The sequence below is a fragment of the Oryctolagus cuniculus genome, chromosome 3 (assembly GCF_964237555.1).
Source record: "Oryctolagus cuniculus chromosome 3, mOryCun1.1, whole genome shotgun sequence".
NCBI lineage: Eukaryota > Metazoa > Chordata > Mammalia > Lagomorpha > Leporidae > Oryctolagus > Oryctolagus cuniculus.
In genome coordinates this window covers 136,156,964-136,445,321 of record NC_091434.1, presented here as the reverse complement: position 1 = coordinate 136,445,321, position 288,358 = coordinate 136,156,964, and the positions used below count along the sequence as shown (strand labels likewise).

General features: G+C 45.9%; 3 protein-coding genes, 1 long non-coding RNA gene and 1 pseudogene across 6 annotated transcripts; 1 reads left to right on the top strand and 4 right to left on the bottom strand.

Moving 5' to 3' along the window:
* Positions 1-20,453: 20,453 nt before the first annotated feature.
* LOC100345672 (putative elongation factor 1-alpha-like 3) lies at positions 20,454-21,798 on the bottom strand (annotated as a pseudogene).
* Positions 21,799-26,386: 4,588 nt separating this feature from the next.
* On the bottom strand, positions 26,387-63,063 carry SLC26A3 (solute carrier family 26 member 3). Its single transcript, NM_001082098.1, is given in 21 exon segments — positions 26,387-26,819; positions 28,337-28,402; positions 28,529-28,671; positions 31,157-31,211; positions 34,046-34,282; positions 35,023-35,118; positions 35,854-35,946; positions 36,038-36,107; positions 37,235-37,341; positions 38,316-38,411; positions 40,529-40,606; positions 40,725-40,838; positions 40,947-41,094; positions 45,283-45,365; positions 45,849-46,001; positions 49,824-49,988; positions 51,652-51,815; positions 52,029-52,139; positions 53,420-53,559; positions 54,083-54,300; positions 62,956-63,063. Coding segments are annotated over 20 exon segments (2,274 nt in total). The 5' UTR covers positions 54,214-54,300; positions 62,956-63,063; the 3' UTR covers positions 26,387-26,795.
* Positions 63,064-100,193: 37,130 nt separating this feature from the next.
* LOC138849113 (uncharacterized) lies at positions 100,194-104,470 on the bottom strand. The gene is made up of 3 exons (XR_011387532.1): positions 104,061-104,470; positions 100,719-100,890; positions 100,194-100,545 (listed from the first exon to the last, which is right to left on the bottom strand). It is a non-coding gene; the product is annotated as an uncharacterized lncRNA (long non-coding RNA).
* Positions 104,471-152,395: 47,925 nt separating this feature from the next.
* Positions 152,396-187,131, top strand: DLD (dihydrolipoamide dehydrogenase). Its single transcript, XM_051849690.2, has 14 exons — positions 152,396-152,596; positions 155,282-155,360; positions 171,775-171,854; positions 172,323-172,391; positions 173,305-173,374; positions 175,204-175,304; positions 178,020-178,163; positions 179,292-179,393; positions 182,430-182,620; positions 183,620-183,790; positions 184,108-184,297; positions 184,708-184,845; positions 186,194-186,283; positions 186,376-187,131. The coding sequence occupies exons 1-14, from the start codon at positions 152,558-152,560 to the stop codon at positions 186,439-186,441; spliced, it is 1,530 nt and encodes a 509-aa protein (XP_051705650.1). The 5' UTR covers positions 152,396-152,557; the 3' UTR covers positions 186,442-187,131.
* Positions 187,132-191,231: 4,100 nt separating this feature from the next.
* Positions 191,232-265,610, bottom strand: LAMB1 (laminin subunit beta 1). Of its 3 annotated transcripts, XM_070071145.1 has the most exons (35): positions 265,193-265,610; positions 264,834-264,930; positions 264,188-264,310; positions 263,053-263,219; positions 260,359-260,494; positions 256,856-256,929; positions 249,215-249,403; positions 249,062-249,125; positions 245,722-245,924; positions 243,390-243,510; positions 242,041-242,229; positions 241,587-241,766; positions 241,349-241,461; positions 239,396-239,475; positions 229,303-229,438; positions 227,723-227,881; positions 226,750-226,877; positions 226,418-226,541; positions 224,835-225,039; positions 224,086-224,229; positions 223,662-223,893; positions 220,664-220,827; positions 218,706-218,930; positions 217,563-217,777; positions 216,854-216,950; positions 206,682-207,051; positions 202,065-202,249; positions 200,878-201,119; positions 198,243-198,446; positions 197,439-197,583; positions 195,469-195,676; positions 195,200-195,341; positions 193,023-193,199; positions 191,692-191,851; positions 191,232-191,511 (listed from the first exon to the last, which is right to left on the bottom strand). In XM_070071145.1, the coding sequence occupies exons 3-35, from the start codon at positions 264,222-264,224 to the stop codon at positions 191,375-191,377; spliced, it is 5,352 nt and encodes a 1,783-aa protein (XP_069927246.1). In that variant the 5' UTR covers positions 264,225-264,310; positions 264,834-264,930; positions 265,193-265,610; the 3' UTR covers positions 191,232-191,374. The 3 variants fall into 3 exon arrangements, with proteins under 3 accessions (XP_069927246.1, XP_051705648.2, XP_051705649.1); XM_051849688.2 differs by lacking the exon at positions 265,193-265,610 and having other exon boundaries at positions 264,834-265,030; XM_051849689.2 differs by lacking the exons at positions 264,834-264,930; positions 265,193-265,610 and adding an exon at positions 264,440-264,707.
* Between the last annotated feature and the right edge of the window lie 22,748 nt (positions 265,611-288,358).

The following is a 288,358-nucleotide window of genomic DNA, read 5'->3' as shown; positions in this document are numbered from 1 at the left end:
ACTTTGGGCAGTCACTGGGGGAGGCTCCACACGCTCAGGGCTCCCTGGTTCTCTGGTGAGGGACATTGCTGTATCTGAGCTTACACCGAGGACTGCACAGATCCTTTGTGTGGTCCCTGTGGAAGTGTGAACGAATATTATACCCACTGGGGCTAGGGGCCAGGCACCGGTCTCCTTTGAGGAGAGGAAATGAGCTGAGTCTATACCAACAGAACAGAAAAACCTCCCCACTGAATGAAAAAAAAAAAAAAAAAAAGGACATTTACGATGCCCAACCTGGGTGTCACCTTAACACTCCCTTCACCCTGGAGCACTGAAGAGAGCTCCCTGGCCACACCCACCACACAGCTCTAGGTATTCCCTGAAAGCAGACCCTCCACTAATCCACACAGACACAGTCCAAAGATAAAAGCCGCCACCACAGCAAAAAAGGAACCAATGAGTATTTCCACAAATGCCGAATAACAAATGCACCAATTCAATAAACAAGAATAAGGAACATAGCATGATGCCCCCAAAAGAATACAGCACTTTAGTACTAGATTGTGAAATGAAGAGTTTGAAGAAATGCAAGAAATGAAATTCAAAAAATTGGTCATAAGATCACATAGAAGTAATCAGACGTGCATGCATGAACTAATGAAAACAGAGTTGGTGGAAGAATAATGAAGGGAGTTCAGGGGAACATTGAGGCAGTATGCAAAGAGCGAATATTTGAGTAACTGAGGTTGGAGGGCGTCTTGAAAATGTTAAAGAGGTGGGAAGCATATTCAAAGAGATAATAAGGCTTTCCAAACCAAGAGAAAGACACAACTTTCCAGCTACAGGAAGATTGGAGATCACCCCATTCAAATCAAACAAGCTTACTCTAGGTGCAGCGGGTTTAAAGCCCTGGCCTGAAGCACTGGCATCCCAAATAGGTGCCAGTTTGAATCCTAGCTGCTCCTCTTGATCCAGCTCTCTGCTATGGCCTGGGAAAGCAGTAGAAGATGGCCCAAGAGCCACATGGGGGACCCGGAAGAAGCTCCTGGCTTTGGGTCAGCGTGGGTCTGGCTGTTGTGGCCATTTGGGGAGTGAACCATTGGATGGAAGACCTTTCTCTGCCTCTCTCTGAAACTCTGTCTTACAAATAAATAAAATAGCCGGCGCTGCGGCTCACTAGGCTAATCCTCCACCTTGTGGTGCCGGCACACCAGGTTCTAGTCCCGGTCAGGGCACCGGATTCTGTCCCGGTTGCCCCTCTTCCAGGCCAGCTCTCTGCTGTGGCCCGGGAGTGCAGTGGAGGATGGCCCAAGTGCTTGGGCCCTGCACCCCATGGGAGACCAGGAGAAGCACCTGGCTCCTGCCATCAGATCAGTGCAGCGTGCCGGCCGCGGTGGCCATTGGAGGGTGAACCAATGGCAAAAGGAAGACCTTTCTCTCTGTCTCTCTCTCTCACTGTCCACTCTGCCTGTCAAAATAAATAAATAAATAAATCTTAAAAAAAAAAAAAAAAAACAACAACAAGCTTACTCCCAAAACATACGTAATAAAGGTCTCCAAGATTAAAAATATAGAGTGGACTCTCAAAGCTGCAGGAGGGAAGGAACAAATGACACAAAGGGGTCCCCATGCACCCGATGCAGACTTGTTGGCAGGAATCTTACAGGCAGGAGAGTGGAATGAGAATTCCAAAGTCCTGAAGGGAAGAACTGCCAACAAAACATCCTTTACCTATGAAGAATTAAAGATGTTCCCAGGCCAACAAAAAGCTAAGAGTTTATCACCACCAGATCTGTATGGTGGGAAATCTGTATGGTGGGAACTAAGGAAATTCTTCAAACTGAAAGGAAGAAATGTTAACAAGTAAGAAGGAAATAACAGAAGGTGGAAAACACATGGGTAAAAGAAGTTGGCTATACTGACATAGTGAATAAACCATGTCTTTGGTATGAAGACTAAGAAAACAACAATTAAAAATATTAACTGTGTTAATATGTTAAAAGGCAGAAATTATAGAACGGTGTAAGTTGGGAAATCAAAAATTCAAAATGTGAAGAGGAATGGCATGCAAGTATGGGGGTCCTTATTTGTATTCTTTTTGTCTTTTCCTGTCTGTCATTCATGTCCTACTGCTATCATTTCAAAATAGCTGGTTACAACCAAAAGAAGATTTCTGTAAGTCTTATGGTCACCATAAAACAAAAATCAATAATAAACTGACTGAAATGGTAAGAAGGGATCAAACCACTTAACCACAAAGGAAGTTTGTAAGAGAGGGACAGAGACATAAGCGAGCTGCAATAAAATTAGCAAGTATCAAAATGGCAGTAATAAGATCTTACCTGTCAATAATTTCCTTAATGTCAATGGATTAAATTCTCCGAGTAAAAGACATAGTGACAATAGAGTTAAAAACGAGACTCAACTATATGCCACTTATATGAAGCTCACTTCACCTCTAAGGTCGTTAATAGACTGAAAGTGAAAGGATGAAATAAGATACTCCGTGCAAATGGAACCCAAAAGAAAGCAAGAGTAACAGTACTTATATCAGATAAAGTATACTTAGTACAAAAGAGACAAGGAGAGCCATTACAAATGATGCAAGGTTCAATCTTGCAAGAGAAAACAACAATTGTAAATATATATACACCCCAATATTTGGGGGGCATCTCAATACATAAGGCAAGTATTAATAAGCTTAAAGTAAGGGGCAGATTCCAATACAATAACAGTAGGGGACTTTTACACTCTACTTTCAGACAGATAGAAAATCAACAAATAAAGAGAGTAAAATTGTACCCAAAGACAATTGGAAATAAAAACATCTATAGAATGTTCCATTCAGTAGCTGCAGAATTCACAATCTTGTCAACAGTGTATGGAACATCCTCTAAGACAGAGGATGTAAAGGGTCACAAAGCAAGTATCAACAGAAAACATATCTACTATCTTTTCTGACCATAATGCAATAAACTGGGAATCACAAGTAAAACTTCAGAAACTACACAAATATCTGGAAAGTAAACAATTTCCTCCTGAATAACCAATGGATCAAGACAAAAATTAGGAAAGACATTTTAAAAATTTCTTGAAATGAGCGTATACCAAAATTTATGGAATAAAATAAAAACAGTATAAGAGGAGAGTTGATAGGTTAAGGTTTTATCAAAGAAGTAGAATGGTCCCAAGCAACTCACCACTGCATGTTAAGAAATTAGAAAAGCAAAGAACAAATCAAACCCCAAATTAGTAGAAACAAAGAAATAATAAAAGTCATAACAGAGATGAATGAAATAGAGACTAAAACAACTACACACAAAAAGTCAATAAAATGAACAGCTGGTTCTTTGAAAAGATAGAATTAACAAACTCTTAGCTAGACTAAGAAAAAAAGAGAAAATCCAAATAAAAAGTCCGAAATAAAAAGGGAAACAGTACAGCAGATACCATAGAAACACAAAGGATTATTAGAGATTACCATGAACAATTCCATAACAAATTTGATATCCTAGAAGAAGTGGGTGAATACCTCGACACATCCTCCTTACCAACATTGAATCATGAAGAAACAGAGTATCTGCACAGACCATAATGAGCAATGATAATGAATCTGTTGTGAAAAGTCTCCCATCAAAAGAAAAGCCCAGGATGAGATGGCTTCACTTCTGAATTCTACCAAGCATTTAAAGAATTAATGTCAACTTTTCTTAAAATTTCAAAAAATGGTAGAGGAGGGAATTCTGCCAAACTCATTCTAAACCAGACAAGGGCAAAACAAGGTAAAAAAACTTACAGGTCAATATCCTTGATGAACACAAATGTAAAAATCCTCATTAGGGATAGGAATTGTGGTGCAGTGGGGTAAGCCATGACTTACAACACAGGCATCCCATACTGGAGAGCTGGTTTGAGTCCTGGCCACTTGACTTCCAATCCAGCAACTGCTAATATACCTGGGATGGCAGTGGATCATGGCCCAGGTACTTGGGTCCCTGTCATCCGTGTGGGGGCCCTGGATGGAGTTTCTGGTTCCTGACTTTGGCCTGGTCCAGCCCCAATCGTGGCCATTTGGGGAGTGAATCAGTGGTTTGAAGATTCTCTCGCTCTGTCTCTTCCCAATATTCTTTTCAAATAAATGAATGAATAAATAAATAAATAAATCTTTTAAAAATCCTCAACAAAATAGTAGAATACCAAATTAACAACACATTAAAAAGATTATTCACCAGGGCCAGCGCTGTGGCATAGCGGGTAAAACCACCACCTGCTGTGCCAGCATCCAGTATGGGAGCTGGTTCTAGTCCCAGCTGCTCCACTTCCAATCCAGCTCCCTGTTATGGCTTTGGAAAGCAGTAGAGGATGGTCCAGGTCCCTGGGCCCCTGCATCTGCGTGGGAGGCCTGGAGAAAGCTCCTGTCTCATGGGTTCGGATCAGTGCAGCTCCAGTTGTGGCCATCTGGGGAGTGAACTGGCATATGGAGGATCTCTCCCTCTCTTTGCCTCTGTCTCTGCCTCTCTGTAACTCTGCCATTCAAATAAATAAATAAATCTTTTTTAAAAAAGAGCACAAATGCAAGAAAAGTGAAGTCAATATAAATAAAAAAAGAAAGATTATTCACCATGATTAAGTAGGATTCCTTCCAGGGTTGCCCGATGGTTCAGCATACTCAAATCAATAAATATGCTATATCATATCAACAGAATGAAGGACAGCACTCATGGGATCATCTCAATACATGCAGAATAGGCACTTGATAAAATTTAACATCCATTCATCATAAAAACTCCGAACAAATTAGGCATACAAGGAATATATCTCAACATAATAAGTGTCATATATCATAAGCCAACCCCTAACATCATACTAAGTGGGGAAAAGCTGATTACTTTTTATTTATTTATTTATTTTTGACAGGCAGAGTGGACAGTGAGAGAGAGAGACAGAGAGAAAGGTCTTCCTTTGCCGTTGGTTCACCCTCCAATGGCCGCCGCGGCTGGCGCGCTGCGGCTGGTGCACCGCGCTGATCCAATGGCAGGAGCCAGGTGCTTCTCCTGGTCTCCCATGAGACCATCCTTGGACCATCCTCCACTGCACTCCCTGGCCACAGCAGAGAGCTGGCCTGGAAGAGGGGCAACCGGGACAGAATCCGGCGCCCCGACCGGGACTAGAACCCGATGTGCCGGCACCGCAAGGCGGAGGATTAGCCTAGTGAGCCACAGTGCCAGCCGCTGATTACTTTTTAAAATCTGGAACAAGACAAGATGTCCACTTTTACCACTTAATCAACACAGTACTGGAAGTCATCTCCATGGAAATTGGGCAAGAGAAAGAAATAAAAATCACCCAAATCAGAAATGAGGAATTCAAACTGTCTCTGTTTGCAGATGATATGACCTCATGTATAGAAATTCCTCAAAAACTCCATTCAAAAACTATTAGAGGGGTTGGCATTGTGGTGTAGTGGGTTAAGCCACCACCTGCAATGCTGGCATTCTATATCAGAGCACTGGTTTGAGTCCCAGCTGCTCCACTTCCCATCTGGCTCCTTGGTAATGTGCGTGGGGAGGGCGGCGAAAGATGACCCAAGTACTTAGGCCACTGCCACCCAAAGGGGAGACCTGTCTGGAGTTCTGAGTCCTGGCTTCTGCCTGGACCAGCCTGAACTTTGCAGCCATTTAAGGAGCGAACCAACACATTGAAGATCTCTCTCTCTCTTTTCCACTGTCACTCTACCTTTCAAAAATAGATAAAAACAATTTTAAAAACCATTAAAACTAACAAATTTAACAAAGTTGGATACAAAGTGAATGTGTAATGGTAAGTAGCATTGTTATACCCCAATAACAAATGGCTACCAAAAAAAAAAAAAAAAATCCTAGGAAAAATTTAACCAAAGAGGTGAGTGATTAATACTGTAAAAACTTTAAAGCCTGGCACTTCATCTGGGTCCCCCAAGTGGGTGCAAGGGCCCAAGCACTTGGGCCATCCTACACTGCTTTCCCAGGCACATTAGCAGGGAGCTGAATTAGAAGTGGAGCAGCCAGGACTTGAACCTGTGCCCATATGGGATGCCGATGGCACAAGCAGTGGCTTTACCTGTTATGCCACAATGCCAGCCCCTGAACAGTCTTTTCAATAAACAGTGTTGGGAAAACTGGATATGCACATGCAGAAGAATGAAAGTATACCCTGTCTCTCACCATGAATGGGAAATGAATTGGCCAGCGCCGCGGCTCACTAGGCTAATCCTCCGCCTTGCAGCGCTGGCACACCAGGTTCTAGTCCCGGTCGGGGTGCCGGATTCTGTCCCGGTTGCCCCTCTTCCAGGCCAGCTCTCTGCTGTGGCCAGGGAATGCAGTGGAGGATGGCCCAAGTGCTTGGGCCCTGCACCCCATGGGAGACCAGGAGAAGCACCTGGTTCCTGCCATCGGATTGGCGCGGTGCGCTGGCCGCAGTGCGCCGGCCACGGTGGCCATTGGAGGGTGAACCAACGGCAAAGGAAGACCTTTCTCTCTGTCTCTCTCTCTCACTGTCCATTCTGCCTGTCAAAAAAAAAATTAAAATGGATTAAAGAGTTAAATGTAAGACTTGAAACTTTGAATCATAGAAAGAAATATAGGGAAGAATTTGAGGACATTGGAATGGGTAAGGATTCTTTTTTTTTTTTTTTTTTTGGATCAGACCCCCAGAGCTAAGGAAACAAAAGCAAAAATAGATAAACAGAATCTCAACAAACTAAAGAACTTTTGCACAATCAAAGAAACAGGCAATAGAGTGAAGAGACAACCTACAGATGGGAAAAAATATTTTGAAGTTATACATCTGACAATGGGTTAGTAATCAGAATATCTAAGAAACTCAAACGACTCAATAGTAAAACAAAACACAACACAACAAAACAAAAAGCAACCAACGAATGACCAAATAATGCAATTTAGAAATATGCAGGTTTTTTTTTTAATTTATTTTATTTATTTAAAAGACAGTTACACAGAGAGAGGTAGAGGTGAGAGATCTTCCATCTGCCACTTCACTCACCATATGGTCACAACAGCCAGAGCTGGGCCTATATGAAGTCAGGATCCAGGAGCTTCTTCCTGGTCTCCCACATGGGTGCAGGGGCCCAAGCACTTGAGCCATCTTCTACTGCTTTCCCAGGCACATTGGCAGGGAGCTGGATCAGAAGTGGAACAGCTGGGACATGAACCACTGCTCATATGTGATGCCGGCACTGCAAGCTGAGGCTTTAACCTTCTGTGCTATAGCACCTGCCCCTTGTGCAGTAGATTTAAAAAGACATTTCTCAAAGGAAGATGTACAGTGGCCAGCAGCACACGGGAGAGGCACCACCTCACTCATCATTAGGGAAACACAAGTCCTAACCACAATGAGATCTCACCTGACTTCCGTTATATCAACTATTATAAAAACAACAAGCACTGGTGAGGTAGAGAAAAAAGAACACTTGCAAAGCATTGGTAGGAATACATATTAGTACAACCATGGTAGAAAACAGAATGAAGGTTCTTCAAGAAACTAAAAATAGAACTGCCATTTGATTTAGCAATCCTTTGGTTATTTATCAAAGGAAAATGAAATCAGTCTGTCAATACACCACTGAAATTCAGGTTTTTTATAAACATTTTTATTTTTTAAAGATTTTATTTGAGAGGTAGAGTTACAGACAGACAGTGGGAGAGACAGAGAGAGAGCTCTTCCATCTGCTGGTTCACTCCCCAAATGGCCATAATTGCCAGAGCTGGGAAGATCTGAAGCCAGGATTCAGGAGCTGTTTCTGGGTCTTCCACGTGGGTGCAGGGGCCCAAGCACCTGGGCTATCTTCTGTTGCTTTCCCAGGCCATAGCAGAGAGCTGGATTGGAAATTGAGCAGCTGGGTCTTGAACCAGCTCCCAAATGGGATGCCAGTGCTGTAGGTGGAAGCTTAGCTACTATGCCACAGCGCCAGCCCCCAGTGTTTATTACAACACTATTCAGAATAGCTAAGAACCAGAGAAAAATCTTAATGTCCATCATTAAAATTGTGGTATATATATTCAATGGAATCCTATTAAGTCATAAAAATGACATCATTTGCAACAACACAGATGGAAATGAAGATCATTATAGGAAGTGAAATGAACCACAGAAAGACAAGTATTACATGACACTCATTTGTGAAATATTAAAAACTTGATTGGGGGCCAGCGCTGCATCTCACTAGACTAATCCTCCGCCTGCGGCCCCGGCACCCCAGGTTCTAGTCCTGGTTGGGGCGCCGGATTCTGTCCCCGTTGCGCCTCTTCCAGTCCAGCTCTCTGCTGTGGCCAGGGAGTGCAGTGGAGGATGGCCCAAGTGCTTGGGCCCTGCACCCGCATGGGAGACCAGGAGGAAGCACCTGGCTCCTGCAGCGCGCCGGCTGTGGCGGCCACGTGGGGGTGAACCAACGGAAGGAAGACCTTTCTCTGTGTCTCTCTCTCTCTCACTGTCTAACTCTGCCTGTCAAAAACAAAAACAAAAACAAAAAACCCAAAAAACTTGATTGGGGCTGGTGCTGTGGCATAGTAGGTTAAGCCTCCTCTTGCAGTGCTGGCATCCCATATGGGTGCTGGTTTGTGTCCTGGCTGCTCCTCTTCTGATCCAGCTTTCTGCTATGGCCTGGGAAAGTGGAGGAAGATGGCCCAAGTGCTTGGACCCTGCACTTGAGTGAGAGACCCAGAAGAAGCTCCTTGGCCCTGGCTTGGATCATCCCAGCTCCAGCCATTGCAGCCATTTAGGGAGTGAGCCCGTGGATGGAAGACCTTTCTCTCTGTCTCTCCCTCTCACAGTCTATAACTCTACCTCTCAAATAAATAAATAAATCTTCAAAAAATGTATTAAGTTATAGTTAAGAGTGAGAGGTTCTTGTGTTCTACTGTACTACAGAGTGACCCTTGATAAAGAGAATATGCTGTATATTTCTCTAAAATATTAAAAACTATAAGAAAGGACTTTTTAAAAAGATTTTATTTATTTATTTGAGAGGTAGAGTTACAGATACAGAGAGGCAGAGACAGAGAGAATCTTCCATCTGCTGGTTCACTCTCTAAATGGTCTCAATGGCTGGAGCTGAGCCGATCTGAAGCCAGGATTCAGGAGCTGCTTCCAGGTCTCCCACATGGGTGCAGGGGACCGAGGACTTGGGCCATCTTACACAGCTTTCCCAGGCCACAGCAGAGAGCTGGATTGGAAGTGAAGCAGCGGGACTGGAACTGGCACCCATAAGGGATGCCAGCCCTAGAAGAAAGCATTTTAAACATATTCGCAATAAAGAAATGTTAAACTTTTTTTTTAAAGACTTATTTATTTATTTGAAATTCAGAGTTACACACAGAAAGAAGGAGAGGCAGAGAGAGAGAGAAAGAGAGAGAGGTCTTCCATCCACTGGTTCACTCCCCAGTTGGTTGCAACGACCGGAACTCTGTCCGGCGCCCATATGGGATGCTGGCACTGCAGGTGGCAGCTTTACGTGCCATGCCACAGTGCTGGCCCCAAAATGTTAAACCTTTAAAGAGATAGATATGCTTCCATGATTGAAATTATGCAATGTGTACTTGTAAAAAACCATTGCACTTTGCCCCATAAATATGTATAGTATCGTGTCAGTTAAAAATAAAATTTAGAAGCAAAAAAAGTACAAAAAAAACCCCAAATGAATCTCACCAAATCTCTCTAAATGTAGAAAGGATATGAGGAAACCATTCAGGAAGTCAGCACCTGCATTAAGAAAATTGGGGAGGAGGAGCCAAGATGGCTGAATAGGGTATAACCACTCCATCTTCAGCTGGCCTGGATACCGAAAGATCAAAGGAAGGGCAGCATCTCCAGGGGTCTGACTGATGGAAACTTTCAGTGAGGAAGTTAAAAAAATAAAAAATAAAACTTTGTGGAACAAGAGGAGAGGACAGACACCACTGCAGCCAGTGGCCGGCTGGGAGCCACCATCTTCTCACCTCAAGGTAGGAGTAAACTGGCGCGAACCCCACCACCCCACCACCCTCAGTTTCAACAGAGAGGGAATCCCACAGTCACCCGCTGACTTTTACTGCAGCCTGAGAAGCTGACTGGGGTCTGAGCGATTGCTGGGCTGGGAGCAGGGAAACCGTGTTGCGTCCTTCCCCTCCCCCACTCCCACAGAACAGCAAAGTGGTAGCAATGCGTCATGCAGTGTGCCTCTGTTCCACTCCTACCAGGATCGTAGTCACAGGCAGTGTAGTGCGTGGGGCCAAGCACAGATCCCCTGTGTCCTGCAGCTGTGGGGACATTAGCTCCAGAGCCACACTCACACACCCTACATGGGCAAGGGGATCCATCTTAGCTTCTGGGGACTAAAGAGAAGCAACCCATAAAAAAATCTGCTCCTGGGGCCGGCACTGTGGCGTAGTAGGCTAAACCTCTGCCTGTGGCTCTGGCGTCCCATATGGGCACTGGTTCGAGACCCAGCTGTTCCACTTCTGATCCAGCTCTCTGCTATGGCCTGGGAAAGCAGTCAAAGATGGCCCAGGTACTTCAGCCCTTGCTCCTACGTGGGAGACCTGGAACAAGCTCCTGGCTCCTGGCTTTGGATTGGCTCAGCTCCAGCCATTATGGCCATTTGGAGAATGAACCAGCAGATGGAAGATCTTTCTCTCTGTCTCTTCCTCTCTCTGTCTGCAACTCTCTCAAATAAATAAATAGAATCTTAAAAATAAAAGAGAAGGAAACAGAGGATTAAAAATATGCTCCCACCCTGAGAGATCTGGGTGATGACCTCACTATATCCGATAACTCCAGGACTATAACAATTAGTTATAAATTTCTCAGTGCCCCTGGAATCTATCTGGTGGATCTCGGGAAAAGCCTGCCTGCCTTCCACCTCTCTGGACTCACACCCTCCAGAGAAGAATCTCCTGTATACCTTGTGGTCACCCCGTAGGACTGGTGCAGGACTCAGTTCACATCCCCGAGTTCTAGGACTAGAGCTGCTGATGTTATAAACCCCAGCACCAGTTGGTCTCTCCTAGCAGGACCTGAGGAAGGGTCCACCTGCATCACACAGTCCTAGAGCCACAGCAGTTGGTGCCACAAGCCCTGGCATCACTCTGGCTTACCAATAGGTCAGGGAACAGCCATCCTTGTCTCCCTCAGCACCAAGAATGAGGCCCTGGCAATCACAATCACCAGGAAGACTGGAACTGATTGCTCTGTGGACCTAAGGTACATACCTGGGGCTGGTGCTATGGCACAACAGGTCAAAGCCCCAGCCTGCAGTGCCGGCGTCCCATATGGGCACCGGCTCTAGTCCTGGCTGCTCCCCTTCTGATCCAGCTCTCTGCTATGGCCTGGGAAAGCAGTAGAAGATGCCCATGTCTTTGGGCCCCTGCATCCATGTGGGAGACCTGGAAGAAGCTCCTGGTTCCTGGCTTTGGATCAACTCAGCTCTGCTCTGACTGTTGTGGTCATTTGGGGAGTGAACCCGTGGAATGGAAGACATTCTCTCTCTCTCCCTCCCTCCCTCTCTCTCTCTCTCTCTGGCTCTACCTCTCTCTGTAACTCTGTCTTTCAAATAAATAAAATAATTCTAAAAAAAATACACAACCTAGGAAACCCATACTCATCACAAAACCACACTTCTATCCCTACAAAGTATAGCAGACTAGATCACTGTGTCATTGATAGAAACAACTGACATTAAGACAAATGAATTCTCTCAGAGACTACCCTCCTGGGCTCATCTAGAACCAAAGCCAAAGCAAGAAGCCAAATTGTACCCGGCATTCCAGCTAAACCATAAACTCTTTTCCAATAAAACCTACTGCATAGAGTAGAAGGGATGATGATGTAAGATGTGCTGACACTAATACAGGAACACAGGAAGAAGCATGGTAGCATGACACCTCCAAAAGAACACAATAATCTCCTGAATTAGATCCTGAACTGAAGAAACTCTATCAAATGACAGATATGGAATTCAAAATAATCATTGTAAGGAAACTCAATCAGATGCAAGAGAACACAGGAAGATTTAAGAAAGAAAAATCAATGAATGACATCAATGAATGAAAATATTACAAATAAGATAGACCTATTAAGAAGAACCAAATAGAAATTTCAGAGATGAAGTCTTCAGTGAAATAAAACATATAATTAAGAGCTTTAACAGCAGAATAGGCCACGTGGAGGAAAGAATTTCTGACCTCAAGGACAAGAATTTTGAAATAACTCAATCAGACAAAATTAAGGAGAAAAGAATTAAAAGAATGACAAAAGTTTATTCAGAATGTGGGATCTCATTAAATAACCTAATATTTGTATTAGAGGTTTCTTGAAGGAGAAGAAAAAGTAAAAGCTGTTGAGAAACTGCAAAATGAAATAATACTTGAAAATTTCCCAGGTCTTGAGAGAGACATGGATATCCAGATACAAGAAACTCAAAGAACCAGAAGCGGACTCAATCAAAAAGGATCTCCTTCAAGGCGTATTGCAGTCAAATTGTAAAAAGTTAAAGACAAGGAAAGAATCTAAAGACAGCAAGAGAAAAGCATCAAATTAGCATAAAGAAAAACCAATTAGATTAACATCAAACTTCGCAGTGGAAACCCCACAGGTCAGAAGAGAGTGGGATGGTATATTCGAGGTCGTAAAAGAAAAAGCTTCCAACCAAGAATATTATATCCAGTGAAGCTATCTTTAAAACTGAAGGAGAATGGGCATTTGACTCCTTTGTTAGCTGCCCTAAAAAGCGGGTAATTGTATTGGTAAAACCCTGTACCCAATCGCATTTTTGGTAATACAGCAAAGACCAGTTTATTTAAAATTCTTAGTCCGTACCTATAGACTTTTTAAATGATTGGATGCAGCCAACCGCTGTGTACAACTTTGGCCCATTTGAAAATGTAGTTGACAGATATGTTTAGGTCCTTGCTAATTTGTGCGTAGAATCTGAGTCAACAGTGCATGCCATGTGCTCATCAGAGGCTGGATGCAGTCTTGAGCTGATCTAGAACAAAGGAGAAATGAGGAACATCTTGACTACCCTTTTGTTTACTGGATAATGTTTAATTATATGCCTTTATGGCCAGTGTTAGTCCTACCTATTCCTTCAGTTTTTACGTTCCCACTCTGTGTTGCTACCTTCATCTTGGTATCTTCTCTCTCCCACTTTGTTCGTCTATTTTATGCTTCATCAATAAAATGCTTACTGAGGGGAAAAAAAAACTGAAGGAGAAATAAAGTATTTTCCAGGTAGGCAAAAACTGAGAGAATTCACTACCACAAAACCAGCCTTGTAAGAAAATCTGAAGGGCATCCTGCATTTGAAGTAAACATGAAAACAGGAGCTGGCGCTGTGGTGCAGTGGGTTAACACCCTGGCCTGAAATGCCGGCATCCCATATGGGTGCTGGTTCTAGTCCCAGCTGTTCTACTTCCAATCCAGCTCTCTGCTATGGCCTGGGACAGCTCTCCTCTCTCTGTGTAAATAAATTGATAAATCTTAAAAAAAATATGAAAACATAAGACACCACCAAATTCACTAACAAAGCAGATACAATCAGTATTCAACCAACAAAATGACAGGTCTTAGTTCTTATCTACCAATACTAACCTTAAATGTAAATGGATTAAATTCTCCAACCAAAAGACTTGGGTTGGCTGAATGGATAAAAAAGCACAACTCACTATATGCTGCCCACAAGAAACTCACCACACAAACAAAGATGCACACAGATTGAAAGAGAAGGGCTGGAAAAAGATACACCAAGTGATAGAAACCACAAATGAGCAGACCAAATGTCTGCCAGGACCTTGGCCAGGAGCCAGGAGCTTCTTCCAGGGCTCCCACATGGGTGCAGGGACCCAAGCACTTGGGTCATCTTCTGGTGCTTTTCCCAGGTCCTTAGCAGGGAGCTGGGTTAGAAGTGGAGCATTCAGGACTCAAACCAGCACCCATGTGGGATTCCGGCCCCACTCTTTCAGCTTTTCCCCATTCAGTATGATACTGGCTGTTGGTTTGTGACATATAGCCTTCATAATTTTATAAATTTGAGGATTATATTACTTCTATATTTTATAATTTTGAAGAATATTCTTTTTTTAAAGATTTATTTATTTACTTGAAAGTCAGAGTTACACAGAGAGAGAGGAAAGGCAGAGAGAGAGAGAGAGAGAGAGAGAGAGGTCTTCCATCCAAAGGTTCACTTCCCAACTGGCCGCAATGGCCAGAGCTGCACTGATCCGAAGCCAGGAGCCAGGAGCTTCCTCCAGATCTCCCATGCAGGTGCAGGGGTCCAAGGACATGAGCCATCCTCCACTGCTTTCCCAGGCCTTAGCAGAGAGCTGGATCAGAAGCAGAGCAGCTGGGGCTCGAACTGTTGCCCACATGGGATGCCAGCACTTCAGGCCAGGGCGTCAACCTGCTGTGCCACAGTGCCGGCCCCAAGAATATCCTTTCTATACCTAATTTGTGGAGGGCTTGTATCATGAAGCAGTGTTGAATCTTATCAAATGCTTTCTCTGCATCTATTGAGATGATCATATGGTTTTTATTCTTCATTCTATTGATGTGACTTATGACATTTATTGATTGCAAATGGTGGTACCCCCTTGAATTTCTGGAATAAATCCTACTTGATCATGATGTATGATTTTTTGATGTGGTTTTGGATTCAATTTGCTAGTATTTTGTTGAGAATCTGCATGAATGTTCATTAAGGATATAAGTCTGTAGTTTTCTTTTCATGCTGAGTCTCTGGTTTTGGTATCACAGTGATGCTGGCCTCATAAAAAGAGTTTGGCAAAGTTCCATCCTGTTCAGTATTTTGGAGTCGTTTGGAGAGTGTTGGAGTTACTTCCTCTTTGAATGTTTGGTAGAATTTAGTAGTAAAGCCACCAGGTCCCAGACTTCCTTGATGGAAGAATTTTGATTACTGGCTGGCGCCGTGGCTCACTAGGCTAATCCTCCGCCTGCGGCGCCAGCACCCCCAGGGTCTAGTCCCAACTGGGGCACCAGATTCTGTCCTGGTTGCTTCTCTTCCAGTCCAGCTCTCTGCTGTGGCCTGGGAAGGCAGAGGAGGATGGCCCAAGTGCTTGGGTCCTGCACCCGCATGGGAGACCAGGAGGAAGCACCCAGCTCCTGGCTTCGGATCAGTGCAGCACGCCAGCCGTAGCAGCCATTTGTGGGGTGAAGCAATGGAAAAGGAAGACTTTTCTCTCTGTCTCTTTCTCTCACTAACTCTGCATATCAAAAAGAAAAAATAAAATAGACCTTGCTGTCTCTGTCTAACTCTGCCTGTCAAAAAAAATTTAAAAAGAAAGAATTTTGATTACTGCTTCAATCTCATTGCTTGTTGTGGGTCTGCTTAGGTTGTCTATACGTTCTTGATTTAATCTTGGTAGGTTACATGTATCCAGGAATTTATCCGTTTCTTCGAGGTCTTCCAGTTTATTAACATATAGTTAATATTTCAGTGGTATAAGTTATAATGTATTTTTTCATTTCCAATTTTATTTGAGTTTTTCCTTTCTTTGTTAGTCTGGCTATAGGTTTATCTATTTTGGTTATCATCTCAAAAAACTAACATTTTGCTTTGTTGATTTTTTTTGTTTCAAATTTACTTATTTCTGTTTTTTTGTTTTGTTTTGTTTTTCTAAGTCTTCAACATGTATAATTAGATTTTTTAAAAGATTTTATTTCTTTACTTGAGAGGCAGAGTTACAGAGATCTTCCATCTGCTGGTTCACTCCCCAGATGGCCACAATGACTAGAGCCAAGAGCCAGGAACTTCTTCTGGGTCTCGCACATGGGTGAAGAGGGCTAAGGACTTGGGCCATCTTCTACTGCTTTCTCAGGCCATAACAGAGAGATGGATCAGAAGAGGAGCAGCCAGGACATGAACTGGAGCCATATAGGATGCCAGTGCTGCAGGCAGAAGCTTAGCCTACTAGATCACAGGACCACGCCCAAATTAGATCTTTAATTTCTTTTTTTTTTAAACGTTTCTTTTTTTAAATGTAAATACTTAATGCTATAAACTTCTGTCTTAATACTGCTTTTGCTGTATTTCACAGATTTTGCTGTGTTGTTTTCATTTTCCTTTATTTCAAGAAATTTTTTATTTACTTTTTAATTTCTTCAATGACTCATTGATCACTCGGTAGCATGTTGTTTAATTTCCAAGTATTTATGAGTGTCCTATTATTCTTGTTGTTGATTTCTAGTTTTATTCCTTTATGGTCTGAGGAGATATATGGTATGATTTCAGTCATTTTAAATTTGCTGAGACTTGATTTGTGGCCTAACATATGGTCTATCCTAGAAAATGTTCCATGTGCTGATGAGAAGAATGTGTATTCTGTAGCTGTTGGGTGAAATGTCCTCTAAGTGTCTCTTAGGTCCATTTGCTTGATAGTGTGTAACAACTGCAATGTATCTTTATTGATTTTTTTTTTTGGTCTGCTTGATCTATCCAATGATGAGAGTGGGGTATTTGAGTCACCTACTATTGTTATTTTGTAGTCTCTCCCTTTTGATCTAATAGTATCTGCTTTATGTATCTTGGTGGTTTGTGTTGGATGCATGTATATGTATGTGTTAAGTCTTCTTGCTAAATTGAACCTTTAATCAAAATATATGGCCTTCCTTACCTCTTTTTTACAATTTTCAATTTAAAGTCTATTTTATCTAATATCCACAATAGCCATTTGGGAGCGTGAAACAGCAGATAGAAGTTCTCTCTCTCTGTCTGTCTCTCCCTCTCTCTGTAGCTCAGCCTTTTGAATAAATAAAAAAAAGTCTTAAAAAAAAGACCTACATTTAATCCTGAGATTATGAAGTTGCTGGGGGAAAATGTAGGAGACACACTCCAAGACACTGGGGTAAGGGATGACTTCTTGGGCAAGACCCCCAAAGCACAGGTAACAAAAGCTAAACCAAGCAAATGAGACTATATCAGACTCAAAAGCTTTTGCACAGCAAAGGTAACAATAAATAGAGTGAAGAAACATCCAACAGAATGGAAAACATATTTAGGAACTACCTGTCCAACAAAGGATTAATATCCTAAATATATCAGCAACTTAAAAAACTCAACAACAAAAAACCAACCAATCCAGTTAAGAAATAGGCAAAGGACCTAAATAGACCATTCTCAAAAGAAGAAGAAATACAAATGGCCAACAAATATATGAAAAAATGCTCAACATCTCTAGCCATCAGAGAAATAAAAATCAAATCCACAATGAGATATCACCTCATCCCTGTAAGAATGGCTTTTAAAATCCAAAACACAGAGAATAACTAATGCTGGATGCGAGACAGGGCAACACTTCTGTGTTGTTGGTGGGAATATAAATTAGTGCAGCCACTGTGGAAAACAGTGTGGAGATTTTCTTTCTTTTTTTCCCCTTAAAGATTGTTTATTTACTTGAGATTCAGAGTTACAGAGAGAAGGGGAGATAGAGAGAAAGATCTTCCATCTGCTGGTTCACTCCCCAAATGGCTGCAACAGCCAGAACTAGGCCTATCTGAAGCCAGGAACCAGGAGCCTTTTTGGGTTTCCCATGTAGGTGCAGAGGTCTAAGCTCTTGGGCCATCTTCTACTGCTTTCCCAGGCCATCAGCAGGGAGCTGAGTTGGAAGTGGAGCAGCCAGGACTTGAACTGGCACCCATATGGGATGCTGATGCTGCAGGGGGATGCTCAGCTTACTATGCTACAGAACCAGCCCTAATTTTCTTAAAAAACTAAAAATAGATTTGCCATATGATCCAGCAATCCCACTACTGGGTACATATCCATAAGACAGGAACATGCTGTAACAAAGAGATACCTACACCACCACATTTATAGTAGCACTGTCCACAATGACCAAAATTTGGAATCAATATTCAGTCTCTTCATTTTCAAATTCTAGTGTTGAAGTGCTGTTGTGTTCCTTTGGGAGTGTCATGTTGTCTTCCTTAATCTTGTTTCTTGAATTGCTGTGTTTATCTCTAGGCATTTGTGGAGATACTTGTTGGTGTTCCCTGCCCCCCCCCCCCCCCCACGCCCTTGACTTTGGTCTATGCTTCTGTGGATTAGTGGAGTGTTTGTTCTTTCAGTGAATATCCTGAGGCGTGTGCTGGGTGTGGCCAAGGCTTTCTGGTGCTCCAGGGTGAGGAGAGTGTCCAAAGGTGACACCTAAATTGGGCGTGGTAAATCTCTCTCTCTCTCTTTTTTATCAGAGAAGAGGGTTAATCTGCTCTGTTGGCATAGTCTCATGCTCACCTCCAAGGAGGCCAATGCCTGGTTGCTAACCCCAGTGGGTATAATATTCATCGGCACTGCCACAAGAACTGCACATAGGGTCCGAGCAGCCCTCTGTGTGAGCACAGATTCTGCAGCAATGACCCTCACCAGAGAATCAGGGAGCCCCAAGCATGTGGAGTCACTCACAGTGACTGCCCAAGGACCTAGCCACACTTTGCACTCTCCCACATAGCCATAGTGTTTTCACAGTCCCAGCACAGGTCTCCCACAGTCACAAGCACCTAGCCCCTGTCAGTTCTCCCAGCCAGACTCAGGCGTCTCCACTTGGCTGGTTGCTGGGCCCGCAGACACAAACTTGTGCAGCTGTTACACATATCCAAAATGGCGCCCTCCCTCTTTCGGCTAGTTACAGGACACCAGCGCCAAGTGGTAGGGGAGAGAAAAATATGCCCCCCTTTTCCCCTCTAGGATGGCAGGTACCCCAAAGAGCTCCAAGCTGAATTCATGCCTGGCTCTTCCTGCTGCTTTAATGCCAGTGGCTTGGGCTACTGCAGTCTGGTCTCACTTCTCTCCAAAGCTGGTGCTAAGGCTCTTGGCTGCTGGGGTCCTCAATTGTGCATGCCCACACCCTGCACATAGATCCTCGGTGTCCCTTTAATTTGTGTGGAGTTTCCTTAACTTTTCCCTTAGATTGGACTTTCCCCACTTTTTTTTTTTTTTAAACTATCTTCCCCTAGACTATAACATCCCCCTATTCTGCCATCTTGGTATATCTCCTACCATAATTTCTTTATCCAGTCATCAGTTGATAGACATCTGGGTTGATTCCCATATCTTAGCTGTTGTGAACTGAGCTGCAATATACATGGGGGTACAGATCACTCTTTCATATGCTGATTTCTTTTGGTTTGGGTAAATTCCCAGGAGTGGGATGGCTGGGTCTTATGGTAGGACTACATTCAGATTTCTGTAGTATCTCCATACTATCTTTCACAGTGGCTGCACCAGTTTACATTCCCACCAACAATGGATTAGGGTACTTTTTTTTTCCAATCCCAGGCATTTTGATTGTGGGCATTCCAGGAAATGTCAGCAAATTAGGTGAAATGCCTGCCCTGAAAATTAGTACTTTTTTTTTTTTTAGTTAAACAAATTTATTTGAGGGGCCAGCATTGTGGTGTAGCAAGTTAAGCCATGGTCTGTGATGCCAGCATCCCATGATGGAGTGCTGCATTTAACTTATGTCCTCTCAGATTCCCATATAGCTTCCTGCTGATGTGCCTAGGAAGGCAGCAGATGATGCCCCAAGTACTTGAGTCCCTGTCACCATGTGGGAGACCTGGAGTTCTGTGCTTCTGGTTTCAGCATGGCCCAGCCCTGACTGTTGCAGTCATTTGGGGAGTGAATCAGTGAATCTAGGATCTCTCTTTGTCTCTCCATCTTTCTCTGTCATCCTGCCTTTCAAATAAACAAACTATTATTATTTATTATTTATTTATTTGAGAGAGAGAGAGAGAGAGAGAGAGAGTTAGAGAGAGGGAGAGACATAGAGAGAGGTCTTCCACCCACTGATTCACTCCCCAAATGACTGCAATAACCAGAGCTGGGCCAGTCCAAAGCCAGGAGCCAGGAGCTTCTTCCAGGTCTCCCATATAGGTGCAGGGGCCCAAGCATGGAGGCTTAGCCCAGTGCTGGCTCCTAAATAAATCTTCTTAAAAAATTTATTTGAAAGGCAGGGAGAGAGCAGAGAGAGAGAGAGAGAGAGAGACAGACAGACAGACAAAGATCTTCCACTTGTTAGTTCATTCCCCCAAATGTCTGCAAAAGCCATGATTGGGCCAGACTAAAACCAGGATCCAGAAACTCCATTCAGGTTTCCCATGTGGATGGCAGGGATCCATGTACTTAAGCCATCATCTGCTACCCCCAGGGAACACATTAGCAGGAAGCTGGATCAGAAGCAGAGTAGCCAGGACTCAAACCAGGCACTCTGATATGGGATGCAGGCATGCCAAGCAGGACATGACCACTGTGCCAAGCCCCTGTCCCTGGTACTTATTTTTCCTCCATTCCTTCTGAAGGCTTTATGATGCATTATCATTAACTAGTCTTTTGCTATTGAGCTTAAGTGGCCAATTGAGTCAAACAGTCCTGAGACCATTCTTCCACCACTGATTAAGACTGGAGTGGCAGGTATTAGGGATAGTATTCATTTAGACTTCTGAGATTTCTGGGAAGACTTGGTGACCTTGCAGCTCCAGCAGCCTTCTTGTCCACTGCTTTGATCACACCCACAGCAACTGTCTGGCTCATATCACGGACAGCGAAATGACCCAGAGGAGGATAGTCTGAGAAGCTTTCAACACACATGGGCTTGCCAGGGACCATCTCAACAATGGCAGCATCACCAGATTTCAAGAATTCAGGGTCATCTTCCAGCTTCTTCTCAGAACGACAGCTTAGCAAGCTTGCAAGCAGTGTGAGCCATGTGACGATCAAGTACAGGGGCGTACCCAGCACTGATCTGACCTGGATGGTTCAGGATGACCACCTGAGCAGTGAAGCCAGCTGCTGCCATTGGTGGGTCATTTTTGCTGTCACCAACCATGTTGCCATGATGAACACCTTTGACAGACACATTCTTGACATTGAAGCCCATGTTGTCCCCAGGGAGAGCTTCACTCAAAGCTTCATGGTGCGTTTTGACGGACTTGACTTCAGTTGTGATATTGACTGGAGCAAAAGGCACCACCATGCCAGGTTTGAGAACACCAGTCTCCACTTGGCCCACAGGGACAGTACCAACACCATCAATTCTGTAGACATCCTGGAGGGGCAGATGCGAAGGCTTGTCAGTTGGTCTAGTTAGCGGCAGTGTGGTTCCACTGGCATTGCCATCTAGGCAGGTGACTTTTTCCATCCCTTGAACCACAGCGTATTAGCAATTGTCTCCAGCATGTTGTCACCATTCCAACCAGAAATTGGCACAAATGCTACTGTCTCAGGGTTGTAGCCAAATTTCTTAATGTAGGTGCTGACTTCCATAACAATTTCCTCATATCTCTTCTGGCTGTAGGGTGGCTCGGGGGAATCCATTTGTTAACACCAACAATTAGTTGTCTCACACCCAGTAATAAGGCAGAAGGGCATTCTCATGGGTCTCCCCGTTCCTGGAGACACCAGCTTCCAGTTCCCTGACACCAGCAGCAACAATCAGGACGCTACAGTCAGCCTGAGATGTGCCTGGAATCAGGTTTGTGATGAAGTTTCTGTGTCCTGCAGCATCGTGACAGTCACGTAATACTTGCTGGTCTCAGATTTCCACAGGAAGATGTTGATGGTGATACCACGTGCACACTCAGCTTCCAGTTTATCCAAGACCCAGGCATACTTGAAGGAGCCCTTTCCCATCTCGGCAGCCTCCTTCTAAAAATTTTTCAGTGGTTCTTTTGTTGATGCCACCACAATTTGTAGATCAGATGGCCAGTGGTGGTCTTGCCCGAATCTATGTGTCCAGTGACAATGATGTTGATTTGAGTCTTTTCCTTTCCCATTTTGTCTTTGATTTAGCAGTGGTTTCCATGACACCTGTGTCCTGGCGGCAAACCCATTGTGAAAAAGCCCTCAGTACTTTTTAATGGAAACAGCTTGACCAAAAATCCGTTACAGAATTTTGAGACTCATTAAAAAAAGTTTAACAAGAAAAAAATTTTTGTGAGAAATGGAATTAAAAGATAAGTTTGTTTTTTTGTTTTTGTTTGTTTGTTTGTTTGTTTGTTTTTGACAGGCAGAGTGGACAGTGAGAGAGAGAGACAGAGAGAAAGGTCTTCCTTTGCCGTTGGTTCACCCTCCAATGGCCGCCGTGGCCAGCGCGCTGCGGCCGGCGCACCGCGCTGATCCGATGGCAGGAGCCAGGAGCCAGGTGCTTTTCCTGGTCTCCCATGGGGTGCAGGGCCCAAGCACCTGGGCCATCCTCCACTGCACTCCCTGGCCACAGCAGAGGGCTGGCCTGGAAGAGGGGCAACCGGGACAGAATCCGGCTCCCCGACCGGGACTAGAACCCGGTGTGCTGGCGTCGCTAGGCGGAGGATTAGCCTAGTGAGCCGCGGCGCCGGCGATAAGTTTGTTTTAATGCAAAAAATAATTGAAATCCATGCATAAGAATGATCTTCCAAAAGTTTACAGAGAATGTGTATTAAGGGGCTGGCGCTGTGGCGCAGCAGGTTGAAGCTGCAGCCTACAGTGCTGGTATCCCATATGGGTGCCAATTCAGGTCCCGGCTGCTCCACTTCTGATCCAGCTCCCTGCTAATGCACCTTGGAAAGCAGTAGAAGATGGCCCAAGTCCTTGGGCCTCTGCACCCATGTGGGAGACCCAGAAGAAGCTCTTGGCTCCTGGCTTTGGATTGGCTCCACTCTGCTCCAGCCATTGTGGTCATTTGAGGAGTGAACCAGCAGATGGAAGACTCTCTCTCTGTGTGTGTCTCTCTTTCTCTCTCTCTCTCTTTCTCTCCCTCTATCTCTCCCACCTCACCTCTCTCTATAGCTATGTCTTTCAAATAAATAAAAGAAACTTTTTAAAAAATGTGTATTAAGGGAACTGCATGGCTTTCAACCTTTTTTGCACTAAAATAAACTTGTTTTTTATGTCTATTTTCTCCCACTAACTTTTTGAGGTACTCTCATGTTTGATAATTATATGCTGAGCACCTATCATGTGGGACATAAAGACGTATGCATTCAAGTATTTATGTGCTAGACACATTGCAAAGCACTTAGGATGCACCCCTCTTCAGCTAGACAATCCATACATATCATTAAATCACATACCATGTAAGAAGTGTGATACAAATCCTACAGAAAAAAGGAAAAGTAAGGACGTGGGGTGGTGGTGGGTTTGCATTTCAAATGGAGTGGGCAGGGAGGCACTCAGAGGAAAGGTGATGTTTGAACAAAGAGGAAGTGAGGGAAATCGCAGAGATGATGTGGGCCCAAGCTTTCCAAGCACAGGGCACACGTGCAAGGGCCTCTGTGGGATTGCACTTGACCTAGTGGAGGCATAGCCAGGAGCCTGGAGTGGAGTGAAAAGCAGTGGTTAGCGGCGGCCTGAGGAGTGCTGTCAGGGGCCGTGGGGGCGATCCCAGGCCTTCAGGGCCATTGTAAAGATTTGGCCCTTACTCTGATAGACTTGGGAAGCTGCTGGGGTGTCCTGAGCAATGGTAGGGGATGTTGCAGCTCTTTGTACAAGGACTAGGAAGCAGAGAGACCAGTCGCAAGGGTGTTTTAACAATTTTCATGTGAGAGATGATGGTGGTAGCATTACAGGAATCAAGAAATGGGTGACTTATGGGAGAATATATATGCGTATATATAAACACACATAAATATGAAATATATTGCACATATTTATAGGATCAAACACCTGTGGTAGGAATGAATACAATAGACATGGGCTAATGCAGCTAAGAATTATTCTGCATAGTCATCCTTAAATGTTCCTCTGACAGGCAGAGTTAGACAGTGTGAGAGAGAGACAGAGAGAAAGGTCTTCCTTTTTCTGTTGGTTCAGCCCCCAAATAGCCGCTACAAAGCCAAGAGCCAGGTGCTTCTCCTGGTCTCCCATGCGGGTGCAGGATCCAAGCACCTGGGCCATCCTCCACTGCCTTCCTGGGCCACAGCAGAGAGCTGGACTGGAAGAGGAGCAGCCAGGACAGAATCCGGTGCCCCAACCAGGACTAGAACCCGGGATGCCGGCGCCACAGGCGGAGGATTAGCCTAGTGAGCTGCGGCGCTGGCCGGGAGAGGCAAATATTAACAGTATTTAATTCTGAACATTAATATTTCTTAATAAGTTTCTGGATGTACTTAATTAAACAACGCTAAATTAGTATCTTAGGAATAAATCTGGAGAATGCACCTGTATTATTTCCGAGTTTAGTCTTGCTTTGTACTGGCTCAGTTTTGAGACAGGTTTTAATTTCCTTTGGGAGGCAAGGTTTCCAAATCATCCAAAGCCTGGGCTCTGGGCTTGGATTTCTGCCCCTACCACCTGCAATGTACAACGTAGATGAGTTATTCTTCCCTTTGAGCTCGCTTTGCAAAAAAACACACCACGCATAGCTTTTTCATGACATGCATTTTTGACTTTTTTAAGACCGCAACCCCCCAACCCCAAGTATTTTAAAGGCTTAGGTTATAGGATTTTTTTTTTTTTTTGACAGATATCAGCTTGAGCAATTTGAAGAATGGAGTTGTCATGAACTCAGGCACAGAGAAACTGGGAGAACAGGTTAGAAGATCAGTATGTTGGTTTTGACATGCTGCCGCTCAGATGGAGATGCAGACAAAATGGATTAAATACCCCTCTTCTCTGTGCTTGTACATGCATTGTGGGTTCAGGCTTGCATTCAAATCTTTGTACTTATTCTGGGTGGCGAGTCACTGTGGTCAGACATGAATCCGTATCAAGTGCTTAATTATTATAAAATGATTTTAAAGATAAAGTACTCAGTACACATTCGTTTCAGTCTTTCTTATATGTCTGTCTCTTCCCAAGTGGCTCTGTTTCTTGGTTGTATCCACTTCCCCTCAGTCTCCCTTGCATTGACATGTTTTATTTTGGTCTGGACCTCTTCCTAAATGAGGGGTCAGAGTTTTATACTAGTCAGTTTGCAGTACTGGTACTGAGGCTAGCACCTAGAGGCCTGGCCCCTCATATGCCCATTACTCAAAGCACATCAACCTTAGCGGCCTAAGAGAAGAGAAGCATTTAACCAAGAGACTCTGTGAGCCTCTGAGATGTTGAGGTTGAAGGTGTGATTTACGCACAAGAGTTGGAGCACCTGTTCAGGTTCCCTGCTGTGTTGGTTGGTTGGCAAGAACGGTGGAGGGTACCTTTGCTTGGAGTGATGCTGACATCAGTGACAACCGTACAGGAAATTTTTGCTCCATTCTCGAGCCAAATGACCCCTTAAATAGACTCCTGTCTTCAGTTCCTACTCTATGTTCTCCAGAAAGGAAAAGTTCTTAACCTGAGATTTATAGGGCATCACATCTTGACATATGTGTATGTGTATTTTTTCCTTGAGGTCCACAGGGTGCATGAAATCATATAAATTGCCCATAACTCAAGAAACTTAAGAAGTTAGGAAGTGTGCTGGTATTCTGGCTTTTGATTAAGATGAACCATGTAAATACCCTTGATTTTGGTTTTGTTGTACTTGTGTTTAAGTCCACTGGATAAGCCCCCTCAGTAAAGACACAAACAAAGGATGAAAATGTGCCTGACAATAAACATTCAGTGGAGATCTAAGACAACTCAAGCCGCTTTTCTCATGGACAAGAGGGATTTGATGTTGAACAGAGAGCACCACATCTTGTCTGTTGGAGCCGATGTTTAATTTCCATTGCATGAATAATTACAAATTTGAACATTCCTCATGAAAAAGAGAAGCAGGTTTGCTGAACCTCATTCTCCAGCTAAATGGAGCTCTGGAGCTGTTGTTCTGCTGTGAGTTACAAATGATGACCAACCATGAAAAAAGAAGAGTCCTACGTTTCCCTATCATTGGTTCTAATTTCCTCCTCTTGAGAGCAGGAAGAATTGGCTAGCATCATGGTGGCTAACTTCTCACCTTCCCACTTCATCATATTATAGTTCCCATTAACTTAGATGAGAGTGCTTCAAAAAGTTGGTGGGAAAAAAAGAATAAGTTTATTTGGGTGTAAAATTTTTTGAAATCCGTTCATAGTATTTTCATACTCTGCAATTTTTGTGAATGTTTTGAAGACCCTTTGTATGTATAGATTTTGCACCCAAATAAATGTATCTTTTAATTCGACCTTCCACAAACTTTTTTGAAATGCCTCTGCACAATGTTCATAAGAAGCAGTGGGGGGAAAATAAGGATTTGCCTCAAAAGCTAGTTATAGTGACAGATAAAATGCTAGAAGGATTGTTGTTTGAATCTGGTCAGGATTCTTGGTAGTAGAAATCTAGATAGTACAAAGCTGAGGTGATGGTCAAAAATCTGGGCAAAGAAGTCCCCTTGGGGGTTTTGTTAGCAGAATCTCATGTAGCAGGTTTCTAGCTGAACCAGGGTTCCACAGCAAAGAGGTTTCAAAAAACTCACCAGAGGTTTGACAAAACAAGACACATTCACTGTACAATGAATTTTTAAAATGGAGACACATTAGTAGGACCTGTACACATTATGAGATTCAACGCAATGGTGTAAATCCACTGCAAAATGTATGCATGAAGGTGGTCACTTGGATGGAAATCTGTCAGTGCTACAAAAATACATATAACCAAAACAATTTCCTTGCTTTGATAAATCTACAAGATATAAAATTAAGAGTATTTACAGAATTTCATATAGATATCTGAAAAATACACCATTCTAGAACAATCTCGTTCCAAAAGTTTGAAACATAGTTCTGTCAAATAAAAATATTCTTCATACAACGTATGAAGTTCTCAATAACTGTATGGGTATAAAGTTGTTCTTCGCGTGACACTTGGATGAGGAGCCCTCTGAATTGTGTTTTGATTAGAACTTCGTTTCAATTGGGACCTGGAAGAAGACAGAAAGTTTTAAAAGATTTGCTATAGTCAGTCTCTTTCAATAATTACTACTTAGTAGTCACTCCTGACTCATCTTCCTTGAGCAAAGCACGGGCTGGTGTGTGGATGATTTGTTTTGCTAATGTTGGCAAGCCAGTGTACATGACGGTGCCGCCCACGTTTTGTGAGATAACTGGTTCTAAAGCGTGGATCCATCATCGGGTATGAACGCCTTTCCTGAAGCTCCATCCCTCAACACCGGGTGACTGTTCTCAATCCGACTGTTGGAGAGTGGGTTTCTGGTGGGGGGTTTTTCTTATAAAGGTTACGTAGGCAAGATTTGGGTTTCTCTGGAATCCAGCCCTGGGAGACCACACCGCACTGCTCATATAGGTTCCCTTCTCCCCTCGGGTCCAACTCACCTTTTCATCTGAACTTTGCTACCTGCTGTCACTCTTGATAATGACTGAGGGTTATCTTTTGAGATAGAGGTCTCCTTCATTTCTAGGCCACATTCCTTTCTTCTTAGACCTCTCTCTCTCTCTCTCTTTTTTTTTTTTTTGACAGGCAGAGTGGACAGTGAGAGAGAGAGAAACAGAGAGAAAGGTCTTCCTTTACCGTTGGTTCACCCTCCAATGGCCAGCGCATCGCACTGATCCAAAGCCAGGAGCCAGGTGCTTCTCCTGGTCTCCCATGGGGTGCAGGGCCCAAGCACTTGGGCCATCCTCCACTGCACTCCCTTGCCACAGCAGAGAGCTGGCCTGGAAGAGGGGCAACCGGGACAGAATCCGGCGCCCCGACCGGGACTAGAACCCGGTGTGCCGGCGCTGCAAGGCGGAGGATTAGCCTAGTGAGCCGTGGCGCTGGCCCTTAGACCTCTCTTCAACTAGGGAAATACCATCAGCCACTCCTGCACTTGAAGATAGTCCTTAGATTCTTTCCTAGGACCCTCAGTCCGTTGGTCTTTTACCAACACACAGAGGTGGTGAACTACAGTGAACAGCACACGGGGTTTCTCAGCAGAGTTCAGATTGTGTTGCGGTAACTGGGCACGTGACCTTACACACGTTAAGCTCTCTGAGCCTGTTTCTTAACTCCCTCATTTGTGAAATGAAGATATCTTCTCTGTATATCGCTGAAAGGATTGCACCTACCATGTACCTGGCCTACAGCAAAAACCCATCTGCTTTTCTCTTGCTACATTGTCTCAAAGGTTTCAATACTCTAGAAACGAATGTTCTAGAATGAATGAAAAGAAAAGCTATGCTCAATATGGCATTAACATGGATCTACTATCACCATTCCCTTCTCCATACCCAAACCCTCCAATATTTTTAACTGGTCTGAGCTCACTTTCCTCAAAATTCCCTACAAGATGGGGTGGCATTGCATCAGTTTTCTAGGAATGAGGTTCTGAGGCTCAAACAAGCACTGGACTTTGTGCAGCTTAAGAGGCCCTCCTACTTCCAAGGATTTTTTTTTTTGCTGTGACACCTATATGAAGAGAAATCAGTTGGAGAACATTACCTGATATTCCCGATTACGTAATCCTCCATTTGTATTTATGGTAAAATCAAATTTGTCTTCCTTTTCCTGAGTAAAAGAACAAAATTATGCCTTAAATACCAATTTTTTCTTTTAAATGTTGAAATATAAAGGAGCATTAAGAAAAAGTGTAGATGGTTGGTTGCAAATGTGAAAGTCATCAAGAGCTGGTACCTGATAGGGATTGAACTTCGAAGCACTGTAATCCTTCTTCATCAGGATGTGCAAAACAGCATCGTGGATTGTTAAGAAAAATATGGAGTCCTTGACTTCATCATCAAAAAACTGACACCGAGAAAGCTTCTCAATGAAATCATCTGAAGAGAGAAAAGAAGCACTGACACTTAGGAGGAAGCCAACTTTGGGCCACGGGTTCCCCCTTGAGACTGGTGATTTGGAATTCCCTTTACAAACGTGCACTTCGTGGACTTTGCATGCAGTGTTTGTGGCGGCCAAGGTCCATTGTCAGTGTAGCATTAGCACAGTGTCTTCTGGAACTACAGGATATCTTTCTTTTTTTTTTTTTTTTCTTTTTTTTTAAATTAACATTTTAATTCCACTTTTTAAAAAAAATTTATTTATTTATTTATTTGAGAGGTAGAGTTACAGAGAGAGGGAGAGACAGGGAGAGGTCCTCCATCCAATGGCCCACGCCCCAAATGGCCACAATGGCTGCAGCTGGGCAGATCCAAAGTCAGGAGCCAGGAGCTTCCTCCGGGTCTCCCATGTGGGTGCAGGGGCCCAAGCACTTGGGTCATCTTCCACTGCTTTCCCAGGCCATAGCAGAGAGCTGGATAGGAAGAGGAGCAGCCAGGACTTGAACTGGCACCCACATGGGTTGCCGGCACCACAGGCAGATGCCCAACATACTATGCCACAGTGCTGGACCCTACAGGATACCTTTCTAACAAAAATGTATGTTGATTGCCCTCATGTCAAAAGAATGAAGGAAAAGGTTCAAATAAGAAAATCTCATCAAAAAAGAGAAAACCTTAAGTAGTTCCTTAAACACTTTTGAGAAGAAAATGAACCTACTCTTATTTAGGTAGGAGCCAAGTTAATTATTTTCCTTACTTAATAACTGGAGCATTAAATTGGGGTTCTGCCAAAACAGAAAATATGCTTAAAGATAAGTGATGTGCTGTAGTTCTTGGTGGCTGGACCTATCATTTCTCAGTTACTAAGTCTGTTTCCCCAGAGCTCCTGGGATTCATCAGAAAACCTTCCTTGGAGCACCTCATGTTACCTCTCCAATCATCTTTGAGGAATCACATGCTTGCAGGCACTAAGTAACCAGTGCTCATGTGTACAAATCACTCAAGCAAATATTACTTCATGTTTACTGTGTGCAAAACTCTGGCTGCATACAAAGAAGGATTGAAAGGTGAGTTAGAAGGAATCCCAACCTTAAGGAAGAGAAACATTCATATTTGTAGCACTGAGAAGAAAAGTAGTGTAAAATAATGAAGGCAAGGAACAATCTAGCTGTTTCTTTTTTTTTTTTAAAGATTTATTTATTTATTTGAAAGGCAGAGTTACAGAGAGGCAGAGGCAGGGAGAGAGAGAGAGAGAGAGAGAGAGAGAGGCCCTCCATCTGCTGGCTCACTACCCAAGTGGCCACAATGGCCAGATCTGGGCTGATTCGAGGCCAGGAGCCAGGAGCATACTCTAGGGGCATACACATACTAACCTGCAGAGTAATGGGACATGCGTGTATCCTTAAAAGACCAACAGGCTGTGCTATGCCTGGGGATGTGAGGAAATTTGCAGTTATTGCAGGAAAACTTCTTGAAGGTAATTGGCAGTGAGAAACTGGGATGGGAGAGCATTCCAGGGTGGAAAGAGACACTAGTTAGAAAGCTGCTCCAGAGAGTTGAAGTGAGAAGTGATCAGGTTCTGGAATGAGGCTGTGACACATGGACAGGAAGAGACTGAATGCAGAGGCAAGATTCATAGGAGCGGGTGGTTTACTAACTAAAGAGGGCGGCTGAGAAGAAGACACCCAAGATGGTGCCAAGGTTTCTGCTTCGGGCAAGTGAAGCAATAGTTGAGAAAGGAAAGAGAAGGAGTCGTTTTAGGGAGGAGGCGATGGCTTCAGTTGTGAATGTGTGTCCACAGTGTCTGGGGGACATCCCTACTGGGACTGTTGAATCCATGAGTCTGCAGCTCAGAAGAAAGGTCTGGGCTGGAGGTGTAGCGTGGGCATTCATTTACACATAGTGGAACTTGAAATCATAAGCATGTAGAACTCGGCTAGTGTAGAGCTCATGGATTCAGGACTGCAGAGTTGAGGGGTGAAGCTCAGGGAAGGTTATTCAGACAGGAGAGAGTAGGAGGAGAATCAGAAGTGTGGTCTTGCAGAAGTTAGGCAGTGAGGGTATTAAGATCAAAGCCAATCCCAGCAGAAGAAGCCCAAGAGGGCAGCAGCTAATCTTGACCCTGTGGGTGTCACTGATAGCCATGGCGAGGCGGTCTCCTTAGCCAAGTAAGGCACAAACCAAGATGGTGTGGGCTGAAGAGTGCAAGACACAGTAAGGAGAGCGGCAGAAAGCAAGGCTTTGAGTTAAAAAAAAAAATAAGTTGATGTATTACTGTCTAATCAATCAGGGTTCAAATTGTCAGGGTCATTTAATTACATATCAACATAAATATGCAGACACTGTTTCCATAGGGATTTCTATTGGCTCAGCTGCAAATTAGATTTCCCTCGTGATGACCTATAAAATAATCGTCCTTTGGATAGGTGTTGGCAGTGAGCCTGAAGTGACTGTCAGAACAGAAAATAAAAACAAAACAACTTACCATCCGTTCCAACAATGTACACATCCACCTTGATTCTGACAAAGTCTTTTAAAATCTGTTGAAAGCAAGGAGATTTTCCTTAGGGAATAATTGCACTTGTCAGAAATGCAACAAAAACTATCGCAATTATACCTTCCTGGGATACATGGCTTTCAGAAACGTCTACATTTTGAAAAGAGATAATAGTGTATAGAGATACTAAAGTTAAAAGCAAGGCTCCATGAGAGAAGAAATAAACTAAAAGAGTATTCTTCAGGCAGAAGTTAAAAATTATCATTCTTCAGGGATAAATTGTGGGAAAATGTTCTGCCTTCACGCAAAAGATCAACTCAGATTTAATTTAAAATAATATCCTTTATAGAATGATATTGACTAGAGTTTTCTGCCTATGTAAAAGCAAACAATACAAAACAAACAATAACTTAGGGTCCACAAGTTACTCATTATTCCTCTCCATGGTGACAACACATCCAGTGCTAATGAATCTTTATTCAATTCCCTGGTCTCTAGGCGAAGAACAAATACCAGCAGTGATATACAGAAGATCATAGAAGGTAAGAAAAGTAGCTTAGATTCTTGAGCACACTGTCATCATCACCATCAGCAAATACTTGGAGGATGTCTCTGCTAGGCACTGAACTAAGAGTCGAGGCCTTAAAGCAACAAAATGTGGAGTACCTGTCCTTGGTGCTGCTTTGTTAGTGTGAAACAGTGAAACGGAAATGTCAGGGCAGATATTGTGGTGCCGTGATTACGCCACTGCCTGTGACACCTCCAGGTCATAGTACCAGTTCAAGTTCTGGCTGCCCTACTTATGTTCCTGGGAAGGTAGTGGATGATAGCTCAAGAGATTGGACCCCTGTCACCCATTTGGGAGACATGGATGGAGTTCCTGGCTCCTAGCTTCAGCCTGGTGCTGCCCACCCCAGCTGTTGTGGCCATTTGGGGGAGTGAACCAGCAGATGGAAGACCTCTCTCTCTCTCAATCTGTCACTCTGCCTTTCAAATAAATAAATCAATCTTAAACATTTTTCAAAAAGGATTTTATATGCATTTATATTTTCCCTCCAAAACAAGAATAACAAAAACCTGAAAATCAAGACAGAAAAGAGCAAACAGTTTGAAGAGTTATAGAATGTTAATTTTTTAAAAATAAAAGATAGGCCTTAAGGAAACCAAATTATCCTATTTTTTATTCAGTTTACCTGCACTTGATAGACCGGTATCTTAGACCAGCTCCTAGGCAGATTTCTATGAGGACCCAAAGGAAGAAGGAAATTTAAAAGTGCTTAAATTTTCTTTACATATGTTTCTGTATTTCTATTGGAAACCAGTTTATTTTGGACATGCTGACAATGCCATAAAGCAAACTCCACATTTTGATTGTTTTTGTGTTGTTTTAAAAATTTTATTTATATATTTGAGAGCAGAGAGGTAGAGCAAGTGTGAGAGTGAAAGAGATCTCCCACCTGCTGGTTCATTCTCTAAATGCTCACAAGAGGAGGGACAGGCCAGGCTACAGCCAGGAGCCAGGAACTCTGTGCAGGGTCTCCCATGTGGTAAGCAAGCCGGCATCTGCTGTCTCCTAGTGTGTTCATTATCAGGAAGCTGGAGTTGGGAGTGGATCTGGGATTCAAACACAGGCACTCTGATGCCATTCCAAGTGCCATCGTTAATCACCAGACCAAACACCCTCCCCTCAGTCCTGTTTTTCAAGTCACGTGTGACACTTATTCTGTCATATATTTATTTCACTGTTTTCCTTTGAGACATATTTTTGAATAGCGAAGTGAAATTTCAGCAGCTTATAATGGATGAAGATAAAAGTAAAAGGATTCACTAGTCTATTTTCACCCAGGAACTTTCTAGATCTCCCCTGATTTCAGGATAATTCAGATGGAAAGCTTATAAGGATTTGAGAGCACCACAGAATTGATATTTGGCAGGAGTGTGCATATAGTTGTCTTCTGCTGATTCAGCATTCACTAAGATTGTAAGCTTGGGTGCCTTCAAAGTTACATACAGTCATGGGAAATGCACCTGGATTTTGTTTTGTTTTTAAAAGCTTATTTATTTATTGAAAAGCAAGGTGATAGAGAAAGGGAGAAACAGGGAGAGAGAGAGAAAGAACTTCCATCCATTGGTTCACTCCCCAAAAGGCCACAATAACTGGGGCTGTGCCAGGCTGAAGCCAGGAGCCAGGGACTCCATCAGAATCCCCCTCGTGGCTGGTAAGACCCCAAGTACCTGGACCATTGTCTGCTGCCTCCCAGGCACATTAGGAGGAAGATGGATTGGAAGTGTGAATTAGCCAGGACTTGAACCAGGCACTCTGATATGGAGTACAGGTGTCCCAAGTCGTGGTTTAGCCTGCTGAGCCACAATGCATGCCCTGGTAAATGTATTTTTATGTATTTATTTTTTTCATTTGACAGGCAGAGTTAGACAGTGAGAGAGAGTCAGAGAGAAAGGTCTTCCTTCCGCTGGTTCACTCCCCAAATGACTGCCACTGCCAGCACTGTGCCAATCTGAAGCCAGGAGCCAGGCGCCTCCTCCTGGTCTCCCATGCGGGTACAGAAGTCTAAATACCCAGGCCATCCTCCACTGGCCTCACAACAGAGAGCTGGACTGGAAGAGGAGCAACCGGAACTAGAACCCAGCGCCCATATGGGATGCCGGCACTGCAGGCAGAGGATTAACCAAGTGAGCCATGGTGCCAGCCCCCTTAGTAAATGTATTTTTAAAGAGTCCGCCCTCACCTCTCCATGGACTAGTCTAACATTATAATTTATTTCTAGTGAAGTGTGCATAATCTAAAGGGGCATCCTTCCACAAATTCAATTTTTACTTTTGGTGACTGGTATTTTCATGAAGAAAAAAAGAAATTACCGATTTGAGGCCTCTCATGGAAGAAACATCAAGAAAGGAGACTGCTGAAAAATCGAGAATGAGGCTGTGGAGGCTGATTTTGGGGACGGTGATGTTGAGAGGAAGATCAGCATTCCAGTCTATCTGGAAAGGCAGGTCTGTGGTGTCGATGGGCTGGTCCAGCTCCTCTATCTGATTATTGTCCAGTTCTTCATCATCAGAATCTTTTACCCCATCAGCGGTACATATAAATCCTTTCTGCAGGAGAGGATAGGGTGCACACATGACAACTCTGACCAAGAAGAACACTGAGAACACTTGGGAGCCTTGGGAGCACAGATGCCAAGTTGGGGCACGCACTAGCATGTGGATACACCCCCGTTTTAGGAAGACACTCAAAGGGGCTGCTGTGGTATGAACAAGCTTTGGCTCCTGAACTCATGCAGACATTAAACTATAACCTCATAGACTAATGGTCCTCAGAGCTTGGGAAAAGATCCAATGATGGCATTCAGGAGCAGGGGCTTAGCGGAAGTCCTCAGGTCACTAGGAAGCACCCTTGAAAGGTGATTCCCAGGAGAAGGCTGGGTATGAAAGCCCGAGTCAGGCCCAGCTGCTCTCTCTGCTTCCTGGCCTGCCATGAATTCCTTCCTCTGTGTGGCCCCTGCACTGCCATCTCCCACCCTCACCAATGCCAAGCCAATAGGGCTGCCTGACCTTGGACTTGGGCCTCCAGAACCGGGAGCTACCTAAACCTTTGCTCTTTATAGAGCTAGGTTTTTGTTTTTTTTTTGTTTTTTTTTGTTTTTTTTTTTTTTTCAGATATTTCACTGTCGTGAAGGAAAGTTGACTAATATAGATACCATTTAAAGAAGAACATTAACGGGCATATGAAATACTCTGTTTACCTGGCATTTCATTTAAAGCAAAGGAACACTTTGGATTAGATTTTATGAAGCTTTTAGCTGTAATGCGCAGCAACACGGTAAGAAGCTTACTGGTGTCACTTGTAGCAGGCCTCGCTTCTGCAGCTTTCGGATTTTCTTCAAAGCTTTGTTCCGCTTGCGGAGAATTCGAAGGGGGCTGAAGCCAATCTGAAAAACCCAGGGCTGGGTTACAAGAGCACAGAGTATCCTGCTGTTTCTATAGGATAACTCTAGTAACATTCATTGCAATGTGTTGAGGGGTTGGGACAAATTGAAATGATGTTTGAGATTGAAAATTTAAAAGTGGTTTAAATAACTTCAGCAACAACATTGTGTCAGACCTATGGTTTGCTCAGATTGTGTGCAGTTACTATCATTGAAAAACTTCTGGACAGTCCAAAATTTCTACATAAAATTGTCTAATCTAAACCTTACTTGATTTTGTATTTTGGGCATGCATAACTCTTAGGGGCTTTTATATTATTTATTTTTTAATTTGCTGAATATGCACGGTACCTAATCAATATTCTTCTATGTACTTCTCATTTTTCAAAAATGTATCTATTTTGTAACATTTGTTATATGTTTTATGATTTTAGAGTTAGATTTGGGGACTCTGTATTGGATTTCAAAAAGTTCATGGAAAATGGAATTAAAAGATAAACTTATTTTGGTGCCAAAGAACCCTGAAGTCCGTGCATAGTATTTTCATAATATACATTTTTCATGAACTTTCTGAAGACCCCTTATATTAATGGGCTCCTATTAGTTTCACTTGCTCTGGAATATGGGACACAAAGATACGGATACAACTCAACTTCAGCATGTGTGAGGAGCAAACATTTCATGTCCAGACATCCAGTAGATAACAACAACAGACAGTCAAATAACCCCAAACCTTACAGCATCAATAAGTTTCTGCTTAAAGAAACCAATGTTGGCAAAGTAGATCGGAGCTGGACATCTGAAAATCTTCACTCCTTCCGGCTCATACATCTGTAAGGCAGAGAAGTAATATTAGACGGTGCCTGGAAGATTCATATTAATATCATGTAGCAAGTCAAAGAAAGAAATTTGTCTCCCTTACATCAGAGTAGTCTTTTCTATTCTTATAGATGTTGCTCCTTCCGATGTTAGCCAGGGTGGTGCATTTTGGACTGTAGGGAAAAACAATACTAAGTCAATCCCTCCTGCATATTTGTTAGCCTATAACTGATTCACTGATTCTTTTCTTTTCTTTCCTTTTTTTTTTTTTTTTTTTTTTTTTTTTTTTAGGATATCAAAGCAAACTCACTATTCAAAATCTAAAAGGTTGGGAAATCATCAGTCCCCATTTTACTACCTTTGTGCCTTCCCACAGCTCCTAGAACAGTGCCTCCCAGTCATCCCACTACAATTGATGAAGGCTTCCATTCGCTTTTGCCATTTTGATTATATATATCGCAGTTTTTGAGTGGGTAGGGTAAGGTAGGCGAGATCACCCAGTTACACAGGTGAGGATGTGGGGAAGTAAAATGACCCGCCGTGTCTCTATGTTTGATGAGTTCCCAGTGAAGATCCAAATAAAAACATGGATGCATAAAGGAATTCAGGAACATTTCAACACCAGTGGAGCTCAAAGTCAAGGATTAACTGTACAGTCACCACGTGTGTTCTTGGGAGTCCTACTTCTCTCTCGCACCATGCAATCCAGCACAGGCTGAGTGACCACGTGGTGGTGACATTAAGTGACTCAGATTTGAAAACCAAAAAGATGCCTGAGCTGGATGACACGAATTCCAAGTGGCCATTAGGGAAGTTTAGGACAAGAGGGGTCTCTGAGAAGATTTTTAATCCAGCTCCATGCATTTAAGATGGGAGTACACTCCAAAACCCTATGAAAAGGGAGAGCCCTCCACCAATCATGGAGAATCCCACAGTCTTCTCCATGACCCATTCCCTTAGAAGTCCAGCACGTCTAAGGTAAAGACATTCAACCTGCTCAGGAGAGAATTGCTTCCAGTTTACCGCTGGCTGAACAGACTCAGAGATTTATATGATTTCTTCCCGTTGTTGTCAAAGCAGGGAGCAGATCACAGCAGGACTTCTCCCTGGATGGACGCTCTACAACTGGACCATTCTGATGCCCAGAGGCCTTCAGGTGAGCAACCTGAGCAAGGAAGTCCTGGCCAGTCCAGATGGCTACACACACCTACACCTTCATTTCAACCAGTGACAATTTTTCCCCCTCTTCTAATTTGGGGAGATTATAGGCTGCAGGATACAGAGCAGGACAAACACTCACAACTGAGTCCTGAATACGATGGTGAGGAGTTCAAACGCCACACTTGCCGCCAGACCCAATCCTAGTCCCAGGACGATGGCAAAGATGAAGGTCATGATCCAAATTAACTGTGAGCAGAGAGCAACACATACACTACAGTTAACTTGGACTAAAGAACAGTGTCTTAGGTCCAGAACTAAGAGAACTCATGAACTTCTAGGACCAAAAGCAAGAGGTTGGAAGTTGTTTTTCTTGGGCCAAGAGCAAAGCGCACAGGGAAAGACACTTGTCCTAAGAGGCCATTTCTACTGGCAAAGATGGGAAGACCCAAAGGCAGGGTGGCCATTTCTGATGCCATCCCTAAACGAGTCAAGGAAATAGGACAAGTCTGTTACAGTAAAAAAAAAATTCAAAACCAGCTGCACTTCATTAATATCAGCAAATCAACTGGTAGACCTTTATTAATCTCTTCCTCTTGGCCTATTTAGTTAATGATGACTATCTTTACGAGAATTCTAGCATGTCAAAAGGGTACTAAAACCCCCATGACTTTCTGTTGGGAACAAAGGAAAACTAATACCACTTATTGCTTTATGTTCCTGAAGTTTCACAGGGTATGTTAACAAGCGTTTATCACACCACAGACTTTGACTCTGATTAAATTATGGACTCTGCCCCTCCTAGCGAGTCGTGCTGGAGAGTGAGGGGAAGCCTTTTCCAACGCAAAGGATTTCCAGAGGGAATGTTCAGAATTTAAATTCTTCACAGGTTCTCTGGAAGCTGCCATCATGTGATGAAGAACAGGTGCGATGCACACCTGACAATTCAGTCTCACTGCCAGAGCTTTTAGCACAGATCTAAGGGAGTTCTGCCCCGGCGTTTCACGGATCCCCTTGTGCAAGTAGTCCTCCTTGTATGTTAAATTCCCAGGGAACACTCTGTAGAGTATGCAATTTCAAGACAGCAAATAAAACTAGGGTTATTTTGAATAGTTAGATAGGAAGAAACTTTCACTTAGGTCGGAATAGAGATATGCATTGTACCTCAGCATTGCATACCACTGTGTTTCGTGTAGTTTTCAGATATCATTTCTTCTACTTACACAGTCGTATTTGTCCTTCTTCCACAGTCTGCCTATCTCAGCAAACTGCATCAGCATTCCCTTTAAGTTTCCAAGTGCTAACGCTGACAGGACAGACTGCGAAAACATAAACATCAGATGCACTTAAAGTTAACCGAGTAAACCATATAGAAGCAAAGGTGAAGGCTGGAGATAAGTGAGTCGTTTAAGGGCCTCCACTCATATCAAAGGATACACCCTTGCTGGTGTGCAATACTATGAATGACACAGCAGAACTGGGGCTCTGGTCCATCCCCATGCCCGACTTTGTCCCAACCTGGTGACAGGGCTGCATGACCCTTTGTGATTATGCCAGAGATGATCTGATGGCACTTAGTAGCCCACCCGTCAGGACAGAGAAGGGTAGATCTTAAGACCTATGGTGGTGGGGGGCGGCACTGTGGTGTAGCAGGTAAAGCCATTGTCTGCAGTGGTGGCATCCCATATGGGATCCCATCCCATCCTCTCCCTCTCTCTGTTAACTCTGCCTTTCAAATAAATAAATAAAGTTTTCAAGAAATATATGGCAGATTAAAAAAAAGAAAATAGCACACAGATGAATGCCAGTTGAAAAAATGGTGAAAACTATTATCAAAAAGACAAAAAATGACATGTTGGCAAGGATGTGGAGAAAATTAAGCCCTTATACACTGTGGGTGGCAGTGCAAATTAGTAGAGCCATTATAGGGAACAGGTTCCTCAAAAATTTAAAAACAGAGCTACTGTTTTTGATTTTTGATATTTGATCCAGCTCTTCCACTTCTGGTATCTATCCGAGGGAAATGAAATCAGCACCTGTTCGTTGCAGCACCATTCACAACAGCTAAGACATGGAGTCAACCTAGGTGTCCACCAACAGATGAATGGATAAAGATAATGTGGTATATATACATAATGGAATACTATGCAGTCACTAGAAAGAATGAAATCTTGAGATTTGCAGCTAAATGAATGGAACTGGAGATCATGGTGTTGAGTGGAACAAATCAGATACCAGATAGACAAATACCTCACGTTCTTCTCATAGGTGGAAGTTCAAAATCATTGATGAACATAGATTAGTGTTTATGACAGGCTGTGAAGGGTGGAGATAGTTAGAAGGAGGTCAGACAGATAGAAATAACTAGTTCTAGTGTGCCACAATATAATGGGGTGATGAAGCTCATAAAAATGGGTTATCGACTCTATACCCAGCTGGAGGAGGGGAGCTGATAGGCTCCAAACACAGGGAAGGGTATGGGGAATGAAGGGCTGGCCGCCTGACTTGATTGGTTTATGTGATGTGTATTGAGAGGTGTTGCACTGTACCCCATAAGCATGTGTAAGTATGTGGGTAAGCATTTGGTGTTGTGCTTAGGCCACCAGCTGAGGTGCCTGCAACCCATATCAGAGCGCCTGGGTTCAAGTCCCAGATGCACTGTCCACTCCAGCTTCTTGCTAATGTGCACCCTGGGAGGCGGCAGGTGATGGCTCAGGTAGTTGGGTCCCTGATGGCTCAAGCAGTCGGGAGATCTGCGTTGAGTCCTTGCCTGGCCCAGCCCCAGCTGGTGTAGGCATCTGGGGAATACACCAGAGGATGGGAGTTCTGCATCTGTTTGTCTCTCTCCCTGGCTCTGTCTCTCCCTCTCTCTCTGTAACTCTGACTTTCAAATAAATAAACAAAAATCTCAAAAAAAAAAAAAAAAAAGAAGAAGAAGAAGAAGCAGCAGCAGAAGCAGAAGCTCTGTGCCTGCTCCCATCCTGCAATCTGACAGTGTTGGTCTTGGAGCCAAACCAAACCTCTAGCAGCTGCAGGGCGTACCCCTAAGAACGGGCTGGGTGGCTGGCAGCACCATTCCCTGAATCAGATAGAGGGCCTGATGACCTCCACCTGTAAGAAAAGCTTCCCTTCGGTACACGGGGAAGCCGCGGTGCCAGGCTGCCTTCTTGTGTCAACATGAATTACATCTGGGGCTACGCACAGGCAAAGGGGAGGGCAGATAAGGTGGCTCTGGCGTCTGCATTCCTAACATTCGTAAGATGCTGCCCAGGGGAAAAGATAGGTTTTTGGCCCTTCAAGTAGCAGGTAAGGAGAATACTTGGGAGTTTGGGGTTACTTCCTTTACCCCAGTGCAGTGTGTGCTTTCAGAGTTGATAACCAGCCTCCTTGGTTTACCACCTGAGAGAGAGGTTATCCAAAGAAAGAGGGGCGGTACCTTCTGTAGTGGCTCCAGAAGAAATCCAATAGCTACAATGACAATTAGCACGATGACAGAAGACAGAATCCCGGCAACCTGGGCAGATGAAAAGAAAAAAAAAAAGGATTCTCCTCACATACCCAGCTTGTCCCTTGGTTCGGATCTCCCCGTTATTGAGGCCAAGATGGACCCTGCAGGAGGGACCTTAAAATACCTGCGTTTTGCCTCCTGTGCTCTCCTGAACCGCAGAGCGGGAGAGGGCGGTACTTCCGGCAAACCCTTTGAACGATCCAGTGACGATGTTACCCAGGCCAAAGGCTATTAACTCCTGACAGGGGGGACAAGTAGGAAACTCTGAATAAGCAGGACCGTGACCAAGCACACAGCCCGTTATTTCAAGTCGCTTCGCAAGATCCCGCGTAGCTCGTGCACTCACCTGACTGCCGTCAATCCGATAGTCGTATTTGAGGGAATAGACGCTGGCCACGGAAAAGGCCACGACGAAGCCCACGATCGCAATGGTGAAGCAGTCTCCTATGGCATCTTGGAAAACCTGTGTGTCAGGCGCAGCAGGGGCTTGGAACCTGCAATTGAAACAAGCAAGTCTAAATGTCACCAGCCTGCTTAGGGATGCGTGTCATGGTTGGGTAAATCAATGAATGAATGGGATCCAGGCTGAGCTGCCAGGCCTCGCTTTGGAGTGTGCCTTCCAAGAATTTGTTGCCACCAAAAACTTTGGAATCTGCCGTCTTATGTAGGAAAGCAGGCATGCCTGGGTTTGAGAAAAGACTGTAGATCCAGACCCCTGATCATGGGAAGTGGAATATGATTTTGCCAGTATAACCGCATGGTGATGCACATTCACACACTCATCCGCTTCCTTCAAAATGTCTTGGATTCCACTGGAATTGTTACACTGGGTTGCAAAGTATCGCCCACAGTGTCTCCGAGTTGATGAAGCCTCTTTGGGGAAACACATTCTCAAGGAAAGAAAAAAAAAAAGAAAACAAAGAAAGAAATCCCTTCTCTTCTCTCTTCATTGATAACAATAACTACCCACGGAAAGAAACCCCCAGCAGAGTGCTGGGCCTCGGATTCCACCTGCATGCCACAGAATTGCTAGAGCCAGCATGGAGGCAACAGAGTGGGCTCCGGTTAAAGGGATTGAGCGTGAGAGGCACATTCAGCTCACAGAAGTCTCTTCCATCATTCTGCCTCACAGACTGGGAGCAGTTAAATTACACTGACCAATTATTGAAAAAATTGCACAAGCAGCAATTTACTAAATGCCCAATTCTTGTCTCCATCTGTTTCTGATCTAAAACTTATTGGAAGTGGGTTAATAGGATCCAATCAATTATTTCTGCATGGCTGTTCTGTGTTTTATGAGTATCTATGGTAACACACTTTCAGCTCTTTTTATTTTATTTTATTTTATTTTATTTTAAAGATTTATTTTATTTATTTGAAAGACAAAGTTACAGAGAGAGGTAGAGACAGAGAGAGAGGTCTTCCATCCACTGGTTTACTTCCCAGATGGTTGCAATGGTGGGAGCTGCGCCAATCTGAAGCCAGAAGTCAGGAGCTTCTTCTGGGTCTCCCATGTGGGTGCAGGGGCCCAAGGACTTGGGCCATCTTACACTACTTTCCCAGGCCATAGTAGACAGCTGGATCGGAAGAGGAACAGCCAGGACTAGAGGCAGCACCCATATGGGATGCCGGCGCTTCAGGCCAGGGCTTTAACCCACTGTGCCACAGCACTGGCCCCTCAGCTCTAATTTTAAATAATACTGCTGCCACCATAAGTCAGAAAGTTAGCTTTAGGGGCCAGTGTGGGGGCTCAGGGTGTACAGCCACTGCCTGCAACACTGGCATCCCATATTGGAGTGCCAGGTCAAGTCCCACCTGCTCTGCTTCTGATCCAGCTCTGTGCTAATGCGCCTGGGAAAGCAGCAGATGATGGCCCAAGAGCTTGGGCCCCTGCCACACACTTGAGAGACCTGGATGATGGAGATCCTGGCTCCAACTTGATTCAGCCATTGCAGCCATTTGGGGAGTGAACCAGCAGATGGAATCTCTCTCTCTCTCTCTCTCTCTCTCTCTCAATGACTTACAAATAAATAAATAAATAATAAATTACTTTTAAAAATGAGCTTGGAATGTTTTTTTTTTCTAAAAGAATAAATCTGGCATCAGTAATACAATAAAATGTTGTGTTTTATACCAAAATATCCAGAACCCTACAATCCTTCTTTTATTCTGGTCTCTGAACCTTGTAGACAGAGCGCTAAGAGACTTGGATTCGTTGCCTGGCCTTACTGCCTACCCTCCTTCCCTCCTTGAGCCAGTTCCTCCATTTGTGAAGTGAGGATAACAACCCATTTTCTTTCCTTCAGCTTTAAAAGGAGGGCCAAATAAAAAAATGAACATCAAACTATCACACGGCGTAGAATACAAGGTTCGCTGTGTCATGGGATCTTCTCCTTCGCTGCTTCTATGAACCTTCTCATCAGCCAAGCTTCTTGCATGTGGTGAATGTGACTTCACAGGGTAACTTCCCAAGTGGTACCCTCGGTAACAGCAGACTGGCGAGCATCATTACCTCCCAGGGATACTATACGTGTAGTCAACAGAAACTTAAAAAATCCACTCAATCATCACCCAGAAAAAAAAATTGGTATATTTAAAAGTCCACCCCAAAGTGCTTTGTCCCCAATATAGGTGCTAAGTTAGTCATGGTGGGAATGTAGCTGGAGCACTTTGAGTTGGCCAGACTCTTAAGCATGTTACAAATATCAAAGTCACTGAACCCTTGAGGAAGCTATGTGAAAGCTATTCTTTTTAGCCTCACTTTTTCATTTTTACATTTGCAAAGACATTGAGGTGCAGAGTTTAGCTATTTGCCTGCCTCCAGAGCACACCTACTAGGTTTCACTGCCTCTTGGTAGAGCGTAATGGCTACTAAGTGTGTTTACCCCGCCCAACGCAAAAACCTTGTGAAGAGAGTCCACTGACATTTAACATGCATTTACTAAATAAAGTCTTCAGATCATCACCCTGTGATCTTAAGCTTAGCGTTTATTTCCAAAACTCTTCGGGCCAGAACCTCCCTGATCTTGCATTTATTTATTTCTGTGCCTGATTCATGTCTCCCAAGACACTGAAATCAAGTATAAGACTTGGCAGTAGCAAGGTGGATGGAAATCATCAGAAGTCTTTTTTCCGTTTTAGCCTAATTTCCACTTTTTAAATTAAAAGTGATATTGGAGATTTATTAAGATCCTTCATGAAGATCGAGTGATACATATCTTTTTTTTTTTTTTTTTGCTTTAAAAATGTATGTGTATTTGCTTTTAAGAGAATTGCCTGGTTTTAAGCCACCAATACACATAAACACTGATTTCTGGAATTCTCGAACACTTGTTAAGTATGTAAATAAGGAAAGGTCTTTACAAAAACCTGCAGGGAAATGACTATCGCTGTTTTTGCTCAGAGGGCAGAGAGCGGCAAGGGGCCAGGAAACCAGCCCGCTCTCTCTTAGCCCACAGAACGTAAGGGGCGATGGTGTCCGCCTCCGTGTGCAAGGTTTCCCAGCCCCTCGCTGTGCTGGATGTTGGTCGGGTCTTGCTTTGAACTTGACCACGAGAAAGGACAGAGTGTGCCTGGCTGGGGCGCTCAAGCGGTGTGCCAGGATCCCCTCAGTGTCTCTTTTGAACAACCAGAATGTGGCTCTAGTAATCTCAAACAAGGCACGGCGTGCTGTTGACAGTCATTTTGGGCAAGGAAACCTGGTTTCACTTGGTGTGTGCTTACGGGGAGGAACAGTTTAATTGGCCCTTTTTTTTTTTTTCTTTTCTATTTTTGCTGCTTTGATTACTTTCTCTCACCAGGGTCCCTGTCTGCTTTGTTTGTGAGCTCTTCCATAAGGGGAAACTTTCTGATATTAAGAACTGTGGACTGGGGTCGGTGCTGTGGTGTAGTGGGTAACGCCTCCGCCTGCAGTGCAGGCATCCCATGTGGGCGCCGGTTCGAGTCCCGGCTGCTTCACTTCTGATGAAGCAGTTGAAGATGGCCCAAGTCCTTGGGCCCCTGCACCCATGCAGGAGACCTAGAAGAAGCTCCTGGCTCCTGGCTTCAGACCAGCTCAGCTTCGGCTGTTGCGACCATTTAGGGAGTGAACCAGTGGATGGAAGACCTCTCTTTCTGTCTCTCTTTCTCTCTTTCTGTAACTCTGCCTTCCAAGTAAAAAAAATAAATCTTTTTAAAAGATTTATGTGTTTATTTAAAAGGCAGAGTTACAGAGAGGCAGAGGCAGAGAAAGAGAGAGAGAGGTCTTCCATCCATTGGTTCACTCACCAAACGGCCACCATAGCCAGAGCTGGGCTTATCCAAAATCAGGAGCCAGGAGCTTCTTCCAGATTTCCCACATGGGTGCAGGGGCCCAGGGACTTGGGCCATCTCCTGCTGCTTTTCCAGGCCAGAGCAGAGAGCTGGATCGGAAGTGGAGCAGCTGGTAAGGGATGTTGGCACTGCAGGCAGTGGCTTTACCTGCTATGCCACAGTGCCGACCCCAGTAAATACACCTGTAAAACCAAAACCGTGGACCCTGATGTTTGTGGTCCCTTCCTGGCAGGAGAGCCGAGCCAGCCTCCTCTGGCAGGTGCAGAGAGGTTTCTGCGAAGGGACAAAGCATTTCAGCCTATGCCCGTCCTGCGCCTCCTGCTCACTCCCTGCTGAGTGGCTGGAGAGGCCATCAGAGAAGACACACTTACCCTTTCTCCATCTTCCCGATCACAGACACGTTGAATCGCTGTTGGAAGTTACAGCCGTAGGACAAGCCTGCTGCAATCACGGTCTGTAAATTCGCAAATTGTCCAAGTGAGAAACCTGAGAAGCACTACGAGTCTTATTTTGCCAAAACAAACAAACAAACAAAAAAACAACCAAACAACAACAACAAAAAAAACAAAACCACCACCAACAACAACAAAAACAAAGCAAAGCCAAACAACAACAACAAAACCAAAAACCATGAGCAAAACCCAGCCCCTGGACCTATCAAATAAGATTTTCCAGAACTGAATAGAAATGTGTCTATCATCTTCTTGCAGGTCTCTCTCTCTCTCTCTCTCTCTCTCTCTCTCTACTTTCTTTGTCTCACATGGGAAGAAGGAACCCGAAATTGTAAGACAGTTATTAAATCTCAATGCAGAGAAAACCATAGTAAACCATATACCCGATTCCCCACTCAGACCTCCCAAACCCACAGAGGGCCAAGGATTTTCAACCTGAGACTATTAGACTCTCTGTGATGGGAAAGCTTAAGATGACCATTTACCACAATGAGCTCAATGGGGATGGGCACGGGAAGCTTGGCTTTGAAGCGCTCGTTTATTTCTTTAAACACAAACACGATCACGACGATGATCACCGACGTCACCAGGTCTGCAATGTTGGTCTTCCGGATTTGTGTGAATAGGGACTCGAGCACCTGTGAGCCAGAAACAGAAACCATAAAACACCAAGTCCCGCATTCGAGCGGAATTGGGAGACAACCACCTCCAAACAGCTAAGAGACGAGGGAACACAGGCACTGGGAGATACTGATGACAATTCCAATTATAAAGTGTGTGAAATGATCCACAAGAGCATTGAAGAGATGACAAGGATGCATTAGCTCGGTGCAGGTGCAACACTAGCTTAGGGCCACGCCTGCCATTTTTTGTTGACAATCTCTTTGACTAGTGTCAAACTTTCTTGGACACTTCTCACATTTTGATGCCTGATGTTTTCTGCCCCTTGGTTTTTTTGGTCTTTTTTTTTTTTCTTTTGGTTGTTGTTGCAGTCATCACCATTATTGTGTCTTGGGAATAATTTTTAAGCCCTTATAGTTTTTCTTAGCCTTCTCCCTTTTAAAGATTTATTCTATCTATTTGAAAGGCAGAGTTTACAAAGAGAGAGGTAGAGGAGGTAGGGAGAAAGGGAGAAAGAGAGAGAGAGAGAAAGAGAGAGAGAGAGAGAGAATCCTCCATCCACTGGTTCACACCCCAGTTAGTTGCCAATGGCTGGATCAGGGCTGGTCTAAAGCCAGGACCCAGGAGCTTCTTGTGGGTCTCCCCACATGGGTGCAGGAGTACAAGCACTTGGGCCATCTTCTGCTGCTTTCCCAGGTGCATTAGCAGGGAGCTGGATTGGAAGTGGGGCAGCTGGGGCTCAAACTGGTGCCCATATGGGTGCCAGTGACTCAGGCTGTGGCTTTACCTGCTGGGCCACAATGGCAGCTCCCCTTTTTAAAACAATTTATTTATTTATGTGAAAGGCGAAGTGAGCTAGAGAGAGAGAGAGAGAGAGAGAGAGAGAGAGAGGTTTTCCATCTGCAGGTTTTCTAAATGGCTGCCACAGCCAGTTCTGGACAAAGCCAGGAGCCAGGAACCCCAGCCTGGTTTTCCATGTGGGTGGTGAGTACCCAACTGCTTGGACCATCTCCTGCTGCTTTCCCAGGTGTATTAGCAGGAAGCTGGATACGAAGTGGAATGGCTGGCACTTGAACCAGAGCTCTTTTATGGGATGCAGGAGTCAAGTGGTGGTTTAACCCACAGCACCAGTATGGCCAGGTCTTTTATCCCCTTGTTTAGGCTCAGATCCCTCACATTTCATAGCTGACTCTACATGTCACTTTTGGAAAATAATTCCCTAACTGTGCACTGTGTGTAGTCTATTTTTTTAAAGCCAGTTGGGTTTCATATCTGTGGGCCCAGGATAGCTCACACAGGTCCAAACTGGATCTCAAATTGCTCCTAGAGGGGTGAGCATTGCGGCCAAGGGTTAAACTGTCACTTGGACTGCCCATATCCCATATTGGAGTTACTGGGTGCAAGTCTTGCCTCTGCTTCTGAGCCAAATTTCTGTTAATGTGCACCCTGGGAGACAGCAGCTGATGGCCCAAGCACTTGGGTCCCTGCCACCCATGTGTGCAACTCAGATGGAATTCCCGGCTCTTGTCTTCTATCTGACCCAGCTCTGTCTGTTGCAGGTCTTTTGTAAACCAGCAGATAGAAGATTCTCTCTCTCTCTCTCTCGCTCGCTTTTGCTTTTGCTTTTGCTCCTGCTGTTGCTCTGCCTTTCAAATAAAAAAAATTGCTCCAGAACACTCTGCATCTGGAGTAGTTCTGGATGAGAGTTGAGAGAGTGTTGGCTGCCGGCGCCGTGGCTCAATAGGTTAATCCTCCACCTGTGGCACCAGCACACGGGTTCTAGCCCCTGTCGGGGCGCCGGATTCTGTCCCGGTTGCCCCTCTTCCAGTCCAGCTCTCTGCTGTGGCCTGAGAGTGCAGTGGAGGATGGCCTAAGTGCTTGGGCCCCTGCACCTGCATGGGAGACCAGGAAGAAGCACCTGGCTCCTCTGCAGTGCGCCAGCCTCAGTGGCCATTGGAGGGTGAACCAATGGCAAAAAAAGGAAGACCTTTCTCTCTGTCTTTCTCTCTCTCTCTCACTGTCAAAAAAAAAAAAAAAAAGAGAGAGAGAGAGAATGTTGGCTTCGATTTGGGGCAAGTTCTGCCTCAGGCTCCTAAACATGTCTTGATAGAAGTACTAAGAATAATAGTCATTATTTATTTATAAATTTATTTCTTTAAAAATTTTATTTTGACTTGTTTGAAAGTCAGAGAGAGAAAGAGGGAGAGAGAGAGAGAGAGAGAGAGAGAGACAGTTAAGGATCTTCCATCCACTGGTTCACTCCTCAAATGGCTGCAACAGCTAGGGCTGGGCCAGACAGAAGCCAGGAACCTGGAGCTTCTTCCGGTTCTCCCATGTGTGTGCAGGGGCCCTGGCACTTGGACCTTCTTGCACTGCTTTCCCAGGCACATTAGCAGGGAGTTGGCTCCAAAGTGGAGCAGCTGGGACTTGAACTGGCGCCCATGTGGGATGCCATTGTCGCAGGCAGTGGCTTTACCTGCTACACCACAATGCTGGCCCCCAATACCTGTTATTTAAAAAACATTGTAGGAAACCATTGTTTTGGACTCAGCTCCTACATTAGACTCCAATATATCAGACCAATCCCAAGTGGAGTCACCCATTCTAGGTGACACACAATCAAATGAAACTTTAAGGAAGCAGATGGAGCCCCACTAGACCAGCTGTTTGCCCCTACAAGCTAGAGATGCCAGCCTGAGTCAGCATCAAAAGGTAGTCTCCTTTGCTTGAACCCTTATCTCCCCGTGCAAAGCAGCCTGACGTGACCTGACGTTAATCAACCAAAACATATTCTTTCTATTATTCTGTTATTCTGTTTCCTCCTTTCTACCTTACAACACGCACCATTCTGCTATTTTCCAATGGCATTTGAGGCCCAGTAAGTCCATGTAGGCTGTGATGGACACCAAGTGTCCAAGGTTTGTCAACCTCTCAAAATTAGGTCAGCCAAAAGGAGGGAATTGTTTAATTTGGTATACAGCTGCTTCTGTACATAATTTAAGTTGGGCCTAGATGTTTCTCCTTCCATAACCTAACCTGATGGGTAGCCACTCACAAGAGGCTGGCTGTCCAACAGTGCCCCAGGAAGGCAGACGTAAGCTATAAGCGACTTGAACCGTCTCTGCGCCTCACTTCCATGCTCTGCAGGTCTTTTTCTTCCCTTCTCTGGATGCCTTTTCCTCTGGCTATAAATCTAACGACCCATGTAGCTAGCAGGGCTGAGCATTTGAAACTGTTTTTGGTCCAGACTGCTGCCAATGCTAGAATTGCAAAAACCGCCAATGAAGATCTGGGAAATTGGGTTTGCTGCAAACTTTTTGCCTGTTGACACTGTTCTGCTTTGCATCCTCTGGAGGAGGGGAGAACCACTGCCTTGTCTCCCTTTGGTCAATGTCCTTTTGCTTTATATACAGGGATGCATAAAAGACTCAATTAAACACTTCAATTCTAAAAGTCCTGCTTTTCTGAGAAATAGGGAATCATCATAACTCCACGAGCAGACTTGTATCAAAATAAGATTTTGAGAAAATTTCTAAAACTTAGGCCAAAATAGATTGGAAATCCTTAAGAGTCAGATATAAAAAAAGTGACACTTCATCTCTGCTCCTAATATCAGCTGTATGGGAGGTGTGGTTGATTTTTTTGTATTGTTCTCTTTTAATCCATATTTTTCTTCACATAAATACATTTCCCAGCCCACTGATTTCTTAGAAGTCATAGGGAAGCTCCCCACCCCCACCCCCAAGCAAAGGCATTAAAGGAAAGTTCTCTACAAAACACAAAAACACAAGAGTGAGTGTTACATATTTTAATGTTTTGTAAATGAAAGAAATACTTACTTTGAAAATGGAAAATGGGTCGGTGTGTGCCGGGACTGTCAGCTGCAGCATGAATTTGAGTTGGGAGATCACAACGTGGAGTGCGGCCGCAGTGGTGAAGGCGCTGATCAGGGCCTCCGACAGGTAGATCACCACGAACCCAATCCGGAGAATGCCAAAGGCCAGCTGGGAAGACAAGGACCAAAGCTTTTGTTAGTGTAGTAGGTTAGGAGCGTATCTGAGCAACCGAAAGGATCAGGGATTGAAATGATCCAGAATGTAAATATTCAAGCCTGAACAGCCAGACCTTGAAGACACTAATGTCTCTGCCTCCTGGAAGTCCCCCGTTTTAGGGTTCCTCCCTCTTCTTCTCTCCCATTCCATCTCCTAGAGTGAATGTCACGTGGTATAAAAGTAGGATGTGGGTCTGGTCTGTCCCCAAGAAGTAACAGACTTCCCTTATATTCATATATGATATCTTTAGAAGGCTCACCTATAAACCTTAGAATCCTATGTAACACCAGCCTTCAGCAATGATGCTGAGATGATTTTTTTGTTTTTATTTTTTAACGATTTATTTATTTATTTAAAAGAGTTGAGAGAGAGAGAGAGAGAGAGAGAGAAAGAAATCTTCCATCTGTTGGTTCATTCTGCAAATGGCCTCAACAGCCAGGGCTGGGCCAGGTTGAAGTCAGGAGCCAAGAGCTTCATCCAGGTCTCCCATGTAGGTGGCAGAGGCCCAAATACTTGGGCAATCTTCCATTGCTTTCCCAAGGCTATTAGCAGGGAGCTACATCAGGAGTGGGGCAGCTGGGACAGGAGCCAGTGCCCACATGGGGTGCCAGTGTCACAGGTAGCAGTTTTACCCAGTGTGCCACAACACCAGCACCACTGAGATGATTTCAGTTACACTATCCAGCTGTTGCAGCATGCATGGATGAGCGTCCATTCAGAGTCCCTCAAACAGGCTGCGCCACTTGGTTTAGATAACTACATATTGGATACCAGAAGTGCTTGGTTTTTGCTGAGGGCAAGGGGGACTAATTCCCCTAAGGCATCAGTGTTTTTTTCTAGTAAAGTGAATTGGATGGATTCCCCCTTCCCTTGGCTAATTGTCTTTCCACTCATGGCTCCAGAATGTAGCCAGGGCTGTGGTTGAGAGAGTCCAGCTGGCCTCCATTTCTGTGCTTAGGTTCAGAAACGTGTTAGTAGCAATGAACCACATTGTCAGCAGGACACAATACTCATGTCCCTGAAGGGACTGACCTTTTTTTTCTCGAAGAGATGGCCTCAATCAATAACATCACTGATCTTAAACTCAGGTGACATCCTGAAACGTCTATGCCCATTTTCCCTATTCAGCCCACATGAGGTCAGGGGTGTGGCTTGGGAGTGAGGTTTTAGGCCCTAACACAATCCTCTTCAGCTTTCCCCCAAATCTTCGATACACACAGTTCAAAGTGCAAAGCCCCATCCCTTCCACTAGATTATAGTCGCCGGAGAGTTCCAAAGCCCCTAGTGTAACTACTGCTTACATATGATTGTGAGTCTCTCAATTCCCCAACGCTCTGTTGAGTTAAGCATTTCGCTCCTCTCCACTTGAGCCTCCTGTTCCTGTTTTTCCTTCCATCTAGAGCCACGTCCACTTGGGTTTGCAGTGTGGAGGGTCCACCTCTGGCTGTGGTCCACCACGGCCCTTCCTGAAGTATTGCCGGTGGCCCTCTGGAGGAGAGATGCCAACCAGAGAGAGAGAGAGAGAGGAACCCTTTGGAGGGGTAGCAGGAGGATGCAAGAGCAGAAAGAGGTGTCGCAGCGAGGTCAAGCAGATTGTAGAAGAGATGGTTCTCACCTGGATGATTCCAGTGAGGAATGTGACTGATGCAGCCACCATTATCCTCTTGTTTGTCAGTGAATCATCCGTCGAGTTGTTAGAGGGGTCTGTGGATATACTGTCGTCTGGGGCTAATCTCACAACTGCTGCTCCCACCATCATGCTCAGAACCGGAAATGGACCTAATTAATGGAGGAGGAAGTGGAGTCGAGATATGTGCTTCCCCCGCATGCGAGAAGACTTCATTTTCCCCCAAACCTCAGTCCAGGTTCTTACAGGAAACTTGAACTTGCCTCTTGGATTGCACACAATTTGGAATTGATACAATGTGCAGTTAATAGAATTCATAAAGGAAAAAGCAATGGGAGTGTTAATCAGTCCAGTAACTAACTTACCCACAGAGATGTGTTTAGAAGTGCCAAAGAAAAAGTAGACTATGACCGGGAAAAATGCTGCATATAGCCCGTAGGCTGGGGGGATGTTGACCAGCAGTGCAAAGGCTAAACCTGGAAACACACAAACAGCAGGGTCCTTATTTTGTGCAGGAAGAATCATCCTACTTCTCATTCGGTTCTTCTAGTATTTAAGATTGGGCCTTAAAAATGAGTTACTTTTGTAACTCAAAAGCCATCAAAGATGTGAATATCAGAACTAAAATGACAAAACTCGTAGAAGAAAATATGTCAGTCTTTGTAAACTTGGATGGGGCCATTGTTTCTCAGAAATGGCACCTGTGGCATAAGCAACCAAGAAAAAAACTCTTTATAAAAAATTTTTAGAAAGTGTACTCAAAGGCTATTATTAAGAGAGTGAAATGGCAACCTACAAGATGTAGGCAGTTATTTGCAAATTGTATATCAGAGAAGGGCTTAGTAACCAGAGCATATAAACAATATTTGCAACTCCACAATACAAGGACAAATGATCCAATTAAAAAGAGAGCCCAGGATTTGGGTAGACATTTTTCCAAAGATATACACAACCAGACAATAAGTACACAAAGAATGTTCAACATCATGAGTCATTTGAGAAATACAAATCAAAACCTGTGTGTATGCCATTAGACATCTCCTAGGATAACTCAAATAAATAAAAAAGGGACAATGATAAGTGTGTAAGATGTTAAACCCTCACACATTGCCGGTGGGAATGTGAAATGGTGCAGCTACTTTAGAGAATCATTTGGCTGTTCCACAAATGGTTACACACAGAGTTACCATATGACTCACCATGTCTAGAGATACACCCAAGAAGATGAAAACATATTTTACACAAAATTTGCACATATAAGTTCATAATAGTATTATCCATGATGCTATTATTCACTCTTATTATTCATAATATATTGATAGATATTATTCACAGCAGCCTCAAAGGGAAAACATCTCAGATGTCCATCAACTGATGAGTGGATAAACTAAATGCGGTCTGTTCATACAATAGATTGTTATTTGTCCATAAAACAGAATGCAAGACTGATTCATGCCACACTATAGATGAGCTTTGGAAATGTTATGCTAAGGGAAAGAAATCAGATCAAGCGCCACATAAGGTCTAATTCCATGTCTAAGAAATCCACATAGACAGGAAGGCATTGTCAGGGAAGTGGGTGGGTGGGGGGATATGCAGTGACTGTTAATGGGTAAGGGAGCTTGGGGAGGTGATGTGGAGGTGGTGAACATGTCCTGTGTAACCAAGCAGATAGATGAAGAGCCACTGCACTGTACACATTAGATGGTGAGTTTTATGGTATATGAATTCTATCAAAACAAAAAACAATAGTTACCTTGCAGGACAGCTACCAGCCCTGTGCTGATCCCCGAAACGATGTCACTGAGCAGCCATTCCTTCAGCTTGTACTCTGGTAACCAAGATGCTATGGGCAATAAAGAGAAGACAATCTCCTTGACCTTCCGGGAGGAACATCTGAAAACATTGAGAGCCGCAGGTGAGTCCATCAATAGCAAATTCCAGTTCAGGACCCAACTGTATGTGGGACATTGGTACAGATGCCAGTACATTGGAGATTACATTTGCAGTTTCCCCAGCACTAGCCCTCACCTCTTCACCCACTTCAACTGCCCTCTGGCCACCATCAAAAGCCTTTTTAAAAAAAAATAAAAAAAGAAAAAGAAAGAAAAATGTCTGCTTTTCTTGAGCCATAGCTGAGCTCCTTTGTCATCCTGGGCGTGGACTGTGCAACACTGCGGTTGGAAGTTTTGCCTCTGTCCCCATCTGTTAGGTGTGGGATTGAGAGCCGAGGAGGTGTTCGTGTTAGACACTACCTTTCCAGCTCTACCAGGGAGTTGAAGGTTTGGAAACTGAAGATAAAAAGATTCCTTGGGCTATGGACAACAGCCAGAAAAGAGAGCTTGCAAGCTAGAAAAATCTGAGAGAGAACTCTTTTTAAATTCCTAATGCCGGTGTCTTAAACAAAGAAGTATCTTACCTACAACACAATTTGAGATGATCCAGCAGTGTCTTGTGATGTCTGTCTTTCTTCTTGTGTTCCTCTGCAAAAGCATTTGCGGAGTACACCGGCCTGGCCACCACGTACTGGTTCCCAATGGGCTCGAGCATTTTGCTTTCTCTGGTGGCTGTGGCAAGTGGAAGCCCTTCAGAACTATGGAGTGAACTCTTGTTCTTGCCTTTAGCAGGTTAAAATGCCTGAAACCAAACAGAGCTGGCTTCTTAAATAACTCAGAGATAATGTGATGCAATTTACAGATGAGTGAGCTCCGAACTGAATGTTACCACCTTCTGAGATCAAAAGAGGCAGGATTAAGGGACCTCGATTGTGTTTTGCGACAGTGATATCACTTTTTACTCCAGTGAGCTGGACACAGCTCCTTTGGATAAGTAAACAAGAGCTTTTGTTGCGTCTTTTTGAAAAGGTTTTCCCAAAGCAATAACATTTGATTCGGTTTGCTAATCAGGGACTCCATGTTTTCCTGGTCAGGTGAGATCATCTCATCATTGTTTTTTCCCCTAGAAACATTTGCATGGTGACCATCTTGGAGCCCTGGGGAGGATTAGACACAGAGGGTCTTCAGGCTGTCAGAGCTTCTGTAACACCTTATAAAATGCTTTTCACGGGGGGAATTTAAAGATGTTGTCTGCTTATGTTCCTGTTGTCTCTGGGAGGTAGAGTTTTCTCAATGATAGGAAACCAAGGCACAAACTATTACTTGGCTACTTAGTTTATGGGTGATAATCCTGTTTCTAAGGAAAAATCATACATACCCTGCCTGAGCCTCATCTATATAATGCGGATAACACCGGGCATGTTTCAAGGTGGTTGTGAAGGTTAAAGTAAAATGTTTTTGAGCCATTGGCATTGTGCTTAAAAACACTAAATATAGACATTGCGACATAGTAGTTAATGAAGTATTAGCTTTTATTTTTCACAAATTATCTAAATTTTGCATTCTTCCCTCAATCCTGTTTCCATTATTCTTCAGGATCAATTTTACAAAGTCTTTTTATGCACAACTGTCTAGCTCTTATAATTCCACGAGACGGTTAAGAATGATCCTTATCATTATCTTCTTCTTACGAATGAGGAAATATTCATACTGCCCTTGCTAAAATCGAAGCACTTCAGTGAGCAGAGGACAAAAACGGGGCTTCTGTTGTCAGACTTCTCTGCTGCTTTCTCCACGACAGGCAGCTTCTCTGTGTTCGGTGTGACCGGCGTTGAAGAATGTTCCATCTCATGCTGCCATTCTCCTCGCCCCTAATCTTGGTTCTGTATCACCGGGCATCATGGCCAGACTTTTGTTCCCTGACTTCAATCACAGTGATGAATTATCTCACACGAGATTAGATCTCGTTACACGGTGCTCTCTTGTACCTCAACGTATTTTCAGCAGATTTGCCGAGTGCTGGTTATAACCAGGAATCAGATCCTGGCTTCCACTCCTGGCTTCACCTGACCCCTCTTTGATCGCCCCTCCCCTGCATTTCTCTCCTCCACCCCAACTCCCCAGCTTCCTCTCACATCCTTCTGAGCTGGCATTCGCCAGCTGCCACGTGGTGCTTCTGTCCCACACTCTGGCGGGAGTCCGGTGGACTTTTTTTTTTTTTAATTTATCTACTTTTTAATTTTGAGATAGGATATTTTAAACGGACATTAGCGTCAAAGGCTTAAAGCTCTGCTAAACAAAGAGTTCAGCAAAGAAAAAGTACTAAGACTACCATCAGCAGGAATATATACAAGGGCAATAAGCGATAATCAAACGAAAAGTGTATACTGCACGCACATGCAATGATGATTGCTGTGCTCACAGATCATTAAAACTAAAAGAAAGAAATGCCTGTGTGTATCATTTTCCCTGCAAATATAGTGTGTTGCCAAACTTTTTCCTTCTTTGTCCCGTTGACTTCGCGGTCCCCTCTGACTGTTCTGAGCCTCTGCTCAGCCAAGCAGCTCCTCTTGCGTGGCTCTCTTGTCTCCACACCCTCCCCCACCTTTCCATCCTCAGCCACACGTGTCACACCACACTCACACTACCAGAGAAACTGAAGTGAGGTCAGCTTGCTCTTTGCTGTGCATGCATAGGTTTTTGTCTTTTTTTTTTTTTTTTTTTTTTTTTGCCAATTACCAACAGATTGGTTGGGGCATTCACACTTACTTTTTAATGCATGGTCAATGACTCCTGCCATCTTGGGTCTCTTGTACAGGCTTGTCTATCATGTCTTTAAGAATAGCCGTAGCGGGGCTGGTGCTGTGGTATAGTGGATTGTGGTGCCACTTGCAGTGCCAGCATCCCATATGGGCACTGGTTCGAGTCCTGGCTGCTCCACTTCCAATCCAGCTCTCTGCTATGGCCTGGGAAGGCAGTGGAGGGTGGCTCAAGTCCTTGGCTTCCTGGGAGACCCACATGGGAGACCCTGAAGAGGTTTCTGGCTCCTGACTTCAACTGGCCAAGCTCCAGCCATCGTGGCCATTTGGGGAGTGAACCAGTGGATGCAAGCTCTCTCTCTCTCTCTCTCTCTCTTTCTCTCTCTCTCTCTCTGTGCCTCTGCCACTCCCTATCTGTAACTCCATTTTTCAAGTAAATAAATAAATCTTAAAAAAAAAAAAGAAAGGTTCTTGTGAGGGATCCAAGCTAGCCAACCTTTGGATGAAGAAGCTTCCAGCACTGTGTCATTTGACTTCTGTCAGATGTTACAATGGACACCCCCCCCCCAAATAAAATTCAAAAGATGCTGCTCTGATGGCTGTCCTCGGTGTTGTTACCAATGAGTTCACAGAGACTCATTAGTTCTCTTCCTTAATACGGATCTTGAAGGTACTTCTTTTTTTCCTTTGCTGGGAACTTCAAGAAGTTCATGGGAAAAAAACGGAATTTAAAGTAGTTTATGTCAGTGCAAAAAACTTTGAAATCCATATAATTTTTTTTCATAATAGGCATTTTCCACGAGCTTTTTGAAAACCTCTGTAGGATCACTCTCTGCCAAGTCATGGCTTATTCATTTATTTTTGCCTGTGCAGACCATGGCTGCCTCTTTAGTGGGTTCTCCCAGTCCTTCCACTTGGCTCAGGAGACAGCCCTGGTCCTCCTCTCTTGCTTGGAAAAAGGCTGCTCCTCTGAGGCCAGTGTGGTCTGCAGGGATGTGTGCGGGGCCAGGAGTCGGGGGAGCTTAGGTAATCTTTCCAGAACTTCGGGAGAGATGTTGAGAGCCAAAGTCTACTGTGGTGTTGTTTTTTCTCCCTGGCTCCCATCCCTGCCTCCTAAAGCTGTCACCTCACATTTCAGGTGTAACCAGCAGAGTGAGCCCCAAACCAGCCTTCCCAGTGGTGCTTCTCTGAAGAGATGTCGCACATAGTCATAAATTCATGCCTTCTCCATCTCGTCATTCCTCAGATTCTTGAGAATGAGCTACATGACTTAGGAATTCCAATGTGATTGAAAAAAAAAAAAAAACCTGAAAAATAAATCTCCCAGAGATTCTTGGGGAAAAAAAAAACTTGTTTTGGCTCCTGGAATCACAATTCTAGTTTCAAGTAGTGCACCTATGTTAAGACTTGCCGTGTTCTGTGTCATCCTGCGGCTTGATTTCCCTCTCAGTGGCTTTGGATGCTGGTGGCTTTTGGAAGATTGAAATTCATTTGCAGATATCCATCCTCCTGATAGTTTTAGAACCCTGAGCCTTATTTGTATTGCCACTTTTTTTTTTTTTTGACAGGTAGAGTAATAGACAGTGAGAGAGAGAGACAGAGAAAGGTCTTCCTTCCATTGGTTCACTCCCCAAATGGTTGCCATGGCGGGTGCTGTGCCGATCCGAAGCCAGGAGCCAGGTGCTTCCTCCTGGTCTCCACACAGGTGCAGGGGCCCAAGCACTTGGGCCATCCTCCACTGCCTTCCCGGGCCACAGCAGAGAGCTGGACTGGAAGAGGAGCAACCGAGACCAGAACCCGGCACCCATATGGGATGCCGGCCGCGCCACAGGCGGAGGATTAACCAAGTGAGCCATGGCGCCGGCCCCGGTATTGCCACTTTTCTTTACTTTCCTATAATATGCTCCTTTTAATTTTTTTGGCCTCTGTGATATGTATATTGTACATACATAGACACTCATGTACAAAGGGTCCTTGAAAAATTCATGGAAAAATGCTTATTCTGAAAAACACTATGAATAGATTACAAGTACATTTTACTCCAAAATAAATGGATCTTTTCATTTTTTTCCCATGAACTTATTGGCAGCGTCTCATCCTTTATATCCTGGTGCTGAATTTAGTCATGACATTTGTTCTCTCTCTCTCTCTCTCTCTCTCCCTTTTTTCCAGCAGAAACTCAGTGCTGGAGTTAATTTCTGAAGTTCAATTTCTCAACTTAATTATTTTAGCTTATGAAGAGCATTTTGCCTATTTCTAGGGGCTGCCATGTACATGCCTCTCTGCTACCCTTGAAGTCCTGCCCTCCTCCAAGCACTGAGTGTCACCATGTGGCCTCTGGTCATCCAGGAATCCTCACGTTGCCTTGCCCCGTTCCTGGATGAGAGACGTCTGTGGCCCTGGCCTTTCCCCTGCTCAGCATCGATCTGTCCCATATTCCAGTCTTGCAGGGGGGTTTGTGCCTTATGCTGGGAAGCATGATTTTGGACCAGAAAGCTCATAAGCAATGCTAGGCTTTGCTTTTAATCAGTAGGCATGGAAACCAGGAGGCAAACAGGTGTGCCAAGTGTTTTCTGGGCCTTTGTGGGTATAGGGGATGCCTCTGCTCTGGTCCAAGCAGCTCTTAAGGACAGCTCCCCCCACCAGCCATGCAAGTTACCGAGGGCCTTTGTGGGGACATCGCTGAAAACACCTGCTCCTCTACCGCACTTCAAAACACTGTGCCAATCGCTGGGAACCCAGAGGTAAGCCAGCCCTGCGCCATGCATTTGTCTCTGGGCATCAGGAGATACAGTTGTGTCTGGATTATGGTGCCTGGGGAAGGCAGTGAGAGATGGGGGCGGGGCACACAGGGTAATTGCTCCAGGGAGTTCCTCTAGAGGGCTCCCCGTCAGCAGCCAAAGAGGACCTAGGACGCAACGGCACAAAAAGCCCCATGTTCTGGGCAGTTGGAAGCTGGGTGGAAGCAGGGAGAGGATGGCCCCAGACTGGGAGAAGGTCCAGGGGCCAGTAAGAGTAATTCGTGGGTGAGAGCAGGGATCTCCACACTGGCACTGGTGAAGAGGGAACAGAGGGGCCAGGGGCTGGGGTGAGCAGCACTTTCGCATTAAAATCTGTGAGTCTCCTGGACTTCAGTCACTTTGAACCACAGCAGGGCCACTACCGAATTCAGCTGTCACAGATGTCCGCGGAGCTATTTCTGTGGGCATCACTAGAAGATGAGAAACACTCCCGTAACGGTTAGTGATGATCACGTGAAGGCTATTAGCAGCTCACAAACATCCCCAGCTGGGTTTTGAAGCCAGAAGCGTTTCACGCAGGGTGGGGATGACCTGATAGTGGCATTTACAGACGGTGCGTTTGGGGTGAGGATCCTGGGGTACAGCCCTTTCCCCCCAACCCCTGTCGGTCAAGAAAGGCAGCTAAAGGGAAATGTTCCTAATTTTTCAATCTAAATGATGTGACAGATGCACACAACTCCAGTTCAATATTAATACTGGGAAAGAACACCCTATAACAGTAGTCTGTTTTGTGTCTGTCAAAATGTATAGTGGTCTTATAGCATCTTCTAGAAACGTAGCTTTAGCTTTATAATTTTAGGTTAAGCACAAACATGATTATGATTCTCCAGTTCTGTTACTATGTAGCCCATAATTGCCGAAAGATAAAAACCTAATTTATGTAGCAGGTCTATTTGGTAACTAAATTTACTCTATTTGGTAACTAAGTAGACTAGCTTCAAATCCTTGCTCTGCCATTGCTTAGAAGTGTTTGCTATGAACCCTTAGTTATTCTAATGGTGAGAGGGGGAAGCCTTGAAGATGGAAGGTAAGGTGTGTAAAGAGAGATTTCTTAGCCTTGTTTCAGTAGAAACCAGTTTCAGGGCAGAGTCCAGCACTGTGTGGAGCCACCACTTACAACGGTGCTCAGCTGACAAATTCAGCTGGGACTTGTGGGAGAATGTTGGCGCTGCCAGCTTTCCTGGGATGTCGTGTTTACTCTGAGCTTATCTGCTAAGCAGTGGTATACCATTCTCACTGTAGTCTATTGGACCGCCATTTTTTTCTTAAAGGTTTTATTTATTTATTTGAGCATGAGAGACAGAGAGAAAGTGCATTGGGCCGATCCGAAGCCAGAAGCTTCTTCTGGGTCTCCCATGTGGGTGCAGGGGCCCAAGGACTTGGGTCATCTTACACTGCTTTCCCAGGCCATAGCAGAGAGCTGGATCGGAAAAGGAGCAGCTGGGACTCGAACCGGTGGCCATATGGGATACCGGGACCACAGGCAGAGGCTTAACCTTCTACGCCACAGTGTTGGCCTCTGAACCCCTGTGTATCTGGACTTCTTAGCATGACAGACAGGCCCTCAGTATTTTAACTCTGGGCTTCTTCCCACCTCCTTTGCAGTAAGAGAGGGCCCCTGGCGCAACAGAATATTTACCATCTGCATTCTTTGCTCATGTTTACCTGTAGCTTGCTCCTGCAACACCTGCTAAATACCAATTCACCCTTAAAAATACTCAGCTATCCCTGACCATTGATTCCTTTCGTCGTTCTTCAGGCTTATTGTTTGTTGGGAGTTCAGATGCAGAAGATACGACGATGCAATGAAGGCTTATGGAGTTCCCCTAGAGGAGTTAATCATTTCCTCCTCTACGTTCTTGGGACATGGTTCTGTTCCGTGTTGTGCTGTGCTGTCACCGTTTATACCTCTCTCCCCTAGAAGACAGAGACCCTGCAGGGTAAGGTCAACATTCCCTCATTTTCCCCCCCATTTTGCATAAACCCCATAATGTAGTAGGCAGGGAGGTTTGTCAAAGTAAGCTGAATGATGAACAAAAGATGCACAATGCTGTCATCCCAAGTGCTCAAGCTTACATTCACAGGAGGAGTGCCCAAAATGATTGAACACGGATAAGAAATTGCCAGAAGGGATGTGACAGAGGGTCGGCATGAAGGCAGTCGGCACAAGGAGCTGCGGATCTTACTCGTGCAGGGAATTTACAACATCTGTCCTCATTTTGTGTGAACTCTATGATTTCTTAGCCAATATGACCTTAAAGAACAGATCAGCTTGGGAGGGGCAGTGAGAAAGCAGCACGGAATGAGAAAATCGTGTTTAAGGGATGGTGAGAGTTCCAAAACCAACACAGAGGTGGTTGGCTGCCCAAAGGCCAAACAGAGAGACGATGGGAGGCACCACAGCAAAAATGCTTGTGGGCCCAGTGGGCCTGTGGGAGAACCCGGAGAATCCCTGGCCATTTCTCTATGGCTTTATGGTTTTCTAAGCACTTTCGCTTTTCTCCTTGAGTTTTACCCTGGAAGTCAGCTGAAAAAGTAGGCCATTACCACTGCCACCTTGCAAAGGTAAAAATCGAGCTCAGAGAAGATAAGCCACTTCCTCAAGTATCTGGCTAGCAAGGGATCGAGCTGGGATGAGAAGCCAGGTCTTGGGACAATCTCTGCTATAGGCTGGCTAGCCGAGACACCAGAGAGACGAGTCAAGGGCGGGGAGCTGTGGGTGAGGCACTGTCCAGTCCCTTGCCCTTGAGTCTAAGAGCCCCTCACAGTATCCCTCTCTGTCAACATCACACACACAGCCTGTGAGCCCATGGAATCCAAAGTCCAAGAGGCCAGGGGAAGCTCTTCTCTTCTCCGTGGTTAGAGATTCCAAGTCTTCCGTTGTGGAGAAGGACTAGACGATGATATTACTCTTTTATCCCAATAATTAAAAAAAAATCCATTCTCATGTGTGACCTGTTTTGTTTCTTAGTTGAATACGAGCTCCTTAGTAGGGTTTTATATCTTGGCTCATGTAGTTATCTACTTATTTATTCATTTATCTGGGTGCATAAACTATTTGTTGCTGAAATTCGTCAGCTACTGCCCATTTTCTCATAATAACCTGTATGTGGTCTCGTTCACTGTGCTGTTTCTTCCAGCGACAAATTTCTTTTGGAAAAGAAAGTACTGTGATGCAGTGACTTAATAAATTGTCTCTCACGTGCACATTTGAAACATCTGTCTCATCTTTTCCTGCAGTTTCAAGAGCAAAACAGACGTGAGCTGGTTAGGCTTGGCCATCCACAGGCTCAGGTCTCCTGCTGGTAACACAGGGCACTCGGTCACTCCCCAGACAGTGTCTCTCCTGCCTCTCTCGTCCCTTTTCCTTCTCTGTCCTGGCTTCGATCGTCTTTTCACTGCTGTCCCTTCCCTGGGCTTTGGACTTTCTGGCAGACAAATCCTTCGCATCTGCACCACATGTGTTTTCTTAATCCCCTCTAGCAGATAATTCTATCTGCTCTAGAAATTTTGCCTAAAAGCTTGCTTTTACTTGCTGAACTTTAGAGCAAACGATCTACCTATAAAGTCAGATTTGGGTGGAGCGTTAAGCAAATTATCTGAATCGGGAAGGTTAAAAAAAACCACTGTTATCTTTGCAAAGCCTATTTAGGCCTTTAACAATGCACACAGCCATTTACTTGGTATCTTAAAGTCTACTCAAATATTTACTTCACATTGCTAGTGTTCCAGATAAATTTTTAGCATACTACTGGCATTATTCAAAATATTCATGATCATAAAATAAACTCCAGACTGTAACAGTATCTTCTAAACAGGTTTTGATTAGGAAAAAAATACCATTTTTAAGAAATAGAAAACTAGTATGAGTAAAATGACCGTGGATTTGGTTCCTACCTTATGCATGCTCAGTCAGGAGTCTTGGCAGCAGTGGAGAGTTTTCTAGATAAAGGAGCCCAGTTTTGACAGACAGTGTCTATCCACTTGGGTCTATAGGCTTTGCATGCATCCATATGTTTCGAGATGTCTATATATAGGTTATGTAAGGCAGTGGGCAAATCACCTTTCTGTCAGCTTTAATAATTAACTTTCATTAACTTTTACAACAATGGAAAGAGTCCAATATGGTCTTGACCTTTGAGATGCTGATCAGCAGAAGTGATGATGACAACAGCTTCCCAAGTTCCTTGTGAGATTAAACCACCCCCTGCACTTGTGTGTGTGTGTGTGTGTGTGTGTGTATGTATTTCCTTGGTTTGCAGAGATTTGCACAGCAGATGTAAAAAAAAAAAAAAGAAAGAAAAGGAAGAATGATAAAAAGAAAGGTCATCCTAAAGGCACTCTCCTGACATTTTACCTACCAGCTTAAATGGCAGTTCAGAGGTGTTGTTTCGTGGTTGGTCGGTTTCATGGGACTCTCAGGAGCTGCAGAAGAGCGGTGCACAGGTCAATGGTGGTGTCACAGCGGCCCATGGCAGGCACGCTCCTCCGACACCAGGCGGCAGTGCTCTGTCCGCACTCCAGTCGCTGCCCCCACCACTGCTATTCTAAGGGCAATCATCCCCGTGTTGTCCCAGCCGATGAACGTCTCCAATCCTCATCTTACTTAAACTGCTAGCCCTGGACCCTGCTGGCTGCTCTTCCTTTGCAGATCCTCATTTTGAAGCATCAGAGAAATTTTTTTTCCTGCCACCCTTCATTTTGGGCCTCACACTTCTTGGCCACCTCTTCTTCTCTACAGCTCTTTCTTTGGTAGTCCCCAAGGTTCTGTCCTTGGCTCTCTCCTCTCTTCTCCTCCCCTCCCCTCCTCTCCTCTCCTCCCCTCCCCTCTCCTCTCCTCTCCTCTCCTCTCCTCTCCTCTCCTCTATCTTCTTTCTCTCACCCCCCCTTACCCTAAAATCCCATGATTCCAAGCAATCTTCAGATTTCTGCCTTCAGCTCTCTAGATTCCCACATTTACCGACTCAGCATCTCTGTTTGGATGCACTTAGGCATCTCAACCTTAACACATCCAAGTCTGAATCCTGAGCTTCCTTCCCAAGTCCACTGCATCTCCATTTTTTGTGAAGAGCACACCCCTCCACTCGTGTCAGAAGCCTGGGACCCACCCTCAGGCACTCCCCCACCCCCAGCCTATTCCTCACTAAGCCCTATTGAGTTTACCTTCAAGACTCGAGGATAATTCAAAATGTTTGTAGACAGTGGGATTAAAATATAAATGTATGTTGGTTGTAAAAGAGATTTGAAAATCCAAGCATATGAGGGGTGTTTAAAGACTTCATGGAAAATGCCAATTATGGAAAAATTATGTGTGGCTTTCAAACTGTTTTTCACCAAAATTTATCTTTTGATTACTTTTTTCCACAAATGTTGTCATATATCCTGTGTATCAGAAGTCAATGCTCTCTTTCATCTCTTCTCTCACCTCCCTTGCTTAAGCCAACACTATCTCTCACAAGAGCTGTGACAGTACTTTTTTAAAACAATTTTTTCAGTTAATTTATTTGAGAGGCAGAGAGAAAGAGACAGAGTGAGCAAGCTCCTACCCACTGGTTCACTCCCCTAGATGCCTACAAAGTCCAGGTCTGGGCCAAAGTGGAAGCCAGGAGCTAGGAACACAATTGAGGGCTCCCATGTGAGTGGTAGAGGCTGAATCACCTGAGCCATCACCACTGCCTCCCACGGTCTGCATTGGCAGGAAGCTGGAGTCAGGAGCTGAGCTGAGCCCACGCACATCCCATATGGAATGCAGAGGTCTTAAATCATGAGGCCCCGAATGCCTGCTCCTGGCTGCACTTCTTGCTCCATCTGTTAGCCTTGCCATGCTCTTTACCACACAGCAGCTGGAATGATCCCTTCCTTCTGGTCTTCTTCGTGGAGCTAATTATACTTAGGATGAAAGACCTCCAAAGTCTGGCATGATAGTCCCCTGCCTAACTCTGCAGCTTTCTCCGGCCCTGCCCTTGCCAGCGTTTCTACTATTTCTGCCACAGTGATCTCTGTTAGTCCCCTAGATTCGCCAGCTCCTTTCCTTTGCTTAAATGTGATTCTCCCTGCTTTGTCTGAAAGTTTCTTAACGTTAAGTCCTTAGAATCACTTTGGTTTCCTCTTGTGGCATTCTCTTATAGTGTCTGTATTTATTTACTTATTTGTTTATTTTTAAATGTTGACTTAATTTCATCTACTTGAAAGAGTGAGAAAGACACACACACACACACACAGACGCACGCACACACATACAGAATGGATCTTCCATCTGCTGGTTCACTCCCCAACAGCCAGGTCTGGGCCAGGTTGAAGCCAAGCCAAGAACCTGGAACTCCATCTGGATCTCCTATGTGGTTGGCAGGGGCCCAAGTCCTTGAGCCATCTTCTGCAGCCTTACCAGGACCATTAGCAGAAAACTAGACCAAACGTGGAGTATCTGGGAATCAAATGAACCCTCTGATATGGATTGCAAATGTCACAAGGGATGGCTTAACTCAATGCACCACAATGACTACCCCCGCATCTGTACTTTTAAAACCCAGAATCGACGGCGCCGTGGCTCACTAGGCTAATCCTCTGCCTTGTGGCGCCGGCACACCGGGTTCTAGTCCTGGTCAGGGCACCGGATTCTGTCCCGGTTGCCCCTCTTCCAGGCCAGCTCTCTGCTGTGGCCAGGGAGTGCAGTGGAGGATGGCCCAAGTGCTTGGGCCCTGCACCCCATGGGAGACCAGGAGAAGCACCTGGCTCCTGCTATCGGATCAGCGCGGTGCGCCGGCCGCGGCAGCCATTGGAGGGTGAACCAACGGCAAAAGGAAGACCTTTCTCTCTGTCTCTCTCTCTCACTGTCCACTCTGCCTGTCAAAAAAAAAAAAAAAAAAAAAAAAAAACCAGAATCATTATTATTATTTTTTAAAAGATTTTTATTTATTTATTTGACAGGTAGAGTTGCAGACAGTGAAAGAGAGAGAGACAGAGAGAAAAGTCTTCCTTCCGCTGGTTCACTCCCCAAATGGCTGGAACTGCCCGAGCTATGCTTATCCGAAGCCAGGAGCCAGGAGCTTCTTCCTGGTTTCCCATGCGGGTGCAGGACCCAAGCACTTGGGCCATCCTCCACTGCCTTCCCAGGTCACAGCAGAGAGCTGAACTGGAAGAGGAATAGCTGGGACTAGAACCTGGCGCCCATATGGGACGCCGGTGCCGCGGGCGGAGGATTAACCTAGTGTGCCACCGCACTGGCCCCAGAATCATTATTTTTAAATACACAACTACATACTAGTGTAATGCTTGGCTTCTTAATTAGAAGGGAAGCACCTTGCAAGCAGGGACCATGGCTGTCTTACTCACAATTGTGTCCCCAGTCTCAGAATCAATCTATCACAAAATAGCCACTCAAGAAGGATTGCTTAAACGACAGGTAATTTAATAAATTTTACTTTCACATCAGTCCAAAAGAATTCGCACAGGTGACCATAGTTTTTCTAAATTAATCTAAAATTTTGCCTTTTTCAATCTGGCTCGCAGATGGGCTGTATTACTGAATTCACTGTGGTATCATTTATCTCATGCTTTTATTAGTAGTGGATAAAAGTTGTTCAGTGCCAGGAACCCTGCAATATATTTTATTGGGCTTATCAGATTTAATTCTTACAAGAACCATATATGTTATAATTTTTAAAAAGATGTATTTATTTATTTGAAAGACACAGTTACAGAAAGAGAGTTGCAGAAAGAGTTACAGAGAGATCTTCTGTTTGCTGGTTCGCTCCCCAGATGACGGAAATGGTCAGGGTTTGATCATAATGAAGCCAGGAGCCGGGATTTTCTTTCAAATTTCTTACAGATGTGGCAGTGGCCCAACCTTTTGGGCCATTTTCTGCGGCTTTCCTAGGCCATTAGTAGGGAGCTGGATCAGAAGTGGAGCAGCTGGGACACAAACTGGTGCCCATATGGGATGCTGGCACTGCAGGTGGTGGCTTAACCTATTATGCCACAACACCGGCCCCAAGAATAATGTATACTATAATATTTTGAATTTCTATTTTACAAATGAGTATAATAAAATTTACTTTAAATTATGGAGCTAATTAGAACTCAAGAAGCCTAACTTTGTCATATTTTTACAAAAGATTAATTTATTTATTTGAAAAGCAGAGTAACACACACAGAGAGATATATATCTTATCTGCAGGTTCATTCCATAAATGGTGGCAACAGCCAGGTATGGGCCAGGCCAAACCCAAGAGCCAGGAATTCCATCTGGGTCTCCCACATGGGTGGCAGGGGCCCAAGCACTTAGGCCATTCCTCACTGCCTTCCAAGATGCATTAACAGAAAGCTGGGTTGGAAATAGAACAGCCAGGACTTGAACCAGTGCTCCGATTTGGGTGTGATAGCTTAACCCACTGTCCCAAAAACACTGCCCCCTGCCTTTCTTGTCTAGTTACCGTAAAATACTTTGATTATTTTAACAAATATACAGCACATTTGTTCAGAGCCACTTTGTATTGATCCAAGTGCATATTTAGGTTTGATTGCTGAAAGAACTGGAAAAAGTTACATATAAAGATAGTCTCAGAACTACTGATCAGATTACAAATGATTTATTTTAGAATAGGAGAGTTTTGCAAGATTGATGGATGGAATCCAAACAGAGACAAACCAATAACCAATATAAATACTTAAACAACAACCGAATGGAAAGATACCATTGATAATAGCAACAGAAGCTATAAAGACTCATGGACATAAATCTTACTCAGAGGTATTTAAGAACTTTATGCAAGAAATTGCAAAACATCATTTAAGGACAAAAAGCAATCCTGAGAAAACTGTAAATCTCAGTATCATATGATGTTTCCTTCAAATTAATACAAATTAATACATTACTTAAATGCTGCTGATCTGAAAGCTTTTTTCGTAGAACTGGTCTAACTTGTCCTAAAATGTATATGAAAACACAAAGGGCAGAGAGGAATCAAGAAAACTTTGAGGAAGAAATTATGGGGAGACTTAGCCTGCCAGATATAAACTACAGTAATTATGAATGAGCTGTGTTTGTGCTGTAGGAGTGAACTACACCAATGGAATGGAACAGAAGTTCCAAAAACATACATTGAAACCAGATACATGATAGAGGCTACGTGGCAACAGAGAAAAGACGGGCTATTTTGTAAGCATCATGGAGGGAACTGACTCTCCACCTGAAACAAATAAAATTTAAACCTCAATGTCACACTGTATACAGTGAACCAGAGGATGGGAGATCTCCCCTTTTCTCTCTCTCCCTCTGTAACTCTGCCTTTCAAATAAATAAATAAAAACTTTTGAAGTTGACTCAAAATGTAAATATGAAAAGAAAAATTTTAAACTTCTAGAGGAAAAATATAAACTTGGAATAAAAATATTTCTTAAGTCACAAAAATGTGTATATCATAAAGAAAAAGATTGATAGATTCAACTTCATAAAAACTGAAACAAAAGATGTAACAAAAGTTAGGACAAACTACAGATTGGACAAGATACTTGATCCAAGTAAGTATTTTTTTAAAAAGATTTATTTACTTGTTTTAAAGAGGTACAGAGAGAGGAAGAGAGAGAGAGAGAGAGAGAGAGAGATTTTCCATCAGCTGCTGCATTCCCCAAATGGTCAGAACAGCCAGGGCTGGGCCAGTCTTAAGCCAGGAGCCAGGAGCTTCTTCCAGGTCTCCCACATGGGTGCAGGAGCTCAAACACTTGGGCCATCTTCCACTGCTTTCCCAGGTGCATTAGCAGGGAGCAGGATTGGAAGTGGAGCAGACGGGACTCAAACCGGCGCCCATATGGGATAATGGTGCTTAACCGACTGTGCCATAGCACTGGGTGGTGGGAAGGCAATTGAGTCTTCAAAAGGATTAATATGTATATGATATAATAAACTACAAATCAATAACACAGAAGGCAAACTTCACACAAAAAGTGCCAATTATCATATAAAAATGTGTTTGGTTACAAGAGTAATTAGAGAAAAGTTGATCAAAACCACAAATTTCACACCCAGCAGAGGTTACAACTAGTTGTGCAGGAGCTTGAAGTTTATGCAATGTTTGGATCTGTTTTAAGAAAAAGAATAGAAAATTTCAAATCCGGGGCCAGATGCCGTGGTGCAGGTTACACTGCTGCCTGGGATGCTAGCATGCCATATCAGGGTGCCTGGGATCAAATCTCACCTCCACTTCCCATTCAGTTCCCTGAACCTTGGGAGGCAAGAGATACTGGGGTCTCTGACACCCATGTGGGAGGATGGACTTCCCGTCTCCAGGCTTCTGTCTGGCCCAGTCTTGGATGTCTCAGGCATTTGGGGAGTGAACCAGAGGATGGAAGGTCTCTCTCTCTCTCTCTCTCTTTCAAATAAATAAATAAATCTTTTTTTTAAAGAAAAGAAACCATACTTTATTCATAAACTAGAATTAATGTATTATAGCTTCACAAAACATGAACCCATCTTATGAACATGAATTGAGTGAAAACATTATTAAAGTAAATATAAATGATTCTTCCAAAATGCGCAGAAGTGGGATTACATAGTATTTCTATTTTAAATTTTTTAAAAGGCAGAAAGAGAAGAGAAAGAGATCAATCTTAAATCTACTGGTTCACTCTCCAAATGCCCACTACAGCTGGAGCTGGGCCAGGCTGAAGCCAGGAACCTGGAATGCCCTCTGAGTCTCCCAAGTGGGTGGCAAAGATCCAAGTATATGAACCATCATGTATATTATCTCCCAGGCCCTTTAGCAGGAGGCTGGATCAGAAATGGAAGAGCCTGGACTGGAACTAGTGTTCTGATATGAGATGTGGGCATACCAACTGGCAGTTAAACCTGCCACACCACTGCATCCACCCCACTATTTTTAAGTTTATAAGAAGTCTCCAAACTAGGTTCTACCCACTTAAATTCCATAATAGCTGATCAATTTTCATAGTTTCTGTAATGATTTACAACGATCCCATGTCTGGGAAAATAATCCAAGAAAAATGAAATATCCGTATCCCACAGAGATAAGTGGTCTTCCATGTTCATTGTAGCATTATTCACAATGGCCAAGATATGGAAACAACCTGTTAATGAATGCATCAGGAAGATGTGGTATATGTCCACAATGGGACATTGTTCATCAGTGGGGAAGAAGGAAATCTGGCACAAAGATGTGAGTGAACCTAGAGGACGGTATACCAAGTGAAATAAGCCAGCCATGGAAAGGTAAACACTGCATGATACCACTTGTATGTGGAATGTAAAAATAGACTAGAATCATGAAAATAGAGTAGAATGGTGGTTGTTAGGACCTGGGGCTAGGGGTGATGAGTGAAAAAGGGGAGACACTGCTTGAGGGGTACAAAGCGTCAGCTAAAGGGAGCACAACGACTACAGTTAATTTTATTTGTATATTGAACTTGGCCAACAGGGCAGACCTTTCTTAAGTGTTCTCACCACACAGAGAACACACAAAGCGTCTATAGCTGGGTTCATTAGCTTGCTTGTAATCATAATCATTTAATAATGCGTGCGAATATCAACTATGTTACATGATTTCAAGGTATACTTTTTATTTATCACCATGATATGGAAATAAGGAATTACTATATGTCTCAATGAAATAATTAAAGCTAGAAAAATGCTTGTGATTCATAGATGTATAGGAACTGTGTAACAACAAATCATGGAGTGAAAATAAGAAATTAAGGTCGGTGGCTACTGCTGTGGAGATGGGGAGGGCAATTTACTCAAGAGGACTTCAGTTGTGTCTATAGTATTTCATTTCTTTTTCTTATTACTGATGTATTTATATATATATGTAAATTACACTAGGGCTGCTATAACAAAATACCACAGATTGGGTGGCTTAAACAATAGAAACTTACTCTCCCATAATTCCATAAACTATAAGTCTGAAGTCAAGATATAACATTTCAGCAGAGCATGTCCCTGTGAGATGGGGTCCCTCCTTGCTGTTTCCGAGTTTCTAGTGATACCACCAAACTTTGGCGTTCCTTGTATTGTGGCTGTATCACTCCGGTCTCTGTCTCTGTCTTCATCTGGGATTCTCAGTGTGTGTCTCTGTCTCCTCCACCCCTTTTTAAAAATAGCGCGTATTTATTTGAAAGACATAGAGGGAGAGATTTTCCATCTGCTAGACCACTCCTCAAATGCCTGCACAACAGCCAGAAGCGGGCTAGGTTGACGCCAGGAGCCCAGAGCTCTATCCGTGTCTCCCACAAGGGTAGCAGGGACCCAGGTACTTGAGCCAGCTCCTGTTGCCTCCTATGATTTAAGTTAGCAGGAAGCTTGAATTAGAAGCATAGTTGGAACTCAAAGCCAAGCACTTCAATACAGAATATGGGTGTCCCAAATGGTGTCATCGCTGTTGCAACAAATGCCAGCCACTGTCTTCTCTCTCCTTATAAAGCCATTAGTTGTTTTGGATTAAGGGCCCATCCTACTCTAGTATGACCTCATCTTAGCTAATTACATATGCAACAATCCTATTCACAAAAGAGATTTTTCTGAAGTATTGGAAGTTAGGACTTCAGCATTTCTCTTTGGGAGACACAATTTAATCCATAACAAGGTATAAGTTACACGCAGTGACATACAGACAGAGATCCTGAGTGTACATTTTGATGAGTTTTTGACAAACACATCTAACCTGTGTATTAGCTTATTCTTGATCCTTTAACAAATGGCTAAAAACTAAGTGTCTTGAGATTATAAAGATTTATGATCTTAGATTTCTGTAGACCAAAAGTCTGACCCAGGTCTCAGTGGTCTAAAACCTCGGTGTTCCTTTCTAGTGGGTCTAGAGAGGATTCCAAATCCTTCTAGAAACCATCCACAGCCATCAGCTCATGAGCCCTTTCTCTGTTGTGAAAGCCAGCAGCATCACGTCTCTCTATCCCTTCTCCTGGTTCATTCTCTCTCTGCCCACAGCCAGAAAATGTTCTGTGCTTTTAAGGGTTCACAAAATTCAGTTGGCTCCCTCCTGGCGATCTCCCTACCTCGAGGTTCTCACCCTTGATCACATATGCAAGGTGCTTTTACCATGTAAGGTGACATAGTCACAGGCTCGGAACTTTCAGACAGGCTCATCTTTGCAGGTCAGTATGCTGCCTATCACACCGAGCAACACTCCCCCTATCAAAGTAGAGAACATTCCCATTCCCCTGGAAGATCCCTTCATGCCTATTCTTGGTCAATTCCAGCCAATCCCCAGAGGCAAACTCTGTTCTGATTTGTATCACTGATTAGTTTAGCCTGTTCTAGAACTTCATATAAATGAAACATACAGTATGTTCTCTTTTGTATCTGGCTTCTATATCACAGTGTATTGTTGAGTTCATCTATATTGTTGCAGGCATTGGCTGCCTATTCTCTTTAAAGTTGAATGGTGTTGTGCTGTATGAATATGTTAATATTCTGTTGTGTGAATAGGGTAGCCCATTGTAGGAATATGACAGCGCTGTTTTATACATTCTCTCATTGATGAACATTTGTGTTGATTCCAGTGTGGGGGTATTATGAACTTTTTTTGTGTGTAAAGTATTTGTTAGACACATATTTTAATTTCTCTTGGATCTTGGAAGAATTTCTAGGTTATAGGATAAAAATATGATTAACTTGACACAAAAGTCTCACCCTCAGTGTATGAGAATTCCAGTTACTCTTCATCACTGCCAGCATTTGGTATTTTCAGTTTCAGCCATTATGTAGCATGTTTGTTTTATTTTTTAAAAAAGAAAAAAAAAGCAAATCCTTTTCCCTCAAACAACAAAATGAGGAATATTCCTTATATGCTTAGCCCAACTTTTGTGGAGTTAGAAATTTAGTGATCTATGTTGGCAAGCTATTTTAAATGTCATTGTGTGATTATAACTTAGACACACACTTAAATTAATAATTAAACAGATGGACATTAATATAATATATTTATTAATATGCATTCACATAGCCTAGAAAACAAACTTTTCCTAGCCTATCAAAGTTTATTCTTGGACAAGATTGATTGGATTAAGTACTTCTCTCAGTTTCTCACCATTTTCTCACTTCCTGGGGATGGGCTAGGTTTTATTTATTTATTTTTCTATCCTGAGTGCTTAGCACAGTAATGGACATATGGGAAGTGCTCAGCAAGATTGTTGACCCTAGTGCCCAAAATAATAGGCCAATAAATTGACCAAGAAGAGGCATGAAGGAATCTTCTAGGGGAATGGAAATGTTCTCTACTTTGATCACCCTACTTTTCAGTGAGTGCCCCCGAAACTGCCTTGTTACTGCATTGCTCACTTAGGGTATAAAAATAGAGAAAGACAAAGGATCGGGACTTAATTCATGAGACACGGGTCTAGTCAAGCCCGCATGTGTAAATAAACTGTGTGCCTTTTCTCTTGAAAAAAATAAATAAATAAATAAATAAGGCTGTTGAGTCAATGAACACATATAAAGCATATTATTTTATTTAATATATTTTTTTGACAGGCAGAGTGGACAGTGAGAGAGAGAGACAGAGAGAAAGGTTTTCCTTTTCCATTGGTTCACCCTCCAATGGCCGCCGCGGCTGGCGCGCTGCGACCAGCGCACCACGCTGATCCGATGGCAGGAGCCAGGTACTTCTCCTGGTCTCCCATGGGGTGCAGGGCCCAAGCACTTGGGTCATCCTCCACTGCACTCCCTGGCCACAGCAGAGAGCTGGCCTGGAAGAGGGGCAACTGGGACAGAATCCGGCGCCCTGACCGGAACTAGAACCCGGTGTGCCGGAGCCGCAAGGCGGAGGATTAGCCTAGTGAGCCGTGGCGCTGGCCTTATTTAATGTTTAAAAATTTAAAAATAATTCCATTTTCTTTATTTGAAAGGGGGAGAGAGAGAGCAAGAGAGAGAGAGAGCGAGAGAGCAAGAGAGCGCTCTCCCAGTAGCTTATTCATTCCCCAAGTGCCTGCAACAGCCGGGGCTGCTCTGAGCCGCAGTGGGGAGCCAGGAACTCAATCCAGGTCTCCCATGCAGGCAGCAGGGACCCGAGTCCTTGAGCCATCACTGTGTCACCCCAGGTTGTGCACCAGCGGGAAGCTGGAAACAGAGGTAGAACCAGGACCAAACCTAGGCACTCTGATGTGGGATGTGTAGGTCCCAAACCAAATGCCCACCCCAGGCATATTGATTTAAAGCATGAATATGAATGACTAGACTTACAAACTTCTGTTTTAATAGAAAACTAGTTTCAAATTGGTGCTGAAATCTTTTTCTTTTTTTAAGATTTATTTATTTACTTGAGAGGTAGAGTTACAGAAAGAGAGAGATAAAGACAGGCTTTCCATCCATTGGTTCACTCCCCAAAGGGCCACAATGGCCAGAGATGGGCCGATCCAAAATCAAGAGCCAGGAGCTTCCTCCAGGTCTCCCATGCAGGTGCAGGATCACAAGCACTTGGGCCATCTTCCACTGCTTTCCCAGGCCATAAGCAGAGAGCTGCATCAGAAATGGAGCAGCCAGGACTTGAACCGGTGCCCATGTGGGAAGCTTGTGCCTCAGGCGGAGGCTTAATCTACTATGCCGCAGCGCTGGCCCCATCTGTGTCCTTCGAAGCCATCAAATTTCCCACCCACCAGGTTGTTTCAGATGTGATGTCTTGTGACTTAAATAGTTGTGACAGAAGTGTTTTAATATGTAATATTATGGTATCACCCTACTCTACAATGTGAAGCAAGAACCACTGGATAACGTTTTCATGACTCAAATTCTATTTAAATGTAAAACAAGTGCCTATCTGAGTATTCCTAGGCAACTGGGCCTAGCCATGTGGTACAGCAGGTTAAGCCGCTGCTTGCAACGCTGACATCCCAAATTAAGTGCTGGTTTGAGTCCCAGCTGCCCTGCTTCTGATCCAGCTCCTTGCTAATACATCTTGGAAAACAATGGAGGATGGGCCCCATCCATGTGGGAGACCTAAATGGAGTTCCTGGCTCCCACTGTTGGCCTAGCCCAGACCTGGCTGTTGTGGCCATTTGGATAGTGAACTAGTGGATGGCAGATCTCTGTTTCTCCCCCTCCCCATTCTGCCTTTCAAATAAATAGATAAAAGAAAAAACAACAATAAAAAAGATTTCAGAAAATGTATTAAAGTTCTACAAAAGTGTGTGTGTATGTGTGTACAAGCATAAATTTTTTCAGGGGAAAGTTTTCATGATTCATCAGGTTCTCAAAGGTGAAGAAATATGAGATGTTAAAAAGACTACCCTTTGGGGCTGGTGCTGTGGCATAATGGGTAAAGCCGCCACCTGCAGTGCCGGCATCCCATATGGGTGCTGGTTCGAGTCCCGGCTGCTCCTCTTCTGATCCAGCTGTCTGCTATGGCCTGGGAAAGCAGTAGAAGATGGCTCAAGTCCTTGGGCCCCTGCACCCACATGGGAGACCCGGAAAAGGCTCCCAGCTTCGGATTGGCCCAGTTCTGGCCCTTGTGGCCATCTGGGGAGTGAACCAGTAGATGGGAGATTCTCTGTCTGCCTCTGCCTCTCTGTAACTCTATCTTTCAAATAAATAAGAAAATCTTAAAAAAAAAAAAAAAAAAAAAAGGACTACCCCTAGTTCCCTAGCCTAATATGCATCTCTATTAATCCATCCTAGCATTGAGACATACCAGATGGAAACTCAAATTTCAGAATGGAGAGAAAAGAGTAAAAGCAATCAGTAATCACCATTCAGAAACAAATTGAACTTTCCGGTGTCTTTTCATTGGTCAGACCCGTGACTTGCGGGTACAATGGAAAAACAAGAAACAAGCTTGGAGAAGGTGATTTTAAGGCATTTCTGCAGTTGGAGAGTGGGTTCGAGTCACCCTCCACTACACTGGTGTGGTGTGGGGGAGTCTGAGGGAGGTAGGACATGATGCTGAACAACCTTACAGGAAGTACACTTTGTACAGTCCAGACAGCAGTCACTTGGGGTTCATGACTCTCATTTCTTGCATAAGTCACATTTCCTTTATTGCTTCTTATTTCAATTCATTTTTATTATGTGCAGCAGTCTGATAAGACTTATGGCAATATTGGAGTGAAAGATTATGTTTTATACGTTTAAATATACAATGACAACCTTTTGTCCTCATTGTGCCGGGCCCTCTCCCATGGCTGGAGTCTTCATTTTAGAGGCGGGACTCCCAGGGAAGTCATAGGTGTGCAGAGTACATTGGCTGCCATGGTCATTTTGAAACTACCTTCCACTTTATTGCCAACATTGTCTAATACTCTGAATGCAGACCAGTTCTGTCTCTGAAACAATTTAAAGAGCTGGCTCGGTTTCCCACCAACCCTATAATTATGGAATTTTCTAGTAAATAGAAAAGGTTTCTGACATAGGTATTGTTCACCAGTTCCAACACATCGATAATGATAGTAACATTGAATTAATCCATTTTCATTTCTTTGTCAAACCAAATGGCTCCTTTGGGACCGTTTTCCTGGTTTGTACTGTAACAATGTGTACATTTTTCTCTTCCTTCCTAGAACTTTCCCTTTTTGCCTTTTATGAATCTTAAGTGTTCCTGGAGCTCTTTGTTCATTTCCTTATAACTGGTTCCTCTTCCATTTCCTGCCTTCACCTCTGGTCCTCAGAGCTTAATTGTGTTCTTCCACCCTTCTTGTCATACAGTCACTCTTTTAGAAGATTTTATATGATTCCAGAATTGCACATAAGAACTTGCATTGCAGCAATGTTTTGTAGATGCAAGCAGTGATAGTGGCAAAAAATATCCTAAGAAACAATCCTACTAAACACAGCCAAAGGTGCTTATCAAACAGAACTGGTTAAGTAGAGCAAGGGGGCTGGCGTGGTGGTGCCGTGGGTTGAGCTGCCTCTTGGTGACACTGGCATCCCATACTGGAGTGCTGGTTTGAGTCCCAGCTACTTTTTCCACCCCAACTGCCTGCTAACATACCTGGGATGCAGCAGATGGTGACCCAAGTCCTAGGTTCGTGTCATCTCCCTGGGAGACCCACATGGAGTTCCTGATTCCCAACTTTGGCCTGGTCTAGCCCTGGCTGTTGTGGATTTTAGGGGAGTGAACCAGCCAATAGAAGATCCCTCTCTGTCTGTCTCTGTATCACTCTGCTTTTCAAATAAACAAATAAATATTTTTAAAAAGCCCTACATGATAAGAAAGAATTCTTAGATTAAGTTAAATAAGAAAATTAAGTTTTTAAAGCACCGTGTGTGCTGAAAGAATGCCCCTTCCTATTTTCTCTCCAGGGTTCCCCCCTATTGTTATTTTATTCTCTAATTCACAATCTATGTTGCCACCAACTTAATTTTCTGAAACTGCTGTTTTCATCATTAAATCTTTTGTACTCTGACACCTCTCCTGGAAGCACAGGCGGGATAAGTTTTTGGCACCACGATGAGTGAGCAGCGTTTCTGGAAGGAAGGAGAAGGGACTGATGTTGTGTCCACCATGGTTCTGTACTGGAGGAGGTGGGGGAACTCCTGTGTTCTGACACGGTCAGTCCCCCTCTCTTCCTCTGTAAATGCTCTAATATGAGTAGAAACCTGTGAGTATACAGGAGGAGTCCCAGCTCTCTCTACTCAATACTCGAGATCATGCGTCAGTTAGCTCTCCCATATCTGTTCCATTTTCTTTAGTGCCATTCCTTAATTTGACTCATGTAAAATTCACTTCTCTCCTGTACCTCCCACGTTCATTGACAAAATAGAAAGCTTGTTTTAGTGCAAAAGTTATACATGCTTACTGTAAGAAAATAACTTCATGGAATTACACAGGATAAAAACAAAAAGTCCCCTCCTATGACTCCAAGTTTACTTGTCATCACAGAAAGAAGATCAGGAGAGAGCTAGGAGAATTTTAGAGTCAGTAAATTTTGAGTCAGCAGCTTTAGATGAGAAAAGAAATGCTAGGAATCTTTTATATTGGTGTCCATTTAAATAGCACTAATCCTTAAAATAGTTTTTAAAACGTTTTGATGGAGGTGAGGTGAAAATCCTATCCTCTGTGTGTGCACATGGGCCACGTAGGCACTGCGGTTTCTGCTGCTGGTAGAGGAACACAAAGCCAAGGACAGAACACAGGCAAAGCTGATACGTTTTATAAGAGAGTACCTCAAACAATTTGTGGAAAATGGAATTAAAAGATGTTGGTTTGGGCACAAAAACATTCTGAAATACATGCATCGTTTTTCACCATATGAATTTTCTGAAAACCCTTTGTGTGAGTTTCAATTTTTTTTTTTTATCAAGTTAAACTTATCTTTAATTCCACCTGTCTACCAATCCTTGCATAGGATGGTCTGAGAGCCAACCAGAGCTCGGGGAAAGGAGACAAGATGCTGCCTGGGCCACGCGGGGAGGCGCTGAGGCCCTCTCCCTGCTGCTGGCTGGCCACCCTCAGTTTGGCTCAGTTTATGTGTGCGAGGCTGAGCCCAGGGCTTCCCTTACCTCCACTGATCGTGACCTTCAGGTTCCTCTTTCTTCTGTGTGCAGATCGTGTCCCAGGAGCTGCCCTGCCTCCCGAGCTTCAGATAGAATCATCTCCTGGAGTCAGCCACTCCTTCCCATAGCCTCAGTTCTCATTGCCGAAGTTTCCCGACAGCCCACTTAAATAAGTTCAGCTCTTATGCTTGGTTATCAGGCTGATTCGGTAACTGACTTACGGACACATGAAAAGGTGTGCTATTGTATGGTATTTAGGCAATGCAGAATTGATTGAATGTGAGATTGTGGTCATCTGAAAAAAAAAATATGACATCAAACCTCTGGTTCCAAACATAATTTTTCCTATGAGGAAATCAGATTTGGCTCTCAATCCTTTGATCTATTCTACATTTTTTTTGAATGAAGCAATCCATTGTAAGTTTAAACAGTACTTGTCCTACACTGCTATTTATAATTGTTGGATGTTTGTTGAATTCATTATGAAGGTACTGAATAGGCAAGTGCTACCGACTTCAGCGTATTCTTTACTGTGTAATTAAAATTTGAGAAACAGAGAGGGGGAAACACATAAATCATAGGCATTTGAGTATGAAAAGCAATGAAAAATGACTCCTTTTGTTGAAAAGGGAGTTTTTTGGACAAAATTTATTAATGCTTATTAATAATTGACTCTGATGCACTTGGAGGCAGTGATGCATTGCTCAGTTTTAGGAAATAAATAGGAAACAAGATTCCCATGGGCTTTCTCTCTTGTTTTGTAACATTAAAAAATATGTCACCATGGCACTTCTCTGACCCAGGCTAACTCAGCAAGGAAAGGGAACCCTGTGAAATCTACGCCTCCTATGGGCATGTAACTACTGGTTTGAAAATTCATTTGCTTATGCATTTAATTCAAATTAGTTATCAGCCCCCAATTTCTTCTTTTTTAAGATTAATTTATTTATTTGAAAGTCAGAGTTACACACAGAGAGAAGGAGAGGCAGAGAGAGAGAGAGAGAGAGAGAGAGAGAGAGAGAGAGAGGTCTTCCATCTGCTGGTTCACTCCCCAATTGGCTGCAATGTCCAGAGCTGTATCAATCTGAAGCCAGGATCCAGGAGTTTCTTCCAGGTCTCCCACATGGGTGCAGGGACCCAAGGACTTGGGACATCTCCACTGCTTTCCCAGGCCATAGCAGAGAGCTGGATGGGAAGTGGAGCAGCTGGGACTCGAACCGGTGCCCATATGAGATGCTGGCACTGCAAGTGGCGGCTTTACCTGCTACATCACAGTGCTGGTCCCAGAGCTTAGAATCTTAACTCCACTGCCTACCAGTGTGCCCAGGGCAGGTGAACATCAAAGGAAACAGCTGTCTACCTTGTAGATTTGTTTTGAGTGTAATTAGTAATATACATAAATCACTTGGAAGAGTTCTGAGTCTTTTCTTTAATGGCTTATTTATTTGAAAGAGTGACAGAGGGGTGAGGGAAGGGGAGAGAGAGAGAGAGAGAGAGAGAGAGAGAGAGAGAGAGAACCTTTCATCTGCTGGTTCACTCTCCAAATGCCCACAACAGGCAGGATTGGAATAAGCTGAGGTCAGAAGCCAGGAATTTCATCCAGGTCTCCCATGTGGGTAGCAGCGACCCAACTATTGGGCCATCAACTGCTGTCTTTCAAGTGCATCAGCAGGGAGCTGCATTGGAAGGGGAGTCACCAGAACTTGAACTGGCCCTCCGATGTGGGATGGGGGCATCCTCAGTGGTGGCTTAACTCACTGTGCCACAATACCCAACCTACATTTTGGTATGGAATCATCATTTACTCTACATTCAGGGTTCAGTGGAACTAAGTTGGTGCCATGAGAAAGTGTTACTCAGTGATTCGCTTAACCACTCACTCGGCATTTTGCTTCCTATCAGTTCCTTCCAATTGCTACAGATGAGGCCAAAACAAAATCTCCAAATTTTTCATGGACACTTTTGTCAGATGGCAGTGCTCTTATTTTTCTCTAAAGATTTATTTATTTTAAAGGCAGAGTTACAGAGAGAAAAAGGCAGAGAGAGAGAGAGAGAGAGAGAGGTCTTCCATCTGCTGATTCACTCCCCAGATGGCTTCAATGGCTAGAGCTGCACCTATTTGAAGCCAGGAGTCAGGAGTTTCTTCTGGGTCTCCCAATGGGTACAGGGGCCCAAGGACTTGGGTCATCTTCCATTTCTTTCCCAGGTGCATTAACAGGGAGCTGCATCAGAAGTGGAGCAGCAGGAACTCAAACAGGTGCCCATGTGGGATACTGGCACTGCAGGCTGTGGCTTAACCCACTATGCCACAGGACCAGCCCTGGAGATTTCTTAGAAAACTGGAAATAGACTTGCCATATGATCCAGGAGTCCCACTACTGGGCATATACCCAGAAGACTTGAACACAGTGTATCCAAGAGATACCAGTACCATCATGTTTATAGTAGCGCTGTTGACAATGGGCAAAATATGGAACCAACCAAGGTGTCCATCATCAATGAATGGATACAGAAAACATGATGTATGTTCACAATGGAATATTATTCAGCTATAAAAAATAAATTCTGCCATTTGCAGCAAATTAGATACAACTGGGGGATGTGATGTTGAATGAAATAAGCTGCACCCAGAAAGACAACTACTGCATGTTCTCACTTATAGATGGGGGCTAACATTTGAAAAACAAACAAAAATAGATTTAAAAATGTCTGTTCTTAGTAGTTTTTGACAGGGAGAAAATAGAATGATCCTGTATACTCAGGAGGCAAGAGGTGCAACAGGAGTGTGACTAAGAAGAAAAGTCGGCTTAGGGGAAATTTTAGATGGCATGAAAGACACGCTTCCCTTGTTCAAGGTGGGACCCAGCATCATGGCTGCCCAAATAAACTTTAGAAAAGGAACTGGTCAAGGCTGTAGCTCAAAAGGCCTAGTCAGGAACAACTATTTCAAGAGGAAATCCAAGTCTGAAATATCAACTTCCACCAGGAGGAAGCCAGTCTACAGATATGTGGGATGGGAGTTGGTGTTGTGGTGCAGCAGGTTAAGGCCCTGCCTGCAGTGCCAACATTGCATATGCAGAACACTAGTTTGCATCTCCACTGCTCTGGTTTTGATCCAGCTCCCTGTTGATGCACCTGGGAAAATAGCAGAAGATGACCCATGTGCCTGAGCCCCTGCCACCCATGTGGGAGACCTAATGAGGTTGCTGGCTCCTGGCTTTGGCCTGAGTGAAGCCTGTTCATTGTGGCCATTTGGGGAGTGAACCAGCAGGTGGAAGATTCTCCCCCTGCCTCTCTCTCTCTCCCTCTCCGTCTCTGTCTCTCTCTCTCTGTTTCTTAGTCTTTCAAAAAAAAAAAAAAAAAAAAAAAGAAGCGAGGAGAGTACATGTTGGACAATAACTGTAGTGCTGACCACCCAATTTACTTCATGTGGACACTGTATAAAAGGAAGCTCCATTGAAGAAGCCAAGGACACTATAACAGGGTTGTCTTTCTCAACCGGTCAGGTAGAAGGCTAGTCCTCAGGCCTAAAACTCTATTGTACTCACCCATCTGTTTTGTACTGTACTGTCCAATATAGGAACCACTGGGCACAATGAGGCTACGGAGCACCTAAACTGTGACTGGTCTAAATTGACTGGACCGGGGCTGGTGCTATGGCATAGCGGGTAAAGCCAAGGCCTGCAGTGCTGGCATCCCATATGGGCGCCAGTTCAAGTCCCAGTTGCTCCACTTCTGATCCAGCTTTCTGCTATGGCCTGGAAAAACAGTAGAAGATGGCCCAAGTCTTTGGGCTCCTGTACCCACATGGGAGACCTGGGAGAAGTTCCTGGCTCCTGGAGACTCTTTGGATCCTAAGCTGCCAAATGGTTTTTCTTGTCATTTTGATTCAGTGGTGTCCTAAATAGGACTAATGATTATTAAAACCCGTGACCTGGGCCAGCGCTGTTGCATAGTGGGTTAAGCCTCCACCTGCAGGGCCAGCATCCCGTGTGAGTACCAGGTCATGTCCTGGCTGTTCTTCCAATCCAGTTCCCTGCTAATCACCTGGGAAAGCAGTGGATGATGGTTCAAGTGCTTGGGCCCCTGCATTGGCATGGGCAGCCCAGAAGCAGCTTCGGGCTCCTGAGCTTTGGCCTGGCCCAGCCCTGGCCATTGTGGCCATTTGGGGAGTGAACCAGTAGATGAAAGATCTCTCTTTGTCTCTCCCTCTGTCTATCCATAACTCTGCCTCTGAAATAAATAAGTGAATCTTTAAAAAACCCATGAACTTTATTTGTATGTATATATTTATTTATATTTGTTAGCTTTTACTGAGTGCATGAAAGCTATAGCCCTAGGGAAGGTCTAAATACAAACTTTATTTTGATTTCTTGAAAAGAGTGGACATCATACGTATTTTAAAATTTCTAGCTGTTTCAGGCTTACAGAAAAACTGCAGTCTAGTACCTGAGCCCCATTTTCCCCTAATATTAACATCTGAAATTAGTATAATACATTTACTTGAGCTAATAAACAATACTATACGTTATTACTAGCCGAAGTTCATGTTCTCTTCATATTTTAACTTTGTCTAATGCCTTTTTTCTATCCCAGAATCCTTACCAGGATGTTACATTATAGTTGGTTGTGACGTCTCCTTAGGCTCCTCTTAGCTGTGATGGCTTCTAAGGACTTCTTTTGTTTCTCATGATTGTATTAGGGTTCTCCTCAGAAAAAGAACCAATAGAAGAATCTGTCTATCAACTATCTATCTGGTCATCCATGAAGCCATCTAAGTATCCATCTGTCCATCTGTCTGTCCATCCATCTGTCCATCCATCTCAATCTATCTATTACCTATCTATCTATCTATCTATCAACTTATTGTGAATGTTAGCCACATCTACAAACTATCTTCAAAGCAACACCTGTATTAGTTTTGATTCAATAATTGGGTGCTATAGTCTAGCCAAGTTGAAACATAAAACTATCACAATGACCTTGACAATTCTCAGGAGCATTGGTCAAGTATTTTGTAGAATGTACTTCAGCTGGGATTCGAGTGATGTTTTCCTCAAGACTGTACTGGAGATATGGGTTTTGGGGGGGTGATTTGTATTTTATTGGTCAATGTTAGGGAGAGAACATGACTGGGCACTTGAAATGGGTTCCTTAGAAATGTGATCTTAGCCAGGCTCTGGAAGATCTACTGTATTCTTGCTATGGTCTATAATTGGCATTCTGCTATAATGTTCAATTGATCTCTTTATTATTATAATCAATTAATATTAATAATGAACAATAATCAATATCATTAATTAATCATTAATTTTATTTTTAAAAGATTTATATTATTTATTTGAAAGATAGAGTTACAGAGAGAGGTAGAGACAGAGAGAGAAAGGTCTTCCATTTGCTGGTTCACTCCCCAAATGGCCACAATGACCAGGGCTGGGCCAGGCAAAAATCAGGATCCAGGAGCTTCTTCTGGGTCTCCCATATGGGTGCAGGGGCCCAAGTACTGGGCCATCCTCCACTGCTTTCCCAGGCCATAGCAGACAGCTGGATCAGAAAAGGAGCAGCCGGGACTCGAACCAGCGCCCATATGGGATGCCAGCTACCTGCTTGTTCACCTCTCAAATCCCTGCAACAGCTAGGGCTGGGTCTAGTTGAAACCAGGAATCAGGAGCTCAGTTCAGGTCTCCCACACGGGTGGAAGGGACCCAAGTACTTCGGTCATCACCTGCTACCTTCCAGGGTGCACATTAGCGGGAAGCTGGAATTGGAAATGGAGCCAAGACTTGAACCCAGTTCTCCTCTACCCCATAGGATATAAGGGAGTCCCAAGTGGTGTCTTAATTGCTTGCACATAAGATTTTAATAAGCCTTTGAGAGAGACAGTTGTTTGACCTAGCAGTTAAGACATTTGACGGGGCTGGCGCCACGGCTCATTAGGCTAATCCTCCGCCTTGCGGCGCCGGCACACCGGGTTCTAGTCCCGGTCGGGGCGCCGGATTCTGTCCCGGTTGCCCCTCTTCCAGGCCAGCTCTCTGCTGTGGCCCGGGAAGGCAGTGGAGGATGGCCCAAGTGCTTGGGCCCTGCACCCCATGGGAGACCAGGAGAAGCACCTGGCTCCTGCCATCGGATCAGCGCGGTGCGCTGGCCGCAGCGCGCCAGCCGTGGCGGCCATTGGAGGGTGAACCAACGGCAAAAGGAAGACCTTTCTCTCTGTCTCTCTCTCACCATCCACTCTGCCTGTCCAAAAAAAAAAAAAAAAAAAAAAAAAAAAAGACATTTGATGGGATGTCTGGGATGTCAGTGTCTCACAGCAGAATGTCTGGGTTCAATACCAAGCTCTGGCTCCTGATTTTAGCTTCCTGCTAATGAAGAACCTTGTAGGCAGTAGTAACAGTTCAAGTAACTGGTTTCCAATTACATATGTGGATTCCTACTCTCTGCTTCGGCTTCCCCCATGGCTCCTCCCACTGCCATTGTGGGAATTTGGGGAGTGAACCAGCAGATGAGGGTTATCTGTCTTTCTCTTTTCTTGTCTCTCAAATTTAAATAAATAAATGAAGACAACTTTCAGAGAAAAGATACTTTAACCATTTTCTTTCAAGGAACCCAGGTAAAATTCAAATCCCTGAGAAATAAGGTATAGACAGCATGGCAAAGTGATTTTTGAGATGTTTCAGTTATTAAATGGACAAGAAAATTATATTTTATGACTATCTGAGGTCATCCACATGTCCTTGTATGACGCTTGATTTCTCAGTATTACTGGATTCAAAAAATTTCAAGACATCCATTCATCAGCTGTAAAACACAACTCTTCCTTGTGCCTTACTCCTCATCCCAAATGCCCAACAGATCCACTGCATATTTTTTTATAAAATATAAAAGGAAAGAGATATAGGGACTGACTCTGTTGTGACTTTATCCAAAAGTTAACTCAATTTCCATTATGAAAAAATTGACACGAAGTTCATAGAACATAAAATTAGCCATTTTAGGGACCAGGGCCTTGGTATAGCAAGTTAAGCTGCCTCCTGCGATGCTGGCCACCCTGTATTAGAGCGCCAGTTTGGTCCCAGCTGCTCTGCTTCCAATCCAGCTTTCAGTTAATGCACCTGGGAAAGCAAAAGATGCCCCAAGTACTTGGGCCCCTATCACTCATGTGGGAAACCCGGATGGAGTTTCTGGCTGCTGACTTCAGACCTGGCTGCTGTGGCCATTTGGAGGAATGGACCAGCAAGCAGATAGAAGATCTTTCTCTGTCATGCTGCCTTTCAATAACAGATGGATACATGAAGTTAACCTTAAAAAAAAAAAAGGAATTTCCAATTTAGCGCATGTAGCCTATGCCTTCAACTCCCCAAATAAATCTCAAGTCTGTGCACTTCTTTCCCTATCAGCTGCTAACCATTAAAACCTAAACCTGTCATGTCACACAGAGGCCTTAAATTTCTTTTGTTTCAAGGATAAAATACGAATTCTTTAACATATTCTGAAGCCTGAATGCTTTGCCTTCCTCTATGGTCTCTCCCAATCCCATTCCTTTCCATCATTATACTACAGCCTCTGTGACTTCTTTGTTTCTTTCCCTTTTTTTTTTCAAGATTTATTGATATATTTATTTGAAAGGTAGAGTGACAGAGAGAGACATTGAAATCTTTGATCTGCTAATTCATTCCCCAAATGACCACCACAGTTGGGGCTGGGCCAAGCCAAAGTTAGGAGCCAGGAGCCAGGAACCCCATCTGGGTTTCCCATGTTGGTAACAGGGGCCCAAGCACTTGGACCATCATTCACTGCCTTCCCAGGCACATTAACAGGTGGCTGGATCTGAAGTGGGGCATCCAGATTCGAACTGGCACTCATCAGATGCCAGTGTTGCCAGCGGCAGCTTCACCTGCTGAGTCACAACACCAGCCCTTCTTTTTGCTTTTGGATCTCATCAGGATCTTTGCTGCCTTAAATCTGGTATTTGTGTTGTTCCTTCTGCTTGGAATAATTGTGTCCCAACTCTCAGCATTTCTGCATTGCTTGGCTCTTGGATTATAATATTGGCTCTGCGAGAAGACCTTTAGTGATCTCTACCCATCTATGCTTTCTCAGGAGTCCTTGCGCTTTTCTTTCCTAACCTTCATCATCCTGTTTGATGATCTGTTGATGTTTGTATGCCCCCTTTAAATGTTGGGTTCCCCCATTTAGAAGGTAAGCTCCCTGAAGGCACAGCCATGTTTCTCTTGTGTTGTGACTATCCCTCCTGTGTCTGGTGCAGTATCTGATACATTAAAATGATCAAGAAATGCTTGCCAAATGAATAGTCAATGCCTGCAAGACAAGAGTATTTAGTTTAGTTATCTTCCAATTACTCATTAGACATTTTTTGGATATCTATGAGCCCTGGATACTTGAAATAAAAAGCAAATGAGTAAAACATAACACCTGCCCTCTGTGAGAGCCCAGTCTACTGGAAAATTCTAAGTGACTGAAGAGTGGCCTCCAAAAATATCAGGTCCTACTACCCCACTAGAGTCTGTAAACATGACTTTATCTGGAAAAAGGGTCTTCGCAGATGTGGCTAAGGATCATGAGTTAAGGAGCTAACCCTGGATTAACCAGGCAGGCCCTCGTGTCTTCATATGTATTCTTACAGGAGGGAGAGTTCTCTCTCTCTCACTGTCTCATACACACACACACACACACACACACACATGCAAGATGGCCATATAATAATGGAGGCAGAGAGCCTGGAATGATGTGGCCACAACCCAAGGAATGCCAGAAAGCCATCGTAAGCTGAAAGAAGCAAGGGATTAACTCTCCCTTGGAGTTTCTAGAGGGACTGCAGTGCTTTCAACACATTGGTTTTAATTTCAACATTCTGGCTTCCAGAACTGTGAGACAATCCATTTCTGTCGTTTGAAGCCTCCCAGTCTATTGTAATTTATTACAACAGCCTTAGGAAGTGAACACAGACAGTGATACAGTACACAAAGTCTTGCAAAAAGATATTTGTGAAGAATCGAGGTGGTGGATAGTTGCAAAGGCAAGAATTGTCTGGGAGGGTGTTTTAGAGCAGGGACAATGCCATGGGTTTTAGAAGATAAGCCACCCTTTGGGTTGGTGCATGAAAAGCTCATTCCAATCAGGAGTAGCAGTGTGAGTGAAGGTGTAGTAGGGACCCATGGAGCATGGAATGTTCAGGAAAACAGAGCATCTGAGCTTGGCTGGAAAGTTAGATAGAGAAGGATGGTGGCAAACAGGAGGTAGATAATTAAATTATGGCTAGACTATGAAGCGCCTATGTGCCATGATAATGTAATTGGCCTTCATTCCAGGAGTAATTGGGAGCCCATGGAAATGAAGAGATAATTGACTGGTAGGAAGTGAAGTTCTATAGCAACATGAGTAGTGGCCTGCAGTGAGGTGAGACCACCTCAATTCTGCTAGACATTGTGTGTCAATTTGAGCCTGGCAGAGTTCTTGACCATAAGTAGCTCAGTGATTATGGAGGAAAACAAAGAGGGAAGCAAATGCTTCCTTGGTCCCAGATGCTCACTGTGAAGCTGTGGCCTTGGCCCTGTACGGAGATGATGGACTGAGTCAGAAGCTGCAGTGGGAGAGGAATGATGTTTGCAAGACATCTGCTTGGTATAACTCAACAGCGCTTGGAGACCTGCAGAATGTGGGGTGCAGGAGAGGGAGAAGTGAAGGATGAATGAAGAATGTAAGCTTCTGGGGCTAACACCATCTGCATAATCGCATGGGGGAAAGGTCAAGGAATTTGAATGCCTGAAGGATACCCAATTGGAACTTTGGAAAGAGAAATTTATCTGTTGAGAGACAAGCTTTTGAGGCTGTGGTTGAGACACTGCTTGGGAAATCTGCATCCTATATCAGACTATCTGGGTTTATGTTCTGGCTCTGTTAACTTTCTGCTAATGCACACCCCCTGGGAAGCAGAGGTGACAGCTCAAGGACTTGGGGCCATGACATCCATGTGGGAGACCGGGATAGGGTTTCAGGCTCCTGGCTTTGGCCTGGCCCAGCCCTGACTCTTGTGGGATATTTGGGGAGTGAACCACAGGATGGAAGATGGAAGATATCTTTCTGTTTGCCGGTCTCTGTCTTTTTCTCTGGCTCTCCTTTCAAATAAAATAAATAATAAATTTTAAAAAATTAAAAGAAACATCTGTTGAAAGTCTGTTTTGCATACACAGATCTGAAGTTATCAGCAGGAGGTAAGACTTGAAGTTATGAAAGGTAATGAGTAGGCAGAGCGACAAAGGGGAAAAAAAATCAAGAGAAAAGCCCCAGACAGCACTAGACCTTGAAGAGCAGATGTATAAATGGTTCAAGGTACCAAAAGGATTACAGGCATGGATGAGTTTTCTGGAGTCTTTGAGGCAACGATGACTCTTTTTAAATCCCCTTATTTGAAAGATGCTTGGATCTCTCAGAAACCTGGGACATTTGTTGGCAAGCCTATCTATGTTGGCAGTGCTTGCTGGCTTCCTGGGATCAGGCCTAAGGATAAGGCTCTGTAATCTGGTCAATCGGAACAGTCACGTCAATAACCAAACCCTTAGTCAAATCATTAAACAATTAGTCTGGGGAGTACTTGATGATCTGATCCATTGGTCAATAAACCAACCCTAGTGAAAATCGAAATGCCTCCTTGTCACAACTGGATCGATTCCTCACCACTTCTTGAGATAAGTATTTTTAGGTTATTAACTGGCTTGTCGTCAGATTGGCAATTACTGTGAGAGTATAGGTCTGCTTAAATTAATGACCGGCTGACGTCATTAAACTCTTGATCCCGCGTTGCCTGTTCTGAGTGTCAGTGGCAGAGTTGATGCGTAAGCAAGGGAGGGGAAAAGAAAGAAGGAAAACAAGAAGAGGAAAGAAGACAGGACGAGAGGAAGAGAAATGAGGCAGGCCAGGCATGAATGAAAGGAGGGGAGGAATTAAGGAGAGAGGAGAAAGAACATAGAGTAGAAAAGGAAGAGCTTTGGGATCAGCGCTGTGGCTTCCTTGGTTAATCCTCCGCCTGCAGCACCAGCATCCCATATGGGCACCAGGTTCTGGTCCCGGTTGCTCCTCTTCCAGTTCAGCTCTCTGCTGTGGCCTGGGAGGGCAGTGGAGGATGGCCCAAGTGCTTGGGCCCCTGCACCCGCATGGGAGACCAGGAGAAGCACCTGGCTCCTGGCTTCAGATCTGCGCAGCGCCAGCCGTAGTGGCCATTTGGGGAGGGTGAACCAACAGAAGGAAGACCTTTCTCTCTGTCTCTCTCTCTCACTGTCTAACTCTATATCTCAAATAAATAAAATAAAAAAGAAAGAAAAGGAAGAGCTTTATCCAAATTTGTTCCTGAAGGGTGGGATGCAATCATCCCAGCAATCCTTAGGGGAAGGCAGCAGCAAGGTGCCATAGAAAAGAAGCTTGGGGTGTCAGTCAGATCTGGGCTCTGGGCGCTGGCTCTGGGACTTCTACGTGTGTGTCTTTTGAGCTGCACCGCCTTTCTGAACTTCCTCCCCCATCCTCGTGTAGAGGTGGAAATGAGTAATTCCAGAGCAGGGTTGAAAGCGTGTCTACCACATTGCAGCCATGTGACCTTCGGCAAGTTACTTAACCGGTCTTTGACTCTGTTCATGCTGTGAACTGGGGACAAAGACAGAATCTATTTGATCACGTTGTTAGGACTCTCAAAGGAGCGATTACTCGTAAAGAACATAGAACATTGTGCTTGACAGTGTTAACTGCGAGCTTTAAATCATAACATTAGATTGTAAAATATTTATGAACGCTCCTAGCTCCATGCCTAGCTTATGGGAGGTGCCCGTGAACTGTGAATCTCTATCCTTTCTCTCAATTCCTCTGATGCCCCCAGAAGCTGCTGGGAGAAGAATGACTGTCCTTTAACTCCCATGTCCAGACCCACCAGGACCAGCTCCTGTCCATGTCCTGGTCTCACTCAGATCTGAACCCAAGAGATGGGACACCACGCAGGAGGAGGAGGGTTTCCAAGGTGGTGTGTTTTTTTTTTTTTTTTTTTTTTTTTTCCCCCGAAACAATCTTAAGAGGAGTTACAAATAAGTTTGCAGTTGACTGGGGGACAGCTTCAATGCTCACGTGTTTTTGGAAAGTCAAATTGGCATATGCATTGCAGGTTGATTAAAGCAATCCCCTAGAAGAGAGATCTCAGAGGAGAGGTATTAAAGACAACACTGGTGAAACCCAGTACCTGGGAAATCAATGCAATGTTTACACTTTCATGCATGATTTGAGTGTGAAACATAGAGTCAGCGGGTAAACCAACTGTTTTAACTTCATTCTTGTTTTTTTCTTTTTAAGATTTATTTATTCATTGGAAAGGCTGAGTTATAGAGAGACAGAGGCGGGGTAGGGGGAGGGTGAAGGCCTTTGGTCCACTGGTTCACTCCCCCAATGACTGCAATGGCCAGAACCGGGCAGATCCAAAGCCAAGAGCCAGGAGCTTCTTCTGGGTCTCCCACAAAGGTGCAGGGGCCCAAGCACTTGGACCATCTTCTGCTGTTTCCCAGGCCATAACAGAGAGCTGGATCAGAAATGAAGCAGCGGGGACTCAACCGGTGCCCATATGAAATGCCAGCACTGAGGTGACAGCTTTACCTGCTACACCACAGCACCAGCCCCTTTCACTTCTTTCTTAACCAACAGAGGTATTCACATTAAAAAAAAAAAAAAAACTGTGTGGGGTAATGATTTGCCTAGAAATTAAGTCACATATGTCCCATATCACAGTGTGGTCATTGTTCACCCATGGTCTCCACCCATGTTGGAGACCTGAACTGAATTCCCAGCTCTGGGCTTCAGCCCAGTCGAGTCCAGTCCACGGTGGGCATTTGGGAAGTGAACCAGTGAATAGGAGACCTCTCTGCCTCTCTCCCTCCCTCTCTCTCTCTCTCTCTCTCTCTCTGTCTCTCATGTGTCTCTCTGCCTCTCAAATAAATAAATAATTTAAAAGCTACCCTTTCCATATGTAGCACAATTTTTAGCCCTCAAATAAAAATCAGGTAGACATGAATCCTGAGGAGACACCCTACTGACCTCTGCCCTGCTTTGGGGATAAGCTGGGGTACCACAGGTCCCCAGTGGTGCTGGGTCAATGAGTGCGGGGATGTGTAGTCAAAAATTTATTTGAGTTTGCTTCCCGGTTCCATCCCTGTTTAGGGATATAAATTGCCCCTGATTCATATGTTGCCTCCCTTCTCTTCATGCCTCCAACAAGGATGGTATTAGCATCTACTTCATCCAGCTGCTGTAGGGATTCCAGAGATGATTAAGGGAGACAAAGCCTAGACTGTGACTAAAGATAAGTAATTGTTCTCTTTTCAGTAGTTCAAGGTAAAGGCAGACTTTGGAGGACATCTTGGACTCCCTAGCATGGCTGAACTCTTCCCAACGTGCAAGAGAAATTGAGTTGATCATAAATGTCACCATGTGTTTCCTCCTGTGACTTTACAATGACACGGCTATCTGTAAGTGTTGATTGTACGCTTTGTAATCCTTCCTGAACTGTTGTGAAGATCACAGGTCAATTGGCTTAGAATTACTGTGTACATTTATGACTAAATCTCTGCCTCTTCTCTCTGATATGTGGAAACCTGAGCACCCTGTGGGATGTGATGAGCGCTTTCCAGACACAATCCCTGGGGTCAGGATTGTCGACACTGGCTGAACCCAAGCTGGGGTGTGAGGGATGGTGTCTTCTGATACTGTTCCCCTTCCAGGGGTGCCACCAGCTGGCAATGAGGATTTCAGCCAGGGGATCATTGCCTCTCAAAGTTGGCTTCTGCTTCTCACCTGGGGGTATCCTGGTGAGGTCATCTAGAAGATGGAAAGGATTGTCACCTTCTAGGGCTTTTACCTCAACAGGGCACAGATTTCCATGGGTATTCCCAACACCACAGTTCGCGGTAGGATACAGTCAGTGCGGGAAGAGATGAAAAAGATACCTATAGGGAGAGTGGGAAAAGCCAGGGGGAGTGGAAGGAGAGACACATTCAGGTAACACACATGGCCCCAGGGCCAGTCACTTGTTCCCAAGAGCCAGCAATGCATTTTTGCTTTCACTGCACTCAATGTTGAATCAGCTCCTCTTGTTTTGCTGCGTCATCGCCCAGGCCTTTTTCTTCCCCAGAACCCAACAGAATTTGTTTCTTTTCTTTTTTTTTTTTTTTTAAAGATGCTTAAAAAATTGTAAAGGTAACTAAGCATTTGTTAGTAGATGCACAATTATTGTAACAGGGTATAGTGTGATTCATTTATAGGATGCATGATCAAACCAAGGAGATTAGCACGTCCATCACTTCAAACAGTTATCATTTTTCTAATGCTGGGAACATGCAAAGTCTCCCTGTCTTCTCTCAATTTGGAAATACACAACTTACTGTTCTTTTCTTCTTGCCTTTATTTGTTGCTAGATTCCCTCTTGAAAGCTCCAGGAAGGCAGGGACCTGTCTGTTTTATTTACTCTTTTATCTGCAGGTGCATGGGTAGAGCTCAATTAATTTTTGTCGGATGAATGAACTTGAGTTTTGAGGTTCTCTATATCAAGATGACCCTTGAAAGTCTGGATGGAGGATAAGGTTTTTGAACAAATATTTTTTTCTCTTTCATAAGCAAAGTCTTAGAGGTTAGTAATAACCTCTCCCCCCCCTTTTTTTTTCTGAATTTTTTTGCCAGCAGAAATCTTAGAAGACTTTGGCCCTAACTATCCTGTGAAGGATTAAGAAAAGGGCAAAGACGGGTCAGCGTTGTGGCATAATGGGCTAAGCCTCCTCCACTTGTGGCGCCAGCATCCCATATGGGCGTTGTTTGATATCCTAGCTGCTCCTCTTTTGATTCAGCTCTCTGCTATGGCCTGAGATAGCAGTAGAAGATGGCCCAAGTCCTTGGGCCCCTGCGCCCATGTGGGAGACCTGGAAGAAGCTCCTGTCTCCTGGCTTTGGATCAGCTAAGCTCCGGCCATTGAGGCCATTTGGGGAGTGAACCAGTGGATGGAAGACCTTTCTCTGTCTCTCCCTCCCTCTTTCTCTCTGTAACTCTACCTTTCAAGTAAATAAATAAATCCTTAAAAAAAAAAAAAAAGGGCAAAGATGCCTATTACAGACCCACCTCAGTTACTTTCTGTATGAAGCACAGAGAATGCAAGAAGCCCAGCCCCGAAGCCTCACCACCATACACGTGCTATGATACTTGCACAGATGTGCAGTGTGACAATGCATGATGATTTGGAAGGACGCTCACTGCCATCATACCACGTTCCTCCCAGTATAAAGCAATCGCCATCCTAGATACAGACATGAGGGAAAGGAGGAAAACACCACACCCAGAAGGAGAGGCAGATGTGACATGACACAGGGGACAAGAATGTAACAGTAAGAACATAAACTTCACCTCTGTATCTTCAGATGTGTGAGGCCAGTAGTAATCTTGAGGCTTGGAGACAGGATCTCTATCAATCCAGAGACAACAGTGAGGGTTTATGGAGGGAGGGGAAGGGATTCCTCTCCTGGGTGCCCCATGTTTTGCTGCTTTGCAGCAGGACAATAATGGATTGTTAATCTTGGCTGTGGCCCATTAGCAGGCACAGTTATGCCTATGGGTGAGCTGAGGTTACAGGGTGGGGCCAGGTATTCACAGAGCACTGGGTACATATTGAAAGAGATCCGATCAATAATTCTCCAAGACCTGCAACTCCTTTTTTTTTTGCCTTGGATCAATTTGAAGTCGAATTTAATGCATGCCAAAAGAAACACTGACCCCTCCCCCCCAAACAATTAACCACACTCTCATACCTTAGTTAAAATTTTTATCTTCATGGTTTATATGAAGTTGTTTTTTCAGAATAATGCCAAGGTCTCCCAAAAGTCTCCATCAGCTTAAAGAAACCAAACCAAACCAAACCAAACCAAACCAAAACAACCCAGGCACCCTAACCCCTTAATCACCCTTACTTATGATTAGTTCATCGAATGTCTGCACAGAGCAGGGCCCAGAAGGGAAGAGAAACAGCAGGCAGCGGAGAAGTGAGAGTGAGTGCAAGGAAGAGATTGTCACTTCGCCATCCTTCTTCAGCCCCATGAGGGAGGCCAAGTCAAGGCAGTTGGGACTGAGAGTTAGGTGACCCCCGGGACACCAAGGCGACACTGTGGCCTCCGCCTGATACTAGCTTGGTCTGTGCTGAGAATTTCTGAGAAGTGCCCTAGCGGTTGCCCATGGCTAAAGGGCTTTAAGAACCTTGATGATCATTTACAGCTCTTGTCTCTACCTTTGAGAAATGGCTCCTTTTGTTTTTGTTTTCCCTCTTTTTACTATTTGTTGAATTCTTTACTTAGTGGATGGTTAAGCTTATGAGTATAAAACAGACAAAGTAGGTCATTGTAAGAATTAAAGAAAGGGGGCTGGCGCTGTGGCGCAGTGGATTAACGCCCTGGCCTGAAGCGCCGGCATCCCATATGGGCACCAGTTCTAGTCCTGGCTGCTTCTCTTCCAATCCAGCTCTCTGCTGTGGCCTGGGAAAGCAGTAGAAGATGGCCCAGGTCCTTGGGCCCCTGTACCCATGTGGGAGACCCGGAAGAAACTCCTGGTTCCTGCCTTTGGCCATCTGCGGAGTGAACCAGCAGATGGAAGACCTCTCTCTGTCTCTACCTCTCTGTGTAACTCTTTCAAATAAATAAAAATAAATCTTTAAAAAAAAAGAATTAAAAGAAGGAATAAGAAAGGAAGGAGGAGAGAGGGTGGGAGGGAGGGTAGGTGGGAAGTCTCACTATGCTCCTAAATCTGTACATGTGGATTACGTGACATTTGTTCGCCTTATATAAATTAAAAGAATATTTTAAAAAAGACTTACATATGTGAATCCTATTAAAATTATACATGCTTGTAAATTCTGCCCCCACCCCACAAAAGGACTCTAAGAACTCAAGGTTCCTTTGAGCCCTTGTAGCTCCTGTGCTCTGAACTTACATATGCCAACAGCAGCTAACAGATGAGAGAATGGACACAGGATGTGACTATTGCAATTGATTTAGTACGAAGTGGTTGATATAATAACTTCTATCAATCTCACATTCATTCACCCAACATATTTTTATTGATCATCTACTATGTGCTAGGAACAGTTCTAGGTCCTGGGGGTATACTAGTAAATAAGACTTAAAAACAAAACAAACAAACAAACAAACAACCCTGCTCTCATTCAACTTATCTTCTATTGAGGAAGACATGCAATTTTTTTTTGGGGGGGGGAGATTTATTTACTTGAGAGGCAGAGTTACAGAGAGAGAGAGAGAGAGAGAGGTCTTCCATCTGCTGGTTCACTCCCCAAATGGCTGCAGTAGCCGAAGCTTAGCTCATCCGAAGCAAAGAGTCAGGAGCTTCTTCTGGGTCTTGCATGTGGGTGCAGGGGCCCAAGCACTTGGGCCATCTTCCACTGCTTTCCCAGGCTATCAGCAGGGAGCTGGATTGGAAGTGGAGCAGCTGGGACTTGAACCAGCGTCCATATGGGATGTGAGCACTGCAGGTGGATGCTTAACCCACTGCACCACAGCACCGGCCCAGAGACATGATTTTTTAAAATGTCACATGTGAGACCAGTGCTGTGGCATTGGCATCCCATATGGGTACCAGTTCAAGTTCCGGCTGCTCCACTTCCGATTCAACTCCCTGCTGATAGCCTGGGAAAGCAGTGGAAGATGGCCCAAGCCATCAGCCCAGCCCTGACCATTGCAGGCATTTGGAGAATGAACCAGTAGATAGAAGATCTCTCTCTGTCTCTACCTCTGACTCTCAAATAAATAAAATAAATCTTAAAAAAATTAAAAAGTCGCCTGTGTAATATGGCAGAATGGCGGGGGGAGGTAAGTGCTATGGATGAAAGTAAAGCAAGGAAGAAGAATTCTGAGTGCAGGCTAAGGGGGTCTGGTTTTAAGTTGTTTGGTTAGGGATGGACCTATTGATCTGGGGGCCCTAGAGCCACGTCTCCAGGGAGGTTGGAGACTAACCCATGTGTTGTGAGGCAGCAGCACTCCAGGCAGTGCCAAAGCAGATGCAAACCACCACGGCAGGTGAAGGATATGTGGTTAAGAGCATCCTGACTAAGAAATAGAAGGGGAATAAATACATAGTTAATGTGTAAACCTACAATTGGAACAGTTGGCCTGCAATTATCAGAAAAAAAATCAATACTCGAGTCTTGGACTATGGTTACATAGCAAATGATCTTTTTTATCACATTTGCATTAGGAAGAGCTTAACTTATTAATTAATAATTTACTGATTGGAAGAAGGTATTGCATAACGTATTGCTCAAAACCAATTCTCTCATGTTTTAGAGGTATTTGCATTCGTTCTGTGGTGTTCCTCACAGGGCAAAGGTATCAGGAGCATATGCAGATCCTATTATGTCCCCGTGTGCAATGGACACAATTTGGTTCCACCCAAAGTCCACAGAAGTCACCCCAGAAGTCCTTCACCTCAGGGGAGAAACTCTGTCGCTTCTGACTGTTCCGTTCCACACAGCTTGCGTTTCCTCGCAGTCCAACGCGGTGAAGCCATCATTGTGCTTCTGTGAATAGGGGGTAAATAACGATTGGTGGCTTTAAGGATAATCGCAGTTCTTGGTCAGTTTACGCTGCCGAAGGTTGGCCCTGCGGAGTATCGGCAAGGCCTCTAGTCTTGGTTCAACAAACATGTATCAGAGAGCACCCATTTTGACCACACACTGTGCTAGGTGCTGGGCATGCAACAAGAGAACAAGGCTTTTAAAACGGTGCCTGCGTCCACAGTGCCTCCACCTCTAGGAAAAGAGAGGCAGTAAACGCCCAGGCTAAGTTAAAAGCCCTGGGAGGTAGTGATGACAGAGCCAGTAATGGGGGTTTCTGCCCCTCACGTAGGAGGCCTGGATTGAGTTCTGGGCTCCTGTCGCATGCATTTGAGGAGTGAAGCAGCGGGAGATGGGAGCTGTCCCAAATAAATAAAAGTTAAAGATTATGATCAGTGAAATAAACAAAAGAATCACAGCGAGCACCCTCGGGAGAATCAGGGAGCGCCTTTTCCAGGAGCCCTGCAGCCTCATATGACACAACCCTAGCGCAGGGACGCGGGACATTAGCAGCAGGTGCAGGTGAGGTGCGGATGCGGAGGGGAGCGCATGCGCAGAGAAGCGACAGAGGGGGGAGTGCGCGGCTTCACCCGGGCTCGCAGGAGGTGGGCGGGAGCCAGTTGTGCCTAGCCAGTGCCAGATGACATTCTGGGCCACAATCAGCAGTTTAGAAAATTCCCTTAAAGCAGCAATGTTCTTCTAATCGTCTGGATTATTCAGAATTCTCTTGCAGGAGCTAAGAATAGAATTGCCCTGTGTCTGATGAATAAGGATATCACTTATTTCTAAATTCAGATTAATTGGGGGGTAATTGTAATTTACATACAAGGAGACTCCCATTTTTAGTGTACGGTTCTGTAAATTCCACAAATAGAGGCAGTTGTCAAGATACAATCTACTTCTGTCACCCAGGAACAGCCAGTCTCTCCTCCACCCTAGCTCCTGGCAACTCCGGAATTGTTGGCTAACTTTACAGCTTTTGCCTCTACCAAGTGTTTTCCTAGTATCGTGGGTTTGGAGCCTAACTTAGCAGAAGAGATTTGAGAATCACCCATGCTGTAGCCTGTGTCAGTCCGTAGCAACTTTTCATTGCCCAGTAATATTCTTTAAGTAGGTGTATCCATTTGGAAAGGCCCCAGTTGAGAGTCACTGGATTTTGTCTGTGATGATAAATAAAGCCAGCATTAGTATTTCCATTCAGTTGCGTATGAATATATATGTACCAGGTACATTTTTGTATTTCTGGCTAAATCCTTAGGAGTGGGATTGTTGGGTTACATGGTATTATACCTATGTGTGTGAGCTTCAATTTTTTTTCCACCAAAATAAACTTATCTTTTAATTCCACTTTTACAAACTTTTTTCACAAACTTCAACTTTAGAAGTAAGTGCCTGACTGTTTTTTGGAGTGACTATTGCTTTACATTCCCACCATCAATGTATGCAGTTAGCACAAATCTTTTTTGTTGGTTTTATGTTAAAGTAATTAAGATTGCTTTTCCTTTCAGTATCTCCTGTTTGTGCAATTTGCAATGCTTATTCCTGGATTGGATTCTATGCTGTCTGGATATGGGTCTGAAAATGTAACATATTTTGTGAGGAAACAAGAAATTGTAACTGGATCACAAACCGAGAACAAATGGTGTGGATTGAAATTCTCCTGGTAGCGGCGCCGGCACACCGGGTTCTAGTCCCGGTCGGGGCGCCGGATTCTGTCCCGGTTGCCCCTCTTCCAGGCCAGCCCTCTGCTGTGGCCCGGGAGTGCAGTGGAGGATGGCCCAGGTGCTTGGGCCCTGCACCCCATGGGAGACCAGGAAAAGTACCTGGCTCCTGGCTCCTGCCATCGGATCAGCGCGGTGCGCCGGCCGCAGCGCGCCGGCCGCGGCGGCCATTGGAGGGTGAACCAATGGCAAAGGAAGACCTTTCTCTCTGTCTCTCTCTCTCTCACTGTCCACTCTGCCTGTCAAAAAATAAAAAAAAATAAAAAATAAAAAAAAAAAAAAGAAATTCTCCTGGTAAGCCATGTCCCTGAGTCCTGGCTGGGTGTGCAGTGGATCTCAGATGCCAGCTATGCAGGCGATATCTCAGGCCACTCTGCCTGTAGGGTTCAGGATGAAACAGAGATGAATGGCACAGCCCAGGAGACTGGACGTGAGAGCACAGACCTTACGTAAGTACCCAAGATTGAGGAGCAGATCTTGGCAACTTCCGCACTCGGCTGTGCTGTTTGGGGGCCTCTAGGATTCTGATCACGTAGGTCTGGACACACATCTTGGATGTCTGTGTACTGAAACATTCTATGCTAGGCAAGTAGCTCTGATTGTGTGCGTGTGGAGTTGTCATGCTGTTTGGGGTGCCCTGGTGATCTAGGAAACATCATTCTGGCCCAGCCTACCCCTCGTATAGATTAGCTTATTTGGGCAGTGCAGAAAGCCGTGGGTACAATAAGCATCAAATTCCCACTGCTTTCCTAATGAGCTAAGTGAGAGAGGTACCTGGGCCATATTTTGAATCACACATAGGGAAATAGAATTTAATCAAAGATGTTGAGGGGGCTCCTATGAGTTTTATTATAGCACTGACTCGCTTATCATTTGAGGAAACATTAGCATTTCTGGGAGAGTTTGGTGACCTTTCAGGAGGAAGAGAGAATATTTTAAACCAGCAGGACAGTTCTGGAACAGCCAAGATATATGTTCGCCTTACAGAACAGGTGTAGAACTAATAGACAAAGTCCTGGGGTGAGCAGAACGAACCAGTGTTAGGATCACATGGTAATTGTACAGGCTTTGGAGTCAAAGGAACTTGGGCCCCAATCATGGTACTGCCAGTCTCTGCCAGGGTCACACTGGGGAAATGTAGTCACCTTTTAAGCAGGGATGGGGAACGTCTAACTGGTTGGCTGTATAAAGCCTGCAAAGTCATTGGGTCTGGCCCTGCCCAGGAAACCTCAGATGAGGGCTCAAAACTCAATATATCCATAGCAGGCTAATTATATTTTTTGATTTCCTTAAAGATTTATTTATTTATTTAAAAGTCAGAATTACATACCAAGAGGGAGGAACACAGGGAGGGAAGGAGGGAGGGGGAGAGGGAGGGGGGTGGGGAGAGATCTTCCGTCTTCTGTTTTACTCCCCAAATGGCTGCAACAGCCAGGAGCCTGGGAATTCTATTGGAGTCTCCCGCATGGGTACAGGGCCATCTTCTTCTGCTTTCTCAGGTGCTGTAGTAGGGAGCTGGATTGGAAGTGGAGCTGGTAGCACTCGAATCATTGCCTATATGGGATGCCTGTGTTGCAGGCAGTGACTTAACCAACTGCACCACAATGCCGACCCTGCTCACATACTCTTTTGCAGTAAACTTTCGTAGTCAGTAGAGGTGCATTCTAAAAGAACTATAAAAAGTACGATATGGTATAGTAAATACATAAAGCAACCACATAGTTTTTTATTATCATAAATCCTGTACTTTTATTATTGTAGTTATTATAGACTTATTGTAGGCACCCCAGAAGATCTGGCTGCACCAGCATTGCCCATGTGAGTGATGTGTAGTGCTAAGCATTACCATGGCCATGATGTCACTAGGAGAGAGGAAGCTTTCAATTCTATTAGATTCTTGCAGGACCACTGTAATGTGTGCTGTCTGGCTTTGATGGAAAGTTGGTTCGTGGTCTTATGATGCCTTAGCCCCATGTGAGGTGCAGGCAAGAGCTTCATTAGTGATTATTTTCTTTGTTCTGTAGGTAAAAGGAGAAGAGCATAAGAAAAAACTTATTATTTGATACTTTATTTTTCCATGCTAATGTGATATTAATACAGAGAACAGATTCAATATAGTCTATAGATACATTTCTTTTTTTTTTTCACTTGAAATGCAGTATTTATTTTAAATAGCCAGGCACCCTGGCATTGGGTGCATATACATTTACTATACTCACATCTTCCTGTTGAATTGATCCCTTAATAATTATTTAATGCCCTTCTTTGTCTCTTTTAACAGTTTTTGTGTTAAAGACTATTTTGTCTGATATTAGGATGGGCACTCATTAGAATGGAATATCTTTTTCCATTCTTTCGCTTCCAATCTGTGTGTATCTTTGTTGATGATGTGTGTTTCTTGCAGGCAGAAAGTAGATGAGGCTTCTGTTTCATCCATTCAGTCTGTATCTTTTAATTGGAGAATTTAGGCCATTTAGATTATTATTGATAAGTAATGACTTAGTCCTGCCATTTTCCACAAATATTTCTATTGATTGTCTTGAATTTCCTTTGTATTTTTACTAGATTTTCTGCCTTCATACTTTTTCATAATTGTGACTATCTCTGTTTCTGTGTGTAGTACATTCTTTTTTATTTTTAAAGATTTTTTATTTATTTAAAAGCTAGAGTTACAGACAGTGAGAGGGACAGAGAGAGATTTTCCATCCACTGGTTCACTCCCCAAATGGCCACATTGGCTGGAGCTGAGCCAATCCAAAGCCAGGAGCCAGAAGCTTCTTCTGGATCTCCCACATGGGTGCAGGGGCCCAAGGACTTGGGCCATTTTCTACTGCTTTCCCAGGCTATGGTAGAGAGCTGGATGGGAAGTGGAGCAGCTGGGTCTCGAACCCGTGCCCATATGGGATGCTGGCATTGCAAGCAGTGGCTTTACCTGCTATGCCACAGTACCAGACCCCATACATTTCGTAATTACAACTTTAGGAACATGGTGATTCTACCCACCATACCCTGCCCTCCCACACACACTCCAACCCCTCTTTCTCCTTCCTCTTCTAGTCTCACTGTTTTTTTTTTTACTAACATCTATTTCCAATTAACTTTATACACATATGATTAGCTCTATGTTAAGAGTTCAACTAATAGTATATGAAAAAAAAAACTGTTCCTCAACAGTCTAGACAAGGGCTGTTCAAAGTCATTGCTTCTCAAGGTGTCAATTTCACTTCTAAACATTGTCTTTTAGGTGCTCTATTATTTATCAAATGTCAGAGAGAATATATGGTATTTGTCTCTTTGGGACTGGCTTATTTCATTAAGAATGATGTTTTCCAGTTTCATCCATTTATTGCAAATGATTGGATTTTTTTTTACCACTGTGTAGTATTCCACATAGATATAATTCTAAAGAATATAATGATATCCCTAGCCCCCATCTCTCTCCTTTTCCCCCTTCTCTTTTTTCCCTGCATATCCCCCTTTCTTTCTTAGTTTTTGAGCTAATCTACATTACATTCAAGGGCTTAATGCTCCACTAAATAAAAAGTTCAACAAATAAAAAGTAAAAAAGTGCTAGTTCAGCGGGGGAATATAGCCAACGGCTATAAACAGTAATCAGATGGAAAGATGTCCATGTCACTCATTTACAGTAAATTTTAAAATATTTCCAGAGTATTAAAACTATAGTAGTATCACATTCTTAACAATCGGTTTGACAAAGATGTAAAACTATGCTTGGCAAAACTTTATCAGGGCTGGCGCCATGGCTCACTTGGCTAATCCTCCGCCTGTGGCGCCGGCACACCGGGTTCTAGTCCCAATTGGGGAGCTGGGTTCTCTCCCGGTTGCTCCTCTTCCAGTCTAGCTCTCTGCTGTGGCCCGGGAAGGCAGTGGAGGATGGCCCAAGTCCTTGGGCCCTGCACCCGCATGGGAGACTAGGAGGAAGCACCTGGCTCCTGGCTTCGGATTGGCGTAGTGCGCTGGCCGTAGTGGCCATCTCTCACTGTCTAACTCCAGCTGTCTAAAAAATAAAAAAAAACTTTACCAGGCACATGAAAGGTAAAATTGGCTGAATCAGAGGCCAAGAAAGCAGAGGGTTGCTTCCCTTGTACCACTGAAATCTTTATTTCCCACTCTCCCTCCTGTCTGGCAGCTCACGACACCTGGAGGGATGTTACTAACAGTGCCAGCTGTGTATGTTTCCATTTTTGATGTGCAAATTACCACACATTTAGTGGCTTACGCTAACATGAATCTATTATCTGACGGGTTTGTGTGTCTGAGGGTTGACACAGGTCTCCCGGTGCTAACGTTAAGTTGTTAACAGGGCTGTGTTCCTTTCTGGAGGCTCTGGAAGGGAATCTGCACCCTTGCCCTGTTAGGCTGCTCACATCTCTTGATTTGTAGCCCCTTGCTTGTCTTGTCAGCCGACCGTGGTGGGTCAAGTCCTCCTCACGCTGCTCTTCCCTTAGCCAGGACTCAAATCAAGCACTCCCAATATGGGCTGCAGGTGTCCTAAGTGGTGTTAGCCACTTCACCAAATGCCTGCCCCTGTCTTCCGCTTTTGGGGACTCATATAATTGAGTATAATTAAACCTCACACATGGAAAGTCCTTTTGCAATACAAGGAGATACACCTACATGTACATACATGTATGCATGTGCATCTGTACCTATGTTATTATTTTTTTTTTTTTTGACAGGCAGAGTTAGACAGTGAGAAAGAGAGAGACAGAAAGGTCTTCCTTCCGTTGGTTCACTCCCCAAATGGCCACGCTGCGCCAATCCGAAGCCAGGAGCCAGGTGCTTCCTCCTGGTCTCCCATGCGGGTGCAGGGCCCAGGGATTTGGGCCATCCTCCACTGCCCTCCCAGGCCACAGCAGAGAGCTGGCCTGGAAGAGGGGCAACCGGGACTAGAACCTGGGGTGCCAGCGCCGCAGGCGGAGGATTAGCCTAGTGAGCCGAGGCGCCAACCCCTATATGTTAATTTAACTTGGGAGTGGTATCCAGGGATCCACACTGAACTGATAGGTTCATGCAACACTCTCACTAGAGAAATTTCAAATAAGAGTAATTTTATTATTTTCCCCAATTAAACAACCAAATCATTGACATACTTAACACATCCATTTTAAATAATGCTTGAAAGACACACTAAATGGCCACTCCTAATACACTGTAGTACACTCACAATAGTTTGTCTTTTTTCTGTAGGATTTCACGGCAGAAGGTAGAAACACCTGTTATGCAATGGCCCTCCGTGCTGTAGGCATAGGCACACTTCCTTGTATCCTTTCATCACTCAGCTTCCAGAGTACTCACGCTTGGGCTGTTGTTTTAAACTGCAGGACAGAAAACGCTTCTCACTGGTGTTGTACGCGACGGGTACTGGGTAACTGCAGCTGCAGAGCGAGATTGCTTGGCGGACAGAACCAGAACCGGGGAAGGCTCCATCAGGGGACTGAAGACATCTGCCCAATGCTTGCTTTTGTTTCAGATTGTGAGCGTTCTCCTTCAAGCGCTTTTGCCAAACGTCATAGGACTTCCTGCTGTTTTGAAGGTGGCAACAACCTGATTCACGGAGAACAGGAAGAGGGAGTGAGGTGGAGGTTCTGGGAAAGGCAGATGTGAGTAAGCTTTAACTGAGCCCACATCTTTTCCTCATGCACCATTCTTTCATTATGCAAATAGAATGGAATAAAAGAAGGGTGTTGTCAGCTCCTTTTTCCAGTCTGTACCTGGAGTACTTTTTTCCCAAAGGTGATACACTTGAGTTCATATTTTTTTCCAATATTCTATACAGATTTTGTGCTAAAGAAGCCATGCCTTTACATCTTGACTGGCTAGAGATGATGGACGGTCTGTAAGTGAAGAACTGAGTGAGGAGTGGAGGGAAATCAGATGAGGTCAAGTTAAACCCCTACATCAGAGAAAGGGATACCATAATGAATAAATCTTATTTCTTACTTGTCTTACCTACTACTTATCTGGCAGATCAGACTGATCTGTGTCTTTAGCCTTACAAGGGTACTTGGGGGTTGTGGCCACTTGAATTTACAAGTGCAACTTTCTTACACTAATTTCTAAAGGGCTCAGCCTGGGTTTGCTGTCCCGAACATATCCAGTAACACAGAGGTCTTTGGGTGCCCAACTCTTCCACAGCTAGCCCCTAGATCTCAAGTGCACCTGTGGGCAGTGGAGCCCCAGGCTTTATCTTGTACCATTCTGGGGGAGGTAAGCATGTGAGTGTCGAAGGCTTTATTGTGTGAGAACAGAAGCTAGGACGAAGATCAATACAGATGGCTCCTGGATTTTCCTGCCGGGGACCATCCTCAGCTGATGACCGTCTTAAAATGTTCCTATTCAAGAAGACTTGTGGTTTTATCATTTCAGTCTGGAATCATCCCAGGAAGCCCCATGAACTGCAATGCTTGAGTTTGTCACCTTTCAAATCACTTCCCTCCTACAGTGCCTCAACCTCTCCATATGGGTAAGGCGGTAGGGCGGGTGTGGACCAGATGGATTTCAACACAGGTGAGGTGCAAGTCCAGAGGCTCAGGATTTCTCATGTAAATGATATACTAGAACTAAGACTGGAGAAATTGGGAGGGGAGGATGGGCCGTCTGTGCACTTGATTTCAAATACAGCCAGTTTGTAGAGAACCTATACACCGAAGCTTTAAGTACCAGGGTCATTAGTTCAGTCATGCAGTCATTCAAAAAATATTTATTGAGCCCTGACCTGGGGTCAGTTTTAAGTATACAGGGATGAAACAGATAGAAATTTCTTGGAAGTTTACATTCGAGTGAGAGGAGACAGACGGAGCCCAAGGAAGTAAATATCAGGGTGAAGTGATACAGGCTGGGCAAGGGGAGGCTGAGCGGACACTGGAATGTTAAGAAGACACCAGTGTTTGTGTGAAACATTGATAGAATGTTCCAGGAAGGGGGAAGAGCAAGTACAATGTCCCTGGTCCAGGAATAAGCAGGGTGGTCTTGAGCAACAGAATCCTGAGGCCGGGCTTCATTTTGTTCTTAAATTGTGGGAAGATTGGCCGGCGCCGTGGCTCACTAGGCTAATCCTCCGCCTTGTGGCGCTGGCACACCGGGTTCTAGTCCCAGTCGGGGCACCGGATTCTGTCCCGGTTGCCCCTCTTCCAGGCCAGCTCTCTGCTGTGGCCAGGGAGTGCAGTGGAGGATGGCCCAAGTGCTTGGGCCCTGCACCCCATGGGAGACCAGGAGAAGCACCTGGCTCCTGCCTTCGGATCAGCGCAGTGCGCCGGCTGCAGCATGCTGGCTGCGGCGGCCATTGGAGGGTGAACCAATGGCAAAGGAAGACCTTTCTCTCTGTCTCTCTCTCTCACTGTCCACTCTGCCTGTAAAAAAAAAAAAAAAAATTGTGGGAAGATATGTATCACAGAAGGTGAACAACTTTAGCCCCTTTTGAGTGTATGTTTGCAGTGGCACTAAGTGTACTCATGTTTTTGAGAACCACTGTCCATCTCCAAAACGTGTTCATCACCTCACAGAGAAACTGCCATTTGTCCTGTTGTGTCCGGGTTATTTCGCTTGTTTTCAAGGCTCATCCCATCGTAGGAAGCTTCAGAGTTTCATGCCTTTTGCAAGCTGGACATCGTGTGGCTGGATGTAGATGCCACGTTTAGTATATCCATTTATCCTGTAATAGATATCTGGGTTATTTCTTCCTTCTGGCTGTCTTGAACAAGGCTGCTATGCACATTAGCACTAAGATTCAACCTTAATCTGTTAGCATCAGGGCTCCATTGTATTCTTGACACACATGTGTATGTGATTAAAACAATGCAAATCTTGTTTTTTTATTTTAAAAAAGTGGCAAAGTGACTTAAATGACACAGTGTCCACATCCTTTAGATTGCTAGTTTATATGGTTATTTCACCAGCTCTATTTTTGGTTGAGTTAGTAACAATACACACTTCTGCATAACGACTAGATGTCATTATAAAGAATATTTAGTGAGTCTAGAGGTTGCATTTTGAGATCTTTATAGTTATTTCCTTTCTTGGAAGGTTTCATGTAAAGTGTATGATAAAATTAGACATTCAAAAGTGTATAATGTAAAGAAATATGCAGACATGACTTGGTCTCCAAACTTCCCCATTGCTCAGGCTGGAATGTTCTTGAGTGACAGCAGGGGCTCTGCTGGCATAGCTGAGGCGATGTACCACCAGCCATGCTTCCTCTGAACCGACTGTGTTCCGACAGCGGGACACCCACACCTGACAGCGAGCAGAGAGTACAACACCCATTTCACCCTACGTGCATGGATGGTGTTTCAAGACGTCCCTCTGCAAACAAGTTTAAGTGCCCATCTGACATTTATGGAGTCAATGTGGCTTTCAAAGGAACTGGGTGATTCACTCCCAGGCTCTTAAAAAACACCTTGTGAAACCTTAGATTCATGAGCTATCAGAGTAATTCAGTCTGGAGCGGAAGACTTTAGTGCAGGGATAAATCAACCTATTGTTTCAAAATCTTGATTGAAATTTTTTTTTAAATCCTTTAAAATTCATAACTAAATCCATACAGAAACAGGTAGCAATGGAGCCTTTCAGAATGTTCTCTGTCAGTTTTGGTGAGACTTCACAAATGAGTTATAGAATTTTCTAGAACCAAAATCCCTACACTCTTGGCATCCTTGGCTACTAGGGACTGTGGCAGGTTCACTCTTGTTTATGTTGTTGTCTGTCACCACCCAGGAACTCCAGACACAAACATGCACTCAAGGGTCTGCTGGGCAGAGACATGTGGCTGAGCTAGCTGAGAAGGCATCATGGGGTTGGGAGACCTTGTGGCCATCATCCTCATCCCCCCAGAACAGCGGCTCCTCCTGAACTCGGGGCCTGGCTGTGATCTTTTGGAGGTGGCTTTCATGGTTTATTCTGTGGGCAGGAACCGGCACTGTGGCACAGTGGGTTAACACCCTGGCCTGAAGTGCCGGCATCCCACATGGGCGCAAGTTCGAGACCCAGCTGCTCCACTTCCTGTCCAGCTCTCTGCTATGGCCCGGGAAAGCAGTCGAAAATGGCCCAAGTCCTTGGGCCCCTGCACCCACATGGGAGACCAGGAAGAATCTCCTGGCTCCTGGCTTCAGATTGACACAGCTCTGGCTGTTGCGGCCATCTGGGGAATGAACCATCGGATGGAAGACTCTCTCTCTCTCTCTCTCTCTCTCTCTCTACCTCTATCTCTACCTCTCCTCTCTCTGTGTAACTCTGACTTTCAAATAAATAAATAAATAAATAAATAAATCTTATTCTGTGGAGTGGGAGACACAAAGGAGGAAGGGCAAGTTGAAGTAAGTCTGCATTATGGCTCCCCACAAGGACAGATGTGGGTTTCCCCTTTGCCTTTTCCCACTCACGTCTCAGAGAACAATATCTGTGGCTTCAGCAGCTTCCAGCTTCCGAGCCCTAACCAGGAGCATTGCTTCCTCCACCTGTTATCCATTCTTGTGGTTTCTCTGGCCCCCGAAAGCCACAGCACTCACCACTCCAGGTGACTGGAGTTTCTTCTCCTATCCCTAAGTTCCCACATCAGCCTACAGATTCCATCAGGATCAGCCTCGAATTTGCCAGATGGTCACCACACCATCGCTTCACCCTGAGACATCTGCAGAGAGCAGCTCTGTGCTGTGCTTCCCTCCTGGGGGTCAGGATTCGGGAAGGATGTCTGTTTGTCTCGGTGGTCTAGGGCGGCATTGTTCTTGTTGTGAAAACGTAGCTGTGGCTGAGCGTCGTGAACCGCGCTGGCTCTAAACCAATGGAGCTCTTGCAGTTCTGGCCACTTTCCACCTCCCTCTAAATTTCCTTCCAACACAAGCAGAATTTAGAGCCCAGAATCAACTTCCGAGATAGCAGCAATCTGCAAGAGGTGGGTCTGGCTTCAGACAAGAGAGGCAGAAGGGAAAATTGTAGTTGGCAAGATGACCACAGCAGTTAACGTAAACATCACCGATATAGTGCTGGAGAGAAGCTGTTCTTGGGGAGACTCTTTTTTATTTTTTAAGATTTATTTATTTATTTGAAAGAGTTACAGAGGGAGGGAGAGAGAGAGAGGGAGATATCTTCCATCCACTGGTTCCCTCCTTAAAAGGGTACAGCAGCCTGGGTGGGGCCAGGCCAAAGCCAGGAGCCAGAAATTCCATCCGGGTCTTCCACAGAGGTGCAGGACCCAAGCACTTGGGCCATCTTCCACTGCTTTCCCAGGCACATCAGCAGGGAGCTGGATTGGAAACAGAGCAGCCCAGACTTGAACCAGGCTCCCATATGGAGTGCCAGCCTGGCAGATGAAGGCTTAATCCACTGCGCCACAGGTTGGCCCCTTGGAGAAGACCCCTGAGTGCACAGCTCGAATTTCAAACACCTGTGCTCCCTTGCCAGGGCTCACCCCACCTCTATTTTCCCCCACCCTCCCCCAAACTTAAGTCTTACTACACTTTCATTCACAAAATAAAGACCAAAGGCGTCCTGGGCTTTGCCTTGGTCTAGACTCTGTCTACCTTTCCAGCTTCACCTCTAGGTCTCCCCTTCCCACATTCCCTGCAACAGTCAAAAGCTGCCTCTGGCCCCCAGGCCAGGCCTGTGCACACCCTGGCTCTCCGACACTACAAAGACCCCAGGCCACAGCCTCCGGACCTTCTTTCCAGGTGTGAGGACCAGTCTCATCTTGCAGGGATACGGCTGTCTCCCTCTACAAAGCTGCAAGGACCTGCTTCCTAACATGCATCTATCCTGGCTGTTAAGACGTGGCCTTGGCCCATGAGCTACACCAGTCTGGCATGTTGAATCTGGAAGTAATGACACCAAACAGCAGGCCAACGAAGATCACCTTCTGCCTGTGGGTTCCAGGGGCCACGCCATCCTCTCACCTCATCACTGCCATCCTGAATCTTGTCCTCCAGCTTCCTCCGAGTCCATGTGGACACCTTGTGTCCTTTCTAGACACACTCTGTTTACAGCAGCCAGATCCTAACTGATACACCTGATCAATTTCCATTCGTCCTTAGAGAGGCCCCTCAGGAGCTGTTTTCTGCAGAAGCAGCCCCTATCCCCGCCCCCACCCTCCCCCAGCCAATGTCAGAGACATCCGGGCCACGCTGGCCCAGCACGGATGGCAATGTGCCATAATCTGCCACCGACTCACCTGCTGTCCTTGCCGATGGTAAGTTCACTGGGGATAGAGCCTAGGTCTTTCCTCTTCTCTGTCCCCAGAAGCCAGCACAGTGTGTTGACAAGGCAAACAGTAATAGTAGCAGCAGTACTGATACTCATCACCATGACAACAATAACTAACATTTACTGATCACCTACTGTATACCGAAGGGTAGTTAGTCTTCTTCCTTGGGTGCAAAAAAGGTTTACTTAATAAATAAATGAATGTTTTAAAAAAATGAATACTCTGGCTTAGGCAACCCTAAGGAAAGCTTGCTACTATCATCAATCTCTTTTTTTTTTTTAACTCTTTTTTTTTTTTGACAGGCAGAGTGGACAGAGAGAGAGAGAGACAGAGAGAAAGGTCTTCCTTTTGCCGTTGGTTCACCCCCCAATGGCCCCTGTGGCCGGCGCGCTGCAGCCTGTGTACTGTGCTGATCCAAAGCCAAGAGCCAGGTGCTTCTCCTGGTCTTCTATGCGGGTGCAGGGCCCAAGCACTTGGGCCATCCTCCACTGCACTCCCAGGCCATAGCAGAGAGCTGGACTGGAAGAGGGCAACCGGGACAGAATCCGGCGCCCCAACCGGGACTAGAACCCAGTGTGCCGGCGCTGCAGGTGGAGGATTAACCTATTGAGCCACAGCGCTGGCCCATCAATCTCTTTTTAAAAAAAAAAATATTTTTGAAAGTCAGAGTTACACAGAGAGAGGAGAGGCAGAGAGAGAGTTGGTCTTTCATCCGCTGGTTCACTCCCAATTGGCTGCAATGGCTGGAACTGCGCTGATCTGAAGCCAGGAGCCAGGAGCTTCTTCTGGGTCTCCTATGCAGGTGCAGGGGCCCAAGGACCTGGGTCATCTTCTACTGCTTTCCCAGACCATAGAAGAGAGCTGGATCAGAAGCAGAGCAGCCGGGACTCGAACCGGTGCCCATATGGGATACCGGCGCTTCAGGCCATGGTGTTAACCCGCTGCGCCACAGCAACAACCCCCTTTCTGTCTCTTTTCTTTCTCCAGATGTGTCACTCATGTTCCACTCTTGCCCTCAACTAATACCCAGAAAGATGGTGAGCAGGGATACGGTGTTCATTGCTAGTGGCATCCTGACTGCCTTTCAAAAGAAGCCTTTTTTTTTTTTTTTTTTTTGACAGGTAGAGTCATAGTGAGAGAGAGACAGAGGGAAAGGTCTTCCTTCTGTTGGTTCACTCCCCAAATGGCCACTAAAGCCGGTGCTGTGCTGATTAAAAGCCAGGAGCCAGGTGCTTCCTCCTGGTCTCCCATGCGGGTGAAGGGCCCAAGCACTTGGGCCATCCTCCACTGCCTACCCGAGCCACAGCAGAGAGCTGGACTGGAAGAGGAGCAACTGGGACTAGAACCTGGTGCCTATACGGGATGCTGGCGCCGCTAGGCGGAGGGTTAACCAAGTGAGCCATGGTGCCGGCCCCAAAAGAAGCTTCTTAAACTGCGGCGAGTGTTCAGAAGGGATGAGGACCTCGTTGCAGACCAGAGTTGGTCTCGTGGCTTGGAACAAGAGCTGGGGAGACTCAGGCGCAGGCCCAAGAAGGACCAGGGGAAGGTGCTCCCAGCCTTGCCCTCCCAGCTCGCCTCAGCCCCTCCTCAGGGAAGTCCTCCTGCAGGGACTGCCTGGACCTCATGGGATTTTCTGCAGGGGCCCTGGCCACCACACCCTGGTGAGAAGGAGGAGAGGCGAGGTGGACATGCCGTGTACTTTGCATCCTCACCCTCTGTTTTGCTGCCTCCTGGCTGAGTGACCACAGAATCAACACCCCGTCTCTGAGCCTGCTCACCTTGATCGGGACCAGCTTTCTGTGCAACACAAGCAGGATAAACGGGCGGGTCCCACTGCATGACAGGGTCATGTTCTGAGACATGCGTCCCTAGGTGACGTCATTGTTGTGTGCTTATGCTAAGACGACAGCCATATCACCAGATGATATAACCTAATGGGAACACCCTTGTGTATATAATCCAGCATTCACCAAAACGTCATTATGTGGTGCCTGTGTTACACTAACAGAAGGCCTGGGGCTGGACAGAGAGCCTTCAGGTCAGGGGGAAACTTAGCTGAAAAACAAAAAACAAGTAGGGGCCAGCACTGTGGCATGGTAGGTTAAGCATCCACCTGCACTGCCAGCATCCCATATGGGCACTGGTTCGAGTCCCAGTCCATTTCTGATCCAGCTTCCTTCTGTTGGCCTGGGAAAGCAGTGGAAGATGGCCCAAGTGCTTGGGCCCCTGCACCCACATGGGAGCACCTGGAAAAAGAAACTTCTAGCTTCTGGCTTTGGATCAGCCCAGCTCCAGCCATTGTGGCCATTTGGGGAGTGAACCAGCAGATGAAAGTCTTCTCTCTGTGTGTGTCTCTTTCTCTGTCTCTAAACTCTGCCTTTCAAGTAAGTTAAGAAAGAAAGAAAGAAAGAAAGAAAGAAAGAAAGAAAGAAAGAAAGAGAAAGAAAGAAAGAAAGAAAGAAGGAAGGAAGGAAGGAAGGAAGGAAGGAAGGAAGGAAGGAAGGAAGGAAGGAAAGAAAAAGAAAACAAATAAGCAAAAAAGCAAGGATGGGACTGTTTAACAGTGGTGAGTTGGCCCAGGTCTGACCTGCTGGCTAAGCTTTGAAGTCAGGGGTCCATGGCTGGAGGAGGCTGCTTATTTGTTTCTAAACAAAGAAGGGCCTCAAATGCTTTGAACATGTCAGGAACAGAACGCTCTGTAAGGACATAGTCCTCCACACACTCTAAACGGATCTGTATTTACAAGGGAGGCTGGTCTTGCTTGGAAAAAATGGCGGTCAGATGCAGATCCGAATAATAATCTCGGAGCACAATGCCAAGTGACCTCAGCATGAGCCTGGAGCTCCTGAGAGGAAGAAGGAAGGAGAGGAGAAAAGCTGAGAATCCCAGGAGAACGTGCATTTGTTACAGTTGACTCTCGTTAGAGGCGCACCATATTTCTGACTCAACTTCATAAGTTTCCCATCTCTGAGCCAAGAGTTCAAAAGGAGGGTTGTGGTGTCAATTTCACCAGTTACAGCCCTGACAATGAGTCGCCTTCAATTCCTTTAACTTTGGAATCGAACCAACTTGTTACAGCTCTTGAATTTGGGTGTCATGTGAGCGCCTATATGCTTTGGTATTTGTATGCTCTTTGCTGGCTGCCCTTAAGAGACCAAGTGGAGTGGAAGTTGGCTGAGGGATGGGCTTATTTTGGTCAGTGTTTGTAGCTAAATTAAATGAAGCCCGCACCTTGGGTTATTTTCATGTTGGTATCAAGCCTAGCTTACCTACATTGTACAGATTAATCAGTTTTAAATTTCTATGCATTTCCTTAGATTTGCACTAATGACATTTTTAAAGTCAAAGCTTTTAAAACAAGTGCTAAAACTGAGCAGTTAGGAGGACTTTTTTTTTTATCTTTTTCCACCATAATACAAAAGCCATTAATCTCAGCACTCCTCACCATCTACAGTGCTGCAATCCCACTTCAAGTTTTTATCAACTCTCCCTTAAACACTGAGAAAGCTTCCAGGCACATCTCCCAGTCTCCATTCTTATCTCCAGCACCTCCCACCCCCAGCCAGCAGTTAGTCCACTACACATCAGGCAGTGATTTAAAACAAACCAAAAAAAAAAAAAAAAAAGATTTATTTATTTATTTATTTGAAAGTCAGACTTACACAGAGAAAGAAGGAGAGGCAGAGAGAGAGAGAGAGAGAGAGAGAGAGAGAGGTCTTCCATCCGCTGGTTCACTCCCCAGTTGGCTGCAATGGCCAGAGCTGTGCTGATCTGAAGCCAGGAGCCAGGAGGTTGTTTCCTCTGGGTTTTCCCACGTGAGTGCAGCTTCTGCTGCTTTCCCAGGCCACAGGAGAGAGCTGGATCAGAAGTGGAGCAGCCCAAATGGGATGCCGGCACTGCAGGCAGTGGCTTTACCCACCATGCCACAGCGCTGGCCCCAGCAGTGGTATCTTTATAAAAGAGGGGCCAGTGTTGTGGGACATCAGGTTAAGACACTGATCCAGCTCCCTGCTAATGGCCCGGAGCTTTGCACAGCTGGCCCCATCTCATTAGCTGGAGCTCAATCCCTATCCCTCTACTAAAGAGGCCTTAACAAACCACTTCAAATAACTCAGCACCCTCCACCCACCTCCCCTGTGTTCCATTGTCCTATTGTAGCTTCTCCGGCACTTACTGGTACTTGAAACTGAATTATTTTATATGGTTTTTTTTTTTTTTTTTTTTTTTGTCTGTCTTCCTGCAATCCCAACACTGGATTCTAAAGTTACTGTAGGCTGGAACTCAGATTCTTCCAGTCACTGCTGTAACTCCAGGACCTGGAACAGTGCCTAGCTTAATAAATATTTACTAAATGTCTGATAACTTAACAATACCTCAGTAAAATTTACCGATAAATGAGGGCGGAACCACATGAATGAGTCTCAACTGCATTATGCTGAGTAAAAGGCATTAACGCTCACAAGTTCATGGCCATGGTTTGCCTGTCGTTCAGCTTCCAAGGGTCTGTGTGTTGGAAGCTTGGTCCCCTGAGGGGCGATATTGGGGTGTGGTGGAGTCTTTAAGAGGTGGGCCTAGTGGGAAGTGGTTAGATCACTGTAGATGCTGCCCTTGGAAGGGACTAATGCAGTTCCTGTGGAAGCCCAGTTAGTTCCCACGAGAGTGAGTTCTCTCCCAACTTTCTGTCTCCGAGGTGAGCTATGTCTGGGGCACAGGTTCCTGCTCCCAGCAGGATACTGTCTGTCAGGATGTAATGTAGCGAAGAGTTTCCTCCCCAGAACTGAGCAGATGTTGGGGTTTCCTCCCCAGAACTGAGCAGATGTTGGCACTATGCTCCGGGACCTCCAGAACTGTGAGTTAAACAAAGCTCTCCTCTTTACAAATGACCCAGATCTGGGAATTTTGTTACAGCAGTGGAAAGCAGACTAAGAAAAATATACTGCATGAGATTTCACTTACATGGCATTCTGGAAAAGGCAAAACTACAGGGATAAAAAATAGATCAGCAGTTTCCGGGGGTTGGGAATGGAACAGTAGGGGGTTCTCTGTGGGGGGGCACAGGGAACATTTTTGGGTGATGGACCATAATGTTTCTTGTTTTGGGTGGCAGTTTCAGGAGTGTATATGTTTGTTAAAATCATAGTACTGGTTCATTAAACAGGATGAATTTCTGTATGCTCATCATATTTCATAAGCATGATTTTTTTGTTGTTGTGGGGCAAAGCTCTTCACTTTCCCTGGAATAAGTGACTAATAGTAAATGATAGTCTCTCGCCCTGAACTTTTGCTGAACAGGTTCCAGGTACACAGAAGTTGGGTGGGGAAGTGACATGAGCAGCATGGGGTAGTGGAGATGTGTGTGATCCAGGTTGGGATTGGACAGCCGGGTTGGGGTTTTAACTTTGGTTTTGCTATTTCTTTGTGGCATGCGACAAGATCCAGCTCGGACTGGCCTGCCTGCCTGCCTTTTGACTATATCAATAGCCAGGAAGAAAGAAGCAACTCTTTGACTCTTGTTGGGAGCAGGTACCTGGAATGTTGCTCCCCTTAGACTTCATGCAGTGGGAGGGAAGCTATTTTCTTAAAGAAAAATGGGGTGTTCTTAGGTTGCTGGGCAGCCCAAAATGTTTCAACGAATATTTCACATACTGTGTGACCACACGTACCCCTCTGAGCCTCAGCTTCTGGACAGTTAACACCTACCTCTTAGAGTTATAAGAATTTAATGAGATAACCCTGTAGAATACCTAGAACATAAATGTTGCCTGTAACGTCCCCAGCCCCTTTTCTTCTTCCTTTTGGTCTGACCCTTGTACTTCTAAGCACTGCTAAACTCAGTTAAAAGTTTGGTAACCTATGTGGTTACCCTAGCAGTTTTCAGCTCCTCAACATAGCATATCTACAAGCCCCGGACTGCTATGTCAACCTGGCATGTGGGTGCACTGCGACTCCTCACCCCCCTCCCCAAGGCAGTATAACATAATAGCAAAGTGCATGGACTCTGGGTCCAAGCTATTTGCATCCAAGTCTTGGCTTTGCTCCTTAACAACCATACAACCCCAATCAACTTGCATAATCTCTATGCCTGTTTCCTCATGTGTCAGTTGGGGATAATAGTCCCTACCTCAAATAGCTGTTATGAGTATTAAATGTTTTACCATATGCAGGCACTTAGAAGGTGCTTGGGTCAAGGTGAGTGCCATCCAACAGGAGTCTGTTAAACAGACCCGCCTCCTTGGCTGCACCCAGAATTGCCTTTCTCAAGCTCAAGAGCCAACTTGTGCACAGAGAAGACTAGCCTCCTTTCCTAAGCCTTCAGACTCTTTCAAGACTCTTCCAACTGCTTGGCCCAAGGTAGAACTGGCCCCCTCTGTGCACCTTGTGCTACTAAACGCTTTTATTTACTTGGCTCATTGTGTCGGGATTATTTGTTTATATCAGGTTCCCACACTCATCTGTGTATTCTTGAAAATGCATGTACCCATCACATCTGTCAATGGCCAGTAGCCATCCAAAGGAGATGGTGCTTAATGAATGTTTGCCAATTGAGTAAAATGAGCAAAATAGTTGATCCTGCCCACTGAGAAAAATAGAGGTTATCGTCTGCAAATGTAGCTGGACTTAAAATCAGAGGACAGATATTCCCACGGCTGTTCCTTCTACCAACTCCCCATAAAAATGGAAGGCCAGATATTAAACATTACCATTGTGGTATGTTTTGTACAGAAATCTAAAGTAATAGCATAGGTGTGGCCCTCTCTGGCTAGTTTCTTGCAGGCAGGGAGCATATAGAATCCAGCAGAGAGGGTAATTTGCATTATTTGGTCAGGATTTCAGTGAGATTTTAGTCCCGCCCTGGCGAGCAGACAGTTCCAGGCTGTTTCCCTTAGCAGGTCTCGAAGTGTAGAAACTCTATTATTGATTGAAAATAGAGCCATCTGGTTGAAATTCCAAGCATGCCAGTGGGTAAAGGTTATATATACATTGCTGTGAAAAATACAGAGCTGAATTTTTGCCTGGATCAGGCGCCTCCTCAAATCCTACGGAGGGCAGGGCGGAAAGAGACAGTCGCAGGGCCAGTGTTTTATTAGGAGGCTGTCTGGATTCAGCTCAAATACCTGAGCCAGTTCTCAGTTGGAGGCGAGCGTTCAGCCTCACTGAGCGTGGGAGAGGTGGTGCTGGCCAAGACCTGAGAGGCCATGAAAGGACTTTGACAAGGCTGGGGGTAATATTTGCTTCAGGGTAAAACTACATCCTCGTAGACCCGGGAAAAGTCAGCTGCCCAATGCAGCCCCAGACAGCTTGAACTTAAGACTTCTGTATCACCTGCAGAGTTTAAAAAAAAAAAAAAGCTATGTCCAGGCACCAGTTCAGACAAATGAGCAAAAAGTCTGTGAGTCCGTGGGTGCTGAGCTCTGGCACATACTTTTTAACTAAAGGTCTCCTGGTGATTTGAATGGGAAAACAGAATAAGAAGCCCAGGTGAGACGCTCAGGTGAAAGGGGAAAACAGAGGCCCCTTTCCTCCTAGTTGATGTAGCAAAGGGTTTGTCTACCCAGTCCATCAGGAAGCTCTGTCAGGTAGGTTAGGCAAATATGAAAGAGTAGAAGTCTGGGGCTGGTGCTGTGGCGTAGCGGGTAAGGCTGCAGCCTGCAGTGCCAGCATCTCATATGGGCGCTGGTTCCAGTCCCGACTGGTCCACTTCCGATCCAGCTCTCTGCTATGGCCTGAGAAGGCAGTAGAAGATGGCCCATGTGCTTGGGCCCCTGCACCCATGTGGGAGACCAGGAAGAAGCCCCTGGCTCCTGGCTTAGGATGGGCGCGGCTCCGGCCTTTGTGGCCAATTGGGGAGTGAACCAGTGGATGGAGGACCTCTCTGTCTCTCTCTGCCTCTCCTCTCTCTGTGTAACTCTGACTTTCAAATAAATAAGTGAATCTTTATTGAAAAAAAAGGGGGGAGAAAGAGGAGAAGTCTGGATACCCCCTTCCCTATACTGTATCATTAAGATTGAAATTCTATCTGCCAGGAGTGGAGTCTTCCTATGATATTAGCAGAGCGATATGCCAAAGCTCATGAGAAGTAGTAACAGTCAGAGATCAATGCCTCTGCCCATAGAAAGTTCTTGCACTGATAACCAATCAATACATAGAGGGGGAAAGTCTTCACTTATACTTACATTTTCTCTAATAAAAACAAATAATAGCATCTATCTGCAACTTTCATTTAATGAATATAAATTTCCAAAGTACGATTTATGGATTACAATGGCTTCCCCCACATACCGTCCCTCCCACCCACAACCCTCCCCTTTCCCACTCCCTCTCCCCTTCCATTCACATCAAGATTCATTTTCGATTATCTTAATATACAGAAGATCAGTTTAGCATACATTAAGTAAGGATTTCAACAGTTTGCTCCCACACAGAAACATAAAGTGAAAAATAATAGATGATTTTTTTTAGATGATGATGAAATCAGATCAGACCTATTGTCATGTTTAATCCCAGTGAGAGTCAAGTTGGGAGTTGATAATTTTTTTTTTTTTACAGAGGATCAGTTTAGTATACATTGAGTAAAGATTTCAACAGTTTGCACCCCCATAGAAACACAAAGTGAAATATATTGTTTGAGTACTCGTTATAGCATTAAATCTCAATGCGCAGCACATTAAGGACAGAGATCCTACATGAGGAGTAAGTGCACAGTGACTCCTGTTGTTGACTTTACCAATTGACACTCCTGTCTATGGCATCAGTAATCTCCCTATGCTCCAGTCATGAGTTTCCAAGGCTATGGAAGCCCTCTGAGTTCTCCGATTCTTATCTTGTTTAGACAAGGTCATAGTCAAAGTGGAGGTTCTCTCCTCCCTTCAGAGAAAGGTACCTCCTTCTTTGAAGACCTGTTCTTTCCACTGGGATCTCACTCACAGAGATCTTTTGCCAGAGTGTCTTGGCTTTCCATGACTGAAATACTCTCATGGGCTTTTCAGCCAGATCCGAATGCCTTTAGGGCTGATTCTGAGGCCAGAGTGCTATTTAGGACATCTGCCATTCTATGAGTCTGCTGAGTATCTCACTTCCCATGTTGGATCACTCTCCCCTTTATTTATTCTATTGGTTAGTGTTAGCAGGTACTAGACTTGTTTATGTGCTCCCTTTGACTCTTAGTCCTTTCATTATGATCAATTGTGAACTGAAATTGATCACTAGGAATAGTGAGATGGCATTGGTACATGCCACCTTGATGGGATTGAATTGGAATCCCCTGGTATGTTTCTAACTCTACCATTTGGGGCAAGTCAGCTTGAGCATGTCCCAAATTATACATCTCTTCCCTCTCTTATTCCCACTCTTATGTTTAACAGGGATCACATTTCAGTTAATTTTCAACACTTAAGAATAACTGTGTATTAATTACAGAATTAAACCAGTCATATTAAGTAGAACAGACAAAAAAACTACTAAGAGGGATAACGTATTAAGTTGTTCATTAACAGTCAGGGCTATGCTGATCAAGTCACCGTTTCCCATAGTGTCCATTTCACTTCAGGAGGTTTCCTTTTTGGTGTTCAGTCAGTTGTCACCGATCAGGGAGAACATATGGTATTTCTCCCTTTGGGATTGGCTTATTTCACTCAGCATGATGTGTTCCAGATTCCTCCATTTTGTTGCAAATGACTGGATTTCGTTGTTTCTTACTGTGGTATAGTATTCTAAAGAGTACATATCCCATAATTTCTTTATCCAGTCTACCGTTGATGGGCATTTAGGTTGGTTCCAGGTCTTAGCTATTGTGAATTGAGCTGCAATAAACATGAGAAGTAGTAACAGTCAGAGATCAATGCCTCTGCCCATAGAAAATTCTTGCCAACAACATAAAGCACTGATAACCAATCAATACATAGAGGGGGAAAGTCTTCACTTATACTTACATTTTCTCTAATAAAAACAAACAATAGCATCTATCTGCAACAGAATAATTCTTTTTTAAAAAAATTTTTGGGCCGGCGCCACAGCTCACTAGGCTAATCCTCCGCCTAGCGGCACTGGCACACCAGGTTCTAGTCCCGGTCGGGGCGCTGGATTCTGTCCCGGTTGCCCCTCTTCCAGGCCAGCTCTCTGCTGTGGCCAGGGAGTGCAATGGAGGATGGCCCAAGTCCTTGGGCCCTGTACCCGCATGGGAGACCAGGAAGAAGCACCTGGCTCCTGCCTTCGGATCAGCGTGATGCGCCGGCCGCAGTGGCCATTGGAGGGTGAACCAATGGCAAAGGAAGACCTTTCTCTCTGTCTCTCTCTCTCACTGTCCACTCTGCCTGTCCAAATTTTTTTTTGGACAGGTAGAGTTGTAGAGAGAGAGAGAGAGAGAGAGAGAGAGAGAGAGAGAAAGGTCTTCCTTCCGTTGGTTCATTCCCCAAATGGCCACTACGGCCGGTGCTGCACTGATCTGAAACCAGGAGCCAGGTGCTTCTTCCTGGTCTCCCATGTGGGTGCAGGGGCCCAAGCACTTGGGCCATCCTCCACTGCCCTCCCGGGCCACAGCAGAGAGCTGGACTAGAAGAAGAGCAACCGGGACTAGAACCTGGTGCCCATATGGGATGCCAGTGCCACAGGCGGAGGATTAACCAACTGAGCCACAGCATCAGCCCCTAGAATAATTCTTTATTCAGAAAATTCAGTGGGTAGCAAGAAACCTGAAATTTGTTAATGAATACTTTTTTAAAAGATTCATTTATTTATGTGTTTGAAAGGCAGAGTTACATGGAGAGCAAGCGAGCGAGCGAGCGAGAGAGAGAAGGCAGGGCTGGGCCAAAGCAAGGAACTCCATCTTGGCCTCCCATGTGGGTGGCTGGGGCCCAAGCTCTTAAGGCTGTCTTTCCCAGGTGCGTTAGCACGGAGCTGGTTGGGAGGTAGAGCCTCCAGCACTCAAACCAGTGCTTGTATTTGATGCCAGCATTGTAGGCGGTGGTTTAACCCACTGTGCCACAAGCTGATCCCTATTAATTGAATCTTAAAAGAACAACTGTCACTCCAATAATGAGTATGTAATGTACATAATTAATATACACTCCAATAATGTGTATATACAATATGTAATATATGTGTTTAACTGGAGTTGAGTGTCCTTTTGGAAATGATTTGATAGACAGAGGAACAGTTGGATTTAGGGGAAAAACAAACACTTGATCATAACTCACACTTGAACCCTAAAGCCACAACTTATCACTTACCTTGGATGTCTGTTCATTTCAAAATTGTGGTTGTTATTCCTACTACTAATGTACTCCTCAGTAGGTTGCCGCCAGATAATGTATGCGGAAGTGTTTTGGAATTGGAAAAGTCGGCATTAACATTAATCATTGTTTGAATTCATCGTGAATGGAGAGAATGGAGGTCTATAACCTGACACCATTCAAGAAAAACATACAGCGGAATCTCTAGCAAAGGGACTTTTACTTGGGAAGAATAGGATTGCCACTCAGAAACCTCCAGCATATTCTAGGAACAAAAGAAAGATTGGCGTTTCACTGCGAAGAGAGAACAGCTATCTAGGGTGTTTGACAGAAAACTCACGGCTGCTTGGGGGTGAGCTCTGGTTGGCACGTGGCTGCATTCCTAGGTAAAACCAGTGTCCAAGGCACCTCAGGCTGCTTTGCTGCACTGGGCTTTCGAGCCCATGTGCCAGGCAAGTATTCTTGTGTGTCTCCAGCTGTCCTTGTGCCGGTAGCTGTCCTTGTGTGAGTCACATGATAAGCTGCGGTTTGTGGTTTTCTTGGGGTTGTTCCTGTCCTTGATGTGGTGTAACTAGGTAGCTAATTTAGGTCTGAGTGAGTGGGAAGTCCCTGTAATTCTATCCCTCAACCTGTCAGTCAAAATATCCCCTTTCCCAGAATGCATCTCTTTTATCTGGGACCTGGAAGCAGGGTAGGCCATGAAAATATGGATATTAAGCTCCACAGGGAATTTATGGAGGTATCATGGAGTTCCCAGGTGGCTTGCAGAGACACTACCCCCTTACCTCTTAAAGGAGGTGACAGCTGGAAGAGCTCTCTCACTCACGGCTGAGGTGACACTCAGGTGCTCTCTCTCCCCCTCCCTTTTCTCCCTTTGGCCAATCCTCTGCCCGTGCATAATGGGTATTTCTCCATGTGGGGCAATCCACACTCACGTATGTATGTGTGTTCACTTTCTCGCCTTTTGAATCAATCTGGTTATCACTTTGCGCACCTTACAAATGTCTGCACTTATGACACTTGTCTTTGTGTGAGACCAGGACCTGGAAGAAGACTAGATTACACCTATGCTGAATCTTGCAAGGGGATCCTCCTTTCATGGCCTTACATAGGTTTCATGAGGGCTACTTCATTTTTAAAAATAGTTGATCAATCAATCAATCAATCATGTCTTTCAAGGGCAGAGTAATAGAGAGAAAGATTTTCCATACACTGTTGGCTGCAACGGCCAAGGCTGGACCAGGTGAAAATCAGAAGCCTGGAAGTCCATCCAGATCTCCCACATGGGTGGCAGGGGTCCAAGGACTTGGGCCATATTCCGTTGCATTCCCAGGGGCATTAGCAGGGAGCTGGAAGGAAAGTGGAGCAGCCAGGACTTGAACTGACACCCATATGGGATGCTGGCATTGCAGGTGGTAGCTTAACCTGCTGGACCACAGTGCCAACCCCTGCAAGTTCATTTTGAATCTGACAATGTTTACAAATCCATAAGGGAATATTTGGAGAAATACCGAGTAATTTTAAAAATCAATTAGTATGGGACCGGTGTTGTGGCATAGGCGGGTAAAGCCACCACCTGTAGTGCTGGCATCCCATATGGGTGCTGCTTCGAGTCCTGGCCGCTCTACTTCCAGTCCAGCTCTCTGCTAAAGTACCTGGGAAAACAGTGGAGGATAGTCCAAATTCTTGGGCCCCTGCTCCAGCCATTGTGGCCATCTGGGGAGTGAACCAGCAGATGGAAGACCTCTCTCTCTCTCTCTCTCTCTGTGTGTGTCTCTCTCTCTGCCTCTGCCTTTCTGTAACTCTGCTTTTCAAATAAATAAATAAATAAATAAATAAATAAATAAATCTTTTAAAAAAAAGAATGGCATCGTTAAAATAAATTAACTAGTATTTATAAAAAAAAAAAAAAGGCAGCTAGGCCCTAGGGCTAGAAGTGCCGCTAACAAGATAGTGTCACCACACTCACAAGGCTTTCAGTCCCCTGAGATGGGTGTGAGGGGATGCAGCGAAGAGAACGGGTGTACGTTCATCCACCCAATCAGCATTTATCTCATGAGCACTTCCTATGCGTTAGACTCTGTCCTAGGCGTTAGAGATCAAACGACAAGCGAGGAAGTCAAGGGTATTGGATTTATTGGAGCTTACCCTTTAGTGCGCAAGGCAGAGAGAAAACCAGAAAGTCCATAAAAGAAACCATTGCAAGGTGTCTCAACCGCTCCACAAGAACACAGGATGCTGGGATTCAGTGTTACAGGTGATCAGACTTTAAAAGGGTGCTGGAAGAAAGCCTCCCTAAGGAAGTGCTCAGAATCCAACACCTGAAGATGAGAAAGACAGGCACGGGCACATGGGCAGGAAAGAGAGTTTCAGGCAGAAGTCATTGCCTATGCAAAGGTACTGGGCCAGAATGAGTTTGGACTGCTGGGGAAGCAAAAGGAGACCAAAGAGCTGGAGAGTAGTGAGTGAATGGAAGAGCCTTGAATTCACTTTGGGGCGTTAACAGCGACACCTGATTCAGGGTCGCATTGAATAATTTGACATCGAGTTTATTCTGAGCACTGGGGACACCAAGGGAGGATTCTTAGGCAGAGCAATAACCTGATAGAGTTTGTATCTGAAGAATGTCCCTCACAGTCCTGCCTGGTTTGTGAAGGCAAGGGAGCTTTTATAGTCCTACAGGTGAGGGGCAAAGCTAGAGGCAGGGCTGGCGATGGAAGGAAGTGGTTGATGTTGGAACTGCGTTGCTCTGTGTTTTCTGAGTGCTGGCAGGTAGAGGGGAAATGAGGGACCAAGGATGACTTCTGGGTTTCGGATTTAAGCAATCGAAAGGCTGGTCTTGCTATTCACAGACACGAGCACAAGTTACGGGAGTGACAGCAGGGTCAAGGCCAAGATGAGGGTGGGTAGGAGTGTAAGTTACGGTTTCAATGGTTTGGGGACGTCTAATTGGATAGACTTTGTTGGGGACACTGATGGATGCGGCCTGAGAATCGCTAAGCGCTTGGGTTTTTCTGAGTGGGATTGCGCAAGTACAGGTGTCGAGCAGGTAAGGCAAATCTGAGCTGGAAGTCTGGGAAAGAGGCCAGAGCAAGAATTCTAGATGACAGGGTAGCCAGACGCACAATGAATTCACGGGTGTGTGTGTGTGTGTGTGTGTGTGTGTGTGTCTGAGGATTTCCCTTCCCAGCTGCTCCTCTGCCGAGTTCACAGCCAAGCACCAGTCCCGTTTCTGCCCTGTATCACACTGTGCCACCCATGTCGGCATTTCTGCTCCTCAGAGAGTCTTGACTCTCAATGTTTAAGCTGAATATAGTATTAAAGTCTTCCACTGACTTAGCAGCATAGCACCCCATGAATTACAAAGCTTTTATTTTTGGTTTTGAAATAGGGTGTAAACGCCCACTGTAAAACTTGCCTATGTCATTCCAGGATTCAAGGTCTATCAATATGAGCCTCTAAAAAGACAATGTTCTACCCTGTAATGCATCACCTAGAAGACCTCTTAAGCAAATGACTGCATGTTTCTGAGCCTTGTTTCCTTGATTGTAAAACGAATAGAGCACATTAAATGATAACATGGCATGATGCAGTCATCCTCATCCACTTACGAATGGGCCCCAAATGCTCACACTGAATTGTTTACGACCTTTTATGAGACAGAACAACAAGAAGAGGCAGATTCAAAATTCTACTGGGACCAGGAAGTAAACAGGCAGAAGTCTAGAACTTCAGTGGCCACTGAGACCATTTCCAGGGGTATTTGTCACTAATTCTTCCTTCTAAAATAGCCAAGCATCCTAAGGCAGTGTGGCTCCAACTCATGGGACCAAATGGAAGAGGTTCTCTTGAATTAATTTATTTAAAATTTCTTTTACTGGAGTTTTCTCTAAAACCATTTCTAAGATTGTAGTGACTCCCACACACAATGCTGAGAACATCTGTGTCTTTAGAATCAGCTAATCTAGCAAAGACAAGGATATAATTCATTCGCCAGCCCATTTGGTAAAGACTTGGGTCAAAGGCACAGATTCATGATCCTGAAGAAGTTTTGTCACGATAATGGAGACCAGCCAAGTAGGTGAATCTACTGTATACCACCACGAATATTCTCTGATCATGAGATTTGGTTTCAAGAATGAGTTACATGGTAAAACAAGTACCTTTTACCGCCTTGATAGATGTGAACAGGAGTAACAAAGATTATATTTGTATACTATAAGATGTATTTACATTTAATAAACATCTTTATTCGCCCACAGTTTAACTTTTTGGCCAAATCTAACGGAGTTTGAATTCTTTGCCTATAAGTTTAATCTATATTGTATTCATTATGTAATGAAGTTTTGTATTTATTTGAATATCCAAGATATCAAAACACACTACTAGCCAGCGCCGCGGCTCACTAGGCTAATCCTCCTCCTGTGGCACCGGCACACTGGGTTCTAGTCCCGGTCGGGGCGCTGGATTCTGTCCCGGTTGCCCCTCTTCCAGGCCAGCTCTCTGCTGTGGCCAGGGAGTGCAGTGGAGGATGGCCCAAGTGCTTGGGCCCTGCACCCCATGGGAGACCAGGAGAAGTACCTGGCTCCTGCCATCAGATCAGCGCGGTGCGCCAGTCGCAGTGCGCCGGCCACGGCGGCCACTGGAGGGTGAACCAACGGCAAAGGAAGACCTTTCTCTCTGTCTCTCTCTCTCTCACTGTCCACTCTGCCTGTCAAAAAAATTTAAAAAATAAAATAAAATAAAATAAATACTACTGTCAAGTTATGAATATGACTGGAAGAATTTTAGCTACAATTTATATTCAAAACATAAATATATATTTATATATTATGATAATATGTATTATATATTATATATAATTTTATATTCAAAATACTTAAGGGGCAGGTGTCTGACACAGCGGTGCAGCTGAAGCTTGGGATGCTCACATCTCATATCAGAGTGCATGGTCCGAGTCCCAGCTACTCTGATTCTGATCTAGTTTCTCGTTAATGTACATCCTGGAAGGAAGCAGTTGAGGCTCAAGTATTTGGATCTCTGCCACCCACCCACGTGGGAGACCCGGATGGAGATCCTGGCTCCTGACTTCAGCCTGGTGCTCGCTCTCTTTCTCCTCTCTCAAGTAAACAAAGAGATGAATACTTGAACTAGATACCACGGCCTTCTGCAATGTCCCAGCTCCATCTCTTTGCTTCATTCATTCATTCATTGACTCACTCAGACATACATTCATTCATTCCCACACACATTCAAATGACCTGCCAGTCAGGAAATCAGAAGGAAGTCTTGGTTCCTTCTCACCGTTCAGGTCTCAGCCTGAGTGAGATCTCTCAGAGAATCTTCCTTGACTGCCACGTTCAGGAGGTCTCTCCCTCTCTGTCACATCACTCCTGTTTTACAAGTCCCTTGTCACTCCCTGTAATTATCTGGCTTATTCGGTTTTACTTTCTCTGTGTCAACTCCACTGAAATAGAAGCTCTGGCAGCAGGAACCTTGTCCCTTCTATCCCCAGAGCCTTAAGCAGTGCCTGGCATTGAAGAGATGATTGACAAATACTTACTGAATAAATTAGGAATGAGAACTGAGAACTAAAAGTCTTGTAGCTTTAGTTTTTCAGAAATGTCCCTGTACCTTTTCCAGGCTGTAGACTTCCCCCATTCTCACTGCTTCCTCCCACTTTCTCCCATTCTCCTGGCCCTTCCTATTCTGTCTTCAAGAAAAAAAAAATAAATCAGATTAATTTGGAACAGGTAGGAAGACACATAGGTGACATTTGGGATGACTTGTGCCCCTTTCCATCTGTGTTTGCCTTCTCTTTAACCTGAAAAAAAAAAATGCAGCTTTACAGAATGGTAACAGAAGTCAAGAGTCATCGAAAGGCCAAAGAAGACAAGTTATGTAAGATGTAGTATAATGCCATTTCATGTTTACTGAAGAGTTCATACTTTCTTAAAATAGCATCAGTCAACATTTCTCCAAAAACACTCCTTCCCACATCATTCTCCTGTTACACACCTAACTACACAAAAGCTTATTACAGAAAACAAAACAACACAAACAAGAGTCTTAAAGTTTTTTATTTCTTTTGAGTCAATCTAGATCAAAAGGTATTCAAAACAAATTAGAGATTTCTGATTTTTTTGGTCCAGTGAAAGTTCAAGAATGGGCTTGGCTTGGAATACCTGTGAGCAAACCAGCAAGTGCTCAGGCCAGTCCCAGCCCCGTCCAGTTTTGGCAAAAATTCCAAAGCTGAGACTCTTGAAAAAGTCGATTCCATCTGTATTGCCAATAGCAGCAACTAGCTAGCGCCAAGTCATTACTGTCACCTTTGGATGGTAGCTGGGTTTAGTATGTGATCCAATTTCGCTAGTACATATTGTTCTTTCCCCCAGAGCCCACCCCTTATTTACATTACTCACTTGTTTAAGATCGAAATAAATGTCTTGAAATAGAAATCAATATGTCTTAGTTTCATTTTCAAAATCAAAGGATCACCAGTCAATACACAGTGGTGAGACCACGTGTCTTGCTTATGCTCAGGCCATTCTGATGTGTCGGTATCCATTTGATACGAATTGAGAAGGTTTTAAACTTTTTATTTATTTATTTTCATTTTCTTTGAAAAGGAGAGAGAGAAGGAGACCAAGGAGGCAGAGATCTTCCTCCTGCTGGTTCACTCCCCAAATGCCCACAAGAGCCTGACTTGGGTCAGTCCAAAACCAGGAGCATGAAACTCAATCCGGGTCTCCCACATGGTGGCAATAACCCAACCTCCCCAGGCTACTACCTGCTGCCTCCTAGGTATGCATGAGCAGGAAAGTGGAATCAGGAGCTGAACTGGGATGTGAATCCAGGAACTTTGACATGGGATATGGATGTCACAAGCAGTGTCGGAACTGCTAGGCCAAATGCCTGGCCCTGTCCTAGATCAGAAAGGAGGCCAGTATGGTTGGAAAACATGGAAGTGGGGGATAGCAGAACGAGATGAGTATAGAGAGAGAGGCAGCATTAAATAGCACTTGGTGATCTGTCTGTCCTAAGATATATTACGGTAGTAAGAGATGGGCTCTGAAACAGGCCTCTGGGTTTAAATCCCACTCCATCACTCTGGCGAGTTAGTCAACCTCTCCATGCCTCAACTTCTTTGTCAGTAAAATGGGGCAAATAACATTTACAAATGTAAGGAACAGTATGAAGCTGTAGGCTTATTTTGAGGGCTAAATGAGTTAATTTGAAGAAAGAAAAGTCCCAACCAATCGATCTGAATCTTGGTCTGTTCCATGGAGCTTATAGTTTGGTGGGAGATTTGTGTGTTTTCCACCTGTGTGTGTTCTGTCCTTTGAGTATTGTTTATTCACCAGTTTTTCTATTGGAATGTCCTTTTTTTTTAAATTGTTTTCTGAGTGCCCTTTGACAAATAACATTAAACCTTGTCCTATGGGTTGTAAATAGTTCTCCTGGTTCCTTGTCTTTCATTATTGTTTATGACATTTATTCCATACAAAAATTTCAAAAGTTTCCATACTCAGTCTATCCCTCTCTGATTTCAGATGAGGCATAAGATCACCTTTACAGGGCTGGCATTGTGGCACTGTGGGTTAAGCAGATGCCTGTGATGCCAGCATCCCATGGGGTGCCAGTTCAAATCCTGGCTGCTCTACTTCTGATCCAGCTCGCTACTACAGTACCTGGGAAAACAGCAGAAGGTAGTCCGAGTCCTTAGGCTCCTGTACCCACATGGGAGACCAGATGAAGCTGCTGGCTTCTGGCTTTGGTCTGGTCCAGACCCTGCTGTTGTGGTCATTTGGGATGTGAACCAGTGGAGGAAAGATTCTCTCTCTCTCTCTCTCTCTCTCTCTCTCTCTTCTCTGTCCCTCTCTCTGTAACTCTGCCTTTCAAATAAATCCTTTATATAAAAAAGAACTTTACATATTTGTACCTATATTCCTTCCAATACCTTTTACCTTATTATATCTAAATCTTTGCTTTCCAAGTAGATTCTTTAAAAGAAGCATTTTGGTAAATAACTTTTCAAGTATCTTTCAGTGCATAACTACACAACTACACATAAATACATTTTATATAAGTGGGGTCATTTTATATAAGTGGAGGTTACAGTGTGCATCAGGTTCTATAACTTTATCTAAAACTTTGTTTTTTTATTTTTTTAAAAATTTTATTTACTTATTTATTTATTTTGACAGGCAGAGTGGACAGTGAGAGAGAGAGAGAGACGGAGAGGAAGGTCTTCCTTTTGCCGTTGGTTCACCCTCCAATGGCTGCTGCGGCCGGCGCATCGCACTGATCTGAAGCCAGGAGCCAGGTGCTTTTCCTGGTCTCCCATGCGGATGCAGGGCCCAAGGACTTGAGGCATCCTCTACTGCCTTCCCGGGCCACAGCAGAGAGCTGGCCTGGAAGAGGGGCAACCAGGACAGAATCCGGCACCCCGACTGGGACTAGAACCTGGTGTGCCGGCGCCGCAAGGCGGAGGATTAGCCTAGTGAGCCACGGTGCCGGCCAGGTGTTTTTTTTTTTTTTTTAAGATTTATTTTATTTATTTATTTGAAAGAGTTACACAGAGAAGGAGAGGCAGAGAGAGAGAGAGAGAGAGACAGAGAGAGAGGTCTTCCATCTGTTGGTTAACTCCCCAATCGGTCGCAATGCTTGGAACTGTGCCGATCCGAAGCCAGGAGCCAGGAGCTTCCTCTGGGTCTCCCACACAGGTGGGGAGGCCCAAGGACTTGGGCCATCTTCTACTGCTTTCCCAGGCCATAGCAGAGAGCTGGATTGGAAGTGGAGCAGCCGAGACTCGAACCAGTGCCCATATGGGATGCTGGCACCGTAGGCAGCAGCTTTTAACCCGCTATGCCACAGCGCCAACTCCTGTTTGTTTGTTTTTTTTTTTTTTTACTGACCAACATCATGAACATTAATATAAATCTATTGCTGATTTTAATGTTTGCATAGGATTGTGTCTTCATACTATAATTTATTTGCTAATTGATAGTTTATTTGCCCAATTTCCCTAAATATGACAGTGGACATTTTGGTTTATAAATCTTTTCACACCTCTGAAAATATCTTGTTAGTATAAATGACCAGAAATTCAATTGCTGGGTCATGTTCATGATGGTGTACTTGTTTTTTTTTTTTTCAGTGTGCTTTTTTTATATTTATATTTTATTTTATTTAATGAACATAAATTTCCAAAGTACAGCTTATGGATTACAACAACCCCCCTCCCCCCATAACTTCCCTCCCACCCACAACACTCCCCTCTCCCACTCCCTCTCCCCTTCTATTCACATCGAGATTAATTTTCAATTATCTTTATATACAGAAGATCAATTTAGCATATATTAAGTAAAGATTTCAACAGTTTGCACCCACACAGAAACACAAAGTTTAAAATACTATTTGAGTACTAGTTACAGCATTAATTAAACACCTAAGAGTAATTGTGTATTAATTACAGAGTTCAACCAATAGTTTTAAGTAGAACATAAAAAATACTAAAAGGGTAAATTATTAAATTATATTTTTTTCTTTTTTGCTTGTTATATAGTTATTTTTTTATTTAATAAATGTGAATTTACAAAGTGCAACTTTTGTATTGTTGTGGCTTCCCCCCACAACCTCCCTCCTTCCTGTGGCCCTCCCCTCTCCCACTCCCTCTCCCATCCCACCCTTCATCGAGTTTCATTTTCAATTACCTTCATATACTGAAGATCAACTTAGTATATACTAAGCAAGGATTTCAACAGGCTGCACTCACACAACCACACAAGGTATAGGGTATTGTTCAACTAGTAGTGTTGTTTTTTAAGTTTCATAGTAGAACACATTAAGGACAGAGATCCTACGTGGGGAGCATGTACCCAGTGACTCCCGTTGTTGATTTAACAATTGGCACTCTTATTTATGACGTTAGCAATCGATGGTGTACTTGTTGAAATCAAACTCTTCACCAGGATGGCCAGGATGTAATTTCATCACACCAACCATATATGAGAAGGGACTAATTCCATTCTGGTTTCAAGATTTTATCAGTCTTTTAAATATTGAATAAACTTACTCATAAAAATTCTCATAATTTTTCACTTGAATTTTTATGATTGCTAGTGAAGTAAAATATTTCTTCACCTATAGTCTCATTGACCCAGACAAGGAGGCCAGGAAAATAAACAAGCCCATGAAATTAGAGGTGTGTAAAGGCTACAGCAGGGAATGAAAGCCAATATTCAGAGATAGCCTGAGCTCAATGTCTGGGGCTGTTGAGATGGGATAGGTGACTATTCCAGAAGAGGCTGAATTCCAGAAGGGTCAACAACAAAGTGTACCCATATGGGTTAGAGACTAACCTTGACAACTCAAAGTACTAGTTGAGGAAAAGAAAATATCTGGATGCTCAAGTAGGAATGGAAAGAAAAGCAAGTGCCGCAGCCACTGGGCTGGAGTTCAAAGGAAACGGTCCCCCAGAAGCACCCCTGGTCAAAACAGGTGTTTGGCACAGAGGTTGTTGGGGAAGGGCAATGGGGTACAGTGGGCCCTGTGCTGAGCTATTACCCTAAACTGAAGAGAGCGGCCCAGCCCAAGGTCATTGCTTGGTCTCCCCAGTGTCTGGCCCCTACGGGGAGTCTAAAAATTTTGCAAACTCATTTAAATAGAGATCTAATAAAAGATTAAAAGAAAGGAAAAAGGGAAAAGCCATTTCAGCCCAAAGATAGCCCATGTACAAAGGCACGTGGAAGGAAACAACGTTGTGTTCACAAAACAAAAATGTGAGTTGTTTGGCTTTGCCGGTGTGATGTATTAAAAATGGTGACAATTCTTTATCCTTTTTCCCATCAAGATGCAGCCTCTATTTACCTTCCCACATTGACTGTGGGCTGGCCATGTGATCTGTTTTGTTAATAGAATATAATTGACATGATCTTGTATGGATTTCCAAAGCTGAAAATTTTAGTTTATTTAGTTTTCACCTTTGTGGAAGTCAGCTGCAATGTAGAGAAGCTAGGGCTAGGCTATTGGCTGGGAAGAAAGGCTGTGTGGAGAAGCACCCAGACACCTCGGCTGTCAGCAATCAAGGCCCAACATGTGGGTAAGGCCACCTTGGACATTTCAGCCCCAGTTCAGCTTCTAAGCCAATGGAGCTGTACGTGCATCACAACATGGTACAGATGAACCACCTAGCTACATCCAGTCAACTTGGAGGATTATGAAACTCAGCCATCGTTGTTGTAAGCCATTGTGTTTTGGGACACCCTGCTACACAGCAATGGATAACTGATGACCAGAAGTCTGAGAGTGGGAAATGCATTGATGAAAAAGGGAAAAGGCAAGTAGTTGCCATTTCCAGAAGGTCCTTACACGCCATGCTCAGAATCTTGAGATTTATGTCTCCTGTCCAGTCTTCCAGCATGCTGAGACCTTTCCCACCTTGTGGTCTTGGCAATGGTTGGTCCTTCTGCCTCGGTTCCTCTTTCCTTGGCTCCACCAACTTTGCCTCACTCATTCACTCTAGCTCTTTGGGGATTGAAACCCAAGCCAAACAAACAAACAAACAAAAACCCGATACCTGCTGTAGTAGTTGTATTCCATTTTTTTTTTAATTTTATTTGAGAGTTAGAGTTACAGACAGTGAGAGGGAGAGACAGAGAGAAAGGTCTTCCATCCACTGATTCACTCCCCAAATGGCCACAACAGTGGGAGCTGTGCCGATCCGAAGCCAGGAACCAGGTGTTTCTTCCTGGTCTGCCATGTGGGTGCAGGAGCCCAAGCACTTGGGCCATCTTCTACTGCTTTCCCAAGCCACAACAGAGAGCTGGATTTGAAGAGGGGCAGTCGGGACTAGAACTGGCGCCCATATGGGATGCTGGCGCCGCAGGCGGAGGATTAACCTACTGCACCATGGCGCCAGCCCCAAGCTGTGTTTCTTTAGAGAGACAGAACTAACAGGGTGTGTAGATGGAGGAGGATTTGCCAGAGTAATTGACACACATGATTATGACAGCCAGAAAATTCCACAGCAAGTTTTCTGCAGGCTGGAGACTGTGGGATGGTGGTAGTGTGGCTCAGTCCTAAGTCATAGGGTTTGAGAACTAGGGAGGCCAAGAGAGTGAATCATGATTTGAGGTTGAAAGCCTAAGGACAAGTAACTTGGTCATAGGTACAAGTCCTGGAGTCCAAAGGCCAGTAACTCATGGCCAAACGCAGGAGGCAAACACGTCGAATAATCGCAAATCACTGCACACAGAGTGAGACCAGTTTGCCTTCTGTCTTTGGTCTCCTCAAACCCTGGACCTTTGATGCTGCCCATAGTGAGGCCAAGTATTCCCACCTAGCCCACTCAGACTCACATGCTAACACTGTTTGGAAACACCCTCATGGATACAACCAAAGAATGATATTCCTTAATCCAGTCAAAATTTATTTATTTGAGAGGCAGAGTTAGAAAGAGAGAGAGAGAGAGAGAGAGAGAGAGAGGAAGAGATAGACAGATATTCCATCTGCTGGTTCACTCCCCAAATGGACACAATAGCTGAAGCTGGGCTGATCCAAAGCCAGGAGTCAGGAGCTTCTTCTGGGTTTCCCATGTAGGTGCAGAGGCCCAAGCGCTTGGATCATCCTCTGCTGCTTTCCCAGGCTGTTAGCAGGAAGCTGAATCAGAAGTGGAGCAGCTGGAACTCAAACCAGTATCCTTATAGAATGCTGGTGCCACAAGCAGAGGCTTAACCTATTATGCTACAACACTACAATGCAGGCCATCCAGTCAAAATTAACATCATAAAATTAACCATCACACTCAGTCTTCTGAAAAAGCCACTAAAAAATATGGTGAGATTCTTCCCCCAGGCTATAGTAAGCAGCAGCATAAGTGGTTCTATTACCATCTGCTGCCTCTCTGACGCTACCCACTGTCTAAATAAGAAGCCTGGGGATGGTGGTAGAGTGGGAATTAAGAGTTCTTGGCGGCCGGCGCCTGTGGCGCCGGCACACCGGGTTCTAATCCCAGTCGGGGCACCGGATTCTGTCCCGGTTTCTCCTCTTCCTGTCCAGCTCTCTGCTGTGGCCTGGGGGTGCAGTGGAGGATGCCTCAAGTCCTTGGGCCCTGCACCCGCATGGGAGACCAGGAGAAGCACCTGGCTCCTGGCTTTGGATCAGTGCGGTGCGCCGTCTGCAGTGTACCAGCCGCAGCGGCCATTGGGGGGTGAACCAACAGCAAAAGGAAGCCCTTTCTCTCTCTCTCTCTCACTGTCCACTCTGTCTGTCAAAAAAAGAAAGAAAGAAAAGAAAGAAAGAAAGAAAGTTAGTTAGTTCTTGGCCTTGTGGCTGTGAGTGTGTCCTTCCATCCACCAGGAACTTTCTGTCCTTCCCCCAGGCAAAGTACTGCTGAAGTCGCAGAAAAATCACTCACAAGCATTGGAGGTCCCACAAGAAGGGGAGACTGGCTTCTGGATCCCTGATTGGACACCAGCTGGGTGGCCAAACGTGTGGCCCTCTCTGGTGCTGCCATGAATGGAAAGGTAGCCAAGCACTCTTGGCAGAGCTTGATGAGTGAGGGTGAGGGATGTCCTGGCCAGGGAGACTGGTGTCCGGTTTTCTGGATGGAGATTTTCGGAGGCCAAGGACTCAAGAGTAGCCCTTTAGAAAGGGGGAAGGGGAAGCAAAGGTCAGGGGGCATCCTCATTCTGTTCCTGGGGCTCTAGGAAAACACAGGAATGAACCAGAGTGCTTAAAACAGCAATCCTGCCTCCAGCATATCTGCTCCCTCTTCTGAATTCCCCTGTAGGCAAAAGCATCGCCACAAAACCAGTGTCCCAAATCAGGAAACTGAAAGCCATTCCCTATTTCTTATGTTTGTCCCCCACTTCTCATCAACTTCTAGCCCTTTAATTGGGTCTCCTCATTCTGCTATCTCCTTCCCACCACTATTTTATTTAAAGAGTTATTTATTTTTTGAAAGACAGAGTTACAAAGGTAGAGAGGGAGACACACACACACACACACGCGTGTGCACAAATGGATTTTCCATCTGCTTGATTCACTCCCCAAGCAGCTGCAATGGCTAGAGCTGGGCTCTGAAGCCAGGAGCCAGGAGCTTCTTCTGGGTTCTCCCATGTGGGTGCAGGGGCACAAGCACTTGGGCCATCTTGTACTGCTTTCCCAGGTGCATTAGCAGGGAGCTGGATCAGAAGTGGAGCAGCCAGGACTCGAATTGGCATTTTCCACCTCTTAATATAGTTCAGGCATTCATTCCTTGTTGCTTGGGTTACCTCCAGTAGCACTTCTTCTGGCATAAGGGAAGCCCTGACTTTGAGGCTATGCTGTGGAGAGGGTGCTCAGGAAACACTCCCTGTTCTTGCTGACCCCAAAGTCAGGAAAACTAAGCTGTGAGATAGTCTAGTTTTCCTCAAACCAAAGCAGGCCAACCAACCAAACAACAAGCCAGCCAGGAAGCGCACTTCGTCCTTGCAAAGACCTTGCCCTGTCTTCATTGTTAACACCAAACAGCCTGGCTGTTTTTGTGCCCACATGTCCTTACCACTCAATCTCTTCCCCTTTTGGAGACTGAGTTTGTTTTCAAGGTCACTAATCCAGGTGCATTGATTAGGAACATTTCTGTTGCCAGCGACAGAAATTCCAACTAAAACTAGCTTCAGCCAGGAATAGGATGCTCCCAGCCATGTAACTGAGCAGTATGGGAATCGAGTTACAGGTGTGGCTTCCTGCAGGATTCAGTCTCATCATGATGTCATTTCTCCCCTTGCTTGCTTTGGATTCCTCGGTGTGTGTGCTCCAACACAGGGAAGCACATGAGAGCTGGACCGCTAACACAGCTGTGGCTTTTATGTCCTCTTACATGAACATCTTCCAGGTAACAAGAGTGTGTTTCACTCTTTCTAACTGTGTCCTAAGTCCCTAAACCAATAACTGCGCCAGCAGGTGTATGTTGCTCTGATTGGCCAGCACTGGGTCACGTGCTCTGCCTCTAGCTTTTGAGGCCGAGATGTCCAATTGAAACAGGATGGCAAAAAGTAAATGAAACATGTGAAAGAAAATGTAATGATACATTTTATATAACCAAGTATATCCCAAATATTATTTACACATATTATCAATATAAAAATTACTCAGATGCTTTACATTCTTTTCTTGTACCAAATTATTAAAGCCCTTCATCTTATTTTTTAAAGATTTATTTATGTATCTGAAAGGCAGAGTTACAGAGAGACAGAGGGAAAAGGAGAGGGAGAGCGAGAGTCTTCCATTCACTGGTTCACTCCCTAGATGGCCACAATGGCCAGAGATTCGCAGATCTGAAGCCAGGAGCTTCTTCCAGGTCTCCCACGTGGGTGCAGGGGCCCAAGGACTTGGGCCACCTTCCACTGCTTTCCCAGGCCACAGCAGAGAGCTGGATGGGAACTGGAACAGCCGGGACCCAAACCGGTGCCCATATGGGATGCTGGCACTGCAGGTGGTGGCTTTGCCCACTATGCCACAGCGCCGGCCCCTAAACCCTTCATCTTAGTAAGGCTTCCAAGTGATGATAATGAACCTGTGTTTGTGTTGTGTGTGTTGCAGGTATGTGTGTAAGGAGGGCTATGAGACCAACTTGGAAAAGCACTATCCTAAAGGCTCCTCTGTTTCTTCCATGTTTCCCAAATCACTTTAGGATGACTGTAACGTATCAGAGCTATTGAGGGTGAAGGCAGGGTTGATTACTGGATAGGACTGGAGACCATTACTATTGCTGCTATGTGGCTGCCATCTACTGGTTGTAATAAGTATAGGAAAAAAAGAAGCTGATCATTTATGAGCCCTTGCTATTTCAGGCAACACAACACTTGGATTGCCTCTTGAAATGATTTTCCCTTTGGAATTCTCATTCATTACAGACCATGGAAAATCTAATGGATCACCAGCCCTGTGTCCACCAGAATAATATTTTTTCCTGTCTGCTATAGTACAGGTGGGTATCTTCCTCCTTTACATTTAACCTCATTAAGTAAATCAGTAAACCATTGTCGTTGTCCTATTTAGGTTTTCTACACTTTCTGCATGCAGCGACAAGAGGAAGTTTCTGTTGTAAAACGTGGGATGATCATGATACCGTCTTCTCAGCGTTTTTGTGAGGATTAAATTGCAAAGTGTTTGTAAATTGCTCCGAAGGCTTTCTGACATATCTGAAGAACTGTACGTGCTACTGTATTTTAAGATTTATTTATTTATTTGAAAGTCAGAGTTACACAGAGAGAGAAAGAGAGGCAGAGAGAGAGAGGTCTTCCATCCGAGGTTCATTTCCCAGATGGCTGCAACAGCCAGAGCTGTGCTGATCTGAAGCCAGGAGCCAGGAGCTTCTTCCGGGTCTCCCACACGGGTGCAGGGGCCCAAGGACTTGGGCCATCTTCTACTGCTTTCCCGGGCCATAGCAGAGAGCTGGATAGAAAGTGGAGCAGCCAGGACTCGAACTGGCACCCATATGAGATGCCAGCACTGCAGGTGGTGGCTTTACCCACTAGGACACAGTGTCAGCTCCCAAATGTTACTGTTAAGGATAGCAAGTCTTGGGGCCGGCGCCAGTTTCAGAGGCAGCAGGTGATGGCTCAGATAGTTCCCTGGCACATGCATGGGAGGCCCAGATTGAATTCCCAACTAATGGCTTTGGCTTGGCCCTGTTCTGGCTGTTGCAAGCATTTGGGGAAGCAAACCAGTGGATGCAAGATCTCCCTGTCTGTGTCTCTTGTCCCTGTTTCTGCCTTTCAAAAAGAAAAAAAAAAAAGCAAAACAAAAACAGAATAACAAGTTTTAATTGGAAATTCTGACAATGACCAGATAATTAATGGTATTAAAAAATTGAGTTTTATGTTCTGTTAAAAAAAAAACTATGCTTTCCAGAAACATGTTGAACCAGTTATGAATGAAATGATGTGATTATTGGGATTTGCCACTAAATAAAGTTAAATGAGAGCAGTGAAGCAACACTTGATTTGATAATTGTTGTAGTTGAGTAATGAGTATTTGAGGGTGCACAATGCAATTCTATTTTTTGTGTTTTTAAAATTTTCCACTAAAATTAAAGTGAAAAAGAAGAAGTTTTAAGTGTTCTTCATAACACCAGGTACAGCGCTATCCACATGTTGATCCTATTGCCATTTTGAAGAGCATTGTAATTGTCTTCCCAAAAGATAAATTTAACAGAATCAACTGCACACAGCACTAGAAAAAAATAGATGTGAATATGTTTTAACTTGACTAGCATCGTTGGCAGGAGGAAGATTCAGAATTCTCTAAAAGATGCAGAAAGGAGAAGTCACAGAGATTGCCTCTCTGAGTATCTTTCTTCTTGACTCTAGTAAACTAATGAAGAAAATACCTACTTGGCCCATGGATTGGAACCAAAGAAATGCCCCATTGGTGGCGGGTGCTGAGTATGTTCTTTGCTGAGAGTGTATCAGAGAACCTGCTTAATAAACTGGCAGGAATACTGACTTTCCAGCAGTAGCTGTATCTCTTGCAGCGAGTCTCTTCCAAATCCAGCCCTGTGCAGTTCCCTTTCAAACCTGCCCTATGTCCCTTTTTATCCCCTGTCACGCTAAGTTGGGTCCTGGTGGATTTTCTAACATCCTACCACAATATTCTAAATTAATAACGTGACGCTCTATTGGTCCTTGGATGTTGTAGCACAAACTCCTCACATGAATATTACAAATTTGTATCTCCTAGGTGTTTGGGTCAATTAGCTTTTAATGTTTCTTTTCAGTTTCTTAGTGGCTGGGATGAATTTCTATATGAAATATGTTGAATTATAAAGTGTGTTTTCAACTTCTTTCGTCGTAAGAACCATTTCCACCTGAAGTGGTTTAAATTCGGTGAGAGCAAAGACTGTGAAGAGGAAATCCTTCATAAGCTGGCAGGCAGTGGCCTTGGGAGATACGTTTCAGTGCTCCAATTCCTCTTATCTGAGACGGGAGTGATGGGGAATTAGAGGCACTGGGATTTTTTTTTTTCAACCGATTGAACAGATCAACAATATAATTGTGTTGGTTCAAATCCCCTATAAGTGGTTAGAAGCAGAGAATCATTTCATGAAAAGGGCCCTGCTTGGAATCTGAAATCCTGGGTATAATCCTGTCTTGATCACTTGTCACACTCAGGAGCTTAGACCAGTAAATCAATCTCATTACAGCAGCTCTTTCCTGCTTCATTATCAGAAGCGATGATACTAATAATTTCAACATAAGGGTCTCTATGCAAAGCAGCGCTAGGGTTTCTGTGACAGAATCCTCTAAACTGGAAAATACTGTTCATTTGCTCAATCTCAGAGCTCCTAAAAGACTCACCCATCACCTTAATCCATTTTATGGCCGATTGACTACAGAACGCCTGAAGAGACTCAGGTCAAGTAAACCTCAAAATGTATTTTGAAAGTGAATTTAACCAACCTGTTTGATAAGATCCAGAGAATGACAGCAGGGGAATAATAATGCCTTCCCGTTTAAGAACCTACGGTGTGCCAGGGGCATCCTTTATAAACTTTCTCTGATCCTTCTAACAATCTTCAGTGTAAGTATAATTATTATCCACTTTACAGATGAGTGAATAATTTAGAGACATCAGCAAGTTTTTCCAAGGGCACAAAGGAAGAAACTACAGAATAGGGATTCGAATCTGTAGGATTGACGACAAGGCCTATCTCCTATTCCGCTACTCTGCTGTAAATTGTTACACTTTTGTCCTTGAATCCTATTTGTGCAGATGTCTGTGTGCTTCAGAAATCACAGTCTGCCTGGTTTTTCTTCTCCCTTTAAAAAATTTCTATCTATCTTTGAAAGACCCATTTAAGGGATTACATCTTACAAACAGCATCAACCCTCTGGGGCCATGGGTTCTACCTCTGCAGACTCAACCAACTACAGATGGAAAATACTTGGGAAAGTTATGTCTGTACTGAAGATGAATTGACTTTTTTCCCCTTTGTCATCAGCCCCTGTCCCCCGACGGTACAATACAAGGACTGTCTACGTAACATTTACATTGGAGCTGACTTAAAGCATGTGAGAGGTATATGTATGGGTTCTGTGCAAACACTCGCCGTTTTATATTAAGGGACTTAACACCCACAGATTTTGATATCTGTGGGGCGTTCTGGAACCAATCACTGAAAATTCCAAGAGACGACTGTATAAGATTCCCCAGGTACCCAGCCTGGGACTAACCCTCCACCTCTGAATCCCTGCAGAACTTAACCTTGTTTGCTCATTTTTGTCAGTGAACCATTGTTTTGAGCACCTTTTCTGTGAAAGATACTATTCTAGGCACTGGGGGTGTATCAGTGAACAAAGCAGAAATTTTAACCCTCGTGGATCTTGGATCCGGTGGCATCAGAAAACCAACACAGCAGAGTAATTACGTGGCATGTAAGACAGTAATAAGTGCCATCCAGAAAAACGAAAGCCAGACTGGGGAGAGCGAGAGAGCAGGGCAGAGACGTGGTGTAGTGCGGTCTCAGAGTGGTCAGGGGTGGGTCTCGCTAAGAGAGTATCTTTTGGGTGAGTGCTTGAGTGAGGCAGATGAGCGAGTCCTCTGGCTTCAACAGGCTGGGGAAGTAGGATGGGTGGGGTGTTTGTGAATGGAAGGCCCAGCTGGGGCAGGTGTGTGTGTTGTCCAGTCCTTGTCTATGACCTGGGTGGAAGCCTGATTGCCTTAACTAAATTGTGAGCTTTCTGAAATCAGGGGCATTTGGGCATAGACTCTTCACATCCCCTTCAGTGTCCTGCACAATATTTTATACCCAGTAGGTGCTCAACAAACAATACAAGGTGATTATTGACTTATTAATTACAGCACATCAGTGACCCAGTGTCTCTGTATTTAGAATCTTTTGAAGCATTAATGGTATATCCCTCCATTCCTTGCTGTTTTGGAGGTAACCTCAGTGAGAGAACACTGCCCCCTTCTGGGAAAATTGTGTCAGGGACTTTAATTCTAAGTTATTCTCCGCCCATTTATATTCATATACTCAAGTACTGTTTTTTTTTTAAGATTTTTTTTTTATTTGAAAGGCAGAGTTACAGAGAGGCAGAGGCAGAGAAAGAGAGAAAGAGAGTGAGAAAGAGAGAGAGGGAGAGAGAGAGATCCATCCGCTGGTTCACTCCCCAATTGGCCGCAATAGCCGGAGCTATGCCGATCTGAAGCCAGGAGCCAGGAGCTTCCTCGGGGTCTCCCACGCAGGTGCAGGGGCCCAAGCACTTGAGCCATCTTTTACTGCTTTCCCAGGCCATAGCAAAGAGCTGGATCAGAAGTGGGGCAGCTGGGACTTGAACTGGCATTCATATGGGATACTGGCATTGCAAGTGGTAGTTTCACCTGCCACACCACAGCGCTGGCCCTCAAGTACTGTTAACAATACTGCAAGTTATTATCTACTCAACCAAACACAACTGCTTAGGTGAGAATTTTGATACAAAGTTTTCTGTTGTTTGTAAAGCATCATTTTAGTAATGAAATTTCTCTAGGGGGAAAAAAAGATGTTTAGTAAATGAAGTATAGTTATTCCCTCAATAAAATCACAAAATGCCCAGGAAGTGGGCTATGTCTGTCAATGACTGTGACTCTGAAAGCCACTCAGGATGATTCCTCTCCTATTAGATAAGGAGATTCGACCCCAGTGACCTTGTGTTAAATAATCAGGGTGGGTCAATCCCTGAGATGAGGCCTTCAACCACAAGAGAAAGGGAGCCAGGAGGTTCTACCCGGTACCAATCGGTACTGGGTCTGGCAGAAAGAAGTGGGACATTGGATTGTGGAGAAAGTAGGACCAGGGGTCGGTGCTGAGGCGCAATGGGTTAAGCTGCTACCCATATCAGAGCACTGGTTTGACTCCTGGCTGCTCCACTGCTAGTCCAGCTCCCTGCTAATGTCCCTAGGAAAGCAGCAGATGATGGCCTAACTACTTGGGTCCCTGCACCCAACTGAGAGACAAGGATGGAGTTCCAGGTGCCTGGTTTGGGCCTGGCTCAACCCCAGGGGAACCATTTGGGGAGATAATTAGTGGCTGAAAGCTATTCATTCTCTCTCTGTCTCTCTCTCTTCCTCTCTCCCTTTCTCTGTCCCCGCCTTTAACATAAAAAAATTTTTAGCAGGTGTATTGGAGTCTGCAGCTTCACTGCCTGACCTTAGGTTTGCTATTTAACTCCTCCAAGATTCTGTCTCCTTTCCTGTAAAGTAGACTTAATCATACCTGACTTGCAATGTTATGGGATTTAAAAAAATACTTAATTTAAAGGATCTGGTATGTAGTAGCTTTTCACTAAATGGAAGGAGTCCCAATCTCTGTGTCTGGTTTACTGATGCAGGAAAGGGATTTCTTGGAGAGCTATCTACTAGCTGCAGGACCAGGGTGATGGCTGAGAACGTGTGCAAAGCAGCAGGCCCCAGCTGAGCTTCTCCCCAGGGAGGCTCTGAGGAGAACATGGTCGTTGCTACTACTGGCCGCTGACAATGGAGTTGCTGCTGCTGCCATAGGGGACTTTTTAATTGTCACAGCTCCTTGTGCCACTTCTGACTCAGGTCCTAGTGAGTGTGTCTGACAGGACGTAGGCTCTCTGCCTGCTTAAGCTGGTGGCCAGGACAGCCAGGGGTGGCCAAGGGGATTTGCAGTGGTTACTAGTCTTCCCCACAATGGAGTCCTCAAGCATGGGAAAAGTCCCAATAGGGTGCAGTTCCCAAAGCAACCAATGTCTATTAGAAGTATTTATTGTGAATATCCCCCTCCCCCTGCCCCCGAAGAAATGGTATCCTTTTATTGAGGTATAATTGACAAATAAAGATTGAATATATTTGGGATGCACAATAGGGTGATATACTATCCACATACATTGTGAAATGGCCACTCAGCTTAATGAATACATCCATCATCTCATTTAATTATTGTATATGTGTGGAAAGGACTTAGGGTCCATTCTTTTAGCAAATCTCAAGTGTATGACATAGTGTCTTTAATTATAGTCACCATGCTGTGCATTAGATCTCCAGAATTGATTTATTTCGAAACAGAGGGGTCATTTTACCTTATTTTTTGCCTTTTTATTTATTTATTTATTTGAAAGGCAGAGGCAGAGGGCGGGGGAGAGATCTTCCATCTGCTGGTTTAGTCCCCAAATGGCCGCAATGGCTGGAGCTGAGCCCATTCGAAGCCAGGAGCTTCTCCCGAATCTCCCTCTTGGGTGCAGGGGCCCAAGGACTTGGGCCATGTTCCACTGCTTTCCCAGGCCATAGCAGAGAGCTGGATTGGAAGACTAAGAGCCAGGACATGAACCGGTGACCATATGGGTTGCTGGAGCTGCAGGCAGAGGCTTAGGCCTACTACACCACAGTGCCGGCCCCTGTGTTTTGGTCTTGAACACAGCACTTAAACCTGGCTGCTTTGCTGACCACTTAAATTGCTGGCATGTTATAGGGTCTGGCGCTGGGCATAGCTGGTAAAGCTGCCATCTGCAGCACCAGCATCACATATGGGCGCTGGTTTGAGTCCTGGCTGCTCCACTTCCAATCCAGCTCTCTGCTGTGGCCTGGGAAAGCAGTGGAAGATGGCCGAAGTCCTTGAGCCCCTGCTCCCACGTGGGAGAGCCAGAAGAAGCTCCTGACTTCGGATCGGCACAGCTTCAGCCATTCCAGTCATTTGGGCAGTGAACCAGTGGATGGAAGATCTCTCTCTCTCTCTCTCTCCCTCTGCCTCTGCCTCTGCCTCTCTGTAACTCTGCCTTTCAAATAAATAAATCTAAAAGAAAAATTGCTGGCATGTTAACATCACGTAGGCTTTCCTCTAGGACCTACTAGTCTCTTGTACTTTGGAAAGGATTTGAGATTCAGTATATTAAGAGGGTAAAAGGACTGAAGAGAGGGGAATTAATCTTGATTAAATGCAAACCATGTACCTCAGATCTTGTACATTTGAGGGTACTTCAAAAATACGTGGAAAATTGATTAAAAGATAAATTCATTTGGCAAGAAAAAGTAGAAATCCATGCATATGAGAGATCTTCAGAAAGTTAATGGAAAATGCATCAAAACTACATGGATTTTGAAAGATTTTTGCACCAAAATAAACTAATCTTTTCATTTCATTTTCCAAGAACATTTTGAAGTCCTCTTATCTATCATCTGTGGGATACTTACAACAATCCCTGGCAAGAGCTAGCACCAATGTTATCCAGAACTGAAGATCACAGAAGTTAAGAAACAGTCACGAGGTTCCACTTTATATACCAAATGAGAAGCCAGAGTCTAGCCAGGCCTATCTAACTGCAAAACCCATGTTCTGGTCACTAGTGTCAATTGCAGCAAAAACAAACAAACAAACAAACAAAAAAAAACACACACACAAAAAAAGCCAAAAAAAACCAAAAAAAATTCAAGGAAGTGAAAACTACCTTGTTTCACACTTCCTTTAAAAAAAAGCAAAAGTAGCATTTTGAAAAGCCATGTTTGATACCAGGGGATTCCAATTCAATCCCATCAAGGTGGCATGTACCAATGCCATCTCACTAGTCCCGGTGATCAATTTCTGTTCACAATTGATCATAATGATAGGACTAAGAGTCAAAGGGATCCCATAAACAAGACTAGTGTCTGCAAATACTAACCGATAGAATAAAAAAGGGAGAGAATGATCCAACACGGGAAGTGGGATACACAGCAGACTCATAGAATGGTGGATGTCCTAAACAGCACTCTGGCCTCAGAATCAGCCCTTAAGGCATTTGGATCCGGCTGAAAAGCCCATGAGAGTATTTCAGGCATGGAAAGCCAAGACACTCTGGCAAAAAAAAAAAAAAAAAAAAAAAACAACAACTAAATGAAAGATCTCTGCGAGTGAGATCCCAGTGGAAAGAACAGGTCATCAAAGAAGGAGGTACCTTTCTCTGAAGGGAGGAGAGAACTTCCACTTTGACTATGACCTTGTCTAAATATGATCAGAGTCGGTGAACTCAAAAGGCTTCCATAGCCTTGGCAACTCATGACAAGAGCCTAGGGTGATTACTGATGCCATAAACAAGAGTGTCAATTTGTTAAGTCAACAACAGGAGTCACTGTGCACTTACTCCTCATGTAGGATTTTTGTCCTTAATGTGCTGTACATTGTGATTTAATGCTATAACTAGTACTCAAACAGTATTTTTCACTTTGTGTTTCTATGTGGGTGCAAACTGTTTAAATCTTTACTTAATATATACTAAACTGATCTTCTGTATATAAAGAGAATTGAAAATGAATCTTGGCCGGCGCCGCGGCTCAGTAGGCTAATCCTCCGCCTTGCAGCGCCGGCATACCAGGTTCTAGTCCCAGTTGGGGCGCCGGATTCTGTCCCGGTTGCCCCTCTTCCAGGCCAGCTCTCTGCTGTGGCCAGGGAGTGCAGTGGAGGATGGCCCATGTGCTTGGGCCCTGCACCCCATGGGAGATCAGGATAAGTACCTGGCTCCTGCCATCGGATCAGCGCAGTGCGCTGGCTGCAGCATGCCAGCCGTGGTGGCCATTGGAGGGTGACCCACCAATTCCACTTCTGGGAATTATTTGTAAGGAAATTATAAAGAACATGTACAAAGACTTAGCCACAAGCTGTTTGTAGTGATGAAACATCAGGATGGCCAAATATATCACAACAAGGAATAGTGAAATAATTAATATGCACCCAAAATATTAAGGAGCTGTTAGAACTAATGTTATAGGTTAATATTTGTGGGGAGCAACCCGGACTAGACTAAGTTACTGGAATTAAGACTTATTCTATGCATCTGCTCCCCCACAATATGGCACTGGGAGAGAAGAAAACAGCTTCTACACAGCTGCCTCCAGTTCAGCCAATAAACTGTAGGACTTGCTCCTGATTGGAGGAGAGCAGCGTACTCGTTGGCGGAGGAGGACTATAAAGGAGGAGAGAGATGGCATGCACCAGGAACATCTAAGGGGAACATCTAAGGGGAACACCTGTGCAGCCCCCGAGAGAGCCGGCCGGCCGGCGGTGTGCCGCTCCCCTGCGGAAGTGGGGAATGTGGCAGGGGGAACCGCCCTTCCACGGAGGTGGAAGGGTCAGTAGCCAACCCGGGAAGAACCAGCAGCAAACCCGGGGAGGGCCGAGCAGACGAAAGAACAGCGCAGGGTCCTGTGTTGTTCCTCCACGAAGACGGGGAGCGACATAATGGTGCCGTGACTCAGATAGGAAACTTAGGAGGGAAGAAACGGGAAGAAATGGGAAAATATCAAAGAGAGAGACTAGCAAACAGCCTAGGGAAAAGCCGGACGAAAAAGGTGCCGGAAGAAGCTATTGAAAGCCTAGGCATAGACTCGGATACGGACTACGGGGGGAAGCTGGGAGAAATCTCTAAGGTCGAAAGCGAAAGTGAAAGCTAGAACAAACAGACTCGGATGCGGACTGTGGGGAGAGGCCAGGAGAAATGAGGGAGGAGTATTGTTGGAGGAAAGCTTGGGGAAACATACCGGGTAGAGAAAAATGTTAGGGAAATTGAAGCTGTGGGGGCAGGCCGAGGCGGAGACGAAAGCCACTTTGGGATTCTCAAGTTAGCCCGGGAATGGGGGGCGAAGAGTTGAAACCAGAAGCGGAAACGTAAGCCAGGTTGGGATCCGTCTGATTAGCCCGGGGAGCAAAGGACGGGAAGCCAGATCGTGGGGCGGAAACGTGAGCTGGGTTGAATTCGCCAGGTTAGCCCGGGGAACTTAGATTGAATACTAGTGGCGGAGACGTGAGCTGGGGCTGTGTGACTCGTGGAGGCTGCCGCGCGCAGAGAGAGCGTGCGGGGCACAAGTAGATAGGGAACACTGGGCTAGTGCAAGACCGCGGAGTGTGCGCGCGAAGCCGAGCCGCGCAGAGCCGCGAAGCCGCGCAGATAAGAGAAGCAGGCTGAAGCGGCTCAGCCGGGAAGCCGCCGAGAAGCAGCCTCGGGGCGGGCGCCGGGAAGCCGCAGGGATAAGAGAAACAGAAGTTTAGAAGTAAAATGAGAGAAATAGGAATGTTGGCAGACAGAAGTAAAATGGGAGAAATAGGAATGCCCGGAGATAGAGAAATAGAGAAATAGAAAGGCCTCCCCACAATACTGCAATGAGAAGGCTTGGATTCGGTCTGCCTGATTAGTGAGGCGATGAGCACCTGCGGGCGGCTAGCAGCTTATGCGCCGCAGGTCACCGAAGACAGGCACGTTATCAACACCAATAAGTCACCCCACAACATGGCAATGAGAGAGCTTGGATTCGGTCTGCCTGATTAGGGCAGTAAGCACCAACAGGCGGCTCGACCAGAGTATGAGCTGCAGGTCACCGAAGATAGGCACGAATCAACACCAATAAGCCTCCCCACAATATGGCGCTGAGAAGGCTTGGATTCGGTTTGCCTGATTGCTAGGTTTTGTAAGCACCTGCAGGCAGAGCAGAGCATGCGCTGCAGGGCACCGAACACAGGCACGCATCAGCGCCTAAAAACCTCCTCACAACATGGCGAAGAGAGGACCCGGATTCGGTTTGCCTGATTGATAGGACTTGTATGAACCTGTGGCAACTCTAGCAAGCAGAGCAGAGTGTGTGCCGCGGGACACCGAAGACAGGCGCGTATCAACGCCAAAAAATAAAAAGAAAGGGGGATCTGTGGGGAGCAACCCGGACTAGACTAAGTTACTGGAATTAAGACTTATTCTATGCATCTGCTCCCCCACAATATGGCACTGGGAGAGAAGAAAACAGCTTCTACACAGCTGCCTCCAGTTCAGCCAATAAACTGTAGGACTTGCTCCTGATTGGAGGAGAGCAGCGTACTCGTTGGCGGAGGAGGACTATAAAGGAGGAGAGAGATGGCATGCACCAGGAACATCTAAGGGGAACATCTAAGGGGAACACCTGTGCAGCCCCCGAGAGAGCCGGCCGGCCGGCGGTGTGCCGCTCCCCTGTGGAAGTGGGGAATGTGGCAGGGGGAACCGCCCTTCCACGGAGGTGGAAGGGTCAGTAGCCAACCCAGGAAGAACCAGCAGCAAACCCGGGGAGGGCCGAGCAGACGAAAGAACAGCGCAGGGTCCTGTGTCGTTCCTCCACGAAGAGGGGGAGCGACAATATTCACATGGGAAGCTAAATGATCTCTTTCATGAGACAGTTTTGAGTGAGAAAAATATAGTTAGCAAAATAATGATGGCCTAATGTTTGGCTGGCTTTGCTGGAATAAAAAGGTGCATGGCATGGAGTCTCTATGATTGACAACCCCCTCCCCAAGATTGTTTGCTTTAATTGCTATAGATTTTGGCCTTTGTCATAAGTGAGGAGAGAAGAGATATGATTTGTAGAAGATGTGGAGAGGATCAGGGAGGGAAACAGTCTGGTAAGGAACCTATATCCTGCCCGACTTTTCTTACTAGGTCGAACCTTTGGTTTTTTTTTGTTTGTTTGTTTTGTTTTGTTTTGTTTTGTTTTTGACAGGCAGAGTGGACAGTGAGAGAGAGAGAGAGAAAGAGAAAGGTCTTCCTTTGCCGTTGGTTCACCCTCCAATGGCCGCCGCGGCCGGCGAGCTGCGGCCGGCACACCGCGCTGATCCGATGGCAGGAGCCAGGTACTTCTCCTGGTCTCCCATGGGGTGCAGGGCCCAAGCACTTGGGCCATCCTCCACTGCACTCCCTGGCCACAGCAGAGAGCTGGCCTGGAAGAGGGGCAACCGGGACAGAATCCGGCACCCCGACCGGGACTAGAACCTGGTGTGCCAGCGCCACAAGGCAGAGGATTAGCCTAGTGAGCCGCGGCACTGGCCGAACCTTTGGGTTTCATAAATGAGAACTGGAAAGGATGGAGGTATTTCTTTATAAATGAGAATATTATAGTTTGGGAAAAGGGAATAGGGAACAAAAGCCACAGAACAATTCGGGAAAAGAATTGTTGGATTTGGTGCATATACAGAGGTGACTCTTAGACCAGATGCCAACGTGTGGCATGGGCTCAGCACAAGGAGCTCTCCCCACCCGTGTTGGGGAGGCTGTTTGCAGTCCTTCAATATCTCTTCATCCCCACTTGGTTATTAATATAATTGCTGCTAGGCATTCAGCTGACCAGACTATATTTCCCAGATTCTCCTGCAGCAAAGTATGGCCTCGTAACCAGATGGAATTGCTTTCTAGAAGAAACTAGAACAGCCAAATCGAAATGAAAGATTCAAAGCAGGCCTTGAGCATGGCAGAACCACAAGATAAAAGTAGCCTGGCACCCTGTCCCAGCACACAGCTGAAGGCAATCTGGCCCAGCAATTTTTATGAGACAACAATGAAGTCCTTGTCCTCATTCTGGAAAGACAAGTTACAGCAGCCAAGTTTATACGCTAACGACTTTTGCATAATCCACTCCATTTTGGTAGTGGTACGGCAATCCCTGCGGTCAGCGTGAATGGTGCTGCCCACATGATGAAGAGCAACAGCAGTCACATGATTGCTTTCATGGCTTCATGGAAAGGATGTGAATCAAGAGTCACAGTACAAAAGAAAGAAGTCTAAACACAGCCGATTGTCGGGTAGGAACAAGCACTCTAGTTTGCTATTGCTGTGTAACAAACAATCCTCTAAAAACTGGCGGCTACACAATGACAAAGTTTTTTGTTCCTAAGTATGGGAATTGAGCAGTGCTTGGGTTAAGGGCAAGCGTCATCTGAAGACTCACTCTCTCACATATCTGATGTTTTTTTTGGCTGGCTGTTGGCTGGGACTACAACACCCTTGGATACCTACCTACACATAGTTTCTTTAAGTAGCTGCTTGGCTTCCTGACAGCATGGTGGGGGCACTAAAAGGGCTGTTGTTGAAGAGAGAGAGAGAGAGAGAGAGAGAGAGAGAGAGAAATATAAGTGACCCAGGATGAAGTTGTATTTATTTTTAAGATCTAGCCTGAGAAGTCACTCAGTACCACTTCTGCTGCATTCTACTAATTAGAAGAAGCACTTGGCTAAGCTTGGCCATATTCAAGAAAAGGTGAAATTAAGTCTCTCTCTCTCTTTCTCTCTCTCTCTCCATATATATATATATATATATATATACATACATACATACTCACACACACACATATATATATGTTTGAGAGGTAGGGATGGGATACACACACACACACACACACACACACTCCCATATTCTGGTTTACTTCTCCAAATGCCTGCAATGGTCAGGGCTGCGTCAGGCTAAGCCGCACATGAGTCAGGAACTCAATCCAGACCCCCATGAGAGTGGTGCTCGAGTCATCACACACTGCCTCCCAGGTCCTGTATTAGCAGGAAGCTGGAACTGGGAGCAGAGTGAGGAGTTGAACTCAGGCACTCTGATAAGGAATGCAGGCTTCCCCACTGGCAGCCACATGCCCACCCCAGTTTACTTTTTGGTGGAAGAGGTGGGAACTAATTTTTGGACGTATTTTTGAGGATGCCATGATGGGGATTATTTCTTTGAGATGATAAGAATGAGGAAGAGGATTGAACATTATTTGGTCATATGGTCACATATGCATAGTTGCATGAAAACTTGTAAAAAGCATTGCTCTTCTGGGCACCTATGTATCCTGTTGCACATTCTATAACTGTATAAAAAAAGGCAGTATGGGGGGTGGGCGCTGTGGCGTAAGGGGTAAGGCTGCTGCCTGAAGTGCTGGCATCCTATACGGGTGCCAGTTTGGGTCCCAGCTGCTCCACCTATGATCCAGCTCTCAGCTATGGCCTGGGAAAGCAGTAGAAGATGGCCCAAGTCCTTGGGCCCCTGTACCTGCGTGGGAGACCTGGAAGAGGCTCTTGGCTCCTGGCTTCGGATTGGCCCAGCTCCAGCCATCGCGGCCATTTGGGGAGTAAACCAGAGCATGGAATACCCCCCCACCCCGCCTCTCTAATAAATAAATAAATCTTTTTTTTTTCTTTTTAAAAAGGCAGTATGGGTTACAGCTAGAGTCTCTATAACAGACACTTAATATCATTAATTTCTTCTCACCTAAAACTGAGCACTAATAGGCAGGGAGTAATGTATCCCAGTGTTCACACCCACAAAGCCCAGCATGGTGCCAGGTGGTAAGCCTTCAAGGAATGTGGAATGCAGTTCTACTCACATTAAAGACAGTTATCACAAAGCAAGAATCAGGTCTTCGATCTCCATGCTCCATCTCCGACACGCCTTTTCAACCCTTTTGCATCTATTACCTCTTATGAAAATCTTAAATCTCAACCACCATCTCACCATCAATTGTTCTACCTGGGAGGTGTTTCCCAAAGGAGGACACAGAGGGTAGAGTTCTGTGCATGTCCGCAGTCTGTTTACTTAGGGGAGGACACTGTTTATGTCAGTTTGTGGCCCATGCCTTATAAGCAGTGGTTAAGACCAAAGGGATTAGGGGCCTGCGCTGCCTGCGCCTTAGCCAATAAAGCGGCTGCCTGCAGCGCCGGCATCCCATACTTGACTTGGGTCAAGTCCCAAGTCCCGGCTGCTCCACTTCCGATCCAGCTCTCTGCTATGGCCTGGGAAAGCAGCAGAAGATGGTCCAAGTCCTTGGGCCCCTGTACCCGCATGGGAGACCCGGGGGGAAGCTCCTGGCTCCTGGTTTCCAATCAGGTTAGCTCTGGCCGTGGCAGCCATTTGGGGGAGTGAACCAGCGGCTGGAGGATCTCTCTCTCTCTCTGCCTAATAAATAAATACATCACAAACTTAAAAAAAGACCAAAGAGTTTAACCTCAGAGCTTTAGAGACTTCTTCTTTAAGCGATACTGAGGGTTTTGCTTAAGCTCTCAGGAAAACGGAGATAGACAATACTTCATAGAGGAGCGTAAGGATGAAGTGAGATAATGCCTGTGGCAAGCGCCAAGGAATGCCTAGTACATCAAAGAGCTTGTCAAGCTTGCCAACCTTTCCTTTGCTAGTCTGCATAAAATGATAAGTTTACTTGCCTATATCTTTCATATTCCAAGTTTAAGGCTACAGTGCAACCCTGCACATTTCCACAGCATCCCAAAATGCTCCGTCCCACCCCACGCCGCCACAAAGCACTAGGTTCTTTACGACAGTTTACGACGCCGAGCCTGACCCGAACGCCTTGTCCTCGCGGGCCAATCGCGCTGCTCCCCGGGGATGACGTAAGCCGCGCTTGTGCATGCGCAGGGTGGGGAGACCTTGGAAAAGCCGTGGACGCGCTTAGCGGAGGTGAAAGCATTGGAGGAAAGGAAAGTACCGGGGGAAAATGCAGAGCTGGAGTCGTGTGTACTGCTCCTTGGCCAAGGTGAGGACCTCCGAGGTGGGGTCGTGCTGAGCCGGAGGCACGGAGAGGCCTGAGTCCGGGAGCCGGGACGCGGCCTAACTGGTGCGAGTTCGAGAGGCTGGCGGCCTGACCCGGACCTCTTGTGCACCGGCTCCCGCCCGGCCTCGGTCCGGACGTGGCGGTTCCTTCCCTGGCAGCGGGAGCTGAGCAGCCGCGGAGGGGCCCTGCCTCGGCTGGCTGGTGGCGGCCAGCATTTCCCATAGCTGGGCCGAGGGGCGTACCCATAGGCCTCCGCCCGAGGAGAAGGGGTTAGCAGGGACCTGGCGCGTCCTGCTCTCGCCCTTTTCGTAAAGCTGACTCCGGAGTGGCCTGGTTGTCTGCAGTGGGCAGGTAACCTTGAGAGCACTGCTTGAATGGCCCGGATCTCCTCCCCCTCCCCCTCCCCCCCGGGGCTAGCCCCCAGCCCTGTACCATGTTACTTTTTTGCTACACATATCTCTGATATCGTTTAGTGTAGGAAATAGGCACAGTAAAGGATTACCGACAGTCACTAATAAAATAGAGCCATGACTGCTTTCAGTAACATAGGACTTGCCTGTGGCGCTGGGACAGGCGATCATCAGGCCTACCAAGTGAGAACGAATGAGCAGGTAGCATATTGAGGACGAAAGGGTGATTCCTGTCCCAGCTGGTGGGGTGGAATGGCGAAACTTATAACTGATGAACAGAGTTGGTTCCCGAACAACACAGGGATCCGGGTGCCAGGCTCTTGTGCAGTTGAAAAATCTGCGAGGTTTGACCCTCTCTCTCCCCCACCTCCAAACGTTAATAGGGTGCAAGTAAGTGAGTAACGTACAGTTTTTATGTGTTGCATGTTATGTACAGTGAAAAATAAGGGTTGCGAGAGAGAACTTGTCACTGTGATGTGCAGTTTACTGGAGAGAGGAGCTACTGAGGGAGAGACAGCATCACCTGGTGTTTTAAGGAGCTGCAACACTTGAGCTCAGTTGTCCCAGAAAGTGGGATTGTCTGTGCATATTCTGAGCGTTCATCATATAGCTTTTCCTTAATTTTTTTTTTTTATTTGAAAGGCAGAGTTAGAACGTGTGAGAGCTTCCATCTGTTGGTTCATCCCCAAAATGGTTGCAATGGCTGGGGTTGAGTCAGGAGCCGGGAAGGGAACTCCATCTGGTCTCCTACTTGGGTGGTAGGGTCCCACGTTCCTGGACCATCTTCCACTGCTTTTCCAGCCACATTAGCAGGAAGCTGGATCTGAAGCAGAGCAGCTGGGACTTGAACAGGTGCTCCGATGTGGGGTGCTGGCATTGCTGGTAGGAGCTTAGTACACTGAGCTGCCATGCTGGCCCCCTAATTGTTTGTTTGTTTGTTTATAAATATTTCTAGGCTACTCAGTTCATTAAGTTTTTCAAATAGTTGCCAGTCTCCCCCAAAAAGAGAAATTCATGTATAAGTGGTCCTGCACTGTTCAAATACATGTTGTTCAAGAGTCAGCTGTAGTTTATTTCTGGAGTTTTCCATGTAATAAGTGTACTGTTTTTGAGTTTAACTGTAGGTGGCTGAACTCTTGGATGGAGAGAGGAAACTAATGTATCCAATGAAATCCCTTTGTTTCAAAGATGAGGCATCTGTAGTCCCCAAGATAACTAACAGAGCATGCCAGAAGTCAAGCTTTAAGGGAGAGGCAGAGTGGGGCCTACAACTCAGGACTGCCGGTTGCTACACTGACCTCAGGAGCAAGAGTTGTCCTGGAGCAGAGAACTTACCACCTCCCTGTAGGTTTTGTCACTGTCTCCTGTGTGCCTGTTGTGATGGCAGCAGGAGCTGTTTGTTTTTTTGTGTGTCACTACTTTTGGGAAATGGTAGCCATCCATATTTCAAAATTGTGGCGATTTTGATAGAATTTGTAAAGCTGTAATATTACTTATTACTTACTGCATTTTCGTAAGATACCTTCTCCAGTTTTCTGTTCCTAGTTGATTGATCAGGAGTATCTTCATGAATTTTCCTATATGGACTGAACTATACGTACATGGTAGACTAGGAAGGATTGTCATCAAGTATATTATCCAGGTACTTAAATTAGAACTTTCAGAGTTTTATTTATGGAACTGACAATCAGTAATATTTTCTGAAAATTTAATAAAACTTAATATTGTTGGAATATGTTTTTATTATGTTAAATATGCAGTTATATTAAATAAGATGAGTATTCATAATGAAAGGTAAGTATGACTGAAAAGTGTAAACTGTTACTGCCAGAGAGGAGAGGCATTGCTGTGTAAGCTCTGTGTGATGGTGGAAGATACGTTAATAGGGTTGCTTGTTTGACTTAGTAGTTAACATGCTGATTGGGTGCCCGTATCCCATGTCAGAGTGTCTGGATTTGAGTCCTGGCTTCACTCCCAATTCTAGCTTCCTGTTAACGTGTACTATGGAGGCAACAAGTGATGCCTCGGGTGGTTGGTTCCCTGCATGAGAAACCTTAGAGTTCTCAGTCACAGCTGTTGCAGGCGTTTGGGTGCTCTGTTTCTCAAATAGATAATTTTTTAAAATAATCAGACATTTTAAAAAGATGTTAATAATCAATATTTGACACATTTGCTCAAAGTTGTTATTTTCATTATCCTTCAGAGTTCTGTTTTGAGTTAATATTTTACATAATAAAACATTTTCTTTTTTTTCTAGAGAGGCCATTTCAATCGAATATCTCATGGCATACAGGGAGTTTCTGTAGTGCCCCTGAGAACTTACGCAGATCAATCCAGTAAGTACGATTAGCTTACACGTCTTTGTATTTTGATGTACAAGCTGTAATCTGTCTTAGAATTAATTCGCTCATTTAGTTATTCAGTTAAATGATTATTGAGCAGCTAGTGTGTTCCTGGCGGTGAAAAAGGAAAGCTCTGTTCCCATGAAATTTAGAGTCTGGTGATAAAAGGTAAACAATATGTAAGTAGCAGATAAGTAGTTCACAAAGTAGTTGGTAAGGAACATAGGTCACTGGAAGGAAGAGACTATTTGAGGTATCAAGGAAAACCTTTCTGAGGATGCAGTGGGTGAGTGGGGCCCTGAGTGGAGTGGGCATGAGAAGGTTATTTCAGCGGTGTGGACGTCTGGGTGGGAATTAGCTTGTGAGGTCTCAGGAATAGCACAGAGTCTGGTTTGTATGGAGCAGAGATCCATAGAAAGTAAAAACCAGAAAGTGTCAGCGGGTGTCAGGTCTTGGAGTACTTTGCAAGCCAGGCCAACTACATTGTTTGGTGCCTTTCCTCCCAAGTGTGATGGGAAACTACTGAGGAGTGGTTTCAGATAATTACATTTTAGAAAGTTAATTTTGTTCAGTAGGTAAGATCCTGTTGACACTGCTTAGAAAGATGTGATGACTTTTTTTGATATCCTGAATGAAAATCTTGATGGGTTTATCCAAAAGCACATTTCAAAGACTAGCAGAACTAATCCTAAAAGAAGCTATAGAAGAGCTGGCACTGTAGTGTAGTGGATTAAGCATCCCATATGGATGCTGGTTCGAGTCCCAGCTGCTCTTCTGATCCAGTTCCCTGCTAATGTGCCTGGGGAAGCTGAGAAGGACAGCCCAGGAACTTGGGCCCCTGCATCTACTTGGGAGGCCTATAAGAGTCTCCTGGCTTTGGCCAGGCCCACTCCAGCTGTTGTGGTCATTTGGGGAGTGAACCAGCAGGTGGAAGACTTCTCTCTCTTCTCTCTGTAACTCTACCTTTGAAATAAGTAAAATCTTTTTCTTTTAAAGAATCTGTAGGATATAGAATTTTCTTTGTACTTTATATTTTTTGAATTTCTACAGAGAATATACTTTTTTGGAAAGTATTTAAAACAGGAAATTAGTGGGCCTGCATTGAGGTTTTTTGGCCACCTGATTTCAAGGCTGTTGATGATTTGGAATGGCCTGTTTTGAGGTTTACTGGATCCACCTGTGTGGATTGTCAGACAAATCATGTCCTCAGGCTTCCTTGTGCAGACTAGTGACACGGGACTCTGACCATCGGTCTTCTTGTGCTCTGTGAAATAACGTTCTTCTAGGAGGTACCTTTCTCTGAAGGGAGGAGAGAACCTCCACTTTGACTATGACCTTGTCTAAACAAGATAAGAGTCGGAGAACTCAAGGGGCTTCCATAGCCTTGGAAACTCATGACTGGAGCATAGGGAGATTACTGAGGCCATAAACAAGAGTGTCAATTTGTAAAGTCAACAACAGGAGTCACTGTGCACTTACTCCTCATGTAGGATCTCTGTCCTTAATGTGCTGTACATTGAGACTTAATGCTATAACGAGTACTCAAACAGTATATTTCACTTTGTGTTTCTATGGGGGTGCAAACTGTTGAAAGCTTTCCTTAATGTATACTAAACTGATCTTCTGTAAAAAAAAAAAAAAAAAAAGAAGAAATTATCAATTCCCAACTTGACTCTCACTGGGATTAAACATGACAATAGGTCTGATCTGATTTCATCATCATTTAAAAAATCATCTATTATTTTTCACTTTATGTTTCTGTGTGGGAGCAAACTGTTGAAATCTTTACTTAATGTATGCTAAGCTGATCTTTTGTATATAAAGAGAATCGAAAATGAATCTTGATGTGAATGGAAGGGGAGAGGGAGTGGGAGAGGGGAGGGTTGCGGGTGGGAGGGACGTTATGGGGGGGAAGCCATTGTAATCCATAAGCCGTACTTTGGAAATTTATATTCATTAAATAAAAGTTAAAAAAAAAAAAGAAATAACGTTCTTCTATGCCCATGACTGTGGTCGGACCACTGTCATTTTGGATGCTTGATTCCTAGAAGGATTCTGGTTACTAGTGAGTGGCTGGTTTATGCTAGCTTTGAACAGAGCACAAACTCCTTTAAAACATACTAATTTGGTGATGGGAGGACAAGTTGGACTTGTTATACTCTTTGTCCCTTGTTAAATGAGAATAGTCTTCCCAGCTCATACACAGAGCAGTGTTAGATTTTCACTTTTTTTTTTTCTTCTAATGGTTTGTTTATTTTATTTGAAAAGCAGAGTTAGAGAGAGAGAGGTCTTCCATTCGCTGGCTCACTGCCCAAATGGCCACAACGGCCAGAGCTGGGCCAATCTGAAACCAGGAGCTAGGAGCTTCTTCTGGGACTCCCATGTGGGTGCAGGGGCCCAAGCATTTGAGCCATCCTGTGTTGTTTTCCCAGGCGCATTAGCAGGGAGCTGGATTGGAAGTGGAACAGCCGAGACTCGAGCTAGTGCCCATATGGGATGCCGGTGCCACAGGTTACCTACTGTGCCACAGTGCTGGCCCCAGATTCTCACTTTTCAGAGCATCCTTTCACAGCTGACTCTAGCTTTGATGTCTTTCACCAGTGCTTTATTCGTGTCTTCTGTTTGACATGCAGTCCCCAAGCAGGAAGTTAGATTTTCATGTTATGAGAATGTGTGTCAAGACCCTAAGGAGGTACCAGAGACAGATGAGAAGAAACAGTAACTGATTCTGCCCTTAGCAGATTCCTCTCCCAATTTGAGTACTGCAGCCTGCACTCTCATTCTTCATAACAACCTACACATTGCAACCCCAGATAAAATCTGACTCAGATCTTACTCTCTTGCTTGTCATTGGTTTCCCAATCTCTTACTGACTTATGTGCCAAGAGTTGTACTGGTCCACCTAGGTGCATTTTGCACCATCTCCTTCAAAATGAATACTGATAGCATACATTTCATATCGCATACACTCTAAGTTCTTAGGATATATACAAATGTTACAGTTCTGGTTCTTAGAGTCTAATTAGAATTATGATGAAGTCCAGTCTAACTAGAACAATTTTTTTTTTAAAAGAGTTATTTGAAAGGCAGAATGACAGAGAAGGATTGAGAGAAAAGGACTGACCAGCACTCTTATTTTTTTGTTATAGAAAACTTTTATTTAATAAATATACATTTTGAAAGTACAACTTTTGGATTGTAGAGGTTCTTCCCCCCATAACCGTCCTCCCACCCATAAAACATCCCATCTCCTACTCCCTCTCATCCTGTTCTTCATTAAGATTCATTTTAATTATCTTTATATACAGATCAACTCTGTACTAAGTAAAGATTTCAACATTTTGCACTCACACAGACACACAAAGTATGAAGTGCTATTTGAAGACTTATTTTACTGTTTGTTTTTTTGACAGAGTGGACAGTGAGAGAGAGAGAGACAGAAAGGTCTTTTGCCGTTGGTTCACCCTCCAATGGCCGCCGCGGCCAGCGCGCTGTGCTGATCTGAAGCCGGGAGCCAGGTGCTTTTCCTGGTCTCCCATGCGGGTGCAGGGCCCAAGCACTTGGGCCATCCTCCACTGCACTCCCGGGCCATAGCAGAGAGCTGGCCTAGAAGAGGGGCAACCAGGACAGAATCCGGCGCCCCGTCTGGGACTAGAACCCGGTGTGCGGGCACCACAAGGCGGAGGATTAGCCTATTGAGCCACGGCGCCGGCCTTGTTTTACTGTTAATTCTCATAGTACAACACAGTAAGGACAGAGATCCTACGTGGGGAGCAAGTGCACAGTGACTCCCGTTGTTGATTTAACAATTGACACTCTTATTTATGATGTCAGTAATCACCTGAGGCTCTTGTTATTAGCTGCCAAGACTGTGGAAGCCTCTTGAGTTCACAAACTCCAATGTTATTTAGACAAGGCCATAATCAAAGTGGAAATTCTCTCCTCCCTTCAGAGAAAGGTACCTCCTTTGATGGCCCTTTCTTTCCACCAGGATCTCACAGAGATCTTTCATTTAGGTCATTTTTTTTTGCCATAGTGTCTTGTCTTTCCATGCCTGAGAAACTCTCATGGGATTTTTAGCCAGATCTGAGTGCCTTAAGGGCTGATTCTGATGCCAGAGTGCTGTTTAGGGCATTTGCCATTCTATGAGTCTGCTGTGTATCCTGCTTCCCATGTTGGGTCATTCTTTCCTTTTTCATTCTATCAATTATTATTAGCAGACACTGGTCTTATTTTTGTGGTCCCTTTGATACTTAATTCTATCTTTATGATCAGTTATGAACTTAAACTGATCACTTTATTGGTACCTGCCAACTTAATGGGATTTGGAGTCCCATGGCAAGTTTTTAGCTTTACCCTTAGGGGTAAGTTTGAAGGCACATGTGCTGAACTGTACAACTCCTGCCTTTCTTATGCCCACTCTTATTTTTAGCAGGGATCAATTTTCAATTGGATTTAAACACCTAAGAATAATTCTGTGTTAAGTAAAGAGTTCAACCAATGGTATTAAGTTGAAAAGAAAATACTAAAAAGAATAAAATAGTAAGCTGTTCCTCAGCAGTCAGGACAAAGGCTGATCAAGTCATTGTTTCACTACTATAGGTTTCTTTTTAGGTGCTCAGCTAGTTGTCACAGATCAGGGAGAACATACGATATTTATCCCTTTGGGGCTGGCTTATTTCACACAGCATGGTATTTTCCAGATTTCTCCTTTTGTTGCAAATTACCAGATTTCATCTTTTTTTTTTTTTTTTTTAACTGCTGACCAGCACTCTATATGACCAGCACTCCTATGTGGGTTCCACAATGTCGGCTCCCCAAGGGAGTGATGTTTTAAAAACAAATCTAACCATATCATGTTCCTGGTTAAAATACTTCAGGGGCCACCACTGTGGCATAGTGGGCTAAGCCTCCCTCTGTGGCGCTGGCATCCAGTATGGGCACCGGTTTGCATCCCAGCTGCTCCACTTCAAATCCAGGTCCCTGGGAAAGCAGTGCAAGATGGCCCAAGTGCTTTGGCCCCTGCACCCACATGGGTGCAGAAGCTCCTGGATCCTGGTTTTGGCCTGGCCCAGCCCTGGTGATTGTGGCCATTTGGGGAGTGAACCAGCAGATAGGAAACCTTTCTCTCTGTCTTTCCCTCTCTCTTTCTGTAACTCTACCTCTCAAATAAATAAATAAAAAATCTTTAAAAAAAAAATTTCAAAGACTTTCCAACTATTCTTAGGATAGGCCTTTCACAGTTGTGAGAAGTCAGCTCTCAATCTTATGCACATTTCCATGTACTAAATGTTTTTCTGCTTCTCAAGTGTACGGCACTGCTTCCCACATCAAAATATTTACATGCTATTCCCTTTTGCCTGGAAGACCTATCACCCACTCCTGCCCTGACCATTTGCATATGTTTACATAATTTTTTTTTAGATTTATTTATTTGATAGAGTTACGCAGAGAAGAGAAGGAGAGGCAGAGAAGAGAAGGAGAGAGAGAGAGAGAGAGAGAGAGAGAGATGATCTGTTTCTGTTTTCCATCCACTGGTTCAATCCCCAACTGGCCACAACGACCAGAGCTGTGCCGATCCGAAGCCAGAAGCCAGGACTCTCCTCTGGGTCTTCCCACGCCGGTGCAGGGGCCCCAGGACTTGGACCATCTTCCACTGCTTTCCCAGGCCATAGCAGAGCTGGATAAGAAGTGGAGCAGCTGGGACTCGAACTGGTGCCCATTTGGGATGCTGGCACTGCAGGTGGCAGCTTTATCCTCTATGCCACAGTGCCAGCCCCCACATAAATTCTTAAAAAAAGAATTCTATGACCATTTTCCATCAATACTGGGACTTTACAGCTCCTTATGCATAGCTCACGAGCCGCTTCTCACAATTATAATTTTTTGTTGGATGTCTACCTTTCCTGACTGGTCTGTGAACTCCGAAAAGCTGGATCTTGTCTGTCTGTTCGCTGCTGTCTCCTAGTGGCTGGCCCAATAAATAGCATAGAGTAGATACTAAAAGTGTTGAAATAATGAGTGAATGAAAGAGTGAGTGGATGATTAAGTGCAGCCAGTCTGCTCATATCATGAGATGTGTATCAGTGAGATGGAAGGTCATAGCAACAGCAGCAGGCACAGCTTTGCAAATCCGGATGACTCTGGATTATAAGGATATTTAAATATCTCCTGAGAGTTGTGCCAGATACTATCTCTTGGTCCACTGACAGTTATGTCGGCAGCCTGAATACAACACTAATTCAGAGTGTAGGTTCTTGGGGCCAGTGCTGTGGCAAAGAATGTTAAGCCCCTGCCTGTGGTGCTGGTTTGAGTCCTGGCTGCTCCATTTCTGATCCAGCTTCTTGCTAATGTGCCTGGGAAAGCACCAGAAGATGGCTCAAATGCCTAGGCCCCTGCCATCCATGTGGGAGACCTCTTCCTCTAGGAAGCTCCTGGCTTCGGCCTGGCCATTTGGGGAGTGAACCAGTGGATGGAAGATTGATCTATCTCTTTCTCCCTCTCCTCTAGGTCTCTGCCTTTCAAATATATAAATCTTCTTACTTGAAGATTTATTTATGTATTTGAAAGGCAGAGTTACAGAGAGGCAGAGGGAGAGAAAGAAGTGTTCCATCCTTTGGTTCACTCCCCAGATGACTGTAATGGCCAGAGCTAGGCTAGGTGCCAGGAGTTCTTCCAGGTCTCCCTCACGGGTACAGGGGCCCAAGGACTTGGGCCATCTTATACTGCTTTCACAGGCCACAGCAGAGAGCTGGATTGGAAGTGGAGCAGCCAGGACTCAAACCAGCGCCCATATGTGATGCTGGCGCTGCAGACGGTGGCCTTTACCTGCTGCACCACAGCACTGGTCCCCTATAAATAAATTTTTTTAAAAGAAGTATAGGTTTTAGTTTCAGAGGAGTCTCTTAACTCTGGCATTCCTGAAGTGGGAAACCAAAGACTCGACCAAAGACTCTATAAAATGAGGCAGCTAGCAGCACGTAGGTGGTCAGCTGCCCACAAGTATGCAAGGCTTTCCTGGGACAGAGTTAAACCCTCAGTGTACCAGTTAACTCTTTTGTCGGGTAGTCATTGTGTGCAAGGCACCGTACTGGATGCTTTGTGCTGAAGCAGTAACTGAAACAGACACAGCCCCTGTATTCAGTGTACATGTGCATGAACAGAGTATCATGTGTACCATCTTAGGAGCTGAGCAAAACAGTCTCAATCTTGGCCTGATAAAATGTGCATTTTCAGGGGCAAGACAGCCTTTAAATAAATACGTCAGATGAGTATAAACGTGTCAAACATTTATTACTTGATCCATTCATTTTATATGCATGAGTGCTAATGGATTTATGATTTACTGCGTGTCAGGGAATCACCAAACCTCACAACCCTGGACTGTAGGTAGTATACCTACTTTATTCATATGTTACGTTAAAGCCCACTTCAGGAGTGGTCGAGCATATGTGAACCCCAGGGGTTTTGATTTTTTTTTTTTTAACTTCAAATCCTTTATTTACTCTTTTCTTTTACCTTATGCACTAGGCGATTATAAAGTTACGGTTAGAGAGTGAAGTATCAGAATTCAAGTTCAAAGGCTGAGGCTGAACAGTCTGGCATGAGAACAAGTATAGAGTGTGACTGTGGGAGAAAGTTACTGAAATAGACTGGACATTAAGGCTAGTGAAAACAGCCTCCCTGGGGCAGGCATTTGGCCTGGAGGTTAAGACACTAGTTAGGATGCCAGTGTCCCATGTCAGAGTACCTGGATCCAATGCCTGGCTTAATTCTGGCTTCCTGCTGGTGTGAACCCTGGGAAGCAGAAGTGATGCTTCGGTTCAGTGGTTAGGTTCCTGGATTGAGTTGCCCACCCTTTCCCCCTTCCTCGGAGGGCATTTGGGGAGTGAACTGTCAGATGAGAGCATCTGTCTTCTCTGCACTGTGCTCTCTGCCTCTCAAATAAAAGTAAAGAGCTTTCCCCATCCCCCAACAAAATACTAGCAAATGAACTCTACCAAACAGCTCTTCTGCTTATTTAGTGAATTTGGTAATTAATAATTATTGTCTTATGATATTTCTTCTTTTTTTTTTTTTTTAAGATGTATTTTATTTGAAAGGCTTTGTGATAGAGAAAGAGATCTTCCATCCATTGGTTCACTCCCCAAATGGCCACAGTGGTGAGGACTGGGCCAGGCTGAAGTCAGGAGCCTGGAACTCCCTGTTAGTCTACCATGTCGGTGGCAGGAGCCTAAGCACTTGGGCCATCTTCTGCTCCCCAGGTGCATTAGCAGGGAGCTAATTGTAAGTGGAGTATCTGGGACTCAAACCAGTGGTGCTCCAGTGTCAAAACAGTGGCTTAAGTCATTGAGCTACAGTGCTGGCCCCTGTCCATGAACACTGTATCCTGATTTGTTTTTTTTATTTGAAAGTCATAGTTACACAGAGAGAGGAGAGGCAGAGAGAGAGAGAGATCTTCCATCTGATAGTTTACTCCCCAATTGGCCGCAACGGCCAGAGCTGCGCCGATCCGAAGCCAGGAGCCAGGATCTTCTTCCAGGTCTCCTGCAAGGGTGCAGGGGCCCAGGGGCTTGGGCCATCTTCTACTGCTTTCCCAGGCCATAGCAGAGAGCTAGATCGGAAGAGGAGCAGCCAGGACTAGAACCAGCACCCACATGGGATGCCGGCGCTTCAGGCCAGGGCATTAATATGCTGAGCCACAGCCTAGGCCCCTGTATCCTGACCCACTTGACCAGTGATTCTGAGATAGGGACAGGGGAAAGTCGGAACCGAGGAAGACTTTGGCTTACCTCCTTAAAAGTGATAGTTACCTGTGTGTTTTCCCAATGGTTCATTATGACTGCTATAAGAATTTTATAGTGAACACTCATAGATTGTTCCTTTAACACCTTACTGTACTTAGATTATTTCATAACTGGCCATCCATTTACTTATCCATTGGTCCATCTTATTTTTTTGATGCCTTTTAAAATAAGTTATAGGGGGCCCGGCGCCGTGGCTCACTGGGTTAATCCTCCACCTGCAGCACCGGCATCCCATATGGGCACCGGGTTCTAGTCCCGGTTACTCCTCTTCCAGTCCAGCTCTCTGCTATGGCCCGGGAGGGCAGTGGAGGATGGCCCAAGTGCTTGGGCACCTGCACCTGCATGGGAGACCAGGAAGAAGCACCTGGCTCCTTGCTTCAGATTGGTGTAGCGGCCATTTGAGGGAATGAACCAACGGAAGGAAGACCTTTCTCTCTGTCTCTCTCTCTCACTGTCTATGGCTCTACCTGTCAAATAAAAAAAAAATCTTAAAAAAATAAGTTGCAGACATCTGTACATTTCCCTTAAATTTTGGCTGGTCTTTGAAGTTTTGTCACTGGATTGTACACTTCTGTATTCTAAGCTGGCAAATCTTTACATGAAGACTTGGCTTTTTTCCCTTCATTTTTATGTTGCCTAGCACTTGGAGTGTTACGTCTAGTATGGTGAGACGCGAACTGTTTGGACTTTTCGGCATTTGCTACAGAAAACAGATACCACCATATGGAGTGAGATGCTGATTGGGATGCCTGTGTTCCCATGTTAGAGTGCCTGGGTTCAGTACATGACACTATATGCCTGATTCCAGCTCAGCTCCCATCCCCTCCCCAGAGCCACTGAAGACGTATGGAGAGTGAAGCAAGAGACTGGATATTCTGTCTCTGTTTCTCACTCTGCCTCTCAAATAAATAAATAATAAGATCATGGGGCTGGTACTGTGATAGCTCATGTGGGCACCCTGCTGTGGCAGCATCCCATATGGGTGCAGTGTAGAATCCTGGCTGCTCCACTTCAGATCCAGCTCCCTGCTGGTGTGCCTGGGAAGGCAGCAGAGGATGGCCCAGGTGCTTGTGCTCCTGTACCCATGTGGGAGGCTCCTGGCTCCTGGCTTCAGCCTGTCCTAGGCCTGGCCCAGTCCCGGCTGTTGTGGTGGGAACCAGTGGATGGGAGAGCTCAATCTCTCACCCTTCTCTGCTTCTCTGTCTGTATTTCTGCCTTTCAAGTTAATAAATAAATCTTAAAAAAAAAAAAACACACACAAGATCACATAGTAATATGGGAAATATAAAGTTTTCTTGCTATGTCTTGTGTGTATGTGTGTATTTCTTAATTTTTATTTAGTTGTTTTGTGTATGTGTATATTTCTTAATTTTTATTTGTGAGATACACACAGAAACCTCTCATCTACTGGTTCAATCCCCACATGCCCGGGAGCCACAGCCTCAGTCCCAGTCTCCCATGTGGATGGCATGGACTGACGTACTTAAGGTATCACCTGCTGCCTCCCAGCGGTGCGTGTTGGGAAGATACAATGGGAATGGAGCCAGAACTCAAGCTCATGGCACTGGGATAAGGGATGCAGGTGTCCCAGGTGGCTTCCTAACCACCGTGCCAGACACCTGCCTCAGTCTTAGTTATTGTTTACTTCTGGTTTTGCTTACCAAAAGAGGCTGTTCTCCAGACCAAATGTATTTCTCATTTTTGTCCCGTGGATTTATTTTATGTGTTGCTGCATATTTTTAATGATTAAAAATAAAACACATACCCAAAAGGCCAAAATTGAATTTAAACTCAATAACATAGTTACCAGAGTTTTGAATTATTGTAGAAATAACATATATATTATACTTATATAATGATGAAAAAATATAGAATTTTATGTGGCAAAGTCAAATCTATAAATGTAGGTCTGGAGGAAAGATTGGCAGTGGTGTTGGTGGGGGTAGCAAAGTGGGCCCCATGGGGAACCCCCTTACCCATGGGGACCCCCTTACCCCTGCAAGGAGGAAGAGAATGGCAAGGATGGGAGCGATGACTGAGGACAGAGTAGAGCCACGCTGGCACCACGACCTATACCTGCAGAATGGCTAAGACAGGCACACCCCGTACCTGTGCGTCCTCTGTGTCAAGGGCTTCTCCAGCGCTGAGCCTCTCAGTGCCCACGTGGAGACGCACACAGAGGAGGAGCTGCTGATTGATGAGGAGGGGGCCTATGACACATGCAGCAGGGGCACGAAAGGGAGGCTGAGCACTGCATGGCCAGGCCTCGCCCCTTCAAGTGCTGGGTCAGTGAAAAGACCTGCCAGGACCCCGCCACCCTGCTGCAGCACCAAGACTCACTGGCTCACGTGGCCCTTCCACTGCAACATCTGTGGCACCATGTTCACCTGGTGTGCCACTGTGACCCACCACAGGCAGAGCCACCTGGGTCTGTGTACCAGTCCCACCGAGCATGTGCACTCAGGCACTGCAGGGGCAAGTTCACCCAACTGCACAACCTCATCAGCCATCTGCACACGCACACCTTCCCCTCCTAGAAGCCACAGACCTGTGGGCCCCCTGTGCAGACCCCACTCTCCAGAACCCACAGGAGAAGCTAGGAGGCACTGTGGGAGGGGCTGGAGACGTGCCTGGTGGTCCCTCCCCCACCCAGAGCTCTAATCAACAGTCTATACCAAGGGAAATGACGAGAAGCCACTGTCCCGGCCCTGTGTGCATGGTGCTGGTGTCGCCTACCTCCCTGCGCTGCTTAGGCTCCCAGCTCCCCTTGGGGGCCACTGCAGAGCTGGTAGGAGTGGGTCATGTGGGTCTCACTTGGGACCTGGTTCCTTTCCTGCTGGCCAGGCGCTGGTGTCCCTGGCTCTGGGAGCAGGTGCTGGGAGGAAGGAGTGGAGCCTCCTTCCGTGAGCCAGGACAGCACTGCTTGCTGGCAAAGGCAAAGTCGGGGTGACCCCACCGCCTGCCCCGCTGACTAAAGACTTGTTGCTGTTATTTGTACTGATCTGTTCCTTATTTTTCTTTTTAAATTTTTATTTTTTTAAACCAAAAGAAACAGTAGTTCATTTTCTTTTTTTTTTTTTTTTTCTTTTTTAAGATTTATTTATTTCAAAGGGTTACACAGAGAGAAGGAGAGGCAGAGAGAGAGAGAGGCCTTCCATCCGATGGTCCACTCCTCAGTTGGCCGCAACGGCTGGAGCTGCGCCTGTCTGAAGCCAGGAGCCAGGAGCTTCCTCCAGGTCTCCCACACGGGTGCAAGGGCCTAAGGACTTGGGCCATCTTCTACTGCTTTCCCAGGCCACAGCAGAGAGCTGGATCAGAAGTGGAGCAGCCGGGTCTCGAACTGGCGCCCACATGGGATGCTGGCGCTTCAGGCAGGGTGTTAACCCACTGCGCCGGCCCCAACAGTAGTTCATTTTCTTCCTGTCCCCTTTGGGGCTGAACCTGTGTCTGCAGACTGACTCTAAGGGACAGCTGCCCTGCCTGCTGTCCCCAGCCCATGCGCTCTGGGGTGCCTGGTAAGCCCACCCCTCCAGGCCCCAGAAGCCCATCTTGCCCAAAGGCTCCTTGGTGCCTGAGGCTCATCTTGGCTGCCAAAGAGAGTGTGCTTTCTCCTATAGTTTCCGAGGAATGTTCTTTGTTTAGAGGTACTTGTTTTTTATTAAGAGCAAAACCAGTGTAATGTTCCTGTGACTGTTTGAACTGGAAGGTCTGGGGTTCCGGGGGGAGGCTGGACGTGATGCCTAGGCCGTTCGTATTCTCACTTTGCATTTTCTGCGTGGATGTGCTGTGTGCATGGACAGATGTTTCACTTTCCTTCCTTCTTCATTGAACAAGGTAGAGAGACTTCTGACTTGTTTATGACCTCCTGGATTCGTGATGACAGCATTTTGGTGATTGGTAGCTGAGGCCTTGACTAGTCTGTTTTCTTCCTCTTGGTGTGCCCCGGGGCACCTGCTGCTGATGTGTGCATTTTGCTTCCTGTGGGTGTCCTGGCATCCTGAGCCCACAAGCCTCCATTTTGTCCCAGGAGCCCAACACCGAAGCCATGAAGAGGAAGTGGCTTTTGCTAGGGCCAGGATGAGATGGCAGTGAGCCTGCCCCATCGGGCCTCCTCCCTCAGGCCCCTGAGACCTTGAGCTTGAGAGGGCAGTAGTGCCTACCTTGTCAGCAAGAGATGTAGGAGGAGCTGACCAAAATGTGGATTGGGGGTGGGCTGGGGCGTGTGCTCCCTGAGCAGGTGAGGGGCTAGTCACCACACACAGGGTCCTACCCTCACCCTGGGCTTTCTCAGCCAGTCTCTGACACCTCGAAGGGCCCTGTGCCAAGGGCAGACCAAGGTCACCACTCTGGCTCGCTGCCCTCAGCCTCCAAGAGCTGCCTGGCTGGGCTAGCAGGTCTTAATCTTCATTTCATTTCATACTTTTCTTTCTCTTGTTTTTCTTTTAAGTTCAGACCAAAAAGTTGTTTCCCACCCTCACCCCTCCAGAGACCTCCTGCTGAAGACAAGCCTGAGTTGAGGGACCCAAGTGGTGAGCAGTGTGTTTTGGGAGTGAGGGAGTGAGAGCCACATGGACTGGATCCTGGGAGGAGCCAGCCTGAGGACCCGAGCAGACTCCCCCGGCTCTGCCCCACCCAGTGAGGGAGCAGGGCCTTCCAGGCCTGCTCTCCTGAGCCCGCCCCACTCCGGCAGTACTTAAGCCACAAGACACGAAGTCTGTACCATACAGGCCTGGCCACACACACGGTCTTGAGGCTGTGGCAGCCGCATCTGTGAGGTTACTCCTGACTGTAGGCGATTCCCTTGCAGAACCTCAGGGACTGGGAACAGAGCCCTCACCCAGTGACAGCCATTCAGTGTCCCCACCTTAGTTTCATATCGAGCCTTTTCTGTGTCTTCGTGAGAAAGCAGGTCTCTAGTTTCTTATTTAAGATGTCAGGGGTTTATGGGGCCAGGCAAGGTTAACACCACACTTTGCATTGATTCCTGTTGAGTGTGTGCTTGTGAGAGCGTCTGTGGGTGTTTAAGAGCCTTATAAGGAAGTCAGACTGTTGAAGGGACAGACTTAGAATTCTCTGCTTTAGTTGCTTAATTCCTTAATGTTTCGGAGAAATAAGAAACAGAAGATAGCAGATGGCACATAGGAAAGAGGGTGAACAAAGAAAAAGAAAAACCCTCATACCCACATTCACAGCATCTTTTTAAACAAAAGCTCAGTTTGTGTATAGGACCTCAGTGGGCTCAGAAAAAAGGTACTAATATCTCGTTGTTTACATGAACTTGCACAGTTTCAGACCTCAACAGCTGAAAGACCCATCCCAGGGATGCCCGCCTTCTGCCGAGGGCCCTTCTGAGTCTGCTCTGGAGCTGCTCATGGGCAGAGGCAGCCCTGGGGGCAGAGCAGGGACTGGAAACCTCCGAGGATTCACCGAGCCCTCAATCCCTTTTCTGGGGCCTCTGTCGAGTGATGGGTGTGTGTATTTCTCAGACTTGGGGTGAGTGCATTGAGTGACATTGCTGGGCTGCACCACTGCCCACTCCTGCTGGACAGAGCCACATGCAAGGGTTCCAGAAAAGGAAGAAAAAGACGATCCTTTAAGCAGATGAGAATCTCAGAGACTTCGTAGCATAGCCATATACCTCAGCTTCTGAAACGTGGATCCAGACTGACTGCCCGTTTACACATGCTGAATACTAGATTAATTGGGATTGTAATGACACTGGGATAGAAGAAGGAAGACTCACCTAACTTTTTTTAAAGATTTATTCATTTGGAAGACAAAGTTAAATCTATCTATCATCTGTCTGTCCATCCATCCATGTATCTTCCTTCCTTCGTTTCATCCATCCATTCATCCATCATTCTTTCCACTGGTTCATTCCCTATTACCTGTTTGGAAGGCAAAGTAGCTGGGGCTGGGCCAGGTCAAAGCCAGGAGCCTAGAGCTCCATCTTGGTCTCCTGTGTGAGTGGCAGGGGCTCAAGTACTTGGGCCATTTTCTGCTGCTTTCCTAGATGCATTACCAAGGAGCTGGATCAGAAGTGGAGCAATTGGTCTCGAACTAATGCTCATATGGGATGCTGGATTTGCAAGTGACAGCTTAACCCACTGTGCTAAAACACTGGCCTCAGTCACCTGACTCTTAAGAGTTATTCTTGCTTTACTTGAAGTTGGATTGAGGAGAACGAAGGTAATTAAATGTATTTGTACATTTGTTTTAAAATTATATTCCTAAGGCTACTGATCAGTTAATTTTTCATTTTTATCTTTGTAAGGTAAATATCTAGAATAGTTAATTGAATGTTCTAGTTAGCCTGCTATCTTAAACTCTGTAAAATTTATCAGTATAGGGGTGGCGCTGTGGCGCAGTGGGTTAAAGCATTGCCAGCATTGCATATGGGCGCCGGTTCTAGTCCCAGCTGCTCCTTTTCCAATCCAGCTATCTGAATGGCCTGAGAAAGCAGTAGAAGATGGCCCAAGTGCTTGGGCCCCTGCACCCGTGTGGGAGACCAGGAAGAAGCTCCTGGCTCCTAGCTTCGGATCGGTGTAGCTCCGGCCATTATGGCCATCTGGGGAGTGAACCAGCGGATGGAAGACCTCTCTCTCTCTCTCTACCCCTCTCTGTAACTCTGTCTTTCAAATAAATAAAATGAATCTTTTAAAAAAGTTTATCAGTATAGACATTACATGCCATGTACTATAGGGAAACTTTTTTTTTTTCCTCCTGATATTTCAGAAGTTAGGACCTAAAAGGGATAATTGATCTAAATTAATTGGAAGTATTAAGGCATTATATAAAATTACCTTATGTGGAGCCAGCATTGTGGCACAGCAGGTTAAGCTACCACCTGTGATATTGGCTGGAGCATTGGTTTGTGTCCCAGCTATTCATTCCACTTCTGATCCAGCTCCCTGCTAATGCACAGGCAGTGGAAGGTGGCCCAAGTACTTGGGTGCCCCCATCCACCCATGAGGGAGACCTGGATGGAGTTCTAGACTCCTGGCGGCCTTTTGGACCAGTGCGGCCTTTTGGGGAGTGAATCAGTAGGTGGAAGATACCTACCCTACTATCCCTCCCTGCCTCTATCTCTCTCTCTCTCTCTCTCTCATCCCCGCACTCCCAGCCTTTCAAATAAATAAATAAAACTTTGTTGTCATTCCTGTGTTAGAAAGATTAAGTCATTTGGCCAAGATCACATAGCTGATAAGAGTTGAGATATGAAGCTCAGTATGCCAGATTCCAAACCTCAGGCTGTTGCCTACACACTTGTCTTCTGGTTTCAGTAATTCTTGTCATTTCTCATTAAATGATAGATTTTAGCAAGGTTGGGGGACAAGAAGTTAATGTTACAGAACTCAGTTGTGTTTCCATATGCCATAATGAATAGAAAACAAAAATGGAATTTAAAATGTGCCATTTTCACTGACATTGAAGAACAAGTCCTAGGAATAAAATAGACTGTATAGAAGATGCTTATTTTCACTTTCTTGGAGGCTTGGATGAGTTTTTTTTGGTGGTTTTACCAAGAATTATTTTTGGTAAATATTAAAAAATTAATTAAAATTAAAAAACCTATGCTATATCAATTTGCTTTATTGTAGTTGATGCTGATGTGACTGTGATAGGTTCTGGTCCTGGAGGATATGTCGCTGCTATTAAAGCTGCCCAGTTAGGCTTTAAGGTAAGATTTAAACTCAAAGTAGCTGTGGGTTCGCTTGTTTTCACAAAATATTCTGCGAGTATAGACATGATAAATGATTTCTTAATCCTGTGAATTGTTAGTAAGCTTGAAACTGATGAAGACAGGATTCATTGGGTTGTAATCTCATGAAATGGAAAATGAAGTGCAATATTTTTACCCTGTTCCCAAGATTTAACCATTTGGGCCTCTATTCACACTTTGAAAGACACAGTGATAGAGTTAAAATCATGTATTTTGTGGTGTTGAACAAAAATATGTGTTAAAATAATTGATTCTTGGGCTACCCTAGTTTAGCACTAATCTAATGAAAAATTTTGAAAGATTGTATTCTGATTTCTGGAAAGCAGCTTGAGGAGCTTATTAATTTAAGGCAGATATATTTGGAATTTCAGTGAACAGAGACATTGCAGGTTATGTTCAGTTAAATAATAATTTCTTTGGTTGTAGACAGTCTGCGTTGAGAAAAATGAGACACTTGGAGGGACATGCTTGAATGTGGGCTGTATTCCCTCTAAGGTGAGTATATGCTTTGCACAGCGCAGGGGTGTTTTTCTTCAGCCATGACCTAGAAGGCTGTACTGAGGTAGATGATTAAGCTAATACAGTTACTAAAATTTAATCCAAGGACGATGAAAAAATCAATCCTATGTATTTTCCTTGGTAAAACTTCCAGTATTGTCCCCAGTCTGCCATACATTCCTGAAGCAGATTCTTTGTCTCAGAAGACTTAGCCTTTAGATTCAGATTCTGTTCTTCCATGTTGTTCTTCAGCTTTCCTTTACCAGGGAAACAGATAATAGATCCTTTTAGGTCTCTGCAGGCCTCTTTGTACGTAGACGGGACTGCCTTTTTCACCTGTCACCTTGAAGAGTGTGCTTATTGTGCCTTTGCTTTTTTTTTTTTTTTTTTTAATAAAGATATATTTGTTTGAAAGGCAGAGTTATAGAGAATGATCTTCTCTGCTGGTTTACTCCCCAGATGGCCACACAGCTGGCACTGGGCTGGGCCAAAGCCAGGAGCCTGTAACTCTGTATCTCCCACATGGGTGCAGGGGTGCAAGGACTTGGGCCATCTTCTTCTGCTTTCCCGCGCACATTAGCAGGGAGCTGGATTGGAAGTAGAGCAGCCAGGACTTGAACCAGTGCACTCATATGGGATGCTAGCATTGCAGGCAGCAACTTTACCTGTTGTGCCACAACACCAGCACCAATACCTTTGCTTTTGAAGAAAGTAAAGTTTTTTTATTCATTCTTGTTTGTTGAATGTTTTTTATGTTGTTATTGTTTGTTTTAGATTAATTACTTAAGGAATTGAATTGGTATAGTCCTAAGTATTGTTCCACATAGAGAATGTCATTTCCTGAGTGCTTTATGCTTGTATATGGTCTGCTTATGAATATTTGATAAATCTATGTTTTTACTTCCTTTAGGCTTTATTGAATAACTCTCATTATTACCATATGGCCCATGGAAAAGATTTTGCATCTAGGGGAATTGAAAGTAAGTGCACTTTTCGTATTTAGTGATGTTATCAGACATGTTTAACTGGACTCTTCTGGATGAAGATGTGTGTGTGTAGTGTATGTATATGTAATGTGAGCCTGTTTACGAAGTTGATGGAAAATGGAATTAAAAGGTAGATTTATTCTGGTGCAGACATTTTCTAAATCCATGCAAATGAGGGGTCTTTAAATAATTTACAGAAATATGTATTATGAAAGAATTGCATAGATTTCAAAAATTTCAGGATGAGCTTGTCTTTTAATTTTGTTTTTCATAAAGATTTTAAAGTACCTTCATAAATGATTAGTTAGGGAAGACTAGGATAAAGACTCATGAAAATATAGAGTTACTTAAGAATTTGTAAGTCCAGAGTTATATCCTATCTTCTATTCCTCTGCTAACTTTTGGTTGTAGGAAGGCTGGATCCTGAGTGCCATGGGCAGACAGACATAAAGGAAGGTAGTGGAAAGAGCAGAGGAGAGAGGGGAGGGTGAGGCACAGCGGGAAAAGAGGGCCATTACTGTTGTTGGAATTTGGTATGTCTTGTTTCTGCCAGACTTTTTTGGGCTGTTTTTCATCCTTTGACTCCTATTACTGTTGTTGACAGGAGGGCAGTCTCTTCTAGGAAGGACCTGAGTGTTCCCTGGGATGTTACTTTTCCTTCATTGTTTCTTTCTTTCTTTTTTTTTTCAAAGATTTTATTTATTTATTTGAGAGGTAGAGTTACAGACAGTGAGAGGGAGAGACAGAGTTGGTTCACTCCCCAAATGGCCGCAAAGGCCAAGGCTGCGCCGATCCGAAGCCAGGAGCCAGGTGCTTCTTCCCGGTCTCCCACGTGGGTGTAGGGGCCCAAGGACTTGGGCTATCTTCTACTGCTTTCCCAGGCCACAGCAGAGAGCTGGATTGGAAGAGAAGCAGCCGAGGCTAGAACCGGCGCCCGTATGGGATGCTGGCACCACAGGCGGAGGATTAACCTACTGTATGAGGGCGCTGGCCCCTCCTTCATTGGTTTATTTGCAGTGGTAATTTTCTGAAAGGAGCTGTGTGTTGGCAGTGCAGTGGGTATAGAGGTAATGCATGCTAAAGCAAATACCAAACTGGATGAAAAGTAGAATAATATAAGGGAAGAAGAGATGATACGGTTGTGGGAGAGATAGTCAGGAGGCCTGGATTGCCGGGAAGGCTTTATGTTCCAGCCCTGGGACCTTGGTAAATCTGAAATCCTTAAGGGTCTGTATTTCCTTGGCTCTGAGGTGTGCCGGGGTTGTGGGAGCTGATTTCTGAGAGTTGAGTTTCATCACTTGATCGGGGCCAAAAGTCTGAGAAATAATTAGAGTTGAGCTTCTTTATCTTATGCTTCCAAGTTCTCTTCTGAGTTAAGTGAACGATTAAAATCTAAATGATAAACCTCATTCTTTAAGTGTCTGTATTTGACATGTTCAAATGTGTATCTTTAATTTCATGAAATTATTATTTCCTTTTTAAAATTCTAAATGGTGTTTTACTTTTCGATTTCTTCTTAAATGTCCTCCAGACTTAGAACAGTCCTAAGATGTTCAAAGTGGGATGTAATATTTTATTTTGGACTGTGCTTTTACCCAGGGTCTACATTTTACAGTGTATAAAGATTCCATTATTAAGATATGATGTTGATGAGATTTTATCAGCTATGATTATCATACCAGCTATTAAGTTAAAATGTTAATGCCTTTTATAAAGCCTTGTAAACAGTAGGCTGAAGCTTTGTAGACTTGGTTTAGTAAAAAAAAAAATACCGCAATTCAAGAATTTAGATAATGATTACACATTTACTTAACAACTTACAGTGTCTGAAGTTCGCTTGAATTTAGAGAAGATGATGGAGCAGAAGAGTACTGCAGTAAAAGCTTTAACAGGTGGAATTGCCCATTTATTCAAACAGAATAAGGTTGGTGTTGAATATTCAGATTTCTGTCTAATTTGTACGTATTTGAAACATTCTCATTTGTTTACTGCTGATAGAGTGTTCTAGTTTGCACTTGACTACTGGGGTTGGCGGTGTGGCTTAGCAAGTAAAGCTGCCAGCTTCCCATACAGGTGCTCACTGGCTGCTTCACTGTCGATCCATCTCCCTGTTAATGGCCTGGGAAAAGCAATAGTAGATGGCTCAAGTGTTTGGGCCCCTGCCAACCATGTGGGAGACCGCAAGAAACTCCAGGCTTCTGCTGCCCACTTTGGGAGTGAATGAATAGATGGAAGACCTCTCTGTCTCTCTCTGTCTCTCTCTGTCTCTCTCTCTCTCTCTCTCTCTCTCTGTAAGTTTATCAAATAAATATATAACTCTTAAAAAAAAAAAAAAAAAAACAGAAAAAAAACTGATGTGATGCTTAACCTGACACAGTAACAGGTCTTAATATAAAGAGAACAGATTTCAGGTATTTCATAGGTACAATTTTAAGATAACTGTACTTCCCTTCCTCCTTTTCTGCCTCCCTGAATCCCCCTCATTCTTTGCTTCCTTTTTTTTTCTTTAATTTTTGCAAAAACATGTTTTTGATCCACTCTATAATCACAGACTTAATGCACCACTAACCGTAATATTCAGCACATAGATTAAAAAGACCACAGGAGTATAAACAAGGGTGAAAAATGACAATCAGATCACAAGATTTCTGTTTCATGCCTATAAATTTTTTTGTATGCTCTTAACCTCCACATATCAGAGACTATAAATCATATTTGTCTCTTGGGGAATGACTAATTTCACTAAGCATAATGGTTTCCAGTTGCATCCATTTTGCTGTGAAAGACAGGATTTCATTGTTTTTATGGCTGAGCAGTATTCCATAGTGTATATATTTTTTCTTCATATACTCATCAGTGTTGATGTACATCTGGGCTGATTGTATATCTCAGCTTTTGTGAATTGAGTTGCAGTTAACATGGGATACAAATAGCTCATATGGTGATTAATGTCATTTGGGCAAATTCTCAGGAGTGGGATTGCTGGGTCATATGGTAGATCTGTTTTTAGAGTTCTGAGTCATCTCCATTGCTGTCTTTCATAATGGTTGTTCAAGTTTATATTCCCACCAACAGTGTATTAGGGTACCTTTTCCTCTACATTCTTACCAGCATTTATTATTTTTTGATTTTTGAGTGATAGCCATTCTAACAGGGGTGAGGTGAAACCTCATTGTGGTTTTTATTTGCATTTCCCTGATGGCTAGTGATCCTGAGCATTTTGTCATGTGTCTGTTGGGCATTTGGATTTCATTCTTTGAAAAATGCCTGTTTGTGTCCTTTGTCCATTTCTTAACTGGATTGTTTGTTTTGTTGTTCAGGAGTTTCTGGAGCTCCCTATGTATTCTGGATATTCATTCTTTATCAGGTGTATAGTTTGTAAATATTTTCTCACATTCTGTCAGTTGCCTCTTCACTTTGTTGATTCCTCTGCTGTGCAGAAGCTTCTTTGCTTGATGTGATATCATTTGTCTGTTTTTGTTTGTATTGTCTGTGCTTCTGGGTCTCTTCCGAGAAGTCTTTCCCTATGCCAATGTCTTGCACAGTTTCCCCAAGGTTTTCCTCTAGTGATTTAACAGTATCTAGTCATAAATTTAGATCCTTGATTCACTGTGTGTTGAGTTTTGTATAAGATGTAAGGAATAGGGGTCTTGTTTCATACTTCAACACTCATAGATCAGATTTTCCCATCATCATTTGTTGAAGAGACTGTCCTTACTCCAGGTACTGATTTTAGCTCATTTGTCAAAGATTAGTTGATTGTAGCTGTGTGGGTTTCTATTCTGTTCCAGTGTCTATTGTGCCAGTACCAGAGTGTTTTGATTGTAACTGCCCTGTAATATATCTTGAAATCTTGTATTGTGATACTTCCGACTTTGTGTTTGTTGTTTAAGATTGCTTTACCTGTTCAGGGTCTCTAGCATTCTTTTCTGTAGATTTGCGAAGAATGTCATTGGTAATTTGATTGGGATTGCATTGAATTTATAAATTGCTTTGGGTAGTGTGGACATTTTGATGCTATTCTTCCAATCCAGAAACAAGGAAGATTTTTCCATTTGTATATGTTGTCTTCTGTTTCTTTAATGTTTTGTCATTTTCATTATAGAGATCTTTCACATGCTTGGTTAAATTTATTCCAAGGTATTTGAATTCTTTGAATGCTGTTGTGAATGGTACTGATCTTACAAGTTCTTTCTCAGCCATGGCATTGTTTATGTACACAAAAGCTATTGATTTTTGTGTGTTGATTTTATATCCTGCAACTTTACCAAGCTCTCTTAAGAGTTCCGGTAGTCAATCAGTGGAGTCTTGGTTCCCCTCTGTATAGGATCATGTTAGTTGCAAACAGGAATAATTTGACTTCCTCCTTACCGTTTGATTACTTTTTCTTTTCTAATGGCTCTAGCTAAACTATATTGAATAGTAATGGTGAAAGTAGACATCCTTGTCAGATTCTAGGTCCCAGTGGAAATGCTTATAACTTTTCTCCATTCAATATGAAGCAGACTTTGGGTTTGTCATATTTTGCCAAAGGCAGCATTTTGTATTAGATAAATTATTTACAGAGGGCTTTTAATCTTACTAATCATATTTATCAAAAATTTATTTTAACCTTTGTGAATTTTATTCTTTTATGAAGGTTGTTCATGTCAATGGATATGGAAAGATTACTGGCAAAAATCAGGTCACTGCTACAAAAGCTGATGGCAGCACGCAGGTCATCGACACAAAGAATATTCTTGTAGCTACGGGATCAGAAGTTACTCCTTTTCCTGGAATCACGGTACTTACACTTTACCAGTAATAGCCGTTACAATGTTCTTCTGGATGTGTGTTTTATAAATTTAGCTTATGCTGTTTGTGAATTTTAAATGATAGATCTCTGGGGCCAGCTCTGTTGCTGGAGTCTCAAGTCTGAGGCTGGCCCCTGACCAGCAGGGGCCAGTACAGACACTCCCCAACAAGGCAAACGGGAAGGGTAAGGTCGACGGCTGGTGATGAACACACCACACCACCTGTGAGTTCTGTCGAAGCAGGAACCGCTTTATTGAGGAAGTGTACAGGCTTATAAAGCTTACGAAGGACATGCGCAGTAGGGGAGCCAATCAGAGAAAAGGTCACACAGGCACGGGTGGACCCTGCACAGGGGCACCTTAAGTAAAGTATAGGGATCACGCACTGTCCACATGTCCGGAACTAAAGCAGACCTATCCCTGCCAGTGGTCTGATCTTACGTAGCTTAACTGCAGCAGCCGCAGACACGCCCCTCGAACATTCACCATGCGCCATATTGTAATGGAGGTTTTAGGCAATGCCTAGCACTCTGTGGCATAGTAAGCTAAGCTTCCCTGAGACACCTGCATCCCATATGGGCACTGGGTTTGTGTCCCGGCTGCTCCTCTTCTGATCCAGCTCTCTGTTAATGGCCTGGGAAAGCAGAAGAAGATGGCCCAAAGCCTTGGGCCCCTGCACCCATGTGTAGTATCGAGAGGAAACTCCCAGCTCCTGCCTTCTGATCGGCTCAGCTCTGGCTGTTGCAGCCATCTGGGGAGTGAACAGCAGATGGAAGATCTTTCACTTTGTCTCTCCCTCTCTCTGTTTGTAACTCTGCTTCTCAAATAAATAAATAAAATCTTTTTAAAAAATAGACTTCTGAGTGAAATACTACATCTTGACAGTCACTGAGCTGAAATCAGTATGAAAAAATTAAGAGTTACAATTTTGTTTTGAAATTCCAAATGATAAAATTCAGCATTTTTAAGTGGGATTTGATGAAATTGAGCTGGCAAGTATAGAAACCTCAAAATCAACAGTGAAGCAGTTTCAGTGATTTTACAGTGACATCATAGTTTATAAATCACTAGGTTTTTTCCAAATAACTTTAATCATTTTTCTTGTGTTTTTATTATAGATTGATGAAGATACAATAGTATCATCTACAGGTGCTTTATCTTTAAAAAAAGTTCCAGAAAAGATGGTTGTTATTGGTGCAGGAGTAATAGGAGTAGAATTGGTAAGTGATCCCTTCTTGGTTTAACATTATAAACCATTGATGTTGAGTTTTGTTTAAAAATAATGAAGAATTCACATTTTTTTTTTCAGGATAACCTATGTACTAAATGTGTGTAACCATTAACCATTAGAACAATCTCCTTTTGTTTTTTTGTTTTTTTCCAATCTGCTTCCCCATACCTTCCACCCACCTGTTCCCTAAAACTAGTCTCGTTCTTTCTGAATCTCCCACAGCCCTTCAGGTATTGAAGGCAGCTCTCATTCTGAGCCAACTGTATTCCAGGTAAAGATCAGACTCCTTACTATGACATATGTGATCTGGTCATTCCTGCTTTTCCATCCTCATGTTGGTCCCTCTTAATTTATGTTTTTGCAATGTCAAACTACTTGCAGTTCTTTGCACCCCATGCTATTTGATACCTTCTGCCTGCTCTGTCCACCTGGCAACTTTCCACATATCTCCAGTGTCCTTTCCCCTCCATTTTAGGTGGCCGTCCCCAGGGCTGTTGTGTCTGGTAATCATCAGGAATTGCTCTACTTCTGAAATCATAAAACTCAGGCATTTTGTTCTCTAACCACAACTTGCTGTCCTCTTACTCAGTTGTTTCTGGTGTAGTTTTATACTCAACTTTGCTAGGTTTTCTCTCCATAGGTCCACCTATGGTTTTTTTTCTAACTCAGTCCTTTCCTTCCATGACTGCTTTCCTGGCCAGTTTTGATTGCCCAGTTGTCATTTCAGCCACTCTGTGTCAGTCTTGAGTCACTTGCCTCACAGTTTGGTCGTATCTCCATGGCAGAGCTCTTGTCCTTGTTGAACGCGTCTCTTTTTTTTTATGCTGTTCCCAGTCTGCTGACTGCATCTGGAAGATACATGCCCTGCAGACAGGTGCCTGTGCAGTTGTTGGTCACAGGCCTGCGCAGGAACCTCACCAGCGTTGCCGACAATCTGTTATTTGCGTAGCTGGCACTCTGTCCTGGCCTCTGCAGTGCTATTTCATTTCCCACTCTTGGCAGACCCGCAGGTACACCATCTTTCCCTGCCCACAGGTTACCGTGTCTCTTCAAGATGGCGTGAGAGAGGAAGCGAGGACCCCTTCAGCCTGATGCTCCATATTCGACCATGCTTTTGCCTGACCTCACAGCTGTTCTTTTGCTCTTCCCTCCTGTTACTATGGAAATGCTTTTTCTCATTGAGATTAGTCCCTTCACCCGGGCTTGGAAGTGCATCATCTTCTGCCTTCTCGTGGACTTGATTTTTCAGTGTTCAGACTTGTTTCTCCTTGTGCTTCTCTTTCACTTACAGTTGAGTGTGGCTGTGTGTGCACTCACATGTTACACACAGGTATGCAGGTACAGATGCAGACTTATGTACATATAAAAAGCCTTCTCATGACCCCGTGTCCTTATTCAGTTACTAATTCCCTGTCACCTTCTCTTTATCACCAAGCTTCTTTCAAGAGTTGTCCATGCTCTGTTTCATCAACTCTTACTCCTTGGTCCATGGCTGCTTGTGCCAATAAATTGCTCCTGATAAGGACATGAATGGATTTACTGTTCAGTCTTCACTGCTTTCTTTGGTACCTGTCATCATCATTGTTGATTTTCTTGTCTTCGAAATTTCCTAGCTTCTCTGATGGCACGTTGTGCTGATTTTACATCCGCCCTGAGGACTGACTCCATCTTCTTTGCAGGTTCTCCTTTCTCAGCCTTCCCTTTAATCATTACTCTAGGCTCCTCTCAGGTTTCCATCCTCGACCCTTTTTGTCTTTCCACATAATATTCTCTTCACCCCCATCCCAGTTACACAAGGACTGGGAGATACCTGCAGCTTCGTCCTCTCGCCTTGCTCTGGTTTTGTATCTGTGTGTGTACTGGCATCCCTGCTTGTGTGTCTCACAGGCACTCTCTCCAGTAGATGTGCATCTTAATCTGTCCATCCCACCCACCCCAGTGCCTCACAAGCAGAACCAAACCTGTTTCTCTTCTAGCACTTTCCACCTCAGTGAGCGGTGCTGCCGTCTGTAAAAGATGTAAGCAAGACCTTTGGGAGTTAGATATGATTTCTAGGGTGCCCTCAAGCCCCAAGTGCAGTCAGTCATTATGTTCCTCTGGTTTTCCTGATGCATACCCCCAGCATATATCCAGTTCACTCTCATATTCATCTGCTAGATGCTAGTTAAAGCCAGCATCGTGTCTTGCCATACCTCTTCCTGGCCGCTTTTTTCTGTTTCATAGTTTATTTTCCTTACAGTGGCTGGAGTGATTTTTTTTTTTTAAGATTTATTTATTTTATTTATTTGAAAGAGTTAGAGAGGTAGAAATAGAGAGGTCTTCCATCCACTGGTTCACTCCCCAGATGGCCGCAACGGCTGGAGCTGCGCTGATCCAAAGCCAGGAGCTTTTTCCAGTTCTCCCACACAGGTGCAGGGACCCAGGGACTTGGGCCATCTTCTGCTGTTTTCCCAGGCCACAGCAGAGAGCTGGATTGGAAGAGGAGCAGCCAGGACTCAAACTAGTGCCCATAGGGGGTGCTGGCACTGCAGGTGACGCCTTTTCCTGCTATGCCACAGTGCTGCCCACCCCCTTCCTCATTTCTTCAAGTCTTTGTGCAAATGGTACTTCCAGTGAGGCCCTCCCTGATCATACTAAGTAAAATTCCATTCATTCTTCCTTCAGCAATCCCTGTTCTACTTCCTGCTTTATTTTTCTCAAAGTACTTTAATATCTTCTTGTGAATTTTGCTTATTTATTTCTCCTGTTAGAATTTAAGGTCCCTTACTTTTGTTTTGTTCACCAGTGAATGCCTAGTAGCTAAACTGGTGCCCAGCAGGTAGTGGATGCTCAATGAATGTGAAAGAATAAATATATGAATTTACTCATATTTGTCACAGGGTTAATTTTAAGCCTTAAAGCTTTTAACAAAAACACATAAGCAAAAGAAGGCAATACTTTACAATAAATTACTTAACATGATTTGGTAAACATGTTTAGTTTTATTTTTATGATTATCGGGGTTTTTGATTATTATTATTTGCAGGGTTCAGTGTGGCAAAGACTTGGTGCAGACGTGACAGCAGTTGAATTTTTGGGTCATGTAGGTGGAGTTGGAATTGACATGGAGATATCTAAAAACTTTCAACGCATCCTTCAAAAACAAGGATTTAAATTTAAATTGAATACAAAGGTTACTGGTGCTACCAAGAAGCCAGATGGCAAAATTGATGTGTCGTAAGTATGCTACCTTTGTTTTGATATGGTGTCATCCTTTTCTGTGTATTTTTCTAGGAAAACCATTCAGGTTTCAGAATCAGAGTAAGGAGTTCAGTATAGGGTTTTTTGTAACTTTTTTTTTTAAAAGATTCATTTATTTAAATCAGAGAGAGGTCTTATATCCACGGGTTCACTACCAAGTGGCTGCAACTGGCAGGGCTGAGCCAGGCCGAAGCCAGGGAACGGGAGCTTCATCAAGGTCTCCTACATGGGAGATAGGAGCCTGGACACTTGGGCCATCTGCTGCTGTTTTCCCCGGCATGTTAACAGGGAGCTAGGTTGGAAGCAGAGCAGCCCAGGACATAAACCAGAGCCCATATGGGATGCATACATCACAGGCAGTGGGTTTATCCACTGTTCCACAGTGCCTGCCCCAACTTTTTAAACTTTTTTTGCTTAATAACAAATTGAAAAAAAAAATAACACTATTACTTGCCGAATTAGTGCATTGAAATGCATGATTCAGTTGATAGTAGAAAAATTAACCCTTTAGCCCACTATTATCGCTGTAATATACCCTTTCGTAGAGTACATCCAGAAGATTTAAAACCTCCGTTTAGTGAAACTAATACTTTTAGTAGATATATGGGGAAACCAATAATAATTTGATGGCTTATTATGTGCCTGGCACTGTAATTATTAAGTATTTATGTCATTTAACAACATACCTAAGGTTATTCATACAGCTAGAGAGTGGCAAAGTCAATACTTGAACTTGGATCTTTCTGACTTTAAGACCTATGTTGTATCCACGATTGTTAGGCTGTTTGTGAGATTTTAATGACAAGCTTTTAGAGGATGTGTATACTTTTTCTTACCTGACCCCTATGTTCATGTTTATAACTAAGCATACTGTTAGAAATGTTATCAACACAAGACAAATCTCAGATGTTGAATTTCTGAGTCAAGCATTTATGGCAGATGTGAGTTTAATCCCTTGTGCTGTCTGTTGTCTAGTATTGAAGCTGCTTCTGGTGGTAAAGCGGAAGTCATCACTTGCGACGTGCTCTTGGTTTGCATTGGGCGACGACCCTTTACTCAGAATTTGGGACTAGAAGAGCTTGGGATTGAACTAGATCCCAGAGGTAGAATCCCAGTCAATACCAGATTCCAAACTAAGATTCCAAAGTAAGTTAAATAATTATTTATATTTTCAGTAATTTTTAAATTTACTGTGAAGACTGTTCTGAAACTAAAATTGTTAGACTTTAAAGCATGTGTTGGATTTGGGGAAGAATACTAAACTTGGAAGATGTAAAATAAAAATAACTCAATGAGTATCTTCATTACTCAAAGACTAGAACTTGAAATCACATTTTTGAAGAGCCGCATGTGGTATGTTTTTTGAGATGTACTAGCCGGACACATATTGTTAGCATGGTGTACCTGGTTTCAGACATGTCCAGTTTCAGACGTTCACGTGTTTCTTCTGATCTCCGTGGCAGCATCTATGCTATTGGTGATGTGGTTGCTGGCCCGATGCTGGCTCACAAAGCAGAAGATGAGGGCATCCTCTGTGTCGAAGGAATGGCTGGTGGCGCGGTGCACATTGATTACAACTGCGTGCCGTCCGTGATATACACGCACCCTGAGGTGGCTTGGGTTGGAAAATCGGAAGAGCAGTTGAAGGAAGAGGTAAGCCTGAATAACAGGCAGTTTACTCCAAAGTGTGAATTGAGCTGATGATGTTAATGTCTGAGAAAATGCGTTTTTCTTAATTGTGTGAATGTCTTTTAATAACCATGTAGAACTTTAGAGTTGAGTTTATGCATTTTTTCCTTTATTAGCGTCATGAGGAGGTCATTCACTCTTTAGATTTATCACTGGTGGATGATGTCCCGAATTCAAAAGCTTGTGGACACTGTATTTGCTTACATTTGTACCCAAAATACAAGTATACTTCCTTAGCTAGCCTTTTGGTCTTTGCTTCTGTCTACTGTGTGAACAATTGCCTTCTTGGAATTTATTTTCTGAACAACTGGTAGCTGATTGGGAATGACTTTTTTCAGTGTTTTTATAGATTCTCATTTTTTGTTTCTCATCAGGGTATTGAGTACAAAGTTGGTAAGTTCCCGTTTGCTGCCAACAGCAGAGCTAAGACTAATGCTGACACAGACGGCATGGTGAAGATTCTCGGGCAGAAGTCAACAGACAGAGTACTGGGAGCGCATATTCTAGGACCAGTGAGTGTGGAAAGTTTTGTTTGTTGTTCTAAAGGGTGCTGTGGAAACGGTAAAGGAAACTGCTCTCGCTTTAGGATGTGGACTATTGAGGGATGACACAGCTGCAGTCTGTCAGGCACACCCAGTAAAATAGACCATAGTGTGTAGTAGATGAAGTTTTAAACAACCTGGTGTTTATAGTCTGAGGTTGCCAGTTATAAGTAAAAACTTGAACTTGGTCTCTGTGCATCATTTCCAGGAGGGTGCCAGTAGCATGGTCAGTCTTGTGCGCCATATCACCTGCTTTCTGTGCTATAGCCAGGGTTAGCCCTTTAACAAATGCCCCGGGCCACGCCTCTGCTTGAAGCCCTCCAGTCATACTTCTCAGCGTTTGACCGTTAGCACGAGGCCTGTCTGAATTGGTGCTGCCCTGCCCAGCTTTCTCGTCTGTTTGTGCTTTCTGTGACCTCTGCCTCGAATGCTCTGCTCTCAGACCTTTCCAAGCCTGGCTCTCACTGTTCACATCTCAGCTTATCTGTTACCACCTAAGGGAAGCGTTTCCTACCAGCCAATGAGCGTTGCATCTTCCCAGGAGGTGGCTGATGTAACACAACTAGTAATGAGAACAGAATATCTGCGTGCTTACTATGTTACTTCCTAAGTACATTCATTGGGTTCATTTCATTTTTACAACAGCTTTGTGAGATAGGTGCTGCTGCGATTCTTGACATGAGGAAACAGAGCGTCTGAGAGGTTGAGGTAGCAGGTTGTAAGACTTCAGTCCAGGCTGCTCAAGAGCCCAGGCTCTTCATTTGAAAACAGAGTTCTTACCACAGCACACTTTATCTTCGCAAGTTAAACACTTGCTGTTTTGACAGTTTGGTTTTTTTTTTTTAACTTACTTACTTGAAAGGCAGAGAGAGAGAGGGAGAAATATTTTTTATCCCTCGAATTCCCACAACAGCAGAGGCTGTGCCAGGCAAAAGCCAGGAACCCAGAATTCCATCTGGGTCTGCCACATGGGTTTCAGGGACCCAAGTGCTTGAACCATCATATGCGGCCTTTCCCAGGTGCCTTAGCAGTGAACTGGATTGGGAGTAGAGGATCTGGGACTCAAACTGGCACTTCAGGACGGGATGCAGGTGTTCCGAGTGGTGGCTTAACCTGCTGCACCACAACACCTGCCCTTTCAAGCTCTTTTGTGTCACCTTTTCTGTTCATCTTTTCCTGATTTTTTTCTCAACTGTTGTAATGATAAACATTTCAATGTTAGTATCTAAAGCAGCCTCTCTTAACCTTTGCTGTCTTATTAGTGGGTAATTGTTTTCGCCAAGGGAAGCAAAATGACTTCTTGTTTGTTACTTTGAAGGGTGCTGGAGAAATGGTGAATGAAGCGGCTCTGGCTTTGGAATACGGGGCATCCTGTGAAGATATAGCTAGAGTCTGTCATGCGCATCCGGTAACTACTGACAACATAAGAATTGATGGCTGTGTACATTTTCTGTGTCCCACAAAGACTTGGCTTTTAATTTTAAATGTCTTCTCTTGCAGACCTTATCAGAAGCTTTCAGAGAAGCAAACCTGGCTGCATCATTTGGCAAATCAATCAACTTTTAAATTAGAAGATTATATATTTTTTTTCTGAAATTTCTTGGGAGCTTTTATAGAGGTCACATTTCTGAACAGAATATGCTCCCAAGTGCAAGGATATCTAGGACTCAACTATGAGACTTTTGGAAGGTATTTAATAGGTTTGGGCAGAATGGGATAATCTCCTATCTATATTTTAAATAAATTTAATATTTTGTTTCAGTGCATTAATATGCAGGACAAAAACTACTTATAATAGTAGCATCCTGGAAGATTTCCATCAACCTATATTTTCATGCTGTTTGTAAGGTTCAGCTTCACTGAACTTGTGATAGTTTTTATCTCTGGTGCAGTGAAATTGAATTCAGTTTTACATGGATGGAGCTGGAATATGGCATGTGTTGAAGCAAGGTGATCAAGTTATTTTAAATTTGGTTTTCATATTGGAAACAGATTAGTCATTAGAATAAGATTCAAATATGTATAAACTGAACCGATGTAAATAAAAAGTGACTGTCTTCTCACTTGTCTTGTTTAACCCTTAAATTGTTGCAGTTTAAATGTAGAATTTTTAAGGTTCCATTGAGGTCTACAAGTCTGAAAGATAGTTATTCAGTTACAGAAATAAAGGGGTCTGTTTACAAAACATATTAAATGGAGACTTAAATGTGTTACAGTGGGGAATAAAGATAACAATAAACATGTCTTAAATATTCATTCTTGGTTATTCTGAGTGGCTCTTGAGATGGTCCTACTTGTTTTCTGACTACCTGTAACATATATTCTTAATATTTATTGCTGCTTTCTTGGGCTGAATGTATCTTTGTTCATGTTGTATGGTATTAAGGTGTTTAAAAGGACATAGTCCTTTCATCCACTTTGGAGATGCCTGCTAAAAGCTTAGCGTATACTTTTGGAGAAATACAACATTAAAGGAATCTACTTTTTCCCTATGTGGATTGCCATAGCTAGATGAATGGCCATTTCTTTTTTATAAAGAATACTGTAAAATTGCATTTATTGATAAATGTTTAAAAATGGCCATTTTGGAAGATACACTAAGAAAATACTAAATTCTGAGTAGGATTTTGCATATTACAGCTAAACTCAAGAATCATTGTAGATTCAGCGAGTAATTCTCAAGTTTTATATAGATGGCATAAACTTCTAAAGAGGAAAAAACTAATTACTTTAAAATTTTCAAGCACTAGAAATAAGCAAACTAGATACTGACTTGATGGTGATTTAAAGGTTGTAGTCATAAGGAAAGTTTGGAGAATGTAATCTGGACAATTGGTTGATCACAGCTAAAAGGAAAATGCTTAATATTCATGGTTTGATTGCATTATAAATTAGTTAAATTTTCCTTCTTTTTTTTCATATGTCCAGTGGTCTCAGATTGTATCATGCCATTATGAGTGATCATTGTAAAGACTGGTTCGGTTATGTCTCTGAAAAACACTGAGGTGTCTTTGTTTCTGTTCTTTTGTTTTTAAGATTTATTTATTTCTTTGAAGGGTAGAGTGACAGACTTTTTATCTGCCAGTTCACTCCCCAGATGACTGCAACAGTCAGGGCTGGACTGGATAAAGCCAGGAGCCATGGACTCCATTCTGTTGCCTATGTAGGTGGCAGGGACTTATGTATTTGAGCCATCATTTGCTGCTTCGCAGGCACATTAGCAGGAAGCTGGATCAGAAGTAGAATAGATGGACCTTTTTTTTTTTGTAATTTTTTTTTACAGAGTGGACAGTGAAAGAGAGAGAAAGGTCTTCCTTTTCCGTTGGTTCACCCCCCAATTCTGAGTTGTTCCTTTATGGTATGAGAGGTGGGAGTCAAGTTTCAATATCCTGCATTGGGATATCCAGTTTTCCAAGTGCCAGTTATTGAAGAGAATGGCATTTCTCCACTTAATGGTTTTGGTGCTTTTATCAAGAATCAGTTGGGAGGGCCGGTGCTATGGCATAGCAGGTGAAGCCTCTGCCTGCATTGCCAACATCCCGTATGGGTGCTGGTTCAACTCCCAGCTGCTGCTCTTCCGGTCCAGCTCCCTGCTGTGGCCTGAGAAAGCAGCAGAAAATGGCCCAAGTGCTTGGGCCCCTGGATCCACATGGGAGACCCAGAGGAAGCTCCTGGCTCCTGGCAGCCCCAGCCTTCTGGGGAGTGAACCAATCAATGGAATCTCTCTCTCCTCTCTCTCTCTCTCTCTGCAACTATGCCTTTCAAATAAAATAAATCTTAAAAAAAAAAATCAGTTAGCTGTAGATGTATGAACTCTTCTCTGGGATCTGTATTCATCAGGAGTATCAGTATATAGTTATTTTTTGTTCCATCTTTGGTTTTGTATCAAGATAATGCTAGAATGAATTTCAGAGGCCTCCCTCCCTCTCGATTTTTTTGAAGTAAAGAATTGTTAGTTCTTCCTTAAGGAGGTTAGGTAGAATTCAGCAGGAAAGGACTTTGCTTTATTGAGAGACTTCATTACTGATTGTCTCATGACTTGCCAGTCTGTGTAGGTCTTCTGTGTTGTCTTAGTTCAATCTTGGCCAAGTTGCGTGTGTCCGTTTCTCCCAGGTTTTTCCATTTGTTTCTATGTACTTGTCTCAAGTGATGTTCTTTGGTGTCGGTTGTGATAGCTCCTTTTTCATGATTTTGAGTCTTTTTTCTGTTAGTCTAGCTAAAGGTTTATTAATTTTGCTTAATATCATTGATCTTTGTTATTTTTTTCCATCTCCTCAGCTTGTGCTTGGTGCATTTTTTTCCCTAAGTTCTTAATTTCTATGGTTATTTTCTCATGTAGGCACCCCATGAGTTTTGGTATATTTCCATTGTTTTATGAGATTTTTAGATTTCCCTTTTTATTTCTTCAGTCAGTGACCCATTGTTTATTCAGAAGCATATTATTTAATCTCCATATATATTTTCTAAGTTTTTTCTTTGTGGTTAGAAAACAAAAATGAGTACTTTTTTTTTTTTTTTTTTAATGCATTGCAGCTTGTCTTGTGGCCTAACACAGTCTGTCCTGGAGTGTATTTTATGTGCTAAGAATGTATTCTGCAGCTATGGGGTGGAATTTGCTGGAAGTCCACGCATAGTTTTTTCAAAGTATGCATTTTCCAAGACTTTGAAGTTATGTCAAAGCATCTGCAGAATTTAGGTGCCCTTCTCTTCTGTGTCTCCTTTCTGGGATTTTTCTCCTTTATATTCCAGCTCCCTGACTCCTGAACCAATGAAAGTTGGCCTTTATCCTCCCCTCAAGTGAGAACTTTTCAGAATTGGGAGAGCAGGGTGGGCGTTTGGTGCAGTGGTTAAGGCACTTCTGGGGACCAACTGCATCTATCGGCGTGCCTGGGTTCAGGTCCCAGCAACGCTTCCGACTCCATCTTACTGCTAACGTGCAGCCTCGGGGGCAGCAGTGTTGATGCAGGCACTTTTGTTCATGCCTCCCCTGTCGGAGACCCAGGTTGAGTTTTAAGCCTGGCCCAGTCCCAGCTGTAGGCAGGCATTTGGGGAGTGGCTCAACAGCTGGAAGATATCCCCACCATCTGCCTTTCAAATAGAAAAGGAAAAAAAATGTAAAAGAAGGGTTCAGCATTAGGTCCTCTTCTTGCTGCATTGCCCTCTGTTGCTGTTTCCTTTTTTTACCAGCAGGAGGGCTGGTCGGATAAGTGTGTTACTTTGTCATTACTCAAACATGGCCCCTGCTCCTGAGGAAGACGGTGTAATTGGGGAGCAGTATAATCTGATCTAACATGGATTTTAGCTAGAGACACAGAAGATTATTAAGTGCAACCTAAAGGATTCATACTCAATATGAGAATGCAGATATCTGGGATGGTGGTGGTGAGAATTTCCTAGGAATAAAACAAGTTTTAAATGTTCACTTACTGTTTATCTGCTGAGCTCTCAACATTTCCCTAGCTTGTAAAGGGTGGGGTTTGGTTAACTGCAGCTCATGGATAAAATGTTTTGAGTGAGATCTTTGGTTGTTAACTGAAAAGGAATGAGAAGTAGTAGAGAGGTTTCTACCACTTTAAGTAAAATACTTGAATAAAGAGTGGGTTGCTGTAGTAGACGGGGCATGATGACTGTGCTGGGTAGTAGGGTGATTATCTCAATAACACGGACAAATAATTGCCTTGTAACACAGGGAAGCTGCCTTATTATAGCTGTTTATGTAACTTTTGTCCAGGGCCAGTTTCAGATGCAGCTGTGTTGGATGTGTGGGTGGTTAAATGGTCCACGGAATAGTCTTGCTCTAAGAGATGTGTGAGGACAACACCCATTCCAGCATGAGCTATAAAGCTGACAAGGCTGGCAGCTAACAGTCCAGCAGTTTCCTTTATCCTGTGGGTCGATGGTTCCGACCTCAGCAGCAACAGAGAAAGTTTAGAGCGTTGTCCTGTACTTTGCGTAGCACTGTTCAGCTGGCAGGAGCAGTGTGTGGAAACTCAGCCCTCCCCTAGGTGGCAGTCAGGACAAGCCCTGGTCTACCCTCCTGACCTTGTAGGATTTGCTACTCGTTCTCAGTCCCAGAGTGAGGAATACTCACGGACACAACCGAGCAACCAGTGAAACAGTGAAGGTGGGTTAGGCTATATCCCTTCTCCTCCCCAGCCTGGCACGCCCAGTGCGAGGGTTTAGGAGGATGCTGGCCTATGAAATAGGTGAGGAATAGCTTGTTTACAGACATAACAAATTCAGGTCTTCATGGAGGCAGTAAACATTTATAAATCCATTTATAGTGAAAATAACATTCTTTGTTAAAAGGATTCACGATCACTGAAGCAGTAAAAGTAAGTGAATTATACTAAATATATATTTATACAAAAGCGCTGTACTTTATTTAGCTCCATACAAAGTCCGGTGGTTAAGAACATTAAATAGGTAATGAGTTTCACTTTATTAAACGCAGCTCTTTGGTCACGCAGCTGTCACATGCTTCCAGCCCTCCCTCCTGTTACAAGCAGGTGCTGTAAACAGCAACTTTCTGGCTTATATCCTTGAGGAGTGAGCGGACCTCGCCTTCCAGCCTCACTAGTTCTTGAGCTTTATCTTCTAAATATTTTTGATTGTCCTCATATTTTCTTTCTAAATCTGTGGAAGATAAAATCAAGAAGCAAGTTGGAACAGTTTATGCCATATTATGATTTTGTAAAACCTGATCTGATCTTTGCCTGTGAGGCTCTAGTTAAACGCCTGACACAAAGTGAGTTGATTTTCACCTTTTAAGTGAAACAAGCTCTACAAAACATGAGCCTAAGTGGAGAGACCCACCTTTCAGCAGTTGCAGCTTGCTGTTCGCTTGAGCCAGAAGTGTTTTTGCTTCATTCTGTAGCATTTCAGCTTTCCTTCTGGCGTCGGCTGACTCTTGACTTTTTTTGGCTATGACGTTTTCTGCTTGCTTGTACTTTTCACCAAGTTCCCCATCGAGAACCTGCAGTTTCACGTTGAGACACACAGAGGGGATAGCGATGAGATGTAAGAGCAGTAGTGTAAGGGTGGCAAGCTCGCATCACGTACACATGAGCTCAGAGGGCGTGCATTCTGGATAAAAGCCAGCAAGGCTGTTCAGGTTTCATCAGGTTATCCAATGGCAGGTAATTTAAAAACATCTCGAAACGGTGGAATTGAATGTCCAATTGACATGAATTTGAAAAACATTTCAAAGAACCTTTTAGGTTCCCTAGGACTAATCCCTTATTCTCTTGATTAGCATTTTTCTTTAGGAAAGTAGAGTAGATGAGACATCAAAGGAAGCCAATTCAGAAGAAATGGCCAACCATCCATCTGGATCTTGACTAACTGAAGGTTTGAGGAGACTTGATATCAGGAACTCAAAGAGAAAAGGCAGATTTTACAAAAGATGGAAGAAGGAGGGGTAAGATAGTAGCATATGCGAGCAGAGGCTGACGAGGGAGAAAGGTTTGATTTGGAAAGATGTTTGCACATCAAACTAACCATCGTGGACATTTCAATTCTGTAAGCAGACAACTTGGGGGATATATACTCTCAGCAAAGACAGCTGCTCCCTGTTTTGTCTTCCCCAACCGTAAGGCACATCAAAGTTCCTTTTGTGTTCCTAGAGGTTACAATTACTTCCACCAGAAATTCTGAACATCAGTAAGGTGTTAGGAGACAAACTCAGTCACCCAGCAGTATCAACACCACCTCCGTATGTTTAAAGCAGTATCTTTGGAGGTAAGCGTGCCCACAGACTTCTAGTTAGTGCTTGGCTCCTAGCTAGAAATCTGAGCAGTGTGAGATTGTGCGTAATACGGGACTTTCTGGTGAGGAGCGGGAGTGGTTAATTCAACATTAGGTCTGGAAGAGGCAAGATTTGGTTTCCTGCTAAGTTGTTCTCTGTAATGAATCCTTTTTTGTTTTTTCTGCCATTTTCCTTTTGAAGTATTCTCCAATGGCCAGGTAATTACGATACACCCTACAGATTGTTCTAAACACCAGACAGGGCATCAGTACAAGTTCAGTATACTTAAGGACTTTGACCCCCAAGTTTGGATTTGAGGACCCAGGACTTGCTCCTTGAGGAAGCAACCATGTTAGGTTCCTACCCTTTATAAACTATGCAGTTAGAAAGGTTTCTGTACCTTCTTGACGTCTTCCACACTTTGTTTCACAGAATGCACTACTTTTTCAATATACTCTGCCTCCCCCGAGTTCTGGGCAGACTTCCGTTTCAGTTCTTCCATGTTTCTCTCGAGCTCGCTGATGCGCTGGGAGGCGTTGAACAAGGTCTCCTCAGAAGCTGCCGTTTCAGACTCAATCTGCAAACAAGTCAGTCATGGGGCAGGCCATTAGTTTAAGGAACGGTAGGAAGTACAAGTTTAGAGGAAGATTTCCAAGGCTGTTATGCAATTTTGCTCCAGACCCAAAGAAGTACTAAAAGTGCAAAGTAGAATTTCAGCACAGCTTGTAGGAAGTACCCAACTGGAGTCTTTGCTATAACTTACAGGTGCATGTTGTTATTTTGGTACTTCTGGTTATCTAAGCTGAGGCTGATGTTAAAGTGTCCTTATTAACAGCCCAGGCAATATGATGTGTTAAGAAAGCACTTTAAGGAACCTGCAAACTTTGGCTAAAGAACGAGCAGCTATGAGAAGAGGGATTTCTGTGTAAGCTTAAAAGTTAATGTTGGTGAGAAATTAAACTTGCAGTTATCTTTTAAGTTTTTCCTACCATCTCTAAACTCTCGAAGTGCAGGTGTCAACTGCTTCCCGAAGACTCGACATGTTTGAGAAAGATGACCCATGGCTTGGAAAGTTAACACTGGAAGTTATAAGTGCTACCTCACCTGGACAACTGGTGAGACCCACATTTGATCTCTTGCTAGCCAAAGAAAGCAGCCTAGCCCATGAAAGAATAAGCAAATTTCTTAAAAAGTATTTTCATGTATGGGTCTGTACCATAGAATTAATTCTGAATAACACTGTTGTAAAGAAACCGATGAATCAGTATAGACGTGCTAAATTTTTTTTTTTTTTTTTTTTTTGGACAGGCAGAGTGGACAGTGAGAGAGAGAGAGAGAAAGGTCTTCCTTTTGCCGTTGGTTCACCCTCCAATGGCCGCCACGGCCGGTGCACCGTGCTGATTTGATGGCAGGAGCCAGGTTCTTATCCTGGTCTCCCATGGGGTGCAGGGCCCAAGCACTTGGGCCATCCTCCACTGCACTCCCTGGCCATAGCAGAGAGCTGGCCTGGAAGGGGGGCAACCGGGACAGAATCCAGCACCCCGACTGGGACTAGAACCCGGTGTGCCGGCGCCGCAAGGTGGAGGATTAGCCTAGTGAGCCGCAGCGCCAGCTCTAAAATTTCTAAATGTTTCAGGTCACATGATTTCAGCCTCAAAGTTGATTACCTCAGAAAATTCTTTTAGTGTTGTAGTAATTCTCAGAAAACAGTGAGTAACAAAAAGGCCTTATGGGCACAAAATTTAAAGGAACAGTTGCTGAGGAACTGTTGGGCTGCACTTCACTGAGAGCAACGTGATATGGGGATGCAGGGTCATATCAGTGTGGGCCGAGAGAAGCACATTGAAAAACCATCTCCCGGGTTTTAAGTACGTGGAGAGGTGGCCCAGCAAAGCTGACAGGGTCAAGTACAAGGGGCATCTATTTCAGAGTATAATCTGAGAACATGCAGGGTGGTTGGACAAAAAACAGTTACAGAACTGGTTTCTAGAAAACCAAAGACTGAATTATGTTTGCACTTTTTAAACGAGATTCTTTCCTTAATCTCAAGTATTTTGCCTCTAATAAAACATGAATTTTTCCATGTATTTGGAACAGGCTGTTTAGCGATCAGATCTCTCCGTCCTGCAGAACTGGGCACATTTCGACCTTTGTTGCTTTCCTTCAGTTGTCCTGTGGGAATGATCACCCAAACCTTGAGACACCAGTCCTTTGGGCTACTGTGGAACAGGACCGTTTTTCTACAACTGGACTGTGATATGAGTACTGTCCTTCATGTCACTGAACAGAGTCCACTCTGTTTCCTCAGTTTTCATCTCTTTAGGCTTTTTGTGGAGGAGAAAAACCAAAGGGGGCTTAATGCTACAGGACCTTCGGAGTCCCTGTCCCGTGAACACAAGCCTCCACTCACTCAGCATCTGCCGAGGGAGTCATTCAGGTACTTAGGTCAAAGCAGTCCTTTCATGTCCAGTTGTAAGGCTTTCTGTTCAGAGGTATCTACCAAACGCACTTGTTGTTCTGACTCAAGAATAAGGTGGGTATTTTCTCCCACCTGCTACAGTGACAGTGGCAACTTACAGAAGTCAGCAGGTTCTGGGTGCCCTGGATGTCCTCATCTGCTTGTTTAAGTGCTTTCTCGGCTGCAATCTGGGCCTTTTCCGCTTCTTCCAGGGCTTCCTTTACTGTGTCTGCGGTGACCTTAACATCCGTTGCGCTTTTGCTAGGGAAAACAATGGGAATGTATTGTATATGAATGTGAGAGTACTGGCTTTGAGAAAGAACATTCACTGAATCAGGAAATCGTGTGTTTGTCCACAGCCCCCTAACACCGTCATGTCCTCAGATACCTGGCTCTCTTAGCTTCTTCTAACAGCATCTCGGCTCTTGCAATGTCAGCCGCGCTCTGCTGTAGGATAACCTCTACTTGAGAGAGGCTCTCGACTCGTTCACGGATGTCTTCCGTCAGGTTCTGCAACTGCTCAGGGGTGCTAGGCATTTCCATTTTCAGGACTTCATTCGCAACCGCTTCGATGCTGTCCAGATCAGCACTGTCCTCTGTGGAGAGCAAAAGTGGCCTATAGACAGGTGCAGAATCAGAGGACTCACCCATTCAGCCCCTCGTCCTCGTCCACGCTGGGAACAGCCCCCGTGGGCTGGCACCAGGGACAGGCACTTTCTGTTTCTCAATGAGGAGGGGAGATGAGTACTGTTAGAATTTGTGGTGGGCTGGGGTTGTGAGACTGCATGGAGGATGAGGAACTGATCAGGCTTTGAAGAGTAACAGGACTTGACGTTTCTGGGTGGAGACACAGTTCATGCAGAACATGTTATGTGATGGTCTAGGGGAGTGAATGGGTCAGAGAGGTCAGGGTATATAGCACAAACCATGTCAATACAGATACAAAGAGCTGGTGTCCCTTATAAGCTAGATTCAGGAAATTCTGTTATAGGAAGGAAGAAAATCCAGTCACAGAAGCAGGAGAACCAAACAGTATATTAGCAAGGGAGCCAAGGAGTTTCAGATGTCAAGTGTGAAAAGCAGTCAAACTTGAGATGCGATAGATCCTCATTGTTTTTGAAGATTAATTTATTTGAAAGAGAAGGGAGAGACAGATCGATCTTCTGTCCACCAGTTTACTCCCCAAAGGACCACAACAGCCACAGCTGAGCAGGCCATTATGGAATGCTGGCATAGCTTAACCTGCTACGCTGTAACACCAGCCACCAGTCCTCATTGTTTCAATTCAGAGTTTTCCTTAACTCACAGCCCAAACCACCCTTGCTAGTAACTCTTGCACCAGCAACATGTCAATTTTTTATTTATTTATTTATTTTTTTTTTTTTAAGATTTATTTGAAAGAGTTAACTGAGAGGCAAAGGCAGCAGAGAGAGAAGTCTTCCATCTGTGTTCACTGCCCAAATGACTGCAATGGCCGGAGCTGAGTACCTGAAGCCAGGAGGTTCTTCCGGGTCTCCCACGTGGGTACAGGGGCTCAAGCACTTGGGCCATCCTCTACTGCTTCCCCAGGCCACAGCATAGAGCTGGGTCGGAAGTGGAGCAGCTGGGACTCAAACTGGCGCCACAGGCGGAGGCTTAGCCCTGTGCACCACAGCGTCAGCCCCAACATATCAGTTCTACAACTGACCACAAATTCTAGAGATTTTCTTCTCTACAGAATGCTTAAGGTGCAGGGCTGTGTAACTGGAGGTATACTATTTTGTAAATAATGACATTACCGGGCTGACGTTGAGGCACAGCAGGTTAAGCTGCTACCTGCCAACACCAGTACATCACATGAGCCATTTCAAGTCCAGCCTGTTCCAGTTCTGATCCAGTCCCTGGTAATGCTCCTGGGAACACAGCAAAGATGGCCCAAGTACTCTAGCTCCTGGTTCAGCCCTGCCTGGCTATTGCAGGCATCTGGGGAGTATACCAGAGAATGGTATGCCTTTCAAATAAATAAATCTTAAAAAAAAAAAAAAAAAACTACAAAGATTCGGTAATGCTGAAGTAACCTCTCTTCCTTGAATGAAGGCTGCTAAGGCAGAGTCCAGATTCGGTGACCACAGTCTGTGTTTGACTCCGTACCTTCACCTTGAGTACCCTGTTAGGTCTGTAAGTGCCCAACAGCAGAGACGGTTACTTACATATGCATTTCTTCACATGAATACTTTTCATTTCTGGACATGTTGCTCTGAGACATTATACTCTCAGAAATTGATTTATGCACAATACAGATTTGAATTTGGCCTCTCAAATAGAATCTCACAGGAACAGATACCTTAAAAGTAATATGAATATGAGAAAGCTCCTTACGGGTCAGGAAGTCTCGGATTTGCTTGATCAGGTTTCTCAGGTCCTCATTGCTCTTGTCCACTTTTTCTTTAGTTGCGTTTGTCTTCAGCAGAACACCCTGAGCGTTCTGTTTTGCTTCATCTGCCCTCTGTTTTGCTTCAGAGACCTGAATACGAAGAATCCATCATTTCATCCATGGAACAACATCACTTGGTCCAGAAAATGATGTTGAAAGCCCAAGCATTTGCAATGACAAATTCTCCCATTCAAGCAAGTACTGTAGTCCTATTTAGACTGACATCATTCAGTATTTAATACTTCCTACAGAGATAGAGCTAGCACTGAAAATTTTCTCAAGTTGTTTTAACTCTTCCCAAACTTTCAGTAGTCTAGCAAGTGTTCCCTGTTTTTCTCCGGTTACTGAGGTAAATACTTCAGTTGAAAAGTATGTGTCACTTTAGAAAAATAAATGTTCAATTGCTTAGTACAGAATTTTCTAACACACCTGGATATACTCATAACCCTGGATCCATGTAAAGTAACTTGGTCATCTCTAGCTGTTGTCATCTAAGATTTAAACGTCTTGCTCTAAAGACTGTTACTGCCCCGTGAGTGAGGAGACGAGAGATTCTTAAACTCTCTGTGAATAAAATGTCCCCACCTCTTTCCCTGACCTGCCAGAAACATCAGCATTCTTACTTGACCATGAAATGCCCCTTCATTTCAGCCTGCATTCAGAACAGACTTCTGCCTTTCAGATCTTCCAGTCCACAACTGAAAGCAAGCAAACAGACTGAACAAAAACTGGCCCTGTCACTGAATTACCATCTTGGAGAGCTGCTCCACTTCAGCCAGGGCGCTCAGGACATCTCGGTCAAAGTCCATGGCCTTCTGCCAGGCACTATGGGCGACGGTGACCAGGCCGCCGCAGCCAGGCCCCCCACACTTCTTCTCTCCCTCGTCGGTTCTGCAGTTGGGGCCGCCACACTCAGTCTCGGAACAGGAGGCCCCTGGAGGCGTGCCACAGGTCTGCAAGGAGCCAAGGATCAGGCACAGAGGGTTCACATAGTGAGTGCCGCAGCCGCACAGCTGCGAGGGCCTGGGTGGCCCCAGAGAACGTGTAGGTGGTCCTCAGCAAGGGTCCAAAACAGCGTGTTCAGGAGCCCAGTGCAGAGGAACAAAAAGCTGAGGGATAAGCGAACCTGCACATGGCCAAGGAAACCTGACAGCCTCTCAATGCCTTCTGCCCAAGTGACTCAGAGTGCCACGTGGGCTCTGCCCAGGGTGCAAACACTGGTGGTGGTGCCGTGTTGAATTCTGCCAATGCAGGAGCTAAAAAGAATCCCCTCCCCCCTTTTTCCCCTAACCAGTTGGAGCTTAACAGAGAGCCCCGTGAACTCTGTTTCACCTTGTTAACTGCTACAGTGAACAGAGTACCATAAAAGGCCTAACAGCGGGCATTTTAGTAACTTCACATCCAGTTAGTGAGACGGATCACTCCTTACCACGGGCAGGGCCGGATGCATGGAGGAAAGTGGGCAGAGGGGAGACTGTTGAGGATTGCAGCCGTTCGTGGGGAAGGACGTGTGGGTTGTGGGATTTCAGCATGGAAGTGGGGGGAAAGAGGAGAAAACAGTACAAAGGGACGAGGGTGGATGCAGCTTTTCCAAGTCACTACCCCTCCCTGCACTCAGAGTCCTCTTCCTTTCAAATCTTCTAGAAACTTCCCTATTGTCACTCCTTGCTCATGGCACACAAACTGATAACGTTACAAGCCTGCTCTGTGATGGAAAAGGCTAGACAGGGAAGGAATCTTCCTTTTGTAGACAATGTTCATACTGGAAAGAGGCAACGAAAAGCAATTACCAGAATGCTTCCAAACAAGGAATACTTCCAAACAAGAAGGTTTTGAATAAATACAGTCAACTCTTTGGCCTGATAACTTAATTGTAACCCCACTGTATCTCCAAACCTACAATGATGGTCTCAAGGATGCTTTGTACAAACAATCTGCCAGCACACCAGGAGATCTGTTTTGTTTCAAGAGGCAGGCATGGGAAAAAAAAAAGAAAAAAAAAAAAAAAAAAGCATGGGCCTAGCTAAATATCCCCAAAGACAAAGGACTGAAGTACCTGAAAAACACAAAGGGTGCAACATCTATTTCTGTACTAGGAATGACAGTACAGAGCCTACACGGAGCGCTCTGAGGGACCCGGGGAAGCCAGCCACGCCCGAGCGTGCATAGGGAAGGTGCAGGCTGCAGAGGCCACAGGGACCCCGTGCCTGTCCACTCCCAGGACACCTGGGGCCCGCTTCGCTGCTTCTCAGTGTAGTTTGCAGAGATTCAACTTGTTGGCAATGACTGATTTTTGTTTTGTCATTCTTTGTAAGGAAGGAATCAAAACAATGGAAAGGGCTGGGAGGACTGGCATTTCATGTCTGTATGAAACAACTTTGTCAACTGGCAGGTGCCATTTGCACAGTGCTCTGGCCCCTGGGTTTTTGTTTTCCTCTGCATGTTTCATTTAGTGAGAAGTGGTCTACTTAGTCCCTATCTCCATTAGATGTCCAGTTTCTTACAATGAAAGTGAAACATTGCAGGCATCAATACAGTTGGTCACGATACAATACAGATAGGGCATTTTGTCCTTTTCAAAGAAAGTTGCGGTGGGGCCAGAACAATCATTCGAACAAAGTCAGGAGGACCGAATCCTTCCCAGTCTGCTAGTCATGTACCCTCTTCTCTCACTCTGTATTCCCAGGCTGAGAGAATTCAAGCCTTACTCCACGAAAAACTGCCCTGCAGATTCTCTCAGGGGGTGACCTTCCTTGGAAAACAAAGGAAATGGGAGTCAGGAACAGGTTCAGGTTGGCTTCTTTTGGCCTTCTGCCCAATTTTCATTAAACTCAGTACTCGATTTCATCTGGCACCGGAGTCGCTTTTTAAAAGCTCCTAGGAAATGAATCCACCTTTTAGGCAGATTGCACGGTTAATCTTCACCAGGTACAGTTACTGGAACAAAGGGCCAGTTTAGCTAATAACCATGGAAAAAATTCTTTTGTGTCCTTGAAGTTTTGGGGGAAGGACCTTCCAGAACCATTCTAAACTCCTCTGAGACGGCTCTTGTCAGCTCACAGCAAATTAAAAAAAAAAAAAAAAAAAAAAGTCGTTTCAAGAAGTCACTGAGTCAATCTAACAGCCCCCAAAAGTGGTCCTTACTCTTCTGTTGGGCCACAGAGAAATGGCTGGGAGAGAGGAGAAGGCTAGAAACGCACATGCTGGCGTTCCCTTAGCCTGGCCACGCATGAGTCACGGAAGCCTCACACTGGTCCAGAGACTTGAGCCTGTGAGCCTCACTCGTGCTGATGGCTTTGCAAACTGAGCAGTATTAATGACACAGGCAGGATGGGCTTGTTCCTCCTTGCATCACAGAAACCAGGCCAAAGCCTGAGATCTTACCATCTCGGCCACAGCTGACAGGTCTAAGCTTTGTAGTTTGCCTGCCAGTTCATCAAGAAGGCGGGCCTGCTCCTCCTGTTTCTCTCTGAACCGGGACTCCTGCTCCATCATCAAGTCTTCCACTCTTTCTCGCGTGAGAGCTGACTGCTCCACGGTGCTGTGGGGATCTGTGGTGGAGGCATTCACCCTCTCTTCTGCTTCAAGAGACATCTGGAAATACTTGGTAATGCTATCCAAGGCGCCTAGGGCAGGAAATGACATTGCCCACAGTTTACTGTGTTGTACCGAGCTTCCTTACCAAGCAGTGCTCACATGTGCTGTCTTCTGGCCCTAAGTCTACTGTTGAGTTTTTAAACTCAACAAAGAAAGTATTTATGAAATAGTAGAGCTGTCTCCTTGAGAGCAGGGTATCTACCTTGTCCCATGAGCACTCTGCCTAGCTCTGAAGGACGCCAGACCATCTGGGTGAAAACTGAAAAATAAGTCCATCACACAGATGTCTCTACGTGCAGGCCAACATCCAGCTCTTAATAGCTGCTATCAGGCAGCTTGCTGATAATCAGGCTAGCTGATTTCTCCCTTTCCTAAGTCATTTATTCAGATCCAGCCAAATGGCGAGTTATTAGGCAAAGAAAAACAACGTGGTTATGTTTTGACATTTTAGGAAGCTAGTTAAACCCAAAGGCAACCAACTGCATAAAACAGGATGGCCAGGGTGATCTAACATTACTTCTACTTTGACTTTTTGGGGCGGTTCAAGATGGCCTACAACAGCCCCTAAGTGGAGGATTTGCAAAAAATATTTCCTGACCAATCAACATTCCCAAATATGAAAGGATCTGCAGAAATGTCAATTCAGTATTGTAACTGTCAAAAAGAACCGCTCTCCAAGAAAAGGCCAGGGGGTTAAACTACTCACTGGGAAAATCAGGACGCGAATACCATTCTAACAAATACTGCCATTCACGCTGGGGAACCACGCACGCCCCTTCATTTCTCTGTGCCCTGTGTCCCACATTTTGTAAAATGAAGACCTTAATCCCCATCTGGCCAGAGACTCACTAAGTTTTTAATCATTACAAGTACTTCCTTTTTTTTTTTTTTCCTGAAGACGCTATACCCAGAGGTTTGACATATGGTTTAAATCCATTGTCTAGGACTGCATATTTGTATAAAAAGCTGCTCACCTCGAATATCAGAGTTCTTGATAAATTCCAGTTGTTCGGCGAGTTCTTTCACAGTGTTGTCCAGGTTCTCCGCCTCTGCCTGTAGAGACTCCAGTTGTGTGGTCGTGCTGTTGCTTTGCGAAGCTGTGTCAGATAACTTCACTTCTACCTGGGCCATCCTCTCTATCACATCTTTGGTGAGTTTCCTGTAACAGGAAAGGTAAGCTTACCTATGTAAAATAAACCCGTGGAGAACTGTTCAGTCTCTCGTACCTTTCCTACTAACACCGTACCCGTCACTGTAATTTCAATCCAACGTGGTCTTTTGTGGCAGAGGTGACTTGAGTACTGATCTGATTCTAAGGGATCATAATTAGACCTAACAATCTTTCTTGCTCCAAAGGGGAGTGAAGAGGGACCCCACAGCGCGTGCAGCCGTGTTGTGGCCGTCGAGGGCTCCCACGATTCCCAGGCCATGCTGTACGATGAGCATGCATGAGCAGAGTTCAAGCCCAAACCATCCCACCCACGTCCGAAGACGCTAACAACTCAAGACAGGAGAAGGTCAGTGGGGGCCACCCAACTCTGCTCTGCACGACCTCTCCCCTTCAGACCAGGGGCTGCCACTGGAGCCCCCTCCTGCCACCCAGCACCCTACTTTCAGCTTTCCAAAGCAAAAAAGGTGCCATCTACTGGCAATGAAAGGTGCTACCATGTAGTTTTCACAATATTTCATTTGGAATCCCAAACCTACTGTATTTTGTTCAGTGTCTTCTATCTCCAGCCTTATACCTATTTGTGTGTGTGTGTGTGTGTTTCATACATACAAATACAAGGAAGCATCAAAAAGTTCATGGAGGGGCTTGCATTGGTTAAACAGCTGCTTGGGATGCCCACGTCCCAGTCCCATGTCGGAATGCCTGGGATGGCAGCAGATGACCACTCAAATAACTTGGGCCCTGCCCCCATATGGAAGACGAGTTTCCAGCTTCTGGATTTGGTCTGGCCTAGCCCTGGCTATTGCAGGCATTTGGGGGGATGAACCAGTAGATGGAAGATCTCTGTCACTCCACCTTCCAAATAAATAATTGTTTTTTCTCTGTCACTCTGCCTTCCAAATAATTTTTTAGGTGCATGAATAATTTGCAATATTATTTAATCCATCTTCTATGAACTCTGTGAAGCCCTCTGTACAGTGTGTGGGAGGCAGGTATACCACACAGAACGTGCTATTTGAGTGGACATTCCCTCTGAGAATTGCTGGCATTACACACAACCATCTTCTCGGGGATCCAAGGTATAAAATTACAGCTGAGAAGGGGTAGAAATGCTGAAAGGGTGAGGGCCATTAGCAGCATGGTATTTAAGGCTGAGATAATAAAATGACCTACTTCAAGAATAAGTACCTTTTTTTAATTTTTTTTTTTATTTTTATTTTTTGACAGGCAGAGTGGACAGTGAGAGAGAGAGAGAGAAAGGTCTTCCTTTTGCCGTTGGTTCACCCTCCAATGGCCGCCGCTGCAGCCTGCGCACCATGCTGATCCGATGGCAGGAGCCAGGAGCCAGGTGCTTCTCCTGGTCTCCCATGGGGTGCAGGGCCCAAGCACCTGGGCCATCCTCCACTGCACTCCCTGGCCATAGCAGAGAGCTGGCCTGGAAGAGGGGCAACCGGGACAGAATCCGGCGCCCCAACCGGGACTAGAACCCGGTGTGCCGGCGCCGCAAGGTGGAGGATTAGCCTATTGAGCCACGGCGCCGGCCATAAGTACCTTTTTTTAAAATTTTATTTGAGAGACAGTTCCCATCAACTGGTTCACTCCCCAAATGTCTGCAAAGTTCTTAAAGGGATCACCTGGGTATATTAAGTTAAAATATAACAATATAAAATATTAAACCCAATGACTTCTGGGGGAAAACACAGCTGGGTTTTTCAGTGCTTTTCTTCTGTTACTCTGTTGATTCTCAAAGGCTTTTGCAGGTCTCAAAAAATGTTAGCAATCCTTAAAAAAAAATCAAAACCGACCTGGTATATTTTTTTTTTTTTTTTTTTTTTTTTTTTTTGACAGGCAGAGTGGACAGTGAGAGAGAGAGACAGAGAGAAAGGTCTTCCTTTGCCGTTGGTTCACCCTCCAATGGCCGCCGCGGCCGGCGCGCTACGGCCGGCGCACCGCGCTGATCCGATGGCAGGAGCCAGGAGCCAGGTGCTTTTCCTGGTCTCCCATGGGGTGCAGGGCCCAAGCACCTGGGCCATCCTCCACTGCACTCCCTGGCCACAGCAGAGGGCTGGCCTGGAAGAGGGGCAACCGGGACAGAATCCGGTGCCCCGACCGGGACTAGAACCCGGTGTGCCGGCGCCGCTAGGCGGAGGATTAGCCTAGTGAGCCGCGGCGCCGGCCCGACCTGGTATATTTTTAAACAAGGCCACTTTGGATACAGAAGCGTATGCCCTTGGATATTATGTCAAAAAAGATTAGTGAAACTAGTTTTCCCGAGATGACTGCAATCAATCTCAAATAAAGGTACAAACAGAGTGGTTTTGGGGATGTCATCTCTGGGCAGGCTCAAAAGACACCACATCTTTTTAACTCTCCCAGAGGTGAGAGACCAAGACCAAAACTCCTTTCCTAAGCGGGCTTTCGCTCAGACCATGGCTCCAACACCTGGTAGTGACTGCGCGTGAGGAGGCTGAGCCTTACTGAGGCCAAGGCCACGCTACACGTGTCAGCTCCCCACAGCACACACTGCCTACCGCCCAGGGCAGCCACGTGGCCTTGGGCACAAAACCTTGGCATTAAACCCAAAGATTGGTTACTCTACATTGCTTACTCTACTTTTTAAATTTAAAAATGTCAGCCGGCGCCGTGGCTCAATAAGCTAATCCTCCGCCTGCGGCGCCGGCACACCAGGTTCTAGAAGGAGGGAGGGAAGGATGGAGAGAAAGCGAATGAGAAGAGAGAGAGAAAGACAATAAGGTCTTCTGTCCACTGATTCATGTTCCAAATGCCTACAACAGCCAGGGCTGAAGCCAGGAGATCAGAAGACTCAAGCCCCATCTTCCGCCTGAGGGTCAGGGACCCAAGCATCTACGCCATCATCTCCTGCCTTCCGGCGTGTGCATTAGCAGGAAGCTGGGACACAAACCCAGGCATCTCACAAGGGATGCAGGCGTCTCAGGTTTGTTGCCCCAGATGCCCACTCTGGAACCTATTACTTTAAATCTATAAGGTCTTCAGGAAGAACCTGCTGTAAGGCACCTGAGCTAATTATGTCCACGATACCCTTCCTGCTTCTCAACAACAGTATGAAATGAAAAGTCCTGGGGTGGGGCTGTGGTGTAGAAGGTTGAACCTCTGCGTGCAGTGCCAGCATCCCATATGGGTGCCAGCTTGAGTCCTGGCTGCTCCACTTCCAATCCAGCACCCTGCTATGGCCTGGGAAAGCAGTGGAAGATGGCCCAAGTGCTTGGACCCCTGCACCCACATGGGAGACCCAGAAAAAGCTCCTGACTTTGGCCTGGCACAGTCCTGGCCGTTGCAGTCATTTAGGGAATGAACCAATAGATAGAAGATCTCTCTCTCTCCTCCTCTCTGCATCTCTGCCTTTCAAATAAATAAATCTCAAAGAAAAAAATAGAAAAGTCCACCAGGCTTCCTGGAGACTGTGACCAGAGGCCCACCAAATACAACAAACACTGCTGAAATTATTATAATGTAAAATCGCCTTCTCAAAGTGCACATTTAGCTATGAAACAGTTCTCTTGCTCATGCCCATATGGTGAGTCTACAAGAAAACCCTGTAGCATCTGGGGGACAAAAGCTTCGTACGCTTTCCCACTCTGTCCCTTCAGCTCCCAGGTCGGGAGTTGGGGGCAGGAGAGGTGAGGCTGGAACAAAGGGCAGAAAAATGATCCCTGAGAAGCTGAGTGACTCAGCTCAGTCCCCTGCATAGCCTGGTAAAATCACCACCAGCAGACAGACAGGTGATCACCCAGAGACGGCTGGGAGGAGGACTTGGCACTGTAGGGCAGCTGCCGTCACTGGAGGAATTTTGCGGCACTGGTCTAGACACCAGCAGCTGAGCCGCAGAAACAACTTGGGAGTACACAGTCTTTTTTTAATGGTAATGGAATCACCCTCAAGTGACACTATTTATAATCCCAAGAAGTCACATTATGTCTTGTGCAATTATATTACATTGCACAGGTCAATCCTTAAGTTATTCTGCAAGGCCGGTGTTAGCCTCCATCTCCTCCCCAGGGTGGAAAACAAAGGCCCAGGGATTCCATCATTCAGGTTCAAAGCCCAGTGCACGGCTGAGAAGAGATTCAGTCAGGGGTCTCTGGTCTCCACTGCCTTGGAGCATGGTTTTGCTACGGCAACACTGAATAAAACATGCACACAGTCTACACTGCGGCTTCCAGAACTGCGGGCCCCAGTGACGCGCCAGCGTTCACTCATCCAGATGCCCAGAGTCAGGACCGTGGACAACGAACGGCCCAGATCTGTTCTCACGGCCAGGACCAGCCAAACCCTTTGGCAGAAGCACCATGCCAGGAAGTCTCGGCTGTTTATTCATCAAGTTGGAAAAAAAAAAAAAAAAAAAAGAGTGAGCCATTACACTGGCTCACAGCCTACTCACTCTGCTTCCTCGAAGAGATTCCCGATGTTTTTCAGCGGCTCGGCTGCGGGGCTGTGGGCCAGGATGTCTCTGATCTCATTGACCTTCTTCTCCACTGAGTCCACGGTCTCCCGGTAAGGCCCAATCACACCGCTGATCTTCAAGGCTTTGGCTTTTTCCAAGAACCTATGCGTCCTGTTGGTCAACTCGGCGATGATCGTGTCCCAGAGGGCAAAGCACTGGTGGCAGGGCGTGCAGTTGGGGAAGACTCCCGAGTACCCTCGTGTGCACTTGTCACAGCGGGGCCCCTCGACACCCTCCACACAGACACACTGGCCCGTGGACTGGTCACATTGCGGCGTCTCGATGCCCATGGGGTCACAGTCACAGGCTAGAAGGGAGACAGCGATGCTTCAGACCTCCATCCAGAGCCCCAGCGACAAGGTTTGGCACTGAGAATCCCCGGTCCCTGTTCCCACGGGAAGACGTCCACTATCCAGGACAGCATAGCACCCTTCCTGGGAAGGCTGCAGCAGATTTCCCAGCCCTCACGTGGCCATCTAACCCCTTTCCTAACAATACCACTCCTGTTACCCGAAAAGCAAAAGCTACCGCCGACGGCTCACTACGCACCAGGCTCTGCACTGCAGGAATAGCTTCTGTACACCATCTCATTTAGCCCTCACAGTGACCGCCCCGAGAGGGATTCTAGAAACCTCCAATGCAGAAACAGACCGAGAGGCACAGCAAAGAAAGGCCAGGTCAGGACCCAGACTCAGCACTGTGCCTCTGCCTCCCTCTAGCATCTGCTTCCCTGAGCCCATGGCACCGGGAGACTGTTCAGGTTGCATCTGGCCTAAGATACAGCAAAAACGCACAGCCCCTGGCTTCACGGGCCCTGGCTGGTCACAAGCAGAAGAGGGACTACTCAGCAAAATGCAATCAACTAGGTGCAAAGAAAACTAAGCCCATTTAAAGTAGCTAGTTTACAAAGGTTTTCAGCTAAGTCTGAACTAATCTGTGGGTGTCTCCCACTGTGGTAATCACTCCAGCACCACAAGCACCAGCTCCTAAAATGCCAGACAATGGGGGCAGCCTTGTGGCACAGCTGGTTAAGCCACCACTTGTGACGCCGGCATCCCATATGGGCAGCGGTTCAGGTCCCAGCTGCTCCACTTCCGATCCGGATCCCTGCTGGTGCATCCAAGTACTTGGGCCCCTGCCATCCACGTGGATGGATGTTCCAGCTCCTGGCTTGGGCCTGGCCCAGCCCTGGCTGTTGCAGCCATCTGGGGGAATGAATCAGCAGATGGAGACCTCTTACTCTCAAACTCTGCCTTTTGAATAAGTTTTTTTTTTTAAATTGCTGGACGTGACACAAGGGGTCTTGGAGCCACTGAGTCTCCACAGGGCCAGCGTCTCACGCATGGGGCCAATCAGTGTCCTTGCCAATAGCTGTGACCAAGATCACCTATCCTGCCAGTGCCACTCAGCCCCGGCTGACAGCCCCAAGCTGCAAGGGACCACACTGTTTTCACACCCACAGCTGATGTGTCATAATATGTGTATAAAAAGGCAAGTATGCACATCTAACTCTGGCCTCAAACCCACTCTGGGAAAACGTCGGATTAAATACATTTTAAACACCCTGCATATACACTATCATGTTTCCTTAATGAGAATGTGGAGTGTGAGGGTAGGTAGTGGGTGGGGGCACAGCTGAAGCCGTTTTCCCCATAGGCATCGTCACGTGCAGGGTTAGCTTGCAGCTGGAGTTGAACAGTGTCGACGGGGTGGGCATTCCAGGGACACGCCACCTCTAGAGAAGCCACGTCAACGCTGGCCAAGCACCCCAGCCCCAGCCTCCCCGAGACAGCTTCATGAATCATAGGTCAGGAGCTGTGTCTGGAAGACGTTCCACCAGAGCGCCTTCCAGAACCGGTTGTCCTGCTGTCTGCTCCTAACGCCTGCATCTGTGTCCCCCAGCCACAGGTCTGTGCCCCCCCCCCCCCCCCCCCAGCTACACCATGCCTTGCGTCACTTGCTTAGCTCATCCAAACTCATTTGACCATGAGACTTTCCTTAGTGCCGTCCCAGAGGAATAAGAGGATGGCTTGGACGAACCACTGCTTTGGGCAGGAAGAATGGAGAGAATGCCCTACCTGAAGGCTCTATGTTGTTTACATTTCAGGAGTGGATTTTCATGTTATTGGGAAAACTCAGTCATCTTCTAGAAACAGTTACCTGGGTCACCAGGCCCACAACCCCCTGGAGGCTTCCTAAACCGCAGGTGGCAGCCCCACTCCCCCGCCCCCAGGGTGGGACTCCGGAGGGCTGGGTGGGGCCTGACCATCTGCAAGTCTAACAAAGTCCCAGGACGCGCTAGCATGGAGGGTCACTAGTCCCCATTTCGAGAAGTCCTAACTATGCACTTCCCTGGGTGTTGGTGCCCTCCGTGTTTGTGTACGCACGTGTGTGTGTACACGTTACACTCTCCATGGGGTGCAGAGTCCTGACTTTGCAAGTTCACCAACGATGCACAAACCTGACCAGCTGTGTAAGAAAAGAACAAAGATGCCATTTGTAATCCGTGAGACTCCAACTCTGCTCCTGCCCTGTGGGCGGCGGTCAGTGGGCAGCCCTCTGAGGATCGCAGGGGTGGCCCAATACCCACTTTATGGGGCCTGCCTAGATGTCACACAGTTCCTAGTTGGCTTAGAAAGTTCTTTGTTCTCCATAGATGATACAAAGGTACACACTGTAGTGTAGTCCCAAGTAGATTTTTCATTGGATCCATGCTCAGGGCAAGGAATGCGTGCTGACATTGAGTTTACCTTTAACGTCTCTGACAGATCATTTCTCATGTGCTTCGCTGCTAAAGGCACGCAGTGCTACCATTGCCCTGCAGGGAAGACACCAGCCCAGGCCCGCAGAGGCGGCTGCCTTCCTCCTCTGGCCACAAGGGGCGCACCTGAGCCAGCAGAGCTCTGGCACTTTCCAGAGGACAAGAGCCCGTTCAGCTGAACTGCCCAACATTCCTTTCCCTCCACCGAAAAGCCCACCATCAGATTTCACAGACAGCCGCAAGCAGTTTAACCACAGCCACCATCGCTCCTGGGCACCCTCTGGACAGCAATCAAGTCACTGCTCGAAAATGCACTGGGCTTTCATTTCTCACTGAAGCTGGGAGCTGCTAAGGCTCCTCTGGCCCTGTGCTGCCTGCCCGCCTACCAGAAAGCCCACCAGAAAGACCTTGCGAGAAGAAACTGCCCCTTCCAAGAACATTCTCAGTGAATTTCCCACAATCTCGTGGCAGAAGGAGAACGGTCAGTCCACACATGACCATGTAACACGTCCTGAGGCACTCACACTACACAGATTCTCCAATCACCCCTCACCTCCACTGGGATCCAAACACTCATAAACCAACCCTGAAGGTGGTAGCTGTTGAGGTCCAGTGGGTTTTCCTTTCTCTTAGGAGAAAGGGATCAAAGCCCAGGCAGACCTGGAGCCCGGTGTTGCTCACGGGGTCACTGGGCACAGAATCCAAAACTTCCTCTTAAAAGGAAAGACCACGTGTATAGAAAGAACAGTTAGGATGAACCAACCAGAAAGATGAACAGCTTTTTCTTTTCTCTCTTTTTTTTTTTAAGGACTTATTCATTTATTTGAAAGGCAGAGACACAGAGAGAGAGAAATCCTGCAACCATTGGTTCACTCCCCAAATGGCCCTAATGGCCAGGGCTGGGCCCAGCTGAAGCCAGGAGCCTGCAGCTTCCTCCATGTCTCCCACATGGGTGCAGGGGCCGGCCCAAGCACTTGGGCCATCCTCCACTGCCTTCCCAGGTGCATCAGCAGAGAGCCGGATCAGAAGCAGAGCTGCTAGGTCTCAAACCAGCACCCATATGGGATGCTGGCATTTCAGGCAGAGACTTGACCTGCCACACCGTAATGCTGACCCCCAAGAATAGCATTTAAAAAAACCAACACAATCATTGTGATGAGCCCTAAGAATCCCACGTTCAACTCTAAGTACAATCTGTCTTGTCGTCAGTAGACTTAGGTTTTACTACTGTCCCTTTACCGAAAATACCCTCCCCTGGAGGCAGGAAATGAAGAATACTGCACCTGCTCACAGAAAAACACCAGCACGTCAAGGGCAGGATGGGCAGCAGCCTACGTCCCGAGGCCGGGAGGACCCACTTCCCCTGCTTGCTCCACATCCTTCCCATTCCTCCACGAGCCTCCTCTGCCCATGGAACACAGTCGGCTCTCAGTGGCCTGGCGACTTAGACTCTTCCTGGGGGAAGCCAGACCCCCATTGACTCTGCAGCTGGCCTGTTTCCTAAGGCCAGCACCCTTGGCCTTGCTGCCACAGGTTGTCCTTACTTTCTGCTGTCAGCACACACAGTCTACACAGGCCTGGCTTTAGGAGATGGGGTCAGGGGAGGGAGAGAGCTCACACCTGTGGAAACTTCACTCCCCACAATAGCTGGGGCTGCACCAGGCCAATGCAGGGAGCCAGGAACTCAATCCAGGTCCCCAGTGTGGGGAGTAGGAACCCAATCACTTGAGCCATTACCTGCGGCCTCCCAGAGTGGGCAGTACCAGGAAGCTGGACCCAGGACTCAAGCCTAGGCACTCTGATAGGGAACACAAGCTCCTAACCAGCATCTTAGCACCTAGGCCAAATGCCCACCCCCAGGCCTGGTTTCAGATCCCAGCTCTGCTCTCCCCTCACTTGAACTGTCTTTGGCCATGCCACTTCACCTCTCTGAGTCTGAGATGTATCAACCATGAAAGGGAGTTGTATTTACCCCCTTAGGTAGGCTGCCGTCACACACACACACACACACACACACACCCCTAAAACTGCTCTGCCCTCTGCAGATTCTCTGTAAATGGCCACTACAGCTAAGCTTGTCCACAAAACCTTCCCTCACTACTTAGTTCCCCCAAATCTTGTCCCTTCTTTTTTTTTTAATTTAAGATTTATTTATTTATTTGAAAGGCAGAGTTAGAGAGAGACAGAGGTAAAGGCACAGAAGTCTTCCCTCCACTGGTTCACTCCCCCAGATCTGCAACAGCCGGGGCTGTGCCAATCTGAAGCTAGGAGCCAGGAGCTTCCTCTAGGCCTCCCTTGCAGGTACAGGGGCCCAAGGACTTGGGCTATCTTCTACTGCTTTCCCAGGCCATAGCAGGGAGCTGGATCGGAAGTGGAACAGCTGGGACTCTAACCACTCCCAGATGGGATGCCGGCACTGCAGGCGGTGGCTTTACCCGCCACGCCACAGCGCCAGCCCCACCCCTTCTAACCCCTGAGAAGCTCTGTGCCACTTGCCTCCTGCTGCCCTGTCACTACCAGACCCCACAGCCCCTAATAGCTGGCAAACGCCTCCTGTTTCAGGGACAAGCTCTTCCCGCTAGGTGGCCATGGCCACCCTACGGCCTTTCCAGGGGAACCTGCAGTCTCCCTCCCCTGAACACAAAGCGCTGATCCTAGGTATCAGGCAACAGGCCACCTGCCACCGGCCTCACCTCGGAGCACCATGGTCCCCAGGGTTTGCGACAATGCAAGGTGTGCTGCCACCCTTTCTGGGTATTTCAATTTTGTTGAAAGCAAAAACCCTCAATACTGTTCATCTCAGACACACGATTTTCTTTTTTCTGACCTCTCCTACTCCCTTTCTCAACCACCTAACTTCCATTTTGGAATGAACATTAGGAGATGGAGATGATTCGTCCCACAGGATGGAGCCGCCTATCCAGCCCACGGCTCATCGTTTTTACATAAAGCTCAAACAGGAAACATTCTAGGCATCGCAAGCCATCCTTTCTCCCTCAGAAAGCCTTAGCTCTGACAGAGCAGCACAAAAGCACCACAGAAAATACATGAACAAGTGGGTGCTAAACTTTATTTGCCAGGGCGGGCTCTGTGGCTTAGTGGGTTAAAGCCCTGGCCTGCAGCACTGGCATCCCATATGGGCACCGGTTCGAGTCCCAGCTGCTCCACTTCCAATCCAGATCCCTGATAATGTGCCTGGGAAAGCAGCAGAGGATGGCCCAAGTCCTTGGGCCCCTGCAACCATATGAGAGACCTGGAGGTAGCTCCTGGCTCCTGGCTTCTGATAGGCTCAGCTCAGGCCATTGCGGCTATTTGGGGAGTGTCCCAGTGAATCCAAGATCTCTCTTTGTCTCTACCTCTCTCTAACTGTCTTTCAAATAAATAAAATCTTAAACAACAACAACAACAACAACTTTATTTACCAAGATTGGCAGTGGGCTGCATTAGGCACCCTGTGTGTAGTTTGCCTGCCTCTAGTCTGGCCATCACTCCTGGGGTCACATACTCTGTGGCTAGGATCACAGAGACAGGATTTCAGTTTACTAACAACAGTATAGTTTGCTATGCCTTAGTATAGTTTGTTCAAGAATCCAATCACCGAATGGTCTCCTGACTCACGATGGAAATGAAAGATAAGATAGGTGATGATCAAAGAGATCCCAACTCGAGCAAAGAACACAGGTGGGCAGGGGAGTGACCTGTGCCTGTCTTCTAAAGAAATGCAGGGAAACAGGTGAGACAGGAAGACGGCCGCTACCCAGAGCCCCACACTACCAGCTGGCCTGGGTTTTTAAGAAACTGGCCTTTTCCAACAGCCAGAGCCCCAGACAGCAACTGTGCCTTCCCTCTGCTATCTGAGAGTCAACAGACAGACTCCTCGTGTGACCCTCTGACTCCTGAGGGGCACCCTGCAGAGCTGCAGGCTGGCATTCTCTCCAGCATGTCCTGCAGCGGGCGGAGGAATTCTCTCTCTCCACCCCAGTACACTGGTGGGCTTGTTCAGACTTGGCTCTGTCGGCCCGGAGCCCCAACCCACCCAGACAATAGGAACATTCACCAACTTCTAACTTAGGGGCACCACTCATTTGTTTTTTGCATAACTGCATTTCTTTTCCATAAGGAGCCACAGTCAGCAATGACCTAGGGCTTTCTGGAAGTATATTGTTGGCGAGGTGGCGCCACAAAGTCTAACTCTGTGCCTCCCAAGAAACCATTTCAAATGAAGACGTATTTGGCAATTGATGACATAATTCGGGAAAAAAAAAAAAAAGCTTATATATTCTTTTCCCATGGTGCCATCTCGATTCGGATGGCACATCTTCTGGTCCTCGCTAGTTTCCAGATCTGCCCCTTTGCTTCTCTGAGTGTGTTCTGTTTTACAGGCAGATGGACTTGCACTTGGTCTGCTTCTGCATTTCTGACCCGGCCATCACTGACCCTCCTGGTCCTGTGCCTACTGCCATCCCTGTGCCTGGCGATGCATCCCCCATTGTTAGCTCAGTTCTTTCTCTGGATGCCTTGAAGGTGGCTAGCTTCTTCTACAGGGTATCCTAAGCACTTGGGGGCTCAACACGTTCTAGTTGGAGCGCCTGCACTGGACACTATGGGGACATGTATCATCCTTGGCTCCTGGACCCCAAGTGCCTATAAATACTGCTCCAACAGGGTGACAACCCAAACGCTCCCCCTTTGGCTTCCAAATGCCTGACCTGAGCCAAACCAACATGCACACGAAGGACAGAAGAGAGCAGAAGCAGGGAATGCCCGGATGATGCAACAGCATTTCATAACTTTGAGTTGCCAGAGTTGGCAACAAGCTCCGAATAACTTCAGCCTAGATTTTAACCCTTCGAGACAAGGGCTTTGCGGTCCCATTTTTTAAAGTCTACCCATGAGGATGGAGCGATGGCGCAGTTTAATAGGAAAGCAACAGGAGGCTGGACCCCTCGATCTAGAGCCAAAACCTGTCTTTCAGAGCACCTGCACTCAAGTGAGACTACAGTGTCCCCCAACTCACTTTTCCTTGAGGGTGGTGAAGGGATGTGAAGGCTCAGAGAGCCGGGAAAGAAGGCAAATTCTCCACGTATGTATTTTGAAAGTTACCTATGAGGCTATTTCAGAAAGTTCACAGAAACATAAAATTCAAACCTAAGTTTATTTTGGTGCAAAAAGTTCTTAAAACCCATGCACGGCTTTTTTTCATAATCCACATTTTCCATGACCTTTGCGAAGACTCCTCATGTGTGTTACATATGCATAAATGCACAGGAAGAAGACTGGACAGATTCTCCCCACACTGAGTCCACGGGACAGGGAGACGAGTGGGGACGCTGTTTTGTCCCAGAGCAGCAGCAATGCTGAGCTGAATGCGGCAGCCCAGCCCCAGGACCTACGTGTTCTGCCATGGGGTCTCTCCACCTGCCTGCAGCCCTGCTGCCCAGGAGCCGCTGGGATCCCCTCAGGCTTTGGGAAAACCACAGAGCCTCATGTCTACGGTGAGCTACAGAGAAAAGGGCACTACCAAACGCAAGAACAGAATAGAAGACACAGGTCCCACTTCCACGCATTCTTAGTACCTGAAGCACACTCCTTTGCAGAACGCATTGGTTTGGTTTTCTTAGCGCTTGTTTGCTTTTCCTGATGACCAGCTTCTTATGCAATGGGCTGACCTTTCTTCTGGACAGAATGAGCAAAGAAGCTGGCAAACACAGATGCCTCGAATCTTATCCAGCAAAGTTTCTGAACCAGAGTCTAACTCTTGACCCAAGCAAGTTGACACGGTTCCTGTAAGCCATGACTAGTCTGGCGGATTGAGAGGCCAAAGTTTAAAGCAGAGATAAAAGGGTCAGGGGTAAAGCCCTGAGAACTCCGTGAACAAGTCTCCCACCGACTCTGCCTTGCACTGCTGGCTTTTCAGGCTGACCCAGCCGACACGGAGCGAAAGGTCAGCAGGCTGTGGGAGCCAAAGCTATTTTGCCAGCCACACACAAGCTCACACAACCCGGGCAGAAGCAACCAGAGAGTATCTGGGGAAAAACATCAAGCCCTTGGGGCACTGCAAGACTGGAGAATTTAACAGAACAGTGCTTCGCGCTCCGGACAAACCAGATTTTAAGCAGTCTAACTTTCAGCAGTCTTTTTGGGACGTTCAGCCCAAGCAACATCAGCGTCTCTTAATACAAGTGCAAAGGTCCAGACCCCTTACAAACAAACATCTGGGTCAAGCTTGTCTGTGGACACAGCAAACATCGTCCCCTCTGTGAGGCCAACCTTAACCCAATCTAAGACGCCACTGCCTAACCCTCAACTTAAGAGCTACAGCCTTGCTTTGCTCTGGTCCCCCGCTTGGCACTTTCCTGCTGTTAAGTAAGAGATGCTGGGTTTGCAATGGAAAGGAAGACAGGCCTTTGATAGGAGATACCGAATGAACTGCTCACTCGACGTTCTGAATGACTTCCTGTTACCGCTGTAGCCACAAAGTCCTGTCGACAATTTAGAGCTCACCAGGGACCTCTGATTGCAGATGTACAACAAAGATAATAAACCAAAGAACACTTAGGAGACTACAGGAAATATTTACCCTGAGTTATAAATGAAGAACATAGACAAGAAAACCAAGGAGGAAACAGAGAATAAATATTAAGAAAAAAAATTAAGCAATCCTAATGATTCATCACTTTAACGAGCTATTGCTCTTAAGAAAATACCCATTTCTCTCAATCCTTGTTTTAAAAAAAAAATCATTATCCGAGGGAGAGTCTGGCTTTCCTCCCGTTTACCAGCTCCTACCCTATAACCCCTCTTTGCGTGCATGAAGGCTCTGACATCACCCTCAGTTCTCACTGGTGGGGGGACTTTGTAGAGACGGGGACACACACACACACACACACATGTGCATGCCGAAGGCTTTCACCATCAACAAACTCTCCTTTACCCTCTATTACCAGAATAACCATGTAACTCTACAAGTGGCATCAAGGATGCTGGCCACCAAATACTGTTCAGAGGGCACAGAAACCCATTCGCAGAAATCTGCCATTGCTACGGTCCCATTCGCATTAATGGCATTAAAGAATGCCACCATGTGTCCTTGTGATGTGTGCAGAAAGGCGAGCCAATTCTCCCCCTCGTCTGGGGCTGGAGGAGCAAGCGCGTGCACTCTGCTACCCACACTCATCGGCAGGGCTGCAAGCGCTTGACATTTTTGTTTAGAACTTGACTATCAATTGCTTTCATCATTAAAATCGCGTTCTCTTTAAGAGCCAACTGGTACTCTTTGTGCTTTCGCGTTTACAAAAGGCCCCTAGAGACCCCACTCCCTCCAGTGCGACGGCCGCCCGCGCCTCACCTCGGCACTCCACGTCGGGGTCTCCCCAGAAGAGCTCCTGGCACTCGCTGCAGGTGCGGCCTCCAAAGCCGGGCATGCACTGGCACTGCCCCGTGAACTGCAGCCAGAAGACAGAGTTCGGTCAAGCAGGCTCTGGGGCAGAGCCAGCCGTCTCTGCTGCTCTCGCAGCTGCCAGTCGGGAGAAGCGGGAGCGAACTGTCTGTGTCAGAGGCTCCCTGAGCTAACCCCGAACAGGGCTCTTTCTCCAGGCCCCGATGCCAAGCGCCCAGGGTCAGCACCGCCCAACTATGCTTTCACCAAAGGTCTGCAAAGGCCCGGAGCACAACACACTTTGTTTCCAGGTCTCCTCCCGTCTGTCCCCGCAGAACAGTAACAATCGTTGGCCACCTGTCACCCACCTGGCTAGGGAGCAGGTCCCCTAGCAGGTGTCAGTGCTGGGCATGGCTACGCGGTTCCTTTGCACTGTCCTTTCTCAGGTGAGTTTACACCTGCTGCTGGGACACCATGTTGACTGCCATGGCTGCATCAGACGGGACTCTGTGTGTGGGGGATAAGCGAGGGCTGGTACCCAGCCCTTGCTATGTTTGCCAAGCTGTGGGTTCCAGCACATGAGGAAGGGGGTGCCTTTCTCCCCCAACCCCCAGCCCCGGGGACAAAGCCAGCAACGGGCTCCTAAATCCCATCTCTCCTGGCGCCACCATGGCCTCACCTCATTACAAGATGGCCCGAAGGAATGTAGCTCGTTGCAGTTGCAGGGGTCACAGCCGGTGCCGCTGGCCAGCTGCCAGGTGTTGGCCGCACAGCGGTCACAGTTCTGCCCGATGACATTGGGAAGACACAGGCACTGGCCGGTGGCTTTGTCGCACTGGCAGTCGGAGCTGTTGCAGTGATCCTGCACGGTGCCCAGGGAATTGCAGACACATTCTGAAAAAAACAACAGTGCGATGGGGGAGGGGTCTCCTTACCCGCGCTTCACATCGCACAGGTGCACACAAGTCAGCAGCAGCCACCGCTTCCCCTCTCAACGTACGGACAGGAATGCAGGCGATGAACAGGAACCTACAGCTCTCACTGCATTTCCCAGGCACCACACACTCGCAGAGTGCACAGTTTGCCTAGGCGTGGTTTTAAGAGCCCCAGACAGGCAGTCAGCTGCTGGTGAATCATTTTTAAATGGAAGATTTAACTGGAAATAATTAAAAAAAAAAAAAAAGCCCGTGGGAAGGGAGATCTCTAATGATTTCCAACTCTTGCCAGGGCACAGCGGTAATGGATGTGTCAGACCTAGCAGGTAGAAGCCCTTGTGAGCTCCAAGGCTTGGAGCAATCCTGCTCTGCCACCAGCACATTCCACACGTGCTTGTAGCAACAAAGCCAGGGCCCTTGGGCTGTATGCTGGCTGCTCTTCTGAGAAAGAGAGAAATGAGTCTGGAAGAGAGGCCAGAGAGACGTGACAGCTCCGCTACCCCTCATCTGGAAGGTTCTACCCAACAGGGGCATCAGAAGAGGTATAGGTGTTTCAGATCTCTTAGGTGCCATCCAATCAGCAAGCACGTGGGCAGAACAGACCAAGAAAACCCGCTACTGGATGGCAGTTATCAGGGTGACAGCCGCTCATCTGCCCTTTCTGGTTCTCCCTCCTGGCATGAAGCCATCTCACATCCTGACAGCCCCGTCCTAGCCAGCAAATGAGCACGTCAAGAAAAAAAAAATGCAGCCTCACCTCTCTCTCTGTCGCAAGTGCCACTGCACTTCTTTGAATGAGCGTTTCCCAGAGTGAAATGAAGGCATGGAGATCCCACCCCACCTCCACGGATGCGCGCGACACCGAAAGGGGCGGACTCGTGTCTTACTCCTGCAGTCCTGCCGCAGGGCGTCCCCGTAGTAGCCAAAGCGACACAGCTCACAGCGGTCCCCGTCCGTGTGGTACAGGCACTTGAGGCACTTCCCCGTCTCCTTGTCACAGGCTTCCGGGTCCGTCGTGTCGATGTTGTGGTGACACTGGCAGGGCTGACATGACCCCCCGACCTCCGAGGGATTGCCGAAGTATCCCGAGGCACACTCATCACATCTGGGGCCTTGCGGTGCGACAGGAGCAAGCGCAAGGCTTCAGCTGGGGGGCAGCACACACCCCTGGCACCCGCATCCCTGTCGAGACTTGGCCCCGCGTCCCCCACATCCCCGCCGAGCCGGGCCCCCAGCCCCACTATCCCTGCCAAGACAGAGCCCACTGAGGCCCCACAGCGCCCTGAGGACCCCTGGAGGACCACGTCTTAACAGGGAAGGCACAGGCTTTCAAGTTTGGAGGGGAAAAGAGTATTTTATTGTCTCTCACACTGCTCCACCTGCCTGGGAGGCCACTGAGGGGCCTGGCCAGCTCTAACAAGGATTCTGAGAGATGGGGTCTCAGCTGCTGCTGACACAGAGGCAGAGAGCTGAGCTAAGTAATCATCCAAAGTTGCCAAGCATAGCTTAATGTGAAAATCACAATCCAAGGAGTACCCTTTAACCAGTGGTGGGGCCGTTTAAGGCCCGCAAAATCATTTAGTCTGGCCCTGCCAAGGCAACTGTATGTGGGGATCAAAATTCAAGAAATCTACAGCAGGTTAATTTTTAAGTTGATCGTGTTGTATGGCCTGCACGAATGACATTGTGAATATCTAAATGGCCCTGGGCAGAAAAAAAAGACTCCCTACTCTTGTGAGCACTGCTCCTGGGTGAACATCCTGAAAAGAATCAAATTCTTAACGATTAGCAATTTCCCTAAGAAATCTGGAAATTTGGGGCCGGCATTGTGGCCTAGTGTTTGCGGCCACCCAAGATACTAGCATCATAATGCGGATGCTGGTTTGGGTTCTGGTTGCTCCATTCCCAATCTGGCTTCCTGCTGATGGCCTGGGAAAAGCAGCGTAAGATGGCCCAAGTGTTTGGGCCCCTGCCACCCCTGTGGGAGAGATCTGGAAGAAGCGCCTGGCTCCTGGCTTCATTGTGGCCCCACACTGGCCACCGCAGTGAAACAGTGGACGGATTCTCTTTCTCTCTGATACTATGATTCTCCAATAAATAGATAATTGTTCCAAAAAACAAAAAGAAAGAAATTCTGAAATTTTACACACACAAAAATTGGCTGAGCTATGCAGAAGCAAAACTAGTATTTGAAATAGTGATTTCAAGGAGAAAATAAATTTTTTATTTGAGAAACAGAGAGACAGAATGACACAGACAACTCCCGTCTTCTGGAATAGTCCCCAAATGCCTACAGTGGTCAGGGCTGGAGCCAGGAGTTAGGAACTCAATCCGGGTCTCCCATGCAGGTAGCAGGGACCCAACCACTTAGACAACCCCTGCTACCTGCTAGGGTCTGCATTGGTGGGCAGCTGGAGCCAGGTAACAAAACGCAAGTACTCCCATATGGGACGTGGGTGTCATAACCAGCATTTTAACTCCTTAATCCCATCCTCCCACCCAGGATATTACTCTTCACTTCCCTCTGCCCACTTCACCACCTTGAGACACTTCTACTAGGAGTTGGATAGGAAAGGAAGAAGTAAAATGCAAATGAATCTTTAATAACAGAAAAGTATCTCACCAGGTTTTGTTTATGGATTTAAAGGAACTTGCCATTCTGCTCTGTTGTAACATTATTATCACACCAAGACCCCAGAATTGATGCTACCTGGACAAGCCAAGTGGGCAAAGAACTTCTTCTACATGTCAGACTGCCTTCACTTTTGATGAAGGACTGGGAATGTGAGATGAACTGGTTTCCCTTTCATTCTTCTTTGCCTCCCAAAGTCTGCACACAACTTACCAATATATCCAGAATCACACACACACTCAAGCTGCAAAGTAACAGGATCCTGGTAACAGCTTCCGGCAAACTGGCGGCCACTGCCGGGACCGTCCGGGCAAGGGCAAGGGCGGCAGTGATCGCCCGACCCAATGATGGGGTCACCATAGTAACCAGCCAAGCACCTGCAGAATCACAGAAGACAGCGAGCCATGACCCACAGTTGTACAAAATCTGTTGCAGGACAAGTCTTAGAGACGGCTCTGAGAACCTTCTTCCCCACTGGCCAAGTGTGCACGCAGAAGAATTCCTGCTGGAGCAGAGAGTTCTCAAACCTTAGCTCCAGTCAGACTCACCCGGCAGCCTTGGAGAGTCAGATCGTGGGGCTCCTCCCTTGCAAGTCTGACTGAGCAAGTCCTAGGTGCTGCTGATACACTGCTAACACGGGGATCACACGCGCCAGGACCACTGCATTAAGGAGACCTCGCCCGACCCCTCCCCACTCAACAGCATCTCGGTAGATAAACGCTACTGGCCCATCAGTGGCCCCCTTCCTGTACTAGGGAATCTGCCCCTGTAGGCATGGCATATAGTTGTCTGCCTCTGCCAGGGAGGGGTAAGCTGTCAGCAAGCCTGTGGAAGCCACAGGTCAAAAACCACAGCCTGCAATCCAGCCTTCCCCAGTGCCAAGGCCAACAGACACAGGAGGCACTCAGCCACACTCTCCCTCTCTCCCCGTGGTTCCAAGCTTGGGCAGCAATGAGGGATGTGATTTCTTAACTCCCAAACCCCACAGGTCAGTCCCCTCGCCTCTATGAGACAAGGGAGGGATAGAGATTAAGAGATTTGCAGAGGTCACATGCCTTGCTTAGATGATGAGCCAGGACTTGAATTCAGCCTCGGGGCTTTCAGCGAGAAATTCTCCTACCAGGCCATGCTGAGTAGAAGAGCAGTAACTGGGCTACTTTCTTTCCTGTAACCTAATAGCCGGAGGAATTCTGGAGATCATCGCTGCAGCCTAATTTTTCTACTTAGAGAAAGCTGGGCACTCCGGCTCACCCATGGTTACAGAATCAGAACTGAGCTTGCAACCCTGGTCTAGGGATTTCCAATTTGCTCATTTTTCTTTTTCTTTCTTTCTTTCTTTCTTTCTTTTTTTTTTTTTTCTCATTTTGCAAGCAGGGGTCTTGTGTTTTTAAACAAGGGGAAAGATGAAGGAACAGAAGAGGAAAGCTCTTAGGAAGAGACGAACCACCAACCTGATTAGACACAGAAGTGACCCTAAAACTTATTCGGTAGTTCTGTGCTGGAAGACTCCACATCGATGAAGCAACTCTGTGCGGGGACGGCTGAGAAAGTTTCCATGAGAGTTTTCCGGGCGAAAGAACTCCAAAGACATCACCACAGACACGGAATGCTCATTTCCTGCCTCCCCCCACACTTCTTCCCCTTGGGAACAATCTGGGCAGAATTTCTTTTTAGATTTATGGAACTGAAACTCCAATCACCTTGGAATGCAGTGAGCAGCAATGAGAAATTGGCTCCAACTAGACAGCAGAACTGCCAACACTTCAGCAAAGCACTGCCATCCAAACCTAGAACTGGAAATGGGTCCTGCTCCTACACCCTTTCCCCTCCTCCTGTAAAATCAAAACCCTCTACCAAGAAAACACACAATTAGTCCCAGGCTCTCACAGCATGCTCTCTCAACGACTGCACAGTGTGTCCAAGTTCAAATCAGCCTTGTCCACAACCACCTGTGTTGTGTTCCTCTTTCCCACCCTACTCTCTTCTCCTTGTCATTCTTAGTTTCCCATTTGTCCCTTTCATATTTATTCGCTATCTCCCTTTGAGAGAAAAATAATGGAAAAACATACAGCAGGATACAAAAGTAGACACCAATAAGAACGTAAAATCTGATATACAATGGATGGGTATTAAAAGAGATCAAATTTACTGGCATAGCAAAGTAGACACTAGGGGACAGTGCTATGGTGTAGCAGGTAAAGCTGCCACTTGCAAAGCGCCGGCATCCCATATGGGCACCGGTTTGAGTCCCGGCTGCTCCACTTTCAATCCAGCTCTCTGCTATGGCCTGGGAACGCAGTAGAAGATGGCCCAAGTCCTTGGACCCCTGCACCTGCGTGGGAAGACCCAGAGAAGCTCCTGGCTTTGGATCAGCGCAGCTCCAGCCATTGCAGCCCCCTGGGATATCAAAGGGAGTGAACCAGCAGATGGAAGACTTCTCTCTCTCTCTCTCTCTCTCTCTCTGCCTCTATCTCTCTGCAACTCTGCCTTTCAAATAAATAACTAGCTCATTAAAAAAAAAAAAAAAAGAATGTAACCTTGCCCAAGTGGATTCTAACATTGTGCCTGCATTTCTTAATGAGCAATGAACAGTTGAAGTCAGCATGTAAATTTTTCCTATAGGCTATTGTTCATCTGCTAAGCTAGGCTGTTAATGTCCCAGGAAGCCTTCCCTACTGTCTTGTCTCTACCTAGCTACTGCAATGTTCTGCAGTCATAACAATTACTCAATTAACACATGCTAACTGGAGATCTCATCTAACGGTGCCTATTTGATATAGTCTCCTGGACACTAGTTGCATGAAATGTTTTTGAAAAACAAAGCAATTTACATGACTAATTCCGTTTGGATTTGATTTCTCCTTTGACCCACATCAGACACGGACATTTCACAACTCCCATCCCTGGCCAGAATCCAGCGAGAGAAATTATTTCTAAACCCATGCATGGTAGACTCTAGCATGGGTCTCCAACAGGGAGGGTTCATGTTGCTCTTCATTGTCTGCCATATTCCAGCAATAGAGCAGGACCTGGCACACAGGAGGTACCCAGTGATCCATGAGTTCCTAGAAAACACTCAGGTCATGGGAAACAAATTTGCAACAGGGAGGCTGGTGCAGAGGAATTGTCTTGTTTATCTGAGATGCTGTTTGCCCAAAGACGCCCCCCCCTCCCCGCTTCTCTCTCCTCTGGAGAGGGAGCGCCCACGTACCTTTCACAGTTATGACCCGTGGTGTAGTCCTGGCAGCCCAGGCACTGCCCTGTCACCAAGTCACAGTCGTCAGCATGCCCATTGCACTGGCAGGGCTGGCAGGCGGGAAAGCCCCAGTACCCAGGCAAGCATCGATTACACTGCTGAGAATACACCCCCTGGAAACAGTGGCACTGGCCAGTGATGGCATCGCAGAAGGCGTTGACCGATCCTTGCAGGTGGCAGTCACAAGCTGCAGAAAGAGGCAAGCCAGAAAGCCCCTTGAGAAACTCATCACAAGCAAACATGTCCCCTTTTAGAAGCGCCCGGGTAGCCAGCTCAGCGTGCTCACGGGCTCTCCCGACCCGCTTCCGGGGGAAGCACCTCAGGAAGGAGTCCTGGAGCCCTGCCCACCCTGCACAGGCAGGGCTGCGGCTGAACCTACGTTTGCATCCGCTGGGGCCGAAGCCGAAGGTGCCCGGGGCACACCTGTCGCAGGTTCTTCCCACCACGTTCGGCCGGCACTGGCACTGGCCTCCATTAGGGTCACACACGGAACTCAGTGAGCCCTGGGGGTCGCATTCACAAGCTGTGGGGAGAAGGGGGGCGGCGACAGAGGACAGAAGCTGAGAAACAAGGCAGCACGTCACACCTGCCTCCGACTCACTCCACTGCCCTCCCCCATGCTCTCCCAGGTCCCTTCCTCTGTCGGCTTTTTCAGAACCTCAGTTTAAAATACCGTTCCGGTGACGGGTGGGAGGGAAGAAACAGGGCCTGGAGGGGGTGATCAAAGCAGCTTATTCTATGCTGGAGGTCATTAAGGTTTTCACCCCTGGCCTTCAGCGCTCAAATATCACAGAACATTACCCCAGAGCCCCGTGACCTTCAGGGCTGGCTGTGCCCTTGGAAAGAGAAGAACAAGGTTCAGTTGTTGGATGCTTCTCTGATCCTATCCCAACCCCCGCGCTTGCCTAGAGAAGGGTTGTAGCCTCATTGATTTCCCCCTGCTATTTCTATCTTTCTTGACTATCCGTCGTGCATGGTACTCATTCACCAAAATGTCGCTGAAAATATAAGCAGCAAGCAAAGCTGAAACACCATTTCCTAGGTGCTGTAGGACGCAAATAGGGCACCACCCCAGGGCACTTTGGGAGCTGGAAGCAGCCGCCACTGCAGCCCCTACGCAGTACCTACCCAGGCCGGTCTGGTGCAGCAAGGCAGAAATGCTGAAGATGATGTTTCTGCAAACATCTGTCATGGGCGTTTTCACAACGCTCCTGCTGTTCTCCAGACATCGGTACCTCTGAAAGGTTTCCCAGGCACTGTTGGTGACCACCCCATCTCCCGACCCTGCCACGGTGAATATGTCCAGGGATTTACAGTACGGCATGAGGACAAGCTGCAGAGAACAGAGGACAGCGACACATCCTGAGGTAGTGCCCACACCCTGGGTGAAGCAGGTAAACACATAGAAACCCCAGATACTTCTGTGGCTCGGACCAAAGAAATCCAGCTCATACTGTTCTGAAATAATCTTGTCAGGCAAATGTTTAAATAGATTATACAGAGTTTGATGGTGGTGAAATGCAATTTAAAATTTTTTTGGCCGGTGCTGCAGCTCAATGGGCTAATCCTCCGCCTGCAGCGCCAGCACCCCAGGTTCTAGTCCCGGTCGGGGCGCCAGATTCTGTCCCGGTTGCTCCTCTTCCAGTCCAGCTCTCTGCTGTGGCCCAGGAAGGCAGTGGAGGATGGCCCAGGTCCTTGGGCCCTGCACCCGCATGGGAGAGCAGGAGGAAGCACCTGGCTCCTGGCTTCGGATCAGCGCAGCACCGGCCATAGCAGCCACTTGGGGGGTGAACCAACGGAAAAAGGAAGACCTTTCTCTCTGTCTCTCTGTCTCTCTCACTGTCTAACTCTGCCTGTCAAAAATTAAAAAAAATTTTTTTAGAAAATTTTCCTATTTGCGAGGTAGAGAGAGAGGGAGCAGGCAGGCTTACTGCCCATCCGCCTGCACTGGCCAGATATGGGCTGAGACTGAAGCTGGAAATATTATCCAGGTCTCCAATGTAGGTATCTGGAACTCGATTGCTTGAGCCATCACCACTGCCTCCCAGGGTCTGCATTAACAGGAAGCTGGAGCCAGGAGCCAGGCAGCAGAGCCGCGCACTCCATTATGGGACACAGGCACCTCAACTGGCATCTTACCTGCTAGGCTAAATGCCACCCCTGCAATGCTATGTTACGGCATTTCCTGTCTTTAGAAGGAAGGATGTGGAATAAATCCTTTCCACAGAGGATATTTTTATATACAAAGTAATGGCAGAGGCAAGAACAAAGGATTCTGCCTAACTGCTGGGTATCACCCCTTGCTATGGTTTGGATGTGGCCAGGGTCTTTGCCACAAAGCTTGGTCCTCAGTGTGGTGATCCCTGGAGGTGGTAGAACCTTTAAGAGGCGGAGCTTGCTGGGAGGTGATTGAGTCATAGGGTCATCACCCCGGAAGCAATAAATGCACTTCCTGCAGGACCCAGTTTCTCTGAAGAGGGGGCCCTCACCAGAACCAGGCAGATGTTGGTGCCATGTTCTGAACTCTTGGGAAAAAAAAAAAAAAAAAAAAAACAGTGGCTATGGAATTTTCATTTCTTGTTACCTTACCCAATCTACAGCATTTTGTTAGAGCAAAGGAAAATGAATGAACAAACCCCCAGCCTGAGGAACTAGCTGGACGCTTTTTGCCATGGCTCCCCTACACGTGTGAGAGGGGACCATGCACTTACTGAGTCGATGAATGTGTAAGGGCTGTCCACGTCACTGTCGGAGGAGGTGTACTGCGGCAGCTCCAGCCTCACCGTGTAGTTCATGCCCTTCTCAAAGCACACGGGGCGAGGAAGGACCACGTACCTGCCCCCAAGCAAGAGACAATATCGAGTCAGCCTTTCAGCAACCCCCCCCCCCCAAAAAAAAAAAATCGAGGTGCTATGGTGATAATTTCCAAAGAGGAAACTCAACATCTGGCTCTGAAAGGGTCGCTCGCCCACCTCAGAGAAATGAGAACAACCTTAAAGGTGCGAGCTTGTTCTGTGGAGCTGCAAACCACTGTCACACTGACCTTGAGCCCGGGGACAACGACACCACCTGGTTGTCATCATCGGGAACAGTGTTACCACATCGGCTGCTGGTTGCAATCTTTCCTGGTCGCTGCACAGTGATGACAGCCTTTTCCCAGTGGTCGGGGAGCTAGAACGAAAAACAAACAAGCAAAAGGACCATGTGCAGCCATCCACGGTCCCTGTTTCTGAAGACCACTCCCAATCCATCATGTGCCAAGTTTGAACGGAAGACACAGCCACCATCCCCTTCCCTTGGCACTGTTTCCTTTGTTTCTGCCCTGATCTAGCCTTAGTCACAAATCACTTCTCCCCCAGCTCTGAATGCTGAAATGCCTCCCAACCTCTCTAGTGTCCCTTTCTGCCCACTTTAAAACAGTTCCGATAATGACAATCCCCCACCGAAAATCCTCAGATAGTTTCCCGTGAAGACAGAGATGACATTTCTCTAGTGATCCTAGCATTGCCCCCAACCTTAGCCAGCTACGGGGAACCCCTTTTCTCTGCTCATGCTGCTCCTTACTTAACGCTTGTCTCTGTTTATCAAAATCCCCATGCACACTTTGAAGCCAAGATCCGATTCTTGCCGGGACATCTTGGGACACCTTGGCAGACTCTGGACCATTCCTGTCACCTGTCTCTGCTGTCACCTGTTCTCTTGCGCCTTTCTCTGCCGGGAGGGGCCTATGATGCCTGTGTCTCTGTGCAGCCAGGCCACGGGGGGAAGGAGGGTTTTGGATGCATTCTCATCAGCACAGCTAACAGATCACTCTGTGTTCGCCAAAGTGGATTCAAGATAACTGTACGTTCTCACTTCATGGAGGAGGTGAGATTTCTGGGACTATCTGTTCTGATGCAACCTCTAGAGTTCATAAAAATGGCATTATCCATCAGAAGTGCAATACCTCCCTCCCCCTTCCATACACACACACACACACATACACACACACAGAGGCCACTGAGAGGCTTCTTTACCTGAGGCTCATAGCGAATCAGGATGTCATACTCCATCGAATAGGGTATGTTGTCAATGAAAAACTCCAAATAAGCTCCTTCAGGCACTCGGACGAAGCCAGCTCCAGTCCAGGAGGGAGTCCGGTCCTGGATGTACAGCCGCTCCACTATGCTGACTCCCTGGGCACAAGGGGGAAGTGGTTACGCTTTGTTTCAACTGCAAAGCACTGACATTCAACAAAGAAATCTGAAATCATCCAAAGATTCAAAAGTGTGGCTATCTCACATCCACTTTCTGCAGTCCCATTCCCCCCAGTAGATTATAAAAGTTTCACTACATAAATAGGAAATTGGTTTCTTTTTAGGGTTTTAAAAAAATGTGTTATTTGCATTTTATTTGAAACGCAGAAAGATAGTAAACGATGGACAAAGAGATATTCCTTCCCCTGGTTCACTCTCCCAAATGCCTCCCAACAGCTGCTTTTGGGCCAAGCCAATGCTAGGAGCCCAGAACTCAATCCAGCTCTCCCCATGTGGCTAGCAAGGGGCCTAACTATTTGAGCCGTCACCTACTGCCTCCCAGGGTAGGCATTAGCAGGAAACCGTGATCGGGCACTCTGATAAGGGATGTGGGCATCCTAAGAGGCATTGCAACCACTGCACCAAACGCCCACCCCTTTTTTAGTTTTCTGGCATTGGTGACAGAAATCAAAGGATTGCGACATATCTTACATGATGTAGCCAGGAAAAAGGCACACGGGAAGCAAAGAACATCCCCAGTGCTGTGCAAGCAAGCCCCGGAGGGGCGGGATTCTCTACAGGGTGGTGCGTATCTAGTGGATTACTCCAGCTCTGTCTCTCTCACTGGTGTCAGTTTCAGGGTCCAAGTACAAGTGAAGAAAGGTGACGTGCTCAGGAATGCTCACTACTGATTCATTCTGATTTTTAATAGAGTATCTGTGGGTGGTCATCTCCAAGATGGCCACCATCAAGTCCTTCAATCCCACTACCCATCTGCATCCATTAGCCATCAAGAGGTACAACGTATGCAATCCTTGTGGTATGTCTGGGCTGGCCTGCAGAAATGATACCTGGGACCTCTGAGCCCAGGCAAGAAGAGACCTGGCAGTTTGTTTTCTCCTTCTTGGAGAACTCTCGCTATCCTAACTCCTCCATGCCATGAGGAAGTTCAAGAGAACGTGTTCAGACAGCAGCCTGCCAATCTCCAGCTGTTCCAGCCATCGCAGCTGAAGTGTCAGACCTAGCCTTGAAGTCACTAACATTGGGGCTCACAACCAAAACAAGCCCAGGCAAAGTCAAGTCAATAATACATTTGCAGCACAACTAGAAAAATGGAGGAAAACTGTGTCTCATAGGGTCAAGTTCCTTCAACCAATCACAAGCTTTATTAGTGAATGCTCCAAAGCTCTGTACGTTCCAGACAAGACTTAGCTGCAAATACGGCCACTCTCAGCATGCACAGTCCTGATCCTTACTTACCAAAGTGCTTCTTAGCCAGCCTCTTGGCAAAGCATGTGTGTGTGGCATTCCCGCCCCTCAGAGTGCCACCTCACCAACCTGCCAACCACTCCCCTACTCACCGGCCCCAGATTGGCCTCCTCGGCCTCATAGATGTAGTGATCCAGGGTGGTGAAGTAGTATCCAGATTCCACCTCGTTGCACTGACGCCCGATCATGTGGGGCCGACACGAGCACTGCCCTGATTCCGCGGAACAACTGCAAGGGAACAGGACGAGGTCAGCTGGGGCCGCTATGGGCATAAATTAGCCACTGCAAGCTGTTCTACGTGCACCATCCAACATGACGTGCACAAAGGGCCTTCAAAAATTCACGCAAATGCATGAAAAAAATGAATGATTTTCACACATTTTTTCTACCAAAATAAATGTATCTCTCATTCAATTTTTCCCTGATCTTTTTGAAGTGCCCTTGAGTTTATGTAGAAGTTTCTCAACTCCTTCAGAAAATACATACAAATGTGTGGAAAAAAAATAGTGCCAATGAATTAATCCCAACTGCAAAGCATGACAATGAAATCTGTCAAGACCTGCTGTCTTCGGTTTTACCACCCTTGCCCTCCCTTGCTCAATCCACACCATCTTGATGCACACATAATCCCTTCCCGGCTTTGATATCTTCTACCTTCTGTTTTATTTCCAACTATACTCCCTTTTCCTGGGCCTTGGATCCAAATGTTCAACTCCCTGAAGGACATCTCCAATTGGGGGGGGTCCCCGAGGCACCCCAAATCCATGGATCCAAAACGGAAGCATTCAATGCCTCCCATATTCTCTACTGGAACGAAGGCATCACTACCAACGAAGTCCAGCCTAATCAAAATGTACAAGCTACTGTCGAATTTCCCAACCCAAACTGTGGCCTTCCACCCAGCTGCCCAAGTGACCTTTCTAAGATGCACCCACCGTAACATCCCATAACATCCCACCATAACCCACCTCCTGGCACACTGAACTCGGGGAGGTGCACCAGGACTTTGGCCATCTGGCCTTCCTTTCTCTTTCCAGCTGTGTCTCCCTCCCGACCTCTCCAACCCTACTGAACTATCTGCCATTTCTCAAGTGTGCTACATGACTCTTGAGTCAGTTCCCTTTGCTTCTGCTGTTCCTGCAGCCTGGGACGGCCTTCTCTCTTCTCCCCTCATCAAAGAGCCACCTGTTCCTCTTCCAAGACTCAGCTCACACACAACCCCTGCTGTAGCCCTTCTGCACCACCACCCGGCAGCCCAGAAAGTCAACTTCCTTCTCTTTCATGCAGCCGCTGCCACCACCACCTAGAGGGACAAATGTCTCTTTGGTATTTATATATGTGCATTCAACCTCTCCAAGCCTTGTCCCACTACTGGGCTGCACGTACTGCAGTGGGGACAGCTCCCTGGCCCTGCCTATGCTGGGCCACACCTCCCAGAGCTCACCCAGTAACACCAAGGTCTGGTCTGGTGTGGTTGGGTTGGGCAGGGGCCCTGCCATGCTGTGGGGGGCGTAGTAACCCGGAAGGTGTTTCCCTGCGTCCTGGGAGGGTAGCTCAGCAATCCTAGCCCCAAGCCCTACACAGGTGCTTCTGTTTAGAATCCGAAAGCTTGGGCCCTGCGGTGAGAATGGAACCCAGCCACTCCGTGCGGGAGGAGCTCCCTCAATGCACAGAACTACAAGCTGAGGGCGGAAGTGGAGAGTGGCTTGAGTAAGTTCCTGGCTACTTTTCTGTTCCACCCCCTGCTAACGCAACCCGCCCGCCCCACCCCCTCCCTATGTCACCCACCTGGGATCAAACATTTCCCTCCCACCCCCTTGCTATGGCCCTGCCTCTGCCCATTTGGGCCTTTGGGGGAGGGGCCAGCAGATGGGAGGGATCTCAATAAAGTTTTAAAAGTAAAAAAAAGCTTGCCTCGTGCGAGGTGCTCACTCAGGTTGAGGGACTGGGTCTTCAAAGCCTACATCCGTTGCCAAGCCCAGCTTAGGCTCCCATCATTAATCTTTGTCACTCAATCTTTTTTTTTTTTTTTTTTTTTTTGACAGGCAGAGTGGACAGAGAGAGAGACAGAGAGAAAGGTCTTCCTTTGCCGTTGGTTCACCCTCCAATGGCCGCCATGGCCGGCGCAGTGTGCTGATCCGATGGCAGGAGCCAGGTGCTTCTCCTGGTCTCCCATGGGGTGCAGGGCCCAAGCACTTGGGCCATCCTCCACTGCACTCCCGGGCCACAGCAGAGAGCTGGCCTGGAAGAGGGGCAACCAGGACAGAATCCAGCGCCCCGACCGGGACTAGACCCGGTATGCCAGCGCCGCAAGGCAGAGGATTAGCCTAGTGAGCCACGGCGCCAGCTGTCACTCAATCTTTTTGTTTGGTTCCCTCCCTCTGCCATTCTCAAGTGGGCTGTCTATGGTCTCCCCTGCTCCTTGTCTGCACTTGCTATGACACTGACCGCTCGCTCCATAGCAGCATAACTGTTAACAACTCCTGGCTAACTTCTACTTGACTGATCTCCTCCGAGGCCTAGATTAGGCCTGACTGACCTCAGCTCCCCAACCCTCACCACCTGTAGGCCTGAGTGTGTCCTCGGTCAACACTGGTTGAACAGTATCTCAAAGGGATGATTCTGAACAAAGAATAGAAGATTTAATGAACACAATGAAACTACTAGTCATTGCTGGTTCAGGTACCAAAGGCCTACAGATAAACCACAATGTATTCACATTTTGTTCTTTGCCTGTGTTTTGTCTTTTCCCACAGTATCACCATTTTGTGTACAAAGTAAAACCCAAAAAATACACAGCCATGGAAGGGACGCCATGGTTTGGAATTCTTGCTTTAATCTATTCTCAAAGTTCTTTTGTTTTCCCCTCTCGTCCCAGAATGTGTATTAAATCAATTACCAAACGCAAGCTGCAACTCCCAAGAAGATCTAACACTCAGGCAGTTGAGCGAAAATGTCCCCCGCAGCCCAATGCCCGCACAGGACAGCTTGTTCCAATTAGGACCTGGCCTCTCGGCTGCGTCCACAAAGGAAAGCCGTTCTCAGGATTCCAGGCATCGGATGCCAACACCGCGTGGCCAAGAAGCTCCTCCTCGCCTCCCTAGTGCATGTTTCACTAGGGGAACAACTGTCAGAACCATGAACCACTGAGGAAGAGAATAACTGGGCCCTTCACGTGCAATCACTGGAGAACAAGCAGCGGAAGGCGGGGAGACAGAGCCCAGCAGACTCGGGAGGGGCCTTCAAGCTGCAGCACAAACGGTGCGCAAGGAACGCGTCCCTGAGAGCCTGCTCACAGCAAAGAGATACCCCGCCCCCCCCCACCAGCCCGGCCAATCAGAGCGGTTGTCACTCAGAGGCGTGGCTCCCACTGCGCAGGCTCCCTCAGTGAACCCCCTCTTGTGGTTTTACCTGGCGCCCCCGCAGGTGGCCGTCACCCCGACAGCTCCTGGCTCTGCTCCGCTTTTCCGTCTCCAGTTCACCTATCAGACAGTCCCAAGCTTTGTCCTCTCCAATTCTCATCTTGCTCATCACCTCTCACACTGGCTTCTTATCCTGAGTGCTGCAATTTCTGATAGCAGACCAAGTTCTCATGGAGTGGGTGAGACTCAACCTTCTTTTTTCCTTCATCTCAATATTCAAGTTTTATTTCAAGGTGTTTCTCAACTCGGCAGCATCCTCTCATCATGCCAGTCACTATCTTAGTCCAGCTTGTCATCATTCCATACCTAACATTCTAGCAAATTCCTCAAGTGCCCACAAACTCATCTCTGCCCCTGTCCTATCCCATCACTCCTGCCTACCACCTCTCGGCCCGTCTTCTCACAGCACTGCTTTCACTGGTTCACAAAAACCCACAATTGCTGCTTCTAAGCACGTATCAAGCCATGATGCCACTGGTCAGCTCTCCGCAGGGTCCAAGCCCCATCCTCGGCCAACAACCCCCACCACCTCTGGTGTCCGCCCTTTGCTTTCAACGAGCCACACTCGTCATACTCTTCCACAAATATTTACTAAGCAAATATTGGCCCTGGAAGCTATAACTCCCTGGTGTCAATAACTTCCTATTTTAGTCCATTGTCTATTTTCTTAGTCAATCCTTACTGTTTTGGTTAAGTGTATTGTTTCTGACTAAATGATGTGGAGGGGAAAAAAATGGGGGGGGGGGAATATCCCTAACTTCCAGAATTTACAATCTAACTGGAGAGATGAAAAACAAAGCCGTGAGTCAATGTCACAAGTCAAAATGCAATTAAGAAGCTACACAGCTCGAGCAAAGCGCTATGAATCTAGCGGAAGACATCGTTCATCTGATTGAGTGGAGAGAGGGCCCCGAAGCTTGGAGAGGATTTTGACAGGCAGAGAGACAGCAAGAGTGATGGAAGCAGGGACAGTCGAGAGCAGCTCAGACTTCGATCCTGCCTCATCCCTTCCCTTCTATGTGCAATGACCTCGCCGCCCCCCAAGCCCTCTCCAACTTACCTGATGCACCTGCGAGTCTTGCTCAGTTTTCAAAAACCAAGCTCAAACCTGTCTCCCAAGGTTACAAATGATTTTTGGCATGTAATTATTCTTTCCTATGTTCAAGTTTTTTTTAAAAAAAAAAAACATCTAATAGAAACAGTGCATTGTATACCTTTGGATCTGCCCTCCACAAATTCCCTGTGAAGGAGACACGGACCCCACTAATTGGATCAGTAAGGTTGGATAATGACCTAAGATAAACTAACAAGGCCCCAAGGTAGGCAGAATAATGGCCCCCACAGATGCCCACGCACTCATTCCTGGAACCAGTAGATATGTTACTACGAGGCAAAAGAGATTTAATTGACCCATCATGCTGGCTTTGAAGATGGAGGAAGGAGCCATCAGCCAGGGAACTGGGCAGCTTCCAGGGGCTGGGAATGGCCCTTCGTTGACAGCCAGCAAGAAAGCAGGGACCTCATCCTACAACCACAGGGAATTGAAATTCTGTCAACAATCCAAATGAGCAGGAAACAAATTCTCCCCATAGAGCTATGAGGGAATGACACAGCCCTACTCGTGTCTTGATTTCAGCCCAGAGGGACCATGCCTTTCAGAACTGTAACACAGTACATTTATGTTACGGCAGTAATAAGAAACCCAATACTGGCCCTCTATTTTCTCAGTGGGTACAGATCTTAATAAGAGGGATTTCTCATAAGTAATATGGAAATTAGCCATACTTAAAAATTCTTTTGGAAGAAAAATTCCGTTTCATCAGAATAGTGATAAGCAGGGAAAACAGTTTTAACCTTCTCTCTATTACAAAGGAACAAGGCTGAAAAAAAATCAAAGGATCAAAAGCATCGTTCAGAATAAACCAACCACTCTGCCCAACGCTGACACCTTCTCTGCAACTGATTACATAGGAGAGTCGGTCCAATTAGCACCCAGCACCACCCGTATCTTCCACAGGATCATCACCCCCATCCCACCCCTGCCCACTTTCGAATGGGTTGCAGGTGTCTTCTACCATGTCCTCATGTCCAACCACCATCGGGCTGGATATGCCACAGTCACTCAGCACCCTGATGAAAAGCTCTGTGCTTCAGCTCACATAGCTTCAAAGGACAAGACATTCCAGTCCTGTATTTAGGAAGCACCCACAAGGCTCCCTGTGCTGGGTGCCAGGGAGATGCACAAACAAATAAGGCACAGTCTCCATCCAGAGAGCCTGCTTATATACAAACAAGAATGACATCAGTGCTAAAAGAGATGCAGAAGTCATGTGTGGCTGAAACGCCTAGGGAGAGCTGGGGACTTCCATCTAGGATACAGACCCCTTCAACAATGTGGTCGGGGCCAGTGCCGTGGTGCACTAGGTTAATCCTCCGCCTGCGGTGCCTACATCCCATATGGGCACCGGGTTCTAGTCCCGGTTACTCCTCTTCCAGTCCAGCTCTCTGCTGTGGCCCGGGTAGGCAGTGGAGGATGGCCCAAGTGCTTGGGCCCTGCACCCCATGGGAGACCAGGAGAAGCACTTGGCTCCTGGCTTCAGATTGGCATAGCTCCGGCCGTTGCGGCCATTCAGGGAGTGAACCAATGGAAGGAAGACCTTTCTCTCTGTCTCTCTCTCTTACTGTCTGTAACTCTACCTGTCAAATAAATAAATAAAATCTTAAAAAAAAAAAAAAGAAAGTGGTCGACATCAGGCCAAGAATAAAAATCCCAATGAATAAAAGAATAAAATAGGTTTTGAAGGATCCTGGAAAAGTATTTCTATTTTTCAATGTTTGTATACACACACAAGTAGCATTTACTTAGCAACCATTGCCATGAATTCTGATTTACTCATTACAATAGGGAATCTGGGAGAACTTCATTAACTTGAGTCATAGTACTTACATAGTTAGATCTTTTTAAATATCCCAAAGCTCAGATTAGATGTCAACCTAATAGCCAAGGCTCACCAAGCTTTTCTACCAAAAATTCATTAGGCTCAAATCAAGCATTTTAAAATTCTAAAATTCTGTTGCAAATGTGTTTTGCACTTAATTCTATACCTGGCCAAGGTAACTAAGGAGTGTTTGGGATCACAGTTAGAGATTGTCTCTCCTAAAGAGTACAGATGAGTATACTTCAACATGTCTGCAGAAAAACAAAAATTAAAAGATAAGTTCAGGGTGCATATTTCATGCAGCAGTTAATATGCTGCCTGGGCCGCCTGCATCCCATTTGGAAGTGCCTGGGGTGGAGTCTCAACTCTACTCTATTTATTTGACAGGTAGAGTTACAGACAGTAAGAGAGAGAGACAGAGAGAAAGGCCTTCCTTCCGTTGGTTCACTCCCTGAAAGGCCGCAACGGCCGGAGCTATGCCGACTTTCCCAACTTTCCGCTAATACACATCTTGGGAGACAGCAATGATGCTCAAGCACTTGGGTTCCTGCCACCCGTGTGCAAGAGCTGGCTTGAACTCTCGACTCCTGCCTTTGGCCTGACCCAGCTTTGGCCATTGAGGGCATTTGGTGAGTGAATCAGTAGATAAGAGATCTCCCTGTTTTTCTCTCATTGCATTTCAAATAAATACATTAAAAAATGGTTTCACTTTGATGTAAAAATTTTTGAAATCCATGGATACAACATGTCTTCCAAAAGTTCATGGAAAGTGCAAATTATGAAAAATTATGATGGGCCAATGCTGTTGTGTAGTGGGTAAAAAGCCGCTGCCTGCAGTTCTGGTATCCTATATGGGCGCCGGTTCAAGTCCCGGCTGCTCCACTTCCGATCCAGCTCTCTGCTATGGCCTGGGAAGGCAGTAGAAGATGGCCCAGGTCCTTGGGCCCCTGCACCCATGTGGGAGACCCAGAGGAAGCTCCAGGCTCCTGGCTTCAGATCCACGCAGCTCTGGCTGTTGCAGCCAGTTGGGGAGTGAACCAGTGATCTGTGTGTGTGTGTGTGTGTGTGTGTGTAACTCTGACTTTCAAATAAATAAATATCTTTAAAAATAAGATTATGTATGGATTCCAAATTTTTTTGCATCAAAATCCACCTTTTAATTTCATCTTTTCATGAACTTTTTGAAGTTCCCTTGCATTTCGTTTTTATATCTTAAGAATCTTTTGTTTCTCAAATTCTTTTACTCAATCAACACCTCCTTAATATTACTACGTACTCAAAGCAAAGCAAAAGGATCCTATCAGGTAAGATAATTCTGAGCGATGTAACCCATCAACCGTGCAGCCCGCATTTCCCGAGTGCTAGCATCTAGTACACATTCTCAGTAGAATCAGTGCTTAAGGAGAGCCTGCCCGAGGGACCACAGAGGGAAGTCCTCCTGGGGGAAAACACCTGGGCAAAGGATCGGCATGAAACACGATGGAGGCCCAAGACACAAAGCCTTCTTTCCAGTGTTGTCCCTGCTTCCTGGACAGAGGTCTCCCCAGAGGCTGAGCGTCTTGTCCAGCACGCTGCAAGGTCACATGATGACCTGCTCCAACATCTTTTCTAAGAATCTGTGTCACCGACCCTCTTGATGACCTCACTGTGGACTTTAGACATTTTTGCAGGCAAGATCGGAGGGCAAGCCAAGGGGCTGTGCGTGGGTGGAAGAAGACAGGAAGTGAAACAGCAGTGGAGGAAGGGCGTGCGAGAGATAGAACCACTTCGGGTAAAGGAACACAGGACATTCCTGAGTTTATGACATAACGTGGAAAGTCACATTGGCCACTGCATCTAATCGAGGGCTTGGGGAGTGATGACAGCTTTAAACGGAGCCATCAGATGCTCAGAGAAGCAGCAAGCACTCTGGGAGTCACACAGCAAGTCAAGCAGACGGCTGTTGGTCTTTCTTCCCTGCTTTTATGGATTCATTCTCACTTCCTCCCTGCTGGCGATTTTCTAAGAACAGAAATTCACCCTGGAATGTTTGAGGCTACACGCTGTCCCGCCTCCGCTGCCTGCTCTGGAACGGACCAAACCTAGATAAGAGGCCAAGCAGAACGTGTTCTGCCTGGAATCCCATTCCCTGGGGGCAGCCCACGACGCTGCTGGCACGGAATCCCGTGCAGTGGCCGCGTGGATGCAGTGTGCTCTCTCAGGAAAGATCCGGGGCCACGAGGAAACATCTGCCTGTTCTCTCGGCAGCCACTGACACTCTCTCTACCAGATGTCCTGACGCCGAGCCAGGAACGCGGACCAAAAGCCTCGTTCACTCACTCGTTCACTCCCACAAATCCCCAAATTTCCAGTAATACAAATACGCCAAAATGTGTGCTATGAGGGTTTTTGGTAGAGCTTCGTGCTTCATCCAGTCAAGGAACCATGGTATATTAAGGTAACTAAACATGATTATATGTAATTTTCATTAATGGCCTTGGAAGTTCTTCCTCCCCCCCCAACAGAAAAGAAAAAAAAATGGTTCTTTGTACAAATCAAAATAAGAGTCCATCATCCATCTGTTAGATTAGCAAAAAAGAAACAACAACAACAAAAACACCAAAATGTTTGACAATTACAACTGCAGCTGAAGATAGGCTAAAAGGTGCTTGTCTAACTGGTGGGAAAATAAGGTGGCACAATCAGTCTGGGAACGATCAAAACACATGCAAGTACTTGGACTGAGTTCCATCATTGGTAACCCAGTCCACTGAGATACAGACATCCATCAGGGTATCTACAAGGACACCCAGTCACACATTTTTTTAAAAGCAGCTGATGTGGTAGCACAGTGGGTTTATAAGTCACTGCCTGTGATGGCAATTACACGTCAGAGTGCTGGTTCGAGTACCAGCTGCTCCACTTGCAATCCAGCTCCCTGTTAGTGCACTTAGGAAGGCAGTGGAAGATGGCCCAGGTGCTTGGGTCCCTGTCACTGTCACCCATGTGGGGAACCCAGAGTTCGTGGCTCCGGGCTTAAGCCTGGCCCTGTCCTGGCTACTGCCATCTGTACTGCGAACCAGCAAATGGAAGAGCTTGCTCTTTCTCTGTTACTCTTTCAAATAAAGAAATAATTCTTTAAAAAGTCTTTATTTTAAAAAAGCAAAAATGATGGGAATAATCAAGTAAATCATGGTACTATCACACTGTGAAACACCAAAAATAAAAAATCTGAGAAGTGGGGGAACAAGTATTTGCTGATACCAAAAAAACCAAGTCTCATAAAACACATCAAATTCTCAATTACCTTGATTTTCTATAAGGTATCAGTAAAGGTAAGTGGAAAATCGTGAGGTTTTTTTTGTCTTTGTACTTGTTCATTGTGTAAGAAAACAAACACCTAAATACTATTGAAAAAGAAATAAGCCAGTGCCGCGGCTCACGTGGCTAATCCTCCACCTGCGGCGCCGACACCCCAGGTTCTAGTCCCGCTTGGGGCACCGGATTCTGTCCCGGTTGCGCCTCTTCCAGGCCAGCTCTCTGCTGTGGCCAGGGAGTGCAGTGGAGGATGGCCCAGGTGCTTGGGCCCTGCACCCCATGGGAGACCAGGAAAAGCACCTGGCTCCTGCCTTCGGATCAGCGCGGTGCGCCGGCCGCGGCGGCCATTGGAGGGTGAACCAACGGCAAAAGGAAGACCTTTCTCTCTCTCTCTCTCACTGTCCACTCTGTCAAAAAAAAAAAAAAAAAAAAAAAAAAGAGAGAGAGACAACCACAGGTCCTATCACTGCGGGAAGCCACGATGCTCCTCCAGGACCAACCGCAAGAGGAAGTGAGGCCCCACTCACCTGTTATTTAAGGCTCCCCCAAGGTCACAGTCGCAAGGTCGACATCCATCCAGATCATTGCTCAAGCCCCAGTGCTCTGGCTACAGAACAAAAGATGAAGCCTGTCAAGGTGGGTTCCTGCAATTAGACAAGCGGCTCCACAGCAGCAAGTGCTGGCATGCTCTGCTTGTTCCACCAGCCGCTCCTTTCCCCTGCAAGGCAGACAGCCAACTCCAGGGCACAGCCTGCTGAGATACACCCAGGCTGTGGGTCACTGGAGTCGGAGTGCCACCAGGCATCACGCGGCAACTCCGGATCACAGGCTGGTGTCTGCCCTGCAAATAGCCTTCCCCCACCAATTAACATCACAGCATGCAGTAAAGACTCATTGTCTTCACCGGAGTTTCTCTGGGAGCATGAGTCGCACGCGCGCATGCACGCACACATTCAGGGGTCATACATGTCACTTGCAGACAACAGATCCTCTGCATTATAAAACCAATACGAAAGGGGCAGGCACTGTAGCAGAGCAGGTAAGGCTGACGCCTGATGCGCCGCCATACCATATGGGCGCCAGTTCTAGTCCCGGCTGCTCCTCTTCCAATCCAGCTCTCGGCTATGGCCTGGGAAAGCAGTGGAAGATGGCCCAAGTCCTTGGGCCCCTGTACCCACATGGGAGACCCGGAGGAAGCTCCTGGCTCCTGGCTTCGGATCAGTGCAGCTCCGGCAGTTGCGGCCAATTGGGGAGTGAACCAGCAGATGAAAGACCTCTCTCTCTCTCTCCCTCTCTAACTCTGACTTTCAAATAACTAAATAAATCTTTAAGAAAAAAAATATAAGAACATTATAAAAGATGCAGAGTAATTTTTTAACTTTCTGCAATTACTCAACTCTGACTCATCATTATAAACTTTTATTTCCTTCCACACATCGCTCCTCTTGATGAAATTTTCTCTTACATAATTAAGATACTGTTCACGCTTTTTTTTTTTTAACAGCATAAGCATTTCCTCAAGTTATTGTCGCTTTCAATGGCAACCAAATATCACATCGTATAGAAGCCCCCGAATTCACTCAGCTATTTTCCCACTGTGGCTTCCAAGTCTTCCGCTACAATTAACACAAGATGCAACAAATTTCTGGTGAATACTTCTTTGTCCAGTTTTCTGATTACTTCATGTGGACAGACTCCCAGAAATGGGGATTCCCAGGTCAAAAGGCACGCACATTTCTACAGGCTACTGAGACATCTCCAAAATGCTTTTCGGAGTCAAACTGATTCACATTTCTCTGGGTGGTGAACAACTACTAGATAATGTCCTCAGTAATCGTAAGCAGTCCCATTTTTAAAAACTTCTGTTAATTCTCTACAAATGGCATTTCCCTGTGGCTTTCTTATTTATTTATTTATTTATTTGACAGGCAGAGTGGACAGTGAGAGAGAGAGACAGAGAGAAAGGTCTTCCTTTGCCGTTGGTTCACCCTCCAATGGCCGCTGTGGCCGGCGCGCTGTGGCCGGTGCGCTGCGGCCCGCGCACCGCGCTGATCTGATGGCAGGAGCCAGGTGCTTCTCCTGGTCTCCCATGGGGTGCAGGGCCCAAGCACTTGGGCCATCCTCCACTGCACTCCCTGGCCACAGCAGAGAGCTGGCCTGGAAGAGGGGCAACCGGGACAGAATCCGGCGCCCCGACCGGGACTAGAACCTGGTGTGCCGGCGCCACAAGGCGGAGGATTAGCCTAGTGAGCCGCGGCGCCGGCTCCCTGTGTCTTTCTAACAGTGATGCGAAACATTCTCGCAAATTATTCACCAATAATCCCCACTACTTGTGTCTGTCACATTAATAACTTCCTGCTGTGTCTGTCAACATTAACCCACCTGAGAGATGTCAGAACTCACAATGGGGAAAAGCCTTCTCTACTAAACCATGTCACATTCACCAACTACCCATCCCATGTAAATGAGGCGTCACCTACCAGACACTGGTCACAGCGCTGTCCTGTCACCAGGCGCTTACAGTAGCAGTACCCAGTCGCCGAATCACAAGGATTCCCGCCGGGAATGGTTCCCAGGGGATTGCAAGCACAAGCTTTTATCAGAGGCAAAAGGAAGCAGAGAAACACAAACCAAGTCACAGTCTGGCTTGAGAATCGCAAAGTGCAATAGGAATTGCGTACCCGCCAACTCCCCAAGCTTTTCAGCAAACGGACTCACATTTACAACCAAATGGGTCCTCGGCACTCAAGTCATAGAAGCCTTCCTTGCAGACATCACAATGCTCCCCTTCCACATATAGTTTACACCGACACTGACCAGCAATGAGACCCGCTGAGAAGTCGGTGTAACTGTCACAGATGCCTTCATTCTGAGAACCGGCGGGATCACAGGTGCATCCTAGGAAGAGTGGAAAGCACCAGGATCAATGGCCCAGGAAAAGCGACGGGTCTCCGCCTAACTCCCTGTTCCCTTGTACCTTCCAAATCTCACAAAAGCAGACCAAAGCAAGCTCGGCTACCTCGTAGATGCCACTCACAATGTCTTAGGCAGCAGATAAACCAACAAGCCTGGGGCTGCTGCTGCTTATACTTGGAGCTCTGCCAGTAGGATGTTAACCGCCGACTGCTCAATGCCCAAGATCCCCCGAAGATGGCGACACCTGCCAACTTACGCTCACAGACGTTGGGATCCCGGATGTCCCTCTCCGGGTGCTGGTAGTAAAAGGGTTTGCACTGCTCACAGTTGCGGCCCATGGTGTTGTGCTGACAGTCATCGCACACGCCCCCGCTGACGTTGCCGGTGGCCAGGTACACCGCCATGTCAAAGTGGCACGAGCCGGAATGCTCGTTGCAGTTACACTCTGCGTGACAAGATCAATGTCAAAGGGAAGGCCCCCCCTTTAACTGGATTTATTGAGGGAGGGTGGGGTTGGTAGGAAAGAAGCTCAGTTAGCAAACTAGAGGCCAAGGAACCTGTCTGGGTTCCTTGTGTGGGGGGACGTGGTGTGAAGGACCCCCTGGGCCCCTGCTCCGGCTGCTGCACCAGGCCAGGCTCTGCAATGACAATCGGGTGTAGTGAACAGCCACCGAGCCAGCCTCCTTGGATGCAGCAGTTCCTCCTCCAGCCATTCAGCAGGATCCTGAGAGCCCAGGCCAGATCGAACCATCATACTCTTATGCTCAACCCCCACCTTGGCTGTCTGCCCCACAGGACGACACCTGCGGGGGTGGGAGGCAGGTATGTCTTCCACACTGATGTAGCTCTGGTATCCTGCACGGTACCATTCCCAATACACTGAGTTAACCCCAGAATCATTTCACAGCACGGGCTCTACAGCAGCAACAAGAACATCCTCGTAGCCTGCGCTTCACGTTGATCTCCTTGTCTGAACCCCTTTCCACCTCCCTCCCTCTCTTTTCTTTACCCCAAAAAACCTTTGGTATTCTTCCAGGGACAGCTGTGTTCTACGTACGTACCACCCCAGCTCTCACTCCCTGAGTTTCTAGCAGAGTCCATCTCAGAGAGGGCAGAGACAGGGGGCTTCCTCCGGGGTAGGAAGGTTATCAGAATCACTGGAAGTGGGATGACAAGGACAGTGGGGGTCGAGGTCCTATCTCTGACAGCTGGCTGGTTGGAGATGTGCCAGAGGTCACAGCGGGGCCGGCACAGAAACAAAGCCAAAATTCTACCCTGTATTTCCTAGACCTTAGTCATCTACGATGTCTTATTTTTCTTTCTTTCTCTCTCCTGGTCTTATTGCTTTAAAAAGAGGTCTAACGTCAGAGACAACATCTCAGTCTTCCACGATGGTTGCCAGAGTCGCTGGGTCATGCCAAACACACAGAGCCTAATTTAACTGAATGGATATCGTTGGTCTCCCAAGTATATGGGCGCGGAGCTGGGGAACAGGTAGTAGCTTTTCTTCCCTCTGCAAGGAGAGCCCACTAGCCCAGCACCTCCCATCAGAGAGTGGAGACTGGAATCCTGACTGTCTCAAACGCCCCTTTGATGGAGACTTACTTTTGCAAGCATTGCTGTTTCGGCCTTCGGCAGGTCTCCAGGGGAGGTCATGGTAGAAGTCCATGCACAGTTCACAGTTGAGGCCCTTGGTGTTATGCCTGCACAGGCAGTGGCCATGTACCTGGAACATTGTAACACAGCGAAAGCAAATTAAGAGAAAGGGAGGCCAAATGCTCTCCAGATTCCATCCAAAAGATAAACCCAACCTGCCACAGCGGGGTTTCTTAGTTGCAACTTTCGCCCTCCCCTAGGAGTTTTCAATCTTTCTTGTGGCTAAAGCCCCACATCTAGAACAGTTCCTGTTACATAGCAGATACTCAGTAGAAGGGAATATCTTCATATTCTTAAACTCGAACCTAAAAACCATACCGATTCTGTTAAAAATTAAAAATTGTTTAATAATTAAAAATCATAAAAAGATTCAATAAGTGAATAAACATTTTATTATGTAGGAAAAAAAACAAGAATAGAATTAGTTACTTAAGGTTAAAAAACACAAAAAATAGTTACTGGATAGTGTTTTTTTTTTTAACCCTCTGTGATTCTGTATTTTTTCTACTTTTTTTGCCCTCAGAAACCTTTTATTTAAGGAATACAAACTTCATGCACTTCCCACCGTACCATAAAAAGATTCAATAAATGAATAAATGTTTTATTATCTAGGGAAAATAAAACCAGAATAGAATTAGCTACTTAAAATTTCAAAAAAAAAAAAAAAAAAAAAAACTAGTTATTGGAGAGTTTTAAAAATATTTGTTGTAACAGAAATCTACAAAAGCCGTAAGATCACACACAGCCTGGAAACAAACCACAGCACACAAGTTTTAGCACCGGGCCAGATGGCTACTCTTCTTTTTTAGTCCTTGTTTGCATCTTTACTTATTTTGCTCTAGGCACAGCACTTAATTTTTCAATCTCATTTTGACTGCAGGAAAAAAAAATAACCATTTGCCACATCTGTTCTTTTCCTTCAAGAAAATACAAAATCTCAGAGAGACAAGATCATGTGCTTTATGAAGGGCCCACGATACTCTGCTTTGTGCGCTGTGGCACCCTGGGGCCTGCTGCAGACCCCTGAAGATAGAAATTCATTCCGCAGGAGGTGCATGTCCTCAGGCACCTCACCTGCGTGCTTCTACACTGCAATTCAGGAACAGGACAAACAGGTCCAACCTGAACCCCTCTGCCAGGAGTTCGGTGAACAGGAGACTGAAGGCTCACGACCATAGTTTTACAAAACCTGCACAGCAGCTCCAAAGCACACACCGCAAGTCCATGCAGTGTACAATCAACCGTGCAATGCACTGTGAGACCCCTGCTGGGGACACCACACCAGCCACACACCAGCTGAGGTCCTCTGCAAAGTAAAAGCCATCTGTCTACCTGGCATTCTCTCCAAGAGCTAGCAGTCAGATTCCAGGCTCTGTTCAAAATCCAGCTTTGCTTATGCAGAGAGACTTTGAACGGGAGTAAGGAGAAGGCTGTAGCTTTAGAAGGGCTAAAAACAGTCACTGCTCCACCTTCTGTGACAAGGACTATGAAGCTTGGAGCAGGCAACCAGCAAGAAGGTCAACCGGTCATCAATTGTGAAGGCCCGCAGGAACCCTGGGGCAGAGGCAGGGACAAGATTTAAGTCCCTTCTACCTGCTACTCGTGACTTAGGGCTCTGTAGCGCATGGCTCAGATCCCTGGTCTCTTCTCCCAAGCAGAATGGGATTAGGTGGTCTCCTAAGCGCTACCTGGCTGTAAAATCCTAAAGCTCTCTAAGAAGTCTCCTAGCAACTACGCTAACTAGATTAGACTAGAATATCCCAACCCTCTCTACCCATTTGGCAAATCAACCACATGCTGAGTTTCAAAATACACTTATGAACGCAGGACAGAAGTGGGAAAGGCGAGAAGCCATTTGATCCCTAAAATGGGATCTCACAGGTCTGGGTTCAAAGTTCTACTTTCTTTGGGCTGGGATCAATTTCTGCCTCCTAGCATAAAGACTGGATGCTTGTGGTTTTTTAATCTCCCCTAATGTAAAGGCAGACCCAATTGTTATTTAGACAACCTTTTAATCCTTGTTGATTAAATTATCAACATTATCAACAGCCTGCAGCAACAAACTCCAAAAATGAATTCAGTGTCTATGAAATGAGCAATGTCCAAGAAATTCTTTAAAGAGAAAAATCAACATTCAACCAACAATATGGTGCGGTGGGCTAAACGCAAATCTGGAAAACTCAAATTCCTGGAACACGGGAAAGGCTTAAGTCAATAGTTCTGTCATTTGGAGCTTCGGAATCCCCTGGATCAAGGAGAAAGCACACAGATGCTCCCTTACCATTCCCTCCACTTCTTCATTGAATCCATCCACAGGGGCGCACTCGCTGGCATGGCCGTAGCAGAAGCAGTTTCCTCGAACCACCATATCATACACCGCGTAGTAGTACTTCTCTCTGATTTCCATTCTGGAATCCAAAAGGTTATCTCCCAGAGTATGCAGCTTCACGAACTTGATTCTCAAGTTGGTGATTTTTAATAGATCTATGAAGGTCACCAAGGAGACGAAACACTTCATGAAACCAGAATTCCTTTGTGATTGCACTATACCCCATCTCATTAGAGAAAGGCATGACCCACGAAAATGGTTTAAATTTACACCCCGCCCCCTTCCCCCACAACACACACGCACCTAGTACCTCCTAGAGGGACACAGTAATAATGTTTAACATAACGTGACAGTTCCTGGAAGAAGGAAGTCACTGCCTTTTCATCCGCGCAACAGAAAAGTCTGCTCCGTGTTGGCGTTGTCTGCAGGCCAATGCATTGTGAAGTGTGCGAGTGGAGGAGTCACGTTGCCAGAACCCACGCAGCACACAGTGGTCTTACGGACTGCCACAGCATCTGGTTCCCACAGTAGCTAGCGTCAGTCCCCGAATCAGAAAACTTCCTTTCGGGTGGGAAAGGGTTTACCCAAGCCCTCCAGTTCTCATTATGATAAGGTGCTCTGGAATGGATGTTTTTTGGTCTATTCTTGGAAGGGAAAATACTATCGGAAGTTTCCCATCACTTACAAACACAGATTTAACATCACAGAGGAACTACTATCCAGGGAGAGAATACCGCCAATGAGTTTTTAAACAATATTTTTGTCTATCATCTTTTGATCCTAGCTTTACAAACCTTTTGCACATTGATCAACAGAATACAGTGCCATTAGAATAAAGGGACTTAATATTGGGATGTAGGGGCAGATTTTTTTTTTCCTAATTACAATTTACTTAACAATTTTTTTTAACATTTTTCCTACCCCTTCCTAAATCTGTAGGCCTTAGCTTATAACAGAAGCCAAGCTATTGACTGCAATCTATAGTAACTGGACAAACCAAGGGCCATTCAACCTTCTCCACTGGCGTTCACATTAATTACTAAGTCGTCCCTGCAACAGTGCGTCCCAAGAGGTTGTTTAGTCCATACACCTGGACAGGGGTGAGCTCCATAGCCTCAAACTGCTCCAAAGCATTGCTTTCACTGACCCGGATGCATCCTTACAATTCACAACCCATGACCAAAGGCTAGTGGCCTCAGAGACTTGCAAAGCCCAGTGTAATCTGCACTCCTTAATATATTCTATAGATTACAATGAACACTACAGAAGCGGCTGTGGGTGGAAGGGAAAGTCTGTGTGTTAGACTTAGGCTCTTTGTAAAATCAGAACTCAGCAGAGACTCCATGGTCCTGCTTAGCTGAATGGCATCATGAACGCCAACACTTCCTCCCGCACAAGGCCTCCTGTTTGGCATCTATTGACCAGATGCCAAACAGCAAACATGAAGAGCTGCGGGAGTGGGTAGAGGCCCTTGAACTGATCTTTGTGGAAGCCTCAGATAAGCAAATGTGCTTCCCCCACCCCCTGCCATATTTTTAACAAGGAGCCCCTGTCCCCGGCTATTGCTTGGCTATTGCTTCTGAAGTGCATCTGGGAGGTCTCAACAATACAAACAACCAAAGACTTATTGTTCCCTTGAAGGCAAAAGCAAATCAGAAGCAGGACTGGGGAGGCTACAATAACATAGCAGGAAACGATGATTATAAAGGCTACACATGCCCAGGTCCCTCAGACGTCCCCTAAAGGGGGCAGACGACAAATCCTTTTTAGGGACTTTTGAGGCGCTGGTCTTAGAGCCCACGTGGGCATTTTTTCTCCCCTGGATTTTGAGACGTGGAGACAAGGCCTCACGGCTCACTCAGAAATGGGCACAGAGCTCCACACGCTGTTAAATATTTGTTCTACGAGAGAATGAATGAGTACATCGCAGGCCAGAGCGAGTCTGGGCCCCATGTGAAATTAATTTAAGTGGGGGAAGCAGCGCTTCTCTGGCAACATTCCCTGGCCGCCTTTTACTTCGCTCTTCCATGCTACAAGTTTGGAAGCTCCATGGGGTCTTGGTTAAAAAAAAAAAAAAAAGGCGGGGGAGGGCGTTGCACAGCTGGGCAAGATCAGGCAGAGCGAGCCCGGCCTCTGCTCATCCCACCCTGTCAATGTGACTTCAGGACCGGTTCCGTGCAAGATTGCAACAACAGCAGTGTCTACGACCTGAATGCCTTTTGTGCGGATCATTTATAAACAGCAACTCACTTTCCCTCCTTCCTAACACTGAGGTCAGCTTTACGATCCCCATGTACAAGGAAAAAAAAGGGGGCTACCACAGTTTTAAGTCCATGTCTTGCCCCAGGTCACTAGCCGCCTTCAGCCTTCTCATTTCCCTTCAGTGTTCTTCCTTTGACAACATGAGCTCTAGCCAAAAGTCATAGCAAAGCACACGGCCCCCTAGCTAGAGATGTCTCCAGGCGTGTCCTGCAGTGTTGCCATGTGGCTGATTTTGGCCAGTGAGATAACGATGAGAATAGAAGTGATGCCTACGACTTCATCTTTAGCTGGAGTTCGCTTGCCTTCCCCAGCCTGGGACAAGGAGCTGGTAGTGCTGATTTAACCAAGGATGTGGATAAAGGTCACAAGGCACAGGGAAGCTGGGACCCTGGGTGGCATTATAATGAGAGCCTCCCAAATTTGGCAAATGAAAGCAAAGGATACTCAGAGTTGCACATAAACAAAGGATTATTTTTAATATAAGTATGTCCCAAATCACATAGAACACAGTGACAACTAATCACAAATGTCCCATGGGACATACTGATATTCATCACAAATATTACACAGGATATAACTGTACTAAAACTATTCGTTTACCTGCAATTCAAATTTAACAGGAGCTTCACCCTCTATTTTATCTGTTAAGCCTACTTACTTCCTGTCTGAAAATTATTTCATAAAAGAGAGGTAAACTTCCCATTTTATCTGAGCAACTGATTTGGGGGGATGTTTGGTTTACGGCAGCTTAATCCATACCCTAATTAATACGCTGAACGCAAAATATGTACGATATTATGATCAGCATAATTAAAGTACGAGTGTTTATAAATCTGTTACTCTTATCAAAATGTGTTCCCCATCAGAAAAAGCTTTGACTACTGCTGTTTTTAAGAGCTGCTGCTTGGGTACCGCAGAGCCACGATGCGAATGGAGAAGGCGGACTCAGCATCAAAGACATAGATTCTGGGTAAGCCTCATTCCAACACTGCTATTTCCCATCAAAGCTTTCCTTTCCAAACAAGCTTACTCTGTATCCTTGGGCTGTAAGGATCTTCTATTTTGAAAGCAGGATCTAAAGCACGAAATATCACCTAAAAATAGATAGCAGAGTTCTTGGTATTTGGGGCATGATCAAAAAGTCGATTTGCAAGTAGAATGTAAAACCAAGACAGAAACAAACCTCTCCTTCCGTTGAGGGCTCGATGTCAGAGTATCGGGAGTCACAGATTATATCATCGACTTTCTTCATGGGGCCCGTTGAGATGCCGGGAAAGGAGCTCTCGCAGTCATAGGCGAAGTATCTGTACACACCCCAGGTCTGCCCAAAGTCAGAGGAGCGCTCTATCAGCATAGCAGCCGGACGGAATGTCTAAGGGCAGGGAACAAAAGTCTCAGTGGAAATGTTGTTGTTGTTGTTGTTGTTACTGGTAACTTGTCTTTTTAAAAAGTCTCAAATGAAAGTGTCATTCAGCTCTGTGCCCCAAACCCTTGACGGCATGTGGTTAGCATTGTAGGCTGGGCTTGAATTCCAAAGACTTCAAGCTGTCCCATGGAGACTTCTCTTGCAAGAAAAGTGTCTGGTCTCTAAATTTTGCACTTTCCCCACCCTGCTAGATTAGCAAGCTGTTTCTTTTTAGAAGTTGATTATAAACAGGCCTTCAGAGCAGACAAATCTTGGTACGTGCAGTCATCCCACCCAAAACAGGATTGGGCGCCATGCTCCTTCTTCATTCGATCATTTAACCACTCAACAGCTGGGTAATGACCTCATGCCAAGCACCAGCTAGTGTCCTTGTGCTGCCTATATCTATGCACAGTCTGAGGTACTGATGTGGGTAATAGTTAATAACACAACATCAAACACCTTAACACAGTCACAGGCAGTGCACTTCGGGGAAACTCAAAGAGGGAACTCAAGAAGCTGGGAAATTCAGCAATTCCATCACTAGATGTAAACCCCAGAAAATGGACAACAGGGAGCCGACCAGATCCTAGTACAGCAATGTTCCTGGAAACAGTAGTCACAACAGTCAAATTGGAGGAACAACCCAAGGGTCCATCAACTGATGAATGGATCAACAACTTGTGATCTCTCTCTGACTCTCTCCCTCACTCCCATAAAATGGTCTATGTATATATACACAAAATGGAATAGTATTCAGCCACAAAATCAATTCTGCTATGTGCCACAACATGGATGAAACTTGAAAGCATCATGCTAAGTGAAAGAAGACATACAAAAGGCTAATTCACGAAAGATTCCACTTGTGTGAAGTATCTGGACCAGTCAAGTGCACAGGGACACAAACTGGACTAGAGGTTGCCAAGGGCTGCTTAATGGCTACAGAGTTTCTGTTTGGGACTACAGACTAAGTTCTGGAAATAGACTCAGTAATATTTGTACAACATTGCGAATACTTCTAATGCCACCGATTCACTCTCTTTCAATTTGCCATTTTAATCATTTCTGTGTTACATATATTTTACTACACTTGGATTTTTTTAAAAAAGTATTTAACAGGCAGAGAAACAGAAAGGAAGGAGACAGAGACTGCCTATCTGTTCAGTCACTCTCCTCATGTCTGCCACAGCTTGAGAGGAGCTGGGGCCAGGACTGGGAATATAATCCAAGCCTCCCATGGGGATAGCAAGAACTGGAGCAGAGACTGAAACCTAGTGTCTCCGATGTGGGATGTGGGCCTCTTGACTGTGAGGCTAAAGGCTCACGGACATGCACCAACTAGATCCTAAAAAGGCCACATGACGTATTCCTCCCAGGGTAGAGGTGGCTGCAGGTAGCAGAAGGGGCTGACTGGGACAGAGAAGGAAGGCATTTGTTTACCATGGAAACGGGTTTAATTTATCTTCTGGCAATAAAAAGGGAACCCTTAAACATGTAAGTGGACAGAATGAAATAATCAGATCACACTTTAGAAAAATAACTCTTGTGACAGAGTTATTGCACATGGAAAAAATGGAGAAAAAATTCAAAGAAAAAAGATGACGGTTTTAAATTCAAGCAATTACAACATGGACAGAAAGGGATGGAACCTTCTGCTCTTGAAACTCTGGCAATAGTGGAATGCGCTGAAATACATGTGGTCATCTATTCAATTTCAGTGCAGAGGGAGGGAGAGGAAAGAAACAGAGGCGGCCGAGCTTGGGTAGCTGGGCAGGTGTGCTGCTAATGTCGATGGCACAGAACAGGAGCAAAGGCACAGCTGCTTACACGCGAGGTGTCCGCCTGGAGACAGCCACCGAACAACTGGAAACACTGGTCTGGCACTCAGCTATGAGAATGGAGCTTGACACATGGATTTGGGAGTTGCTGCATAGGCACAATATTTGAAACTTGCAAGTGCACCATGCATCAAAGGCAAGTCAGAGAAAAGTCAAGGTCACTGTCAAGGTCACTGCTCCAGCTGAAGCACCAGGAGCAGCTGGGCAAGAAGAAGGAAAGCCGAGCAGTGACGGCAGCAGCAGCGATTACATCCTCCACTTAACCCTCTGCCATGGAGCCACGCGTGCACCGGCTATCCAACATGGAAGACCTAGCGGCATGCCTCGGAACTCGACTGTGCAGAAACACAGCCTATCATGGGGGCCGTGCGGTCACGCAGGTGGGCTCTGCCCCAGTGTGCCTCGTGTCCTTTTCTTTTTCTTTTTCTTTTTTTTTTTGGACAGGCAGAGTGGACAGTGAGAGAGAGACAGAGAGAAAGGACTTCCTTTGCCGTCGGTTCACCCTCCAATGGCCGCCGTGGCCAGCGCACCGCGCTGATCTGAAGCCAGGAGCCAGGTGCTTCTCCTGGTCTCCCATGGGGTGCAGGGCCCAAGCACTTGGGCCATCCTCCACTGCACTCCCTGGCCACAGCAGAGAGCTGGCCTGGAAGAGGGGCAACCAGGACAGAATCCGGCACCCCGACCGGGACTAGAACCAGGTGTGCCGGCACCGCAAGGCGGAGGATTAGCCTAGTGAGCCCCAGCGCCGGCCCCCTCATGTCCTTCTAAGAGGAGGCAATCAGAACATGGATATGCAGAGGGACGAACACTTGAGGACACAGGGCGACGACGCTGTCTTCATGCCAAGGAGTGAGGCCACAGGAAAAACTAACCCTGCTGACACCCTGGCCTCAGATTTCCAGTCTCCAGAGCCATGATAAAGTCAGTCTCTTGTTCAAGCCACCCAGCCTGCGGCACCTTCTCGCGGCAGCCCGAGGACATTTAACCCGCATCCTCACGACACAGCTCTCCTGCAGAGGCTCAGGGACACTTGCTGACCACAGGCTAGGCTTGGATTCTAATGCAGGCTCACAAAGCCCAAACTCATCTTCCTCCCTTACTGGCTCTGGCACAGAAGACTGAAAAATGATGGCGAGAGAGACAGGGCCGGGGGGTGGGGGTGGGAGGGGCAGGAGGAAGAGTCATGGAAACCAAGGCCGGATGGGGAATTGGGTGTGATGGCCATGCCAGTGGGAGGCAAGAGATGCAAAAGAATGACCACTGGAGACTCAGCAAAGGGGCAGCGCTCCGACTCGGACAACACGGGCAGTGCGCGTGCAGCACAGGAGGTCAGACTACAGCGGAGGGAGTGCAAAGGAAAATTAAGCTGCTCTAGACAATGGAACCGAAATAAAGATTACTGACTTCCGAATCAGGCCCAGCGTGTGATAGCAATGTGGCTGCAAGCTAACGGGGAAACCCAACACATGCTCAGACCGTTTTTCCTCGTCCTTAGTAACCCTGATGGCTTAATACTCCAAGAGCAAGAAAATGCAAGACTACGCTTTGACAGATTCTTTGTCTTACTGCCTCACTGGTTGCTTAGGTTCTTATTTTTTTCCGCTACCCCAAAATAGAATACAATGACACTGTATTAAACTCCAGAGAGAATCAGACTAAGCATTTAGAAGTAAGGGGGAAGGGGGAAATCCCAGTGATTAACTCCACCATGTGTGCCAAGCAGGCCTGGCCGACTCCCCATGGGACCGGGCTCCAGGCTGGCGAGACTTGGGGAGGTTGTGGGAGGGAGGGGCCCAGTCTGATGCCCCTGGGTCAAAAGGGAGCAGCAGAGGCAAAGCACTGCAGCCAGGCCAGGCTCTGCTTCCTTCTCCGTTTCCCTCTGGAAACTTCTGAGTCCGCAAGGGCCATTGACAAGTCCTCCAGTTTCCTCTGGAGCTACAAAGCCGTTGGAAACCGGAACGACACGTTTTGCCTCAGGAATGGAAGCCTTTTGCACACTCTTTGCTTCGTCATCAACCTTCTCAGGCCTCATGTCCCTGTACGGTTGCCTCTGAATTTGTAACCAACAAAAGAGCTATCCGTTTGGAAACATGTGGCTATATACAAAAACATATGAGCAATATATGCAAAATGACTTTTGCTAGCCCAAGAAAATTCAGTGCACTTAGCAATCAGCTGTCTCTCATGGCAAATTTGGCTAAGAATAAAGATTTGGTCATCATCATCCTTAATTTCAGTTCCTTTCTTGTCTTCATTCCTGCTAATGCTATCAACCATCTTCCACTTACATAGACTTTCTAGTCACTGAAAACAGATTTTTTTAAAATTTATTTTTGTCTATTAGGGAGTCAGAGAGACAGGCAGAGCTGTTCACTGGTTATTCCCCCAATGCCCACAAAACCACCAGGGCTGGGTCAGGCCAAATTCAGGGACCCAACTACTTGAGCCGTCATCAGCTACCTCCCAGGGTGTGATCAGCGGAAAACAAATCAAGAATGAAGCCAGGTACTCTGATATAGGATGAGGGAGTCCCAAATGGCATCTTCACCACTAAGCAAGACTCAAGGCTCTTAACGTTTTCACTGATCAGTTTTCCTTCTACTGCTTCTAATCCCGCTCCACTTTGGGGCTCAACCTTCCATTCTGAAGAACCCACATGTCGGCCGTCAATCATGGGCCTCTTCCCAGTACTGATTGTCCCAGGCAGGCACAGGGAGCAGAGGGCAGCAGGGCATGGCAGCAAGAGGCTGCAGCTTGAAAAGACTGCCAAGTGCAGGTGGATCATCCCTAAGCCAAAAATATAAAACCTGAAATATTTTGAGAATAATATCAGCGCTCGAAAAGTTTCAGATTGCAAAACATCTCAGATTTCCGGATTAGGCACACTCAATTTGGTTGTGTGTGTGTGTGTGAGTGTGTGTGTGTGTGTGTATATATATGTTTTTTAAAGAAAAAAAGTACAAAATCCAAAACGGCTCTGGTTTCAAGCATTTTGGATAAGGATTCAACTGTCTAGTATTTTTCATTTTTAAGATTTATTTGAGAGGTAGAGATAGAGATGAATACTGAAATGTCACTCAGTAATGGCTGAAGTCAGGAGCCAAGAACTCCATCTGGGTCTCCTATGCAGATGGCAGGAACCCAAAAGCGTGAGCTATCTCTGCTGCCTCCCAGGGGCTGCACTAGCAGGAAGCTGGGGTCTAGAGCTGGAGGCAAGTATCAAACCCAGGTACCCTGATGCGGGAATCTCAACTGCCAAGCTAAATGCCCACCCCTCAGCCTTAACACTCAGGGGACTCCGGGGCCACAGGCAGCAGGTGCCAGGTCTTGAGGAGCGCAGCGTATGCGTTAACACCAGGCCACCATCAATGCTGAACTCAGCAATGAACTCCCAGAGCCTGCCTCCTCTTCTGCTCTCCCAGGTCCCTCTTGTCTATTTCTTCCTGGCCTACTTTTCTGCAACAGGTCTCACTTTCTTGTCAACGGTTTTCTATCTCCTCTAAGGTTCACCCCCTCCCTCAACAGGCGGTCAAGACCCCGACTCTCATCTGCTTTAGCACTTCCCTTCCTGTCCCTCCCTACTCGAAGACAGGGGCCAATCTGCACCGCGCTTGCTGAGCCACCCTGCCTGCCGGCCCCCCGCCAGCCCTTGGCTCTCTCTCTCTGTTTGCTCTGCCAAAAACAGCTTTTTCCCTTCCACCTCCTCACACTGAATCCTGCTCACCCTTCCTAGCCTAGGTCAACCTCTGTTGCCAAGCTCTCTCCTTGAGCCCAAGCTAAAATTAATCTCGCCCTCCTGTGTGCAAACATGTATTGTCTGGATTTCTGCTATGGCACTTGGCGCACTTGGCCATGAATCAGAAGTTATTTGCATGTAGCTCTTCCTCTCCTAGAAGATTAGAAACTCCCCCAGGCAGGAACCATGTTGCTGTCTTTATAAACCTTCCATACAGCCTAGGACAGTTTCTTATAAGGAGAAGATGATGGAATGCAGTCACACACTTACTTCTTCAGCAAATATTTGCAGAGCAATTATCACAAGCCAAGCATCGATATTTAGCAAAACTATCAAGTCCCCGCTGAAGGTCTGGGCGCCCAGATGACCCACATCCATACAGCAGGCAGGAACATGATGCTGTCCTATGAGGTACATATTCATTTTCCCATTTTCACCAATTATAAAAACCAAAGTCTGGTTATCTACACCAGTGAGGAGCAGAGGGATTCACACCCAAGTACGCCCAACCCCATAGACGTAGCTTTGCTCAACCAGACTAGAATCCAAAGGAGAAGTTTTCTCCCATCAACCCAAGTCTCACAATTTGTCCTCACTCTTCAAGTCTCCATTCAGTTACTGCCTGCTCTGTTTGATCTTCTGCGCTCAAGTGCAGAATTTCAACTTTGGCCCTTTGTATTCGACTGAATGAGAAGTCATCTGTGGACTACATGGCCCAGAAGTCCTCTGGATGGAAAGCAACTTGGAGCCGTCCCTGTGTACAAACAGACGCGCTCCCCAAAGGGAATGACAGAACCATAAACGAGGAGGAAGATGACTTCGAATCTTTTCTGCTGTCCCAGAAGGTGAGGGCAACACACTCAAGCATGTCTGAGTTTCAATCTAATCACCAGGCTCAGTGCGGTCAATGAACAGAGAAGGGGTTGGGTGACAAGGAGTGCTGAGTTATTTAGCAATAGCCCTCCCTCACCACTCAACATCAGGTGTCACAGCCGGTTACAGCAGGTTCCTGGGAGCCAAGCAGGCGGATGCAAGCTCAGATCTGGAGATGGCACAGCCCAGGGTCCCTGCTACTCACCCTCTGCCTCCCATGCCCACCCTTGTTCCTGGCCTCCCAGCCTAAGGTAGCAATCAGAAGTGAGATTTTCCCGGCCACCTGCCCACTTGGAATTCTGTCCCTGCCACTTTTTCCTATCCTGGGAGGATGTCAACAAGGCCCCTAAGTCCTACCAAAAACTAAGCAAAAGCGATTTCAATCCGAGAAGCAAGGAGGAAATTAGGGGTTGCATGCGCACCAACACGCACTTTAAACCATGTGCAGTCTGTCATTTCCAGGCAGCTGCTTAGGAAGCAACAAAGGGACTTTGTACAGAGACATTCCCCAGTCCTGGAGTCATTTTGCAACTCCAAAAGAAAACCGATGAGGAAATCCACATCGGAGAAGGCATTCAGTTCTTAAGGAGCTGTCAAACCGTTCCCACAAATTATGCAAAGCCTTCAAAACTCAAGACAATGTACTTCCTGAGCTCGGCATTAAAATGTAAACGCAGGGACCAGGGTCCTCTCTCCAGATGTTTCCCTGTGGTCTGGGAGAGCCTCAGCCCTGTCCCTCTCCATCTAAGGAGAAATACAGAGACATCAAATGAAAAGTGTGCGGTGGAGCTACCTTAGAACGAAGACGCTCTCTGGTCAGTGCTGTGAAGACAGATGTAGCTGTTCCTGCCCACGTTCACAAAACTGCCCAACTGTCCCAGTTGATGGCAACAATAACATTGAAGCATGCACTTAGACCTACTCACAGGAGACGCGCGCGTTTTGAAAGGGGCGGTGACAGTGGATTCTCACCTTGAAGGTCATTATGAGATGGGTAAAATGGAATTCTGCTTCCAAGTCCAGCTGGATAGTGACATTTTCCACACCTACGGGAGTATTTTGAAAAATAAAGGACACACTAGGATCAGCAGGGACATCCACGGGCAAGTGAACTTATGGTCTTGAATTATCTTTGTGTTTCTTCCAGAAATTCTCTGTGCAGCCCATCTTCAGCTGAAGCCAAAAGTAATAACAACAACCACCCTTTGTGATTATTTAGCAGTAAAACCCAAGTCAAAATAATTCTTCAGTTAGCCACAAATTCCTTGCTGGAGCTCAGCCTACTGCATCTGCTCACTGGAACAAGACACTTGGCAGAACGCCTTGAGTTGCTGTCAAGAAAGACATCTCTTGCTTAGGAGAAATAGGAGGAAGGGAAAACATCTTCCCAATCCTCTAAGCTAATGGGGCTCTCAAAGGGGAAGGGAGGCACTTCCTGTGCCCAGTAGGGGGTCAGCTTGCAGTGTGTGGCACTAGGACAGGATCCTCCTCCAGTACAAACACACAGGCCCCTTTCTCTGTGCAGCAGCAAAGAAAATAAACCCGAGTCCACCACGTATGTCAGTTATAAATCCAATTTAGAAAAACCTATCCCTGATGGGGAACCCTTTGGATGCCTTTCCACAATTGAAAAGCCACGCCAAACAGACAGAGAATGGGTCGGATAAACAAACTGGCCCAGAACAAACACTAACATCTTCCCTTTCAGGGAAAGCCTGAACAAACAAAGGCGCCTTTGCCCTGCGCCCTGAGGGTTAATCATCCTACTTTAACAAGCTCAGGAGGCCCCCGGAATTCCAGAGATGGAAGCCCCTCCTCCCCCAGCCCAGCCCGAGGGCCCCTAGGCCTGCTGGTTGGGTGGTAAAGGTGACTTTTTCCTGGGTTTGAGGGAGCTTCTGGGGCCCACCCTGCAGACCCACAGTGGTCTGCCATGCAAGGGAAGACAGGAATGTGTCAGGACGACTCATGTCACAGGCCGGGATGTTTTCAGGAAATCAGTAGGGCCTTTCGAATTAAACTCCCCTCTGGAAAGCGGCCAAATCAATTGGGGGGAACAAAGTGGTTACTGGAACGGATGTGAGCGGGAATGGTCCAAGCAAACACCCTGGCCATACTCACTAACCTTATCTCGCTTGTTACAAAGCACCGGTTGCACACTAACACTCTGGGCAACTACAGGTCCCTCCTCTTCTAGACTTTGACAGACTTACGGTATTGGTCTATAATTAGGAGATGGCGAAATAATGTCAGGTCCAAAGCTAGACTAGTAGCATTTCTGTAACATTAAGAATGCGCGCTGCAACGCGTGCACCAGAAACACATTCCATTTAGAGCTGCCGCCTGAAGAAGCACCTCGGCTTGCTTGCATTTATTTATTTATGTATTTATGTATTTATTTATTTATTTATACTATGGGAAGAGAAACCTACGGAGGAAATAAAACAAGATCATTCTTCTGGGATGTATTTGGTTTCAGTCGGACTTAGCAATGTTCATCATGAAGGGTGAATTAAAAGCAATGGTACATTGCGGCTGGCTCCATAGCTCAGGGGTTAGAGCACTGGTCTTGTAAAAGCAATGGCACAGGGCATAGTAGGCTAAGCCCCCATCTGCAGCACCAGCATCCCATATGGGTGCCAGTTTGTGTCCTGGCTGCCCTACTTCCGATCCAGCTCTCTGCTGTGGCCAGGGAAAGCAGTAGAAGATGGCCCAAGTCTTGGGCCCCTGCACCCATGTGGGAGACTGGGAAGAAGCTCCTGGCTCCTGGCTTCGGATCGGCGCAGTTCCGGCCATTGGGCCATCTAGGGGAGTGAACCTGTGGATGGAAGATATCTCTCTCTCTCTCTCTCTCTCTGTCTCTACCTCTCTCTATAACTCTCTTTCAAATAAATAAATCTTCAAAAAAATTTAAAAAATAAAGGAAAGCAAAGCTCAAAGTTAAAAATAAAAGTAGCTGTACATTCCAAGCCCATTGCTATGCCTGATCACTGATAATTTAACACCACCATGCACAAGCACAGTCGGTGCAAAACACACAGAGAACAGATAAAAACCACATTCATAAAGAAACTCTTTAACTGTGAAGACGAGACAAGAGACACACGCTAGGGTATAGTAACAATCGGTCTGACTTTCTAAAGAGACTAAGTTCCATCAGTCTAATCTCACCTAATCTCTTGTGACACAGTGACAGAGAACCCAAGCCCCTCTGTTTGAAAATCCCTTCTTTCTGGCATTTGAACTCTCCTGTTCTACACATCCAATGCTGTGGAAACTGATTAACTCCTGCTGTCACCAAGAACACCCTTCCCCTGGAACCACAGTACAAGGAAGCCGGTCTCTCTGCCCAGGGGCTGCAGAGGGAGCAATCTTAATCCTCAGGTCCAGGCGTCCTTCTCCAAACTGTCTTCCTCTTTCACCCGAAGATTGTGGGCAGTCAGGAAAGGCTCCTTGGCCCTTGCCTTCCAGAAACTTCTCCCTCACATTCAACTATCAGTCACGATACTCCCCTGGAGTAATCACTAGTTCTACAAGAACTCATCTAAACTATGCATGCTTTCTGAGGACCCAAAAAGCTGATAACCAATGGGAGCCCAAGGCCCACCATGGAGCAAGCAACCATCCCTAGAAACCAGCAATTATCTTGAAAACCTTCGCAGCTCAATGATGAGAAGTCTACTCCAGCAGGTCCCCTTCACAGAATGACTGTGGGGACCCAAAGCCTCCCAGCTGTGGAGCTATTTTAGAGAGCCCTGGTAGCACCCAGGTTTCCCATGGCCAGGCTGAGGTTCACTTCTTTGAGGGTTTTTTTTCATTTATTTAAAAAATAGCTATCTAGTGGGGCACTGTTAGTTAACACACACACACATACACACACACACTACTTGGATTCCGTCAGTTCCAGCATCCAAGGTTTAAAGGTATTGGCTTAGTGGTAGAACAATCATAACATCCTAGCAAAATGAATTTATGAAACCAAAACCCAAATGAAAAAGGGAAAGAGGCTGGATTCCCACACTCACTGGGGAGACTAACTTAGGGCCATATTCACACTGACACACTCTGAAAAACTGCTTCCCGGTGCTTACTCATGGCGCTGTTATCACTATGATGACATTCCTCTGTAGATGGAAGGGAGGTGGGGGCTGGGATTTTGCCCTTGTCTTTGATGTTGATCAAAATGGAAAGGTGCTATGTCTTGTGGATACAGGCCTCAGAGACAGTGAGGTCTCCCCACGCCCTCGGCCAGACTGCCCCCAGTCTATACACACACTCCCCATGGTTTTGCTTGACAGATGCTTCAGGAAGAAGGATCAGATTATACCAAGCCAAGTTAGGGCTCCAGGCAGTAAATCTCTCAGGCTGTAATTGCAGGACAGAGCAGCCAACCCTCATTACAAACACCCGAGAGCCTGTCGACTCCATCCGGGCTCCGCTCACGCTCCATGGAACTTATTCCCACACCAGCCACGTACCATTTTCAGATTGCCACCAAATCTTCAGGCGGTTTGGCGCGAAGGTGGTGACAACGTTCTCAATGAGATGGCTGTCAGGATTGAGGGTCTCGTGATAAGGATCTTGGGAATCGCATACGAAGCATTTCTTGTCCTCCTGAAAACAAAGTTGGTCTCAGGAATCTAAGAAGCAGTCCCTCCCTCCCTCCCCTCCTTGTGCACATACACACACGCACACACACACAGAAACAAAACGCAGGGAGCCCACAATGTAAAAAAATCAAACCTGCAGCTTCAAGAAAGACAAAAATGTAAGAATTCCTCAAATGACTTACATCACACCCTTCACTTTCAGCTTACTGAGTCTAAAATACCCCTGAAAATATCTCCTCGCACGTTCAAGGTCAAAAGTAAAAAGAAGGCATTGTTTCCACAGGCTACTATTTTAATCAAAATCAAATTTCTAGGCTTAAACTTTAATCTCAATAAAGAGTCGAGAAGCTTACTCTAAAGCAGAATGCAGGAGGAGTATTAGGGAATTTTTGCTGACACAAGGCAAAGTGAAAATGATAGAAAAAAAAAGAACAATTCATTTGGCCTGATTTTCTAAAATCTAAATAAGGCAGAACCAAGTATTAGGCAGAAGTATTTAAAGAGGCTTTAGGAGCTTCCAAACGGGCTTTCTTCATTTCTTCCCTGCCCAGGCAATGAATCAGTGTGGTGGCAGCACAGGGGCTCAGCTGCAAGCTATGTAGACTAGCTGAGGGATGGGGTACAAGGCTGCCCTGCCATACTGGAACCGCTACGAACTGGGACCAATTCAAAGAACCCCACGGCGGACACGAAGCAGCATGAAGACAGCTGTAGGCCTTAGAACAGCCGTGATGTCTCTTAGCTCCCAGCTCCCTAGCGTGAGGGCCAGAGCCGCCCAGGCAGTCATGGCAGAGGGCTCCCTGGTCTTCCTGTTCTACTCTGGTGGATCGCAAGCACAGCTCATTAGTCCCCTTTTCACATGGATCTTGGCTCTGCACCTCCATTTCCTGAAATGCAGATGACTTTTAAGTCTGAAAGTGATGCTAAGACTGACTATATATATATACACACACATATATATATATATATAGCCACAGACATCTTATCAACAGCAAGGGTGACATTCTTATAAGGACAAAAAAACCCAGCAGTTATATTTTCACGTTTGTACATAGTTAGTTACTACCTTTGTCCCAAAGAATTTTGAGACTGACAGGATGTACTAACTAAAAAACAAAAACCAGAAGTCAGGGATACATTGGGACCCTGGACAAAAGGAACTTCCTGTCTCCATTTTTATAGCCACTAAATGCTTGAGAAAAGTACATGAGCACGCTCTCTCTCTCTGTGTTTGTGTTGGGTCTGATTTCTGTGAAAAATCCCCTACAAATTCACGGCTAATCAAATAAACCAATGAGTCTGGCTCTGCTGGCTTTGCAGATGAGAAGCCCACGACTCGTTCTGCTCAAAGGCGATTTCAAAATCGGGTGATTCATCAACAGGATGTCCTGGCTTGTGAAGTCAGTGCTAGCACAATGTCTTAGCTAAAACTTAAATCCTAATATTAGAAAAGGCAACAGCAACTGCCTTCATTAACTCATAATCAAAGAAACTAGTACCGGAGGACAATTACCAGAACTTAAAAAAAAAAGGTGGCGGTGGGGGGTGGGGGGAGTTTCAGTATAGTCTCCCCCTGTTCAGGAGGAGGAAGCTGTCTAGACATCTCCATATAAACCTGGAAGCAAAGGAGAGGAGTCCCCTTGGGCACATTCCTTGGGTTTAGTATATCAGGACTTTCTGCTTTGTAACATTAACTCCATTTTGGGGCACCTACCATGCCAGCCACTGGCCACTGGGCCAGGTGGCTATGCAGGTGTGTGGAATAACAGGGTTCTCAACAACTGGCTTGAATCTGCCCTACCTGTGAGACTAACACTTTCCGCTTTTCTCAAAGGCCAGAGGGAACTCCTTCCTAAACACCTCGAGAAAAAGAATCCGATTTGGGATCGGTTATATTTTGCATCTTCCTTTTAAGCTGGTTTCCACTGCCTAAATACGACCCTTGAAATCTCCAATCCAGGTCCGCTTTGACAGAAAGGTAACGCCTGGAATTTCATGCCGGGTCTTCTTCCCTCAGGGTCCCACGGCAACCAGGGCAGTTAGAAAAAAGACAAATGGGTGCCAGGCGTCTGTCAGCGCTGCAATTACCTTCACGCAGGTCAAAGACTTGGGAAAAACTCAAGATCACAGCTCAGGAAATAAAGAGAATAAACCACGTTTAAGGTGCACTTCCAGCATTTACAAAAAGAGAGAGAAAAAAAAGGCAGGACATCTGGAGCCTGTGAGTAGCGGCGGAGCACTGCGCAGGGGTCAGACATGTGTGCAGCCCTGCCTTTCCATACCGACCAAGCGGGCCGCCGGCGGATACAACTGTGCAAACTGAGATGGGGCAAGAGGGTGAGCCACTAGCCTAACTCCGGGACTCCCCGGCTGGCTGGGCTTCCTATCTGGATCAAGGGCAGGATGCGGAGTCCCCGGGGCCTGCCCCTTTGGTCTGAACCGGAGAAGGAGGAGGAGGGGAGAAGGGGGAGAAGGAGGAGGGGAGGAGGGGAGGAGGGGAGGAGGGGGAGGAGGCGGCAGCAGGAGCAGAAACTCCAACTGCCTATGTGCGTCCGCCCTCACCTGCAGGTGGCTGACAATACAGTAGGGTTCGGGCTTGTGCAACCCACAGGTCGAAGTCACCGACAGCTTCTGCGCGCGGCCAATGAGCAGGTCGCCGGTGGCGGGGTAGCAGCTGCCTTCCGCACAGCCGTAGCTGAACTCGGGTTCTTGAGCGCGCACCTGCAGGGCTGCAAGAAGAGCGGGCCACAGGGATTGGGGGTGGGTACAGCTCATGCCCAGGCAAAAGGAACAAGTAGTGCCGCGGGGAGGGAGTCAGTTCATCAGAAGGCAGAACGCACACAGTCAAAAGGCACAACGGAGAGGTGCGCGCAGGGGAGGGCTGTAACGTCATCAGGTTTGCCCAGCAGTGCACAGCATCACTCTCTGGAAACCCCGCTCGTGCCCACCCTGACCTGCGGCCCCTACTAGAGGTGGGTGCACAGCATGGTCACTTAGAAGTGTGCAGAGCTGGGCACAGAGGCCAGCTGCCCAGCGCGCCCAGGGAGCCTGCAGGCACGCGGCAGCAGTGCAAGCACCGTGGGAGGGTGCGAGTGCAGAGCGCGCGCGGAAATTCACGAGCGTGGCTTCCGAGGGCGGCGCGTGGACACCGCTTCCCCCACACAAGGAGTGGGTGGATGGTCCCTGTGGCTCTGCAGTGGCTTCAAAGCTTCGCCATTCCAGGAAAGCGCTCGCTCCAGCTGTTTCTGGTGCCACTCGGGAGACAAATGGGGATGGTTAATTAAAGCCACATGGCCCCAGTCTCTTCCCAGGACTAAGCCGGCGCTGAACTCCGGCACTTTTCTGGGTAATAGGATCCTGGACAGCCCTTAGCTGCTACCCTGCCACCCCCAGGGAGCCTGCCCTCCGCAGTGAGGAACCCAGCGGGATCCCGCCGCGGGTGAGCAAGTGATTGAGCGGCCGGGAAAGCCCGCAGAAGCCGCGGCTCTGGGCGCAGAGCCCGGGGATGCGGTCCACAGTGATTCCCGTGCGCTGTCCCCAGCCGCCACCGGGCTGGGGCGGTGGCATTTTATCCTAGAGGAATAATTTCCAACCAGTCCCTTCCCCCGATCCCTCCAAACTGGAGCACACGGCCTCGGGCTCTCCTCCCCCAAACCCAAGTGCTCCCGTCCCCACTCGCCCCTTCCCCCGGAATTACCTAAGAAACTGCAAAGCAACACCTGGAGGAGCCCCATGTCCGGTGCCTGTAGCCGCGCGGCCAGGACAGCGGAGGGGACCAGGTACCTGCCGAGCCGCCTGCCTTTTCTTCTCGTTTTCCTTTCTGGAAAGGTGGAGGGAAACGGCAAATGTTCAGAGAGAGAGGAGAGGGGCCCTTCCATTTCCTGCCGCTCCCACGGAAGCAGGGGGTGGACCGGATTGGGGGAAAATCGCGCAGCCACTTTGTTCTCACCAGGCGCTGCGAGCGCTCTCCGACTCCTGGCAGCCCCGAGCCCAAAGAAGGGAATTACAAAGTTTAGCCTTGGGAGGAACCGAGGGAGGCGCCTCTGCTCATGCGCACACACAGAACAGGGGCGGAGGGGGCGGGCAGCAGCAGCGGCCACTGCGGGGAGGGGGCGAGCTCCAGGTCCCACCCCCCGGCGCGCTTCTTTTGTCTTAGGGCTGTGAGGTTTGGGCGCCAGGGTTCCCGGCGTGGGAGGACAGGCCCGGTCCGCCGCTGCGGGGCGCACGCAGATCAGGCGGTCCAGTGGGGGCGGGATGCGTTGGGGCTGGTCTCCCAGGTAGGTGTTTGGATCCCTGGCGAGGGGGCTGGTCGGGACCTACCGCGGACTCGTGCGTGTGCTTACATTGGCGAGACGTGAGTCACGAGAAGATGCCCAAGGCTACAAACTCGCACCAGGAGCGCGCCGGCTGTGCGCTCCACAGGAGGAAGGCAGGTTAACCCTTTCAGAGAGTCGAGCTGGTCAGTCTGTCCTGGACAAGCTAAGCCACCACTCCATCTCCCGACCCCAGTGTCAAAGCTTGTGCGGCTTGGGACGAATCTGACCCTACAACATCTTCGCAGGGAGGAGGGAAAGTGCCATTGGCCAAGCACCCTTTACGCATGCACTGACTCAGATCTGCCAGGGCTTCTTACTACCCACGTGGTCTCTGCATTGAATTATCCATGTAATTGGTTTTCCTTTTTTAAAAATCTACCTATTACCTGAATCGAGAAGATCAGCTAACTTCTCAATGGCCGCTCCGCCAATGACTCCTTTTCTCATCTCACCGTTGAAGGGCCGACATGGCCAGGCAGCCGGATTTCCCTCCCGAGAGCCACTTTCCCACAGCCTGCAGCAAAGCACACCCCTTGCGGATTCTAGGATTCTAGCGAAGGAGGGAGGAATCTACCGTGCACAAATCGGCCCAGGAAAAAGGCTCTCCAACAGCACTGTGTGTGTTAGAGACACACTGCTGAAAACAAGGGTAAATTGTAGCTCACCCTGCTCCTGCAGGGTGGAGAGGGGAGAAAGGCTGGCGACAGGATCCCACTACCCCTTCTGCGAATGAAGCCCAATTCTAATGCCATTAGCCGCAGAAGGAGTCAAAAAACGGGAGCTTTCTTTTGTTCTGCACTGGCCAAAAGTGCCTGGAATAAAGGAAGTGTACAGCCCCGAGATTGTGTTTGTTTTCCAGCGTCTCTGGGAGGAGGGTGTGGGTGGCTAGCCAGTTTATAACTTAGCTGCAAGGAAATCGGCGGGGGAAAGTTTAATCATTAGACCACAGAGTAAGCTGCTTTATGAGTTTATACACCTCCAGGAGGCTGAGGGAGGCAGGGGCTCAGGTCTTGGTGAGGCATTACTTATTCTGCACTTGCCCGACTGCACCCCACCCCGGGATGGGGGCGGAGTGGGGATTTTGCCTTTTCTGGTGCCCAGGAGCCCCTCGGTTGGTTGAGTGAGGAGCCCCAACAGCACTGAGAAAGCCAACACTGTTCTCAAGATCTAATGTTGCAATGGAGTGCAATGACAGGAAATGATTAAAAGCCCAATTTCTTTGGTCCTTGTTGAGCTTTTAACACCCCGTTCTGAAGTTTCACGTGACAGTTTTCCACCTGTGCACGCGGGCTACAGCGCTCAGCTGCGCCCTCGCTGTCTCTCCCTGCTGAGTCCTCTCCCCTGAAGGCTGGCCGCTCGCTCTCCTGATCGCTTCACTTAGCACTACAGAGAAAGAAGGTTTTTAAATCTCATGCGTGCATGTGCACGCACGGGGAACACAATGCTCACTCACCTTCTCATCACTCCACCTATCAAATGGTGTACCTGCATTCCTACCTTATCTTCTGTATTCCTCTCTGAGAGTGTGCCCTGCTCTTACTTATCTCCTAAGAGCTGCGCTCTCAGATGCTGTCACGTACAAACCTGCAGCTAGCTTAAGTCAGAACAAAGCACACCCTGCCTGCATCCTGCGCACCCCCCACTCGTTCCCTCCCTTTGACATCAGAGCCAGCGACCCTGAGAAGACCATCTGCACATCTGTTCCCTGCTTCCCCCAAGTCTCTCCCTAACTCGCTGCACCGCAGCTTCCATCAGCGCTGTTGGGCTTGGCAGTCGCCCTGGACCTCCAGTAACTGCCGAATGCAGTGGGATTTCCCTGCTGTGATCCTGCCTCACCTTGTTGCAGTAGAAACTTCAGGTGATCGCCCATCTTTCTACAGATCCCTTCCTCCCTCGCTTCCAGGACCCAACTCCGAAGCAGGACTTCAATTCCTCCGCTCCCATTTCTCTTGTCCTTCTCTCAGCCCTTAAATACGGGTGCTCCCGAAGGCCCTGTCCCTTTTTCTCATCCACCTGCAGGGGCTCCACTTGTCAACCTGGGTGCCGCCGCACCCCAGCTCTGTTTCTAACGTGTGCTTTGTGTAGAATTTACAGCCAGCCACTAACGAGCCGTGCAGTCTCTCTACTTTCATGACTCACAGGTACACAAAACACATGTCGCAAAACTGAACTCATTGCTCCACCTGTCTCTCCTAGTACAAAACATGTTCTCTCTTCTGTTACCCATTGCCATTAATGACACCATTGTGCAACAGAGACCTGGGAGCAGGGCTGGCTGTGTGAGGAGCAGAGCCTCTGTATTACCAAGGTGAAGACACCAACAAAGGAGCATTAACCTAGGCAGAGTCTCCCAAGTGCACCTGCACAGAGCACACACCCAGGAAGCCAGCACAGCCTGGGGATCAGACGTTCCCTCTCCCAGCACCAGATCCTTCCATTTCTGCTATCCTAGCCACCAGCTGGCATGTCCCCATTGCTCCACCTCATCGCTTTGCTCCACTTCATTCAGTCTCTCCCGTCTGAATGCCGGAAGGAGCCTCCTGGCTGTTCTTCCTACTTGCAGACTTTCTTCTATTTCCAGATTCTCCTCTCTGCAGTCTAAGCCTCTGTGGTAGTCCCACTGGGATTTTTCAGAGGCACAACCTGGCGCATGTTACTACCTTATTCAGAAGCCTTCAGCGGAGGAGGGTATTGAAGTTAGTGGGCAAGACGCCTGTATTCCACACCAGAGTACTTGGATTCCGTATCTGGCTCCAGACCCCAGCTGTTGCAGACCCTGGGAGGCGGTAGTGGTGGCTCAAGGGATTGGATTCCTGCCACCCACGTGGGAGGTTTGGATTGAGTTCCTGGCTTCTGGCTGCAGGCTGCAGTCTGGGTGTTGCAGGCATTTGTGGAGTGAACCAGCGAATAGAAGATGCTGCTCTCTCTAACTCTCAAATAAGGCATCAGTGGCTTCCCACTGCTCCCTCCCTGTAGGTAACGCCCTTTCTATACCTACATCACTGGCTGCCTGCTACACAAGCCAACTTTGACCTTGTCAGCTCAGTACAGAACTACTATGCATCTTGGAAGACTCCACTTAGACCCTCTCTGTGAGGCTTTCTCTGCTCCGGCAGAGAAAAGCCTTGTAAAAGCCTGTTATAGCATATGTGACGTAACACCCTAACTATTTGTTTATACCCTTATCTCTCCAAACAGGCAGTGAAGTAAGTATTGTGCAACATTCATTTTTGTATTACCATTGCTTAGAGGGACATGATACATGGTATATGTGTTCAATAAATAGTTCTAGAAGGAAAGTGAATAGACTAGCCTAAGTTTTTTTTTTTAAAGATTTTATTTTTATTTGAAAGACAGAGTTACAGAGAGGTAGAGACAGAGAGAGGGGTCTTCCATCTGCTGGTTCACTCCCCAGATGGCCACAATGGCCGGAGCTGCGCTGATCTGAAGCCAGGAGCTTCTTCCAGGTCTCCCATGTGGGTGCAGAGGCCCAAGTACTTGGGCCATCTTCTACTGTTTTCCCAGGCCATAGCAGAGAGCTGAATCGGAAGAGGAAAAGCCGGGACTAGAACTGGCACCCATATGGGATGCGGACGCTTCAGGCCAGGGTTTTAACCCACTGCATCACAGTGCTGGCCCCTAGTCTGTGTTTTTCAAAACGTCCTTCCTATGTTTTTAAAAATGTTCTTCCATCTTCAATGTCTACTTTGTTTCTACCCAATATGAATTTCTTCCTAGTCAAGAATGTCTTCCTAGGCAAGGGGAAAAGCAGCATCCCCACTCAACCTAGTTCGTTTTAGGCACACTTACAAATTCTTAGAATAAATTCTTCTTGTTGGCTGTTTCTCCTACGACTTCCTCTGATTGCTGAAGATGCTACAAGTTTGGAGGAGACATCTCTTGGTATTAAGTAATCCTGTCCAGAGCTTCACACGGGTTGAAGACACAACTCCCTCGTGTGTGTACCTGGTCCTACCTGCCTGCCTCAGCACGGGGCAGTCCTTACCGGCGAGCTCTGCTGTTTTTTTGAATGGCAGATGGAATTGCAAATTGCTGGTTGTGCCATCTCCAAGAACGTGTTGACAGTTATTTCCTTAAAGCATTTATTATTTTGTTTTAAAAAATAAACCCAAGAACTATTTTCAAGGTCATCTCCATTTTCAATCTTAGAATACCATTTATGTGTCTCATTGTTTCATTTTAAATTCTGACTGACAGTTGGAACAATCAGGATGTTACATTTTTTTCCCAAGATTGTATTTATTTGAGAGGCAGAGTTACAGACACAGAGAGGTAGAGACAGAGAGAAAGGTCTTCCACCTGCGGTTCACTCCCTAGATGGCCACAATGGTGGGAGGTGAGCCGATCAAAGCCAGAAGCCAGGAGCTTTTTCCAGGTCTCCCACGTGGGTGCAGGGTCCCAAGGACTTGGGCCATCTTCCACTGGTTTCCCAGGCCATACCAGAGAGCTGGACTGGAAGAAGAGAAGCCAAGACAAGAACCACCACCCAAATGGGATGCTGGCGCTCCTGGCAGATGCTTAGCCTACTACACCACAGCACCAGACATAGAAGAAGCTCCTGGCTTCGGATCAGCTCAGCTCTGGCAATTGTGGTCATTTAGGGAGTGAACCAGCAGATGGAAGACCTTTCTCTCTCTGCCTCTCCCTGTAAGTCTTTCAAATAAATAAAATAAACTTTTAAAAAAAAAGAACATAGATTCCATGACTGGTCAAATTTAGAACCATCATTACATAGTACCTTCTATATACTTGAAATCCTATACAAGGAGTCTTAAAAAAGTTCCCAATTATGAAAAAAAAAAAACCTGCATGGATTTCAAATTTTGTACCAAAATCAACTCATCTCTTCATGCCTTTTTTTTTTTTTTTAAACAGGCAGAGTGGACAGTGAGAGAGAGAGAGAGAGACAGAGAGAAAGGTCTTCCTTTTTGTCACTCCCCCTCTTCATGGAGGAACGACACTAAGCCCTGCCTAGGCTTCATATCCGAGTCACGGCACCATTATGTCGCTCCCCGTCTTCGTGGAGGAACGACACAGGACCCTGCGCTGTTCTTTTGTCTGCTCGGCCCTCCCCGGGTTTGCTGCTGGTTCTTCCCAGGTTGGCTACCGTCCCTTCCACCTCTGTGGAAGGGCGGTTCCCCCTAGCCACTTTCCCCACTTCCGCGGGGGAGCGGCACACCGCCGGCCGGCTCTCTTGGGGGCTGCTCAGGTGTTCCTTCAGATAGATGTTCCTGGTGCATGTTGTCTCTCTCCTCCTTTATAGTCCTCTTCCACCAATCCCAACTCTGCTACCCACACGCCGAGTACGCTGCTCTCCTCCAATCAGGAGCAGGTCCTGCTGTTTATTGGTTGAACTGGAGGCAGCTGTGTAGAAGCTGCTTCTCCCTTCTCAGCGCCATATTGTGGGAGAGCAGATGCATAGAATAAGTCTTAATTCCAGTAACTTAGTCTAGTCCGGGTTGCTCCCCACACTTTTGCCGTTGGCTCACCCTCCAATGGCTGCCGCGACTGGCGCGCTGCGCCCAGTGCACCGCGCTGATCTGAAGGCAGGAGCCAGGTGCTTCTCCTGGTCTCCCATGGGGTGCAGGGCCCAAGGACTTGGGCCATCCTCCACTGCACTCCCTGGCCACTGCAGAGAACTGGCCTGGAAGAGGGGCAACCGGGACAGAATCCGGCGTCCCGACCGGGACTAGAACCCGGTGTGCCGGTGCCGCAAGGCGGAGGATTAGCCTAGTGAGCTGCGGCGCCGGCTTCATGCCATCTTCCAGACTTTTTCAGGTCCTCTGGAATTTGTCATTGTGTGTTCAGTGTCTCTACCACCCAGGAATCTTCAAAGGCAGAGACTGTTTTAGATTTTGTATCCTCATGGGATGAGAGCGCTGCTAACACACTCATGGTATAGATACTCTGTATCTCCTTCTGGGTGAGTCAATGGCATGGAGGAGCCCTTCCTTACAGGAACACCCCGCTGTCACTAATGCTGCCTCTGTGATAGGGAGGCCAGCGGCCGGAATCTGGCAAGGAGCCAGGGGTTTGAAGCCTCAGACTGTGTAACAGAAACTGCTGGCTGGGCCCCTGTTAACTTCCTTGCTCCCTTCAAATGGCAACACCATGTGGGATTTCCTAGAGAGGCTGGTCCTTTGTGTTCAGCTCACCAAACTGGGGGTGGGGCTCATCCCACCGTGAGTTCCAGGCTATTCTGTGCATTTCCAAGCTCCTTCTGTCTGCAGGTTAGACCAGGAATTGGTGACTGCGATTTTGTGGGGGGTTCTTGGGGAGAAGACCTCTTTTACTCCTTGGCTGGGAGTTATGTGAGTATCAGCCTGGAACTGGTGGAGGTTGCCCAAAACCAGAAAAGAGAGGTGAAACAAAAGACAGTGGATTCTTAAGCATCTTCATGGAGTTTCTTGGTCCAGTTAGGCCTGAAGCCAGCACACGTTACTTTCACCAGTAAATTCATTTGGACACGTAGCATGAGAGAAACACAAGACTTTTTCATTTTTGGCCTGAGATTTGGGAAGCTTTTTTTTTTTTTTTAACTGCAGTATGACCTAGCTAAACTGCCCCATGTGGATAGAACGTTGTCAACACCATTTTAAAAGTGGCCCTCCATTTTTACATGACTCAAAAGAGATGCCACAAAACAGTGTCCAGATCTAAATTTAAACGTTGTAAGGTAGTCACTAAAATAGGCTTCATCTGGGGCCAGAGCTGTGGCATAGAGGATAACACTGCCAGGATTCCACACGGGTGCCAATTCGGGTCCTGGCTGTTCCACTTCCAATCCAGCTCCCTGCTAATATGCCTGAGAAAGCAAGGGAAGACGATCTACATACTTGGGCCATCCTCCACTGCACTCCCTGGCCACTGCAGAGAGCTGGCCTGGAAGAGGGGCAACTGGGACAGAATCCAGCGCCCCGACTGGGACTAGAACCCGGTGTGCCGGCACTGCAAGGCAGAGGATTAGCCTATTGAGCCTCGGCGCCGGCCCTTTATCTACCAGTTTTAATCAGGAGTCCACGCCTATTTTACCTCCCAAGAAGGTGCATGATCCAACTCATCTTTGCTTGAGAATTCCAAACCCTTCTAAGTTCTAATCTGTATTTAACAAGAATACTGTGGAAACATTCTAAATGGAGCTAGTGTTTTCAGTTCACTGTTTCTTCTCTGTTTCTAGGTTTTGGCACCTGGTTGCTAACCCAGCTGTTTAAAAAATGAGGAAATAGATCCACATCAGATCTAGAGCTAGAGAGTCCCAAGCAAGCTTGTGAAGGAAATGTTAATAGATTCATAGCAGGATTCAATGGAATAGACAGGACAGCCTGACCAGTACTCCAGTACTAGCTAAGAACCCCAGCTTCATTTTTCTGATCTGACATCTTTCTGTACCTTCATCTCTGAGTGAGTCACTGTGTTTACGGGAAACACCAATGTCAAACTGAGCAGGCAGCTAACAGTGGTGGGTATTTACTTACCTTTTAGAAAACTCAGTGCAGCTCAGTTAATCTCCTCAAATGCTCCATCCAACATTCTATATTTAAGGACTGTTTTGAACATTTCTCTTTAGCTGATGGTGCTTTCTCTAGTTTGTTAAGGATGCTGAAATTCAGAAAAAGAGCAAAGGACTTTATATACACACACACACACACACACACACACCATGATTTAAAGGTTTTAAGTTCTCCTTTATTAAGATTTGGATTCTCTCTGTATTTGAAAGATCACGTTCAGCTCCCAGTAGGCCCCCAAAATCTTCACCACACCTCCTATGTGTTCTTAGTACTGCTTCTGGCACATACTTGGTATTTAGGAATTGCTCACTGAGTGAGACAGTGCTTCGTTTTTAACCTGTGTTTTCAACCCAGTAGGTTCAGGCCCTTATCTTTGTACTAGAGGCACATTACAGTCTAATCTACTTTTTTGCAACAAACCTGTCCCATAGTTCTGGCTTGTTAATTATTACCTAAGGTGATCCAGGAGACTGGATTTAATTAGCAAGTTAAACACACCACCACTGTTCACAGCTTGTGTGGAAAGCAGATCCAAACCTCCAGCCCAGTGCTTTCACTCTGGAATGCTGAGATGTTCACTAGGAGTTCATTTCAGAGGTGACAAATTCACAAAAGCCTTCTCCTCTCTGTCTTGCCTCCTCTCAGCCAACCATAACACCCTTGATCTTTCAGATGAACTAACTCCACGGCAGTGGCTCATTGAGGGGAAAAGCCCGTTCTTCCGCAAGGAGAGAGTTTGGTTCATCACAGCTGGGGTGCCAGCTACTGCCAAGGCCATCTGTGAGATTTAGGACAGCGGCACCTAGAGCCCGTGGCTATGTTGTAATCCCATCAGAAGCAAGTCTGCAGTAGGTCTCACTCCAACATCAGGTGCTGTTTCTAGGACAGGCTGTTTGTCAGAGAAAGGTGTCGGAGGACACAGTTGCCATCTTCAGCATGGCTAGCAAAATGCCAGTGTTGCCTCCATTCTAGGGAGGAGCTGGTGGCGTGGGTGTGGAGGGTGTTTATTTTTATACTCCAGGCTCTGGTCCTGCATACAGATAAGTATTCTTAGTGCTGACACAAATAACCCTTATCACACTGTGCACCTTATTTAAAAGGTGAGAGAGCAAACACACACACACATAGGTTGCCCCACACAGAGACATCCATCATGAGTGGGTAGTGGGCCAAGAGATTGGCCAGAAAGGAGAAGAGGTAGGGGAAGGGAGGCAGACAGGGAGTCCAGCAGCCCCTCCACGCCATGGTCTATGGTGGGGAGCGGGTAGAGAAAGATAGAGGGAGTGAACACCTCCCAGTGTTGGTATCCTGAGGTCCATGAACATGAAGCCACCTGAGAATTTTATGGCATCTCCATCAATTACATATGAAACTCAATATCCATAATTGCATGGTGTCCCCCCCCCAACCCCGCCAGCTCCTGGGATAAAGCAGATGCATCCTGGGAAAGGAGATATTTTGATTGACAAGTAGAGGATAGAATTACACATGGGGACTTGGGAGTTCCAGCTCAGTGATCCTAAACTAACTTTCTGCCCGTTTACCCCACATCACAAGGACTAAGCGACTTTTCAGAGGTCCTATTTGGAAACCAAACCTGGGGATAGAGAATTTCGTCACCTACCCAGAGGGCTTGCTGATCCAGTCGGTGATGATCGGCAGTATTTCAACTGTGACTTTGGCAGCTCCACCTACCCACCTATGTACGTAGTACAATAAGCCTCATCAACAATCCCCCTCATTCTGTAGCAAGCATTTCTTATGCACTTACTGTGTACCAAGCACTGCTCTGTGGGAGTAGTATGTAGACTATGTTTAGGGAAGACCAAGATCACCTTACATGTATGTGCTAGTGGTAAAATAAAGAAGAGTTAAAGGTGAAGATGATGGTAGAATATAATTTTTTATTTCTAGAAATAGACACATACAAATACCAATAAAAGCTAAGGAAGTTCTAGAAGGAGGCCTAGCAAATAACAGTTATCTGATTATGGGATTATGTTTGGTGTAGGAGTTAAAGGGGATTCTGACTTACCTGGAAATCCACCCCCCCACAACAAGGAGAATGTATTTGCCTGTGACTATTATAATTAAAAACAAATATTATAAGCTAAGGTCTATTTTGAAATACCAATGTTTGTTGGACTTTGAAGAAAATGTTGACTTGTACCGGTCTTTGTCTGAAATACAAATGCAAAGGCCAATGAATAAAAAGCGAACCTTCATCCACAGTCACTCATGGATGATTGAGCACCAGGAGAAGCTCCCCAGCTGGGACCATGGGGGATCACCTCACCGCTGTGTGCCCCAGTGTCATTGTCTGTGAACCAAGTCCGAAGGCCAGGTGCACTTCTCGGGACACAGGCCCCTGCAGGATTCAGGCGCTCTGTCACCTCTTTGTCCTCTGCATTCTCGCTCTATCAGCCACCCCTCCCAACCCGCCCTTGCCCTCCTGAGTCGCACCATTCACCAAACCCCAGGCCCTATCTCTTGGCTGCTCCAGTTCTTCCCACCTGGAATGCCTTGCCCTCTGCCAAGCCGGCTTTTTTCCCTGCCTTCAAAGCCCAGCTCTAACACCTTTTCACACAAGGAACCTTCTTAGCCCCACCACCCAGCCACAGTACTTGGGTTCTGCCTGTTGGACAGGGTCTTTCTAGAATGTTCCAGCATAGATGTGCAACCAGGACAGGCACCAGCTTACCGCATTTTCTGCTCCATCTCCAGCACCACATAGGGTCACGATGAGTATGTCAAATAAATGGTGAGGGTACCAATCTAATGTTCTTATGCAGTAGATTGCACAGGTCTTGAGAGTATCCTACTTTTCCCAGCATTGTGCACAGTACAGCCACCGGGCAGGTGCTCATCAGACACTGCACTGAGAGCATCCAGAGATGAGGAAATATATGCTTGGGACTATGTCCACTGCGCTTTCTGGGGAGAAATCATTCACCAATAATTCTTGAGCCAGAACATGTCATGGCCAATACACAGTACTCCTTTTTTAAAAGATTTATTTGAAAGTTAGAGTTACAGACAGAGAAGTAGACAGAGAAAAAGATCCTCCATCTGTTGGTATGCTCTCCACATGCCCACAACGGCCTCTCCCAGGCCATTAGCAGGGAGCTGGATCAGAAGTAGAGCAGCCGCGACTCGAACCGGCACCCATATGGGATGCCAGCACTGCAGGCGGCGGCTTTATCTACTATGCCACAACATCAGCCTCATTACTACTTTTAAAACCGTGTTAACATGCTGCACGTTACCCAGTGCGGAAGACAGGGAGGGAAGCATGCACTTCACTGTGATTGCTACATGGAATGTTTTTTTTTTTTTTTTTTTTTTGACAGGCAGAGTGCACAGTGAGAGAGAGAGACAGAGAGAAAGGTCTTCCTTTGCCATTGGTTCACCCTCCAATGGCTGCCGCGGCCGGCGCACTGCGGCCAGCGCACCGCGCTGATCCGATGGCAGGAGCCAGGTGCTTTTCCTGGTCTCCCATGGGGTGCAGGGCCCAAGCACTTGGGCCATCCTCCACTGCACTCCCTGGCCACAGCAGAGGGCTGGCCTGGAAGAGGGGCAACCGGGACAGAATCTGGCGCCCTGACCGGGACTAGAACCCGGTGTGCCGGCGCCGCAAGGCGGAGGATTAGCCTAGTGAGCCGCGGCGCCGGCTGCTACATGGAATCTTAATACACAAGCTTCTCACTGCAAAGGTTTGCATGACTGCTCTACGGGAGTGAATAGGATGTGCACGAGGCCTGCCAAGAAGCCACTGCATACTGATGTGGTGATGATGTATGTAAGTCAACGGCCCCAGGCCTTAGTAGGCCCGTTCAGAACGAGGTTTATGAGGATACAAGCATCTGTGATTGCTTGGAAGGTAAAATTGAACCTTTCTGGAGGCAAGTTGAAATAGACATTTCAATTTAGAATAGAGGCGGGCATCGTGGCACAGTGGGTTAAGCCGCTGCTTGGGACACCCACATCCAGTTAGATTACCTGGGATCAAGTCCTGCCTCCTAATGGGACACAGCAGGCGATGGCTCATATGCCTGGGACCCTGCCACCGGCAGTAAAGACCCAGGTGGGATTCCAGGCTCCTGGCTTCAGCCTGGCCCAGCGCTGGCCGTTGCAGTCGTTTGGGTAGTCAGTCAGTGGATGGAAGATCTATCTGTGTCTGTCTGTCTCTGTAACTCTGCCTTTTTTTTTTTAATATCAAGATTTCATTGGCCCTAACTTTGCCTTTCAAATAAAAAAAATTTTGAATATACTTGTCTTTGATTCTGATTGGGGAAACTTGAAAGTGTTTACAATATTGTTTACATCAGAAAAGCCAGATGTAATCTAAATAAACTTCAGTAGAGAATTTAAATAACTATAGTAGATCTTTGTAATCAAAGACCAAATAACTACCTTAAAAAATGGGGCCTCTAAGTGTGTAGGAAAGTTGGTTCCAATTATGAAAAAAATGCATTATATAATTCATGGGGGATTAAAACAGGGACCACTCAGGATCTACATAGCTCAAAATACTAGATAGCTGTTTCTTTTATAGTATAATTTTCTCCCTATAAAGAACATGCATAGCATAGCCTTGTTCTAATGATATAGTTCTAAATTTAAATTCCTGTGGCTGCATTCTTAGAAAGTGACCCTTGACAAGATGGAGATAACTGGACAATATTCACAACCCCAAGAAGATCTCAAAGTGGCAAGAATAAATCACACTTGCTGATTTTCCTAGAAAATACTCAGAGACTTCACAGAAACTCGAGTTAGAACCGAGTAGGAAGTGTTACGGTCTGCTCAGGTGTGAAAGCAATGTTACGGCGCCACCATCAGTTTTCAACCACTTCCTTTGCTTCTCTGTTCTAATCCAGCAACCGTAAGCTGCATTCAGAGTTGAGAAAGGTTCCTCTCCCTCTTACCATAAAGTCTGTTTATATAATGCTCGAATCTCTCAAATTGTAAATTAGAAGTGTCACCCCATCCTCGCTGGGCTGAGGGTGAGCAAAATTTTTTGTTTGTCAGGAGAAAACTTGGAATACGCCTTTCTGTGTATCTGCAGAATACGCAGAAGAGATGGCACTTCCACGAGAGGTAGAGCTGGGGCTTTCAAAAGGAACTACCATTGAAAACCTGTCCATCATGTCTAAATACATTGACATCTTAACAGATTTGTTAGAAATGTTCAACTCCCTGTTTCCTAGTGACAGCGAGGGCTCTTTTAATCCCGAATATTTGATCTCTCCCATTCATATTTTGCCTTCCCTCAATGACTCATAAGTCAGCGAGACCAACACAGAGCTAAACCTGAATGTCATAAAGATCCCCCCGTGTTTATCTTTAGATAGGGAATGTTTATACAGCTTCCCGAGCTTGGAGCTTCTTCCCATGGTACGAATCTCTGGAATTCTCAAACACTGGCTTGGTTGCTAGATTTCCAGACTCTATTTAACTTCTACTTTTAATGCTTTCTAGAAGCTTCACAGTAAGGTGATGCTTTTAATTGGCTCAATAAACTGAGAACCAAAACAAAACCTTCTGCTGAATTAGATGTTCACTTCAACAGAAGCAACACTCTTCTGCAAAGCCATATAACTTGGTTATAGGTCACACAGAACCCATGTTCCCAGTCAAGGAACACTTTTAGTAGTTATGTTTATTTTTTGTTTCCTTACATAATCAAATTTTGTTCAATAAGTACATTTTTTAACATAAGGCTTACTATCTAAAATTAGGTCTACTTTGTTATTTTTAAGTGGAGCCCCACTTTCAAAAATAGCATAGAAACTTTTGAGAACGTTTAAAATCTGTTTAATCATTACAACTGTATGTTTTCTTAATTGGCTATTCTCAAAACACACTCGTCCCGAGAGATTCTGCATCTTTGTTCAGTGGCATCTCAAAGATGAAATAGTTCCACTTGGTTAGTTTGTTTGTCCTTCATTTTCTTTCAAGCAAAACTACTTTCTGCAAAATGCTTATCAACATAATTTATGGCAAAGTTCATGTCCATGAAGAAATCGGTCATTTTAGGAAAATGGCTTGCTGTTCTTGATGGGTCATTTTTTTTTATTTGACAGGTAGAGATAATAGACAGTGAGAGAGAGAGAGAGAGAGAGAGAGAGAGAGAGAGAGAAAGGTCTTCTTTCCGTTGGTTCACCCCCAGATGGCCACTATGGCCAGAGCTGCGCAGATCCGAAGCCAGAAGCGAGGTGCTTCTTCCTGGTCTCCCATGGGGTGCAGGGCCAAGCACTTGGGCCATCCTCCACTGCCTTCCCGGGCCACAGCAGAGAGCTGGCCTGGAAGAGGGGCAACCGGGACTAGAACCTGGTGCCCACATGGGATACTGGCACCGCAGGTGGAGGATTAACCAAGTGAGCCACAGCGCTGGCCCTTGGTGGGTCATTTAAAAGAATTCAAACAAGTTTAAAGAACAAGTAATATAGCAAGAGAGGATGCAACATAAGTACTGTCGTGGGATGACAGGCGTTGTGGTACAACCAGTTAAATTACTGCTTGTATCACCGGCATCTGCTAGAGAGCAATGGTTCAAGTCCCGGCTGCTCCACTTCCAATCTGGCTCCCTGCTAGTGCACCTGGGAAGGCAGCAACAGAAGACGGCTCAAGTACTTGGGCCTCTGCCACCCACGTCAAAGTCCCAGATGAAGTTCTGGGCTCCTGGCTTCAGCCTGGCCCAGCCCTGGCTGTTGTGGCCATTTGGAGAGAGTGAACCAGCAGACGGATGAAAGACTCCTTTCTGTCTCTTCCCCCTTTCTCTGTCGTTGTGCCTTTCAAATTTTTTTAAAGGCAAGGCATGTATTTTTTTTTTTTTAAGATTTATTTTATTATTTGAAAGTCAGAGTCACAAAGAGAGAGAAGGAGAGGCAGAGATAGGGAGGTCTTCAATCCGCTGGTTCACTTCCCAGTTGGCCGCAATGGCTGGAGCTGTGCCGATCTGAAGTTAGGAGACAGGAGCCCTCTCCCTGTGTCCCACATGGGTGCAGGGACCCAAGGATTTAGGTCATCCTCCACTGCTTTCCCAGGCCGTAGCAGAGAGCTGGATCGGAACTGGAGCAGCCAGGTTTTGAATGAGCACCCATATGGGATGCCGGCACTGCAGGCGGCAGCCTTACCCACTAGGTCACAGCGCTGGCCCCCAAATTAATTATTTTAAGTATTGCTGTGAGATCTGTTTTCCAATGACAACTGCCTTGACATTTTTTACCAACCAGCTGTGTGGCCCTGGCTGCATTAACCTCAGAGCTCTTCAGAAAACAAGGGGGTAGACTAGGAAATTGCTCTAATCTCTTGCATTTTTCAATGCCACAAGCCTTTTTCTCAAATAAGAAACACCAGGGAGAAAAATCCCGTGAGACAGGACAGCGGATGCTGGTACCTAGTGTCTAGTGTCTCTAGACGTTTGCCCAGCTGTAGCTAGCTCTTCTGGGACAGTCATGTTAGCTGTCTTCCCAGTACATGTAAAGATTATCTTCTGTTGGTGGGTTTTAAGGTTTTTGCCTTGTACTGTTTTTATGCGAATGTCCTGAAGCTATTTCAAAATCCTCACAGTAAGAAACAAACAGTGTTAAGAATTACATTTTTAAATCTCGGAGTCCTGTTGGGCTGAGTGGGGACAGCTTTACCACACTGGATACCTCCCCTATTGCCACTGCCCAGTGAGCGCCAATACGCAGCCAATAAGCCATGCCCCAGCCTGTGGATGCTTGTCATTGAGGTGAACCGCAGAGTGGTGAAGTGACAGCGACTGACGCTGCTTTGAATCCGACCTGACTGTTAAAAACCACAGAATTCATGTCAAGGTGAAGGAAACATGTCTACCTCTGCTCAAAGACTTCTCGGTCCGTGACAGTGTTGACTCAGGCAAGGTTGCTCCGCATCACGCAAAGTTTGATCAGAAGGCAAATCTTAGGGAAGCGGAAGCCTCCAAGAGTGGTCTCTGGCATTCAGTGAGCAAAGCTCAGGATGCCGAGCAGGCTCCAGTTCCTCCCCAGAAGAGCAAAGCCAGGTGTTGACAGATGAGCAGCTGTTAGAAGTCCTGTTGATGCTGCTTCAAGTTACAAGAGGAAAAATAATTGCCTTTTCTTTAGCTCTCCTAAGAAGAGAGAAGGAACAGAGGGCTAAGGGCAGCCAGCGTGCAGGATCTTGAGCTGATCATGGAACAAGCCAGGAGACCTGGGGTCACCCAAGTTCTTAAGCTCTCGACTGCTTTCAAGTCCCAGAATCAGGGCTGGAAAAGAATGTTGGTTCCCAGTAGCATCAAGGGAATGAACGAGACTCAGAGCATTCTACTGAAGCTTGTTCTGGGCAAGAGGGCAGGGAAGGGAGAGGGCTAAGTATGTGTTTGGTAAACGCATCTGTTTAATGGCTCAGGACCCCTGAGAAGCCCGCACACCCTATTTGTACTTCCTCTGCATTTTGCATTGTCTTGTGCATATAAAGCTTTCTATTTATATGTGAGCGTTTAAGTGTGGCCTTCCATGTTTTCTCTGCTTGGCTACTTCCTGAAATGAATTTTTCTAGAGAAAGTCTAACTGGACGGAAAGAGAAAGGAAGCCTTCTCTTTGGCGCCGTGAGCTCCGCCTGTGAGGCCCTGACCTCCATCTGGGAGCCACTTGTCGTAATCCACAGCCAAGTGACTTGGAAAGCAACGATGATCTTGTAAACTCAGATGTGCACGGCTGTGCAGAAGCAAAGAGGCCCCAAGTGCAAAGGGAAGGAATCAGGCTGGAGGGGAGAGAGCAGCCAGAAGAGGAAGAGCCATGAGCTTGATTTGGGGAAGGCAGGGAGGAGTTTTAAGAGTGGAGAAAACAGCAGTCTTTAAAGCTGCTGTAGACTTTATTTGTTACCAAGAGGGACAGGTGGGGAGAAGGATTTGCTTCAAAATTTGTTTTTAATTTGAAAGGCAGAAAGAGGGAGAGAGAAAGATCACTCTCCAAATGCATTCAACAGCCAGGGTTGAGCTGGGCCGAAGCCAGGAGCTCCATGTGGGTCTCCCACGTGGGTGGTAGAATCCAAGCCCTTGGCCCCATCGTCCGCCACCTCCCAGGTGCATGAGCAGGGAGCTGGATCTGAAGTGGAGGTAGGACTTGATCCCAGACACTAGGATATGGGATGTGGGCATCCCGAGTGTCAGCTTCACCTGCTGTGCCACACACCCACCTGAGGAAGAGTTTCCTTTCGAATATACTCCACCTCCACTTGACACTTTCTCCTGAACACGAAAGCCAAGACTTGAATTGTTCTCAATTCCCTTTTTGGAAAGGCTGAGCTATAGGAATTGGGTACCATAGTTCAGAAAGTTTGTGGGAAAATGGAATTAAAAGTTGATTTTGGTGCAAAAAAATGTATGCCCATTTCTTTCATAAAACCCATCTTCTAGGAACCTTTTGAATACCAAAATTATATTTGAAGGGCCATCAGATTATAGTTGATTTGAATTCAGCAATGGTCTGAGGTCTACTTGGTTCCCATCAATTCAGAGTCAACTTGGGGAACTGATATATAAGTGAGTGAATCCCGAAGTCTTTCGAGTGGCCCTAGCATGCTGAGTTCCATAGCAGACAAGAAAGCATCTGAACATATGCTGTGTCCTCATGGAACTGACTCTCTGGTTAATGGGATAGTGTCCCAGCCAACTGACAGTGTACGAGACCAAACCTCAGAGAAACAGCTTTGAGTTAGGCGAGGGAGCGAAGCCTCCAGAGCTTTCTCTATAGAAAGGTTGGGTTTGGCAATGGGAATTTGGAGGCTGGCAGACCTGAAGGGCTAAGGAGGAGGGTATGCAGTATAATAATAACCTCGAAAGGGGTCTCTATAATACCACCCTTTTCTGGGAGCTCCTCCTCCAATTGAGTTTACTTAGTAACCCTGGGAAGGAGAGCAGGTATGTTTAGTTGTCACAGCTGAAGCAAAAAAGGACATGGGGCTCAGAGAGGTCATGCCAGAGACAAACCAGAATGCGCACTCATCACCTGGCCCTTGGTTGGCTGGCCCCATGCTGTTGGGCACAGAGCCCTGTTGTAGCACTCTGGATATTTGGGTCCTGAAGTCCCTCAAAGATACTTATGAAGATGTTGGGTCAGCTGCTCTGTGGTCAAATCCTCAGAGGTTTGCCAGCAGGTGTTAGGGCTGGTGGTTAATACGCCTGCATCCCGTACTGAAGTATCTGGGTTCGAGCTCTGGCTCTGCCCTCCATTCCAGCTTCTCACTAATGTCTGGGAGGCAGCCGGTGATGGCTAAAGTACGAGACTCAAACTGCGCTCTCAGCTTTTGTCCAGCCATTGCAGGCACTTGGGGAGTGAACCAGTGGATGAGAGCTCTCTCTCTCTCTCTCCATCTCTAGTTCTCAAATGATAAAGAAATATATAGAGAGATATCTTTGAAAACCCAGAGACTTGCTTTTGTTCATGTACAAGTTTAAGGTTACCCAAGGGAATCAGGCACACTCAGCTGTAACCCACCAGGTCCTGGTGCCTCTCCACGATGCTGAGTTACCTGGGAATGTCAATCGGGAAGAGACTGTCAGGGTGTCTGTGCCCCCAGGTCCTCTACAGGGGTCTCAGGCCGGCTGCAGCCCCTGACCGAAGTTCACAGCTCCTGTTGCACCAGCTCTTCAACTTTCAGTTGTCACCTTCTTACCTTGCCCTTCAGCCAAGGGTGGCTGGAACGCCTGTCTGGTCCCAGCTCTGGAACACAACACTCACCTTGATGGCTCTCTGTCCACACTCAATCTTTGCCAACAGTCCAGCTCACGTTCTCTGTTTCCGACTCGGACCCTCACTGGTACCATTGTTGAATTATGGGATCCGAGACTTTTCCCAATTAACCCACAAAAGACAGTCACAGATGCAAGGGCATGAGGATTTGTTATTTTATTGCCAGCTAGCTGGGGCTCCCACCGACACATACAACATAGTGCAGTGTGTGGGGGGGTGAGAAGCCCCGCCTCTCTCCTTCTCAGCATTTTTATACACTTGAGTAAACAAGTATATTCGTTATTATGCAGTATGCTAATTCCTTATTCTTTATATGTAAATTACCTAAATTTGAGCATTTTATTGGTGCATCTCAGCAGTCTGGGACCACGCGTCTCAGAAGGAAGTGGTCACGCTAGGAAGTAGGAGACCGTTAATTTCAGGAAGTATTTTCTAAGTTTCGTTTTCTGAGAATTGGGCCTTCCTGTCTTCCTGGAGTTTGTGAAGCCTGTCATGGAGGTACAATTATCCCCGTCCCCCTTTCTTACGCTGGACATCCCGCATTAAGTCATTGAGCAAGCAGCGCAGTACAGAAGCAAAACGCAATTGATATTCAGCATCCGCTAGTTCTAGATACATATATATATATATATTTTTCATTTCAACACCATCAGCCAGGATCTCAAGTTTCACCAGGGTTAGCTTCACCCCCGAGGTTGGGGAAGAGTCTGATTACCATATTCCAAGCCAACTGAAAGCAAACAGCAGCAGCAACCACAACCACCACCCCACAACAAACCAAACGGAAAGTATATTGGTTTCCTATTGCTGCTGTAACTACCACAAACGTGGTGGCTTAAAACACACAAACTTGTCTTAAAGTTGTGCAGGTTCGAAGCCCAACATGAGTCTCCCTGGCCCAAAGACAAGGCACTGGTGTGATTGCGTTCCACTCGACCTCTAGAGCAGAATCCCTTCCCTTGATTTCTTCCAGCTCCATCTGCAAAGCAAAGCAAAGCAAAGCAAAGCAAAGCAAAGCAAAGCAAAGCAAAGCAAAGCAAAGCAAAGCAAAGCAAAGCAAAGCGATGTTACACCAAGGCCTTCTTATGCTTCTGTCTCTCTCTTCCTCCTTCCTCTTCCACTTTAAAATCCCCAGTGATTATATTGAGCCCACCTGGATAACCCAGCCCACTCTCCCCATCTCAAGGTTGCTGATAGGTACTTGACTTCCATCTGTATCTTAATTTCCCTTTGCTGTGTAAGGCAATGCTTCCACAGGTTCTGGAAATCAGGGTGTGGACATCTCTTTTTGGAGGGGAGGGTGAAGGGAGCATTATTCTGCCTTCCACAGAGAGTAAACAGCTTCCTTCTAGATTTTAGTCTGGAAGTTCTGTGCACCTTCACTCCCATCTTATTGGCCAGATTTTGTTGCATGTTCACCCTGAATTGCAAGGGAGGATGAAATAGAGTCTCTCTGGCTAGGCAGCTATGCACCCTGTTAGAACGCGAATTCTGTTCCCAAAAAGAAGGAGGAGAATGGGTACAGGACAGCAGTTTCCAGTGGATGCACTCCCTCCGGCTGGGATTGTGTGTTTTTGCCAGGATCTGCCTCCAAACTTCCTTCTTTTCATTCTGTCCCTTTGATGTGTTTGCCTAATTGTGCTCACCTACTGGCTGTAAGCTGTGCTTCCATTGGGGTTGGCTTTTTATCTTTGAGAAGAGGTAGAATTTTCTGCTTAATGAGCCCCACTGGCTACCTCACTGGTCAACTGGTCTCGTGTCATCATGTGGATTTTCAGACGTGATTAGCTGGGTTCCAAATACCCCCACCTGGCCACACCCTTACTGGCCCATTCCGTTACGTGTGACCTACCCACTCCACTGCCCATCTTCTTCTTTTTGAAATAAATTTTTAAAAAAGATTATTTGTATGAAAGTCACAATTTCAGAGACAGGGAGAGAGAGACAGAGAGAGAGTTTTTCATCCACTGTTTCACTCCCCAGATGACTGTAACTTCCAGGGCTAGATTGGACTGAAGCCAGAAACCTGCACCTGGGAGCTCCCTTTGGGTCTCTCACTTGAGTGGAAGGGCCCAAGCACTTGGGCCATCCTCTGCTGTTTTCTCAGGTCATCAGCAGGGAGCTGGATCAGAAGTAGAGCAGCCGGGAATTGAACCAGTGCCCATATGGGATGCTGGTATCACAGATGGCAGCTTTACCTGTTAAACCACAATGCCAGAGCCAGCTCTGAGATCCTTTCTGTATGTACGTCCTCATTATCGTACGTGCTTCACATGCTTTATTTAGGATTTTTTTTTTTTGGCTTCTCACATCAAAGCCACTTTCTTAAAATTTATTTCTTTGAGAGGTAGAGAAAGAGGAAGAGAACTCTCATCTGCTGATTCACTACCTAAATGCCCCCCAACAGCTAAGAGCTGGGAACTCAGTTCAGGTTTCCTATGTGGGTGGTAAGGAACCAACTACTAGACCATTATCACTGCCTCCTTGGGTCTGTATTAGCAGGAAGCTGGAACCAGGAGCCAAAGGTGGGTATTGAACCCAGGTCTTCCAAAGTGGGATACGGGTGTCTTAATCACCCCTTACATACTTTATTAGATAGGCACGCAGAGCAGTTCCTTCCACAGTGAAACTGGTGGAGCATCCTATAGGCAGAATACAAGGATCTGAAACCAAGTGGAAACACATGTAACCCAGCTCCCAGTTATGGCTGAATGACTCCCAGGCAAAACGGCACTTTCTGTACCTGTGCCTTTGGGCTCCGACCGCCTAAGGAAGAATGGTTTTACTCAAGGTCACACTGTTTGTTCCATGGGACTGGAAGTCACACCAACAGCCAGCTCTTTCAAGCTCCTCGAGGGAAAAATGAAGTAGGCAAAGAAAGGAGAGCGATTACAATTTGGGCTGGCACCATTGATTCTGACTCTTAGAGGGAAACAGAGCTCCGGAACTCAGCAGTAGTTGGGGGAGGACACTGGAACTCAGACAATTCTCATACAACCATGTCCCAGGGAGAGACAGAGAACAGGGCACTAGGGCCCTCCACAGGCAGGCTCCAGGAAAATCAGAATCCTCAGAAAGGGGCTCTGATAAACAGATGCATGCAGACGGCAGAGGGAAAGAGGGACGAGTTGTAAATAGATCATAAATTCCAGCTGCAGCCTCTTGAAGAGTTGCAGAAGCCAAGTTGGCCGCCTTGATCTCTGGTTCTCAGTAGGCCGCATTTTACATGGCCTGTATTCTAGTTATCAAATAGATTCCATTCCGCTTCCATCTCCCTTTCTTTTCCCACTACATTATACTTGCTCCCTGTTAGTGGCTAACTTGACAGTCATGGTGATAAGTTGCAGTATATCCAGGCAGAAGAGTGCAATGGATGGAGCTCTGGGGACGAACACAGCCGGAGAGCTAGACACGCCCAGCAAGTGATGAGACCGTGGGTGGGTCTCCCTTGAAGGATGGCTGGAAGTGATTTCATTCGGCACAGTGCGGCACTTCCCTTGGCGGAAGCGTTTCCTATTGTTCTAGAAGGGAAAATGGACTGGAAGGTATATGATGGTATTTAGAAGTCAATGACACAGACTTTAATGAAAATAAGATTCCAAAGACAGGTGGAGGCAAAATTCCCTTCCCACTTCCAAAGCCAAAAGGGGATGGATATTCTCTCTACTTAGAGGTAGCCAGGGCACTCGAAGAGGCTCAGCCAACTGCATACTCCTACCAGCGATGTTGACTCATGTGACAGTGACACAAAGTGCAGAGGCAGCTGGGAGTTGCGGGGTGGTGGGCAATGCCCATTGGGGTTCCCATTGGCGTCCTAAGCTAAGTGTCATGGAGCCATGGTCTTGTCCTTTATTTAAGCTTTCAGGAAATCACTTCCCTGCTTAATAAGCTATCCTGGGTTTCCAGCATTTGTAACCAAGGAGTCAGATCGGTTAAACCATATTTAATTGGCTTTTAGTTGCTGGGTATTTAGTTTTTTTGCATTTTTTGAAAAAAAATTAATTTATTTATTTGAAAGGCCAAGTGATGACAGGGATAGGTCTTCCATGTGCTGGATTACTCTCCAGATGGCTGCCATGGCCGGGGCTGGGCCAGGCCAAAACCAGGAGCCAAGAATTGCATGTGGGTCTCCTATATGGGTGGCAGGGGTTCAAGAACTTGGAACCTATCCTCGGCTTCCCAGAAGCATGAGCAGAGAGCTGGATCAGAAGTGAGGCAGCCAGACTTGAACCGGTGCTCCTGTATGGGATGCTGGTATTGCAGACAACAGCTTAACCTGCTGCACCACAATGCTGGCCCCTCTACAGAGAAGGCTGCAATAAGTACCTATAAAGTTTCCCTTACCCATAGTTAGGATTCTATTCTTAACATACAAGTTTAAGAGTAGAATTACTGGATTTTTTTTATCTTTCCAATATTTTCATTTTTTTTAGCCTAGAAACCTTTTATTTAAGGTATACAAACTTCATATGCATTTCATATATACAAATTTAGGAACATAGTGATTCCTCCCACTCCACCCTCCCTCCTGTGGGGAGCAACTGAGACTAGACTAAGTTACTGGAATTAAGATTTATTCTATGCATCTGCTCTCCCACAACATGGCACTGAGAAAGACACCAAACAACCTCTACGCAGCTGCCTCTCGCCAATTTGACTGATGAGCTGCAGGAGCTGATCCTGCTCCTGATTGGAGGAGAGCAGCGTGCTCGGCGTGTGGGTAGCAGAGTTGGGATTGGTGGAAGAGGACTATAAAGGAGGAGAGAGACAACATGCACCAGGAACATCCGGATAACATCTGAGCAGTCCCCGAGAGAGCCGGCCGGCGGTGTGCCACTCCTCCGCGGAAGTGGGGAAAGTGGCAGGGGGAACCGCCCCTCCATGGAGGTGGAGGGGTCGGCAGCCAACCCGGGAAGGACCAGCAGCAAACCCGGGAAGGGCCGAGCAGACAAAAGAACAGCGCAGGGTCTAGTGTCGTTCCTCCGTGAAGAGGGGGAGCGACACACTCCTGCCCATGTTGCCATCTGTGGTAGAATGAGAAGGCCATGCCAAGATGGCTGCTGGCAAGGAGCCTGCCTGGCAACAGGCTGTGATTGGTTAGGGTTCAGAAACCCCATGGCAATGGAGCCTGCCGGGCAACAGGCTGTGATTGGTTAGGGCATAAACCACCCTTTGACCGGATTGGCTGCCTCAGCTATATAAGCTGCTGTACTAATAGAAATAAACAAGTCTGCAGGATACTCGCCTCTGGCCTGCTTTCACCTGACTCCTGGGGTCT

Coding starts and splice junctions, on each gene's coding strand:
- LAMB1 (XM_070071145.1), bottom strand. CDS start 264,224: ATGGGGCTCCTCCAGGTGTTGCTTTGCAGTTTCTTAG. Junction 195,677..197,438: donor AATCCGAGACTTCCTGACCC/GTAAGGAGCTTT, acceptor TGCTCTCCACAG/AGGACAGTGCTGATCTGGAC. Junction 191,852..193,022: donor GTGTGGAAGACGTCAAGAAG/GTACAGAAACCT, acceptor GTGAAACTGCAG/GTTCTCGATGGGGAACTTGG.
- DLD (XM_051849690.2), top strand. CDS start 152,558: ATGCAGAGCTGGAGTCGTGTGTACTGCTCCTTGGCCAAG. Junction 179,394..182,429: donor GAGTAATAGGAGTAGAATTG/GTAAGTGATCCC, acceptor TATTATTTGCAG/GGTTCAGTGTGGCAAAGACT. Junction 183,791..184,107: donor TTCCAAACTAAGATTCCAAA/GTAAGTTAAATA, acceptor TCTCCGTGGCAG/CATCTATGCTATTGGTGATG.